The sequence below is a fragment of the Pongo pygmaeus genome, chromosome 1, assembly GCF_028885625.2.
Source record: "Pongo pygmaeus isolate AG05252 chromosome 1, NHGRI_mPonPyg2-v2.0_pri, whole genome shotgun sequence".
In the NCBI taxonomy this organism is placed as follows: domain Eukaryota; kingdom Metazoa; phylum Chordata; class Mammalia; order Primates; family Hominidae; genus Pongo; species Pongo pygmaeus.
Window position 1 is genome coordinate 114694795 of NC_072373.2, and position 260022 is coordinate 114954816.

The 260022-nt window shown below is 37.1% G+C and overlaps 1 protein-coding gene and 1 pseudogene across 11 annotated transcripts; one reads left to right on the forward strand and one right to left on the reverse strand.

Moving 5' to 3' along the window:
* Positions 1–2346: 2346 nt before the first annotated feature.
* Positions 2347–3164, forward strand: LOC129019783 (prohibitin 1-like; annotated as a pseudogene).
* Positions 3165–43003: 39839 nt separating this feature from the next.
* SYCP1 (synaptonemal complex protein 1) lies at positions 43004–191339 on the reverse strand. Of its 11 annotated transcripts, none has more exons than XM_054463077.2 (32): positions 189499–191339; positions 188948–189079; positions 187861–187945; positions 187265–187308; positions 187043–187096; positions 185830–185994; positions 184731–184798; positions 183733–183806; positions 170162–170220; positions 168562–168631; positions 167892–167965; positions 166513–166621; positions 159176–159270; positions 158493–158677; positions 157112–157179; positions 149225–149286; positions 133998–134102; positions 132949–133052; positions 131377–131494; positions 130483–130553; positions 120984–121065; positions 118149–118211; positions 117927–117989; positions 94068–94184; positions 93546–93656; positions 92150–92242; positions 91215–91289; positions 60888–60947; positions 56902–57078; positions 53553–53696; positions 43592–43681; positions 43004–43496 (listed from the first exon to the last, which is right to left on the reverse strand). In XM_054463077.2, the coding sequence occupies exons 2-32, from the start codon at positions 189053–189055 to the stop codon at positions 43359–43361; spliced, it is 2931 nt and encodes a 976-aa protein (XP_054319052.1). In that variant the 5' UTR covers positions 189056–189079; positions 189499–191339; the 3' UTR covers positions 43004–43358. The 11 variants fall into 11 exon arrangements, with proteins under 11 accessions (XP_054319052.1, XP_054319070.1, XP_054319063.1 ...); XM_054463095.2 differs by having other exon boundaries at positions 185830–185952; positions 189236–189661; XM_054463088.2 differs by having other exon boundaries at positions 189236–189661.
* Positions 191340–260022: the final 68683 nt, after the last annotated feature.

The window sequence follows — 260022 nt, forward strand, 5'->3', positions numbered from 1 at the left end:
TGCCTATAAATCATGCTGCTATAAAGACACACGCACATGTATGTTTATAGTGGCACTGTTCACAATAGCAAAGACTTGGAACCAACCTAAATATCCAACAACGATAGACTGGATTAAGAAAATGTGGCACATATACACTATGGAATACTATGCAGCCATAAAAAATGATGAGTTCATGTCCTTTGTAGGGACACAGATGAAACTGGAAACCATCATTCTCAGCAAACTATCACAAGGACAAAAAACCAAACACCACATGTTCTCACTCATAGGTGGGAATTGAACAATGAGAACACATGGACACAGGAAGGGGAACATCACACACCAGGGACTGTTTTGGGGTGGGGGGGATGGGGGAGGGATAGCATTAGGAGATATACCTAATGCTAAATGATGAGTTAATGGGTGCAGCACACCAACATGGCACATGTATACATATGTAACAAACCTGCATGTTGTGCACATGTACCCTAAAACTTAAAGTATAATAATAATAAAATAAAATAAAAAAAGAAAAGCAAAGGACACTTCAGATCTCAGGAAAGACAAGGTAGGCAGGCAGTCTGCATAGCAGCATCTGGCTGAGAAATGTGAGTGAAGCCCCAGTACATGAGAAGGGGAGATGGTGTCTTTCTATGAGTTAGTCCGTTCTCTCATTGCTGTAAAAAAGACCTGGGACTGGGTAATTTATAAAGAAAAGAGGCTTAATTGGTTCATGGTTCTGCAGGCTATACAGGAAGCATAGCAGGTTCTGCTTCAGTGGAGGCCTCAGGAAGCTTCCAATCATGGCAGAAATCAAAAGGGGAGCAAAGTGTCTCACATGGCAGAAGCAGGAGCAAGACAGAGTAAGAGGGGAGATGCTGCACACTTTTAAACAACTAGATCTTATGAGAACTCACTCACTATCACAAGAACAGTGCTGAAAGGATGATGCTAAACCACTCATGAGAAATACACTCCCATGATCCAACCACCTCCCACCAGGCCCCACCTCCAACACTGGGGACCAGAATTCAACAAGAGACTTGGTGGGGGACACAGACCCAAAGCATATCACTCTACAGTCTACCTTTCCATTGGGGAACTGTGCCTCCCAGGCCAGGGGAAATCACCTTGTCCCTCCCAAGCCCTGGAGCTAACTGGGGGAAATGTTTGGATACTGTGAGAAGAAAAGACACTGAGCAGTGTCCTAGGCATTTTCTCAAATCTGGGACCCAATTAGAAAATACTATTCTCAATCCTGGCTCATCCCAAACTCGGTGGGATAGGGCTACTTAGCAGCAGTGCCTGCCATGGGCATTAGAGAGTCTTGGGCTGGAGATTGGAGTCCTGTGTCTGGAGTGAGGGAGGAGCTCCCACAGATAGAACTGAGGAGCAAGTTTGGAGTGTGCTGCAATTATGGGCACTGGAATTCAGCTCTGCCTCTTCATGGGATCAGAGAAGGAGGAAGTTTTCTGGAGACCTGTGGTTTTGCACAGGTGGTGAAGTTTGCAGACATGAACAGCTTTGCAATCTAAAGCCAATCTGCATGCAACTTTACTGAGTGCCCAACCTTGCTCTCCTGGTCAAAATGAGGGAGTGAGCACAGCTGGATCTGAGGAGTGAGAATTAAGTAAGTATCCCACCCACTCACCTAGTCAAGGAGCTTGTGCCACCCCTCCATTCCCATGCAAGGAACTTTGTGCAGTGGCTGTTTTTCACTCCTTACGTGGGAATATCTCCAGGAATTTGGCAACTGCCTCCTGAGCTCATCAGAGCAGATACTTGCACCCACCATTAGGAAGCCTGAGTGCAGGCTAGCCCAGTCCAGCTCCAACAGCTTCACCCCCACAACTCCCACTGAGGCTGAGCATAGAACCCAAACCACTGAGCATTCCACAGCACAGCCCAATGCCTGGAACACTGGAAAACTTCTCCTGGTAAACAAAGATCAAGATAAACCCAATTGCCACCACCATAGCCATCTCTTACCTGCAAGTGCCACCTACTGGCCTGGAGGTCAAGCAGCACAACCAAATACAAAATCTGTTGACACAACTGCACAGCAATTGAGAATGAGAGAAGCTTCTTTGGCCTCCACCCCTCCAGCTTCTCAGAAAACCATAAGCCTGTTCACCCACCTGGTACACAGCTACTACAGCTGGCATTTGAGAAACCTACCACACTAAGGTTATCTGTAACTAGTCTTTGCCACTGAACACACTTGGAAGTAAAGCAAAATGGCCCTACTCAACATACCTTATAGTCACATCCTCAAGGAAAAATTAAAAAGTCACGTCCATGGCTGGGGAATTCTTGTGGAGGTCAGAGCGGAAGCAGGTGTGGGAAGCTCCAGCAGAAGGAAACATGACTGCCAAAGTGTTTGAGCTCATTAGCAAGTTTGGCCCACCCTTAGCTGTTGCAGGAGGTGTGGTGAACTCTGCCTTATATAATGTGGATGCTGGGTGCAGAGCCGCCATCTTTGACCAATTCCATGGAGTACAGAACATTGTGGCAGGGAAAGGAACTTACTTTTTTATCCCATGGATATAGAAACCAATTACCTTTGACTGCCATCTCAACCACGTAATGTGCCAGTCATCACAGGTAGTAAAGATTTACAGAATGTCAACATCACACTCCACATCCTCTTCTGGTGTTTTGCTAGCCAGCTTCCTCATATCTATACCAGCATTGGAAAGGACTATGATGAGCGTGTGCTGCTGTCCATCACTATAGAGATCCTCAGGTCAGTGGTGGCTCACTTTGATGCTGGACAACTAATCACACAGAGAGAGCTGGTATCCAGGCAGGTGAGCAATGACCTTAAGGAGTGAGCAGCCACCTTTGGGCTCATCCTGGACAACATGTCATTGGTGTATCAGACCTTTGGGAAGGAGTTCACAGAAGTGGTGAAAACCAAACAGGTGACTCAGCAGAAAGCAGAAAGGGCCAGATTTGTGGTGGAAAAAGGCTGAGCAGCAAAAAAAGGCAGCCATCATCTCTACTGAGGGCAACTCCAAAGCAGCCAAGCTGATTGCCAACTCACTGACCACCACAGGGGATGGCCTGATTGAGCTGCACAAGCTGGAAGCCATAGAGGACATCGTGTACCAGCCCTCATGCTCTTGGAACCTCACTTACCTGCCAGTGGACAGTCTGTGCTCCTCCAGCTGCCCCAGTGAGGGCTCACCCTGCCTGCACCTCCATGGGCCAACTGAGCCACAGCCCTGATGATTCTTAACACCACCTTCCTTCTGCCCTGACCCCAGAAGTCACAGTGAAATTTCAAGATTGGCTTAAAGTGAAGGAAATAAAAGTAAAATCACTTCAGATCTTAAAAAAAAAAAAAAAGTCCTGTCCAAATAAAAGTAAATGCAAAAATAAGAAATTATTGTTTCTTCAGATAAGAAGAAAAGAGCATAACAATATTAAAAGTATGAAAAAGTAGGGTATTATCACATACACCAAAAAAATCACACTAACTCTCTAGTAATGGATTCTAACCAAAATGAAATATTTGAAATACCAGATTAAGAATCAAAATATTGATTTTAAAGAAGCTCAGTAAGATTCAGAAGAAATCTGAAAACTAATACAAAAAAATCAATTCAGGATATGAATGAGAAATTTACAAGGATATAAATATCTTAAAAATAGAACTTCTGGAAGTGAAAAATATTGAAGGAATAACAAAATACAGTTGAAAGCTCCAACAGTAGACTAGAATACGCAGAAGAGACAACATCAAAACTTGAAGACAGGTTTTTTAATTAACCCAGTCAAGCAAAAATAAAGAAGCAAGAATAAAAAAGAATAAACAAAGCCTTCAAGAAGTATGGGACTACATAAAGTCTCCAAACATACAAATCATTAGTATTCCAATGGAATACCAATATATGGATTCATGGTATACAATGGATTCCATGGTAATACCAATGATTTGTATGGGGGAATAAAAAGCAAAAAGTTTTAACAACTGATTAAGGAAAATAATTGGTAAAACGTTCCCTAGTCTTGCAAGAGAATTAGACATTTAGATACAGGAGGCCCAGTAAACATCAGGAAGATACATTGCAAGATGGACTTCATCATGACACGTTGTCATCAGACAGTTTAAAGTAAACATGAAGAAAAAAAATCCTATAATCAGCAGGAGAAAAGAATCCAGTCACCTATGAAAGAAACCTTGTCAGACTAACAGTGGAAATTTCAGCAGAAACTTTACAAGCCAGAAGAGATTCCATTTTCAAAGTGCTTAAAAAAAAAACCTGCCAATCCTGAATTTTGTGTCCTGCCAGAATAAGTTCCATAAATGAAGAGGAAATAAATTCTTTCCAAGACAAGCAAATGCTGACAGAATTTGTCAGTACTTGGCCAGCCCTATAAGAAATGTACAAAGAAGTTATAAACATGGAAAACAAAAGGTTGTTATTCACCATAACAACCTTATGAGTTTTATTCATCATAAAAATTCATGAAGTATAAAACTCACAGGTCTTATAAAACAATCACATAAAGGAGAAAGAGAAAGAAATCAATGGAAACATGACAGAACTCCACCAAACCACAGAGGGGGTGGGTGGGGGAAAGAAACAAAGAATCTACAAAGCAACTAGATAACAAATAATATTATGACAATAATGAAAAATCACATATCAATGTTAACATTAAATATAAATGGATTAAATGCATCACTTAAAAGATATAGATTAACAGAAGGAATTAAAACACATGAACCAACTATATGCTGCTAACAAGAAACCCACCTTCTGGAAAAGACACTTATAGATTGATGGTAAAGGGGTGGAAAAAGATATTCCATGCAAACGGAAACCATAAGCAAGAAGGAGTAGATATATTTACATCAGATAAAACAGACATTAAGCCAACAACAGTTAAAAAATAAAAGACAGAAGTCATAATATGATAAAGGGATCAATTCAACAAGAGGATATAATGATCACAAATATACATGAATCCAACATTAGAGCCCTCAGATTCATAAAACAAATAATGCTAGACCTAAATAAAGCTATAGACAGCCATGTAATAATACCAGGGGATGTCAATACCCCACTCATAGCACTAGACAGATCACCAAGACACAAAACCAACAAAGAAAAACTGGGCTTAAATTGGACTTTGGACTAAATGAACTTGAAAGACATTTATAGAACATTCTACCCCAAAATGGCAGAATAGACATTCTTCTCATCAGTTCAGGGAACATTCTCCAAGACAGATAATATATTAAGCCACAAAACAAGTCTTAATAAATTTTTAAAAAGTGAAATTATACCAAGTATCTTCTCAGACAACAGTGTAATAAAACTAGAAATCAATACCAAGAATAACTCTCAAAACTATACAAATACATGGAAATTAAAAATACTCCTGAATGATCTTTGGGTCAATGACAAAATTAAGATAGAAATTTAAAATTTTTTGAAACAAATGAAAATGGAAACATAACATACCAAAACCTCTAGGATACAGAAAAAGCAGCGCTAAAAGGGAAGTTTATAGTGTTAAATGTCTACATCAAAAAAAAAAGAAAGATAACAAAGTAACAACCTAACACTGCACCTCAAGGAACTAGGAAAAAAAAGAACAAACCAAACCCGAAGCTAGCAGAAGAAAAGAAATAACAAAAATCAGAGCAGAACTAAATAAAATTAAGAACAAAAGAATTCTGAGGATTAATGAAACAAAAAGTTAGTTATTTGAAAGATAAAGTTGAAAAACCATTAGCTAGACTAACCAAGAAAGAGAGAGAAGATCCAAGTAAACATAATCAGAAATGTAAAAGAGGTACTAAAACTGATACCACATAAATACAAAAGATAATCAGAGACTATTGGGAGCAACTATATGCTCACACACTAGAAAACCTAGAGGAAATGGATAAATTCCTGGAAACATACTACCAACCAAGATTGATTCAGGAAGAAATAGAGATCCTGAACAGACCAATAACAAGTAGTGAGACTGAATCAGTAATTTTTAAATCTCCCAAGAAAATACAAGCCAATGACCATAGGGATTCACAACAAAATTATGTAAAACATACAAAGAAGAACAGTACCAATCCTCCAGATACTCTTCCAAAAAATCGAGGTGAAGGGAATCTTCCCTAACTCATTCTATGAATCCAGTATCATCCTAATACCAAAGCCAGACAAAGATACAACGAAAAAAGAAAACTATAGACCAACACCACCAATGAACATAAATGCAAAAATCCTCAACAAAATACAAGCAAACTGCATCCAAAAGCACATCAAAAAGATACTACACCATGATCAAGTGAGATTTATCCCAGAAATGCAAGAATGGTTCAACATACTCAAATCAATAAATGTGATTCATTACATAGACAGAATTAAAAACAAAAACCATATGATCCTCTCAATAGATGCAGAAAAACCATTTGATAAAATTCAGCATTTCTTCATGATAAAAACCCCCAACAAACTAGGCATTAAAGGAACATACCTCAAAATAATAAAAGCAATATATGACAAACCCACAGCCAATATCATCCTGTGCAGGTTAAAGTTGAAATCATTTCCTAAGAACTGGAACAAGGAAGGGATGCTCACTTTCACCACTCCTATTCAACATAGTACTGGAAGTCTTAGCCAGAGCAATCAGGCAACAGAAAGAAATAAAAGGCATCCAAATTGGAAAGAAGGAAATCAAATTATCTTTGTTGATGATATGATCTTACAGCTAGAAAACCCCAAGGACTCCTCCAACAGACTCCTAAATTTTATAAGTGAGTTCAGAACAAAATCAAGAAATCAATCCCATTAACAATAGCAACAACAAAAAAAAATCTAGGAATATATTTAACCAAGAAAGTCAAAGCTCTCTACAAGGAAAACTATAAAACACTGGTAAAGGAAATTATAGATGACACAAACAAATGGAAAAACATCCCATGCTCATGGGTTAAAAGAATCAATATCATTAAAATGGCCTTACAACCCAAAACAATCTACAGATTTAATGCAATTCCTATCAAAATATGAATGTCATTTTAACAGAAAAAAATACAATCCTAAAATGTATATGGAATCAAAAAAGAGCCCAAATAGCCAAAACAATTCTAAGCAAAAAGAACAAAGCTGGAGGTATCAGATTACCTGACTTTATACCACAAGGCTATAATAACCAAAACAGCATCCTACCAGTATAAAAATAGACACATAGATAAAAGGAACAGAACAGAAAACCCAAAAATACAGCCACATAATTACAGCCAACTGATCTTTAACAAAGTTGACAAAAACGTACATTGAGTAAAGGACACTCTTTTCAATAAATGTTGCTGGGGAAATCAGATTGCCACATGCAGAAGCATAAAACTGGAGCCCCTCCCCTTTCATCTTATACAAAAATCAACCCAAGATGGTTTTATAATTTAAACGTATGACCTGAAACTATTAAAATACTAGAAGAAAACCTGGGGAAAACTCTTCTGGACATTGACCTAGGCAAAGAATTCACAACAATTATGGCCTCAAAAGCAAATGCAAGAAAAACAAAAATAGACAAATGCAGCTTAACTAAAAAGCTTATGCACAATAAAATAATCAACAGAATAAACAGACGACCTGCAGAATGGAAGAAAATATTTGCAAACTATTCATCTGACAAGGGAGTAATATCCAGAATCTACAAGGAATTCAAACAACTTAAAAACAAAAACAAATAGCCCCATTAAAAAGTGGGCAAAGCAGTTAGAATGGTGATCATTAAAAAAGTCAGGAAACAACAGATGCTGGAGAGGATGTGGAGAAATAGGAATGCTTTTACACTGTTGGTGGGAGTGTAAATTAGTTCAACCATTGTGGAAGACAGTGTGATGATTCCTCAAAGATCTAGAACCAGAAATACCATTTGATCCAGCAATCCCATTACTGGGTATATGTCCAAAGGATTATAAATCATTCTACTATAAAGACACACGCACACACATGTTTATTGCAGCATTGTTCAAAATAGCAAAGATTTGAAACCAACCCAAATGCCCATCAATGATAGACTGGATAAAGAAAATGTGGCACATGTACACCATGGAATACTATGCAGCAATAAAAAAGGATGAGTTCATGTTTTTTACAGGGACTTACATGAAGCTGGAAACCATCATTCTCAGCAAACTAACACAAGAACAGAAAACCAAACATGGCATGTTCTCACTCATAAGTGGGAGTTGAGCAATGAGAACACATGGACACAGGGAGGGCAACATCACACACCAGGGCCTATTGGTGGGTGGGGAGCTAGGGGAGGGATAGCATTAGAAGAAGCACCCAATGTAGGTGACAAGCTGATAAATGCAGCAAATCACCATGGCACATGTATACCTATGTAACAAACCTGCACGTTCTGCACACGTAACCCAGAACTTAAAGTATAATAATAAAAAAAAAATAAACAAACAAAAAGTGGGCAAAGGACATGAATAGACATTTTACAAAAGAAGATACACAAATGGCCAACAAGCATATGAAAAAAATGCTCAACATCATGAATCATCAGAGAAATGCAAATTAAAACCACAATGAGATATCATCTTACACTAGTCAGGACAGCTATTATTAAAAAGTCAAAAAATAATAGACATAATGAGTATGCCTAAAAAAGGGAACACTTATATACTGTTGGTGGGAATATAAATTAGTGCAACCTCTATGAAAAACAATAGAGATATTGCTCAAATAACTGAAAAAAAAAACTACTATTTGATCCAGCTATCCCACTACTGGGTAGCTACCCAAAATAAAAGAAATCATTGTATCAAAAAGATACCTGCATCCATATGCTTATCACAGGACTATTCACAATAGTAAAGACATTGATCAACCTAAGTGTCCATCAACAGATGATTAAAGACAATATAGTACTCCATTGTGTGTGTACACACACATGCACACACAATGGAATACTACTCAGCCATGAAAAAGAACCAAATAAAACTGCTGGCCAAGATGGACAACTAGAAACAGCTGTTGTGCACACTCATGGAGAGAAATAGAAAGGGCAAGAAAATACAGCAAGGGCAAGTAAACACAGCATCTTCAATTGAAACATCCATGTACATGCATTGAGACTCATCAAGGAAACAACTCAACTCAGAGAATGGAGAATGGAGAAAAGCAATGCAAGATGACCACCTATCTGGGAGCAAAACGGAGCCAGGGGAGCCTCTCCAGCCCAGGGAAGCAGTGAGTGAGTGAGCGACCCTGGGGATCCACACTTTTCCCATGAATCTCTGCAACCCTTGGGTCAGGAGATCCCCTCATGAACACACTCCACCAGGGCCTTCAGTCTGACATGCAGAGATCGGTGGAGTCTCAGCAAAGTAGCTGCTTAGGCACACACAGAACCTTGAGAGCCTTAGATATCCGGGCTTCCCAGCAAAAGCAGCTGCAACTCTAGCAAAGCAAGAGGTTACACACACCCTTGCCCCACAAATACCCCTAGGAAAGGGGCTGAATACAGGACACCAAGCAGTGATGAGATGCAGGCCCTGCTTCCACAGTATCTTGCAGGATAAGACCCACTGGCTTGGGATCCAGCTAGCCACTGACAGCAGCATTACACCTCCCTGAGATGGAGCTCCCAGAGGGAGAGGCAGTCTGCCATCTTTGCTGTTTCACAGAGTTAAACGTTGTTGTCTTCTGTACAGCTGCCCTACAGAAAAGTGGCCAGACTGCTTTTTAACATGGGTCCTTGATCCTGCTTCTCTTCACTCAGGGGGCCTGCTGAGCAGGTCTCCAGCCATGCTCAGCAGTGTTTTCCATCCAAAGATGGCCGCCATCTTTGCTGTTTCACTGCCTTAGCTGTTGCTGCCTTTGGACTCCAGGGAGTCTGCGATGACTAGGGACTGGAGTTATCCTCCAACATAGCACAACTGCCCTACAGAAAAGCAGCCAGACTGCTTATCCACATAGGTCCTGAATCCGGTTTCTCTTCAGTGAGCAGAATCTCCCAACCAGGGCCTCCAGCTGCCCCTGCCACTGTTTTCCAGCTGGCAGCGGCTTCAAAGCTCCCTGGGACAGAGCTCCCAAAGGGAGGGGCAGGCCACCATTTTTGCTGTTTCACAACCTTAGCCATTGTTGCCTTCAGGCTTTGGAGACTTCAAGGTGACTGGGGGCTGGAGTAGACCCCCAGCACAGCACAGCACAGCTGCTCTATGAAAAGGTGGCCAGACAGCTTTTTTTACAGATCTCCAATCCCATTCCTCCTCACTGGGTGAGAACTCTTGACTGGGTCTCCAGCTACCCATGCTTGTGTTTTCCAGCCAGCAGCAGTTTCAAACCTCCCTGAGACAGAGCTCCCAATGGGAGAGATGGGCCACCATCTTTGCTGTTTAAGCAATCTTAGCCATTGTTGTCTTCAGGCTTTAGAGGGTTCACAGTGACCAGGAGCTAATGTGACCCCAGCAAAGCACAGCTGCCCTACAGAAGAAAGACAGACTGCTTTTGTACATGTCCCCGATCCTATTCTTCTTGACTAGGTGGGCTCTCCCAACCAGGGTCTCCACCCACCTCCTGCCAGTGTGTTCAGGCTAGCAATAGGTCTGTACCTCCCTGGGATCAAGCGCCCAGAGGGAGGGGAGGCCACTATCTTTGCTGTTTCATAGCCTTCAGTGTTGAAACCTTCAGGTGCTGGAAAATCTGAGGTGACCAGGGACAAAAGCAGGCTCCCAGCATACTGCAGCAGCCCTATGGAAAAGTGGCAAGACTGTTTGTTATGTGGGTCCCTTATACTGTATCTCTTCACTGGGTGGGTCCTCCCTGTCTGAGTCTCCAACCACCCCTCACCAGGGCTATCAAGCCAATATCGGCTCTGCAACAACTTGGGGGACAGCTCTCAGTGGGAGGGGCATGTTGCCATCTTTGCTGTCTCACAGCCCTTGCCCTTGTTATCTCTAAGCACTGAAGAGTCCATGGGGTCTAGGGGCTGGTCCAGATCCCCAGCACAGTACACCCATCTTAAGGAAAAGTGGCCAGACTGTTCACACAGGTCCCAGTCCTCACTTCTCACTGGGCAGGACTGCCTGACCTGGGATTCCAACACAACCACCCTGCCCCTGCCCCACCACTTCGATCAGAAGCATTCCAGAATTTCTCCAAGGAGGAAATCTCAGAGCCACAATCCCTCCACCATTGTGGTTGCAGTGTTACCATCCTAGCAGTCTTCAGGCTGGGGAAGGAACAAAGGGCCTAGAAACCACATTGGCACATCCAGCACACCACAGCCACCCTGGAGAGAAGTTCACCCCCTCTTCTCTGGGAACGTTCACCCCCAAATCTTCACTTCACCAAGCAGAGCCCCTGGCTCATGACCAAAGTATAGTCACCCCACCCACCACTGAGCATACCTACTGGTAGTGGCCCAGAATTTCTCTGAGCAGAAGCTCCCAGAGGCATCCAACAGCCCCTCTGCCACTGCTACAACAGCAGATCTATCCCTGCTGCCCCTTGGTATTGGGAAGAAACAAAGAGCCTGAGGACTACACCCAAGCTTATAGCACAGTCACCATATAGAGACCAGTCTCTTCTCTCAGTGGCCCCTTGACCCTCTGCTTCCTGACAGGCAGAGCCCAAGCTCACACCAGCAGGGCAGCTGCCCCAATCCATTGGCTGAACACTCCTTGTAACAGCAGCTCTGTGTTTCTCCGAGGTGGAACCTCCAGGGGCAATCAAAAGCCTCTCTGCCACTGCCTCTGCAGTGGTACTATCCCTGTTGCCCTTGGATTAATGAAGGAGTAACAACCCCAAGTAACTTATCTACATGTCCAACAAGCTGCAATCAACCTAAGGAAAGGAGGCCAGTCTGTCTCCCATGGGTCCTACCCACCCTCCCTGCTTATCACCAGGCAGGAAGCCCACAGCTTGGGCACAGCACAGACCACCCCCCATCCCAGGCTGTTCACACTGAGCAGTTGCTTGCCTGCATCTCTCTAGGAGACAAGTAAAAGACTCTCAGCCACGACCACTACTAAGGTCCCTTCTTCTGCTGCCTCCTAGTTGTGGAGGAAATATAAACCCTGAAATCACCCTAGATCTGCAGTGTGTAGCCTGTGACTGCCAAGCCATGATCTACAGTCAGCCCTCAAGTGGGATAGGAGCCCACACTTTCTAAGCATTAAAGGGAGCATGGCTGCAACTGTGAGGAAATATAGGAGAGTGGCACAACTGAGCAGGAGCCTACCAACTGACCACTATGTTGAAGCACCACCTACTAGATCAAACCCCAAAGCTTCCACATCAAAAATACCTCACTAACATACCCCTGTGTGAAGCCAAAGACAAGAATCAGCTATAAATAAAGACCTTGTACAAAGCCTTGGTCATGTGAAAACGTCCAGAAAAGAAGTCTATTGACTGTACTTAATCTATACCACATTTAAAGGAACACTCACACACAGAGATTTAAAAAAAACAATGCAAGAACTCCAGCAACTCAAATGACCAGTGTGTCTTATGTCCTCCAAACTACCACACTGGTTTCCCAACAAGGGTTCCTAAGCAGGCCAACTTTTCTGAAATGACAGAAAAAGAATTCAGAATGTGGATAGGAATGAAGATCATCAGGATTCAGGAGAACAGCAAAAGTCAATCCAAAGAAACTAAGAATCACAATAAAATAATGCTGGGGCTGACACACGAAATAGCCAGTATAAAAAGGAACCTAACTGATCTGATAAAGCTACTGAGCTGAAACACACTACAAGAGTTTCACAATGCAATGGCAAGTATTAACAGCAGAATAGACCAAGCTGAAGAAAGAATCTCAGAACCTGAAGACTTGTTTTCTGAAATAAGACAGTCAGACAAAAATAAAGAAAAAAGGAATGAAAGTGAATGAGCAAAACCCCTGAGAAACATGGGAGTATGTAAAGAGGCAAAATCTATGAATCATTGGCATCTGTAAAAGGGATGGGAAGAAAGAAAACAACCTGGAAAATATATTTCATGATGTCATCCATGGAAACTTTCCCAACCTCACTAGAGAGGCCAATAGTCAAATTCAGGAAATACAGAGAATTCCTGCAAGGTTCTACACAAGAAGATCATCCCCAACACACATAATCATCAGATTTTTCAAGGTTGAAATGAAAGAATGTTAAAGGCAGCTAGAGATAAAGGGAATCCTATCAGGCTAACAGCATACATCTTAGCAGAAACCCCGCAAGCCAGAAGAGATTGAAAGCCAATATTCAACATTCTTAAAGAGAAATATCCTCAACCAATAGTTTTATATCCAGCCAAACCAAACATCCTAAGCAAAGGAGAAATAAGATCCTTTTCAGATAAGCAAATGCTGAGAGTTCATTACTATCAGACCCACCTTAAAAGAGATCTTGAAATGAGCACTAAATATGGAAAAGAAAGACCATTACCAGCCAATAAATAAACACACTTAAGTACACAGACTAGTGACACTATAAAGCAACCACACAAACAAGCTGGCATAATAACCAGCTAACAACATAATAATAAGATCAAATACAGATGTATCAATATTAACCTTGACTGTAAACAGGCTAAATGCCCCATTTAAAAGGCACAGAGTGGCAAGCTGGATTTAAATAAAAATAAAAATAAATAAAATAAATAAATAAAAATAATAAAGCAGGACCCAATGATATGGTGCCTTCAAGAGACCTGTCTTACACACAGTAACAGCCATAGGCTCAAAATAAAGGGATGGAGGAAAATCAACCAAGCAAATGGAAAACAGAAAAAAAGCAGAGATTGCAATCCTAATTTCAGAAAAAACAGACTTTAAACAAACCAAGATCAAAAATGACAAAGAACCAAATTACATAATGGTAAAAGATTCAATTCCACAAGACCTAACTATCCTAATTAGATATGTACCCAACACAAGATTCCTACAGCAAGTTCTTAGAGACCTACAAAGAGACTTAGGCTTCCACACAATAATACTCCACTTATGGTCTTAAACAGATCATTAAAGCAGAAATTTTAAAAAGATATGCAGGACCTGAACTCAACATTGGACCAAATGGATCTGATAGGCCTCTACAGAACTTTCCACTCAAAAACAACAGAATATACATTCTTCTCATTGCCACATGGCACATACTGTACAATCAACCGCATAGTCAGGCATAAAACAATCCTCAGCAAATGCAAAAGAACAGAAATCATACAAAGCACAATAAAAATAGAAAATAAGACTTTAAAAAAGCTCAAAACCATGCAATTACATAGCTATTAAACAACCTGATCATGAATAATTTGGAGATAAATAATGAAATTAAGGCAAAAAATAATAAATTCTTTCAAACTAATGAGAACAAAGGTACAACATACCGGAATGTCTGGGACACAGCTAATGCAGTGTTAAGAGGGAAATTTATAGCACTAAATGCCCATTTCAAAAACTTAGAAAGATCTCAAATTAACAACCTAACATCACAACTAAAAGAACTAGATATGAAAGAGCAAATGAACCTGAAAGCTAGCAGAAGACAAGAAATAACCAACATCAGAGCTGAACTGAAGGAGATTGAGACACACACAAAAATTCAAAGGATTGTGAATCCAGGAGTTGGATTTTTGAAAAGATTGATAAGATAGGCCACTAGCCAGACTAACAAAGAAAATAGAGAAGACCTAAATAAAGACTATTAAAAATTGCAAAAGGAGGTGTTACCACTGACCCCACAGAAATACAAATAAACATCAGAGACTACTACAAACACAAACTAGAAAACCTAGAAGAGATGAACAAATTCCTGGACACATACACCTTCCCAAGACTGAACCAGTAAGAAACTGATTCCTTGAACAGGCTAATAATTAGCTCCAAAATTGAATCAGTAATAAATAGCCTGCCAACCAGAAAAAGCTCAGGACCAGAAAAATTCTCAGCTGATTTCTACCAGATATACCAAAAAGAGCTGATGCCATTCCTACTGAAACAATTCCAGAAAACTGAGGAGAAGGGACTCCTCCCTAATTTATTCTATGAAGCCAGCATCAACCTGATACCAAAATCTGGCAAAGACACACCAAAAAAAAGAAAAAAAAAACTTCAGGCCAATATCCTTCATGTAAAAATTCTCAACAAAATACTTGCTAACTGAATCCAGCAGCACATTGTGCTAATCCACCACAATCAAGTAAGCTTTAACCCTGGAATACAAGGTTGGTTCAATATATGCAAATCAGCAAACATGATTCATCACATAAACAGAACATAATTATCTCAATAGATGCAGAAAAGGCTTTTGATAAAATTTGATATCGCTTCATGTTAAAAACTGTCAATAAACTACATGTTGAAGGAACATACCTCAAAATAATAAAAGCCATCCATGACAAAACCACAGCCAACATCATACTGAATGGGCAAAAGCTAGAAGCATTCCCCTTAAAAGCCAGCACAAGACAAGGATGCCTTCTCTCACCACTCTTATTCAATATAGCATTGGAAGTCCTAATCAGAGAAATCAGGCAAGAGAAAGAAATAAACAGAATCCAGACAGGAGGAGAGAAAGTCCAACTATCTCTGTTTGCTGACAGCATAATTCTATATCTAGAAAAACCCATACTCTTTGCCCAAAAGCTCCTTGATCTGATATAACTTCAGCAAAGTTTCAGGATACACAAATCAATATACAAAACTCACTAGTACACCTATACACCAACAACGGCCAAGCTGAGAACCATACCAATAATGCAATCTCATTCAAAATTGCCACAAAATGAATAAAATATGTAGGAATACAGCTAATGAAGGAGGTGAAAGTCTCTACAGTGATAATTACAAAGCACTGCTCAAAGAAATCAGAGGTGATACGAACAAATGGAAAAATATTCCATGCTCATGCATAGAAAAAAATCAATATCATTAAAATTGCCCTACTTCCCAAAGCAATTTACAGATTCAATGCTATTCATATCAAACTACCAATGACATCTTCACCAAACTAGAAAAAATTATTTTAAAATTCTTATGGAACCAAAAAATAGCTCAAATAGCCAAGACAATTCTAAGAAAAAATAACAAAGCTGGAGACATCACATTACCCAACTTCAAACTATGCTATAGGCCTACAGTAACCAAAACAGCATAGTATTGTTACCAAAACAGACACATAGACCAATGGAACAGAATAGGGACCCCAGAAATAAGGCTGCACACCTACAACCATCTGATCTTTGACAGAGCTGATGAAAACAAGCAATAGGGAAAGGACACCCTGTTCAATACATGGTGCTGGGATAACAGGCTAGCCATATGCAGAAGACTGAAACTGAATCTTTTCCTTACACCATATACAAAAATCAACTCAAGATGGATTAAAGACTAAAATGTAAAGCTGAAACTATAAAAACCCTGAAAAAAAACCTAGGCAATGCCATTCTGGGCATAGAAACTGGCAAAGATTTCATGATGAAGATACTAAAAGCAATTGCAACAAAAGCAAAAATTGACAAATGGGATCTAATTAAACTTAAGAGCTTCTGCACAGCAAAAGAAACTATCAACAGAGTAAACAGACAACCTACATAATGGGAGAAAATATTTGCCAACTATGCATGTGACAAAGGTCTAATATCCAGCACTATAAATAACTTAAACAAATTTAGAAGGAAAAAAAACCCCATTGAAAAGTGAGCAAAGGACATGAACAGACACTTTTCAAAAGAAGACATACATGCAGCCAACAAGCATATGAAAAAAGCTGAATATCACTGATCATTAGAGAAATGCAAATCAAAACTCCAATACCATCTCACACCAGTCAAAATGGCTATCATTAAAAAGTCAGTGGCTCATGTCTGTAATCCCAGCACTCTGGGAGGCCAAGGCAGGAAGATCACTTGAGCCCAGGAGTTTGAAACAAGCCTGGGCAATATAATAAGACAGTGTCTCTACAAAATGTTAAAAAAAAAATTAGCCAGCTATGGTGGCCTTTGTCTATAGTCCCAGGTACTTGGGAGGCAGAAGTGCAAGAATCACTTGAGCCTGGGAGGTGGAGGGTGTAGTGAGCACCACTGCATTTCAGCCTAGGTGACAGAGTGAGACCCTGTCTCAAAAAAAAAAAAAAAAAAGGTAAAAAATAACAGAGAAAAGGGAATGCTTATACACTGTTGGTGAGAGTGTAAATTAGTTCAAACTTTGGGGAAAGCAGTGTGGCAGTTCTTCATAGAGCTAAGAACAGAATGATGATTCCACCCACTAATCCCATTACTGGATACATACCCAAAAGAATATAAATTGTTCTACCATATAGGCACATGCATGTGTATGTTGATTGCAGCACTATTCACAATAGCAAAGACATGGTAACAACCTAAATGCCCATCAATGGCAGATTGGATAAAGAAAATCTGGTACATATACACAATGGAATACTATGCAGCCATAAAAAGAATGAAATCATGTCTTTTGCAGGAACATGAATGGAAACTGCAGGCCATCATCCTTAGCAAATTAATGCAGGAACAGAAAACCAAATACCACATATTCTCCCTTATAAATGGGAGCTAAATCATGAGAACACATGGAAACAAAGAGGGAACAACAGATACTGGGGCCTACTTGAGGGTGGAGGATGGGAGGAAGGAGGTGATTAGAAAAAATAACTATCAGGTGCTAATTTTACTACCTGGCTGATGAAATAATCTGTAAGACAAACCCCTGTGATACAAGTTTACCTATATATCAAATGTGCACATGTACCCCTGAACTTAAAATAAAAGTTAGGAAAAAAAAAGAATGACATCATGTCTTTTGCAGCAACATAGAGGGAACTGGAGGCAATTATCCTAAGTGAAATAACTCAGAGATAGAAAGGCAAATACCACATGTTCTCACCACTAAGTAATGTGTACACATAGACATAGAGTATGGAATAATAAACATTGGAGGGAGACTTGGAAGGGTAAAAGGGAAGTGAGAAATGATAAATTATTTAGTGGGTACTGCTAAATCAAGTCTAGCTTAAAGCTGCCCCCTTACATATTAAGTTTGGCCTAAAGGTATCTCTGTACATTGTGAACTATAACCTAAATGGAGTTGTATACAGACTATAGTCTACTCTTGTGCCAATCACCAAGTTTTGACTAATCAAAAGGGGCCACTTGTTCAAACTGTGTACAATTAAAACACCAACCTGTAGCCATTCTGGCTACTTCTGAACCTCACTTCCATTTTCTATCCATAAATCTTTTACCACGTGGCTGCACTGGAGTCTCTGAGCCTACTCTGGCTTAGAAGACTGCCCAATTCATGAGTCATTCTTTGCTCAATTAAACTCTTTTAAATTTAATTTGGGTAAGGCTTTTAAGAGTACAATGTATACTCTTTGAGTGATAGTTACATTAAAAGCCCAGACTTCATCAGTATGAAATATACCCTTGAAACAAAACTGTACTTTTACCCCTTACATTTATACAAGTAAAAAATTATTCCAAATTATCATAATCACCTGGCTGAATATTATTGTTAATAAAAATCTTAAAGGCAACTAGAGAAAAAGGACACATTAAGAATAGACAAACAGAGGTGAGAATTTCAACAAACATCTCATTAGAAACTATGCAATCCAGAATTCAATAGAAAATCCCCACTTAGAGTGTTGAAAGAGAAAAATCTGTCAACCTAGAAATGCGATTTCCCACCAAAAAAAGGCTTTTAACAATGAAGGCAAAATTTTAAGATTAAAACAAAGGTGATGGGGAGGGAGGAGCCAAGATGGCCAAATAGGAATAGCTCTGGTCTACAGCTCCCAGTATGAGCGATGCAGAAGATGGGTGATTTCTGCATTTCCAACAGAGCTTTGAAGAGAGTAGTGGTTCTCCCAGCATGCAGCTTGAGATCTGAGAACAGGCAGACTGCCTCCTCAAGTGGGTCCCTGACCCCCAAGTAGCCTAACTGGGAGGCACCCCCCAGTAGTGGCAGACTGACACCTCACACGGCTGGGTACTCCTCTGAGACAAAACTTCCAGAGGAATGATCACGCAGCAGCATTTGCAGTTCACCAATATACGCTGTTCTGCAGCCACCGCTGCTGATACCCAGGCAAACAGGGTCTGGAGTGGACCTCTAGCAAACTCCAACAAACTTGCAGCTGAGGGTCCTGTCTGTTAGAAGGAAAACTAACAAACAGAAAGGACATCCACACCAAAAACCCATCTGTACATCACCATCGTCAAAGACCAAAAGTAGATAAAACCACAAAGATGGGGAAAAAACAGAGCAGAAAAACTGGAAACTCTAAAAAGCAGAGTGCCTCTCCTCCTCCAAAGGAATGCATCTCCTCACCAGCAATGGAACAAAGCTGGACAGAGAATGACTTTGACGATTTGAGAGAAGAAGGCTTCAGACGATCAAACTACTCTGAGCTACAGGAGGAAATTTGAACCAATGGCAAAGAAGTTAAAAGCTTTGAAAAAAAATTAGACGAATGGATAACTAGAATAGCCAATGCAGAGAAGTCCTTAAAGGACCTGATGGAGCTGAAAACCAAGGCACGAGAGCTATGTGACAAATGCAGAAACCTCAGTAGCCGATGCAATCAACTGGAAGAAAGGGTATCAGTGATGGAAGACAAAATGAATTAAATGAAGCAAGAAGAGAAGTTTAGAGAAAAAAGAATAAAAAGAAATGAACAAAGCCTCCAAGAAATATGGGACTATGTGAAAAGACCAAATCTATGTCTGATTGGTGTACCTGAAAGTGACGGGGAGAATGGAACCAGTTGGAAAACACTCTGCAGGATATTATCCAGGAGAACTTCCCCAATCTAGCAAGGCAGGCCAACATTCAAATTCAGGAAATATGGAGAATGCCACAAACATACTCCTCAAGAAAAGCAACTCCAAGACACATAATTGTCAGATTCACCAAAGTTGAAATGAAGGAAAAAATGTTAAGGGCAGCCAGAGAGAAAGGTTGGGTTACCCACAAAGGGAAGCCCATCAGACTAACAGCTGATCTCTCAGCAGAAACTCTACAAGCCAGAAGAGAGTGGGGACCAATATTCAACATTCTTAAAGAAAAGAATTTTCAACCCAGAATTTCATATCCAGCCAAACTAAGCTTCATAAGTGAAGCAGAAATAAAATCCTTTACAGACAAGCAAATGCTGAGAGATTTTGTCACCACCAGGCCTGCCTTACAAGAGCTCCTGAAGGAAGCACTAAACATGGAAAGGAACAACCGGTACCAGCCACTGCAAAAACATGCCAAATTGTAAAGACCTTCAAGGCTAGGAAGAAACTGCATCAACTAATGAGCAAAATAACCAACTAACATCATAATGACAGGATCAAATTCACACATAACAATATTAACTTTAAATGTAAATGGGCTAAATGCTCCAATTAAAAGACACAGACTGGCAAATTGGATAAAGAGTCAAGACCCATCAGTGTGCTGTATTCAGGAGACCCATCTCATGTGCAGAGACACACATAGGCTCAAAATAAAGGGATGGAGGAAGATCTACCAAGCAAATGGAAAACAAAAAAAAGCAGGGGTTGCAATCCCAGTCTCTGATAAAACAGACTTTAAACCAACAAAGATCAAAAGAGACAAAGAAGACCATAACATAATGGTAAAGGGATCAATTCAACAAGAAGAGCTAACTATCTTAAATATATATGCACCCAATAGAGGAGCACCCAGATTCATAAAGCAAGTCCTTAGAGACCTACAAAGGTACTTTGACTCCCACACAATAATAATGGGAGACTTTAACACCCCACTGTCAACATTAGACAGATCAATGAGACAGAAAGTTAACAAGGATATCCAGGAATTGAACTCAGCTCTGCACCAAGCTGACCTAATAGACATCTACAGAACTCTCCACCCCAAATCAACAGAATATACATTATTTTCAGCACCACACCACACCTATTCCAAAATTGACCACATAGTTGGAAGTAAAGCACTCCTCAGCAAATGTAAAAGAACAGAAATTATAACAAACTGTCTCTCAGACCACAGTGCAATCAAACTAGAACTCAGGATTAAGAAACTCACTCAAAACTACACAACTACATGGAAACTGAACAACCTGCTCCTGAATCACTACTGGGTAAATAATGAAATGAAGGAAGAAATAAAGATGTTCTTTGAAATGCACAAGAACAAAGACACAACATACCAGAATCTCTGGGACACATTCAAATCAGTGTGTAGAGGGAAATTTATACCACTAAATGCCCCCAAGAGAAAGCAGGAAAGATCTAAAATTGACACCCTAATGTCACAATGAAAAGAACTAGAAAAGCAAGAGCAAACACATTCAAAAGCTAGCAGAAGGCAAGAAATAACTAAGATCAGAGCAGAACTGAAGGAAATAGAGACACAAAAAACCCTTCCAAAAAATTAATGAACCCAGGAGCTGGTTTTTTGGAAAGATCAACAAAATTGATAGACCGCTAGCAAGACTACTAAAGAAGAAAAGAGAGAAGAATCAAATAGATGCAATAAAAAATGATAATGGGGATATCATCACGAATCCCACAGAAATACAAACTACCATCAGAGGATACTATAAACACCTCTATGCAAATAAACTAGAAAATCTGGAAGACATGGATAAATTCTTTGACACATACATCCTCCCAAGACTAAAACAGGAAGAAGTTGGATCTCTGAATATACCAATAACAGGCTCTGAAATTGAGGCAATAATCAATAGCTGACCAACCAAAAAAAGTCCAGGACCAGATGGATTCATAGCTGAATTCTACCAGAGGTACAAAGAGGAGATGGTACCATTCCTTCTGAAACTATTCCAATCAATAGAAAGAGAGGGAATCCTCCCTAACTCATTTTATGAGGCTAGCATCATCCTGATACCAAAGCTGAGCAGAGACACAACCAAAAAAGAGAACTTTAGACCAATATCCTTGATGAAAATTGATGCAAAAATCCTCAATAAACTGCTGGCAAACCAAATCCAGCAGCACATCAAAAAGCTTATCCACCATGATTAAGTGGGCTTCATCCCTGGGATGCAAGACTGGTTCAACATACACAAATCAATAAATGTAATCCAGCATATAAACAGAATCAAAGACAAAAACCACATGAATATCTCAATAGATGCAGAAAAGGCCTTTGACAAAATTCAACAACCCTTCATGCTAAAAACTCTCAATAAATTAGGTATTGATGGGATGTATCTCAAAATAATAAGAGCTATCTATGACAAACCCACAGCCAATATCATACTGAATGGGCAAAAACTAGAAGCATTCCCTTTGAAAATGGGCACAAGACAGGGATGCCCTCTCTCACCACTCCTATTCAACATAGTGTTGGAAGTTCTGGCCAGGGCAATTAGGCAGGAGAAGGAAATAAATGGTATTCAATTAGGAAAAGAGGAAGTCAAATTGTCCCTGTTTGCAGATGACATGATTGTATATCTAGAAAGCCCCATCATCTCACCCCAAAATCTCCTCAAGCTGATAAGCAACTTCAGCAAAGTCTCAGGATACAAAATCAATGTACAAAAATCATAAGCATTCTTATACACCAATAACAGACAAACAGAGAGCCAAATCATGAGTGAATTCCCATTCACTATTGCTTCAAAGAGAATAAAATACCTAGGAATCCAACTTACAAGGGATGTGAAGGGCCTCTTCAAGGAGAACTACAAACCACTGCTCAATGAAATAAAAAAGGATACAAAAAAATGGAAGAACATTCCATCCTCATCGGTAGGAAGAATCAATATCGTGAAAAGGGCCATACTGCCCAAGGTAATTTATAGATTCAATGCCATCCCCATCAAGCCACCAATGACTTTCTTCACAGAATTGGAAAAAAACACTTTAAAGTTCATATGGAACCAAAAAAGAGCCCGCATCACCAAGTCAATCCTAAGCCAAAAGAACAAAACTGGAGGCATCACGCTACCTGACTTCAAACTACACTACAAGGCTACAGTAACCAAAACAGCATGGTATTGGTACCAAAACAGAGATATAGACCAAAGGAACAGAACAGAGCCCTCAGAAATAATGCCGTGTATCTACAACTATCTGATCTTTGACAAACATGGCAAAAACAAGAAATGGGGAAAGGATTCCCTATTTAATAAATGGTGCTGGGAAAACTGGCTAGCCATATGTAGAAAGCTGAAACTGGATCCCTTCGTTATACCTTATACAAAAATTAATTCAAGATGGATTAAAGACTTAAATGTTAGACCTAAAACCATAAAAACTCTAGAAGAAAACCTAGGCAATACCATTCAGGACATAGGCATGGGCAAGGACTTCATGTCTAAAATACCAAAAGCAATGGCAACAAAAGCCAAAATTGACAAATTGGATCTAATTAAACTCAAGAGCTTCTGCACAGCAAAAGAAACTACCATCAGAGTGAACAGGCAACCTACAGAATGGGAGAAAATTTTTGCAACCTGCTCATCTGACAAAGGGCTAATATCCAGAATCTACGATGAACTCAAATTTACAAGAAAAAAACAAACAACCCCATCAACAAGTGGGCAAAGGATATGAACAGACACTTCTCAAAAGAAGACATTTATGCAGCCAAAAGACACATGAAAAAATGCTCATCATCACTGGCCATCACAGAAATGCAAATCAAAACCACAATGAGATACCATCTCACACCAGTTAGAATGGCGATCATTAAAAAGTCAGGAAACAACAGGTGCTGGAGAGGATGTGGAGAAATAGGAACACTTTTACACTGTTGGTGGGACTGTAAACTAGTTCAACCCTTGTGGAAGTCAGTGTGGCGATTCCTCAGGGATCTAGAACTAGAAATACCATTTGACCCAGCCATCCCATTACTGGGTATATACCCAAAGGATTATAAATCATGCTGCTATAAAGACACATGCACACATATGTTTATTGTGGCACTATTCACAATAGCAAAGACTTGGAACCAACCTAAATGTCCAACAATGATAGACTGGATTAAGAAAATGTGGCACATATACACCATGGAATACTATGCAGCCATAAAAAATGATGAGTTCATGTCCTTTGTAGGGACATGGATGAAATTGGAAACCATCATTCTCAGCAAACTATCACAAGGACAAAAAACCAAATGCCACATGTTCTCATTCATAGGTGGGAATTGAACAATGAGAACACTTGGACACAGGAAGGGGAACATCACACACCAAGGACTGTTGTGGGGTGGGGGGAGGGATAGCATTAGGAGATATACCTAATGCTAAATGACGAGTTAATGGGTGCAGCACACCAACATGGCACATGTATACATATGTAACAAACCTGCACGTTGTGCACATGTACCCTAAAACTTAAAGTATAATAATAATAAAATTTAAAAAATAATAAAATAAATAAAACAAAGGTGACAGATTGCATCATCAGCAGATCTGTATTACAAGAAATGTTAAAGGAGATTCTTTGAGAAAAAAATAAACAGGAGAAAATGTGATACTACTCAATGAAGAGATGAGTAAATATGTGAGAAAATAAAATTGTTATCATTTCTAATATTGGCAAAAGATGACTGAAGTGAAAGAAGCCAGATACAAAATGTCACACATTGTATGAGTGCATTTATATGACATATGTATAATAGGTAAATGCATGGAGACAAAAAGCTGACTGGTGGTTACTAGAGGCTGGAGAGAGTAGGGAATGGAAAATAACAGCTTAATGAGTACAGAGTTTTCTTTTGGGGTGATAAAAATGTTTTGGAACTAGAGAGAGGTGGTGGTTGCATAACATTGTGAATGCATTAAATACCACTGAGCTCTTCATTTTAAAATGGTTACTTTCCTTGTGTAAAATTTACCTAAATTTTCTTAGACAATTGACAGCTTAAAGCAAAATTAATAATTATTGTGGTGTTTGTAGAAGTAAATAGTATGTCAAGAATAAAAGAGAGGATAGGAATAAGAAATAGAAATACATTTCTGTAAGTTTCTTACACTATATATTAGTCCATTCTCACACTGCTAGAAAGAACTACCTGAGACTTGGTAATTTGTGAAGAAAAGAGGTTTAGTTGACTCACAGTTCCACAGACTGTACCAGAAAGCATGACTGGGAGCCCTCATGAAACCTACAATCATGGCAGAAGGTGAAGGGGAAGCAAGCACCTTCTTCATATGGTGGCAGCAGAGAGAGTGAGAAAGAGAAGAGGTAAGTGCCACACACTATTAAACCATCAGGTCTTCTGAGAACTTACGATCACAAGAACAGCAAGGGGGAATTCTGCCCCCAAGATCCAATTACTTCCCACTAGGTTCCTCTTTCGCTTCAATGTGAGATTTGGGTGAGAACATAAATCCAAACCATATCATTCCACCCCTGGCCCCTCCCAAATCTCATGTCCTTCTCACGTTTCAATACCAATTATGCCTTCCCAACAGTCCCCCAAAGTCTTAAGTCATGCCAGCATTAACTTGAAAGTCCAAGTCCAAAGTTTCATCTGAGACAAGGCAAGTCTCTTCCATCTATGAGCCTGCAAAATAAAAAACAAGTTAGTTACTTCAAGATATACTGGGGGTGCAGGCATTGGGTAAATGTTCCCATTCCAAAAAGGAGAAATTGGCCAAACAAATGGGCTACATGCTTCATGCAAGTCTGAAACTCAGCAGGGCAGCCATTAAATCTTAAAGCTTTGAAATAATTTCATTTGACTCCATGTCTTACATCCAGGACACACTGATGCAAGCAAGGGGTGGGCGCCCATGGCCTCAGGCAGCTCCACCCCATAGCTCTGCACAGGATGGCACTGAGTGCCAGTAGCTTTTCCAGGCCCAAAGTGCAAGCTGTCAGTGGATCTACCATTCTGGGGTCTGGAGGATGGTGGCCCTCTTCTCACAGCTCTGCTATGCAGTGCCCCAGTGAAGACTCTGTGTGGGGGTTCCAATCCTACATTTCCTTTCCACATTGCCCTAGTAGAGGTTCTTCATGAGGGCTCCGCCCCTGCAGCACCACATGGAAGTCACCAAGGCTTGGGGCTTGCACTCCCTGAAGCAATGGCCTGAGCTGTACCTTGGCCACATTTAGCCATTGCTGGAGCTGGAATGGCTGGGATGCAAGGCACCATAACCTGAGGCTGCAGAGAGCAGCAGGGTCTTGTGCCTGGCCCAGGAAACCATTTTTCCCTCCTAGGCCTCCTGGGTGATGGGAGGTGCTACCTCGAAGGTCTCTGAAATGCCCCGGAGACATTTCCCCATTGTCTTGACTATTAACATTCAGCTCCTCTTTACTTACTTAAATTTCTACAGCCAGCTTGAGCTTGAATTCCTCTCCAGAAAATGGATTTTTCTATTCCATCAAATGGTCAGGTTGCAAATTTTCCAAACTTTTACGCTCTGCTTCCCTTTTAAATATAAGTTCCAATTTCAGACCATCTCTTTCTTTATGCAAATGAGCATAGGCTTTTAGGAGCATCCAGGTCACATTTTCAAGGCTTTGCTGCTTAGAAATTTCTTCTACCAGATACCCTAAATCATCTCGCTCAGGTTCAAACTTACACAGATCTCTAGGGCTGGGGCAAAATGCTGCCAGTCTCTGCTAAAGCATAGCAAGAGTAACCTTTACTCCAGTTTCTAATAAGTTCCTCATCTCCATTTGAGACACACTCTGTCAAGCCTCTGAGCCCAAGCTAAGCCATCATATCCCCTGTGACCTGCATGTATACATCCAGATGGCCCAAAGCAACTGAAGAACCACAAAAGAATTGAAAATAGCCAGTTCCCACCTTAACTGATGACATTCCACCATTGTGATTTGTTCCTGCCCCACTCTAACTGATCAATTGACCTTGTGACATTCCTTCTCCTGGACAATGAGTCTCAGAAGCTCCCCACTGAGCACCCTATAACCCCCGCCCCTGCCCACAAAAGAAACCCCCATTTGACTGTAATTTTCCACTATCTACCCAAATCCTATAAAATTGCCCCACCCCTATCTCCCTTTGCTGACTCCTTTTTCAGACTCAGTCCACCTGCACCCAGGTGATTAAAAAGCTTTATTGCTCACACAAAGCCTGTTTGGTGGTCTCTTCACATGGACAAGCATGTCACCCTCAGCCTGGACTTCATTGTCCATATCACTATCAGCATTTTGGTCAAAAGCATTCACCAAATCTCTAGGAAGTTCCAAGCTTTCACATATCTTCCTGTCTTCTTCTGAGTCCTCCAAACTGTTCCAACCTCTGCTCATTACCCAGTTCCAAAGTTACTTTCACATTTTCAAATATCTTTATAGCAGTGTCCCACTCTTCTAGTACCAATTTTCTGTATTAGTCCATTCTCACATTGCTAGAAAGAACCACCTGAGAGTGAGTAATTTATGAAGAAAAGAGGCTTAATTTACTCCATTAATTACCTGACCTCCATAAGCCACTACTTTAACTGGAGGACCACAATGATGTTTTGGGTCCCTTGGAATCAATGTCAGCTCAGAGCCAGTGTCCAGTATTCCCTGAAAGGTCTGATCATTTCCCTTTCCTTAATGCACAATCACCCTGGTAAAAGGTTGAAGGTCAGGCCGGGCATGGTGGCTCACGCCTGTAATCCCAGCACTTTTGGAGGCCAAGGCAGGCAGATCATGAGGTCAGGAGTTCAAGACCAGCCTGGCCAACAAGGTGAAACCCTGTCTCTACTAAAAATACAGAAATTAGATGGGCATGGTGGCATGTGCCTGTAATCCTAGCTACTGGGGAGGCTAAGGCAGGAGAATTGCTTGAACCAGGACCCAGGAGGCAGAGGTTGCAGTGAGCCAAGATTGTGCCACTGCACTCCAGCCTGGGCTACAGAGTGAGACTCTGTCTCAAAAAAAAAAAAAAAAAAAAAAAGGTTGAAGCTCTCCTTGGGGAAGGATGGGAGAAAGATTAACAGCATAAATTGTTGGTAGTGTAGTGGGGTCCTTCCTCAAGGGGTTCTGGGTCTGTAAACTGGTTCAAGTCTGAAAATTGACTGTGGGGCTGTGATTCTCTGTTTTTATAATTCAAATTGGTCTTTTGTCCATTTGACCTGGAAGTTTTCTGCTTATATAAATTAAGTAAGGATGCAGTAGGCTTCCTATAAATTTCACTTCTAGCTACATCATGATTAGTTAGCCAATGCCAGAGCTCTACATGCATCAGACTATTCTGATTCCTACTTTGCCTCTGCTGTCCATTATGGTAGCTACGCCCACCTTACCTTTGGCGGTTGACTGCTGCCACTTAGCCTCTGCCACCTTGGGATCCAAGTGTTCTCATTGCATTTAAATTTTGTAGTTGAATGACTGCAGTTCCTACTGTAACATCTGGCACACAGAGAAGAGCAATTACAGAGCTCTTCAAGGATGCAAGTGCTCCCCTCACAAACCTGTTTCACAAAGTATTGGTCAAGGGTATATCTTCTAGACCCTCCCAGCTGGGATGAGGGGATCTAAAGTGACTAATCTACTCCAGCATCCCAATCTCCCTAAGCCTTTGGATCCTCTACATTCAACCAAAAGAGATCAGGCTTTTCCAGCTTGCACACAGTGGGCTTTCTTTTAATCCATATTTTAGCTAACCAAGCAAATAAACTATTAGAACCTTTTTCAACTCCCCAAGTTGCAACATTAAATGCAGAATCCCACTTAGTGGGCCCAAATCAATACATTCAGCCTGATTCAATCCTATGTTCCTTTTATCGTTATCCCAAACCCTTAATATCCATTCCTTTGTCTGTTCTCCAGATTTCTGCTTATATAAATTTAAAAATTGAAGCAGTTAATGGAGTTTTAGCTTAGGTCTGACTTACAGTGGGTGCAGTGCATCCCTGGGCTCATCCTGTGGTCATTTCCTCCATGTCAGTATGCATAATTGGCATAGATATACTTAGCACCTTGCAGAACCCCCACATTGGCTCCCTGACTGGTAGGGTGAAAGCTATTATGGTGGTAAGGGCCAAATGGAAGCCAATAGAGCTGCCTCTACCTAGGAAAATAGTAAATCAAAAACAATATCACATCCCTGGAGGGATTGTGGAGATTAGTGCCACCATCAAGGACTTGAAAGACGCAGGAGTGGTGATTCCCACCACACCCCTGTTCAACTCTCCTAGTTGGCCTGTGCAGAAGACAGATAAATCTTGGAGAATGACAGTGGATTATTGTAAGCTTAACCAAGTGTTGACTCCAAATGCAGCTGCTGTACCAGATGTGGTTTCATTGCTTGAGCAAATTAAGACATCTCCTGGTACTTGATATGCAGCCATTGATTTGGCAAATATCTTTTTCTGCATTCCTGTCCATAAGGCCCACCAGAAGCAACTTGCCTTCAGCTAGCAAGGCCAGCAATATACCTTTACTGTCATAGCTCAGGGTATATCAACTCTTCAGCTTTGTGTCACAATCTTGTTCAGAGAGACCTTGATCACTTTTCCACTCCACAAGATATCACACTGGTCCATTACATTGATGACATTGGGCTGATTGGATCCAGTGAGCAAGAAGTAGCAAACACACTGGACTTATTAGTGAGACATTTGCATGCCAGAGGACGAGAAATAAACCTGACTAAAATTCAGGGACCTTCTACCTCAGTAAAATTCCTAGGGGTCCAGTGGTATGGAGCCTGTGGAGATATTTCTTCTAAGGTGAAGGATAAGTTGCTGCATTTGGCCCCTCCTACAACCAAGAATGAGGCACAATGCCAAGTGGGCCTATTAGGATTTTTGAGGCAACACATTCCTCATCTGGGTGTGTTACTCTGGCCCATTTATAAAGGGACTTAAAAGGCTGCCAGTTTTGAGTGGAGTCTAGAACAGGAGAAGGGTCTGCAACAGGTCCAGGCTGCTGTGCAAGCTGCTCTGCCACTTGGGCCATATGACCCAGCAGATCCAATGGTGCTTGAGGCGTCAGTGGCAGCAGATAGGGATGCTGTTTGGAGCCTTTGGCAGGCTCCCATAGGTGAATCACTGCGGAGGCCTCTAGGATTTTGGAGCAAGGCCCTGCTATCTTCTGTAGATAACTACTCTCCTTTTGAGAGACAGCTCTTGGCCTGTTACTGGGCTTTGGTGGAAACTGAACATTTGACTATGGGTCAAGTCGCCATGCAACCTGAACTGCCTATCATGAATTGTGCTTTTTTACCCATCTAGCCATAAAGTGGGGTGTGCACAGCAGCACTCCATCATCAAATGGAAGTGTTATATACATGATCAGGCTTGAGCAGGTCCTGAAGGCACAAGTTGCATGAGGAAATGGCTCAAATGCTCATGGTCTCCACTCCTGCCACCCTGCCTTCTCTCTCCTAGCCTTCACCAATGGCCTCATGGGGAGTTCCCTATGATCAGCTGACAGAGGAAGAGAAGACTAGGGCCTGGCTCACAGATGGTTCTGCATAATATGCAGGCTTCACCCAAAAGTGGACAGCTGCAGCACTGCAGCCCCTTTCCAGGTCATTCCTGAAGGACAGCGGTGAAGGGAAATCTTCCCAGTGGGCAGAACTTTGAGTAGTGCACCTGGTTGTGCACTTTGCATGGAAGGAGAAATGGTCAGATATGCGATTATATATGGATTCATGGGCTGTAGCTAATGGCTTGGCTGGATGGTCAGAGACTTGGAAGAAGCATTGTTGGAAAATTGGTGACAAAGAAACTTGGGGAAGAGGTATATGGATGGACCTCTCTGAGTGGTCAAATATTGTGAAGATATTTGTATCCCATGTGAGTGCTCACCAACGGGTGACCTCAGTAGAGGAGGATTTTAATAATCAAATGGATAGGAAGATTCTTTCGGTGGACACCACTCAGCCTCTTTCCCCAGCCACCCCTGTCATTGCCCAATGAGCCCATGAACAAAGTGGCCATGGTGGCAGGGATGAAGGTTGCACATGGGCTCAGCAACATGGACTTCCACTCACCAAGGCTGACCTGGCTACACCCACTGGTGAGTGCCCAATTTGCCAGAAGCAGAGACCAACACTGAGCCCTTGATATGACACCATTCTTTGGGGTGATTAGCCAGCTACTTGGTGGCAGGTTGATTATGTTGGACCTCTTCCATCATGGAAAGGGCAGCAGTTTGTCCTCACTGGAATAGATACTTACTCTGGATATGGGTTTGCCTATCCTGCACACAATGCTTCTGCCAAGACTACCATCCATGGACACACAGAATGCCTTATCCACCATCATGGTATTCTACAAAGCATTGCCTCTAACCAAGGCACTCACTTTATGGCTAAAGAAGTACAGCAGTGGGCTCATGCTTATGGAATTTACTGGTCTTACTATGTTCCCCATTATCTTTAAGCAGCTGGATTGATAGAATGGTGGAATGGGCTTTTGAAGTCACAATTACAACACCAACTATGTAACAATACTTTGCACGGCTGCGGCAAAGTTCTCCAGAAGGCTGTGTATACTCTGAATTAGCATCCAATATATGGTACTGTTTCTCCCATAGCCAGGATTCACGGGTCCAGAAATCAATGGGTGGAAGTAGAAGTGGCACCACTCACCATCACCCCTAGTGACCCACTAGCAAAATTTTTGCTTCTTGTTCCTGCAACATTATGTTCTGCTGGCCTAGATGTCTTAGATTCCAGAGGGAGGAATGCTGCCACCAGGAGACACAACAATGATTCCACTAAACTGGAAGTTAAGATTGCCACGTAAACACTTTGGGCTCTTCCTACCTTTAAGTTAACAGCCTAAGAAGGGAGTTAAAGTGTTGGCTGGGGTGATTGACCTGGACTATCAAGATGAAATCAGTCTACTACTCCACAATGGAGGTAAGGAAGAGTATGTCTGTAATACAGGAGACCCCTTAGGGTGTCTCTTAGTATTCCCATGCTCTGTGATTAAGGTCAATGGGAAGCTACAATAGCCCGATCCAGGCAGGACTACGAATGGGACAGACCCTTCAGGAATGAAGGTTTGTGTCACTCCACCAGGAAAAAAACCACAACCAGCTGAGGTGCTTGCTGAAGGCAAAGGGAATACAGCATGGGTAGTAAAAGAAGGTAGTCATCAATATCAGCTATGACCACGTGACCAGTTGCAGAAACAATGACTGTAATTGTCATGAATATTTCCTCCTTCTTTTGTTAAGAACGTTTGTGCATGCATACACTTGTACTAAGAAAAGATCATTTTATTTCCTTTTTCCTTTATCATGTGACATAAGATTTATTGACTTCACATCAGCATTTAAGTGTTAACTTTATGTAATAACATTTGGGTTGGGGATTGTGCATTTCCCATTGTATGAAGGATAGTTGTATTATGTTAGGTGTAATTATGACCTTATTACTGCCTTTATTTGAAGATTATGTGTGATTTCAGGAGATGTGTATGGGTTCAAGTTGACAAAGGGTGGACTTGTGATGGTTAATATTGAGTGTCAGGCTGGGCACGGTGGCTCATGCCTATAATCCCAGCACTTTGGGAGGCCGAGATAGGTGGATCACTGGAGATTAGCAGTTCGAGACCAGCCTGGCCAACATGGTGAAATGCTGTCTCTACTAAAAATACAAAAATTAGCTGGGCATGGTGGTGTGCGCCTGTGGTCCCAGCTATTCAGGAGGCTGAGACAGGAGAATTGTTCAGGGGGTGGATGTTGCAGTGAGGCAAGATTGCACCACTGTACTCCAGCCTGGGTGACAGAGTGAGACTCTGTCTCAAAAAAAAAAAATTGTCAACATGGTTGGATTGAAGGATGCCAAGTATCATTCCTGGGTGTGTCTGTGAGGATGTTGACAAAGGAGATTAACATCTGAGTCAGTGGGTTGGGAAAGGCAGACCCACCCTCAGTCTGGATGGGCACAATCTAATCAGCTGCAAGTGCAGCCAAAATAAAAGCAGGCAGAAGAATGTGAAAAGGGTAGACTGGTTTAGTCTTCTGGCCTATATCTTTCTCCTGTGCTGGATGTTTCCTGCCCTCAAACATCAGACTCCGAGGTCTTCAGCTTTGGGACACAGGCTGGCTTCCTTGCTCCTCAGCTTGCAGATGGCCTATTGTGGGACCCCATCTTATGATCATATGAGTCAATACTCCTTAACAAACTCCCCTTTATATATACATCTACCCTATTAGTTCTGCCCCTCTAGAGAACCCTGACTAATACATTGATTTTATCAAAGTTGGAGGATACAAATTCACTAGACAAAAATCTCATTACTGACTTCTCCCTGCCACAGGGTATCTGAAGGGTGAGACCATGCCACATTCATAACCTTTTTTTGGATCTTGAGACCCAAACATGAATCTCAAGATCCATGACAGGCCAAATGAACCTGACAGGCCAAGAAAGTAGATGGGTCCAAGGATGACCCATCTACTTTCTCGGCCCATCATGCCCATCTGGCATGTCATATACTGTAGCTACCTATCACTGGCCAGAGCCTCCCTGTGGTAGCCCTCATGTGTTAATTCATGGGAACTACACCCTGCAATCTACAGTTGATCTTTGACAACACAGGTTTGAACTGCATGGGTCCATTTATAGGCAGATTTTTTTCCAACCAAACATGGATTGAAAATACATAATTCAGCTGAGTGCAGTGGCTCATGCCTGTAATCCTAATACTTTGGGAGGCCGAGGTGGGTGGATCACTTGAGGTCAGGGGTTCAAGACCAGGCTGGCCAACATGGCAAAACTCTGTCTCTAGTAAAAATACAAAATTTAGCGGGGCGTGGTGGCACATGCTTGTAATCCCAGCTGCTCCAGAGGCTGAGGCAGGAGAATCGCTTGAACCTGGGAGGTGGAGGTTGCAGCGAGCTGAAACCGTGCCACTGCACTCCAGCCTGGGTGACAGAAGTGAGACTCCATCTCAAAAAAAAAGAAAGAAAGAAGAAAGAAAAGAAAAAATATAATTTGTGGGTTTCTGTATCCCATGAATTCTGCAACAACCACATATACTGAGACTTGTATACATGGGTTTTGCAGGTTGAATTGTGAGGCATGGATTTTTGGTATATCAGCAGGGAACAGAGGGTCCTGGAACCAATCCTCCAGGTATGCCAATATTCCTTTTGTGTTTTTTTAGAGATGAAGTTTCCATTATGTTACCCAGGATGGCCTCGAACTCCTGGGCTCAGGTGATCCTCTTACCTCAGCCTCTGGAGTGGCTGGGACAGTGCTGGGCTCTGTACTTCAATTTTTAAAGAACCTGGGAGAAGCAAGTAGGTAATAATAATGGCTGCTTTAAGACACCAACCTAAAACAAAAGAAAAAAAGACACCAATCTGGTAATATGGGTTCTACTTACATTGCAGGTCCTTCCAGGACAGGAGAGAGGTTTCTGAGGATGGGGAGAGCACACAGGATCAATTTGTAGCTAGGGAACTTCTGGAGCACCAGTCCTCCTATTTCACTGCCCCTGTTGAATTTTCAGTTTTATATGGTGAATCAAATTCATTACTACATAACCACAATGGGTTAATGAGGGAACTTTGTTCCATGCAATTTTCACTTCAGGAACTGAGGATGACAGAGACTTTGTCATCTATAATACTACAAATTGCTGCAACAGAAGAAGAGTGTGATAGAGGGTCTCACACCACAGAAGTAATTAACACACATCACTTCTACTTAAAATTCATTTGCTAAAACATAGCATCACCAAGGAGGGAGGGAAGTATAATCTTTTCATGTCCCTGGGAGAAGAGAAGATTAGATATAAGTGATCAAGGTCTCTACCACACCTTTTAATAGAGAAATAGTGAATTATTATACAGCCATGAAATATTATACAGCCACTAAAAAGAATAAACTGCAACCATACCACATGTTTAGAGAGATTTACCACGTTTTAGAAAGATTTCCATGACACTGAGTAAAGCAAGACTCTGAAAAGTATACATATTATCCCATGTTTGTAATTTAACTGTAACCAGAAAATCCTATGTACATGTATATATGTGTAAAAATATGACAAACTACTAAATACATTATAACTGTCTTTCTGTCATGGAGAAAAATAAGAGAGTTTATACAGTAGGTTCTTGTCGAGGGTTACCTAAGAGAGGAGAAGTTAACAGAGGGGGACTCAAGTGTGTGGAGTGGGGAAGAGAGAGGTTGAGGGAGAAAGCCAAAGGAAAAAAAGGAGGACACTAAGATTTTATATGCTCATATTTATGCATTAGTGTAAATTATGTATATGTATACTGAAATTTAGAGTCATTTTTTTAAACTATCCTTTCCTTTTCATTTTTATTGCTTTTATAGGACTCAAATGACTGATCTTCTGAAATTAAATGATCCTTTTGGTTCCCTTCATCTCTAAACTCCGATTTTGTAACTTAAATAATGTTGCCTTATCTGTCTCTTGTTAGTCATTTTGTATTTCTAACCCATGGTTGACCTGTCACTGATTAAAGTTCCTGATGTACTACAGTAGCCTGTGGAGTATTAATTACACTGAATTCAGGTTACCTAAATTATTAATAATTTATTTCTAACCTTTATATCAACCAAAGCAACTTGCTCTTTGACATCATTAATTTAAATTTACATGAAGTAGAAGACATTTTATTACTGTTAGAGTGATAAAGTTATGAATATTTTTCTCAGGACAGGTATTAGATCTAATCCAAAAGTTTGGAACTTAAGCTTTCAACCTAAGAAATTTTCCCATTGTAATCAAGTACCCCCATTTTCCTAAGAGGTGGTTTAATTTTTTTCCTCTCTTCTCATTTCCCCTGTTCCCTACTTCCTACTTAGCCCTTTAGAAACACAAATATAACCTTTCATCTCCCACTCACCAGACATTCCCTACAGGAGAAGTTCATGTATGTGCTCTTAGATGGATCTCTCCTTGAGAGTTGACAGTCAATTTGCAGACCAAAGCCTGCCCCTTGCACCCCACTATGGAATTCTCACCTCCAGGAGGTCACCTCAGGAGGGCATGTCAAAAGCATGCCCACTTGGCCACTTTTACAACTTAGTTCTTCCCAGGATGGCACCAATTCAACTACCGGATAGATAAGGCACTGAGCTAGCAGGGGGACCGTTGCCCTTGCTCATTTCCTCCCTTACCTTATGAAAGTGCCTGATTTCTACTCCCAAAGTGAAGCAGTATGGCAAGACATATGCATCAGACCTCCCATTTGTTATTTGGACTCTGCATGCAGCAAGCAACTAAACTGCATTTTGGTTACATTATCTCTTACCTGGACTATTTCAATAGCTGCAATTGCTTTATCCAGTTCCAATTATCCTTAGTTGTCTTCCAAAAGAAAAGTATTTTCCTCAATTTGGGGCATTGATGATAGAGTTAGGAGACCTTATACTTTATAACCTTTTGTAAAATTTAAATTTAAAAATACTATATCTTTTGTTCCATATGAATTTTAGGATTATTTTTTCTAGTTCTGTGAAGAATGATGGTATTTTGATAGGAATTGCATTAAATATGTAGACTGCAAAAAAGAGCCCGCATAGCCAAAGCAAGACTGAGCAAAAAGAACAAATCTGGAGGCATCACATTACCTGACTTCAAACTATACTACAAGGTTATAGTCATGAAAAGAGCATGCGACTGGTAATAAAAATAGGCACATAGACCCATGGAACAGAATAGAGAACCCAGAAATAAACCCAAATACTTACACCCAACTGATCTTTGACAAATAAAATAAAAACATAGAGTGGGGAAAGACATCCTATTCAACAAATGGTTCTGAGATAATTGGCAAGCCACATGTAGAAGAATGAAACTGGATTCTCATCTCTCACATTATGCAAAAATCAACTCAACATGGATCAAAGACCTGAAACCATAAAAAGTCTAGAAGATAACATCAGGAAAACCCTTCTAGACGTTGACTTAGGCAGAGAGTTCATGAAGAAAAACCCAAAAGCAAATGCAACACAAACAAAGGTAAATAGATGGGACTTAATTAAACTAAAAAGCTTCTGCACAGCAAAAGAAATAATCAGCAGAGTAAACAGACAACCCACAGAGTGGGAGAAAATATTCGCAAACTATGCATCTGACAAAGGGCTAATATCCAGAATCTACAAGAAGCTCGATCAAATCAGCCAGAAAAAAAAAACCAACTTCATCAAAAAGTGGGCTAACGACATGAATAGCCAATTCTCAAAAGAAGATATACAAATGGCCAACCAACATGAAAAAAATGCTCAACATTACTAATTATCAAAGAAATGCAAATCAAAACCACAATGTGATACTACCTCACTCCTACAAGAATGACCATAATCAAAAAATCAAAATACAATAGATATTGGCATGAATATGGTGAAAAGGGGACACTTTTACACTGCTGGTGGGAATGTAAACTAGTACAATCACTATGAAAAACAGTGTGGAGATTCCTTAAAGAACTAAAAGTAGATCTACCATTTGATCCAGCAATCCCACTACCAGGTATCTACCCAGAGGAAAAGAAGTCATTATAGGAAAAAGACACTTGCACATGCATGTTTAAAGCACAATTTACAATTGCAAAAACATGGAACCAGCCCCATGGAACACTATTCAGCCGTAAAAAGGAATGAAATAATGGCATTTGCAGCAACCTGGATAGAATTGGAGACCATTATTCTAAGTGATGTAACTCAGGAATGAAAAACCAAATATTGTATATTCCCACTAATAAGTGGGAGCTAAGCTATGACAACACAAAGGCATAAGAATGATACAATGGATTTTGGGGGCTCACGGAGGAAAGATAGGAGGGGGTGAGGGATAAAAGACTACTCATTGGGTACAGTGTACACTGCTGAGGTGATGGGTGCACCAAAATCTCACAAATCACCACTAAAGAACTTATCCATGTAACCAAATACCACCTGTTCCCCAAAGCTTATTGAAATAAAAACATTTTAATACCATATTTAAATAATAAAGTCTGATTTTCTTTGCTTATACTCTATTCCATTTCCCACACCAGAAAAGTCCAAGCTTTGCAATATAACACATAAGATCCTACATGAAGACACCATGGCTTGCTTCTCCTAACTATTCTTCACTTCATCCTTTATATTGCGATTTCTTATGTCTTGGTTTTCTCTTGTCCTCCTTATACACCTATAGCACATTTATGTCCAAAACCCAGAAGTCCTTCTCTGGTGCCTGCATTTATGTCATGAAATTATCATTCACTTCTCTGTAGCTCTTATGTGTGTGTACAGTCAAATTAATTATAATTGATTGATTTGTTTACATATAAAATTTTGCTCCTTGACTGTGAGTCATTGAGAGCAAAGATTATATCATACAGATAGCCACAGGTCCAATTATTTATTTTCTGCTTTCATGTTCATTAGGATTTTACACAGGGGAATAGTCCCCTCTTCTTGAATCACTTTGTTCTTTAGGCTTCCATCATCCCTTACACTCGCTTTTTCCCTCCTGCAGCAGTCCCTCCTTCTTAGCTTCTTTGTGGCTCTTCCTTTATTGCTTCACTTTCAAATATTCCTTTACCTCGAGGCTTGGTACTAATTCCTTTCTGTTTTATAACTAACATTTATCACTGTAAAAACAGTGCATTCAGTTCTGTACTTTAAATAGAAACTATATGTCAATGATTACTAAATACTTACCCTTCTGGAGAATTCTAGATTCATTTATCCAATGGTCTACTCAATATCTCCACTTGGGTATCTAAAATATCTCAGATATTACGTATGTCCAAAACTGTACTTCAAAACCAAACCTTGTACCTTCTCTTGCGCTCACTTAATCCTTATCTCCAGAAATCTTTTTGGTTCCATCATCAAAATATACACAAAGTATTATCTCTGACTGAGTCTCACCTCTTTGCCCAGTCTAGTATGGCTAATATTTGTTTTTTAATAGCCAATAATTTGGCTGAGGCCCCTTCAGGCCATGCATCTTCCAAAGTTTATGGCCTGCAGACATATTAAATGCTCATTTTTGCTTCAGATAGAGCTTATGCGCTATTCACTTAAGACCCAGAACTTGCAGCCTGTTTCTGTAAAAACAGTAACTCATGTAAAGATAAGGCTACCATAAGCTATAATGACCCAAAAAGTGAAAATTCCTATGTGGCTATTTTCCAGATTAGTGCCACCAAAGCCACATCAGAGTTTCAATATTGGTATGTTAATTCCTCTGAACGCCACTCTATTTCCTTCTCAAAGTGCCCAGCCTATTCATCAAAATACTGGAACTTGCAAATATTCTTCTGAATTTTTATTTTATTGAACTTATCCCCTCACAACAGGACCACTCTTCCACCTGCCCTATAAAACTTGTAGCATAGAGAAGATCATGTGATTCCTGTAGGAAGCTCCACACCCAAGAGAGAGACAGAGAATAGTGTGTATCCCATATGCCTACTCCTAAACACATCTGATTGATCCTAAATGCATCAGATTAAGTCAATCCCACAAAGAGTGGCTAAAAGGCAGGAGGAGTTTCCTACCAACTTAAAAATAGGCTTTTTCAAAAGCTTCTTCCTATAATAACCTCCAAAATACATTCTACGTTTAAAAAGGCATTAGTTAATAATCTTGTAGTTAGCTTACAAAATTTTCATAATTAAATAATCAAATTATGAATTTGCCAATTGTTCATTAAGACTAGTGGTTTTTAAAGGAGTAGTTTAAAAGTAAAAACAATAACATTAGTTATAAATTTTTGTGGGGGACTTTATTGTCAAAACTGAACTCTCCAGATTGCAAAGAAGAGTCAAATATAGGATACTATAATAATATGCTTTTAGAAAATTTCATGATTTTTCTAGTTTCCAATATCTAATCTTATTTTTAAATCAGACACTCAACATTTAGGTTGTAAGGTTTTACTTATTGTAAGAATCACTAATATGGTATATGTATGTTTTTCTTAAATATGTATTAATATTTTACTTATTCAACAAATATTGAGTACCTACTATGGGCTAGGCATGATTCTAGCCACTTGGAAAGGAAAGCCAAAGCAAAGGAAACAAAAATCGCTTGTGAAGTTTACATTCTTGTGAGGAGAGACAATGAATAATAAACATACCAAATAAGGTACACAGTATGTTAGAAGATATAAAGGAAATAAGAAATGCTGGAGGAAGGAGGGGGGTTATAAAGCAGGAACATACCCAGCATGTTCAAGGAACAGCAAGGAGAAGCAATCTTCCGAAACTTAGGAAGCTTAACTAACTCATTTTGTTTTAACTAAAAGCAAGGAAGAACAATATTTGAAAATTTAAAGACTGTGAACTTGTGGCACACTGGCACAATTGTGGCAGACTGGCTAGTTGTTTACCCTTTTCCCTAATCTCCTGAGAGATAACTGGAACATGGGTCACAGTCTCCCCTGAAGTTAGGTGTGGCCATATTGACTTGGTTCTAGAAAGTGAAATGTGGGTAGAAGTGCTATATAATCTCTTTCATGCTAGGTCATTAGAAACTTCCCACATGGATACTCCATGGTGTTTCCCTTTTAGCATAAACCTGGAAGCCAGCTCCTGAACTTGGCAGAATTAGAAGTTGAAAGGAGCCAGGGTTCCTGAATTACTGCCTAGAGGAATGGTTCTCACTAAACAGAAACATTATGTTGGAGTTTAGGTAAGTTAGAAGTAAATCAATAGTTAGCCAGAGCAGCTAGTCTTATCCTAAATACTTGAAAATATATAGCTTAACAGACTAGTCTTATTGTAAATATTTAAATTAAAACTACATTAAATGTATAGATTAATATATTAGTTATTTTAATTTGAAAATATATTTATCTGTATTATTATTTATAATATTTGAAAATATATAGCTTCAAATGTGAAATTTCACATTTTCAAGACCAATAATTCTCCAAAAATGCTTGCTCAGGAGACTTATTATAAAGTTTCAATTAAGAGATCAAAAGCTAGAAATCCCAAGACCATGGCCAGTTAAGAGAGTATAGTTGTAGTCACACAAATTAAAGGAGGAACAAAATAATTTCTGTAATGTTATTGCATTTCCATTTTTTCTTGGTTAACCTTTCCTACAAACATAATCTATACCATAAGAGGATTCTAATTTTACTTCACTATAGTTATTTACAGATAACTCTAAAACCATTTTTATTCATGTATTCATTGTTTTCATAAAGCCCATTTACTTTCCTACTCTGAGTCTTTCATACTTACTTTTCTCTCCACAACCTCCAACACTGTCTTCCCTATCCTCATTCTCAGTGCATGATCTTAATTCCAGCTTCGCTGAGAAAACTGAAATTATGGAACCAAAACTTCTACAAACTCCCACACACTTACCATCATCTTGTGCCATATACTCTTCCTTTTTTCGTATTGCTATGGCAGAAGTGTGTATTCTCCTACCGAAGGCCCAACAGTTTTAATTATCCACTAAATTCCATCCCTCTTCCCTGTTATGACATTCTACAAAAAATTTCCCTTTGTCTCCCACATCATCATTTTCCCCATTCTGAATCTTCCTCTAATTATTTAGATATGCTATTAATTCTTATGTCTTAACAAAAAAACCTTCTGTTGATCCATTTCCCTTTCCAGTAACTTCCCTATTTATCATCTTCATGTGAAGTACAACATCTTGAGTTTATTACACCTGATAGAAATAGCTGTCTCTGCTTACTCTCCCTCTTTTTCCTTTAAGCCCTTCCAATCAAGCTCCACTTTACTAAAACTGACATTAAGATTACCAATGACCTTCATATTAATAACACATTAATCAATTTTACTTTACCTTTGATTAGCATTTAACACAATTTTTCACTCCCTCTTCTTTGAAATATTTTCTTGCTTGGCTTCCAAGTAACCATAGCCTACTTTTTTTACTACTACTCTGGCCAGTCCTTTGATGGCCCCTTCTCATCTCTCTGACCTGTTCTCTTTCCTAGGTACACTCACTCCCATGACTGTAAATGTTCTCATCCAGTCTGATAGCTTTAAATATAATGTTGACTCCCAAATTTATATCACTAGTCTGTACTTGTCTCTAAGCCTGCTTACCATTTCTATTTGGATGTCTAACAGGTATTTCAAACCTAACATGTGCAAAACTACGCTATTCAGGCCAAAAATATTGCCCATTCTCTTTCTTTCATATTCTACCTATATCTTCAAAATATATCCAAAAGTTAACTACTTTACTCCTCTGCTGTTCTTGCTCCTGTTTAAGCCATTACCATCTTTCACAGGCATTACTAAAATAATCTCCTGTTTATTTATGTCCCCTTTTCAATCTGTTCCCAATATAGCAGCCAGAAAGATATTGTTAAAAGATAAGTCAGATCACGGTTCTTCCTTGCTCAAAATCATCTACTAATATCACATCATATTCAGAGAAGCCAAAGCTCTTACAGTGGCCTAAAGTGCTACATAATCTGCCCGCTCAAAATCCTCATCCCATTAACTATTAGGCCTTCTCTTCCTTCTACTCTTCCTTTTGCTCACTATCCTTCCCAATACTGGGCTCTTCCTGCTTCTCAGATATGCTAGGCACACTCCCACCTCTGGCCTTTGTATTTCCTATTCCTTCTGTGAGAAATGTTATTCCCTTAGGTAACCCCAGGCTCAGTTGCTGTTTTAATCATATCCTCACTCAAATGTCACTTCAGTAAGGGATATCATACCTAAAAGTAGCCTTCTTTATATTCCTTAATACTCTTCCCTGTTTTATTTTTCTTCTTAGCAGTTATCATTAACTAATATACTGTGTTTTATTTATTTTGTTAATTGTCTATTTCCCTCACTAGAATGTAAGCTCTAGGGAAACACAAGTTATTTTTCTGTTTTGTTCACTATTACATCCCCAGTATCTAGAACTCTGTTTGACTCTTAGTAAACATTAATAAATATTTGCTTAATAAATTTTGTATAAATGAAATATTTCAGGATGTCATACTGGTATAGCCACTTTTTCCTGCCACTAAAAGCCATTTCTCAATTTCATAAAATAAAAAAGTCAAACCTGCCTCAGAAGTAAAAAACTCCTCTACAATGCTCTCAAGACTTTAAAATGAATAATATTCTCTCAAAATTATAATGATGAGCTGTTTATACAACCTAACAGAATCAATAAGAAGCACTTATTTGCATCCAAAATATTTTAATAGTAAAGAATAAAGAATGACCCGCAATAATGCATTCCTGCATTCAAAGGCTAGCTTTACAAATTTGAAAACTTAGTAAAAACAGTTTTCATGAATACAAGAAAAAGTAACAACAATATGTAATCATCTAATTATCTGAATATAATGACAGGTTTCCAGACAATATGTAGTTAACATTTAGGCTAAAAATATAAAGAAACACAAATCATTCATGCAAGTATTTTTTAAAAGTCTCAACTTCCAGATAAAATTTGGCTCTGGCAAATAAAAACAAAACATTAACTATAAGTTTCATGTTATTAGGCTCCTTAACTACACTGATTCTCTGAAATTAAACAAATAACTTTTCAGCTTCTTTTAGTTTTTTTTTCCTATCCATTTTAGCAATTACAGCCCAACGGTCCTCCCGCATTTTTCTTATAGCTCCAAACTTCAGTGTAGATCCAGGGGTTGTTAGAGATGAAGGGGCCTGAATACAAAATAAAATTTAAAAATCATAACATGTTTAATTTTTTTAAGTGCAGCTTTTAAAATTTGCTTTCTGAAATAAAATTTAAAAGCTACCTTTTTTGGTGTTTTGACACAAAGATGAGAAGCTGGTGGATTATTGTTCCTATATAGTGTTTTCGATGTCTCTTCTTCTGAAACAATGCTCTTGAAGAAAAATAAAAAAATATGATGTTGGGTTTACCATCATTAATATTATATTATTAACATTGTGTCAACATATCACATGTAAGGAGAACAAAGAGTAGAAAGAGGAAGGATGTAGAAGAGAGAAGGGCAAAGAGAGGAGGAAAGAGAAAGAAGATTATAGAGAGAAGAAAGAAGACCAAACAAAGAAAACAATATCAAAATAAATCAATTGGCCAAGAAAGGACCTAGATTTTTATTCTATTAACTATATTACTGAAAGGCTATGTGAAATACAAGACATGTATAGCGACTAGAATTTCTCTACTGATTTCTATTTCAGTTTCAGAGTCTTTATAATACCATCTTGTCCTCCTTCCCTGACCCTGTTTATTCAAACTCACATTTATAACTTATAACAAGTATTTACAATTCTATAAAAAATTATAATATTATCTATGATCCAGCAATTCCACTTCTGGATATGCACTCAATAGAATTGAAAGCAGAGCCTTGAAGAGATAATTGTACACCTATGTTCATAGCAGCATTATTCACAATAGTTAAAACATGGAAGCAACCCAAGTATCCATCCATGGATGAATAAATAAGCAAAATGTGGTGTATACATACAATGGAATATTATTCAGCCTCAAAAAGGAAGAAAATTCTGATATATGCTACAACATAGATAAACCTTGAGGACATAAATGAAAAAAAAACTAGTCACAAAAGAACAAATCCTGTGTGATTCTACTTATATGAGATATTTAGCATAGGGAAAATCATAGAGACAGAAAGTAGAATGGTGGCTGCCAGGGCCTGGGGGAAGGTGGAATAAAGAGTTATTGTTTAGTGGGTAGAAGGTTTTAGTTGTGATGAAGAGTTATGGAGATGGATGGTGGTGATGGTTACACAACATTATAAATGTATTTAATAACATTGAACTATATAATTAAAAATAGTTAAGATGGTAAGTTTTATGTGTATTATACCAAAATAACAAATAAATATAATGTTGTCACTTAATTTACAATTATTGTAATTACAATAATATAGAATTACAATTATTGTAATTCTCCCAAATAATGATAGCTAACACTTATTTAGTACTTTCTAGTGCCAATCACTAGAAATCACTTTGCATATTTTAATTCCTTTTAATCTTCATGACAATTTTATATAGTAGGTATACCATTATCCCCATTTTACAAGTGAGAAAACTCAGGCACACAAATATTAAGTAATGTACCCTAGATTATATAGCTAGGAAGAGGTGGAAGGAAATTCAAATTCAGGTGATCTGGCTCTAGAATCCCTTCTCTTAATGAATATGAAACACAATTTAGTCATGTAAGCAGTCAGTTCACACAATTTTTTCATGCTCATTAAAGCCACATTTAACAAAAACTTCAGAAGCTTTGTGGATGAGAAATTTCAAACAGATTTTTATAAATCTAAGATTTCAACAGAATTCAATAAATAAGTCATAGAGCTACCTTTGCAGATAGAATCAGTGTGTACCAACTGACCAGCTTAAACAAGACAAATTATCTTTAAAATCATGTTGTTTAAACTATCATTACAATTTTACTTAGTGCAAGGTAATTGATTATTCATCATGAATCTCCATGTAAAAATGATTAATAAGTTAATCCAATTTAAAATAACAAAACCTTATCATCTGTCCTCATGACTCTTTGCAGCATTCATCTCTTCATGTGTTTATAGGCCATTTATGTTTCATCTCTGGAGAAATGGCTATTCAAATCTTTTCTCCCCATTTTTCAATTGGGACTTTTTGTGGTTGTTAATTGTAGGAGTTCTTTATATATCCTAGATATCAATCCCTTGTCATATATATGATTTTTAAATATTTCCTCTCACTATTTACCTTGTCTTTTCACTTTCTTGATAGTCTCCTTTAATTCACAACAGTTCTTAATTTTGATGCAGTCCAATATATCTTTTTTTTCTTTCATTACCTGTGCTTTTGGTGTCATCCATAAAAGTTGCTGCCAAATCCAATGTCCTGAAGATTTTGACATTGTTTTCTTCTACAGTTTTATAGTTTTAGCTCTTAAGTTTGGGTCTTTCATCCATTTTTGGTCATTTTTTATATGATATAAAGGGTCCAACTTAATTCTTTTTACATGTGGACAGTTTTCCCAGCACCATATGTTGAAAAAAATGTTCCTTCCCCATTGAATGGTCTTGGCACTCTTGTCAAAAATCAACTGGCTATATATGTAAGGGTTTATCTCTAGGCTCTCTATTCTATTCCATTGGTCTTCATGTCTGACCTTATACAAGTACTATGCTGTTTTAATTACTAGCTTTGTAGTAAGTTTCAAAGTTAGGAACTGTGAGTCCTCCAACTTTATCCTTATTTTTCAAGATTGTTTTAGCCTTTTGGGGCCCTTTGCAATTCCACATTAATTTGAGTATTTTTTCCATTTATGCAAAAAAGTTGTTGGAATTTTTATAGAAATTGCATTGAATCTGGAGATTTGGGTACTACTGACATCTTAACAATATTTAGTCTTTCTATCAATAAAACTAGGATGTCTTTCCATTTATTTAGGTCTTTCAAAATTTCTCTCACCAGTGTTTTGTAATTTTCAGTGTACAAGTCTTTTACTTCCTTGGTTAGATTTGTTCCTAAGTATTTAAATTCTTTTAGATGCTATTGTGAATAGAATTGCTTTCTTAATTTCATTTTTTGATTGTTCATCGCTGGTATATAAAAACATAATCAATTTTTGTATGTTGATATTGTACCCTACAACTTTGCTGAATTTATTTATTAGTTCTAATAGCTTTCTTAAAGAGTCTTCACAATTTTCTGTGCATAGGATCATGTCATCTGTGAAGAGAGGCAGTTTTACCTCTTCCTTTCCATCTGAATGCCTTCTATTGCTTTTTCTTTTATAGTATCTCTAGTTAGAATTTACAGTACAATGTTGAATAGCAGCAGTGAAAGTGGGCACCCTGCCTCATTCTTAATCTTAGGGGGTAAGTCTATCAGTCTGTCACCATTGAGTATGATGTTAGCAAGGGGTTTCCATAAATACCCTTTATCATATTGAGGAGATTTCCCTCTATTCCTAATTTTCTGAGAGGTTTTCTACCATGAGTGTTGGATTTTGTCAGGTACCTTTTTTTGCATCAGGATGATGATATGGCTATTTTCTCCTTTGCTCTATTAATGTGTTTTATTACACTGCTTTATTTTCTTATGATGAACCTCCCTGGCATTCCTGGGATAAATTCCACTTGGCCATGGCAAATAATTTTTAATATGCTATTGAATTTGATTTGCCAATATTTTGTTGAGTAGTTTTACATCTAATTCATAAGAGATATTGGTCTGTAATTTTCCTTTCTTGTGGTGTCTTTATCTGCTTTGGTATCAGGGTAATTAATGCTGGCCTCATACAATGAGTTAGGAGGTGTTCCTTCTTCAACTTTTTGGAAGAATTTAAGAAGAATTGATGTTAATTATTTTTAAAGTCTTAACATATATGTCAAATTTTTATTCTGAAAAGTTTTTACCAATTTATACTGTTCTATCAGTGTATTTGGATTCAAGCTTCCAATAATAATAATCACAATTTTAATATTAATTGATCATTTGCTGTGTGCCAGAAGATCTGTTAAACATTTTATAAGCATCATTCAACTTATTCTCAAAAAGCCTGTGAGGTGATTACTAATATTATCTGCATGCAAGGGATACAGATAAAGAAATGTGTAGGGCAAGATATGGGGGAAGGTGCATGGCACTTTCATGCCTTCCTTGGGTGTGCCACCCTGCAGGAAACTCCCTGTGTTCAGCTATCCAGAAGCTCTAGTGTTAATTCTTTAAATATTTGGTAGAATTTATCAATGAAGCCAACTGGTCCAGAACTTTTCTTTGTTGAGGTTCTTGATTACCAATTTAAACTACTTGTTACAGGTCTATAGAGTTTTTCTATTTCTTTTTGAGTTCATCTAAGGAATTTGTGACTTATAGGGAATATTTCCATTTCTTCTGGGTTATCTAATTTGTTGGCATACAATTATTTATAGTATTGTCTTATGATTCATTTTATCTCTGAAATGTCAGTAGTATCTCCACTTTCATTTTTAATTTTGTTCTCTCTCTCTAGCTAAAGGTGTGCCTATTTTGTTGATCTTTTCAAAGAACCAACTATTTTTGGTTCCATTGACTTTATTGTTTTCTATTCTCTAACTTAGCTCTGTTCTAATCTTTATTATTTCCCTCAATCTACTAGGTTTGAGTTTAGTTTGCTCTTTTTTTCTAGTTCTTTATTAAGGTATAAAGTTAGGTTATTGATTTGAGATCTTTCTTAATAGGCACTTATAACTACAAATTCCCCTCTGAGCACTGTTTTTGCTGTATCCCATAAGTTTAGGTATATTGTGTTGTCCTTTTCATTAATCTCTAAGTATTTTCTAATTTCCCTTGTGAATTCTTCTTTGACCCACTGATTGGCTAAGAGTATGTTGTTTAATTTCCACAAATTTGTAAATATTCCAGTTTTCCTTATCTTATTGATTTCTAACTGCATCCCATTGTGGTCAAATAAAATACCTTGTGTAATGTCTATCCTTTAAAACCTATGAGATTTGTGACCTAACATATGATCTATCCTGGGGAATGTCTCATGTGCTCCTGAAAAGAATATGTATGCTGTTGTTGGGTAGAATGTTCTATACATGTGTGTTAGACCTAATTAGCTTATTGTGTTGTTCAAGTCCTCTATTTCCTTATCTTCTGTCTGGTTGTTCTAGTCATTATTGAAAGTGGGTTACTGAAGTGTCCAACAATTATTGTAGAACTGTCTATTTCTCTCTTCAATTCTATGAAGTTTTGCTTCATATATTTAGAAGGTCTGTTATTAGGCGTGGACATTTTTAAAATTGTCATATCTTCTTGCTCTATTAAACTTTTTATTATTATATAATGTTCTTTGTGTCTCTTGCACTTTTTAATTTAAAGTCTATTGTGTCTGATAGTAGTATAGACACTTCAGCTATTTTTTAGTTACTATATGCACAGAATATCTTTTTCCATTCTTTCACGTTTAATCAATTCGTGGCTTTGGATCTAAAATGAGTGTCTTGAAAACAGCATATAGTTTTCATGTTTTTAAAATATATTCTGCCAATCTATATCTTTTGATAGGAGAGTATAATCTATTTACATTTAAAGTAATGATCTGTAAGGAAGCACATAGCTCTGAATTTTGCTATTTGTTTTCAATATGTCTTATAGGGTTTTGTCTCCATTATTATAGGGTTTTGTCTCCTCCATTACTGTCTTATTTTCTATTTAGGTGATTTTTGTGCTTAAACATTCTGATTCCATTCTCATTTCTTTTTGTGTATATTATATAATTTCATTGTAGTTACCATGGAGATTACATTTAACTTCCTAATGTTATAACAATCTAATTCAAATTAATACCAACTTAACTTCAATAGCCTATACAAACTCTGCTCCTACACAGCTCCATTTTCCCTGTTTTGTTTTTGGGGGTTTTTTTTGGTTTTTTGTTTTGTTTTGTTTTGACAGGATCTCATTCTGTCACCCAGGCTGGAGGGCAGTGGTGTGATTATGACTCACTGCATCCCTGACCTCTCAGGCTCAAATGATCCTTACACCTCTGCCTCCTAAGTACCTGGGTCTACAGATGTGCACCACAATGCCTGACTAATTTCCATATTTTTTGTAGAGACAGGGTCTCATTGTGTTACCCAGGCTGGTCTCAAACTTCCACCTGCCTCAGCCTCCCAAAATGCTGGGTTTACAGGTGTGAGCCACTGTGCCCAGCCCGTTTTCTGTTATTGATGTCACAAACTACATCTTTATACATTGTGTGCCTAGTAACATAAATTAACCATTTATATGCATTTGTCTTTAAAATCATATAGAAAATAAAAACTGAAGTTACAAACCAAAATAACAATACTACTAGCTTTTATAAATTGCCCATGTATTTACGTTTACCAGAGATATTTATTTATTCATACAGTTTCACTGTCTAGCAGCCTTTCCATCTGAAGGTGTCCCTTTAGTACTCTTTGAAGAGCAGGTTTAGTGGAAACAGACTCTTTATGGCTTTTGTTTATCTGGAAATATCTCAATTTCTACTTCATTTTGAATGACAGTTTTGCTGGATATAAAATTATCAGTTGATAATTTTGGTCTTTCAGCACTTTGAATATATAAATTCGCTGTCTTCTGGCCTCTAACATTTCTGATGAGAAATCAGCTGATAATTTTGTTGGGAATAACTTGCACGTAATGAGTTGCATCTCTCTTGCTGCTTTCAAGATTCATTTTTTCTCCCAACAGTTTGATTATAAAATGTCTTGATGTGGGCTTACTGGAGTTTGTTAAGCTTTGTGGATTTGTATATTCATGTCTTTCATCAAAATTTGGGAAGTTTTTAGCATTTATTTCTTCATATAACTCTTTCTACCTCTCTCTCTCTTTTTCTCTCTCTGTCTACCCCCCTACCTCCTCCCTCCACCTCTTCCTCTCTCCCTCTTCTCCTTCTGGAACTCCTACAATGTATATATTGGCCCAGCTGATGGTGTCCTACAAGACTCTGAGGCTCTGTTCACTTTTCTTTTCTTTTCTTTTTCTTTTTTTTTTTTTTTTTTTTTTGCCCTTTATCAGACTCAGTAACTTCAATTGTCTATCTTTACATTCACCAATTCTTTTTTCTGCTTACTCAAATCTGCTTTTGAATCCCTCTAGTGGGTTTCTCATTTCGGTTATTGTACTTTCAGTTCCAGAGTTTTTTTCTGGTTCTTTTTATAATTTCTAACTCTCTATCAATATTCTCATTTTATTCATACACAATTAGGGATTTTTTTTCTTTGTCCATGTCTTCCTTTAGCAATTTGAGCTACTTTAAGACAGCTGTTTTGAAGTCTTTGTCTAGTAATTCCAATGTCTGAGCTTCCTCAAGGATAATTTCTGTTGGTTTGTTTTGCTCCTTTGAATGGATCATATTTTCCTATTTATTTGTATGCCTTATGATTTGTTACTATTGGTCTTTTGGTTTAAAAACATTTTTAGAGACAAAGTCTCACTCTGTCACCTAGGCTGGAGTGCAGTGACATGATCATAGCTGACTATAACCTTGAACTCCTGGGTTCAAGTGATCCTTCTACCTCAGCCTCCTGAGTAGTTAGACTACAGGCCATGTGCCACCACACCTGGCTAATTTTTTAAATTTTTGTATAGAGAGGGTCTCACTGTTGCCCAACTTAATCTCAAACTCTTAGCCTCAAGAACTTCCTACCTTGGCCTCCCAAAGTGGTGAAATTACAGGCATGAGCTATTGTGCCTGGCCCTTGTTGTTGAAAACTGGACATTTGAATATTATACTTTGGTAACTCTGGAAATAAGATTTTCCCTCTTCCCCAGGATTTTCTGTTTTTGTTTGTGTTCTGTTTTCTTTTGTTTTACTGTTGAAAGTCTCTCTGTGCCAGGGATCAGCCTGAGATAAAAGCTTATGGTCTTCTCCAGTCTTTTTAAGCCTCTTTGCTTGAACATGTGCTGTAGCTAAATTCCTTTTTGCTTTGCTTTTGAATATCCTAATCCTTAAATGCCTGGCTTCCCAAAGGGTAAAGATGAAAAAAGAGAAAAGGAAAAAAATAAAAAAGACAGATGTGCTTCATGTAAATTCCTGGAAGTTGCTTCAGCCAGTGGGGGTTGAAACACTGAACTATGATGTTTGAAGGACAAGTCCTATTGCCCCCTCTGGCACCAGCAAGTCACTCAAGGAACATGAGCATGGCTTCCTGACACAGGACTGTAGGCTGGGGAGACTGGTGGCTGCTATCATACTTTAGGCTGAAATCAACCTAAATTAACTGCAATTTACCAGCTAACCTTTCCCTTGGAAGCTATAAACATTCAAATAAGACTGTATATTTATAAAATAGTTAGCTCAGACAGTTTCTGCCAGTATACTTTTTGTCTAGGTAGAGAGATGGATTCCTGGCACTTCCTACTCCACCATCTTCCTGAGGTCATGCTCAACAACCCATTTTTAAATCTTAATTTTTATAATTTGAATGTTCAAAATTTAACTACATGAGCTAACAAAATTACAAAATGACTAATAGGTTCATATAATAATTATAACCAGGAAACCGATTGCGAAATGTGTTTTTAGACTAGTTTGAACAATTGTGTGCAATTCTATAATACTGTAATATGTTTATTGTGTTGCAAGTTTGTGATGCTCCTTTTAGAAATGAAATGAAATCATGTTGAATCATTCCGAATCTCAGATCGGCTAAGAACTTGGCCTAAACTCAAACTGCTAGAATAATAACAGGGATTACAACCCTAGAATGTTTAATTCTAAAGCTCATTTTCTTTCTAATTCTCATTACATTTTTATGTATCTAGACTACAGTTTGAATTGGCAGTTATCATGTGCAATGACTTACATAGTCTATGAAGCCAGACTGTGTTCAAATTTTGGTTCCATGTCTTACTAACTATGTGATCCTGAAAAATATACTTCTGTGACTCAGTTTCCTTATCTGTAAACTGGAAAGAACAGTATATACTGTGATCTCTTAGTATCCATGGGGGATTGGATCCAGGATCCCTCCATGTATGCCAAAATCTGTGGATGTTTATGTAAAATGATATAATATTTGCATGTAACCTATGTACTTCCTCCTGTATACTTTAATCATCTCTAGGTTACTTATAATACCCAATACAATGTAAACACTATATAAATAGTTATGTTGTATTGCTTTCTTATTTATATTATTTTCTATTGAATTGTTATTTTTTATTTTTTTCAAATTTTTTGGCCTGCAGTTGGTTGAATACACAGATGTAGAACCTGTGAATACAGAAGGCCAACTGTATTTCTAAAGGCTGGAATTGTTATAAGAAATAATTAAAGTAATCCTCATTGTATAAAGTGTTTACAATAGTACCTGGTTCACAGTTTTAATTGTTAAGATGTTAATAATTATCTATAAAACAAAGGGGTTCTGAAGTAGGGACTCTGTATGTTAACTTCAATAGTTAGGGTTTTAAGACTTCAACTACTCATTATTCCAGAAAAAAATGAAAATAGAGGGTCCCAAAGCAGTAGAAAAGCTTGAAGGATCTTCTAGTTATAAGTGGGAATAATAAAACAAATGAATTTAACTGGGATTTTGTCATTAAGAATTTTTGGTGCATTGCTCCATTTACTCTGGTATGGTTCACCTCTTTTAAAAAATTAAATGAATCTAAGCTTCATTATTCTCAATAAACCATTATTATGCCTTCAGAAAACAGTGGTATATGTGAATGAGAGTAATTAGTGATACAAAGTGCTAGAGGAAATAGCCTGCTTAAACATGCTGTCCTTAATACATTGACTTCTTTAGAGTGATGGAAATGTTATAGTTGTCAACCAATACCTTGATATATATATCAACCAGTGATGTAAAAGGAGCATGTATAATATGCAAAATAGAGGGGACGCCTAAATAACAGATTTGGCTACAGTAAAATATTCACTCCATCTCTCTTTTTAAAAATATAGTAAGAACTCCTTTATGACATTCTTCTAGAAAACAAGACAATGATTAATCATATCATATGCCCATTGTGCTACATCAAGTATTTTCAAAATGCCAGGTTTTCTGAAATTTACAGGGAAATTATTTGAACCCTAATTTCTCTAAAATGCTGCAAAAGCACAAGGATCTGCATTTTAGCAGAGCTCCACTGTATATCAGTATTGCAATGGTAGGTACTATGTAAATATATTATACATGTATATCAAGGAAAATTGTATACAAATAAGTAATATAAATAAATACTAAATATTATTTGTAAAATTTTTACCAAAAGATCAGTAGTTTCTGAACTATCTGAATTAATATCAAATTCAAAGGCCATTTTTCTCTTTTTATTACTTTCTTCAATGAGTATATTCAAGTTTTCTCTTTGCTGTAGTTTTGGTTTTGTTGGTGTCTTCACTGTATATGCCTATCCAAAAATAAAAAACAATACATTATCAAATCAAATAAAATATGCATTATTAATAAAGGGTTTCACAAATAATTTTAAGGCAATTTGAGTCCTTAGCAATCAGAAACCTCCATTATTATTGGCAAGTATATGAGGCAAAAATTTTGGATAAGAATTTAATTCAGATGTTTTTGATATTATAAGTTGTCTTTCTTCAAAAATTTTACAATGGTAGACTTTCTCTGCCCTTCCTTTAACTTGCTGAAGAAAATAAGAAAGAGAAAGAGTGAAACAGACAGACACACTCCAGATTCAGCAATCAACAGTCTTAAGGGCCTTAATATTTCTAATCATGATCGCAAAAAATAACTGAGTGAGCTTTGCTCTCTCCACAAAACTCCTTATTACTTTGTGAGAAAATATGCTTGCTTATTTTTATATTGGTAAAGTAATTCACATTAGTCAATGTTTCACATTCTATACTATCTTGTAATTTTTATAATTTGTAAAAGTATCTTTAAAAAGTAAGGTCAAAAGCCAAGTACAGTGGCTCATGCCTGTAATCCCAGCACTTTGGAAGACCACGGCAGGAGGATTGCTTGAGGCCAGTTCAAAACTAGTCTGAGCAACATAGCAAGACCCCATCTCTAAAATTTTTTTAAATTAAAAAAACATAGCCAGGTATGGTGGCCCATCCCTATAGCCTCAGCTACTCAGGAGGCTGAAGCAGGAGAATTGCTTGAGCCAGGAGTTCAAGGTAGCAGTGGGCCATGATCATGCCACTGCAGCCCAGCCCAGGCAACAGAGCAAAAACAAAAATTAAATTAAATTTAATTTAAAAAGTTAAGGTCAGAGACATCAGTAAAAATGGCAGAGTAATGAGCTCTAAAAATTCACTCCTCCATAAAAGTCATAAAAATACTGGTAAAAACTTGTCAGAATCAGTTATTTTCAGAACTCTGGAAGTTAACCAAAGGCTTGCAGCCACCTGGAGAGTGCTTATTCTTTAAAAAAATAAAATAAAATGGCTAAACCTCTTTAGGAACCCCAAATTTTGTGGTGTCTTAACTTCCCCGGTCCCATCCCCTGCTCTAGCTCTATGTTATCCTTAAAGAATAACAGCCCACATTCCTGATGCAACCTGGCAACCACCAGACAGAACAGAACAGAACTGAAGCTCTTTCAAAGCTTTATTCCCAAAGAATTGTCATTATTTGATTTGTCTGGTGGGTCTCTGCAAGATCCCACTTACAAGGCTGATGGCTGATTACATTCAACCCGAGCACTCACTAGTGAAAAAATGCCTTCTCCTTGGTGTGTGTGTGAAGTAGGGGGCTGAATTTGTCAAAAACAACAACAAATGTTTTAACTTTGCAGCAACGTGAAGCAGTGATGAATAGTTGGGACAAACAAAAGACTAACCAAAAACCTTAAAAGAAAAGCTAGGAAATGAAATATCCATGGGGAAGCTTTGAAAAGCTCTGACATATTCCTGGAAATATAGAAGGCCAGGCATATGCGTAGGGCTATCTACAGGCTCAGGAAGGGCCTGAAAAGGCCCTAAGTTTTCACCACTGGCTAATCTTGAGGTTCTGTACAAGCAGGAATGGAAAGCTAAGGCAGAGTTGTCAACTACCTGGCTAAGTGTTGAAAGCATGCCCTTACACACATATAATAGAGACCTTTCACAAAGATTGGGAAATTTATTGATTCTAGGCATTTGAAGAAATTTGTGTCCAAACATTAGCTAAAAACTAAGCTAATCAAGGAGAACCTTTAGTGGCACTCACAACAAAAAATACAAACTTTACAGAATTAGTCTAGAAAAGTCACAAAACAAACAATAACTACAACAAGTAGCAACAACAAATCATGGGAATAGGAGAGAATCTGATTTCCAGAATTGTTATATTTTTAAATGGCTAGTTTTAAACAAAAATTATGAGACATGCAAAGAAAGAAGAAAATATGGCCCAAATAGAACAGTAAAAGAACAAACAACAGAAACTCTCCCTGAGGAAGTCTTGACATTGGACTTAACTAGACAAAGATTTAAAGTCAGCTATTTTAAATATGTTCAAAGAGCTAAAGAAAATTATGTCTAAAGAAATGAAGAAAAGCATGAAAACAACATCACACTAAATGGAATATCAATAAAGAGAAATAAATTATCAAAAGAACCAAATAGAAATTCTGGAATTAAAAAATACAATAGCTGAAATGAAAAATTTACTAGAAGGGCTCAATAGCAGATTTGGGCAAGCAGAAGAAGAATCCATGAGCCTGAATATAATTCAACTGATATGGAATAGAAAAAAAAAATGAAGAAAAACAAAGTCTCAGAGACTTGCAGACACCATCAAACACAACTGGGAAACTGAGAAGGAAAAGGCATAACATTTAAGCTTAGTGGGATGGAGACAATTGAGATACTTTTCTTTTCAACTCCCAAGACAAGTGAGGCAGGAACTCCAAGAGCATCTTTATAAAGAATACTAGGAGTGCTCCCAAGAAAGAAAGGCTGGCATCTCATTCCCTAGTTAGATATGAATGCAGGCAGCAAATTTGTTTGTCTTTGTATCTAGCCGAGGAGAGGAAAAGGAAATGAGAGAGAGGAAACAGAGATCGAAAGTAGAGCATCTGCACTGCCATTTAGCATGGCAAAGTTGTATGAATTCCCCATGGATTAAGTGGATATATGAAAGACAGTCAGAATTGAGCCAGTTTGCTAGAGGCATCTGCTCCAAGATGACTGCTAAGGACTACAGATGCAAGATGATGTGGGGTAAACAGCAAAGGGAAGTAGTAACTGTGGTGATGCTATAAAATGTCAAGTCAGAATCAGATTTCCTGTGTCAGGGCCTTAAACACTGATAAATAACTAGTAAGTTATGAAATCTGCCCAAGATGACATTAAGTTGTGGACAGTGATTGAAAAAAATGAAACAATTTCATGTTGAAGGCCAGGCACGTGGCTCACACCTATAATCCCAATACTTTGGGAGGCCAAGACAGGAGGATGAGTTAAGGCCAGGAGTTCAAGACCATCCTAGGCAACACAGCACAACCTTGCCTTTACATTTCATGCTGATACCACAAAAAAAATTGAAACTTTCAAGAAACTAGTTATATATGTGTGCGTGATGCCAGGTATATGGTGATAACAGAACTTTATTTATTTATTTAAAAAATTACTACTAACATGGAAAGTTTAGACACAAACCTTTGGTAATGGTGTAGATAAAGTATTTTTGGCAGATGTCCACAGATAGTCTCTTTTATCTTTGGATATGCCATGATCAACTGATGTGAAATTTCGAGATATAGTTTGTGAAGGCACTGCTTTAGAATCAAATTTCCAATAAATTTCAGGTGTTTCCAATAAAGATGTCTGTGTTTTCTGCGTTGAACAACAAGAATGAATAAAACCATCGCCAAATGTCATATTAATTATTTACTTCTTTAATTAAAGTGCAGCAACTAGTAGAATTAACAACAAAATAAGTAAATTTATTCCTAAATTTATCACTGACTAGATAAGTTTGAATAAATTACAGTTATCTTCTTTGTCACTTTACTTGCCCATTTAAGATGCAAATGTTATCTGCCCCTGCCTGTCTTCACAGAGCCTCTACGAAAACAAATAAGATATCTTGGAGGTCGTTATTCTTAGCAAAGTAATGCAGGAACAGAAAGCCAAATACCACATGGGCTTATTTATAAGTGGGAGCTAAATCATGAGAACACATGGAGACATAGAGGGAGACAACAAAACACACAGGGGCCTATCGGAGCATGCAGGATGGGAGGAGGGACAGGATCAGGAAAAACAACTAATGGGTATAGGTTTAATACCTGGGTGACAAAATAATCTGTACAACAAACCCCCATGACAGAAGTTTACCTATATAATAAATCTGTACATGTACCCCTGAACTTAAAATAAAAGTTAAATTTTTAAAAATGAAAACAAATAAGATATCTCAACTCTCTGACCAAAAGTTGAGGATTCTCTTTAAAAAATAAAAATAAAAAATCTTTACTCCTGGTGGCAAAAAGCCCTAATCTATGGTTCATTACAATAGCCTAAAAGTCAGAAGGAAATCTATTCTAATTTTCATTCATTCCCTTTCATACATTGATACTTCTTCTTTTTCACCTATAAAAATATCAGCCTTTTCCCATCCACCAGCCTAACTTGCCTCCAAAAGCAAGGAGAATAATTATGAAAGTAAAGAATGAGAAAAATTTTAAGGGAAAAAACTGAGAAAATGGCTGTTTGCTTCAATTCTAAATAAATAAATTGCAAGTTTACTCTAAATACTTGACATTTTTTCAACTCAGTTTCCTCAGTTCTCTTTCACTCTACCTTTGTATACAGCTTCTTTTAGCACCTGACCTAACTTTCTAGTAAAAGCTAGTAATAGTTGCTTTAGTGTGATTCTGCATGAAACTCATGCTCATCACTTTCTATTTTACACTTTCTCTGGTCGCCACCATCTCCACGAATACAATCGTGGCAATTATTCATAAGGAAATTGTAAGGAAGTTGAAGCATGTTAATTTACTCAATTCCACAGCTAGTTAGCTGTGAAACTCAAATTCCCCTTTTTCTAGAATTGTGTTCTTTCAGTTCTCCTACTGCCTTTCATTGTAGAGCCCTCCTTTACAGGACCGTGTTCTTCTGAGATCATCTCTCCTTTCTCTGAATTCTCTAGAGCACACACACACAAAAAGGGAATACAAGGACAAAATTTGAAAGCATGGTGGCTGAACTTTCAGTGCGTTTAAATTAGGGTATAGGATAAAGAGGCAACTACATGTACTATAAAAAAATCATTGAACTAGGAGCCAAGTACCTCATATGGTCTTTTCTCCTAGATCTTTCCTATCTTTCCAGATTATTTAAGTAAATCTTCAAGTATCTCCAAGCTTAAATTTATTCAGCTATAAATCAAGGGGCTAAATGCGATGGCTTATATCTTTCCTGCCCAGTTCTAGTGATCTGTCATTTCATAATCCTTTTTCTAGCAAGTATGAATTTTTTCAGAATTGCATTTCTGTATCCTTTTCCCTACATATTTATACATCATAGTTGATGACAAAATTTTGATGAAAGCAATTTTTTTACTGCTATCTGGATTCATCAGGGGTAAACTTTGGAACCGCCAAAATGTAACTGCTTTAATGGACAAATTATTCCTCTCTACAGGTAGGAGAATGACAATTTAAGGTCACTGCACCACCTTGTGGCCATATCTGGAATTTGACATTTCCCTGGTAGCCTAAAGAAAATTCTGCATGTGACAATACTGAACTATCCCTTTCCAGAACACAAGATGGAAACATGTACTTCCTTACAAGTTACATTCTTTTTTGGAAGGATGTTACATTTATAGTTATGCATGTAGACAGAAAATTCACAATTTTCTCTGTTGTATTTTTCAAACAAACATTTATAAGGCATGTGCTATGTGCCAAGCACTACTTTAAATGTTTTACAAATACCATCTCATTTAATCCTCATAACAACTTTAGGAAATAGGTATTATTATTATCCCTTTATAGATGAGAAAATTGAAACAGGAAGAAGTAACTTGTCCAAACTCAGAAATGTTTGGTAAATTTAACAAGGCTTATGTTTCAGTAGTGTTGGAATAAAGCATAGCAAAAAAAAAAAAAAAAAAAAAGGCCTAGTTAAATTTCTTCATTTATCATTTTTTTCATTTTGCAACATATATATGGTTCATTTTCCAACATACATATCTAGACTCTCAGATAAAATATATGGCATTTACTAATCTACTTGATAATGGAAACATACAGAATTATACATGAATCAAAACATCTCTATAAGAATATGTGATACATACTTTCATAATATGAACACATTCTAATTTTAAAAACAATATTGGAGATTAACCAATTTGCTTATATTCATTAGATACTTCCTTAAGTCTATATCTAACCATTCTGGATAATTTCATTATGATTATAATTTCTCCAAATATAATGTTTTCAAGTGTCTAGCACAGTGTCTGGAACATATGAAGCACTCAGTATTCACTCACAGGTTCAGTACATCTTTCCTTTATTCTCTTTTAACCCAAATGTAATAAAATGTAATGAACTGTTCTCAAACTACTCTGAGTGTCATTTCCTTCCAGTTTAACTATAATCAGAGAAACCTCTGGGAACTTAGGAGATTATATCACTACATGCAAAGAAAATTCTTAATCATTTTAACCAAAAATTTGCTAAATCAAAATTCTTCTGCAACGATCCTATATTATCAAATAGGTTAGAAGCTGAGGGGTATTCTTCTTCTCTATGACTGATGTTTCCTTCCATATGCAGGGAGTACCACTAGGGTAACATTCCAAACCTCTTCCTGATTCCTTAGGGGAGAAAAAATTACTTAATGTGATTGGTGAATTTAAAGAAAAGGAGAAGCTGGACACATACAGCTCAGCCTCTTCCTTATTCCTCCCCTTGAGAACTATTAGAATTACACACAAATTCTGCTCTTCTCCTTTATACCCTAAGTTTTACAAGAGCAGATGATCGAGTGGGTAGACCTATGCTAGTCAAGCTCTACTTGTGGCAGAAGATAAATTTGTCTAATTTGGGATTTCAAGATTAAGAGATCCTATTGCCTTCAAACATAAACTGCATTCTCCAGTATTTAAAATATTGATACTTTTTAATAAAGTCTTCAATAATAAAAATATTATTTTTATTCTACCTTGTCTTTCTCAATTGGTTCAGAACATAAGTGAGCAAAACAGGATGTCATTTATTAAGCCCCCTCAAAACCCAAAATTAGATACAATCTAAATAAACTTCAGAATTTTTTATGAAAATATTTTGCCTCTAACATTAAAAAATTCTTAAGGGAGAAACACAGAGGTACCTAATTAAATTAAAACTATAATAAGAATTGTAGAGAAAGACTGAAACCTTCCTTTTTTCTTCTTTTTTGTTTCTGCATTAGACTGAAACCTTCTCCAAATCTCCAAATGACAAAATTTTGAAATTTTTAGCTAAAATGCTTTTGAATTAATAAATAGCAAAAAACAATTTAGAAAATGAAATTGTATGATATATGTAAAATGTTATTTTCCTACTTATAAACAAGAAAAATCATTTCTAAGTAGATGTTAGAAAATGAATTTGTATTTTAAAACTATGAGAATTATATGCTCTTACCTTGTCCTTTTTTTCTTTAAGAGTAGCTGTGTTTTCTTTTGCCTCTCTTTTGAGTTTTTCCTATTAAAAATAAATATCAAGTACAAATAACATAAACATCACTATGATCACAAATGAATATTATCAAAATCTTTCCTAGTAAGTATTAACAAAGTAAGATGACTAACCTCTCAATCTTATAAAGTAATAAAAAGAAAAAAAAGAACAGTTAGTTCCTTTCTACAGAGGTATTATTTGGTTTTGATTATCTTTTCCTTTATTCTAATCAGTCTCTAGTGTATATCTGTGGACTTCTGAATAAGTCTCTTAAAATTCTGAATCTCAGCTTTCTTATTTGTAAAATAAAGCTAATGGAACAAATTACAGAATGAGAGATACACACAAGTAACTAAGCTGTGAAAAGTTGCAAAAAGATCTAAAATACTGTGAGCCTTTTTACAGGCAAAATTAGATTTTTCCATGCATGTTGAGAAAAGGTGCAGTTCAGTTAGACTTTGGGTATGTGTATAGTCAAGATAAAAATGGAAACGAAAGCTGTGGTCAGAGTGGAAGGAGTGATATGCTAATATCACTAGATAGAATTTATTCAGTAAGATAAAAGAAAAGCCTGGCCTACATAAATGAATATGTAGGATGCCTGTAACATGACAACCATCTGAAGAACAAAATTTTTACAACTCCAGGGAGTATTAGAGTTCTTAGAAAGTAAAAATCTCCAAGTGTGCAGAACTTTAGGCACATGTGTGCAGAACTTGCCCATGATGTCTCTGCCAGTATCTATCCTCACTGAATACCTTGCATACACCATGTTATCTCTCCCATAGCATTGCTCCTAATCACAGAACGCACTTCACTATGAAAGAAGCTGGCTGTAAACTGATGTAATAGTATTTACTCTTCTTATTATGTATCCTATCACCTACCAATGGTTGATCTTCAGTTATAGTGACAATTGGAGTCTACTCTAAGGGGCTGGAATGCTGTCTTTTAAGACAAAGCACATTTTCTAAACCAGCAATATCGTAATGACTCTCAGAATATGTATCTTGGCTTCTAGAAGACAGATGGGAGAAACCATCGCCTACAACTGCACTGTCTCTGCAATTCTGACTTTTCCTGGTCTGGAGTTCTTGGTAAAGTCTGTTCTAATATAATATATGTTTCCAAGGTGCGAAACAGCTCATACAAGAATGTGTATCTTTAGTGGTAGCTAAATAATCATCAGTTCCCTTAGACCAAAGAGATGGCCGGACCACTAAGGTTCCTATTTAATCTGAATAAGTAAGATATTCCTATAATATGGCCTGGCAAACGGAGAGTTGACTTGATCACCAGAGTAGAGAATGACAGCCTTGTAACCAAATTTTGGATCTAAATAAATGTATCAGCCTATAGCCTTTTGAATAAAAAGGAAGCCTGGTACTCTAGTGGAAAAGTCCTGAAATAATATCACAAATACATACTGCATCCTTCCTACTATCTTGTGCACCAAGGATTAAAATATTAAGACATGGGTAATTGCACATCAACTAACATTAATTCTTGGGAATCTATAATGCTACTATTTTTTCACTGGTCAGAGTGCAAGCATATCAGCGTCAAGCAATAATTAGAATTTTATCAGAGTCTACTTCATGGTGAGCCCATGGAACCATAAACCTATCTTGTGCTCATTTTTTTAGATTCTAAGAATATAGTTTGAACGAACTCAATAAAAGGAATAATCCCCATACTGGTCCTGACCACAGAGTCACAGAGTAAGAGATTTTAAGGTTGAAAGGACCAACTTTAAATCTCTCTCTCCATATCAAGATAGTAAACAAATTTCACATTGCTAGGCAGAGATTAAGGCCCCATCAAATTCATGAAAGATATAGGAAAGATGATTTATCATAATCCCAAAAAGCCAATCTATTTTAATTAGAAGTTAAGATGGTCATCTAGTAACAGTTTACTATACCAATGGGTTTATAGGTAAAGTGGGGATTGTCATATTGACTGAGAACTTAGAAAAAAGTTGCATAAAAAAGATGAGCTGAATCTATGTAAATATAAAGCTCAAGTTAAAGAGATACAGGAATCATAGTGAAATAATAGAATATACATTTTTATCAATCTTGACGATGTAAAATAATAAATACTAAAATTGTATATGCAGGGGAATATGAAACAGGAGACAGTATTAAATACATTATTTTAAAATATAAAGGGAATCAATAAACTAATTTAAAAGACTACATATACCTTCCAAATCAACCAAAGTAAGACACACACGCACACACACACACACACACACTTTAGAGAATAAGAAAGAAAATAAGGATTACTATGTAGTGAAAAATAAGATGACAAAAACCTTATTAAAATATATAATCAACGAAGAGTTAATATCCAGAATCATAAGCAACTCCTACAACTCAACAACAAAAAAATTGGATTAAAATTATTATTAACCCAATTCAAAAATGGGCAAAACACTTGAATAATCAAACCACCAAAGAAGATATACAATGTCCAACAGGCATATTAAAAATAGTCACCATTGCTAATCATATGAGAAATGCAAATCATAGCCACATGAGAGATTGCCTACACACATTAGGATGGCCACTATCAAATGAATAGGAAATAACAAATGCTGATGTGGATGTGGAGAAATTAGAATCCTTATGCACTGTTGTGTGGGAATGTCAAGTGGTACAGTCACTACAGCCAATATAGAGGTTCTCAAAAAATTAATGATACAGTTGCCATATGATCCAAGAATCCCACTTCCGGAAATACATCCAAAAGTATTCAAAGCAAGATCTTACAGAGATAGTTGCACACTCACATTCATTACAGCATTATTCACAATAGCAAGAGGTAGAAGCAACCCAAATGTCCATCAAGAGAAAAATAATAAGGAAAAGATGGTATATACATATAATAGAATATTATGCAGCCTTTAAAAAGGGCATCCTGTTACATACTACAACATAGATAAACCTCAAGGACATTATGCTAAGTGAAATAAGCCAGTCACGTAAACACAAATACTGTATGATTCCACTCATATAAAGTATTCAAAATCAGAAACAGGATGTGCAAAGGTGGTTGCCAAGGACTGGGAGGAAGTGGAAAAGGGAATTCGTGTTGAATGGGTATAGACTTTTAGTTTTACAAGATGGAAAACTACTAGAGATCTGTTGCACAACAAGGTGAATATACTTAACACTTCTGAACTGTACATTTAAAAAGTGTTAAGACGGTGCACTTAATGTTATATGTTTTTATCACAACAACAAAGTTAAAGTACAAACCATTCAACTTATGCATATCAACATAAAAGTGCTAAATAGAATATTGGCCAGCATAATCTAACATCACATTTTAAAAATACATCATGACCAAATAGAGTTTATTACAGAAACACAAGAATAATTCAAAACTGATACATATCGTATCAACAAATACAATCAGGAAAACTAACCTATTAGTCAAAAAAAGACTCTTGGGTTACAGATTCAATCAAGGTTAATAAAAAATAGACAAAAACACAGAAGACAAATACAACAAGAAAGTGAGGGTCACAATATGAATACTAGATAAAGCTGACTTTGGGGCAAAAATACAAAAATAAAGTATACTATTTCCAAAAAAAACAATGAATTAGTATAAACTTTTATACAACAAATAGTATTCATCAAAATATACAATGCAAAATTAGTAGAGAATTCAAAAGGAAGAGAAAGATAATAGTAATAGAACCCTTAACTCCTTTTAGCTCATGACTGATCAAACAGAAAAAATATATAAGACATTTAAAGTATACATAATTGAAATAATACAGTAAATCAAACTTCTTGGTAAAGACGGTAAAGCCAGATTACAAAATCTTCCTTCTCCTAAACTAACAACAACAACAAAAAAGCAAGAGAGGAAGAGAGGCAAGAAACAAAAGTAGTTAAAAACTGGCAAAAATACATTCAACAACAAAAACATACAATCTCATGCTATAATCTATAATACTAGTGAGGCTCAGTAAGAGAGCCACAATATACAATTGTGCTCATTTCACCCTACTCACTGTGGCTCCTCACCCTATTACTACTTGTATAGTATTGGTGAAAGAAAATGAAAACATATAATAATGAAAGTAAAGGTCACTAATATACCTGAATTTTGTAAGAAGAGATTTGAGGACATAAATAGGCAATCCAGGAAAAAGATGCCTAGAAAATGCATAACGAGTGATCAGCAGGAAAAAACCACTGAAGTTTATATTTTGGTCTCTCTCGATTGGAGAAAGGAAGTACAACCACAACCATAAAGAATTAGTTATCCTTGCCAATAAACAGAACATACTTGACATAAAGTCAAAAGATAAACTTCTTAAACAGAAGATTCCCCTAAAAGAATACAAAGCACAAAAAGAGACTCACTAAGAGCACCAGGTAAATTTTATCTTTTTCTCTGGGCTCCTCTCATCACCCTGTAAGCAGAATATCCCAAATAATGATATTTATATCTTTTCACTCACAAAGCTGTGCAAGTGACATAACAGAGCTTGAAGAGACTGGTAAAATGGCAAAAATAAATAACCACGGCTTATCCTATCAGATAGACACACAGGCCCCAGGGCTCTACACTGAACTGGTAAAAAGATCTGAAGCCTAAGGGAAATACATAACAAGAAAACTACGAAACACTGGACTTAATCTGCACTATAGACCAAATGGATCTAATAGATATTTATAAATATTTCATCCAACAGTTGCAAAATAAACATTCTTCTCCTAAGCACATGAATCAGTCTTAAGGACAGACCATATGCTAGCCACAAAACAAGTCTTAAACATTCAAAAATGGAAATCACATCAAGTATCTTCTCTGACAACAATGAAATAAACCAGAAATCAATAACAAAGGGAATTTTGGAAACTATAAAATCACATGGAATTTAAACAATATGCTCCAGAATGACCAGTGGGTCAACGAGGAGATTAAAACGGCAATCAAAAAATTTCTTGAAACAAATAATTGGAATACAACACAACAAAATCTATGGGATACAGCAAAGGCAGTACTAAGAGGGATGTATATAGCTATAAACACCTACATCAAAAAAGAAGAAAAACTTCAAATAACCTAATGATGCATCTTAAAGAACCAGAAAAGCATGAGCAAACCAAATCCAAAGTTAGTAGAAGAAAAGAAACAATAAAGATCAGAGCAGAAATAAATGAAATTGAAGAAAATGATACAAAAGATCAATGAAACAAAAAGTTTATTTTTTTGAAAAGATAAACAGAATGACAAACTGTTAGCCAGGCAAACTAAGAAAAAAAACAGAGAAGCCTCAAATAAATAAAATGAGAGATGGAAAAGGAGACATTACAATCAATACCACAGAAATTCAAAGGATCGTTAGAGGTTACTATGAAGTAAATATATGCCAATAAATTTTAAAACCTAAAAATAAATAAATTCCTAGACACATACAATCTACAAAGATTGAACCATGAAGAAATCCAAAACTTGAATAAATCAATAACAACTAGCAAGATCGAAGCTATAATAAAAAGTCTCCAAGAAGAAAAACCTAGGACCCAATGGCTTTACTGCAAAATTTTACCAAACATTTAAAGAAAAATTAATACCACCCCTGCTCAAACTATTCTGAAAAATAGAGGAGAGGGGGATACTTCCAAACTCATTCTATGAGGCCAGTAGTACCTAAACCAAAACCAGACACAAAGACACATCAAAAAAAGAAAACTAAAGGCCCATATCACTGATGAACATGGATGCAAAAATCCTCAAAAAAATACGAGCAAACCAAATTCAACAACACATTGAAAGATCATTCATCATGGCTGTGTGATTTATCCCATGGATGCAAGAATGATTCAACATACACAAATAAATCAGTGTGATATATCATATCAAACCATATGATCATTTCAATTGATGCTGAGAAAGCTTTTGATAAAATTTAACATCCCTTCATGGTAAAAACCCTCAAAAAAGCTGGGTATAGAAGGAATGTATCTCAACATAATAAAAGCCATATATGACAGACTCACACCTAGTATCATACTGAATGGGGAAGTACTGAAAGCTGCTAGAGCAAGATCTTAGCCCTATGCACTGGAGGTCTGGATATAAATTTGGCTCTGTTGGCTGTTGTGGGAATACAGAGGGAGTGAAACTGGCTTTGCTGGCTGTGTGGGAGCTAGGTGAGGCCTGTCAATGCCAACTTTCCCCCTACTTCCCTGGCTACCTGTACAAAGCATCAGAGGGAGCAATAATCCCCCTTGGAACATAACTCCATTGGCCTGAGAACCACTACCCCACCCCTCACAGTGGCAGCAGCAAGCCCCGACCAAGGAAAGTCTGAGCTCAGAAACGCCTAACCCTGCCCCCACCTGATGGTCTTTCTCTACCTGATGTAGTAACCGAAGACAAAAGACATAAACTCACGGGAGCTCTATGGTTCTGCCCATTACCTGAGAAACCTGAATACTTATCCAGGTGACATTAGGCCAAGCTTGTATCCCTCCACACTACCATAGATGATGCTCTCTTAAAGACAACACCACGTGGCTGGAAGCCAACCAACTCAAGGCATTACAGCAACTCATAACAGACCAACCCTACTCCAAGGAAGGGGAAAACAACAGCTAATTCCACCAGCTGTAACACCCTGGCTAACCAGAGGTCCTGAACTTGTTCACATCACAACTTCACTGCCAGCATAACCAGCATTTGAGAAAACCAGCATACTAAACAAAACTACAACCAAGGACTCTCACAGAGTCTACTTCACTGCCCTGCTACCTCCACTGGAGAAGGTGCTGGTAGCCATGGCTGAGAGACCTGAAGATGAATCACATCATAGTACTCTTCGCAGACACTCCCCACTACCAGCCTGGAGCCTGATAGCACCACTAGGTAGCTAGATCCAGAAGAGCAATAACAATCACTGCAGTCATGCTCTCAGGAAGCCCCATCCCTAGGGGAAGAGGGAGAGCACCACATCAAGGGATCACCCCATGGGACAAAAGAATCCGAACGGCAGCCCTTGAGTCCCAGATCTTTCCTCTGACATAGTCTATCCAAACTAGAAAAAAAAAAAAAAAAAAAAACAGAAAAACAATTCTGGTAGTATGACAAAACAAGGTTCTATAACACCACCAAAAGATCACACTAGCCCACCAGCGATGGATCAAAACCAAGAATAAATCTCTGAATTGCCAGAAAGAGAATTCAGAAGGTTGATTATTAAGCTACTCAAGGAGGCACCAGAGAAAGGTGAAAACAAACAAAGAAACTTAAAAAATAATACAGGATATGAATGAAAAAATCTCTGAAGAAATAGATATCATAAAAAAAAATCACAGCTTCTAGAAATGAAAGACACACTTACAGAAATGCAAAATACACTGGAAAGTTTCAACAATAGAACCGAACAAGTAAAGGAAAGGACTTTAGAGCTCAAAGACAAGGCTTTCAAATTAATCCTATCCAACAAAGACAAAGAAAATATGGGAGCAGGGGGCTGGCAAGATGGTCAAATAGAACAGATCTGGTCTGCAGCTCCCAGTGGGACCAATGCAGAAGGTGGGTGATTTCTGCATTTCCAACTGAGATACCCAGTTCATCTCATTGGGACTGGTTAGACAGTGGGTGCAGCCCACAGAGGGCGAGCAGAAGCAGGGTGGGGTGTTGCCTCACCCGGGAAGCGCAAGGGACGGGGGAACTCCATCTCCTAGCCAAGGGAAGCCATGAGGAACCGCGCCATGAAGGATGGTGCTATCTGGCCCAGATACTATGCTTTTCTTATGGTTTCTGCAACCCGCAGATCAGGAGATTCCATTGGGTGCCTACACAACCAGGGCCCTGGGTTTCAAGCACAAAACTGGGTGGGTGTTTGGGAAGACACCTAGCTAGCTGAAGGTGTTTGTTTTTGTACCCCAGTTGCACTGAAACTCCAATGAGACAGAACTCTTCACTCCCCTGGAAAACGGGCTGAAGCCAGGGAGCCAAGTAGTCTTGCTCAGTAGATCCCACCCCCATGGAGCCCAACAAGCTAAGATCCACTGGCTTGAAATTCTCACTGCCAGAACAGCAGTCTGACATCAACCTGGGATGCTTGAGCTTGTTTGGGGAGGTGGAGGGGAGTCCACCATTACTGAGGCTTCAGTAGGTGGTTTTCCCTTCACAGTGTAAACAAAGCCACTGGGAAGTTCAATCTGAGCAGAGCCCACCATAGCATGGCAAAGCTACTGTAGCCAGACCACCTCTCTAGATTCCTCCTCTCTGGGCAGGGCATCTCTGAAAGAAATGCCCTGGAACAAAGCACCTGGGGGAAGGGGCACCTGTGGATGCAGCTTCAGCAGACTTAAATGTTCCTGCCTGCCAGCTCTGAAGAGAGCAGAGAATCTCCCAGCACAGTGCTCGAGCTTTGCTAAGGGACAGACTGCCTCCTCAAGTGGGTCCCTGACCCCCGTGCCTCCTGTCTGGGAGACACCTCCCAGCAGGGGCCAACATACACCTCATATAGGAAAACTCCAGCTGGTATCTGGCGAGTGCCCCTCTGGGATGAAGCTTCCAGAGGAAGGAGCAGGCAGCAATATTTGCTGTTCTGCAGCCTTTGCTGGTGATACCCAGGTAAACAGGGTCTGGAGTACAACCCCAGCAAACTCCAGCAGCCCTACAGAAGAGGACCCTGACTATTAGAAGTAATAACACTCCCGTTTGTTAGTTTTAAACAAACAGAAAGCAGTATCATCAACATCAACCAAAAGGATGCCCATGCAAAAACCCCAACTGAAGGTCTCCAACAACAAAGACCAAAAGTAGATAAATCCATGAAGATGAGGAAAAACCAGTGCAAAAAGGCGAAAATTCCAAAAACCAGAATGCCTCTTCTCCTGCAAAGGATGACAACTCGCCAGCAAGGAAACAAAACTGGATGGAGAATGAGTTTGATAAATTGACAGAAGTAGGCTTCAGAAGGTGGGTAATAACAACTTCCTCCAAGCTAAAAAAGCATGTTCTAACCCAATGCAAAGAAGCTAAGAACCTTGATAAAAGGTTACAGGAACTGCTAACTAGAATAACCAGTTTAGAGAACAGAAAAGACCTGATGGAGCTGAAAAACACAGCATGAGAACTTCGTGAAACATACACAAGTATCAATAGCTGAATCAACCAAGAGGAAGAAAGGATATCAGAGACTGAAGATCAACTTAATGAAATAAAGTGTGAAGACAAGATTAGAGGAAACAGAATGAAAAGGAATGAACAAAGCCTCCAAGAAATATGGGACTATGTGAAAAGACCAAACCAACATTTGATTGGTGTACCTGCAAGTGACAGGGAGAACGGAACCAAGTTGGAAAACACACTTCAGGATATTATCCAGGAGAAATTCCCCAATCTAGCAAGACAGGCCAACATTCAAATTCAGGAAATACAGAGAACACCACAAAGATACTCCTACAGAAGAACAACCCCAAGACACATAATTGTCACATTCACCAAGGTTGAAATGAAGGAAAAAATCTTAAGGGCAGCCAGAGAAAAAGGTCGGGTTACCCACAAAGGGAAGCTCATCAGATTAACAGTGGATCTCTCTGCAGAAACCCTACAAGCCAGAAGAGAGTAGGGGCCAATATTCAACATTCTTAAAGAAAAGAATTTTCAACCCAGAATTTCATATCCAGCCAAACTAACCTTTATAAGTGAAGGAAAATAAAATCCTTTACAGACAAGCAATGCTAAGGGATTTTGTCACCACCAGGCCTGCCTTACAAGAGCTCCTGAAGGAAGCACTAAATATGGAAAGGAAAAACTGGTACCAGCCACTGCAAAAAACATACCAAAATGTAAAGACCATCAACCCTATGAAGAAACTGCATCAACTAATGGGCAAAATAACCAGCTAGCATCATAAAGACAGGATCAAATTCACACACAACAATATTAACCTTAAATGTAAACAAGCTAAATGCCCCAATTAAAAGACACAGACTGGCACAGTAGATGAAGAGTCAAGACCCATCGGTGTGCTGTATTCAGGAGACCCATCTCACGTGCAAAGACACATATAGACTCAAAATAAAGGGATGGAGGAATATTTACCAAGCAAGTGGAAAGCAAACAAATAAAAAAAAAGCAGAGATTGCAATCCTAGTCTCTGATAAAACAGACTTTGAACCAACAAAGATCAAAAAAGACAAAGAACGGCATTACATAATGGTGAAGGGATCAATGCAACAAGAAGAGCTAACTACCCTAAATACATGCACCCAATACAAGAGCACCCAGATTCATAAAGCAAGTTTTAAGAGACCTACAAACAGACTTAGACTCCCACACAATAATAGTGGGAAACTTTAACACTCCACTGTCAATATTAGACAGAACAATGAGACAGAAAATTAACAAGGATATTCACGACTTGAACTCAGCTCTGGACCAAACAGACCTAATAGACATCTACAGAACTCTCCACCCCAAAGCAACAGAATATACATTCTTCTCAGCACCACATAGCACTTATTCTAAAATTGAACACATAATTGGAAATAAAACACCCTCAGCAAATGCAAAAGAATGGAAATCATTACAAACAGTCTCTCAGACCACAGTGCAATGAAATTAGAACTCAGGATTAAGAAACTCACTCAAGGCCGAGTGAAGTGGCTCACACCTATAATCCCAGCACTTTGGGAGGCCAAGGAAGGCCAATCACCTGAGGTCAGAAGTTCAACAACAGCCTAGCCAACGTGGTGAAATCCCATCTCTACAAAAAGTACAAAAATTAGCCAGGTATGCTGGCACATGCCTGTAGTCCCAGCTACTTGGGAGGCTGAGACAGGAGAATCACTTGAACCTGGGAGGCAGAGGTTGCAGTGAGTCAAGATGGCACCACTGCACTCCAGCCTCAGTAGCAGAGCAAGACTCCATCAAAAAAAAAAAAGAAAGAAAGAAAGAAAAAAAGAAAACAAGAACTCACTCAAAACCACACAACTACGTGAAAACTAAACAACCTGTTCCTGAATGACTACTGGGTAAGTAACAAAATTAAGGCAGAACTAAATAAGTTCTTTAAAACCAATGAGAACAATGACACAACGTACCAGAATCTCTGGGACACAACTAAAGCAGTGTTTATAGGGAAATTTATAGCACTAAATGCCCACATCAGAAAGTGGGAAAGATCTAAAATCAACACCCTAACATCACAATTAAAAGAACTAGAGAAGCAAAAACAAACAAATTCAAAAGCTGGCAGAAGACAAGAAATAATTAAGATCAGAGCAGAACTGAAGGACACTGAGACATGAAAAACCCTTCAAAAAAAATCAATGAATCCAGGAGCTGGTTTTTTGAAAAGATTAACAAAATAGATAGACTGCTAGCCAGACTAATAAAGAGGAAAAGAGAGAAAAATCAAATAGACACAATAAAAAATGATAAAGGGTATATCACCACTGATCCCACAGAAATAGAAACTACCATCAGAGAATACTATAAACACCTCTACACAAATAAACTAGAAAATCTAGAAGAAATGAATAACTTTCTGGACACATACACCCTCCCAAGACTAAACTAAGATTTGAGAAGTCAAATCCCTGAATAGACCAATAACAAGTTCTGAAACTGAGGCAGTAATTAATAGCCTACCAACCAAAAAAAGCCCAGGACCAGATGGATTCACAGCCAAATTCTACCAGAGGTACAAAGAGGAGCCGGTACCATTCCTTCCGAAACTATTCCAAACAGAAAAAGAGGGACTCCTCCCTAACTCAGTTTATGAGGCCAGCATCATCCTTATACCAAAACCTGGGAGAGACACAAAAAAAAGGAAAATTTCAGGCCAATATCCCTGATGAATATCGATGTGATAATCCTCAATAAAATACTGGCAAACCGAATCCAGCAGCACATCACAAAGCTTATCCACCACGATCAAGTTGGCTTCATCCCTGGGATGCAAGGCTGGTTCAACATATGCACATCAATAAACATAATCCATCACATAAACAGAACCATGTAAAAGCCACAAGATTATCTCAATAGATGCAGAAAAGGCCTTCGATAAAATTCAATACCCCTTCATGCTAAAAACACTCAATAAACTAGGTATTGATGGAACATATCTCAAAAAAATAAGAGCTAATTATGACAAACCCATAGCCAATATCATACTGAATGGGCCAAACCTGGAAGTATTCCCTTTGAAAACCAGCACAAGACAAGGATGCCCTCTCTCACCACTCCTGTCCAACATAGTGTGGGAAGTTCTGGCCAGGGCAATCAGGCAAGAGAAACAAATAAAAGGCATTCAAATAGGAAGAGAGGAAGTCAAATTGTCTCAGTTTGCAGAAGACATGATTGTATATTTAGAAAACCCTATCATCTCAGCCCAAAAACTCCTTAAGCTGATAAGCAACTTCAGCAAACTCAGGATACAAAATCAATGTGCAAAAATCACAAGCATTCCTATACACCAATAACAGACAAACAGCCAAATCATGAGTGAACTCTCATTCACAATTGCTACAAAGAGAATAAAATACCTAGGAATACAACTTACAAGGGATGTGAAGGACCTCTTCAAGGAGAACTACAAACCACTGCTCAAGGAAATAAGAGAGGACACAAACAAATGGAAAAACATTCCATGCTCATGGATAGGAAGAATCAATATCATGAAAATGGCCATACTGCCCAAAGTAATTTACAGATTCAATGCTATCCCCATCAAGCTACCATTGACTTTCTTCACAGAATTAGAAAAAACTACTTTAAATTTCATATGGAACAAAAAAAGAGCCCATATATCCAAGACAATCCTAAGCCAAAAGAACAAAGCTGGAGGCATCATGCTACCTGACTTCAAACTATACTACAAGGCTACAGTAACTAAAACAGCATGGTATTGGTACCAACACAGAATGGAACAGAACAGAGCCCTCAGAAATAACACCACACATCTACAACCATCTGATCTTTGACAAACCTGACAAAAACAAGAAATGCGGAAAGGATTCCCTATTTAATAAATGGTGTTGGGAAAACTGGCTAGCCATATGCAGAAAACTGAAACTGGACTCCTTCCTTACATCTTATACAAAAATTAACTCAAGATAGATTAAAGACTTAAACTTAAGACCTAAACCCATTAAAAACCCCAGAAAAAAAACTTAGGCAATACCATTCAGGACACAGGCATGGGCAAAGACTTCATAACTAAAACACCAAAAACAATTGCAACAAAAGCCAAAATAGACAAATGGGATCTAATTAAATGAAAGAGCTTCTGCACAGCCAAAGAAACTATCATCAGAGTGAACAGGCAACCTACAGAATGGGAGAAAATTTTTGCAATCTATCCATCTGACAAAAGGCTAGTATCCAGAATCTACAAGGAACTTAAACAAATTTACAAGAAAATAACAAACAACTCCATCAAAAAGTGGGCAAAGGATATGAACAGACACTTCTCAAAAGAAGACATTTATGCAGCCAACAAACATGAAAAAAAGCTCATCATCACTGATCATTAGAGAAATGCAAATCAAAACCACAAGAAGATACCATCTCATATGAGTTAGAATGGTGATCATTAAAAAGTCAGGAAACAACAGATGCTGGAGAGAATGTGGAGAAATAGGAATGCTTTTACACAGTTGGTGGGAGTGTAAATTAGTTCAACCATTGTGGAAGACAGTGTGGTGATTCCTCAAGGATCTAGAACCAGAAATACCATTTGACCCAGCAATCCCATTACTGGGTATGTACCCAAAGGATTATAAATCATTCTACTATAAAGACACGTGCACACATATGTTTATTGCAGCATTATTCACAATAGCAAAGACTTGGAACCAACCCAAATGCCCATCAATGATAGATTGGATAAAGAAAATGTGGCATATATACACCATGGAATACTATGCAGCCATAAAAAAGAATTAGTTCATGTCCTTTACAGGGACATGGATGAAGCTGGAAACCATCACTCTCAGCAAACTAACAGAAACAGAAAACCAAACACTGCATGTTCTCAATTGTAAGTGGAAGCTGAACAATGAGAACATACAGGCACAGGGATGGGAACATCACACACTGGGGTCTGTCGGGGGTGGGGGGCAAGGGGAGGGATAGCATTAGGAGAAATACCTAATGTAGATGACGGGTTGGTGGGTTCAGCAAACCACCATGGCACATGTATACCTACATAACAAACCTGCATGTTCTGCACATGTATCCCAGAATTTAAAGTATAATAAAAAAGAAAAAATACTTTTAAAAAATGAACAAAGCCTCCAAGAAGCTTAGGATTATGTTAAACAAACCAACCTAAGAAAATTGGTGTTCCTGAGGAAGAAGAGAAATCTAAGACTTTGGAAAATTTATTTGAGGGAGTAATCAAGGAAAACTTCCTTGACCTTGCTAGAGATCTAGACATCCAAATACAAGAGGCTCAAAGAATACCCAGGAAATTCATCGCAAAAGATCATAATCTAGGCACATAGTCATCAAATTATCTAAAGTCAAGATGAAGGAAAGAATCTTAAGAGCTGTGAGGCAAAAGCATCAAGCTAACCAATAAAGGAAAACCTATTGGATTAACAGCAGACTTCTCAGCAGAAACCTTACAAGCTCGTAGGGACTGGGGTCTTATCTTTAGGCTCCTTAAACAAAATAATTATCAGCCAAGAATTTTGTATCCAGTGTAACTAAGCTTCAAAAATGAAGAAAAGATAAAGTCTTTTTCAGACAAACAAATGCTAAGACAATTCGTCACTACCAAGCTAGCACTACAATAACTGCTAAAAGGAGCTCTACATCTTGAAACAAAACCTAAAAATACACCAAAATAGAATTTCCTTAAAGCATAAATCTTACAAGGCCTATAAAACAATAACACAATGAAAAAAAATCAAGGTATTCAGGCAACAAATAGCACAATGAATGGAAGAGTACCTCACATCTCAATACTAATGTTGAATGTAAATGGCCTAAATACTCCACTTAAAAGATACAGAATGGCAGAATGTATAAGAATTCACCAACCCAATTATGTGCTGTCTTTAAGGGACTCACCTAACATAACACATAAGGACTCACATAAACTTAAGGTAAAGGGGTGGAAAAAGATATTCCATGCAAATGGACACCAAAAGCAGGCAAGAGTAGTTATTCTTACATCAGACAAAACAGACTTTAAAGCAACAACAGTTTAAGAAGACAAAAAGAGACATTACATAATGATAAAAGGACTTGTTTAACAGGAAAATATCACAGACCTAAAAATATATGCACCTAACACTGGTTCTCCCAAATGTATAAAACAATGACTACTAGACCTTAAAAATGAGATAGACATGCTGGGCGCAGTGGCTCACACCTATAATCCCAGCACTTTGGGAGGCTGAGGCGGGCTGGATCACCTGAGATCAGGAGTTCGAGACCAGCCTGGCCAACACAGCGAAACCCTGTCTCTACTAAAAAAATACACAAATTAGCTGGGTGTTGTTCCAGGTGCCTGTAATCTCAGCTACTCTCCTCTGGAGGCTGATGCGGGAGAATCACTTGAACCTGGGAGGTGAAGGTTTCAGTGAGCCAAAATTGTGCCACTGCACTCCAGCCTGGGCAAAAAGGTAAGACTCCAGCTCAGAAAAAAAAAAAAAAAAAAAGAGAGATAGATGGCAACACAAATAATAGTGGGGGACTTCAATACTTCACTGGCAGCACTAGATAGGTCATCAAGACAGAAAATCAACAAAGAAAAAATGGACTTAAACTATACCCTGGAACAGATGCACTTAACAGGTATTTACAGAACATTCTACCTAACAACTGTAGAATATACATTCTATTCATCACCACATGTAACATTCTCCAAGACAGACCATATGAAAGGCCACAAAACAAGTTTCAATGAATTAAGAACATCAAAATTATATCAAGTACTCTCTCAGACCACAGTGGAATAAAATTGGAAATCAACTCCAAAAGGAACTCTCAAAACCAGGCAAATACGTGGAAATTAAATAATCTTCTCCTGAATGATCTTTGGGTCAACAATGAAATCAAGATGGAAATTTTTAAATTCTTTGAACTAAACAATAATGGTGACACAGCCTATCAATGCCTCTGAGATACAGCAAAAGCAGTGCTAAGAGGAAAGTTCATAGCATTAAATGCCCACATCAAAAAGTCTGAAAGAGCACAAATAGACAATCTAAGGTCACATCTCAAGGAGCTAGAGGAACAAGAACAAACCAAACCCAAATTCAGCAGAGGAAAAGAAATTACAAAGATCAGAGCATAACTAAATGAAATTGAAAGAAAAAATACAAAAGATAAATGAAACAAAAAGCTAGTTCTTCGAAAACATAAACAAAATTGATAGACCATTTGTGAGATTAACCAAGAAAAGAGAAGATTCAAATAAGCCCAATTAGAAATGAAACAAGAGATATTACAACTGATACCAGAGAAATAAAAAAGATCAAGGCTACTATGAACACCTTAACATGCACAAACTAGAAAACCTAGAAGAGATGGATAAATTCCTGGAAATATACAACCTTCCTAGATTAAACCAGGAAGCAAGAGAAACTCTGAACAGACCAATAACAAGCAGCAAGATTGAAATGGTAATTTTAAAAAACTGCCAATAAAAGAAGTCCAGGACCAGATGGATTCACAGTTGAATTCTGTCAGACATTCAGAGAATTGGTACCAATCCTACTGAAACTATTCCAAAAGATAGAGTAAGAGAAAATCCCCCCTAAATCATTCTATGAAGCCAGTATCACCCTAATACTAAAACCAGGAGAGGACAAAACGGAAAAAGAAAACTACAGACCAATATCCCTGATGAACATAGATGCACAAATCCTCAACAAAATACTAGCTAACCGAGTCTAACAGCATATCAAAAAGATAATATATTTCTCAAAAGAAGATATACCAATGGCAAACAGGTATATGAAAAGGTGCTCAACATCACTGATCATCAGAGAAATGCAAATCAAAACTACAATGAGATATCATCTTACCCAGTTAAAATGGTTTTTATCCAAAAGTCAGGCAATAACAAATGCTGACGAGGACATGGAGAAAAGGGAACCCTCATACATTGCTGGTGGGAATGTAAATTAGTACAACCACTATGGAGAACAGTTTGGAGGTTCCTCAAAAAACTAAAAATAGGCCGGGCGTGGTGGCTCACACCTGTAATCCCAGCACTTAGGGAGGCCAAGGCGAGTGGATCACCTGAGGTCAGGAGTTCGAGACCAGCCTGGCCAACATGGCAAAACCCCATCTCTACTAAAAATACAAAAATTAGCCAGGGGTGATGGTGCATGCCTGTGATCCCAGCTACTCAGGAGGCTGAGGCAGGAGAATTGCTTGAATCCAGGAGGTGGAGATTGCAGTGAGCCGAGATCACACCACTGCACTCCAGCATGGGCAACAGAGCAAGACTCTATCTCAAAAAAAAAAGAAAAACAAGCAAACTAAAAATAATCAGCTGCTATAGACGATACGATCCAGCCATCCCACTGCTAGGTATATACCCAAAAGAAAAGAAATCCACATACCTAAGAAATATCTGCACTCCCATGTTTACTGTAACACTGTTCACAATAGCCAAGATTTGGAAGCAACACAAATGTCGATCAACTGATAAATGGATAAAGAAAATGTGGCGCATACACACCATGAAGTACTATTCAGCCATAAAAAGAATAAGATCCTGTGATTTGCAACAGCATGGGTGGAACTGGAGGTCATTATGTTAAGTGAAATAAGCCAGGCACAGAAAGACAAACTTTGCATGTTCTCACTTGTCTGTGGTTACTAAAAATTATAGCCATTGAACTCATGGAGATAGAGAATAGAAGAATGATTATCAGAGGCTGGGAAGGGTAGTAGGGAGGAGGGGAGGGGGTGTGTGGGGAAAGGGGAATGGTTAATGCATATAAAAAATAGAAAGAATGAATAAGATATAGCATTTGATAGCACAATAGGGTGATTATGGCCAATAATTTAATTGGACTTTTTAAAATAACTAAAAGAGTATAACTGGATTGTTTGTAATACAAAGGATAAATGCTTGAGGTGATGGATACCTCATTCACTCTGATAAAATTGTTACACAATGTATGCTTCTATCAAAATATCCCATACACCCCATAAATATACACACCTACAATGTACCCACAAAAATTAAAAATTAAAAGAAAGAAAACTATAGCTCAATAGCTCTCATAAATGTAGATGCAAAAAATTCTCAGCTCAAAAAGCTAGCAAACCAAATCCAGCAAAATAAAATGAGGATTATATACCATGACCAAGTAGAATTCCTGCCAAGAATGTAAAGTTGGTTTCACATCTGAAAATCAATTACTGTAATACATAATATTAATGGAATAAAGGGAAAAACCCACATGATCACCTCAACAGACATGGAAAAAGCATTTCACAAATCTAACACCCTTTTATGGTAAAACAAAAGAGAACAAAGCAACCTTTAAACTAATTAGGAATAGAAGAGAACTTTCTCAGTTTGATAAAGGGCATCTAGATAAACTGAATTTCATCAAAATGAAAACTTTTGTGTTGCAAAAGATACCAACAAGAAACTGAAAAAACAACCCACAGAATGAGAGAAAATATCTGCAAATAGTACATCATATAAAGAACATGTATCTGAAATAAAGAACTCTTTTCTTTTTTATTTTATTTTTTATTTTTGAGACGGAGTCTCACTCTGTCACCCAGGCTGGAGTGCAGTGGTGCAATCTCGGCTCACTGCAAGCTCAGCCTCCCGGGTTCACGCCATTCTCCTGCCTCAGCCTCCCGAGTAGCTGGGACTACAGGAACTCACCACCATGCCCGGCTAATTTTTTTTTTTTTTTGTATTTTTAGTAGACACGGGGTTTCACCATGTTAGCCAGGATGGACTCAATCTCCTGACCTTGTGATCCGCCCGCCTCAGCCTCCCAAAGTGCTGGGATTACAGGCATGAGCCACCGCACCCGGCCTGAAATAAAGAACTCTTAAAACTGAATAATAAAAAAATAAATTACTAAATAATTTTTATTGATATATAATAGTTGTACATATTTTGGGAGTACATGTGATATTTTGATATCTGTATATGATACATAATGATCAAAATCAGAGTAATTAGGATATCTATCATCTCAAACATTTATCATTTCTTTGTGTTGGGAATACTCCAATTCTTCTCCTATAGCTATTTTGAAGTATTCAATATTTTGAAACCTACACTAGCCCTATTGTGCTACCAAACACTGGAACTTATATCTTTTATCTAATTGTATATTTGTACCCATTAATCAATCCCTCTTCATCCCTCCCTCCCCCCTACCCTTCCCAGCCTCCAGTAACTACCACTGTACTTACTACCTCCATGAAATAATTTTTTAAGCTCCCACATATGAGTGAGAATATTTAACAGTTGTTTTTCTGTGCCTAGCTTATTTCACATAACCTAATATCCTCCAGCTCCATCCATGTAGTTGCAAATGACAAAATTTCCTTCTTTTTTATGGCTGATTAATATTCCATTGCATATGGAATGTACACCACATTTTCTTTATCCAATCACTTGTTAATGAACACTTAGTTGATTCCATACTTTGGCAATTGTGAATAGTGCTACAGTAAACATGGGAATGTAGATCTTTCTTCAATATGCTGATTTCCTTTCTTTTGGATATATACTCAGTAGTGGGATTGCTGGGTCATAAGGTAGCTCTATTTTTAGTTTTTTGAGGAACCTCTAGACTGTTTTCCATAATGGCTGTACCAATTTACACTCCCAGCAACAGTAAACAAGGGTTCCCTTTGCTCCACATCCTCATCAACACTTACTATCTTTTGACTTTTAACAACAGCCATCCTAATAGGTGTGAGGTTGTATCTCATTGTGGTGGTGTTGATTTGCGTTTCCCTGATGATTAGTGATGTTGAGCATGTTTTCATATATCTGTTTCCATCTGTATGTCTTCTTTTGAGAAATTTTGATTCAAGATTTTGTCCAATTTTTAATCAGATGATTTGGGATTTTTTGCTATTGAATTGTTTGAGTTTCTTATATATTCTGGTTATTAATCTCTTGTTGGATGGATAGTTTCCAAATATGTTCTCCCATTCCAAGGGCTGATTTTTCTCACTTTGCTGTTTCCTTTGCAGTACAGAAACTTTGTAGCTTGATATAATCCTATTTTACCCATTTTTGCTTTCATTGCCTATGCTTTTTGAGGTCTTACTCAAAGAATCTTTGACCGGACCAATGCCCTGTAGCACTTACCCAGTGTTTTCTTTCAGTAATTTCATAGTTTCAGGTCTTACATCTAAGTAAACTTAATGTTTACTTAAGGAGTTCAAGACCAGTTTAGGCAACACAGCAAGAACCCTGCAAAAAATTTAAAAATTAGCTGGGTGGGGTGGTGGTCACTTGTAGTCCCAGCTACTTAGTAGGCTGAGACCAGAGGATCTCTTGAACCCAGGAGTTGGAGATTCCAGTGAGCTATGATTGTACCATTGCACTTCATCCTGGGCAAGAGAGAGAAACCCTGTTTCTACAAAAACAAACAAACAAGAACAACAACAACAAAACCTGGCCATTTCTAATTCTTTGAGAGATCACACATTTCCATCAATTTAGGGTCAGTCTCTGGCACCTTATTTTGTCTGTTTGGTGAGGTTCTATTTCCCTTAATGTTCTTGATGCTTGTGGATGTATGACAATGTCTGCACACTGAGAGATTAAGTATTTAATTGTCTGCACAGTCTGCCTTGGTTTGTGCTTCTCAGTGATTCTAGTGATTCTAAGAAGTCTGGTTGTTGTGTTTTCTGAGCCTGTGACCACTGCAGCCATCTCGGCACTAGAGGATGCTCTAAGTCCACACTTGCCATGAGTCTAGCAAGGACTCCAAGGTTGACATGCTGTTCCAGCCCAGATAAGCCTGGGAAAGATCCAAGGAGGGTACTAGAACTGTATGGGAATGCTGACCAGGGACCTGAGTTCAGAAGATTGGCCCAGTGGCTGAGATGGACATGCCTCCCAGCAGGTCTCTGCATGGGCAAGATAGGATGTCAAGTGCAGCTTGAGGGGCTGGAGTTGACCATAGTTCCCCTCAGGATCTGCTGTGGGTTGGAGGCTGGAGAGCCTAGTCTTGGTGGCTGAGAGAGCACATGTCTCCTAGGAGAACCCTGCACAGACAGAAGAGTTTCCTAAGTGTAGCAGGATGGATTGGAGCTGAGAATTAGCTCCCTCAGGATTACTGTGAGATAGAGGTTGGAATGCCCATCCCATTGGATTAGAGGAGTGTACATCTCTCAGCACGGCCCTGCACAGACAGGATAGTTCCCTGACTGCAGCAGGAAGGGCCAGACCTGTGACTGTCCCCCCACCATCCATCCAAGATCTGCTGGGGGACACAGGCTGGAGAGCCCATCTTGTTAGCCCAAACAGGTACACATCTCCCAGACAAGACAGATCTCAGAGACAGCACAAGGAAAGAGGTTGGTGATCCTATTCAGGATGGCTTAGACTCCTCAGCTGCGAGGTATGGGTGAGTCTCCCTCTGGGTCCTTGTGTTAGCAGCTCTCAGCTGGGACCTCAGATAAAGTGGGCTAGAGAAGTGCCACAAAGCAACTATTACGTTCTCTGCCAAAACCAATATTAGCAAGCAGACAAGCCTCTCTATCAAGGCACTAATAGTGTGATTCCCCCTGGACTCTTTGGCAGATGGTTTTGATTGCAAGCTCAAGGACAAACAGGGCTATAGCCAAGCCACTTAGAGGACTGGGCCATTCCTAGGCTTGAACCTGGGAGCAAGCTCAGTAGGTCAGCCACCTGTAACCTACTGTCAGTCTTCACTCTCAAAATGACCCTCCAAGTGCTGTCAGTCTGCACTCTCACAATGACCCTCCAAGGTCTTTGGTTCCATGAGGGTTTCAGAGACTCCCACTTGAGTCCTGAGGCTCCCAAAGTGAGATTTTGACTGGATAGGTGCAGAATTTTTGTTGTTTTGAGGAGATATGAGTGGGTTAATGGTGACCCTGAAACAGCCTAATTAACCATTACAGAAATTGAATTTATTGTTTAAAAGTCCTTTTCAGAAATCTACAAGCCTGGATAGTTTCACTGGAGAAGGCTATCAGTCTACCAAACAGAAAGAAAAATTAACACCAATTTTATACAATCTCTTCCTGAAAACAGAAGCAAGGAAAACACTTCCAGACTCATGATATCATAACCAGACAAGATAATATAAAGAAGAAAACTACAGACCAATATTTCTCATGAACTTAGATTTTAAAATCCTCAAGAAAATATTAGCAGATTAACTCTAGCAAGTGCCCTCTCTCTCTCTCTCTGTTTCTCACTCTCCATATGTATATGTCATACACCAAATGGGATTTATTCTAGGGAATAGCATTCAAAAATCAACCAAGGTAATCCACCATATCAACAAGATAAAAAGAAAAATCATATGATAATATCAATAAATGCAGAAAAAGCATCTGATAAAATCCAATACCAATTCATGATTTTTAAAAACTCTAATTAAATTACTACAGGGAGATTACATCAACTTGATTTTTTAAATCTAGAAAAAATCTATAGCTAACATCTATTTATTGGTTAAAAAATTGGATGCTTTTCTCCCTACATTTATCAATACTGTAAGCATGTATGCTCTCGCCACTTATTAGTCTACCACATGGCACTGGAAGTTCTAGTCACTCACTGCAATAAGTCAAGAAAAAGAAATAAAGGCCAGGCACAGTGGCTCATGTCTGTAATGCCAGCACTTTGAGAGGCAGAGGCAGGCGGATCATGAGGTCAAGAGATTGAGACCATCCTGGACAACATGGTGAAACCCCGTCTCTACTACAAAGACAAAAATTAGCTGGGCATGGCGGCGTGTGCCTGTAGTCCCAGCTACTCAGGAGGCTGAGGCAGGAGAATCTCTTGAACCCGGATGGTGGAGGTTGCAGTGAGCCGAGATCACGCCACTGCACTCCAGCCTGGTGACAGAGCAAGACTCCATCTCAAAAATAAATTTAAAAAAATAAAAAGCATACTGACTGTTTGGAAAGGATAAAATAAAATATAATAATTATTATTGTATTTATTAATATTAGTGTTTTATCCTTTCCAATCATCCTGCAGATGACAAGTGTCTGCACAGAAAATCACAAAGAATAAAAATAAGCATTATAGAGCTAATAAATAAGTTTAGCATAGGCACGGGATACAAAATAAACACAAAAATCAATCATGTTTCTATACACTAATGATGAGCATATAGGAAACAAAATTAAAAACACAATCTATTGCACTGCATGATGACCACCACTAATAATAAGATATTGCATATTATAAAATTGCTAAAATATTTTTAATGTTCTCATGTCAAAAAAATGATAAGCTGGCAAGGTCATAGACATGTTAATTAGTTTGACTGAATCTTCTATAACGTACACGTACGTATATCAACATGTCACATTGCACCTCATAAATGTACACAATTACTATTTGTCAATTAAAAATTAATAAAAATAAGAACAAATGTCTATTTTTTTGATTGCATGAAAGGAAATGAAATAGATATACATTTAACAAAACAGGTTTAGAGGCTATATAATGAAAATTATGAAATTATTATGAAAGAAATCAAATATCTAATAAATGGAGAAAAATACCATGCTATAGATTTGAAAACTCAACAAAGTAAAGATGTCAATTTTCCTCAAACTGTGATCTATAGGTTTAATAAATTTTCTATCAAAATCCCAGCAAGGTTTTTGTAAAAATAAACAAATTTATTCTAAAATATATGGAAAGTAACAGGTACTAAAACATCTAAAACAATCTTGACAGAGAAAAATAAACTAGGAAAATCATTTTACTTGATATTAAGGCTTACTATAAAGTAATCATGGCAGTTATGTTGGTGAAGAGACACATAGATCAATGGAACAGAATAAAGACCATAGAAATAGATCCATAAGAACATGCCTAACTAGTTTTTGACAAAAGTTTGAAAGTAATTCAATGGAGATAAAGTAGTCTTTTCAACAGCTGGTGATAGAGCAATCTGAGATCCATAGGCAAAAACTGAACTTCATGCTTTATATAACAATTAACTCAAAATGGATCACAGATGTAAGTATAAAAAATAAAATTCTAAAGCTTTTACAAAAAGACACAGGACAAAGTCTTTGGGATCTAGGGCTAGGCAAAGAGTTCTTAGACTTGGGGTCAAAAGCACAATCCATAAAAGGAAAAACTGAGAAATTAAAATTTATCAAGACTAAAAACTTGTTCTGCAAAAAAACTGTTAGAATAAAAAGACAAGCTATAGACTGGGAGCATACACTGGCAAACCACATATCTGATGCTGTGGTTTGAATGTTTGTACCCTCCAAAACTCATGTTGAAATTTGGTTGTCATTGTGGCAGTGTTAGGAGGTAGGACATTTGGAAGGTGATAGGGCCATGAAGACTCTGCCCTTATGGGTGGCAGGAATCCCATCATAAAAAGGCATGTTTGGCCCTCTTTTTATTCTTTGCCTTTTTGCCTTCCACCATATGAAGACAGGGCATTTCTCTCTCTGGAGGATGCCACAAAAGGCCCTCACCAGATGCTGGCACCTTGATCTTGAACTTCCCATTTTCCAGGACTGTGAGAAAAATACATTTCTATTCTTCATAAATTACCCAGTCTCAAGTATTCTGTTATAGCAACACAAATGGACTAAGCCCTCTGAAAGAGGACTAATAATTACATTATATAAAGAATTCTTAAAATTTAACAGGTAAAAACAAGTCTAATTAGAAAATTAGTTAAAAATAAAAACACAGATACAAATCTTATCTTGAATTGTAGTTCCCATTATCCGCACATGTTGTGGGAGGGTACCCAGTGGGAGGTAATTGAATCATGAGGTTGGTTACCCCCATGCTGCTGTTCTCGTGATAGTGAGTTCTCACAAGATCTAATAGTTTTATAAGGGGCTTTTCTCCCTTTGCTTGGCATTCATTAACCTTCCTGCTGCCATGTGAAAGACATGTTTGCTTCCCCTGCCACCATAATTGTAAGTTTCCTGAGGCCTCCCCAGCCCTGTGGAACTGTGAGTAAATTAAACCTCTTTTCTTTATAAATTACCCAGTCTCGGGTATGTCTTTATTAGCAGCATGAGAATAGACTAATACACTGTTCAACAGCAGAAAAATGCAAATTAGAACCACAATGAATTATGACTGCAAACCTACAAGAATACCTAAAATAAAAAACAGCAAGTTGCTGCTGGTAAGGATGCAGAGACACTGGATCATTTATACAGTGCTTATGGTAATGTAAAATGGTACCACCACTTTGGAAAATAGTTTGGCAGTTGCTTATGAAACTAATATGCAACTGCCATACAATTTAGCAATTGTATTCTTAGGTAGCTGTTTCAGAAAAATGAAAACAAGTTCACACCAAAACCTGTACACAGGTGTTCATAACAGCTTTATTTATAATAGCTCAAAACTAGAAACAACTAGGTACCCTTGACTGGGCAAACTCTTAAACTGTGGTACAGCCATACCACAGAATACCACTTGGCAATAAAAACTAAAAAAAACTTATTTACATTTTTCTATCTGCTTTCCAACTTTCTATATACTCAGGTTGGACTAACAACTTGGATAAATCTCCAAGGAACAAAGCTGATAACAAAAGGTTACATAGTGTATGAATCCATCTAGATAACATTCTTGAAATGGCAAAATTAAAGAAATGGAGAACATGTTAGTGATTTCCAGGGGTGGAGGAGGGAGGTGGATGTGGCTATAAAAGGGCAATATGAGGAATCTTTATGGAGATGGAACTGTTCTGTATCTTAATTGTGTCAATGTCAAAATCCTGGTTGTGATATTGTCCTACAATTTGTAAGATGTGACCATGGGGGGAAACTTAATAAAGGATACATGCGATCTGTCTATATTATTTCTTACAACTGCATGTGAATCTATAATTATCTCAAAATAAAAAGCTTAATTAAAAGAAACTACACTGGCACCTACAACTTTCCTCCCTCTTCAAAATGTTTTTCAGTCTGTTTTCTTCACCTTAGAATCTAAGCTCTTTCAAGAACTATTAAATATTTTGTAAAGAAATATCTATCTTAAGTTTAATAATAATTCTGCAATTCCAATTTCATTTTTTCCAATAAATTCAAATATAATATGTATATTTTAGTTTAAAGTAACTAATATGGCATTTTTTTCAAAGGTATTCTTTATCTTTCTTGATATGTGTAAGTGTATCTGACTATGGTTCTTTTTGTTTTTGTTTTTTCATAAAGGAGCCATATGAAGTGATACATGCCCAAAATAGATAAAAGTTATTCTGGGATGTAAGCTCTAGAATTCCATCAACATTTTCCTTTACATTTGTATGTATTACTTACATTCTTAAAATGTGTATAAAAGTCTAATTTAGGCCGGGCGTGGTGGCTCACACCTGTAATCCCAGCACTTTGGGAGGCTGAGGCAGGCGGATCACAAGGTCAGGAGATCGAGACCATCCTGGATAACACAGTGAAACCCCATCTCTACTAAAAATACAAAAAATTAGCCATGCGTGGTGGCAGGCGCCTGTAGTCCCAGCTACTGGGGAGGCTGAGGTAGGAGAATGGCGTGAACCCGGGAGGCGGAGCTTGCAGTGAGCTGAGATTGCACCACTGCACTCCAGCCTGGGAGACAGAGTGAGACTCCGTCTCAAAAAAAAAAAAAAAAGTGTAATTTAACATAATTATGTATATATGTATGTATAATTAGCATTCATCGTTAGCTAGATAATCAGTCTATAGATTATAATTATACCTTCATTTTATGTCCTCATGTACATTCATAAATACTGACTATATTTTATAGCATAAAGAAAATGTCAAAGTAATTTCCAAAAAGTAACAATAGTATAGACAATGCAATAAAAATGGACATTTTTTAAATAGAAGAAGAACACCTAAAGGTATTATCTCTATAACAGTTAGTCCAATCTGAGTATATAGAAAGTTGGAAAGCAGATGGAAAAACAGTAAACTCTGAGACATGGGTTTGTAGGCTATTCTTACCCTTTTTGTACTTTTCTGTATTAATATTTTATAAAATAGAAACATAATGTGTTTTTATTAAACCATATAAATTTATGTATACAATAAATCCTTATATCAACGAGCTTAGACTAAATTATACTGTAGTAACAACCCCAGATCTTAGTGGATTACAAGAGAAGTTTATTTCTCAACCACATTACATGTCAATTATAGACTGGTTTCTACCCTACTCTTTGTTATCTCCAGGAATCTAGGCTGAAGAAGCAACTTCTACGTCGGTCTCAAGGCCAAAGGAAAAGAGAGGCTGGGAAGACAATGTGGTGTCTCTTAAAGCATCCTCTCAGAAAAGCCACTTTTGCTCACATTCCACTGGGCAAAACAAAACATTTGGTCAAATCTGAAGTCAGCGAGGTGGAAATATGTAATTCTTCCTTTGGGAGGGACCCTAATAGAAAAGGGCAGCATACATTTTGAATAAAACAATCTATCACAAGCCCAAATTGTTTATCTATATCTATGTACAGGCATATTTGTGTGTGTGCATGTGTGCACATGTGTGTGTTTACATATTTTTTCATAGATAAATGATCAGAAAGAAACACAATACGATGTAAATGGAGGTCCTAAATTATTTTTGATAGGCAAATAAAAAAGAAGCCCTTAAATTTGTTAATAAGGAGTTCAGTGTGACCCAAGACAAGAAAGCAGTTAGGCCAATAGCTAAATTGTAATAGGTGAGGAGATAAGAACTGAAAAAACAGACTAATACTTAAGAAAAGAACAGAATAGTATGGCAGCTTAAGCAGTTTAATGGTTTAAGTTTTTATAAGATGATAGAATGAGACAGTATAGGGAAGGGATTCAGCCCTGGTAGACCACAGACACGGTAATCAAGACCACTTGGGCCTCATATATCAAGGCATATTCTCTCCCTTACCTTCCTATCTCCCTTAATAAGCTGACCCAAGTCACATAGCAGAAGGAGAACCTCTCCTAACTTAGCTGACTAGGCTGAATTCTTAACTATCAAAAGAAGAAACTAATTATCTCCTTGAAGTGATGTCTCCCAAGGTTACTAAAAGTGGGACTCTAGCATTCCTGATAAGAACCTGACCATCTTTCAAGGTTAGTGAGGCTCTGGCATTCCCGATAAGAACTGGACCAGATCCAGTCTGCTGAAGACAAGACAGACTCCAACACTGACCTTTCACTGATTTTTTCCTCATTATAATATCATTTTAATACTAAAACCACCCAAGGCAGGGCTTATCCACCATTTTCTGATCATGCAATGTATGTCAGAGCATGATGTCCCATTGCACAAACGCAAAGAAAATCTCGCCTAAACATGCTTGTACATCATTTCATTTTCTGCCTTAGCTTCTAAAATGACAGAAGCTGAGCCTCAGGGAGCTAGCACCGAGATCCCTTTGCCGTAAACTCTCCCTTGCTTTGACTGAGCCACAAGCCTATTAAACCCTCACTGAGAAAAATGTCTCTTTGGCCTGGTGTTAATTTCTACTTATGTGAGAGCCAAAGAACTTGAGATACAAGCTACAGTAACAGAATTCTTATTTATGTTTACTGACTAGAGTAAAAAAGTAAAGATTGCTGAGGGTTTAATAGCATCGAGAGTTAAGCCATAGAAGAATTCCTCTTCTACTGAAACAGTAGGATAAAGGTAAGCATGAATCTTATTATTGCAGATGAAGGGAAAGCCATTTTGTTAGTCCTTTAACAGCAAATACAAAAATTTCAAAGCCCTGTACTCAGATAAACGGAAAACAAAGATAAATAAGGCATAATTAGCCCTTGCAGAGCTTGCAATATAACAGGGGGCACAGAGTGAAATAACCATTTTAACATTAAAAACAAAGTGCTATGAGAATACACACATATATAGTAAGCTCACAACTATAAGATGAAAGATGTGTGAGATTTTCCAAGATAGAAAAAGATGAAAGGAATTAAATGCAGGAAACAAAGTAAACAAATTCTCAGAGGCTTGAAATTGAAAGTGTATGTTACCTAAGCTGTTGCAGAGTGATTAAGAGAATAGGTTTGAAGCCGTGCAAAAATAGACCTAGGTTTGAATTCTAGTCATTCTGCTCTCTTACTATGTAATCGTGAATAAATAATGTAACCTCTGTCAAAATAAAGATAATAATAAAGTATGGCATATAACATTGCTGTAAAGATTAAATTAAATGTAAGTAGGGTACTAAACACAGTTCCTATCTCATAGAAACCAAAAAAAATAGTATTTGTCATTTACAGTGTGAATCAATTCACTTTGCAAACTGTAAAGCACTACAGAGATAGCCCTTTTTTCTGAAACATGATGAATAGCTTCAAAAAAAGCATATCTAAATATATAAGCATTTTAATACAAGATAATATTACTCATATACAGTATATTTAAAAATGTTCCAGGGGGGAGGGATAGCATTAGGAGATATACCTAATGTTAAACGACGAGTTAATGGGTGCAGCACACCAACATGGCACATGTATACCTATGTAACAAACCTGCACGTTGTGCACATGTACCCTAAAAGTATAATAAAAAAAAAAGGAAACATCCTAGAAGGATATACATTAAAAATGTTAACAGTATTTGCAGGAAAAAAAAAGGGTTCCTTTTCTTTTTTTTTTTTTTTTTTTTGAGACGGAGTCTCACTCTGTCTCCCAGGCTAGAGTGCAGTGGCGCCATCTCAGCTACTGCAAGCTCCGCCTCCCGGGTTTGCGCCATTCTCCTGCCTCAGCCTCCCGAGTAGCTGGGACTACAGGCGCCCGCCACCGTGCCTGGCTAATTTTTTGTATTTTTGGTAGAGACGGGGTTTCACCATGTTAGCCAGGATGGTCTCAATCTCCTGACCTCATGATCCGCCCGCCTAGGCCTCCCAAAGTGCTGGGATTACAGGCATGAGCCACAAAAGTGTTCTTTTCTTAAAAGTACAATTATATTTACGTGTGTTTTGCATTTACATTAGGAAATATTCTAAATGTTTCTAGAAAAAAGCTTCTGGGGGAAAACTATTTTCTCATCCTGTTACTGAAATTTATCAAATTATTTTATAATATGACATAATTCTAAAAATGCAAAGTTGCCCCTAAACCTTACAATCACTTTATCTATAATGCCATAAAACCTACCTTCTCTTCTCTTTCTATTTCAAGTTGCTTCTTAACAGACAAAAGTTCAGTTTTGAGATTGGATAGTTCAATCTCCTAAAGAAAAAGAAACATGAAGTTTAGAAGAGCTTCCATGTATTTCTTAAGACAATGAAAATATAAACTAGTGCTCCGAGTAAATTTAATATTGTAGAGAAATAAATTCACTCATAAAATATAGATACTTTTAAAGTCAACTGATATAAAGGCTGCTAGCTTAACATAGCTAAAAACCTCATTTAAACAACTTTTTGGGCTGGGTACAGTGGCTCACGCCTGTAATCCCAGCACTTCCCTGGGAGGCAGAGGCAGGCATATCACTCGAGGTCAGGAGTTTGAGGCAAGCCTGGCCAACATGGTGAAACCCCGTCTCTACTAAAAATATTAATACAAAAATTAGCCGGGTGTGGTGATGCACACCTGTAGTCCCAGCTACTCGGGAGGCTGAGGCCAGAGAATTGCTTGAACCTGGGAGGTGGAGGTTGCAGTGAGCCAAGATCGTGCCAGTGCACTCCAGCCTGGGGGACAGAGAAAGACTCCATCTCAAAAAACAAAAACAAAACAAAACAAAAATCAAGTTTTTTATAGTTTTCTTTAAATAAAAATTTAACACAAAGTATATCTCTCCTCGTTCTCTCCCAATTTATCCCACCCTCCTCTCCCAATTTCAATCAGAGCTCCAAACTTATTTGTTTACTGGAGTTTATAAAATTTCACTTGAAAAAATAGTTTGTTCCACTATTTCAAAAACTAAATTAGAAAAAAACATGTAACTAGAAGATCTATAAGATCCCTTTCAGATTTAAGACTCTGATTCTATAGCTCAAAAATTCGTTTTACTTAATATTATTCTTTACCACCAGTCACTGCTGACATTATGAAAACTGGCCGTTACTGCTATTTTTTCTGTATCTCACCAAAGATGCTCTCAGTGATGACTGTTCTTGTTCTTTGCTCTTATAAAGTCCTAATTCTGAGTCTCTTTCTTCAATGATCTTATCATATTGGTGCTATATTAAACAAAGAAGACATTTTAGATATATTAAAACTGAATAGATTATAAGATTGGTATCTTAACATATTTTAATATTTAATTTAGTATTTAATTAATTATTTAGTATTTAATTTTGCAGAAGCTTATGTTTATAAATTCAGTAATATATATGGGTATATTTTTTAATGTTTCAATTATATTTTTTCATTCAAACAACCTCAACAGTGAAACACACAACAGTCTTGGAAATAACCTAAGAGCAAAAGATAATTCTTTTATTGGAAACATTGAATTTTAACATTTAAAAATATGCCAGAAACACCAGGACTTCTACAAAACCGACTGATTTCAAATCTGGGACAGGAAATATAAGCCTTAAACTAGTATTAGGAGATATATCTAATGTAAATGACGAGTTAATGGGTGCAGCACACCAACATGGCACATGTATACATATGTGACAAACCTGCACGTTCTGCACATGTACCCTAGAACTTAAAGTATAATAATAAAAAAATTGTTACATCAAAAAAAGAAGCCTTAAACATTTTGTCATAACTCAAAGAAAGTTATCAGAGAAAATTACAGTTAAGTCAAAAGGACTTGCCAGTCAGCTTAAAGAGGCTCCTGCTAGCCAAGGGTGGGAAAATGAGCTATCAATAAGGACAGATGCTGCACTGGATTGAAACATACAAAATGTGTTTAAATCTATGAGTTCACAATGTTATTTAAACTATTTTTTAAATCCTCACCGGTTCCCTCATAATAATCTCGTATTCCAGCAGCTTTTTTTGTTAAATGAATAGGTAGGTATACCCTACATCTTCTCCAAATCTTAAGGGGAATGAGGCTTAATTCCTTAACAGATGGATACTCTAAAACAACAATTAAAAATATAAGACACAAACACATCAAACACTAAGTATTTCATCTATTTATGCCTTTGATAAAAATTGATTTAGCCTATTATATGTTAGATATCAATGAGATACTTATCCTGGTTATGTACTTAAAAATATATAAGGTAGAAAGTGCTGTAAGAGACTATTCGCAGAATCCAGAAAAAGAGTGATTACTTCCATTCATCACAGATAACAAAGAGAGATTTCCTCAAGGATGTGACACACAGGCTCAACTTTGTATGGCTAAGATCTGAACTTGAAGAAATGGGCATCAAGGGTATTCTAGCTATAGTCAGTCACTGTTGCATAGACAATAATCTTCTCTGACAAATAAGAATACTATCTTGATTTCACCATTATTTAACAGAAATATGGCTCCAATTAATAATTTTCATTATATAAGAAGAAAAAAATTACCTTATGTTTTTCCATAAGTGCTACCATTTCAGCTATTTTATGTTGACATCGTTTATCAATTTCTTTCTGTAATTTTACTGCTTCATCAGCTATTACTTTTGCTTTCTCAACCTATCAAATAAGCAAAAAAAAAGTTTCTTAAAATAAATGCACAAAAAACAAACAAGTGTAAAAAGTATATGTTCTACTTAAATAAAAGCAAACCTCAAACACCAGGAAACTGGAAAAACAAGTATAAAATGCACTATTTGGGGTTTTTTCAGGGTGTTCTATGAAGTAAGATGACAGTATACCACTGTGGCAATCATTTAATCCTTTCAAAATAATTATATACTCAAATACTTAGAATAGCAAGGATACTTTTAGCTTCTATAAAAACTGATAAACTGACCTTTATATAAATTTACTAACCCTTTTTTAAAATCATAATTTAAAAATTAAGTTTTTTTACTTTTCTCTTAAAATCCTAATAAAAATTTAGATTTTTAGTATAATAAGTTCTTAATACATTGTTTTCCCCACCTCTTCCAAAAGATTTTCTTCTGATATCTTTTTGTCCTCAATTTCTTTCTGATAAGTGTCCGTGATTTCTCCACATTTCTGTTTGGCACTTTCTAGTTCTAACTCTAATTTATTGACCTTTAAGTAAAGAAAAATAGCGTGAATATTAGTAAATGCTATGGATTACTTGAAAACATTCCATATTCATTTTGTGGTTTTGTGAATCTTAAAAGATTACTTATTCATGGAAATTAGGTTGGATCACTTTCCTTACATTTTCATATGGTGAGAAGTGTTTTGTTTTCACAAACTCTATCTTCTCCCCTAAAATACGTATTTTGTCTTGACAAGTAATATAAAATAAACACCCATGCATTTATTTTTAATGAATTTCTCAACAATATTTACATTGGTTACTCTCATTCAGTTTAATATGCTTTATTAGAATAAGTATTTCCATTATACAGAAAACTCATGTGATTCAAAGAAAAGGCATATTCTTAACGAGATTAATTTTCTATAAAGAAGCAACAACTTCCATTTATATTATTTTTACATACTTTGTATAAATATTTACTGAGTTGTGTAGATATAATTCAAATATAGAAATTATCAAGAGGGAAGGAAAGCCCTGAATTAGCAACCTTTATATTCACTTTTATCTTAGGGCTAAATTAATACTGGAAAGGTGTTATACAGCAGGGACAGGAATTGGGAGGAGGCTTATGGGTAATATAATGATGAATCAGACTGTATTTTGTATCCATGAGTCAATCATCGACTTTAAAATATAGACCATTACCAATATTGATAAAAGCTGTTAAATGCCCCTCCCTCTTCATTAGTTTTCCCCTACTGCCCTTTCAAGCATAAAAAACATTCTTAATTTATATTCCCTTATTCTTCTTTATAGATTCATTGCATAATTATGTGTCCCTAAACAATATTTCAAGATTTTTTTTGAACTTCATATAAATGTTTTCATAGTACATTATTTTTCTGGCTTGCTTTTCTCATTGAACAGTTATGTTTGAGGTATTTATGTGTAAAAATACAGTTCTTTCATTTTCACTGCTGAGTAGTGTTCTATTGTATGAATATAACACTGTTTATTTATGTAATCAATTATTCAGGGCACTGCGTTGTCTCCATTTTGGGACTGGTACACACACAATAGTGCTATGAATGTTCTTGTAAACATCTCCTGGTGCAAATATAGAATTTCTCTACAATATGTACCTAGGATTGGAATTGCCGGGTCATAGGGCAGGTTACGTATTCAACTTTAAAGATGACATTATTTTCCATATGCATTTATACCAATTTAAATTCTCAGCAACAAGGTTATGACTTTTCCGGCTTCACAACCTCACCAAGAATTGATAGTCAGACAAAAGTATTTGACTGAAGTTTTGCTGTATTATTTGCATTTTCCAGAAAATTATGTAACATGTTTAACTCTTCATGTTTTCTGTTCTGTGACCATCTCTGTTCATATATTTTACTCATTTATCTACTTGGTGCTTCATTTTCTTCTTAATTACATTTAATGGGTTCTAATCTTTTGTTCTTTATATATGTAAAGTTGGGCTATTTCTCCAACTTTGAGGTTTGTTGTTTACTTTCCAAGTAACCAGAAATTATTACAGTATATATGAATGTATCAATATTTTCAAATATGGTTGTGTTTTTAAATCTTATTTAGGAAATCTTCCTTTACTACCAGGTCACAAAGACATTGTCCCACATCTTCTTCAAATGTTTTGAAGCCCTGCCCTTCACATTTATTTATATCCTTAAGGAATTTGTGTTTGTATGTAGTGTAGAGGTAGACTTTCATATTTTTCCATATAGATAGTCAAATGTTCTAGCACTACATATCTGCAATATCACTTCTGTATTGTGTCCAGTTACCATGTACCCCTGGATCTTTTTCTAGGCTTCTCTTTTGTTTAATTGACTTGACACCTTCTGTGCCAATGTCATACTGTCTTAATTACCTTAGCTATACAATTAATCTTTATATCTGGTAGGGCACATTTTCCTACTTTGTTCTTAAAGATTGCTTTAGTTATTCTTGGCCTATATGATCATTTTTGTTAAATAGTCCGAGTGTTCTTGAAAAGCATGTTTTCCTCACTTTTTAATATAAAATTATCCTTATTTCTCCAACATTCTTAAGAGATAGGTATGTTGTGGACAAAATTTAATGTTGACAGTAATCTTCTTTGCCCATGAAAATACTTTCTCATTGTTTTCTGACTTCTATTGTTGTTGGTTGAGATGTTCATGGCCAATCTGACATTCCTTCACTTTCATCTTTCATTTCTCTCCAGCTACTTTTAATACTTCTATATGTCCAATATTCTTTAGTTATACCAAGTCTAGATGTGGATTTCTTTTCATTTTTCTTGCTTGGTATAAATTTATCTTTCTATATCTGTGAATTCACGTCGTTCATCAATTCTAAATATACTCAGTAGAGGTTGAGTATTCCTTTTCCAAAATGCCTGGGACCAAAAATGTTTCAGATTTATTTAATGAGATATCCTAAGGATAGGACCTATGTCTAAACACAAAACTCATTTATATTTTGTATATACCTTACACATAGCCTGAAGGTAATTTAATACAATATTTTAATAATTTTGTACATGAAAAAGTATGTGTTAAGTACTTATGCATGGACTTCTCCACTTGTGGCGTTATGTCTGTGCTATAAAGTTTTGGATTTGGGAGCATTTTAGATTTTGGATTTTCAGATTAGAAATATTCAGCCTGTAATTACTGCTTATCCCCAATTCACTCTATTTTTTCTTTCTTCTTGGACAATACAAAACCCTTAGAAAAAAAATCATCAAAGTACATGACAACAATAATAGTATACTAACATATAAGTAAGACATAAGAGATAAAGGAGATAATGTAGTCTAATGCCAAATATACCAGTAAAAGAGACAAAGATTGTCAGAGTGCATAAAATTATAAACTCTGGCTACATGCTATTTATAAAAGTCATTTAAAACATAAAGATAGAGGATAAAAGTAAACAGATTTAAAAGATATAACAAGCAAACACGAAACAGAATAAAAATGGTATAGTTATAATAATAACATAAAAACTTGCTCTGAGGCAAGCTTATCTCTACTAGAGATAAAGGAGGTATCTTGTTTTAACAACAATTTCCATTATATATAAATATGTAAGATACACATTAAGTATATAGTTGAACTTTGAACAACATGGGTTTGAACTGCATCCACTTATATGTGGATTTTTTTTCAACCAAATTTAAATGGACAATACAGTATCCACAGGATACGAAACTCACATATATGGAGGGCCAACTTCTAGTTTGCATGGGTTCCACAGGGCTGACTAGGGGATATGAGTATGTGCAGATTTTGGTATTCTTGGGGGCTTCTGGAACCAACCTCCCATGTATAAACCAAAGGAACAACTATACATATAAAGTTCTATCGTATTGTAATAAAAAGTTGCACATATTCCAAATAATGTACACTCAATAATATGGCCTTGAAATAAAGACAAGTTAACAGAACTGAAATTGGAGAACAGAAATCCACACTGTGTAAAATTTTTAAACACATCTATCTCAGTCAACTACTTAATAAAACACAAATTAAAAAAAAGCAGAGGTACAGAATAAAAAAAAGATACACAAATATAAAGAATATAACTGGTCATCTTTACGTAAAGGAACACTTCACCCAACAACTATACAATATACATTATTTTCATGTATGTAAGGGATGTTTATAAAAAGTGACCCCATATATTGGGCCATCAGGCAAATATCAATAAATTTCAAAGTACTAAAGTCATACCAGAGTGTGCTCTCTAGTAACAATTCAGTTATGCTAGAAATCAGTAACAAAAACACAACATGTCCCCTTAAATTTAGAAATTAAGAGATACAGGAGGGCATTGGGCTAAACAATACTAATTTACTATATATCAAAACCTATAGGACACAGATACAGCAATACTTAGTGGGAAATTTATAGCCTTGAAATGTGTACATTAGAAAGACTGAAAATTAATGATCTAAGAATTCATCTTAAGATAGGTCCGGGTGCAGTGGCTCACACCTGTAACCTCAGCACTTTGGGAGACTGACATGGGCGGATCACTTGAGGCCAGGAGTTTGAGACCAGTCTGGCCAACATAATGAAACCCCGTCTCTACTAAAAATACAAAAATTAGCCGGCGTGGATGCACACGCCTGTAATCCCAACTACTCAGGAAGCTGAGGCAGGAGAGTTGCTTGAACCCAGGAGGTAGAGGTTGCAGTGAGCCGAGATCACAGCCACTGCACTATAGCGTGGGTGACAGAGGCAGACTCCATCTCAAAAAAAAAAGGAAAAAACTTCCCAAATTGACAAACTCCTGGTGACACTGATAAAGAAAAAAACAAAAGAAGGAACAAATAACCAACATCAGATTAAAAACAGGCTATTACTGTTTTTAACAGTAAATGCTACAGACAATTCTGAAACTGTAGAAAATGTAGATGAACTGGATGAAACCCAGAAAAATATTATTTATCAAACTTGAAGAAATAGGACAACTAAGTTATACTGTAACTATGATTAAATTGCTTCAGAAATTAAAAGCCTTTGCATAAAGAGAACTCTAGGCCCAGTAGCTTTCATCGATGAGTTCAACTTCAATGAGACATAATTTACATATAATAAAATGCATGGTTTTAAGTGTAAAATTTAATAAGCTTTGACAAATTGTTTTTAAAACCATGTAATGGCAATACCAATCAAGACATAATTTCCATAATCCCAGAAAGTTCCCTCATATCCCTTAACAAACTAATAGTACCCCACTGAGGCAACCATTGTTCTTTCTGTCTCCATAAATTGGTTTTGTCGATTCAAAAACTTCACTTAAATGAAATCATGACAAACATACTCTCTTGTATATAGGTTATTCATTCAGCATATTACAAGATTCATCCATGTTCCTGTGAGTATCAGTAGGTCTTTTTTACTTCTGAGTAGTATTCCATTGTATGAATATACCAAATTTGTTTATCCAGTCTCTTCTTAATGAACATTTTATGTGTTTCCATTTTTTATCATTGTGGATAAAGCTACCATGAATATTCTTCTACAAGATTTTTAGTGGACATGTTTCCATTTATTTTAAGTAAATATCTAGGAAAATAATTGTTGGATCACACAGTAGATGCATGTTTAGTTTTAGAAGAAACCACCAAAACATTTTCCATACTGTATGGAATACTGTATGTAGAGGCTACATTTAGTCTACCATTCATCTGTCAATGGACACATGGGTTGCTTCCAACTCTTGGCTATTGTGAATAATGTTGCTATGAACATAGGTGAACATATATCTCTTTGAGACTATGCTTTCAATTCTTTTAGGTGTATATCTAGAAGTGAAATCAGTGGATCATATAGTTATTCTAGTTTTATTTTTTTGGGGAACCACAAAATTGTTCTCCACAGTGACTGTACCATCTGACATTCCCACCAACAGTGCTTGAGAATTCCAATTTCTCCACAACCTCATTAACATGTTATTTTCTGTTCTTTCATTAGTACCCATTCTAATGGGTATGAGGAAATATCTCATGAGATTTTGATTTGCAATGATTAGTGATATTAAGCATATTTTCATTTTTATGTGCTTATTGGCCATTTGTGTATCTTTGGAGAAATATCTATTCAAGTCCTTTGCCCATATTTTATTTTATTTTCCAGGCCAAGATGAATTTATTGATGAATCCTACAAAGCTATTGAGGAAAAAATAATACCAATTCTAAACAAATGGTTCCAGAATATTGAAGAGGAGGGTATAGTTTCCACTCATTCTTTTTTTTTCCTTTATCAAATTTATTTATGTATTTACTTATTTATTTTTGATTTTTTTTTTAACTATACCTTAAGTTCTAGGGTACATGTGCACAATGTGCAGGTTTCTTACATACATATACATGTGCCATGTTGGTGTGCTGTACCCATTAACTCATCATTTACATTAGGTATATCTCCTAATGCTATCCCTCCCCACTCCCCCCACCCCACAACAGGCCCTGGTGTGTGATGTTCCCCATCCTGTGTCCAAGTGTTCTCATTCTTCAATTCACACCTGTGAGTGAGAACATGAGGTGTTTGGTTTTCTGTCCTTGCAATAGTTTGCTCAGAATAACGGTTTCCAGCTTCATCCATGTCCCTACAAAGGACATGAACTCATCCTTTTTTATGGCTGCATAGTATTCCATGGTGTATATGTGCCACATTTTCTTAATCCAGTCTATCACTGATGGACATTTGGGTTGGTTCCAAGTCTTTGCTATTGTGAATAGTGCCACAATAAACATACGTGTGCATGTGTCTTTATAGTAGCATGATTTATAATCCTTTGGGTATATACCCAGTAATGAGATCTCTGGGTCAAATGGTGTTTCCAGTTCTAGGTCCCTGAGGAATCACCACACTGTCTTCCACAATGGTTGAACTAGTTTATAGTCCCACCAACAGTGTAAAAGTGTTCCTATTTCTCCACATCCTCTCCAGCATCTGTTGTTTCCTGACTTTTTAATGACTGCCATTCTAACTGGCGTGAGGTGGTATCTCATTGTGGTTTTGATTTGCATTTCTCTGATGGCCAGTGATGATGAGCATTTTTCATGTGTCTGTTGGCTGCATAAATGTCTTCTTTTGAGAAGTGTCTGTTCATATCCTTCACCCACTTTTTGATGGGGTGGTTTGATTTTTTTCTTGTAAATTTGTTTAAGTTCTTTGTAGATTCTGGATATTAGCTATTTGTCAGATGGGTAGATTGTAAAAATTTTCTCCCATTCTGTAGGTTGCCTGTTCACTCTGATGGTAGTTTCTTTTGCTGTGCAGAAGCTCTTGAGTTTAATTAGATCCCATTTGTCAATTTTGGCTTTTGTTGCCATTGCTTTTGGTGTTTTAGTCATGAAGTCCTTGCCCATGCCTACGTCCTGAATGGTATCACCTAGGTTTTCTTCTAGGGTTTTTATGATTTTAGGTCTAACATTTAAGTCTTTAATCCATCTTGAATTAATTTTTGTATAAGGTGTAAGGAAGGGATCCAGTTTCAGCTTTCTATATATGGCTAGCCAGTTTTCCCAGCACCATTTATTAAATAGGGAATCCTTTCCCCATTTCTTGTTTTTGTCAGGTTTGTTGAAGATCAGATGGTTGTAGATGTGTGGTATTATTTCTGAGGGCTCTGTTCTGTTCCATCGGTCTATATCTCTGTTTTGGTACAAGTACCATGCTGTTTTGGTTACTGTAGCCTTGTAGTATAGTTTGAAGTCAGGTAGCATGATGCCTCCAGCTTTGTTCTTTTGGCTTAGAATTGTCTTGGCAATGTGGGCTCTTTTTTGGTTCCATATGAACTTTAAAGTAGTTTTTTCCAATTCTGTGAATAAAGTGATTGGTAGCTTGATGGGGATGGCCTTGAATCTATAAATTACCTTGGGCAGTATGGCCATTTTCATGATATTGATTCTTCCTATCCATGAGCATAGAATGTTCTTCCATTTGCTGTGTCCTCTTTTATTTCGTTGAGCAGTGGTCTGTAGTTCTCCTTGAAGAGGTCCTTCACATCCCTTATAAGTTGGATTCCTAGGTATTTTATTGTCTTTGAAGCAATTGTGAATGGGAGTTCACTCATGATTTGGCCCTCTGTCTGTTATTGGTGTATAGGAATGCTTGTGATTTTTGCACATTGATTTTGTATTCTGAGACTTTGGGGAAGTTGCTTATCAGCTTAAGGAGATTTTGGGCTGAGATGATGGGGTTCTCTAGATATACAATCATGTCATCTGCAAACAGGGACAATTTGACTTCTTCTTTTCCTAACTGAATACCCTTTATTTCTTTCTCCTGCCTGATTGCCCTGGCCAGAACTTCCAACACTATGTTGAACACGAGTGGTGAGAGAGGGCATCCCTGTCTTGTGCCAGTTTTCAAAGGGAATGCTTCCAGTTTTTGCCCACTCAGTATGCTATTGGCTGTGGGTTTGTCATAAATAGCTCTTATTATTTTGAGATATGTTCCATCAATACCTAGTTTATTGAGAGTTTTTAGCATGAAGGACTGCTGAATTTTGTCAAAGGCCTTTTCTACATCTATTGAGATAATCATGTGGTTTTTGTCTTTGGTTCTGTTTATGTGATGGATTACGCTTATTGATTTACGTATGTTGAACCAGCCTTGCATCCCAGGGATGAAGCCAACTTGATCATGGTGGATAAGCTTTGTGATGTGCTGCTGGATTCTGTTTGCCAATATTTTATTGAGGATTTTTGCATCGATGTTCATCAAGGATATTGGTCTAAAATTGTCTTTTTTTGTTGTGTCTCTGCCAGGCTTTGGTATCAGGATGATGCTGGCCTCATAAAATGAGTTAGGGAGGATTCCCTCTTTTTCTACTGATTGGAATAGTTTCAGAAGGAATGGTTTCAGCTCCTCTTTGTACCTCTGGTAGAATTCGGCTGTGAATCCGTCTGGTCCTGGACTTTTTTTGGTTGGTAGGCCATTAATTATTGCCTCAATTTCAGAGCCTTATTGGTCTACTCAGGGATTCAACTTCTTCCTGGTTTAGTCTTAGGAGGGTGTATGTGTCCAGGAATTTATCCATTTCTTCTAGATTTTCTAGTTTATTTGCATAGAGATGTTTATAGTATTCTCTGATGGTAGTTTGTATTTCTGTGGGATCAATGGTGACATCCCCTTTATCATTTTTTATTGCATCTATTTGATTCTTCTCTCTTTTCTTCTGTATTAGTCTTGCTAGCAGTCTGTCAATTTTGTTGATCTTTTCAAAAAACCAGCTCCTGGATTCATTGATTTTTTGGAAGGGTTTTTTGTGTCTCCATCTCCTTCAGTTCTGCTCTGATCTTAATTATTTCTTGCCTTCTGCGAGCTTTTGAATGTGTTTGCTCTTGCTTCTCTAGTTCTTTTAATTGTGATCTTAGGGTGTCAATTTTAGATCTTTCCTGCTTTCTTTTGTGGGCATTTAGTGCTATAAATTTCCCTCCACACACTACTTTAAATGTGTCCCAGAGATTCTGGTATGTTGTGTCTTTCTTCTCATTGGTTTCAAAGAACGTATTTATTTCTGCCTTCATTTCGTTATGTACCAGTAGTCATTCAGGAGCAGGTTGTTCAGTTTCCATGTAGTTGAGCAGTTTTGAGTGAGTTTCTTAATCTTGAGTTCTAGTTTGATTGCACTGTGGTCTGAGAGACAGTTTGTTATAATTTCTGTTCTTTTACATTTGCTGAGGAGTGCTTTACTTCCAAGTATGTGGTCAATTTTGGAATAGGTGTGGTGTGGTGCTAAAAATAATGTATATTCTGTTGATTTGGGGTGGAGAGTTCTGTAGATGTCTATTAGGTCAGCTTGGTGCAGAGCTGAGTTCAATTCCTGGATATCCTTGTTAACTTTCTGTCTCATTGATCTGTCTAATGTTGACAGTGGGGTGTTAAAGTCTCCCATTATTATTGTGTGGGAGTCAAAGTACCTTTGTAGGTCTCTAAGGACTTGCTTTATGAATCTGGGTGCTCCTCTATTGGGTGCATATATATTTAGAAGAGTTAGCTCTTCTTGTTGAATTGATCCCTTTACCATTATGTTATGGTCTTCTTTGTCTCTTTTGATCTTTGTTGGTTTAAAGTCTGTTTTATCAGAGACTGGGATTGCAACCCCTGCTTTTTTTTGTTTTCCATTTGCTTGGTAGATCTTCCTCCATCCCTTTATTTTGAGCCTATGTGTGTCTCTGCACATGAGATGGGTCTCCTGAATACAGCACGCTGATGAGTCTTGACTCTTTATCCAATTTGCCAGTCTGTGTCTTTTAATTGGAGCATTTAGCCCATTTACATTTAAGGTTAATATTGTTATGTGTGAATTTGATCTTGTCATTATGATGTTAGCTGGTTATTTTGCTCATTAGTTGATGCAGTTTCTTCCTAGCATCGATGGTCTTTATAATTTGGCATGTTTTTGCAGTGGCTGGTACCGATTGTTCTTTTCCATGTTTAGTGCTTCCTTCAGGAGCTCTTGTAAGGCAGGCCTGGTGGTGACAAAATCTCTCAGCATTTGCTTGTCTGTAAAGGATTTTATTTCTGCTTCACTTATGAAGCTTAGTTTGGCTGGATATGAAATTCTGGGTTGAAAATTCTTTTCTTTAAGAATGTTGAATATTGGCCCCCACTTTCTTCTGGCCTGTAGAGTTTCTGCTGAGAGATCAGCTGTTAGTCTGATGGGCTTCCCTTTGTAGGTAACCCGACCTTTCTCTCTAGCTGCCCTTAACATTTTTTCCTTCATTTCAAGTTTGGTGAATCTGACAATTATGTGTCTTGGAGTTGCTCTTCTCGAGGAGTATCTTTGTGGTGTTTTCTGTATTTCCTGAATTAGAATGTTGGCCTGCCTTGCTAGGTTGGGGAAGTTCTCCTGGCTAATATCCTGCAGAGTGTTTTCCAACTTGGTTCCATTCTCCCCGTCACTTTCAGGTACACCAATCAGATGTAGATTTTGTCTTTTCACATAGTCCCATATTTCTTGGAGGCTTTATTCATTTCTTTTTACTCTTTTTTCTCTAAACTTCTCTTCTCGCTTCATTTCATTCATTTGATCTTCAATCACTGATACCCTTTCTTCCACTTGATCGAATCAGCTACTGAAGCTTGTGCATGCATCACGTAGTTCTCATGCCATGGTTTTCAGCTCCATCTGGTCATTTAAGGTCTTCTCTATGCCGTTTATTCTAGTTAGCCATCTGTCTAATCTTTTCTCAAGGTTTTTAGCTTCTTTGCAATGGGTTCAAACATCCTCCTTTAGCTCAGAAAAGTTTGTTATTACTGATCATCTGAAGCCTTCTTCTCTCAGCTCATCAAAGTCATTCTCCATCCAGCTTTGTTCCATTGCTGGCAAGGAGCTGCATTCCTTTGGAGGAGAAGAGGTGCTCTGATTTTTAGAATTTTCAGCTTTTCTGCTCTGGTTTCTCCCCATCTTTGTGATTTTATCTACCTTTGGTCTTTGAGGAAGGTGACGTCCAGATGGGGTTTTGGTGTGGATGTCCTTTCTGTTTGTTAGCTTTCCTTCTAACAGTCAGGACTCTCAGCTGCAGGTCTGTTGGAGTTTGAAGGAGGCCCATTCCAGACCCTGTTTGCCTGGGTATCACCAGCAGAGGCTGCAGAACAGCGAATATTGCTGAACAGCAAATGTTGCTGCCTGATCGTTCCCCTGGAAGCTTCGTCTCAGAGGGGTACCCGGCCATGTGAGGTGTCAGTCTGCCCCTACTGGGAGGTGCCTCCCAGTTAGGCTAGTTGGGGGTCAGTGACCCACTTGAGGAGGCAGTCTGTCCGTTCTCAGATCTCAAACTCCATGCTGAGAGGACCACTACTCTCTTCAAAGCTGTCAGACAGGGAGAATTAAATCTGCTGAAGTTTCTGCTGCCTTTTGTTCAGCTGTGCCCTGCCCCCAGAGGTGGAGTCTACAGAGGCAGGCAGGCCTCCTTGAGCTGCAGTGGGTTCCACCCAGATCAAGCTTTTCTTTGTTTACCTACTCAAGCCTCAACAATGGCAGACGCCCCTGCCCCAGTTTCGCTGCCTCCTTGCAGTTTGATCTCAGACTGCTGCACTAGCAGTGAGGGAGGCTCCTTGGGCGTGAGACCCTCCCAGCCAGGCGTGGGATATAATCTCCTGGTGTGCCGTTTGCTAAGACCGTTGGAAAAGTGCAGTATTAGGGTGGGAGTGTCCCGATTTTCCAGGTACCATCAGTCACAGCTTCTCTTGGTTAGGAAAGGGAATTCCCCAACCCCTTGTGCTTCCTGGGTGAGGCGATGCCCCACCCTGCTTCAGCTCACACTCTGTGGGCTGCACCCACTGTCCAAGAAGCCCCAGTGAGATGAACCCTGTACTTCAGTTGGAAATGCAGTAATCACCCGTCTTCTGCGTCGCTCATGCTGGGAGCTGTAGACTGGAGCTGTTCCTATTCAGCCATCTTGGAACCCAGTTTCCCCACTTTGCCAATATTTTAACCAGTTTATTTTACAGTCTTTTGCCTATTTTTAGTTGAGATATTTATTTTTTTATTATTGAGTTTCAAGAGTTATTTATATATTCTGGATATATGTCATCTGTCAAATAAATGTTTAGTCAGTGTTTTCTTTTTCTTTGTACCTTGCCTATTCATTTGCTTAATAATGCCTTTTGATAAACAGATCTTTCAAGTTTTGATGTAGTCTAACTTATTAGACATGTTAAGAATATTGCTTTCTTTGCCCTAAGAAATCTTTGCTGACCTTCAGGCCATGAAAGTACCCTCCTACGTTTTCTTCTAAAGGCTTCAGATTTCAAGATTGTATGCCTATAACCCATTTAAAATTAATGTTTGTATATGATCTGATGTAAGGGTCAAGGTTTGTTTTTTTTCTTTCCCATATGAATATCTGGTTATTCCAAATCATTTGTTGAAAGACTTTCATTTCTCTCCATTGAATTTTTTGGCATCTTTGTTGAAAATTAACAGTCTGTACATTTAGTCTATTTCTAAACTATCTATTAGATTCCACTGATCTCTTTGTCTATCTTAAAAATAATACCTCATTGTCTTAATTACTATAGCTTTACAGCAAATCTTGAAATCAGGCATTCTAAATCTTCCAATTTTGTTCTACTTTCTCAAAATTGTTGGGTATTTTGATGTTCACATGCATTTTACAAGCAGTATGTAAAAGTCTACTAAAAAATACTGCTGGAATTATGATGGTGACTGAATCTCTAGATGAATTTGGTGAAATCTGACATTTTAAAAGCATTAAAACATCCAATCAGTGAATATGGTACATATGTATTTACTTAGGTCTTCTTTCACTGGTCTCAGTAATGTTCAGTACTGTTCTCTGTATGGGTCTTGCACACATTTTGTAAAATTTATCCCTATTTAATGGATTTTTATGCTACTGTAAATGGTATCATGTTTTAAAATTAATTTTTCAATTACTAGCTGTTAGCACATATAAATAAAATTGATTTTTGGCCATTGACCTTGTATCCAGTGACTTTGTGAAATTCATTTACTAATCTTGTAGTGACTTTGTAGAAACCTCAGAAATTTCCATGTAGATAGTTATGTCATTTATGAAGAGACAGTTTTATGTATTCCTTTCTCATTTGTATATATTTATTTTTGTTGCCAGAACCTCCAGTACAATGTTGAATAGGTGTGGTAAGAGCAGACATTGCTTGCGACACTGCCTTTCATCAGTAAATAGGATGCTAACTGTAGGTATTTTGTAGATGTTTTTTATCAGATTGGAGAAGTCCTCAACTATTCCTAGTTTGCTGAAAGTTTTTTTTTTAATCATGAATGAGTGTTCCATTCTGTCAAATGCCTTTCTGCAACTATTGAGATAATTATATTATTTTTCTCCTTTATTAGTTGATACAGTAAATTACACTGATAGCCTCAAATTTTAAACCAACCTTACATTTCTGATAAATCCCATTCCTGATAAATTGTTTGATGTAGTATGGTTTTTATCATGTATTAAAATCTAGATTAGATTTACTAATACTTTATTAAGAATTTTATATTTATACTCATATTCATAGGGATATTGGTCTGTAATTTTCTTTTATTATAATGTCTTTGGTAGGATTTGGTATCAAAAACCTACTTGAAAATTGTTTTCACTCTTCTATTTTTTGTGGAAGACTGGTATTATGTCTTCCTAAAGTGTTTGACAGAATTTACCAGTGAAATCATCCAGATCTGGATTTTTCTCTAGGAGATATTTTAATGACAAATTCAACTTCCCTAAAAGATATATAAGAAATTTGCCCATTTTATCTACATTTCAAATTTACTGGCATGAAGTAATCCATCACAGTCCCTCCTTCCTTATCTTTTTAATGCTTGTATTATCTACACTAATGATGTACTCTTTCACTCTTGCCTGCAGTGAATTTTACTTTCTCTCCCTTTTTTTGTGGTCAGTTCTGCTAGGGCTTATCAGTTTTATTGATATTTTCAAATAATCAACTTTTGACTTCATTTAATTGTTTCTCCTATTTATTTGATATGTCTTATTCTAATTATTTCCTTTTGTCTACTTTCTGTGAATTTAATTTGCTCACTTTTTCAGTTTCTAGATAAAAACCTAGGTCACTTCTTCTTTTCTAAAATAAACATTTAAAACTCTAAATTTCCCTCTAAGAGCTGCTTTATTTGTACCCTACAAATTTTTATGTTTTATGTCTATCATCATTCCATTTAAAATAATTTATCATTTTCCTTGTGATTTCTTCTTTGGCCCATGAATTATTTACTAGTCTGATGTTTAATTCCCAGATAGCCAGGCTTTTCCAGATATCTTATACTTACCTGCTCCTGATTCAATTCTACTGGAGTGAGAGAACATATTCTGTAAGACTTCAGTCTTCTGAAATGTATGGAGACTTGTTTATGGCTCAGCATGTAGTCTATTTTGGTAAACATTCTATGTGAATTTCAACAGAATTTATAGTTGCAGATATAGTGTTCTATAAATATCAATTAAATCAAGGTAGTTAATAGTGATGTTCAGATTTTCCACATCCTTACAGATGTTTTAATAGTTGTTCTATCAGTTGTTGAAAGGGGGATATTATAAGTATAGCATTTTCTATTGCTCATTTTATCAAGTTTTCGCTTCATTTATTTTGAAGCTCTATTATTAGCATAGCTAATTGTTATATCTTTTTAATGAATTGACACCTTTATTATAAAATGCCCCTACTGATCTTTAATACTACTTGTCTTATATTTGTTATCAAAATTGTCATTTCTTATTAAAATTGTCACTCCACTTCTTATGCTTACTATTGGTGTGATAGTATTTCTTTCTTTCATCTTTTTCCTTTAAACCTCTTTGTGTCTTTATACTAAATACAATGTGTCTCTTGTAGTAGCATATGGTTTGCCCTTGATTTTTTTAATATAGCATGACCATTTCTGCCTTTTTATTAAAACATTTGTCCATTGACATTTAATGTAATTATTGATATGCTTGAGTTCAGATCATTATGTTATTTGTCTTCTATTCATATCTGTTTTTTTGTTTCTCTGCCCTTCCTTTGGAGTTTATCACAGTTTTTTCATATTCCACTTCATTTCAATTCCTCTACTGACTTTTTTGCTATTGTTATGGACTAGATATTTGTATTCCCCCAAAATTCATATGTTGAAATCCTACCTCCAGTGTGATAGTATTAGAAGGTACGGCGTTGTGGGAAGTGATTAGGTCATAAAGGTGGAGCCTTCATTAATGGGATTAGTGTCACATTGTAAAAAGCATCCCAGAGAGCTCTCTTGTCCCTTCTGCCATTTGAGGACACAATGAGAAGTTGGCTGTTTATGAACCAGGAATCAGGGTCCCACCAGACACTGAATCTGCCTGTGCCTTGATTTTTTAATTCCCGGTCTCCAGTACTATAACAAATAAATGGGGGGGGAGGAGCCAAGATGGCCGAATAGGAATAGCTCCGGTCTACAGCTCCCAGCGCGAGCGACGCAGAAGACGGGTGATTTCTGCATTTCCATCTGAGGTACCGTGTTCATCTCACTAGGGAGTGCCAGAGAGTGGGCGCAGGTCAGTGGGTGAGTGCACCGTGCGCCAGCCGAAGCAGGGGCGAGGCATTGCCTCTCTCGGGAAGCGCAAGGGGTCAGGGAGTTCCCTTTCCAGGGGTGACAAACGGCACCTGGAAAATCGGGCCACTCCCACCCGAATACTGTGCTTTTCCGACGGGCTTAGGAAACGGTGCCCCAGGAGAATATAGCCCACCCCTGGCTCAGAGGGTCCTACGCCCACGGAGTCTCGCTGATTGCTAGCACAGCAGTCTGAGATCAAACAGCAAGTCGGCAGCGAGGCTGGGGGAGGGGCGCCCGCCATTGCCCAGGCTCGCTTAGGTAAACAAAGCAGCCTGGAAGCTTGAACTGGGTGGAGCCCACCACAGCTCAAGGAGGCCTGCCTGCCTCTGTAGGCTCCACCTCTGGGGGCAGGGCACAGACAAACAAAAAGACAGCAGTAACCTCTGCAGACTTAAATGTCCCTGTCTGACAGCTTTGAGGAGAGCAGTGGTTCTCCCAGCACGCAGCTGGAGATCTGAGAACGGGCTGACTGCCTCCTCAAGTGGGTCCCTGACCCCTGACCCCCGAGCAGCCTAACTGGGAGGCACCCCCCAGCAGGGGCAGACTGACACCTCACACGGCCGGCCAGGTACTCCAACAGACCTGCAGCTGAGGGTCCTGTCTGTTAGAAGGAAAACTAACAGAAAGGACACCCACATCAAAAACCCATCTGTACATCACCATCATCAAAGACCAAAAGTAGATAAAACCACAAAGATGGGGAAAAAACAGAGCAGAAAAACTGGAAACTCTAAAAAGCAGAGTACCTCTCCTCCTCCAAAGGAACGCAGTTCCTCACCAGCAACGGAACAAAGCTGGATGGAGAATGACTTCGACGAGCTGAGAGAAGAAGGCTTCAGACGATCAAATTACTCCGAGCTACGGGAGGATATTCAAACCAAAGGCAAAGAAGTTGAAAACTTTGAAAAAAATTTAGAAGAATGTATAACTAGAATAACCAATACAGAGAAGTGCTTAAAGGACCTGATGGAGCTGAAAACCAAGGCTCAAGAACTACGTGAAGAATGCAGAAGCCTCAGGAGCCAATGCGATCAAATGGAAGAAAGGGTATCAGCCCTGGAAGACGAAATGAATGAAATGAAGCGAGAAGGGAAGTTTAGAGAAAAAAGAATAAAAAGAAACGAGCAAAGCCTCCAAGAAATGTGGGACCATGTGAAAAGACCAAATCTACGTCTGATTGGTGTACCTGAAAGTGACGGGGAGAATGGAAACAAGTTGGAAAACACTCTGCAGGATATTATCCAGGAGAACTTCCCCAATCTAGCAAGGCAGGCCAACATTCAGATTCAGGAAATACAGAGAACGTCACAAAGATACTCCTCGAGAAGAGCAACTCCAAGACACATAATTGTCAGATTCACCAAACTTGAAATGAAGGAAAAAATGTTAAGGGCAGCTAGAGAGAAAGGTCGGGTTACCATCAAAGGGAAGCCCATCAGACTAACAGCTGATCTCTCGGCAGAAACCCTACAAGCCAGAAGAGAGTGGGGGCCAATATTCAACATTCTTAAAGAAAAGAATTTTCAACCCAGAATTTCATATCCAGCCAAACTAAGCTTCATAAGTGAAGGAGAAATAAAATACTTTACAGACAAGCAAATGCTGAGAGATTTTGTCACCACCAGGCCTGCCCTAAAAGAGCTCCTGAAGGAAGCACTAAACATGGAAAGGCACAACCGGTACCAGCCACTGCAAAATCATACCGAAATGTAAAGACCATCAAGACTAGGAAGAGACTGCATCAACTAACGAGCAAAATAACCAGCTAACATCATAATGACAGGATCAGATTCACACATAACAATATTAACTTTAAATGTAAATGGACTAAATGCTCCAATTAAAAGACACAGACTGGCAAATTGGATAAAGACTCAAGACCCATCAGTGTGCTGTATTCAGGAAACCCATCTCACGTGCAGAGACACACATAGGCTCAAAATAAAAGGATGGAGGAAGATCTACCAAGCAAATGGAAAACAAAAAAAGGCAGGGGTTGCAATCCTAGTCTCTGATAAAACAGACTTTAAACCAACAAAGATCAAAAGAGACAAAGAAGGCCATTACGTAATGGTAAAGGGATTAATTCAACAAGAAGAGCTAACTATCCTAAATATATATGCACCCAATAGAGGAGCACCCAGATTCATAAAGCAAGTCCTGAGTGACCTACAAAGAGACTTAGACTCCCACACATTAATAATGGGAGACTTTAACACCCCACTGTCAACATTAGACAGATCAACAAGACAGAAAGTCAACAAGGATACCCAGGAATTGAACTCAGCTCTGCACCAAGCAGACCTAATAGACATCTACAGAACTCTCCACCCCAAATCAACAGAATATACATTTTTTTCAGCACCACACCACACCTATTCCAAAATTGACCACATACTTGGAAGTAAAGCTCTCCTCAATAAATGTAAAAGAACAGAAATTATAACAAACTATCTCTCAGATCACAGTGCAATCAAGCTAGAACTCAGGATTAAGAATCTCACTCAAAACCGCTCATCTACATGGAAACTGAACAACCTGCTCCTGAATGACTACTGGGTACATAACGAAATGAAGGCAGAAATAAAGATGTTCTTTGAAACCAACGAGAACAAAGACACAACATACCAGAATCTCTGGGATGCATTCAAAGCAGTGTGTAGAGGGAAATTTATAGCACTAAATGCCCACAAGAGAAAGCAGGAAAGATCCAAAATTGACACCCTAACATCACAATTAAAAGAACTAGAAAAGCAAGAGCAAACACATTCAAAAGCTAGCAGAAGGCAAGAAATAACTAAAATCAGAGCAGAACTGAAGGAAATAGAGACACAAAAAACCCTTCAAAAAATAAATGAATCCAGGAGCTGGTTTTTTGAAAGGATCAACAAAATTGATAGACCGCTAGCAAGATTAATAAAGAAAAAAAGAGAGAAGAATCAAATAGATGCAATAAAAAATGATAAAGGGGATATCACCACCGATCCCACAGAAATACAAACTACCATCAGAGAATACTACAAACACCTCTACGCAAATAAACTAGAAAATCTAGAAGAAATGGATAAATTCCTCAACACATACACCCTCCCAAGACTAAACCAAGAAGAAGTTGAATCTCTGAATAGACCAATAACAGGAGCTGAAATTGTGGCAATAATCAATAGCTTACCAACCAAAAAAAGTCCAGGACCAGATGGGTTCACAGCCGAATTCTACCAGAGGTACAAGGAGGAGCTGGTACCATTCCTTCTGAAACTATTCCAATCAATAGAAAAAGAGGGAATCCTCCCTAACTCATTTTATGAGGCCAGCATCATCCTGATACCAAAGCCTGGCAGAGACACAACAAAAAAAGACAATTTTAGACCAATATCCTTGATGAACATTGATGCAAAAATCCTCAATAAAATACTGGCAAACAGAATCCAGCAGCACATCAAAAAGCTTATCCACCATGATCAAGTTGGCTTCATCCCTGGGATGCAAGGCTGGTTCAATATACGCAAATCAATAAATGTAATCCAGCATATAAACAGAACCAAAGACAAAAACCACATGATTATCTCAATAGATGCAGAAAAGGCCTTTGACAAAATTCAACAACCCTTCATGCTAAAAACTCTCAATAAATTAGGTATTGATGGGACGTATCTCAAAATAATAAGAGCTATCTATGACAAACCCACAGCCAATATCATACTGAATGGGCAAAAACTGGAAGCATTCCCTTTGAAAACTGGCACAAGACAGGGATGCCCTCTCTCACCACTTCTATTCAACATAGTGTTGGAAGTTCTGGCCAGGGCAATTAGGCAGGAGAAGGAAATCAAGGGTATTCAAGTAGGAAAAGAGGAAGTCAAATTGTCCCTGTTTGCAGATGACATGATAGTATATCTAGAAAACCCCATTGTCTCAGCCCAAAATCTCCTTGAGCTGATAAGCAACTTCAGCAAAGTCTCAGGATACAAAATCAATGTACAAAAATCACAAGCATTCTTATACATCAATAACAGACAAACAGAGAGCCAAATCATGAGTGAACGCCCATTCACAATTGCTTCAAAGACAATAAAATACCTAGGAATCCAACTTACAAGGGATGTGAAGGACCTCTTCAAGGAGAACTACAAATCACTGCTCAAGGAAATAAAAGAGGATACAAACAAATGGAAGAACATTCCATGCTCATGGGTAGGAAGAATCAATATCATGAAAATGGCCATCCTCCCAAGGTAATTTACAGATTCAATGCCATCCCCATCAAGTTACCAATGACTTCACAGAATTGGAAAAAACTACTTTAAAGTTCATATGGAACCAAAAAAGAGCCCGCATCGCCAAGTCAATCCTAAGCCAAAAGAACAAAGCTGGAGGCATCACACTACCTGACTTCAAACTATACTACAAGGCTACAGTAACCAAAACAGCATGGTACTGGTACCAAAACAGAGATATAGATCAATGGAACAGAACAGAGCCGTCAGAAATAATGCCACATATCTACAACTATCTGATCTTTGACAAACCTGACAAAAACAAGAAATGGGGAAAGGATTCCCTATTTAATAAATGGTGCTGGGAAAACTGGCTAGCCATATGTAGAAAGCTGAAACTGGATCCCTTCCTTACACCTTATACAAAAATCAATTCAAGATGGATTAAAGACTTAAATGTTAGACCTAAAACCATAAAAACCCTAGAAGAAAACCTAGGCATTACCATTCAGGACATAGGCATGGGCAAGGACTTCATGTCTAAAACACCAAAAGCAATGGCAACAAAAGCCAAAATTGACAAATGGGATCTAATTAAACTAAAGAGCTTCTGCACAGCAAAGGAAACTACCATCAGAGTGAACAGGCAACCTACAAAATGGGAGAAAATTTTTGCAACCTACTCATCTGACAAAGGGCTAATATCCAGAATCTACAATGAACTCCAACAAATTTACAAGAAAAAAACAAACAACCCCATCAAAAAGTGGGCGAAGGACATGAACAGACACTTCTCAAAAGAAGACATTTATGAGCCAAAAAACACATGAAAAAATGCTCACCATCACTGGCCATCAGAGAAATGCAAATCAAAACCACAATGAGATACCATCTCACACCAGTTAGAATGGCAATCATTAAAAAGTCAGGAAACAACAGGTGCTGGAGTGGATGTGGAGAAATAGGAACACTTTTACACTGTTGGTGGGACTGTAAACTAGTTCAACCCTTGTGGAAGTCAGTGTGGCGATTCCTCAGGGATCTAGAACTAGAAATTCCATTTGACCCAGCCATCCCATTACTGGGTATATACCCAAAGGACTATAAATCATGCTGCTATAAAGACACATGCACACGTATGTTTATTGCAGCATTATTCACAATAGCAAAGACTTGGAACCAACCCAAATGTCCAACAATGATAGACTGGATTAAGAAAATGTGGCACATATACACCATGGAATACTATGCAGCCATAAAAAATGATGAGTTCATGTCCTTTGTAGGGACATGGATGAAATTGGAAATCATCATTCTCAGTAAACTATCGCAAGAACAAAAAACCAAACACCGCATATTCTCACTCATAGGTGGGAATTGAACAATGAGAACACATGGTCACAGGAAGGGGAACATCACACTTCAGGGACTGTTGTGGGGTTGGGGGAGGGGGGAGGGATAGCATTGGGAGATATACCTAATGCTAGATGACGAGTTGGTGGGTGCAGCGCACCAGCATGGCACATGTATACATATGTAACTTACCTGCACATTGCGCACATGTACCATAGAGCCTAAAGTATAATAATAATAATAATAATAATAAAAAGAAAAAAAAAAAGAAATAAATGTTCATTGTTTATATGCCACCCAGTCTGTGGTACTTTGTTTTAGAAACCTAAACTAAGACAGCTATACTTTGTTGCATTATTTTGTAGGGGTTGCTCTAAGGAGGATAGTATGTATCACTAACTTACCAAACTCTATTTAAGTGTTAATATTGTACTATTTCATATGTAATGTAAAAATGTTACAACAAAATAGTTATATTTACTCCCCTGTATTATAGAGATTATAAACTCTATAATAGCAATTTGTTTTCCTTTAAGCAGCCATATATACCCTTTTAAAATTAAAAGAAAAATATATCGCCTTTTTAATTCATCTCAATATTTACCATTTCCAGTGCTTTTCATTGATCAAAGTTTCCATCTAATGCCATTTTCCTTCAGCTTGAAGAAATTCCTTAAGTATTGCTCAGGGTACAGCTTTTGAAGTCATGTTGTCTTCATTTAATAAAGATTTTTGCTGCATACAGAATTCTGGGTTGATGGTTTATTTTTGTTAGCATTTTATAAATGTCATTCCTTTGTCATCTGACCTTCACTGTCCTGATACAAGGTCAGCCATCATCTGTGTCACTGTTGTGCAATGTGACATTTTTTTCTGTCTGCTTTTAAAAGTTTTTTTTTATCTTTGGTTTTAGCACTTTGACTAAGATATGACTGCCTACATATGGTTTTGTGCCTATCTTGCTTTGGATTTGCTGAGGGCCATGGATCTGTGAGTTTGTTTTAAGTGTGATAAATTTTTGAGAAATTTCTCAATTAATTTTATTTGCCCAGGTCAGGCACGGTCACTCACACCTGTAATCCTAGCAATTTGGGAGGCTGAGGCAGGTGGATCACTTGAGCCTATGAGTTCAAGATCAGCCTGGGAAACGTGGCAAAACCCTATCTCTACCAAAAATACAAAAATTAGCCAGATGTGATGGCATACTCCTGTAGTCTCAGCTACTCAGGAGGCTGAGGTAGGAGGATCACCTGAGTCCAGGAGGTTGAGGCTGCGGTGAGCTATGATCGCTGCACTGCACACTCCAGCCTGGGTGCCAGAGTGAGACTCTGTCTCAAAAACAAAAATTTTATTTGCCCTATTCTCTCTCTCTTCTTACTTGGGGACTCCAATTACACACTTAAAAACACTTGTTATTGTTCTACAGGCTACTGAGGCACTATTCCTTTCTTTTAAAAACTCTTCTGTGTACTTCTGACTAGATAATTTCTACTTACCCAGCTTCCAGTTTACTGACACTTGATTCATTTGTCTTCAATCTACTATTAGGACCATTTGGTTTTGGTTTTGGTTTTGGTTTTTAAAGACATTTTACTTTTCAGTTCTAGAACTTCCATTTGATTATTTTCAGTTTCCATTTCTTCACTGACATTCCCCATCCGATCTTTCATTATGACCATATTTTCCTTTCTGTCTTTGAAGATGTTTGTAATAGCTGCATAAAAGACTTTATCTGCTAATTCTAACATCTGCGTTATTTTGGTGTTATTTTTTATTGACTGATTTTTATACTATTGATTGACATTTTTGTTGTCTTCTGTTTGGGGCTAATACAAAGAATGTTGCTATGAATATTTTCGTACCTTTCTCCTTACTCTACCTAGGAGTAGAAGAGCTGAATTATAAGATATATGAATCTGCTACTTTTATATAGAATATCAACCGTTTATGAAAATCCTTACTTGACTTAATTTTTAATCACATTTACATATTTTTAATTTCAAATACTATTAAAGGAAGGTATAAGATTTTTATGTTTCCTCCCAAAAAGCACATAATTAATACAACGAGAACTGCTGTTTTCCATTCATAATTCAAAAACTATTTATTGAATACTTACTGTCAGTCATTGTTCAAAGACATAGGAATAAGATTACAAAATATGGCTCTAATATCAGAAGCTTACACTGTAAGGCTTTAATTTGTTTTATACAAGTAAATGGTTCTCAATCCCCTTCTGCAGCAGGATAATCACACATAGAGCTTTTTAAAATGTAGATTCCAAGAATCCATTCCACTTATTCAATTTCACTTTTTAATATGGAAATAGGGAATATGACTACACACAAAGAGCTCATGCATGCACATATATTCTTAAGCTGCTTGAATCCAAGCTTAAGAATATATATGCATGCTAAATCACAGATGTGTACTCTATTACAACAAAAGAATTGATCTCCTCTATTTAAAAAGATAACAACCTTTCAACTTTTCAATTTATACTGTATAAACAAGTGGAATAAAATGTCTAAATTCTCATCTATTAGTATTTAAAAAACAAAAATAAAGATGCCAAATACCTTTATCTCATAAACATTCAGTTGCTTGCTTTCTGCTGTACCTTTTTTTTTCAAGGCCTTATTCTGTTAAAAGTAAAAATAATTATATTTAGTACTAAAGTTATTCAAACTTACCTTGCCACTGACTTAGACTTAAATTACTAAAGGAAGGGAAAGCATTATCCTCTAAAACTGTGGTGAAAATATCAGTTTGATTTTGAGAATATTTATAAAAATACATACCTCCTGCTGAAGTTCTTCAATATACTTGTTTTTATTTTCAACTTGTTTCCTTAAATTGTTACACTAAAAAATTGTGAGAAATTATAGCTATTTTATTCAGTATACCAGTCAAAACAGGCAATTTCAGACTAATAAAAATATTGCATAAAGTACTGATAAAGGTCACTTCAAAATCATGGTAATTCCATTAATATAAAAATTATACTAAAATCACAAATTTCAATAAAGATCATCTAAATACAAATGCAATCATAGCTCACTGCAACTTCCAACTCCTGGGTTCAAGTGATCCTCTCACCCCGGCCTCCCAAAGTGCTGGGATTACAGGTGTGAGCCACTATGCTCAGCCTCAGTATCTCTTTTTTTAAAAAAAATTATCTTTGTATGTGAAGTGATTAATATGTTAACTAGCATGATTTAATCATTTCACAATGTATACATATATCAAAACATCACTTTGTATACCATAAATATATATAATTTCTCTCAGTTAAAAAAATCATTTTCATGTTATTGCTTATATGTCAACATTCATCATTCTTATCTTTGCAATGTTTTATCAGCTTTCCCAGTTTATCTCAAATTTTTTAAATTGTCTTGTATATAAACATTTATAATCCCTTAAATATAGCTTTCACAAACATTTATTAACTCTGAACTTTGCAACGATCCAATGAGATAGAAAGGATAGGTATTATCTCCATTTGAGAGATGAGGAAACTAAGGCTCAGATAGATAAAATATATATAAAATAAAAAATGTCTGAACTAAGGTAGCAGATTGGGGGAAGAAAAGTGTAATGAAATTCAAGGTCACACAAAATATCTGGGAAATATTTACAAGCTGGATTCTTTCTGGGAAACTGTTTTAACAGGTAAGTTGAAATCCAAATATGGAAAACTGAAATATGCTAAAAATTTGTCATGCATTTCATTTTTTTCCTTAAATCATCACTAATATTTTCTATATTGGCAAAATAAATTATGTTTTAAATTCTTAATGGAGGATTTTATTTTACATTAAAAATTAAGTTCATGTTTTTCTCCATTAACAAACAACAGGCTTAATGATCTGCAGTGGCCTCTGATACAAATTTTAAAGTAGTGAATTACATACCAAGTATTTAGCATATTAAGTTCATTTTTTTCAGGTTGAATTTAACTAATAAATATGAACTAAAAGAAAAATAGCTTTTCAGGGAGAAAAATGTGGTATAACTTAAAGAATGTAGAAGATCACCTCTACTACTTCTTAGTCATGTAACCTTTTGAAGGTTTTTATCCTTTGGAGGTCTGATTTCCCAATTTATAAAATAAGAGCAAATGACTTCTAGTTAAGTAAGATAATACATAGAAAGAACCTAGAATGCACTTGGTCTATTGTAAGCCCTTTAAAATGGTACCTTATCTCATCTCCTTGAACTATTCCAATAGTTTTACAGCTCTCAAAAGTGTAAATATAATTTTAACAATCCTCATGTCAAAATTCTTCAATGACCTCAAACTCCTAAATGTAGCTTAGGTGGCCTTAAATGATCCACTCTCATTTTTCCCCACCTTCATCTCTCCATGCTTACCTCTCCCTACCCTCATCTTTCCTCACTCTGCCCTCTACCACCACTACCTTAAACTCCATCTTTTAGTCACAATGAATTTTTTGTAGTTACTTAAATACGCCATGCTCTGATACTTTCAGGCTTACCCATATAATGTTTATGTTTTTTTAACTTAGAATATTATCCTCCCTGCTATACTTGTGTCCACCACCTGTCCTCCACTAATTCCTATTAATCTAAGGCTTCACATTGAATGTGACTTCTTTCAGGAAGCACGCCCTAGCTCAAGTTTGGATTAGATGTCCTTTCTATAGACTCTAATAATAGAGAACCTATGTTTTGGTCTGGCCAGCACCCTTTCCTGCAAGAATTCCTCTACTATAAAATCCACAGTAGCCCTGCTCTGTTCATGTAATTTGACGGGGGCTAACTCTATCTCTATGAGTCGACATGCAGCTCAGGCTTAGCCAGGTTACTCTATCACCTAGCCACAGTGATTGACTCAGGAATAAGTATGAACTGAACTAGGCCAGAGTCCTCTCCAAGATTTTTTTAGAACTTTCAAGATGACTTTTAATAGCTTTCCAACTGATTCCAATGCCTTTTATCTCTCCCCATTCCATTCTCAAATATTAAAAGGTGTCACCTCCTCAATAAAAAACTTTAATTAGATCACTACTCTCTACCAAATAAATGAAATCCAAACGTAACACCCAGAACACTGCCTGGCACATAGCAGATGGTCAATAATATTTGTTGAATGAACGAAAAAACACAATCAAAGACCTCAAAATCTAGATCAATCTTCCACTTTGGCATAATTTTCTTCCACTCTGTATAATATATACCATAATCATGTCACATATCTTGTACTATTCCATTTTCATGACACTCTTCCCTAAAAACCTTATTATCTTAATTTGATATCATATTCACCAAAGCATGACACAAACTTATTAAACAATTTGTCATCCATATATTTTATATTACTGAAGTATGAGCCTTTTATTTAGCCTAAAAAATGTTAAGTCTACATTAAATATTGAACACATGTTAAAAGAAAATCAGAATTATGCCACTATTTCTTCTAGATATAGGTAATAGATTAATAGTAAAATAATCCAACTTTTCCTAGATATTTAAGGTTGATGGCTGATGACAGTCTCTAGATCACTATTATTTATACAACAGTATACTTCCCTTTATTTTAGTTTAGACATATGGTGTTGCTTTTATGATTTGAAATTTTGTGATACAATCCATTATTAAATATAACATACATTTTCTTCACTCTTGTCCAATTTACATTTAACTTCATCTCTTTTCTGTTTTAGCTCTTCTCTCACATATTCCAGTTCATTTCTAAAAGAAAATGGAAGAGTGACATTATACTAAAAATTATTAGGCCTAAAGATCTCAAATAACTCGAAATAAGGAAGTCTTAAAGACCACATTCTCTAACCAAATGTAAAAAACCAAAACTGAATACTTCAGAATATAAGTACAAACAAGAGCCCCCAAATATGTGGAATTCATCTAAGCTACTAATGGATTAAACAGAAACTTAAAATATAAAAACAAGTTGTTTAGAAAATAATGAACATGGAAACACTACATATCAAACACTGTATCATAAATTCATCATTGTGTTCAGAAGTAAATTGATGGCTTAAAATGTTTTTATAGTTTTAAAAAAGAGAAACTAAATATCAAAATACAAAGCAAAAGGGGCAGAGCTGCCCAAGGCCTTAGGAGTCCACCCTTTACAGCAGTGTTCCCTGGATGTGGCATATAGAGTCAAAGGAGATTATTTTGGAGCTTTAAGATTTAATGACTGCCCTGCTGGGTTTTAGATTTGCATGGAACATAAACTAAATTCTTCTGGCTGATTTCTCCATTTTGGAATGGGAGAATTTATCCATTGTATCTTGGAAGTAATTAACTTGTTTTGATTTTACAGGTGGAGGGGACTTGCCTTGTCTCAGATGAGATTTTGGCTTTTGGACTTTTGAGTTAATGGTGGAATGAGTTAGACTCTGGGGGACTATTTGGAAGGCATGATTGTATTTAGGAATGTGAAAAGTACATGAGATTTGGGTGCGGGGAAGTGCAATGATACAGTTTGGATATTTGCTCTCACCCAAATTTCATATTGAAATGTAATCGCCAATATTGGAGGTGGGGCCTGGTGGGAGGTGTTTGGGTCATGGGGGAGGATCCCTCATGGCTTGGTGATGTCTGCAATAGCGAACTCTTGCAACATTTGGATGTTTAAAAGTGTGTCCTCCCCACCACTCTTGCTCCTGCTTTTGCCATGTGAAGTGCCTCCTTTGCTTTCTACCATAAGTAAAAGTTCCCTAAGGCCTTCCAAGAAGCTGAGCAGATGCCATCACCATGCTTTCTGTATGGCCTAAGGAACTATGAGCCAATTAACCTCTTTTCTTTAAAAATTACCCAGTCTCAGCTATTTCTTTATAGCAATACAAGAATGCCTGGTAGACATGCCTATAAGATCTAGAAAACAACCTCAAAAGGGCAAATCTAAGGGTCATTGGCCTTAAAGAGGAAGTAGAGACAGAGATAAGGGTAGAAAGTTGATTCAAGGGGATAATAACAGAGAACTTCCCAACCTAGAGAAAGATCTAAATATTCAAGGACAAGAAGGTTATTAGAACACCAAGTATATTTAAACCAAAGAAGGCTGCCTTAAGGCACTTAAAATCAAACTCACAAAGGTCAAGGATAAAGAAAGAATCCTAAAAGCAGCAAGAGAAAAGAAATAAATAACATATAGTATGTCTGGCAGCAGACTTTTCAATGGAAACCTTACAGGCCCAGAGAGGGTCATGACATATTTAAAGTGCTGAAGGAAAAAACTTTTACCCTAGAATAGTATATCCAGTGAAAATATCCTTCAAACATGAAGGAGAAATAAAGACTTTCTCAGACAAACATAAGCTAAGAAATTTCATTAACACCAGACCTGTCCTACAAAAAATGGTAAAGAGAGTTCTTCCATCTGAAAGAAAAGAATGTTAATGGGCAATAAGAAATCATCTGAAGATACACAACTCACTGGTAACAGTAAATACATAGAACATTATAAAACTGTAATTGTGGAATGTAACTACTCATATCTTTTTTTTTTTTTTTTTTGAGACAGAGTCTCACTCTTGTCACTCACTGCAACCTTCACCTCCCAGATTCAAGCAATTCTCCTGCCTCAGCCTCCCCAGTAGCTGGGATTACAGGCACCCGCCACCACGCCTGGCTAATTTTTGTATTTTTAGTAGAGACAGCGTTTCAGCATGTTGGCCTGGCTGGTCTCAAACTCCTGACCTCGGTGATCTGCCCGCCTTGGCCTCCCAAAGTGCTGGGATTACAGGAGTGAGCCACCATACCTGGCCTCGTATCTTAAGTAGGAAGACAAAAAGATGAACTGATGAAAAATAATAACAATTTTTCCAGACATAAACACAATAATAAAATACAAATAAAAACAACAAAAAGTTTAAAATCAGGGAAACAAAGTTAAAGTATAGAGTTTTTATTAGTTTTCTCTTTGTTTATTTGCTTATGCAATCAGTTAACTTGTCATCAGTTTAAAATAATGGGTTATAAGACATTATTTGCAAGCCTAATGGTAACTTCAAATAAAAAAAATACAACAAATAAACAAAAATGAAAAAGTAAGAAATTAAAATATACCACCAAAGAAAATTGTCTTCACTAAAAGGAAAACATGAAGGAAAGAAAGAAGAAAGAAGAGACCACAAAACAACCAGAAAACAAATAACGATATGGCTAGAGTAAGTCCTTACTTATCAATAATAACATTGAATGTAAATGGACTAAACTCTTCAATCAAAAGACATAGAGCAACTGAATGGATAGAAAAACAAGACCCAACGGGCAGTTGCCTAACAAGAAACACCTCTTCACCTGTAAAGATACACATAGACTGAAAATATAGGAATGGTAAAAGAAACTCCATGCAAATGGAAACTAAAAAAGAGCAGAAATAGCTATACTTATGCCAGACATTATGGATTTCAATACAAAAACTATAAAAAGAGACAAAAAAGGTCATTCTATAATGATAAAGGGATGAATTCAGCTAGAGAATATAACAATTATAAAGATATATGTACCCAACACTGGAGCACACAGATATATAAAACAAATATTATTAGAGCTAAAGAGAGATAGGTTCCAGTAAAATAATAGCTGGTAACTTAAACACCCCACTTTCAGCACTGGACAGATCACCCAGACTTTGATCATCCAAAGAAACATCAAGCAATCTGCACTTTAGACCAAATGAACCTAATATATATTTACAGAACATTTCATCCAACAATTGCAGAATAAACATCCTTCTCCTAAGCACATGGAACATTCTCAAGGACAGACCATATGTTAAGCCACAAAACAAGTCTTAAAACATTTAAAAAACTGAAATCATATCAAGTACCTACTCTGACTACAATGAAATTGAACTGAAAGTTAATAACAAGAAGAATGTTGAAAACTGTAAAAGTACATGAAAATTTAAAAATATGCTCCTGAATGGTTAGTGGGTCAATAAAGAGATTAAGAAGAAAACTGAAAAATGTCTTGAAACAAAGGATAATAGAAAGACAACATACCAAAACCTATGGGACACAGCAAAAGGAGTATTAAGAGGTGTGTTTATAAGTGCCTACATCAAAAAAGTTTTAAAAAGTCAAATAATCTAACGATGCATCTTAAAAAACTAGAAAAAGCAGAGCAAACCAAACCCAAATTAGTAGAATAGAAGAAATAATAAAGATCAAAGCAAAAATAAATGAAATTAAAGAAAACAATACAAAACATCAACAAAACAAAAAGTTGGTTTTTTGAAAAGATAAAATTGACAAAACTTTAGGAAGACGAACTACGAAAAAAAGAGAGAAGACCAAAATAAATTTAAAAAAAGGAGATGAAAAAGGAGACATTATAACCAATATCACAGAAATTCAAAGGATCATAAGAGGCTACTCTAAGCAACTACACATCAATAAATTGGAAAACCTAGAAGAAATGGATAAATACCTAGACACATACAACCTACCAAAATTGAACCATGAAGAAATCTAAAACCTGAACAGACCAAAAACAAGTAATGAGATCAAAGCTATAATAAAAAGTCTTCCAGCAAAGAAAAACCCAGGACCTGATGGCTTCACTGCTGAATTTTTCAAAACATTTAAAGAAGAATTAATATCAATCCTACACAAACTACTCCAAAAAATAAAGGAGGAGGGAATACAGCTAAACTCATTCTGTGAGGCAAGTATTACCCTGATACCAAAGCCAAATAAAGACACATAAAAAAAGGAAACTAAAGGCCAATATCCCTGATGAACATTGATGCAAAAATCTTCAACATACTAGCAAACCAAATTCAACAATACATTAAAAAGATCATTAATCATAACCAAGTGAGATTTATCCCACAAATGTAAGGATAATTCAACATATACAAATAAATCAATGTGATACATTATATCAACATGCTATAGGACAAAAACCATATGATCATTTCAATTGATGCTGAAAAGCATTTGATAAAATTCAACATCTGTTCATGATAAAAACCCTCAAAAAACTGGGTACGGAAGGAACATAGCTCAACATAATAAAAGCATATATGACTGACCCACAGTAAGTATCATACTGAATGGGGAAACACTGAAGGCTTTTCCTCTTAGACCTGGAACACAGCAAGGATGCCCACTTTCACCACTGTTATTCAACATAGTACTGAAGGTCCTAGCTACAGGAATTAGACAAAAGGAAGAAATACAGGGCATTCAAATTGGAAAACAAGTCAAATTATCCTTGCTTGCAGATGTATATTTCTTATACTTGGAAAAGCCTAATAATCTCACCAAAAAACTATTAGAACTAATAAGCAAATTCAGGAAAGTTTCAGGATAAAAGAATCAGTAGCATTTCTATATGCCAACAGCAAATAATCTGAAAAATAAATCAAGAAAGTACTCCCATTTACAATAGCTATAAATAAAATTAAACATCCAGAAATTAACCCAACCAAAAAAGTGAAAAATCTTTAAATGCAAACTATAAAACACTGATTAATGAAATTTAAGAGGACACACAAAAAAAGGAAAGACATTCCATGTTCATGGACTGGAACAATCACTATTGTTAAAATATCTGTACTACCCAAAGCAATCTACAGATTCAATGCAATCTCTATCAAAATACCAATGACATTCTTCACAGAAATAGAAGAAACAATCCTAAAATTTATATAGAACCACAAAAGACCCAGAATAGCCCAAGATATTCTGGGCAAAAAGAACAAAACTAGAGGAATCACATTACCTGATTTCAAAATCTGCTACCTAGCTATAGTACCCAAAACAGCATGGCACTAGCATAAAAACAAAAATATAGACCAATGAAACAGAACAGAGAACTCAGAAATAAATCCACACATCTGCAACGAACTCATTTTTGACAAAGGTGCCAAGATCACACATTAGGGAAAGGATAGTCTCAATACACAGTGCTGGGAAAACTGGATATCCATATATCCATATGCAGAAGAATGAAACTAGACCCCTATCTCTTGCCACATATAAAAATCAAATCAAAATGGATCAACGACTTAAATCCAAGATCTCAAGCTATGAAATTACTAAAAGAAACCATCAAGGAAACTCTCCAGGACATTGGACTGGGCAAAGATTTCTTGAGTAATATCCCACAAGTACAGACAACTGAAGCAAAAATAGGTAAGTCAGATCACATCAAGTTAAAAAGCTTCTGCACAGCAAAAAAAAAAAAAAAAAAAAAAATCAACAAAGGGAGGACACAACCCACAGCATGGGAGAAAATATTTGTAAACTATCCATCTGACAAGGGATTAATACACACAATATATAAAGGGCTCAAAAAACTCTATGGGAACAAATCTAATAATCCTATGGGAAAAAATGGGCAAAAGATCTAAATAGGCATTTTTCAAAAGAAGACATACCAATGGCAAACGGGTATATGAAAAGGTGCTCAACATCATTGATCGTCAGAGAAATGCAAATCAAAACTACAATGAGATATCATCTTACCCCAGTTAAAATGGCTTTTATCCAAAAGTCAGGCAATAACAAATACTGGCAAGGATGCGGAGAAAAGGAAACCCTCATACACTGCTGGTGGGAATGTAAATTCGTACAACCACTATGGAGAATGGCTTGGAGGTTCCTCAAAAATGGAGCTACCGTATCACCCAGCAATCCCACTCCTGTGTATACACCCAAAACAAAGGAAATCAGTATATCTAAGAGACATTTGCACTCTGTTAATTGAAGCACTGTTCACAATGGCCAATATTTGGAAGCTACGTAAGTGTCCATCAGCAGGTGAATGGATAACAAAAATGTGATGCATATACACCACGGAGTACTATTCAGCCATAATAAAGAATGAGATCTTGTCATTTGCAACAGCATAGATGGAACTGGAGGTCATTAGGTTAACTGAAATAAGACAGGTACAGACAGACAAACTTCGCATGTTCACTTATTTGAAGGAGCTAAAATTATAACAATTGAACTCATTAAGATAGAGAGTAGAAAGAGGGTTTCCAGGGGCTAGGAAGAGTAGTGGTGATAGAGGGAAATGGAGATGGTTAATGAGTACAAAAATAGAAAGTGAATCACATCTAGTATTTAATAGCACAAGGTGATTATAATCAATAATAATTTACATGTACTTTTTTTAAAAAGTAAAAGTATAATTGGGTTATTCGTAACACAAAGGATAAATGCTTAAAGTGATGCATACCCCATTTACTCTGATATGATTATTATACATTGTATGCCTGTATCAAAATGTCTTATATACCCCATACGTATATATACCTACTACGCACCCACAAAAATTAAAAATTGGAAATTAAAAAGAAACCTTAAAAGAAGCAATGGTAAAATCACAAAAGACAATCAAGTTTAATAAAAAATTGAAACCTTTCATATAATAAAAAGTTCTCTGAAGTTAAAGGAAAACAACAGGTTAGGGAAAATATCTGCTATAAATAAACCAGGTAAAAGATTAATATATTTTTAGAAGCTTAAGCAAATCAATAAAAAAAAAAAAACCTCAAAAGATTAGAGGGCAACAGGTATAAGCAGACAATTTTAAAAAGAAGAAATTCCAAAATCAAACTTGAAAGCTTCCAAAGCTTATCCAAAAAATAAAAATCACAAATCATATCAAAAATGACTTATCCTTATCTTTTAAATTATCAATAAATTAATAATACCCAATATCAATTAAAACATTTTAGGACCAGCATTTTCATATAATATTTGTTGTATTGCATGGTTTACAATGATACAACCTATTGGAAACTAACCATCAAGACACAGAAATCATTATTACTATGATCTAATTCAAAATAAGGAAAAAGTATTTATGTGCCAACATGTTTACTAGTATTATTTATGAAAATGAAAAACTAAAAAACATAAATATCCAAAAGTAAAAATGACTAAAATAATGTCATTACATCCACTTAAATGACTGGTAGATGGGCATTAAAATAGATGACTGTGAAAACACATAAAAACATTAATAATGCTAAAAATAACATTAAAAGGAAAAACCACATATAAAATTATATATGTATGATTATAAGCAATGACCAAATACATTCTTTAAAATATAGAGTGGGTACACCTATGGGAAGCTGACTTCCCTCAGTCCGGCACTTCTCATGGGGGCTGAACATGGTTCCCGCCATTCTATTACCCACTCTCCCAGGTGAGCCATGGATTGGCTCCCAGAAGGCCTTTGTAAAATCAGTAGCCTTCCTGCAGGCAGGTGGGAGCAACAGGGGCTTCAGCAGCTTCATTTTCCTGTCTTGCAGAGACCCTTGGTTACCACTGTGCTGCTAATAGGATAAGTACTCTGTTGCCAGATTACCATGCCTTTTATACAAAACCAAATTAACTTACCTAATACCTGACACTTCTTTGGGCTCTGAACTGCTTTCTCTCATCAAGCATGCTAGCACTCTAGACAGAATTCTAGAAATTTGGCAGATAGTGGAAGTCTTTAATTGAACTTACTCCTTATTTGACTGAAAGGAGTTTTAAATTCTGAGCTCCTGAGCTACTGACTAGCAACCATGGAATGAATGTGTGACCAGAAAGTGGCTTTCACACCAAGTGCTGCTGTCCCTTTGTAATTGGCTTCTAATGGATTCAACCAGAAATAATTGATAATGTGAATTTGTGTTAATTGTTCACTTGTAGGAAAATAGAACATGTATTACCCTTTGTTAGGTAGACATGAACTTTTCCTGCACAAAGCCTTGCTTTTAGAGAATGCCCAATAAGGCAAGAAAAAGCATAGTAACTTGTGCTTTGAGAGCTCAATATTTGTATCTTACCAGTACAGAAGAAATATTTCTGTGTAACTTGATCTTCTGTCTAGTATTTGTCTTATAGGTAACCAACACTGAAAACTTTGTAGTGATGACTACCAAAGAAATACATAGTAAAACAACCTTTTATTTCCAAATTGTTAAAGAGCCAGCCATTGATGCTGCTCCATAAGTTCCATGCTCGAGAGCCACTGTAAGAGATTAAGGGGTTTCTAGATTTTTGGTGATTTTTTGTTTGTTTTTTTCTTTGTTTTTTAGGGTTTTTTTTTTTAGTTTTTTTTCTTCTTTCTTTAATTTTTTGATTAAAACATACGCACAGCTGTTAGCATAAAGTCGTGGGGGGCATTTTCTGGAATGCTCAGCAGTTCTGATTAACTGCCAAGCCCAGGTTGCCTCTTGTGAGGCAACTGAAAAAATCCTGTGTCTTGATAGCATGGGTGCTGTGTGTGTGCATGTCTGTGTCTGCATTCATGCCTTAACTCGGGTTACTGCTCAACTTTAGTTCTTGACTTAGTCTGTACCGTCATCTAGACTGTATTGTACATCTCGGTCTGAACTTCATCCTGGGAAAAACAAAGTTGCAGGCACAATAGTTTAAGAATGCATTCCTCCAGAAGAGTATCTGGTCAGGTTGACCCTGAGCCTTCTTTGGACTTGATTTGGAACTTAGCCTGGAAAGCAAAAGTGGACTGTCCAACAGAAAGATGTCAACAAGGAAAAGAGGAGAGCCAGGTGCTAGCATGCCTTTTGCCTCTGCATATCTGTGCACACTGTATGTTGTTCATGATAGCTTGTCTACAACTTGACTAGGTTGGAGTTCTGGTAATAGTGGCAATCTTGACATTCTTGGCCAGAGTTTAGAGAGATGTAAGACTTTCAATTAATGTCTTATTTACTCCTTTATGTTGATTAGTCTTTGACACATGTGCTGAATCAGAAACCTAAATAAAGATAATTTTTTTAAATGTAAAAAAATATATGGAGAGAGTGGGTATAAATACTCCAGTATTATAACAGTTCATATGATTAGAAGTTATTTTTAAGATTTCTATATTTTATGAAATGTGATTAATATATTTTCTTAAATATTAAAGAATTAGAAGGTTTATGATGCTTTAAAATTTATGTCTAATCTCACTAACTTTTAACACTAAGTATAAAGTAGACATTATTATAATTTTATTTTTAAGCAGGATTCCACAACAGTGATTTATGTCTAATTTTTACTTTATAAAATATTCAACAGCAGTCCAATTTAAATTAATGATAACAAGTTAATAGAAAAGAAATATCAAAATCTTTTGCCAGACAAAAAAAGGCCAATTTGTTAGTCTTGCCTTAATTGGGTTTCTGTTTCTTCCAGATTTTCTATTTGTTTCAACATCCTTTCTTCTTGCTTTTTGTTATTCTAAAGAAATAATGTTGTTTATATCAATTATTTTGTTTAAACAAAAATAAAATTTAAACTACTATTTAAGACCTTTATCTATCAGCATAAAATTTATTTAGTTATATGTAAAGCAAAAAAATGGGCTTTTCAACTTGTATAGGTCCATACTACTTTTTAAGCCTTACTTTAATTATTCTCCCAACAATCTCTATATAACAGTTAACAAAACAAGTATCATTTGGTTTTCCAGTGTTACTTTGAGACTGTATCCTTTGTTCATATTGTCACTTCAAGTAATGTTTTCCATTCATTGTTACCTACTGAACTCATAATTCACCTTTTAAGACCAAAATCAATGCTATATTCTCTCGGAAGCCTTCTCTTTATCCAAAGCAGAAGTGATCCTGCAAACTCTGATAGCACCTTGTCCCACTAACAACATATACGACATACTATTTTGCTTAAGTTATGTGAGAAATTACTCTTTTTTATTAAGTCATAAGTTCTTAAAGAGAAAGGGTGACATTTTATTCATCATTGTATCCTCCACAATCTTATATGACTTAATAAATACCTATTGACTAAATACTTTTTTAAAATCTTGATGCCTAAAATTAAATTAACTTTTTCTAGGAGTGGCCTCCATTTTAATTTTAATCAGAGGGTAGCCTCTGTTGCCTATTACCACCCTATAAGACCAACATGCATATTTTTCTTCTAAAACAAAGTTTTAGCTCTAAAGCAATCAGACTTTAAAGGTCAAAGGGTCTTTAGAGGTCATCTATTCTAACCTACTAATTGGAAGAAAACTAAGTCACCAGCACTTTCTTTTTCAACTCACATTAATATCTTCTTGCTGATTCTTGAGTTCTAGGGTCATATCACTTGTTTCCTGTGTGAGCTCTTTGTTTTCTAGTGAAAGCTTGTTGCAGTGTGAAGTTAATTCAGTATTCTTAAGCCTATTTTTTTAAAAAAGTCATACCAAAATATTTACAAATGTAATGACATAATATGGAATTTAATTCAACATAATGATAGGGGAAAGGGATGAAGGGCTGGGGGAAAAACATGAAACGAAATTGACTATTGGTTTATAATTCCTGAAGCTGGGTGATAGGTTGATCATTACATTATTGCCTCTAATTTTTATATTTTTGAAATTTTTCTTTACTAAATTTTCAAATGTCATACAATATATTTCCTTGCATATTCCCTGTTTGCTCATCCTTTCATACTTTCCACAAATTTTGAAGAGTACATTATTTTCTTCAATAATTTTTTCCTCTCCATTAGACTGTCTCTTAGAAGTTATTTCAAACTTCCTATAACTTGATTAAAGTAGTACATGAGGCATGAGCTGTGTTTAATTAAGATATTTTTACCTGCACGTTGTGCACATGTACCCTAAAAGTTAAAGTATTAAAAAAAAAAAACTAAGTTTAACTTTTGTGCACAACACCTAACTTGCTCTTAAAAGATCTCAAATGTTCTACATTGGAAGAGAGATTATTGCTGTATTGCTTACATCCAATATCAATTTTAAATGAAGGCAGAGGAGTATGTGGCTCTACAGAGTGATTTTAGGAGCATCTATTATCTATTGTCTGTTTCTACTTAATGATACTGGAAATTCATCAAAAAGGAGATAAAGTGTTTCACTAAGCCATGAAAAGTTGAAAAGCAAATATACTAAGGATAACAAATTTACATTAAAGTGCAAATAACTAACCAGTCCATTCATTAAAAGGGATATTAGTTAATAGATGAGTTTAACCTAGGGCCCTTAAAAAAGTACTATTGAAAAGGTACCAGAAATAGAGAATTAGATAAAAAGGAAAGGAGAGGATGCTGCATAAACTGTTTACTTCTCATATTTAATCTAGCACTGAGAAGCCACCAAAAGGGGAAAATCATGCTAACCACCACTATACTGGCTACTTGAATTTACTTTTCTCTGAGTAATAATACAATAATAATTTCCCCCGATTTCTCTCCAAATTAAACTTACTGAGTAGGTAAAATCATCCAATTCAATATTTTATTTGGATAATGTAAGAAATAAATTTTTATTTTGACACTTTATCAGCAAAAACCTATAAAATAATTTAGCAAAACAACCAAAACAACTAGTTAGAATGAAAATGATTATTTTTATGGGGAACTAAATACCTCTAAGAAAAGTAACACATTGATCTAAAGTAGTTCTCAACTTTGGGATGTACTCTTTTTTTATGTCAGTGATATGTACTTTCCTTAGCAATGAAATTAGCACATTATTTAGATCCTTAAGAATAAAATACAATTTCAAATCCATTCAAATAAATATTAAATATAATTTACTAAATTATTATTTATTACCAGAAAGCTTAGGAATTGAGTACATAAGCTATTTTTAGATAAATGGAAAACATACTTCTCATTTTCAAGCTGAGTTTTCAGATCTTTAACCTCTTTTGAATAATACTGTTCACTTGTGGTAACGGCAGTTAACTGTATTTCCAAATCATGTACTTCTTTCTGCAAAATAAACATACATAACTATGGCAAGTGTTTTTCGAATTTTCTCATTTCAAAGGTATAGTCACTGTGTAATTAAGTCATATATTTGGCAAAAATTTGGCAGGTTATGTCAAATATTTTAAACAAGTAAATTTAAAGTGAATAATCACTATAATTTTAAAACAATGAACAATGACATATTCAATATAAGTAAATTCTATCTTCATATTGTAAAATTCAACCAGAAAAACATTTATATGCTATAAAATATTCTTATCACTCTGCCAAGTAATTAATTTCTATTAAAATGTTATATTATCAAGGAGAAATATATTAATTGATGAAATCAGGTAGTGTCTTAAAAACTAAAATGTTCTTATTATTATAAAAAGACAAGATGTAATACTGTCATGGACTGGAAACATACTTTAAAATACAAATTCTAAAACTATAACATGAGCACTATAAAAAGTACTATAAACTAAGAACCTAACTTAATGAAGGCTAAATTTCAAAAGTACCAATTAAGAAATACTTGGCTAGGCATGGTGGTGTGCCCCTATAATCCTAGCTACTTGAGGGGATGAGCCAGGAAGCACAGAAGTTCAAAGCTGCAGTGTGCAATGATTGTGCATTTGAATTAGCTACTTCACTCCAGCCTGGGCAACATAGCGAGACTCTGTCTCAAAAGAAAAAATACTCAAGACATCAAGAAATATAACTATTATAAACCATAGCATAATGCATCATATTGATCTTTTAAATGCTGATCTTTCTCACATTATAATATGGAGGTTGTCTAGATGTGTTTTAAACCAATCATAAACATATTAATGTAATAATAAATGCTTGGAAAGGAATTTTGTGAAGAAATCTTTAACAAAACAAATACTTACACCATAATCCATAAATCTATATTCTATTAACAAAATATTTAAAATAAAAATGTTTCCTTAAACAAACCTCTCTGGCTTGGAGAAGACCAATTAGTTCTTGTTCTGTTCCTTTTAATTCTTCAGCAATCTTCTCAAATTGTTTATTTTCATATAAAAGCTTTTCCTTTTCTCCCTATTTATAAACATTAACAAATCAGGAATGCCAAACCATACACATATTGAAAGTAATCAAACTGCCCAAATGGAGCTGTGGAAAGAACTATGAGCTTCCCCCTGGCTAAAATTCTTTAAAAGGAGAAAATTAGTCAATATTAAGTAAATTCAAAGACTAAACATGATGACAGACAATTCAGTAGACACAGCCCTGGAACACAATAATTAATTCTTTAGTTACAGATGATTAATTTCTCATCATTCCTTCTACTATCCAACACAGCATATATTTATGAACTCACTTTTTACTTTGTCTTCCCAAGCACAACATCACAACAGTTTTATAAAAGGCCTCGCAATAAAAAGTCCTATATTATTAACCATAAAAACGACTAATTATAGTTAAGGAGTCTGAATTTTATCTATAGGCAATGTGGAATCATCATAAATTTTACTGTAACAGGGAAGGGGGAGGGATAGCATTGGGAGATATACCTAATGCTAGATGACGAGTTAGCGGGTGCAGTGCACCAGCATGGCACATGTATACATATGTAACTAACCTGCACATTGCACACATGTACCATAAAACCTAAAGTATAATAATAATAAATAAATAAATAAGAAGTTTTAGAAAAAAAATAAATAAAAATAAAAAAAATTAAAAAATTTTAAAAAAGAAAAAAAAAATTTTACTGTAACAATATATCATCATATTTGTGATTTTAAAAGGTAACACTAGCAATAGTGCAGAAGAAAGCTTAAGTAGGGTGAACCTAAAAACAAGAAAGCCAGTAATGAGACTACTGTGCCAAAACAAATGCAAGATGAAAAGTGTTTAAATTATATCAAGGACTGTGGAGACAGATTGATAACAATAACCATGGTTTCATGCTTTCAAATGACTTCTGTATGACCAGCCCTCACTAGATGCTTAAAATATATTTTCATTCTTTACACTACTCTATGGAAATGTAAAGACAGATTTTTATGTCTCCATTTGACAGATCAAAAAATAGAAGCAGTCTTTTAGCTTTTAGTATGTCACTATCATCTCATGCCAGAGACCAGCTCTCCCACTGAAAACTTCTATAAACTCTGGACAAAATACATAAATACATATAAATATGTGTGTGTGTGTGTGTGTGTGTGTGTGTGTACAGCAAGGGAGAGAGAGAGGGAGAGAAAGAAGGAGGGAGGGAGGGAGGGGGAGAGAGAGAGAGAGAGAGAGAGAGACAATATATAACCTAAGGATTTTAACAAGTAAAAAAAAAATTAACACAAGTGGCTGGAAGAGGAGTGAGTTTGTCAGTTTTGGTAGCTTTGTCCCAATGGTGAAAAGGCACTGCTAAGCAGTGTGGTATAGGCAGCTAAAACTACAATAGAAACCCCACCATCTCTCTTGCTAGAGGAACCTGGTAGAACCAGGGAAAGGAGCCCTGGGAACCACAACCAGCTGCCAGAATATAAAGGAGAAATCATACAGAACAAAGAACCACCGAAAGTAATCTCTTGATTCAATGTATGAATACTACACAAATTTAAAAACAACCCATGAAGCATACATTCCTATACAGAGTCAAAAGTAGTACACCAAAGGCTCAGAGAATTAAACTAAGATTTGAAGCACTATTTATAGAAGGTGAGATAAAGTTTATTTTTGAATCTAGCAAGCTAATTGATAAAACAAAAACATTTACATTATTCAGAAGAATATAATAGAATCTACATAATATAACCTTCACGATGTCCTGAATATAATCCAAAATTATTCAACATACAAAGAACTGGTAAAATGTCAACATTCTCAAGGGAAAAGGCAACAAATATATGCTAATACCAGTATAACCAAGATGAGAGAACTTTATCAGACGAGAACTTTAATGCAGCTAATTCAATTATGCTCAGTCAGGTATAGGAAATACTCTTAAAATGAATAAAAAGAAAATCTAAGGAAAGAAATAGAAAATAAGAACAAATGGAAATTTTAGAGCTGGTAAAAAAAATTCATTGAATGCTCATAGGAGCACAATGGAGATTACAAGGAAAGAGACAGTGAATTTGACTATCAGAACAACAGAAACGATAGTCTGAAGAATACAGAGAAAAAACGTTGAAATAAAATGAATAGCACCTCAGGAACCTGTGGAACAATATAAAAAGATCAAATCAATGTATAATTGTAATCTTAGAAGGAGAAGACAGCAAAAATAGGGCAGAAAAGTATTTAAATGGCCAAAACTTCCCATATTTGAAGAAAGTTAAAAATGTACAGATTTATGAAGTGCAGTGAATCTCAAATATAATAATTCAACTTCACTTCTGTACTGCTGAAAATCAAAGTTAAGGAGAAAATCTTGAAAGCATGTGGGTCTCCAATTAGAAAACATGGAGGACCAAAGACAATAAGACATCATCTTTAAGGTGCTGAAAGAAACAAAACTGTCAACCCACAATCCTATAGCAAAAAAAAAAAAAAAAAAAAAAAAATCCTTCCAGAATGAAGAGTAAATAAATAATATATTCAAAAAGAAAAACTAAGAAAATTTGTCAGCAGCAAAACTGCACTACAAGAAATACTAAAGGAAGTTCTTTAGGCTGAAGGAGAACAATATTAGAGGTAAACGTGGATCTTCAGGAAAAAATAAAGAATATCACAACTGGTAAATATTGCAGTAAATATAAAAGATCATTCTTCCTCAAGTTATTTAAAAAACATATGACTACTAAAGCAAAAATTATAGCACTGTCTTGGAAGATGTAAATGCATGTAGGTGTAATATATATGACAACTCTAGCATAAAGGACAAAGTGGGAAAAGGACATAAATAGGGAGGCCGAGGCGGGTGGATCACGAGGTCAGGACATCAAGACTATCCTGGCTAACACAGTGAAACCCCATCTCTACTAAAAATACAAAAAATTAGCCAGGAGTCGTGGCGGGCGCCTGTAGTCCCAGCTACTTGGGAGGCTGAGGCAGGAGAATGGCGTGAACCCAGGAGGCGGAGCTTGCAGTGAGCCGAGATCACGCCACTGCACTCCAGCCTGGGCAACAGAGCAAGACTCCATCTAAAAAAAAAAAAAAAGTTTCAACATGTAACATGAAGTGGTACAATATTAACTCAATATAGACAAGGTAATGGATACATGTCGTAATCCTTAGAACAGCCACAAAAATAAATGCAGAGAAGTATAGACAAAATACCAGTAGATACATTAAAATGGAATGCCAAAAAATATTCAAATAACCCAAAAGAAGGCAGAGAGTTTAAAAGAGGAACAAAACAAAAGGAGCAAACGGAAAACAACTTTTAAATGGTGAATCTAATCTAAGCCACATCAACACTTAAACAACAATTTTTAAAGGTATCAATGGTCTAAATTCTCCAATTAGCAGTGATTGTCAGAGTGCATAAAGAAAGAAGACCCAATTATATGCAAGCTACATATAAGCACATATGTACAAATATAAAGTCAAATGTAGGTTGAAAGATATATCATGCAAACAACAAGCATAAGAAACATGGAGTGGCTATAATATGTTAAAATAGACTTTAAAACAAAGAAGTATTATCATAAATTGAGGGCATTTAATTATAACCAAAGGGTCAATTCATCAAGGAGATATGGTAGTTATATATAAATGTGAAGTTTATAGCAGAAGTTCAAAACACATGAAGCAATCACTGATAGAATTAAAGAGATAAATAAACAATTCCAAAATCGTACTAGTTTTAACACTCTTCTCTCAATAAATAATAGAATTAGACCCAAAAATTCAATTAAAAACATATATTTGTACAACACCATCAGCCAACTGAGCCTAACTGACAATTATAGAACACTCTACCTAACAATAGCAGAATACATATTATTTTCAGTGCACATGGAACATTCACTAAGATATATCATATCTGATATATAAAACAAACCTTAACAAATTTTTTAAAAAGTACATTCTCTGACCATAACAAAGTTAAACTAGAAAAGAATAACAAAAAATAACAGGAAATTCTCCAAATACATGGAAATTAAACAATAGACTTCTAAATGGGATCAAAGGAAAATCCTCAAGAGAGATTTAAAACTATTTTAACCTAAATGAGAATACAACATATAAAAATTTGTGAAATGCAGCTGAAAAGGTGACTAGAGGAAATTTATAGCATGCAAATGCTTATAGAAAAGAAAGGTCTCAAAACAATCTAAACTTCCACCTTAGGAATCTAGAAAGAGAGCAAAATAAACTCAAAGTAGCAGAAGGAAGGAAATAATAAAGATATGAGCAGAAAACAATGAGATTGAAAACAGAAAAACAATAGAAAGAATCAATGAACTATAAACTAATTATTTGAAAAGATCTATGAAATTAAGAAACCTCTACCAAGACTAATAAAAAAGGGGCCAGGCACGGTGGCTCACAGTTGTAATCCCAGCACTTTGGGAGGTCAAGGCGGGTGCATCACTTGAGGTCAGGAGTTCGAGACCAGCCTGGCCAATACAATGAAACCCCATCTCTACTAAAAATACAAAAAATTAGTAGGGTGTGGTAGTGCATGTCTGTAATCCCAGCTACTCAGGAGGCTGAAGCAGGAGAATCACTTGAACCCAGGAGGTGTAGGTTGCAGTGAGCCTAGATCATGCCACGACACTCCAGCCTGGGTGATAAAACAAGACTCCATCTCCAAAAAAAAAAGAGAGAGACAAAAAAGAGAAATGACACAACAACCAATATCAGTAACAGAAAGAAGGTAATCCTACAGACCGTACAGATATTAAAAAGGATAACAGGAAATGCTACAAAAAATTCTATGCACAGAAATTTGACAACTTGGGGGAAATGGACTAATTTCTTTAAAACCAAAAACTACCAAAATCATTCAAGATTAAACAGGTAAACTGCATAGTTCTGTAGCAATAAAAAAAATTAAATCCATAGTGAAGACCTTGCCAAAAAGAAATCTCTAGGCCCAAGTGGTTTCACTAGAGAATTCTACCAAACACTTAAAGAAGAAATTATACCAATTCTACACAATCTCTTCCAGAAAACAGAAAAGAAACAAAAGCTTCTATGGAGCCTAAAACAACTCTATCTTGGAAGCAAATCTACCACGTTGGCTTCTGCTTAACCCCTGTTCCAGAAAGGCCTCTAAGATTTCCAGTTTATCTATTGTTCCTTGTGTACAAGAAGGTACTTTCAGTAAATCCTGCCCTTAAGACATATTCCTAGTATTGCCTCTGAAGCACATGTGCCCCTCCTCTAAGGTATATAATCCTTGGGTCTGGGGGTTAACGATGCAGGGATTCATCATCTTGTCTTACCACTACTTGAGACACACATGGCTTCTGTTTGTAAGTCCCTATTAAATGTTTCCAAGAAACCGGATTTATAAGCCTCTTTCTTCAGCCTCTAAGCTTCTTTGAACTTTGGGATAGTTCACTGAGAACTGTGAAACAGCTTCTCAGTTCATTTTACAAAGCCAGCATTACTTTATCTCCAAAACCAGACACAGATAGCAAAAGAAAAGAAATCTACAGACCAACATCTCTTATGAACTCAAATGTAAAAATCCTCAGCAAAATATTAACAAATAAAATTCAGTAATATAGAAAAAGAAAGTACAATACTCAACACCAAATGGGGTTTATCCTGGAAATGCAAGGCTCATTCAATATTTGTAAATCAATGAATACACCACATTAATGGTCTAAAGAAGAAAAACCACATGATCATATAAATTGACACAGAAAAAGCATTTGACACAGTTCAACATCAATTCATAATATGAACTTTCAGTGAACTAGAAATACAAGAGAACTTTATACAAAAAACCTGCAAGTAACATCATAACTTAATGGTAAAACACTGAATGTTTTTCTCTTAAGCTTAGGATATCAAAGATTTACAAGCTCACCACTGTTATTCAGCATACTGGAAGTCTGAGGCCACGCAATAAGGCAAGAAAAAGAAATCAAATGCCTATTTGGTAGTTATTTAAAATACCTGCAAAAAGAGAAATACTTAGGGATAAACCTAATATAACATTTACAGTACTGTATGCTGAATACTGCAAAATGCTAATGAAATAAATCATTATAAAGAAGATCTATAAAAATAGAAACAGACACTATGTTCATGTACTAGAAGATTCAACATACTAATGATGTCAGTTCAACCCGAATTAATCTATATATTTCACATAATTCCAATAACAATTTCAGCAAGGGTTTTTTAAGGTATAGAAAAGCTAATTCTAGGCCGGGCATAGTGGTTCACGCCTGTAATCCCAGCACTTTGGGAGGCTGAGGCAGGCAGATCACAAGGTCAGGAGATCGAGACCATCCTGGCTAACACGGTGAAACCCCATCTCTACTAAAAATACAAAAAAGTAGCCAGGCGTGGTGGTGGGTGCCTGTAGTCCCAGCTACTCAGGAGGCTGAGGCAGGAGAATGGCATGAATCCGGGAGGCAGAGCTTGCAGTGAGCCGAGATCGCACCACTGCACTCCAGCCTGGGCAACAGAGCGAGACTCCATCTCAAAAAAAAAAAAGAAAGAAAGAAAAGCTAATTATAAAATTCATATGGAAATGTAAAGGAACTAGAATAGCTACAACAATTTTGAAAATGAATAATAAAGTTGGAGGAATCACATTACCCAATTCTAAGACTTAGTATTAAATCTACAGTAATCAAGACACTGCAATATTGGCAAATGAATAGACAAATACACCAAGAAAACATAAGAGAGTCCAGAATAGACCCATACAAACACGGCTAATTGATTTTTTTAATAAATGTGCAAAAGCAATTCAATGGAGAAAGGAGAGTATTTTTAACAAATGGTAATGTCATCCTACATCACTTTTTCTCACTACTGCTATGACCTCCCAGACTAAGCCACCATCATCTGTCCTCTGGCTACTGTGATTGTCTGTCTACTCTTAACAGTTCTACCTTAATAAATATTCTCCTTCAGGCCAAATGTGCTTTTTGAAATGCAAATCTGATCAAGTCATTCCCTGCTAAAATTATCTGGAGTGTCCCATTCCTCTCAGGATAAATACAAAATTCCTTTGATATGATTTACAAGGCCATGAATTGTAAGGCTCCTATCTAACTCTCCAGCAGCATCTTTCACTTCATCGTGTACTCACCATACTGCCTCCTATGAAAAAAATCTTAGCATGTTTTCTCTATCTGATATGCTGTATTTTTTCTCCAGATTTCAGTTCAATCCTTACTTCTTCAAAAAAGCCTATCCTAACCTATTTCAAATCCTTTTATCATAGGCCTCATCATACTATGAACTAATCCTTTAATGCCCTTGTCACCATTGTAATGTTACATTTCAATGAGTGATTGAATTTAAGTGTGACTACTTGATGGCTGTCGTTCCATGAAGGCAGTATATGCGTCCATTTGCTCCCCACTGTATCCCCAGAGTTTTAGCATAATTAAAACTCAACAAATGTTTGTTTCTGTTTTTCAGACAGGGTCCACTCTGTTGCCCAGGCTGGAGTGCAGTGGTTCGACCTCGGCTCACTGCAACCTCCGCCTCCCGGGCTCAAGCGATTCTGTCTCAGCCTCCTGAGTAGCTGGGATTACAGACACACTGCCACCACGCCCAGCTAATTTTTGTATTTTTAGTAGAGACAGGGTTTTGCCATACTGTCTAGGCCGATCTCAAACTCCTGGCCTCAAGTGATCTGCTCACCTCAGCCTCCCAAAGTGCTGAGATTACACGTGTGAGCCACCATGCCCAGCTGAAAAACTCAACAAACGTTTGTTAAATGAGTAAGTGAATTATCTTATTTATTCCTCACAATCACCCTATGAAATATGTACAATTATTTTTTCCATTTCATAGATGGAAAAACTGAGGCATCAAGAGTTTAGGTAAACTGCTCTTGATCATATAGCTAACTAGCAAGTAAAGAGCTGCACACCAATCAAGACATTCTGATCCTGAGAATCCAGATATTGATTGTTGTTCATATATAATGAGACGGCCAAGTAAAAAGAGCACCCTGGAGAACCTCGGATAAGCCTGCCCACTGGGAGGACAGGGCGGGGCCTCAGGAAGCTCCTGCCGTTTGCGGGGTGGGGGATGAACTTGATCCCTCCTGCTCTTATGTGGTAACCAGAGATTCAATCTGTCATGCAGAAAGCCTGCTAGCAGGACTCTTTCTTTGCTGAGAGTCCCTGTGGCCCTTTTTGTCCTTTTCACCCAATAAACCCTGCCCTACTCACCCTTTAAAGTGTCTGCAAGCCTAATCTTTCCTGATCCTGCAACAAGAACCCGGTTTTTTCCTACATATTGTTTGCGAAACATAAGGCTTGAGAAAGGGTGAGTGAGATGCAAACCAAAAAAAAAATCTTTTTCTCTTTCGCTTCTAAGCCTTTTTTCCTTCGGATTTCTTCTGAGGATAGAGGAAACTGTGCCCCCACTCCCATTGCTCCCGGAGATCTGGAATGTCGGCCTCAGTCCAACCCAGCCTTTCCATGGCCTTTTCTTTCTTTTTTTGGTACAGATGGGCGAGCAGCAGTTCCCCGTCGTCCTCCCCTCCCTGCTGGGACGCATGACCCAAGGGCCCCACGAGGCTGGCTGGCATTCCCTGCCAAGAGCCCGTGGAGTCTCCCCCCCCCCCAACCAGGTAGTCCAGCTCCATCCCACAGCAATTATGCTTCTCTCCCTAGTGGAGGAACAACTTGCACAAGAATAATAAGTTCTTCCCCCAGGCATCCTTTTGTCTTCACCCTGTCAGCAGTTAACACAGCCCAGCATCTGAGCTGTCTCATCCTTTTCTCTACCTTGTCAGCAGGTAACTTTTAAACCAGGTTTTTTTCTTTTTGGAAGACATTTTGCTGGGCCAGGAATGATGGGGATCACTATTTATATTTTCTGTAGTTTTAGTTGTGAGAAAGGATTTGTGAGGTTCGTCTTAAGCTGCAACCAATCGAGCATGCTTTGCATGACTTTCTGTATAGTCCTCAGCAAACTTTGCTGCAGGCCTCCATCTTGCTGTCCTTGGGAGCAAGACCTGTAACCACGTAGCAATGTTTTATTCTAGCCTTTGCCATTTTACAATGGTGGCCCCAGGTTCAATCCTAGCTTAGCGAATGAGTCCTTTATGGTTTCATATCTGCATAACCTTTTGCTGCTTATTGACTCTCTTCCCCTCCACGCACTGCCTTGGATTTTCCTTTCTCTGAGCCTTTAGTAAAGTTTGAAAGTCAGAAGTATTGGTAGCTTGGCCCAACTAAAGTTGGCTAATAATGGAGTTAAAAGGATTTTCTTGAGGAGCCTTCAGCTTAATTAAAATGGATATCCAAGTTATAGTTCTATTTATAAGGCCTTTATGTTTTCCTTTTATTGGACCTTATTTTTCTGGGAAAAGGTTTTTTTCAGTTGACTGAATTATTTTTCTCGATTTTGCCTTGCCACTTTTAATGCACATCTGAGTGGGGAGAGACCTCTGTTATCCTCATGGAACCCCAGGAATTAAAAGCAGATAGATCCCTCTCCCCATTTGAAAAGATCTTATGACAACTGGGGTTTCTTCTGCCTGTCTATGTAGTTACATATGTGTGATGTCTCTAAAAAGAGCTCTAATTAATTGGCTTAAAGGAAGATAAGTGCTTGGATCAAATATTTTTTAAAGGGAAGATAAAAACTGTGGTACCTTTCAGTTCATGTAACTTTAATCTTTGTAAAATAAAGACTGACTTAAAGATTATTGGTAAAAAGCAGATATCATCAAAATATAAATAGATGGACTAAATTATGCAGGTCAGATGCAAGGTTTGTTAAGTGTTTTAAGGTTATAAACTGCTTTTTGGTTTTTGAGAACTGTTCAACTTGGTAAGGCATGGGGACATATGGAACTAATCACACCCTTAATTATGCAGGAAGGAGTCAAACCTTAGCTGCTCGTAGCACATACTCAAAACAACTTACCAGATTTTACATTGAAGTTAAAAATTGCTAAAAGTTACCAACATGACATGTAATTGAGACTACTGGAAATAGATTTACATGTGAGGTGTATAAGAACAGTAAAATGTGTTTTTAATAAAAGGTTATAAGAGGCTAGGTGCAGTGGCTCATGCCTGTAATCCCAACACTTCGGGAGGCCGAGGGAGGTGGATCACTTGTGGTCAGGAGTTTGAGACCAGCCTGGCCAACATGGCAAAACCCTATCTCTATAAAAAATACAAAAATTAGCCAGGCATGGTGGTGGGCACCTATAATCCCAGCTACTCGGGAGGCTCAGGCAGGAAAATCACTTGAACCTGGGAGGCAGAGGTTGCACACGCCACCACACTCCAGCCTGGGTGATAGAGCAAAATTCCATCTCAAAAAAAAAAGGTTATAAGAAGGCATTAAAAATGTAAATTCTTGCCTAAGGTTAAAGAATTGTTTCAAATTGGATAAAATAAAGTTAAAAGTTCAAACAAGTGGTGGAAGGATTGTAAAAATTAATCTTGCAAAAACTCTGTGTGTGCATATATTGACTAAATTCAAAAAGGCATTATAGGGTTTTTCTGTAAATTGAGCATTAAAATAAAAGCACAACAAGGTATTCATAAGGCACTAATCTGCTCTTAAGCAAAATCTGTAACAGGTTATAAAAGTTTCTGAATCACGATTTTGGCAAAATAAATGATTTATGTCATCTGGAATTCTATTTCATAACATTAAGTGTTTTCAACCTCTAACATATTTAACAGGCTTCCCAAAATCAAACTTCAGTTTCGAAATTGCCTTTCCTGACGCCAGGATTTTCCGATGCTTCAGAAGGGCCTCTGGAGTATCCAGAAAAGAGGTAAACAGGATTATGTGACATAAATGTTTAGTTACATGTTTAGTTCAATATTCTTTAGGTTTTATTTTGGTGAATAATACTAATATATGTTCCCAAATTGTATGGGATTTCTACAATTCTGATGTCTGAGTATGCTATCAATCACAATTAAGGTTAAGTTATTGTAAACCACGGAGGTACCAAACTTCTTTGTCAATTGCGTTTCTAATTGTAACTACCCTGGACATTTCATTATTCACAGACAATTGTTGTCTTGTTTTAATTCTTTTCAAAAGATGGTTTATAATAAGCTATAGAACTTTGACAGGTGCTCTCAAATACAGGTGTGATAACTTTGAAGATTATGACACCGGAATAAAGGGAAATGTACAGAATTCATGAAGAGCTAAAATGTTCACGAATATCAAGGAAAAGAAGAGCTAACTGAGTGAATTCAGAAAACTGAAGCAATCTTTTTGACTTTTGCTTGGAATATTGCTGATCCTTGTTTTGTTTTTCAGAGTAAAGGAAACATTTTGGACTATTTACAGCCTTTAATAATTGAGTAAGGTATACTCTTGTGAACAAAATTTAGAGCATGTTTGTTTCTCTCTGCCTGGTTCCTCTAGAATTTGGAAACTATCTGTGAGTATTGTTAACTTACGGCAATATAGTTGTTTGCATCAGTGCAATAAGAATCCATTTTCTTTTGCAACAGGACGCAATTAAAGAAACTGGTTGTTTTACCAAGGCTTTGACTGGAAGGGTATGCTTCCCTTTAAGGAGTCAAACTTGACTTGCACAGCCAATAAAAGCCCCTTGGGAAAAAACTGGCCTCACACCCTTGACTGCACAGCCCTGTACAGGGTTCCTGACCTGTGGTCAGTGAAGAATGTCACTTTCTAACAGGCCAGGAGTTCCAAGTATATCTTGGGACCTTAGGAGGAGAGGATTACCCAACTCAGAGGTATCTGAGGATACAAATCCATGGCTGGGCTTAGCTTTAAAAGGTCTTATCTGAGATTCCTTGTGGAACAGAGTACCATCAAAGCCAATCTAGAAGTCCTATGTAGAAATAGTTATTCTTGCTGTACTGTATGCAAAAAATCAGGCCAAGTATAAGACTAAAGTCTATTTTGCAAACAACTCAGTCCTATCATGATTTGTTTTTTTAACAAAAATTAGGACTGGAGAGAGAGAAATTATGTTTCAAAACTTATCATACATTTGTCATTACATTCTAAACTCATTAGTTGTTTTTAAGTTTTTGCCTACATTTTAGACTAACCCTGCTTGTTCCTATGAACCAACCAGCATTCTCCAGATGTGGCTCAGAAGGAAGACAAGGGGATGGGTAATGTAAAAATCTGGATCAATATTCTAGTTCTGAGCAATTATCTTGCAAATCCGGACAGATGATGGGAATAAATAAATAAATAAAGGTGCCCATCACCTTGAGGTTTCTTTTTTGGGAAAGTGAGACCAAGGGAGCTAGCCAAAGCCAAGCACAATGCACCCAAATCTTAGCAAGCATAATGATAGCCATCAGTTATCTGGGCATGTCACAAGACATCCTTTTCTCTCCCTTGTTGGAGGAAAACTCAGTTCCACAGTGTTACCTTAGCATTCAGCTTACGATAAGGAGTCCATGCAACACCCCTGAGACACATTTTGTTCCCAAACTCAATTCCAAGCTTTGGGTCAAAGCACTAGGAAAGAAAACTGGATCCAGAGGCTGACAATAATGGAAGTTAAAAGGCACAGTGCAGGTGAGTGTGGCTGATTCCTGCCAATTAAGCCAAGCTTCCCATTTCATGGATAAAGTCTATGCTCATATCCATGACATAAATGAGGTCTAAGGAATTCAAAGGCTACTGACAGCAGGGGAGATATCGCATATGTGGGTAAGAGCAGATACTTCCACCCTCTAGGCTCCCCTGTTAACATGAGTGAAAGCCACTAAAACACCAATGGGTGGTACCCTGTCATGGTTGTCAGGACTCAGGGATGCAAGAACAGAGGAAGCAAAGAGGAATGCCTCACTTTCCCTCCCTCACATATCCCTGGTATTCGCTAGTAATGCCTGCTCTCCTTTTTCTAGATGAGTAGCCATTCATCTTCAGTCTGTACCCCTTTCAAATGCATCCTGAACTCCTGGGACTCCTTTGGAAAAAAACCTTCTTTTTTCCTTTTTCCTCCTATCTCCTCTCTTCACTGATAGGTAATTGTGTCTCTGTACTATGGGAGACTCCCCTCAGATGCATCCTCCAAACTGGAAAGAGTTAATTTCTCAAACCTTAAACTGGTCAGTTTAGGATTGGGCTCAGGGGAAGGGAACCCAGAAGCCTGACATACCAGCAAAAGGGTAAAAGTTTTTCTTACCAGTCAGGCTTTTGGCCCTCCCTTCCCCGTGCAAACTGGTAAAAGGCCTTGGGATTTTTGAGCTGTCCTTACCGCCCACCCCACATTTTATTTTGATACATAGTTTCTAATAACCCTGTTTGTGTCTTCTCACCTGTAGGCCATCAAACAAACTCCAAAACGGTCATGCAACCAGAGCCTCAGACATTGGCCCCTTTTGCCAGGAATCCTTAGATAGGTCTCTGAGGGAGATCTGACTGCTGTTTTCCCAAAACAGCACCTCCTGTCAGCAGGAAGCAATTAAGATTGATCTTTGTCCTTATCCTTATCCTTATTCTAATGGCAGTTAGATGTACTTCTTTAGAATGGAGAATGTAAAAAGGTCTCCAAGTAAAAAGGTCTCCCCGGAGAACCTCCGACCAGCCTGTGCACTGGGAGGACAGGGTGGGGCCTTGGGAAGTTCATGCCATTTGCAAGAAAGAGGAGCCTGACCCCTCCTATTCCTGTGTGGTAACTGGGGTTTCAATCTGTGAGGCAGAAAGCTTGATAGCAGCACTCTCACTTTGCTGACAGTCCCTGTTCCCCTTTTTTCACTTTTCACCAAATAAAGCCTGCCTTACACACCCTTCAAAATGTCTGCGAGCCTAATCTTTCCTTGTCATGTGACAAGAACCCAGTTTTTTCCTACAACAATAACAAAACCTCCAAACCAGTCCTTGTCCATGCAGAAGTGAATCGTTATATAAAAGCCAATGCTTTAGTATTCATTCAACAAATATTTATAAAGTGTTACAAAGTGTCACTTTCTGTGCTAAGTACTAAAGTTACAAGGTAAACAAGACAAAGGCTCCTAACCCTTATTGAAGCATACATTCATTCCACTATTTATTTATTGAGCACCTACTATGTGCCAGCCACTATGCTAGGTAAGGAATCTAAAGGGTGAATAAAGCCTTAAATAATAATACCAAAAATAAATGAATTTCATTTGTGATAAGTGTTATAAAGGAAAAATTCAGGGTGCTATGGAAATAAGCCATACAAAGACCTAAACCTAGCCTAGAGTACCAAGAGAGGTTTCACAAAGCAGTGACATTTAAGCTAAGACCTGTATAAGTATGCATTAATAAATCTGAAAGCACCGAAAACATTATTATTAGTTACAAAGAGTTTGTCCCAGAGCAATTAAATGGAGAAAAGAAAAATATTTTAAAATAATGCTTCCCAAGGGACAGAACTAGGAGCTGCAAAATCAGGTAGAGATGTGATAAGTAAACACAAAATCAATTATCAGTCATCATAAACAATATTATATTCTACATCAGGGGCCAGAAAACTGCAGTATGCAAGACAAATTCAGCCTGCAGTCTCTTTTCCTAGACCCTTAAGCTAGGAATGGTTTTTATATTTTTACAAGGTTCTTAAAAATAAAAGAGAGAAGGCAGAGGAGGCAAAGGCAGAGAAGGAGAGAAGAGAGACCATGTATGGCCCACAGACTGTAAAATAATTTACTATCTAGTCCTCTACAGAAAGTTTGCTGACCCATGTTCTATACACTGTAATCAATTAAAATATAATGAAATTTTACCCTACATCTTCACTAAACATGATTTTACCTGAACATTAAATATAGGTACTGAATATATATCATACACCTTTTTCAAAATTGCATCTTTATTGTTCAAAGGGTACAACATCCAAAATTACCAAATTTACAATCAGCTACATAACATGCAAATTTGATCTTAGTGTGCTATCAACACATATTCAAATGATATAAACAGCTTGATGAAGACAGTTAACAAGGTATATAAAAATTGGTATAAAAAATGCATCTTAAAACCAAATATAATTTTTACATTTTAGCTGAAAAAATTAGTATAAAACTTCTATAGTGTGAGAGTCTATAAGTCAAGGGATTCAATATTCTTCTGAAAAGTAATTGCTATATATTAATAGGAAAGACTATACTTACCAAGACTTTTTTCAATTCTTCAAGTTCTACTTCTTTGTTATTTGTAAGCTTAGTCATCTCTTCTAAAATGAGCAAAAAAAAAATGTCTTAAAAAGCTGGATTAAAAGAATAGGAAAAGAGACAGAAGAAACAAGCATAATACTACACAAAAGGGAAAAATCAGGGGAGATAAATGCAACTAGAGCAATGTAAAGCATAGAGGGAGTCCAAATCTAAGTATGCAAAGCTAATAAAAGATAAATATTAATAGTAATGTTTCTCTAAAGTTAATGCCATTGCCAAATAACCCAAAGTTCATAAAGCAAAATAAGCAATAAATCCATATAAAATATATTTGAAATGAGGTCAGAATGTACATTTACCTTCAACTCATCACTATCTAAACATCTGACCTTTTAATCTTCACTCCAAACTTAAAAGAAGTGATCCTCTTTTCTCAAGCTAACTCTGAGCATTGTACTTTAGATTTCAACATTCCCACCTCCTCTGAGACTTTGCTCTTACACTACCAATATACACAGATTCTATGTATAGGAATCTTTAATTTCCCCTATCTCGTCTAAACATTCTATTTGAATATAAAACAATATCTGACCTTTCTGCTCTTTCAAGCAGCTATCAAATTTCTTAGTTTGTTTTTCCAACAAATTCTTATTTGTTACCTACACATTTCATTTTGAACTCCAAGTAAAACTAATGCTTATCACCATAATAATAAAATTATCATCTTAAGGATCACCAATAACCATTTTGTGATACAATTCTTAAGTCTTCATCACTGTGGAGGTTTGTACTATTTGATACTATTAACTTCTCCCAATTTTTTCCTCTTTGATTTTGCACTATTCATATGTCCTGTTTCCTCTCTACCTCCTGTTCTTGTTTTCTTTGCTGACAGCCTTCTTTCTTGCCATCCTAAAAAATAAAGCCCAATGTTTTTCTTTCTACACTTCCATGAGTTCATTATGCTAATAAATTGAAAAATCTTTCCAGCCCAAGCCTCCTGCATTTTTCAACTTTCTTATATTTTTAACCTGCTCACAAAAAATTAAACCAAAAAAGAAACTGCCTACAGAGTTCCCTAATATGTCCAGCTGTCAGCTAAAAATTTATTGTGTCTGAAATATTGTCCTTCCTCACTGTTAAGGGTCGTTATTGATTACTGGAGATGTAATAGACTTACTGAAAATTTCTCAAACTCTGTACATTTTTTAAAACACTTGTAATAATTGTCCACAGTCTTTAAAGAAAATTAACAAAATATAAAATGTCAATATAGAATCCAAAAGAAAAACCGGATGTATACATAGCTTATTTAACTAGAAAGTGTTATTTCAGGTAAAAATACTTAATTTTTAAAAACTCAAAAATTGATTAAAGACAGTGGACTGAGCATGTCTCTATATATGTTCTCTCACCCCAATCCCACAAAATTAGAAAAAAAAGTACAAGAAAAAATATATATAAAAGAACAACATTAACAAAATAAGAGACTATCATTTACAAACCAGAAAATTAAAGAATCCTTGGAGAAAAAAAAAAAACCTCACACTAATTCAATGAAGGCTATGTGGAACAAGACCAAGTGACCATACCTCTCACCACAAAGCCTACCTCAGGATAAAGTAAGGATCCTAGGAATTTGGGTGGCAGATGAGGTAGTGTTACAAATAGCTTATTATTCTTAAGCAGGATAAACATCCTCTATAGTAAAAGACAAGCCGCTATGCCCACCTTTCCCCACAGCAGCTCCCACTCACTCCCATAACCAGAGAATTAGATTGTAATACACAAGTGGGAAAAGAAGAATACTTATACTTAGAGAGTCAACAATCAGGTACCAACAATTCGTGAAGAAAAGCAAAACAATGAAAAAGAAAGCTCCAAATTAAACTGAGAAAAAAACTAAAACTCAAAGAAAAAGAGTTAATAGAGTGAACAGAAACAGATATTTGACTAAGTATAGTGTTCCAACAGGATACTAGATCCCTGAAATAGATTACCTAGAGCTCTTAGAAATTTAAAATTTGACAACTGAGATTTTGAAAATAGCAAAACAGACATATTTAAAGATTGAATTAGCAAGGGAGAAACAAATTTAGATAGAGAGATAGAGATAGAGATGAAATAGATAGAGATACAGATACAGATACAGATGGAGATACAGATAAAGATAGAGATACAGAGATAGGATAGAGATACCTCCCAATTCAGGAAAAAGAACAAAGAGGTAGAAAATGTAAGACGAAAGTTTAAAAACAAGAAAGGCTTCAAGACGGCTGACTAGAGGCATCTGCCCACTCACCTCCTCCACAAAGAATAACTAAATTAGTGAGTAGATAATTACACTTCAAATAGATCCTCTAAGAAAGAACACTGGAATTCAAAAGAGATGTGTCAGGAAACATCTAAGGCAAGGAAGGAGAAGAAAGCTAGGCAGCCTGCTCAGGATGGGCTGGGAGCCTGCAAAGGCTCCCTAATGCAGGGAAAGGGTAAGTGAGAAAGCCCCAACCATCCACAGTCCCACTGCAGACTCCTGCAATCCCAGCCACTGTAGACTCCTTTGGACCCTGAGATTAACATAGGTAGCTGCCTAGAGATCTCACGAAGGCATTGTTCCACAGAGGGAATTTATGCTGGGTCCCACCCACCCTCTGAGTTCTAAGCAGCTATAGCCCAGTGCCATTTTGAGAGCCCAGCCCCCAGGAGACTACATCCTGCTCTGGGGCCCAACAACCCCTGCATCTCCATATCCCTGGAGCCCCACTGACATCCCCCCCTGCCAATACTCACTGCTGACTACTGCCACCAAGACCGAAGTGCACCCCACTGGCAGCAACCCTGACCCCTACCAACAGCAGGACTGCAGCACATCTTCCCGTGCCCCAGGAAAAGGCTCCCCGTCCCGCAGCTGCTACTACTGGCTGCTGCTGCTGGAGCCAAAGCATAAGCCAAGGCATCAATACCATGTCACCCCAGCAGCAGGGCCATCACACATTTGCAAACACCCCAAGGACAAGCTACCTTGCTCACAGCCACAACCACTGCCACTGCCAGCTACCAGGTGAAGCCAGAGCCACTAGCAGCAACCTCATTGCCCCCAGCAGCAGGGTCACATGCCCTGAGTACAGGCTCACAGACAGCTGATGCCTGGGGCTGAAGCGCACACTCCTCAGAGGCCTGCCTATAGCTGCTGCCACCTACAACAATCCCACCCTCCCTGGCAGCAGGGCCGCAGCACACTTGCACATGCTCTAAGGGCAGGCTCCCCCAGCTCACCACAACTGCTGCAGCACTCACCTGAGTGCTCCACCAGGGGCGTAGGAATCACCCCACCCCTGCCCACCAGAGCCAGCACCTATAAACACAACTGGCAAGCCTGAAGATAGGCCCACCAGGACTATCTCTGCTCCCTCAAGTGCCTGAGTACACTGTCCAAGAGCCTAAGGATCACACTGCCCCATCCACCACCATTAGCACCTAATCACTCCTCCTGGGTGCCTGATGAAGGGTCAGCCAGGCCTGCCACTACCACCACAGCTGGCACTCACCCATATGCGCTTGCCTGTAGGCCTGCGGACTGGCCCACAAAGTCCATTGCAGCCACCGCATTGCATCATTTTTATTTTCTTCATAGCACTTATCCCAATTTATAATTAAATATTTATTTGTGATTATTCGTTTTGTATGTCTCTCCAAGAAGAGTGCAAACCTCATGAGAACAAAGACCATGTCTGTTACATTCCTCATTACATATCCAAGGCCAAATAAGGAATAAACATCTAAGCCTTAGTTCAATAGTTATTAGATTATATATCTAATCAAAGCAGAAGCAATAGAACATACTAGGAGGGGAATCTGTTACATACCAAATTGAAAGCAAAGATAGATCCAGATATGGAAAAATGAGTACAAGAATAAGACACATTTACAGCAATATTAGACTGAATTGAAGATGGGCAACACATGAAGCAGCAAAGAAAACTGTAACAAGTTAAGAAACTGGGAAAAAATTACTTGCCAAAGATTTCCTATTGCAGTTGACTTCAACTCACTTGGTATGCGGTACTCCCGCTCTTTAAATGAACAATGAAAAGATAACTGATATCTAAGTAGTTTGAACTTAGGCAATGAGATGCCTCTTAAATTTGCTACATAAAACAATCAGATTTGTATATTTAAAGAAACACTCTAGCAGCAATGTAGAAAATGAGCAAAAGGTGGCTATCCTAGAAAGAAAAGGACTGATTCTCAAGCTATTATAACTGTAATAGCACTGGTCAAAGATGTCTGACCTAAAAGATACAAGGAATAGAGCAGGCTGTATCTGAGCAGTACATAGGTTAAAAGTGTTTTCAGGATTGAGACTGCTGAGGAAATGATGGAAGACCACTTTAACCAAGATGTAAGCCTAAGAAAATACCATCAAGGAAGAATGTAAAGTGTAGCCAGGAAACAAAGAGGAATGAGAGCTGTTGGGTTAAGAAAAAAGATTATTAAAGAAAGGCAAAGCAAACAGAAGCTTAGTTAAATATAGCAAGGGATGAATAAAGATTAGGACAAATGGGGGTAATCTGAAGCACAGTTTGATGATTAATCTTACAAATACAATTTTTGTACCATTATGTTCTTTACATGCATCCTGAAACTCTAAAACCAAGAAAGAGAAAATGAGGAATTGAACTGTTCTAGGTCTGTGGAAATCAAGAAAAGGAAAAGATTCAAATGATAGTTAAGAGGAACTTTTAAGTTAGTTATATTTTATGAGTTAGGTGTTAAGGAGCACCAGATAACCAATTAGCAGTAAAGCATAAGGGAAAGAGAATAAATAGTACAGAATATCCTTCAAGATTTCTGGTTTTGAGACTATATTGTCACCCAAAGAAGTTGAGTACCTATGTCATTGTTAATACTACCTTCCTACACATGATGTTTCCTACACTCCTTCATCCTCTACAACTATCCAAAGCCTTAAAGTCTACTTTTAAATTTAAATCTACCTTTTCCATAAAGCCTTTTCCAACTATGCAGTACACATTGCTATCTTAGGCTTCCTCTTGGTGTCAGTATTAACATACCTCCGTCAATAAGAAATCTGTGAGCATTCACCCAAAATATATAAGTATGTATAAAATACAAATGCATATTTATATTTACATAAATGTATAATCAATGTTATAAATTAATGTTTATAAATATAAATTTATAAAATATAAATATGTATTATAGTATTCATTATAAAACATAGTCAAAACATAAAAATAAATAAAAATAGAAATTCTAATATTTTCTTCCCTTTCCCTAAAGGAAATTTTGCTCACCCCTTCATTTTGGACACCATTACTCTAAAGGTTTTATGTATTTCAGCTTTCTCCAACAATAATCAGAGATTTCTCAAAAGGATGGTATTTTACTTCTATACATTCCTACAACATCTAAGGCAATGCTAAAAAACACACATGGTTCTATTTCACAATTCTAGAATACTTTTTTCAAATTTGTCAAAATATATTGCTCTACTATGAGAAAATCGTATAATACAATTGCATTTTTAATATGACAACTAGCAGCCACTTAATTTCAATATTAGACTGAATTATTACAAATAAATATCCATTAAAGACATTTTAAGAAACAAAATTATTCCTTAGCCTAAGACATTAAATTAAACAATTCTAAAGAAAATAAGTATAGGTATACAAAAATTAACTCAGATGGATTAAAGACTTAAAGGTAAGACCTAATACCATAAAAACCCTAGAAGAAAACCTAGGTAATACCATTCAGGACATAGGCATGGGCAAAGACTTCATGACTAAAACACCAAAGCAATGGCAACAAAAGCCAAAATTGACAAATGGGATCTAATTAAATGAAAGAGCTTCTGCACAGCAAAAGAAACTACCATCAGAGTGAACAGGCAACCTACAGAATGGGAGAAAATTTTTTCAATCTACTCATCTGACAAAGGGCTAATATCCAGAATCTATAAAGAGCTTAAACAAGTTTACAAGAAAAAAACAAAAACCCCACCAAAAAGTGAGCAGAGGATACGAACAGACACTTCTTAAAAGAAGACATTTATGCAGCCAAAAGACACATGAAAAAATGCTCATCATCACTGGTCATCAGAGAAATGCAAATCAAAACTACAATGAGATACCATCTCACACCAGTTAGAATGGCGATCATTAAAAAGTCAGGAAACAACAGATGCTGGAAAGGATGTGGAGAAATAGGAACGCTTTTACACCGTTGGTGGGAGTGTAAATTAGTTCAACCATTGTGGAAGACAGTGAGGAGATTCCTCAAGGATCTAGAACTAGAAATACCATTTGACCCAGCAATCCCACTACTGGGTATATACCCAAAGGATTATAAATCATGCTATTATAAAGACACATGCACACGTATGTTTATTGCAGCACTATTCACAATAGCAAAGACTTGGAACCAACCCAAATGTCCATCAATGATAGACTGGATAAAGAAAATGTGGCACATATACACCATGGAATACTATGCAGCCACAAAAAAGGATGAATTCATGTGCTTTGCAAGGACATGGATGAAGGTGGTAACCATCATTCTCAGCAAAAATATCACAAGGACAGAAAACCAAACACCATATGTTCTCACTCATAAGTGGGAGTTGAACAATGAGAACACATGGACACAGGGAGGGGAACCTCACACACCAGGACCTGTTGGGGGATGGGGGGCTAGGGGAGGGATAGCATTAGGGAAAATACCTAATGTTAATGACGAGTTGAGGGGTGCAGCAAACCAACGTGGCACATGTATACCTATACAACAAAACTACACATTGTGCACATGTACCCTAGAATTTAAAGTATAATAATAATTTTTTAAAAAGTAAGTATAGGTATATATAATGATTTAAAACAGTACTTTATGCTCAAAGGAAGAATAAAAAATGGAATGGTCTATATTATAACCATTCTAATTTAAAGTTATCCTAAGAAGATAAAATTATTTGCATTTGATAGTACAATTTTAGATGATAAAGGGTTAATCTATAGTGGAAAATTAAGCCTCACAAAAAAACAAAGTATAAATATGGTCCAAAAGTTCAACCAAACAACCTAACTACTTGTGAAATGTAAAGCACACATTTCAGATACTAGATAATATTTTAGTTGACAATTATTTTAATTATACAAGTATTTAAATCTAATAATAAAGCTTACATAAAGTTATGAAAATATTTTATAAAATATTTGCCAATTCATGAATATTTTTCATTTATAAAAAATATTTTTTCACTAAAATTGGAAAATATTTTATTCTTTGTAATTTTCCACATTTATAGATATGAAGATTTATGAATATGAAGCATAGGTTATTAGAATTATCTAATTACATGGCCATAAATTATAAAATAACTACTGTAGAGAATGTCTCTCTCACGGCCATGAAAGTTGTTTAATTTTAATAACACCTTACGATAAAATAGGATCACATTTTCCTGTGAATAGTACATAATGTAACACAACAAAGCAATGAAATTTCAAAATTCAATTAAACAATAACAGACATTTCTCACTAAGAATTATTAAGGTCTCTGAATCCTAAAATAGAGAAAACAGAATATCAACTTCTCTTAGTTGTATTCTGTTAGGAGCCTCAGACCTCTCTTAGGCTCCCCACACTTCTAAATAGCTATTAACTGCATAATAAAACTGAATAAAATAGTCTTTCTTAAGGTTTAAATTTTCTACCTTCAAATATGGAAATAAAAATATTATCAAGCAATCTCTACTGGCAAATGACAGAGGGGAAATTATATTTTATTTCAAAAGAGTGTTTATGATTCTATAATAAGTTAATATTATTAAAGTACACACATTATTCTGTAGGTCTTACCCAGTTCACTTGATTTCTTTTGAAGCTCCATGGTAAGTATTTTCAACCGATCTTCATTTTTTTCCAATCTTGTAAAATATATAATTTTCAATACAAAATATTATTTTAGTCAGAATTCATCTCATAACTAAAATTGGTACAATTTAGCAACGATATATCTTAGAATAGATTCACCCACTGGATTGTTAAACAGTTATTAAGTACCTACTCTGCACCATATAGTGTAACATTTTAAAATAAGATATTACTATTAGAAATACATAATTGTATATTACATTTATGTAATATACATAGATATACCTTAAAGCTTATGGTATAAGTTTTCTCTTAGCTGTTGATGATAATCAGATTAACGCATCCTAGAACTCTGAAAGAAATTGAGTATGTAACTACTGTTATACTGAATTCTGCCTTAGGAACAATATAATTATGAGAACATGTATAATTTGGTTAACTTCTCTGGCTTTCTGTTTCCTCAAAGTATAAAACTGAGGTAATAGGGATAGAGGAATCTTAGGTAACCTACCATTTTAAAAATGAAAAATCACTGGATAGGTCAATCAAAATTATATAAATTAGGGGAGCTAGAAAGGCTAGCTTTTCCCTCACCATGCACAAGCAACGGACAAAAAATATTGCTAGGCCCTGGCTATGGCTTCAGAGAGAAACCTGTTCTCCTTTATCCTACCAAAGTTAATTAACCCTAATGCTAATGAAACAAAAAATAATTATCTAGGCCTCTTAACACAGCTTTATATAAATATTTCCTTAATATAGAGTAGTAAAAAATAGAGTCTTTAACACTCAAGTGTTAGAAAAACTGCTATTCAGATGAAATGAAAATACTAGTTTATTTTTTATGTAATCACATTTGTTAAACCATTTATTTAATAAGTTAATCATAATTAATTATATTAATTAAATTGATACTGATTAATTAGTTAATTTAATAAACATAGAGTAGTACTTACCTATGCCAGGCTAGCTGCTAAATTTATAAATCAGAAAGGTCTACAGACCTCAGTAAGATAAACCCTACAGCCTGGAAGTACTTCTAGGAAGCTAATAATAATCTACAGAGTCATTAAATATATCATATCACTGCATCAACCATCCATGAGTTTCTGTATATAAACTAAATTCTATGGCAAAGCATACATGAGAACTATCCTAGAGAACATCTTCTTTTACATCTTTTCCTAAGATATCTGTCTATCCAAAGAAACTTTTAAAATGTATTCCCACTTTATACATAAGAGACCTGACTACAGTTGTTATATGAATTACACATCAGTTGGCTATGCAAAGAAAATGGCATTGAATATTAAAAGTAAACTTTTTTATTCACTTATTTTAGTATTAAAAATAATAAATATTTTACCTTTGCTGTTCTGTTCTCAATAATTCTTTCAAGCTGCAGACAGTAGTTTCAAATTCAGTAACCACAAACGAATGAGCAGCTCTAGCTTTATTAGATTCTTCCATTTGAGCTTCTTTTTCTTCAGTTAGCTGACAAATTGTTTTTGTTGCTATCTGTAAATCTTCCTCTAAAGCCTTTTGAGTACCCTAAATGAAATAAAGTATAAAATAAGAGCAATGATCCAAAGGCCTTAACCAAAAAAGCTGAACTCATCTGCTTCTATACATTTACTGCCCCTTTCCCACCCTCATATTTTCCTAACTATTATTCCTCCTCCCTATCCTGGAATGCCCACCCACTACTCTTATTTCAATTCTCTGTTCTCCAAATCCCACCTATAGTTCCAGCTCCTCCATGGAGCCTTCCTAGCCAACCCAGCCATACTGTTCTTTCAATTCTTAGAACTATTAATTTATTACCTAAACCACCCTGTTGTCACCTGTCCAGGGTCTTGTATTTTAATTATACTTTTGATGTGTTTTTATGCAATGTCTCTAAACTATAGCATTTTGCAGACTAGGATTGTGTCTTCTCTAACTATTTGAAACTCCAGGTCCTTGTACATTGTATTAGTATTTAATAATATTTGTTGACTGATTGATAGTGTGAGACTTATTACACACTAATGAGTTTTTAAATCATACCACACTTCTTTGTAATGACACTTTAATATCTTCTAGTTCTTTAGTCAAATGATGCTGCTTCTCAATTGATTGTTTTAAGTTTTCACTCTGTAATTCTAAAAGAGAAAGTTATAAATAGCTAGTACTTAGCAGAAGATATATACCAAGAAAACTATTATTTGTGACAATTAGTCTTTTTCCTCCATTAGATAATAGTCCAAAATGAGGGGGAAATATGCAAATATAGACACACAAATATTGGTCACCATCAAGTTTTATTGACTTTTCAAGACTGTTATCTCCCAATAACTCAAAAATAAATATTTAAGGATTTACATTTTTTATAATAGCAAAACACTAGAAACAACCTAAATATCCAAAAGTAGACATATATGGGATGGTATACCATGTAGCCACTGAAAGTGTAATACAAATTTTATTGATTGATTATTAATTTGGATATCATAAAATATAGAATAAAAAGAGTGAGTTTAAAACAATATTTAAACACTGCATGCAAAAGGAAAAGATACACACTAAAATATGAAAAGTAATTTATCTCCCGATGGTAAAATTATTCACGATTTTATTTTCATTATTGATTATCTTGATTTTTTTATTTTTCAAAATACTCCATTTATTAAATGATAAATAAAAGCTTTCGACTCCACTTAAGAGCCCATTTTTAATAAATACTAAGTCTCAGGTACTAGTCTATATGTTTTATATTTGTGCACTCATTTTTAAACATCATAAAAACAATAGGAGAAAAAAGAAGTTCATTATATTCTCTGAATTCAAATTATATGATTTCCTTTTACTAAGCTACCTGGCCTCGGGCATGATACTTAACCAGTCTGACTACTTTTCCCACCTGGCATATTAGAATAATGATAATTATTCATATTATGAAGAGTCACCTGCTGTTAGAATTAAACAAGATAATGCAACTTAAAATGCTTAAACACAGTGTCTAATCTATAATCAATAAATGATAACTGCTATTAAGATGACGATAATGGTGATATATGGTAGAAACTGGACCCTAATATTCATGATAATTTACAATATATTGGTCAGGCAGGCAAATAAACAATGATTGTGCTGATGGGTACTCACTAGAAGTTCTGGGAGTTTACATAGAGGGGATACCTAAGCCAAATAAGATCAGTCAGGGTTAGAGGTACAGGGAGACAGAAAAAGTTTAAAGACTTCAAGAAAGTAGCTGCTGAGTTGAAACATTTGAAAGACAGTAAGAATTAAATTAGCAAAGGTAATGGGAGTTAGGAGAGAAAAGGTCACGGGCAAGTGTAAGAGCACGTACAAAGGAAAACACAGAAGAGATAGAATGACATGTTCTGGCGTCTAAAGAAAATGTATTTTAGGAGCATAAGGCTTGAACTATAATGAATAAGTCACAGGAGATATGATTGGAAACATAACAAGGACATGATCATAACAGGACTTATATAACTTGTTCAGAGTCTTCTGGTTCATAATTCATGAAGACCACGCAAAACAATAAAGGATGTTAAGCAACAGAAGTACGTGCCAAGTTTATATTTTTTAAATTCCACTCTGAAAAAACTACATAGGATGAAAGGGTCATTGGTCCAACTCTGGGGAAAAAATAGAAAAAGTAAATCTGGGCCGGGCCCAGAGGCCATGCCTGTGATCCCAGCACTTTGGGAGGCCGAGGCAGGCGGATTATGAGGTCAGGAGTTTGAGACCATCCTGGCCAACATGGTGAAACCCCGTCTCTACTAAAAATACAAAAATTAGGTGGGCATGGTGGTGCGCACCTGTAGTCCCAGCTACTGGGGAGGCTGAGGCAGGAGAATCACCTGAACCAGGAAGGCGGAGGTTGCAGTGAGCCAAGATTGTACCACTGCACTCCAGCCTGGTGAGGGAAATGTTGACTAATGATTGTGGTGTCCATTATGATACTATTTCTTATGGTCTGGTGATAAATATCTCCTCTGAAAAATCATAAGCACAAACTAGCCCTTAGGCATGTATGGGAACGGAATATACTGCCAGAATTTTCCAAAGATCTCCAAGCCAAAATTTAATTTGAAGTGCTCCTAAGTTTCCCCAGGATCCTAGAAAATGGAATATGCAAATTTTCTCCAGGCCTAATATACTGCTAATCCAGGCCTTAAAGAATTTCCACAAATAAAGTTACATGACCTCACAATCAACAAACACAACGGGAAACAAAGCACCATGAACAGTCAGCAAAATGAACAAAAGGCCAACTTAGATCTGCAAAGATTTCATATTTTAGAATTATTGGCTATGAAATTTAAAAGTAGGTATTATCACATACTTTGTAAACTAAAGGAAGATATCAGTAAATCAATAAAACTACTAGAAGTAATACATAAAATCGAAACTGAAAACTCCAAAGGGATAATGATGAGCTTTGTCATTTAAACACTCCTGTAAAAGGGAATAAAAATTCAAGATCAAATATTAAGAATATTAAAGCATTAACCTCCTGACAAAATAGGAATTTGCCAGGCCAAAAATGAAGAGAAAATAGAAACCTACAGAAGTAAGGTAACCACAAAACTTGTTTGTGCCCAGAGGGCATTTGCAGACCCTGGCAAAGTTGGACTTTTGGTTTGAAATATGATGGGATAGAGAATTTAAGATATATGAAAACCCAAAGATTACAGAAGGTAGAGGGTGTCTAAGAAGTAAACTTCTGTACAATAAGTTGGGACAGTTTTGATGTCAGGAGCAAGCAAAAGTAAACCAACTCACAGGCAGATTTGCAGCTCAGATTCAAATCACCTGAGTAGTTCAGGACACCCCAAGCCTTCAAGCTGCCTTAAGTTTGTCCCAAATGGATAGAAATATCATGTACATGGGGGGAAAAAAAGCAAATCCTCCCAGGGGGATGTTAAGCAGGCCTTAACTTATTCCTACAAGTAATCTTTTTTTTCAAATAAAAAAAATGAGCACAAAGTCAAAAAAAAAAAGGCACACAAGCAAACAAGGCACTTTGACTAAAAACTATCTTAAACAAGACAGAATGAGAATTACAAACATTTAAAATAAAAAAATCAGAAAAGGACTATAAAACAGCTATGGTTTGTATATTTAAAGAAAAGACAATCTTGAAAATAAGAAGAAATAGACAACTAGACAAAGTAGAATGGCAGATTAGAAAAAGAAGAATAACATCTTAAAATAAACATCTTAGTAACTAAAAATAAAATGGAGGAATTTCATAATGTGTGAGAAATAAAAGAGAAGAAAATTAGTGAATTACAATATAGGTAAAAAGAAATTAGGATAAGGTATAGAAAGGCAAAACTTTTGAAACAGAAAAAAGATTGAGTCAAAGAAGTGTTCAAAAATTAATGTAGGTTTTTATTTTGGTTTTGGGTTTGGTTTTGTTTGGTTTGTTTGTTTGTTTGTTTGTTTTGAGATAGGGTCTCACTCTGCCACCCAGGCTGGAGTGCAATGGAGCAATCATAGCTCACTGTAACCTCGAACTCCTGGGCTCAAGTGATCCTTCCACCTCAGCCTCCCAAGATGCAACACGGGTTTTTTCCTCAACATTTTTTTCTTACTCAGAAAATGAGGAAACAGAAGTAGAGCAAATACAATATCTGAAGAGATTATTGTTGAGAATTTCCAAGAAACAATAGTAACAGACAGTAATTTACAGATTGAAGAAGCTATTAAACAAAACTAAGCGTATGAGTTAACATATTATACTGTAAATGCTAAAAATCGAACATGAAGAAAACCTGAAAATCCATAAGAGAGGGAAAAGATATTACTGACTTCTTAAAATCAACAAAGTAAGCCAGGCGTGGTGGTTCACATCTGTAATCCCAGGACTTTGGGAAGCCAAGGCAGAAAGATCGCTAGAGCCCAGGAGTTTGAGACCATCCTGGGCAACACAGTGAAACCCTGTCTCTACAAAAAATGTTAAAATTAGCCAGGTGTGGTGGCATCTGCCTGTATCCCAGCTACTCAGGAGGTTGGGTTGGGAGGATCACTTGAAGGCATGATTGTGCCACTGCACTCCAGCCTGGGCAACAAAGCAAGACTCCATCTAGAAAGGAAGGAAGGAAGGAAGGAAGAATACCTTCCATGGGCTAAAAGAAATATCTAGAAATAATGTAGTGTGCCAACCTAGAAAGACATATCACGCAAACATATCCTTTATGGATGAGAATGAATAAACAAATTTTCAGACAAATGGAATTTATGACAGCTAATCACAAACATATTCTCACTAAAGGAGATTCTAAATATTCCTCTTTAAAACAGAAAGAAAATGGTCTGAATGAAAAGTTTAAGATACGAAAAAAAGAGCAAAGAAATTGAAAAAAATACATGGGTAAAATGAAATAAATATTGCCTGTATAAAACAGTAATAATAATGTCCTGTCTATAGAACTAAAACACACATATTGTAGCACTATTCACAATAGCAATATGGAATCAACCAGTGTTCATCAACAGATGACTGGATAAAGAAATATATACAAATTGGAGTACTGTTCAGCCATAAGAAATAATGAAATCATGTAAAATATGATTGTTATCTACTTAAATTTTTGATAATTAATACTCTTTAGGAACCATTATTAGCAAGTGACAAAATAAATTAGGTAATAAGCAAACATTAAAAAGGAAAACAAAAATTAGTTGATCGTAATTAATTTAAATGAATATTTCTAGGCAGGGTGGAGTAGTTAGTAGCATACCAACTCTCACGCTGGAAACAACCAGAAAAGACAGAATGACATAAAAGGACTAAATGGGCTAAGATTCTTAAAACTGCTGAAAGTGAACTGACAAAGTACAACTGACATCTGCCGATCTGGGCATAAGCAAAAGACTAAGATGCTGTCTTAAACCAGGCAGAGGCCTGTTGCTAAGGTACAGAAAAGCCAGCTTACTTTTGAGAGGTCTCAAAGAGCTGAAGAAACAAAATTGAAGACTTGAAAAACCTTATATACTTGGCCAGTTTCCTTTCATTTAGCTCAGTCTCTAACTGGAATCAGATAATCAGCCCAACACACCCCTAATTTCTCTCCAGCAGAGAAAAGACAATATCATCGGGAAGCTCCAAGATTTTTCTTATTACAATGTACAGAATTTAATTTTAAAAATTACTGGGCACACCAAAGGATAAGAACAAATGCCCAAATAGCAAAATAAAAAAGAAAAAGTAAAAAGAAAGAAAATCAAATGGTGGTTGCCAGAAGCTGCAGGAAGAAGGGAATGGAATGTTATTTTTCAATGGGTACAGAGTTTCCATTTTGCAAGATGAAAAGAGTTCTTGGATGGTGAGTTCTTGGAGAAGACAGATGGTGGTTATGGTTGCATAACAATGTGAACATACTTAATGCTATAGAACTGGACACTTAAATATGATTAAGATGGTAAATTTTATGTTACACGTATTTTACCATAGTTTTAAAAAAGAAACAATAGAAATAAACCAACAGATGAGACATATATTGAAATAAACAGAGAATAGCTATAAAATATCAATGATGAATATATATTTAAGAGGTAAAAAATGAGATTTTTAAAAGAGGAGAAAACTTAACCACAAAATTGGACTCTTAAGTAATCAAATGGAAACTTCAAAATGAAAAATACATGATTCATTTAAAGTTAAGAATTCAAAAAAAAAAAATTCAGTAGATAGGTTTAAAGCAAATTAGACACATCACAGCCAGGATTAGATAACAGATCAGTAAAAAATATCCACACTGAACACAGAGAAAAACAAGTGGAAGATACATACCTATGGAAAACAATGAAAAGTCACTTAAATGAACACACTTCAGTGGGTATGAGTCTACAGAAATCATATAGAATTACAGTTATTTATTACTTTTTTCAGTTTATATGATAAGATTAAATATTATTTCATTCATCCAACTATTGAACTCGTATTATGTGCAAAACCATATACTGGGCACTACAGGTACAAAGATATTTAAGACCCAATCCCTCCTCAAGACACTCCTAGTCACAGGGGACAAACAGGTAATGTTTATGCCCTTACTAAGAATTTAGCCAACAGACTTGGGATGGAGAGAAGAGATTCATTTTGAGTACAGGAAGTAGCCAAAAGCATGGGGTGGGATCAAAAGAGCATAAAATATAGGTGAAGTTAAATTATTTCAATGTATCTGGAGTATATCATATAGTAATGACAGTAAGACGAAATTAGCAGGTATAGATTGGCAGAAACCAGATAATTATTTGCCATGTGAAGACAAGAGAATGTTTTGAACAATAGAAAAACAACAAATGCCATAATATCCCTATAATGCTCTGGAAGGTGCATGGTGTTTCACAAACGCTATGCCTTCTAAGTGTCCTGTCGTTAAAAAAGTTTGAAAAATATTCCCTAATAAGACAGTCTAAACATGACATAACACTCAGGATCCTTCATAAAGGGATCCAAATCTTTTACAATTTCATCTGTCTGAGTTCAATAAGATATTGCCACACCAGTCAGTTTACTAAAAATATACCCTAACATTCCTACTTCCATGACTTGCACAAGCCATTTATTCCACCTGTATTGTCTCCTCCAGTTCACTGTCTAGTAAACTTTTAAACAGTTCAACAGTTTTTCCCTAATGCCTTTCTAAAGGTCTCTCTCTGGGAAAAATTAGTAACTCTCTCCATCGTGCTCTCATATGATTTGTTCATTCAAAAAATAATTTTTGCTAGGCGCAGTGGCTCACGCCTGTAATCCCAGAACTTTGGGAGGCTGAGGCGAGTGGACCAACTGAGGTCAGGAGTTCGAGATCAGCCTGGCCAACAAGGCGAAACCTTGTCTCCAGGAAAATACAAAAATTAGCCGGGCGTGGTGGTATACACCTATAGTCCCAGCTACTAGGGAGGCTCAAGCAGGAGAATCGCTTGAACTCGGGAGGCAGAGGTTGCAGTGAGCCAAGATTGTGCCACTGCACTCCAGCCTGGGTGATAGAGTGAGACTCCATCTCAAAAAAATAATAATATTATTAATTTTGAGTGCCTTATATGTGCCAGGCACTGTTCTCGGCACTTGGAATGCAACAGTTCCAAGTCAGTGAACAAAAAAGACAAGGTCTCTGTCTCTGTGGAGCATATAGTTGAAACATTTGAAAAAGATAAGAGCATGGAAAAGGGAAAAGAAGAGTACATGTATTTTACAAAAGCTCCCCAGGTTAATCTATTATGCCCTCCTCCAACCAAACCAACTCAGATTGAGAAGTACAGTACTAGAAAGCATTACAACAAACTTGTAATGAAAGTCAACATTTAGAACATAACAAGAGGAATACATAAGGCACATTGTATTATCTTATATAAACTCTTACTTGTCTTTTCCTCTAATTGATTAACTTTATCTCTGGATTCCTCTAGCAGAAATGTTAAATCTTTCATTTTATTTTCTTTCTCAGTGATTTGGATCAATAGTAGTGATACCTAAAATATTTAAATAATACATTATCAATATAAAAAGTTAAATATGACACCTTAACATTTATAATACCTACAATTATTTTATGTACTTGTCAGCTGGTCCACTTAACCCTCCCACCCTGGTCTCTACTCCCTGGCAGCCAATGTAGTCAGAGAACTGGCCCTATTACCTTTGTAAGAGACAGTGGCATATCAAATTGAAAAAGGCAATCTCTAAACATGGGTATTCCAGGCACAGGGATGGGTGGGGGTATATATAATGGAAAAGTCAACATATATAATGGTAAGATTCAGTCTGTCTTTGCTATCCTGCCCAATTCAGCTCCAGAATGCCATCAGCCAAGTTTATATCCACAAGCAAGAATTTAGAAACCCCCAGCAAAAAAAGTGTTACAAATAACGACATTTAGAAGTCCTCAGCAAAAACACTAGCTGGCCATGCCATCATTTTACAAGGAAGCCCAACAATCTGTAAGCTCTGCCCATGCACCTAGGACTCCAAAAAGCACTTCAGTACTTCACTCTATTTTTGTGGTTTTTATTATCCTCTCTGTACTGTGAATTAATTTTTTAAATTATTAAGTAGATATCCCTGTTAACCATATTAGAAGACATCTTGTGGCAAATTAGACAAGAAAAACTGCAAATATAGTGAGAAATAGAAGAGGATTCTATTATATATATTGCTTTCCATTTGGGAAGCAGAAGACTTGAAACTGATAGAGATGGCATAATAATAATCTGAAACACTCTTGTGAATGCCTAAGGATATAGAGTTAACATTTTCAAGTCTTCCACTACATGACATTAATATAAAAAACATCTGTGTCTTGTTTTCTTAGGCTAAAAAAGAAAAAAGAAAGACGCAACAGAATGTTTTAGTTCCTCTTCATTGGTATTATGAATAGCACATTTCAAAACAAACTGCAAAATGTAAGTTGAGTAGTCAATGATCACCTATACATTTCATGAAGTTTTTGTCTGAACAAAAGTCCTCACAAAATAATATATTTTGAGGCAATATCCTATTACCCACTGATATAAATATTATAGAAGAATAATTGATTAAAACACAAAAAAGCTAGAGTGAGTACATATTTGAGTCAATGAAAATTAAGTGAGTCTAAAGGCTAAATATTTATATATGTATAATATTAAAATTCTCTCATAGGAATTTATCATACATTCAGCAAATATAAACTTCCTTTGAAATTTTAAGTTTTTAATGAATTAGCAAATATAAAGAATACAAAGAGTTGGTTTTTTAAAACACCTGCTTTTCCTTGTCATTTATTTCCTTCTTGTATTCTTGTTCAAGGTGTTGGATTTTTTCATAATCTTCCTTTACTTTAAAAATAAAACAAATATACTGTAATGTCATAACATAATTGTATAACATTTCTATTACAAACAAAATTTAAAGTTTATTTCACCTCCTTATTTATCTCTAAATTATATTAAACTAAAAGTTTGTAATGAGCTAATATTGCTGTTTTCTTCCTTTCTGTTTAGTAAAATAGTAAATATAAATAATACCAGTTATAACAACCTAAAATTCTACAATTCTTATATATAAAAGTTTATTCTCTAAAACACACTAATCTGAAACAACAGGTTTTAAATATATATAATATGATACATATACAATTATTTTAACATGCATACTATGCCAAGATATGTAAAAAGAGACCAAATCACATTTCTAAAAAAAAAATAAAATTAGTTTGATTTCATGAAAGATGTAGTTTTAAAGCCCAAAACTATTTTTAACAAATATTAATTCCCTGCCACATTCCACAAGATTTAGAGGGGCTTACAGAAATAAAGAAAATAGAAAATAATTGAGAGCATCAGGCTAAAGAGATGAAAACATTAATGGAATCTGATAAAAATATAAATAGCAAAACAGTAATATAAAAATTAAGTAAGATGCCTATACCTACACTTAAAATGCATTTCCAGTCTGGAATTCTCAGCTTGCACACGAAGTTCCTCGAAAGCTGTTATCATTTTCTGAAATATAAAGTTTAACTTTTAAGAATCATACTTAAATTTTTTTAAATAGCTTTCTTCAAACTATGAAAACATTATATCATGTGAATTTGTATAATGTGATCATTAAATTTAAAACCACACAATTTGGAATAACTAAAACACTGTAATTTGAATTACTTACTAAAAATGTATTAAGAGGGCCTTATGTTAGTTTCCCAGATGCTTAAATGCACTGGCAACATGTTATACAATACAAAATAGCAGCAAATGGATTGTTGGTACACCAGCCATTTACTTAATAGCATGTATCAAAATCTGTAATTTTATATTTATTTGTGCTTATTTATTTATGTCTTCTCCACTAATGTGAGGCCTCTCCCCGTGAATCCAAAGTTACACTTCCATCATCTGGCAGCATGTGTTCATTCAGCATTCAACAAATCTTGCTTTGTAAAATCAGGTTAATTAATTAATTAATTACTGAGTGCCTATTATGTGCCAGGAACTGTTTTAGGCAATAGGGATAGAAGACAAAGTCTCGGCCGGGCGCGGTGGCTCACGCCTGTAATCCCAGCACTTTGGGAGGCCGAGGCGGGCGGATCACGAGGTCAGGAGATCGACACCATCCTGGCTAACACGGTGAAACCCCGTCTCCACTAAAAATACAAAAAATTATCCGGGCGTAGTGGCGGGCCCCTGTAGTCCCAGCTACTCCGGAGGCTGAGGCAGGAGAATGGCGTGAACCCGGGAGGCGGAGCTTGCAGTGAGCCGAGATTGCGCCACTGCACTCCAGCCTGGGCGACAGAGCGAGAGTCTGTCTCAAAAAAAAAAAAAAAAAAAAACAAAAAGAAGACAAAGTCTCTACCCTACTGGAACTTACAATAAAGTGTAAAAAAGAATACAAATACACAAACACACACACACACATACATATATCAAATAAATGCCATGTAGCTTTACGTGCTCTTCAGAAAAGTTAAATGAGGTGGATATATATAGAATAATCAAATAGAAATTTTAGATAAAGTATTAAGGCGAGAATAACAAAAAAGCAGAATGAAGTTTAGAAATGTGCATAAGATCTTAGACATAAAAGTTCTGAAAAGGGTACAAATTCAAAGAACCACAATCAGAAAGACCTTGGCAAATTTGAGAAACATAAAAGAGTGACTATAGCAGAAAAGCAAAGTGGACAATGACAGGAGATGAGAAAACAAAGGTAAACAGAAGCCAGACACAGATGAATAATACTTTATATGTTTTCAAATTAATGGTTATGTGTCACAATGTGCTGATTTCTGACAAGAGTCAGTAAATATTTGATAAATTAAGCGATGTCACTAACATGTAAATCAAAAAGCTCCTACATAACAAAACATTAATGCTTATAGTATAGAACCTTAGGAATTTTATTAGTGATACAATAATATATCAACAAATAAATAATAATCTTTTTAGTAAGAATAGTTGTCCATATCTTTGTAGCAATCCCTCTAATTTGCTCAGAAATTCCTATGTTTAAAATACTCAGATTTCATTAACACTCACCTCAATGTTATTATTTAGATCCATATAAACTTGCCTGGTTTCTTCCCGTTCATATTCATCTATTGTTAATATAAAAATTTCAAGATTAAATTTTAAAATAAGATGTCAACAAGACGATACTCAAAATGCCTCCAGAAAACATTAAAATATTTAAAATTCTGTGTTAATGATGAACATTGGGTTATCTAAATCATTACTAGGTCTTTTTAAGTTGCATCAAAAGCTGTTTGGGTCCAGCCTGTTGTGAAGAAGCTTAGAAGTCACTGCTCCATCCTAATGACAGGTAAAAAGCTGAACAAACTAAAAAATTAACAACTCTTCTCAGATCCTTAAGAGAAGTAAAGTCGCAGGGCAAACTACTACCCCAAAATTGGAGAGACAGGCAAACACAGAGAGAATTACAACTTACCAGGGCAGAAACCCATAAGCAGAAAACTCTGTGGGAACCAGAGTCAGGGAAAGAAAACCTGAACTATAATTGACACATTGCTGGAAATTCAGTGTAAACAAATCTGAGAGATACACTCTGTGGAGGCTAGGTGTGGTGGCTCACGCCTGTAATCCTAGCACTTTGGGAGGCAGAGGTTGGCAGGTTGCTTGATGCCAGGAGTTCAAGACCACCCTGGCCAACGTGGTAAAACCCCATCTCTACTAAAAATACAAAAATTCTCCAAGCATGGTATCACACGCCTATAGTCCCAGCTACTCAGAAGGCTGAGACATGAGAATCACTTGAACCCAGAAGGCAGAGGTTGCAGTGAGCTGGGCGACAGAGCGAGACTCTATCTCAAAAAATAAAAATAAAAAAACCTCTGTGGAGACCCAGTCATCAGAGAGGCCCCAGATTCTTGTGAGTTTAACCTTCTGGAGCACTACCAGGTTTCTCACAATGAACATAGGAAAAACATCCCCTTGTGCTTCTGACAGGAAAAGCCGTTTTGAACTACACCAATGTGTCCCGTTCTTAACAAGGCCTCCCTTGGGAGAGCAAAATCTGCTGGGAATTTGTCAAAGCCTAACTAACCTGGGGGAAGGGAAATACCCAATTCCAGACAGCTCTAGCCTTCCATGTGAAGTAAGGAAAATATCCAACTCCATCCCCCTCTAGCCATCCAGATGGAAAATGGGAAATTCCCAACTGCAGCCCACTCTACCACCTTGTCCCATCTAAGGAGGAGAAGGATGCAAGGGCTGAGAAGTATGTATGAAGTTCATAATCTGGAGGCAAAAATTTGCTAAAAAACTGAGACCTAACCACAGGTCTACAGAACACTCGTCCCCCTATACTTTACCAGCACATTACAACAATTCCTTTACCCAGTACATCATGTGTAGCTATCCAAAACAATAAAAATACAAGCATACTAAAAGGCAAAAAATACACTTTGACAAGACAAGACAAGCGTCAGAACCAGACTCCGATACAGTTAAGGATGTCAGAATTATCCCAGACCAGTAATTTAGAAAAACTATGATTGATATACTAAGGGCTCTATTAGATAAAGTAGATATCACACAAGAATAGATAAGCAATTTAAAGAGATAGGTGAAAATTCTAAGAATGACTCAAAACAAAAATGCTACAGATCAAAACCACTGCAACAGAAATGAAGGGCTTGTGGGTGGTGGGGGCTCATTCCCATAATCCCAGCCACTCAGAAGGCTCAGGCAAGATGATTACTTGAGGCCAGGAGTTGGAGACCAGCCTAGATAACATAGAAAGATGCTGTCTCTAAAAAAAATAAAACGAAGAAATGAAGGGCTTATTAGTAGACTAGACACAGCTGAGGAAAGAAATCTTTGAAGTTGAAGATATTTCAACAGAAACCTCAAAAACTCAAAGGCAAAGAGAAAAAAGACTAGAAAGAACAGAACAGAATATCCAAGAACTGTGAGACAACTACAAAAAGTATAATGGGAATACCAGAAGGAGAAGAAAGAGAAAAAGGAACATTAAAAAAATTTGTAACAATAATGACTGAGAATTTTCCCTAAATTAATTTCAGACACCAAGTCACAGATCCAGGAAGCTCAGAGAACAGAAAGCAGGATAAATGCCAAAAACACTACACCTATGCATATTACATTCAAACTACAGAAAATCAAAGATAAAGCTAGAGGAAAAAAACATTTTACCTACAGAGGAGCAAAAAGAAAGATTACATCTGACTCCTCCTCAGAAACCACGCAGGCAAGAATAGAATGGAGTAAAATATTTAAAATGTTGAGAGAAAAAACCAGCAACACAGAATTCTGTAATTTGAGAAACTATCCTTCAAAAGTGAAGAAATACTTTCTCTGACAAAAGTTGACAGAATGTGTTGCCAGCAGACCTGCCTTCCAAGAAATGTTAAAAGAAATTATTTAAAGAGAAAGAAAATGATTTATGTAAGAAATTCAGATCTCTACAAAGAAAAAAAAGAGCAACAGCTAGTCTCAGTGGCTCACATCTGTAATCCCAGTGCTTTGGGAGGCCAAAGTGGGAGGATCACTTGAGGCCAGAAGTTCAAAACCAGCCTGGATAACATAGCAAGACCCCATCTCTACCAAAAAAAAAGAAAAAGAAAGAAAAAAAGAGCATCAATGCAGAAAGAAGTGAAGGCTAAATAACTTATTTTTCTCATTCTTAATTGATCTAACATACAAGTTTGTCAAAAATAGTAATACCAATAATGGGCCAGGCGCAGTGGCTCACACCTGTAATCCCAGCACTTTGGGAGGCCAAGGCAGTTGGATCACTTGAGGTCAGGAGTTCAAGACCAGTCTGGCCAACATGGCGAAACTCAATCTCTACTAAACATACAAAAATTAGCAGGGTGTCATTGCACATGCCTGTAATACCAGCTACTCAGGAGGCTGAGGCAGGAGAATCACTTGAACCCAGGAGGCGGAGGTTGCAGTGAGCCAGGATCATGCCACTGCACTCCAGCCTGGGCAACAGAATGAGACTCTGCCTCAAAAAACAAAAAAACAAACCAAAAAAATAACATCAATGTATTAGATTATAAATGCTTATTTATGCTTTACATAAAAGAAATTAATGACAGCAATGATACAAAAGATGGGAGGAGGCCAGCCGGGCCTGGTGGCTCAAGCCTATAATCCCAGCACTTTGGGAGGCAGAGGAGGGTGAATCACTTGAGGTCAAGAGTTCAAGACCAGCCTGGCCAACATGACAAAACCCCGTCACTACTGAAAATACAAAAATTAGCCGGGCTTGGTGGTGGGCACCTGTAATTTCAGCTACTCAGGAGGTTGAAGCACGAGAATCACTTGACCCTAGAAGGTGGAGGTTGCGGTGAACTGAGATGGCACCACTGCACTCCAATCTGGGCAATAGAACAAGACTCTGTATCCAAAAAAAAAGAAAAAAAAAAAGATGGGAGAAAAGAATTATAAGGTACTCATTGTAACCTTGAAGCAGCAGAGGGTTATTTGAAAGTCGACTTGGATTACTGTAAATATATATTGCAAACTCTAGTGAAATCACTTTAAAAAGTAAAAATAGAAGTATAACTAATATTTCTAAGAAAGGAGAGAAAATGGAATCACATAAAATGCTCAATTAAAACCACAAATAGCATAAAAAGAGTAAAAGACAAAAATAGGAACAAAGAACAGGACAACAAATAGAAAAACAGTAATAAATGTGGTAGATAATAATCCAACTATATCAATAATCACTTTGAGTGACAATAGTCTAAATGACCAACTAAGAGATTGTCAGAGTGGATCAAAAAAAAATACCCAACTACATGCTGTCTATAAGAAACTCACTTTAAATGTAAAATCACATCTAGAATAAAAGTAAATGGATAAAGATATACCATATTAACACTAAGCACAAGAAAGCATATTAACACTAATCAAAAGAAAATTAAAAACTTCTACTCTACAAAACAGAATGTCAAGAGAATGAGAATACAAGCCACAGACTGGGAGAAAATGTCTGCAAAAGAAACATCTGATAAAGGACTGTTATCTATAATATACAAAGACTCAAATATTGTTAAGTCTTTTCTCTTATTGTTGATTAAAATTCAACATTAAGAAAACAAGCAACTTGATTAAAAAATGGGCCAAAGACCTGAACAGACACCTTACAAAAGGAGACATATGGATGGCAAATAATCATATAAAAAGAGTAGCTATATTAATTTCAGACACAGCCAACTTCAAAGCAAGGAAAGTTGTCAGATATAAAGAGGGCCATTTCAAAATGCTTTTAGAGCTGGGCACAGTGGCTCATGCCTGTAATCCCAGTACTTTGAGAGGCTGAGGATGGAGGATCACTTGAGCCCAAGAGTTCGAGACCACCCTAGGCAACGTAGCAAACCCCATCTCTACAAAAAATAGAAAAATTAGCCAGGAGTGGTGGTACACACCTATAGTCCCCACTACTCAAGAGGCTGAGGTAAGAAGATCACTTGAGCCCAGGATTTCAAGGCTGCAGTGAACTATGATCACATCATTGCACTGCAGTCTAGGTAACAGACCAAGACCCTGTCTCAAAAAATAAATAAATAAATAAAAATAAAATGCTTTTGGGTCAATTCTCCAAGAAGATATAACAATTTTTAACATGTATAGTCCTAACAATATGGTGTCAAAATACGTGAAGCAGAAACTGGTAGAACTGCAAAGAGAAATAAATTAATCCACTATTATAGTTGAAGATTTCAACATCTCTATCAGAAATGGACAGATCCAGCAGGAAGAAAATCAGTAAGACATGTAGGTTGAGTGTCCCTTATCCAAAATATTTGGGACCAGAACAATTAATATATCAGATTTCAGATTTTTTTTTTTAGATTTTGGAATATTTGCATTGTCTTTACCAGTTGAGCATCCCCAATCTGAAAATCCAAAATTTGAAACGCTCCAATGAGCATTTCCTTTGAGCATCATTTTGGCACTCAATTGGATTTTGGAGTATTTTAGATTTGGGATTTTTGGATTAGGGCTGCTTAACCTGTAGTTGGATTCAATAAAACCATCAATCACCTTGACATTTACAGACTGCTTAATCCAACAATAACAGAATGCATAGTCCATTGAAGCTCACATGGAACATTCATCAAGATAGACCATATTCTGGGCCATAAAACACACCTTAACAAATTTAAAAGATTATAAATTGTACAGTATCTGCTCTCAGATCACAATGGAATTAAATCAGAAATAAATAACAGAAAGATAGCTGGAAAATCACAAAATGCCTGGAGATCAACCAAGACACTTCTAAATACCACCTGAGTCAAAGAAGAAATCTCAAGAGAAATTCAAAAATATTTTGAACTAAATGAAAATTAAAACACATATTATCAAAATCCGTGGGATACAGGAAAAACTGAGAGGGAAATTTATAGCATTGAATGCATAAATTGGAAAAGATGATCTGAAATCCATCATCTAAGTTTCCACTGTAGGCAACTAGAAAGAGAAGAGCAAATTAAATCCAAAGTAAGAAGGAGAAAAGAAGTAATAAAAATTAGAGTAAAAACCATGAAAGTGGAAACAGAAAATCAATATTTTAAAAAATCAATGAAACCAAAAGCTCGTTGTTTGAAAAGATCAATAAAATCAATAAATTCTAGCCAGGCTAAGAAAAAGAGAGAGAGGATTCAAATTACTAATCCATAAATGAAAAAGGAGACATCACTACAAACCTCATGGATGTTAAAATGAAGAAATATTATGAACAATTCTATGCCCACAGATTTGCTAACCTAAATGGAATGGGCCAACTGTCAAAAGACACAACTGCCAAAACTCATGGAATTAAAAACAGGCAATCTGAATAAGCCTATATCTATTAAAGAAATTAAGTCAATAATTAATAACCCTCCAGAACAGAAAGCACCAGGCCTGCCAGCTTCACTGGTGAATTCTACAAACATTTAAGGAAGAAACTATACCAATTCTCTACTATCTCTTTCAGAAGATAGAAGCAGAGGGACTATTTTCTAACTAATTCTATGATGCCAGCAGTACCCTAATACCAAAATCAGACAAAGACATTATAAGAAAATTACAGACAAATATCTCTCGTGAACTTAGATGCAAAAATACTCAACAAAACATTAGCAAATCAAATCCAACAATGTATAACACAGTGGCCCACACCTATAATCCCAATTCCAGCTACTCAGGAGACTGAAGTGAAAGGATTGCTTGAGGCCAAAAGTTTGAGACTAGCCTGGGCAACATAGCAAGATCCCATCTCTAAAAAGAAATTTTAAAAATTATCTGGGTGCAGTGGCACACACCTATAGTCTCAGTCACTGAGGAGGCTGAGGCAGGAGGATCACTTGAGCCCAGGAGTTCAAGGCTATAGTGAGCTATGATCACGCCTGTGAATAGCCACTGTACTCCAGCCTGGGTGACAGAGCAAGATTCTGTCTCAAAAAAAAAAAAGTACAAAAAGAATTATACAACACAACCAAATGGGATGCAGTCAAGGTATGCAAGGCTGGCTCAGCATTTTAAATCACTTATTGTAATCCATCACATAACAGGCTAAAAAATCACATGATCATATCAATAGATATGGAAAAATTATTTGACAAAATCCAACACCCATTCATGATAAAAACTCTTAGTAAACTAGGAATAGAAGGGAACTTGCTCAACCTAGTAAAGAATATCTACAGAAACCTATAGCTAATATCATACTTAATGGTGAGAAACTAGAAGCTTTCCCACTAAGATCAGGAACAAGGCAAGGATGTCCCCTCTCACCATTCTTTTTGAACATTGTACTTAAAGTTTTAATTAATACAATAAAACAAAAAAAGGAAACAAATGGAATCAAATTGAGAAAAAAGAAATAAAAACTATTTTATTCACAGATAACATAACTGTCTATACAGAGAATTTGAAAGAATTAACAAAAAAAATCCTGGAACTAATAAGCAATTACAGCAAGGTTGCACGATACAAGATTAATATACTATACAAAAGTCAATCATTTTCCTATACACCAGCAATGAATAAGTGGAATTTGAAATTGAAAACACAATACCATTTACATTAGTATACAAAAAAAATGAAATACTTAGGTACAAATCTAACAAAACATGTGCAAGATCTATATGAGGAAAACTATAAAATTTTGATGAAAACAATCAAATAACAATTAAATCAATAGAGAACGATTCCATGATCATGGATAGGAAGATTTAATATTGTCAGGATGTCAATCTTTCCCCACTTGATCTACGGATTCAATGCAATCCCAATAAAAATCTCAGCAAGTTATATTGTGGATATCTACAAACTGATTCTAAAGTTTATATGGTGAGGCAAAAGACTCAGAAGAGCCAATACAATATTAAAGGAGAAGAACAAAGTTGGAGAACTGATACTACTCAAATTCAAGACTTACTATAAAGCTACAGTAATCAACATAGTGAGGGATTGGTGGGGAAAAAGGACAAAGAAATCAAGGGAACAAAATAGAGAGTCCAGAAATAGACCCAATATATATAGTCAACTGATCTTTGACAAAGGAGTAACAAATAGACCCAAACAAATATAGTCAACTGATATTTGACAAAGGAGTAACAGCTATAAAATAGAGAAAAGATGGTCTTTTCAACAAATGATGCTGAAACAAGTGGACATCTACGTGCAAAAAAAAAAAAAAAAAGAATCTGGACACAGATCTTACACCCTTAACAAAAATTAACTCAAAATGTATCATAGACCTAAATGTAAAATACAAACCATAAAACTCCAAGATAAATAGGAGAAAACCTGGATGATCTTGGGTATCACGATGACTTTTTTTTTTAGATACAATCCATGAAAGAAATAATTAATGAGCTGGACTTCATTAAAATTAAAAACTTCTGCTCTCCAAAAGATAATGTCAAGAGAATGAGAATACAAGCCGCAGACTGGGAGAAAATGTCTGCAAAAGAAACATCTGATAAAGGACTGTTTTCTATAATATACAAAGACTCAAAATTGTTAAGTCTTTTTTCTTATTGTTGATTAAAACTCAACAATAAGAAAACACACAAACTGATTAAAAAATGGGACAAAGACCTTAACAGACACCTTACCAAAGGAGACATACAGATGGCAAATAATCACTTGGAAAGATTCCCATCATATGTCATCAGAGAAATGCAATTTAGAACAACAAAGAGATACCAATACACACCCCTATTCGAATGGCCAAAATCCAGAACTTTGACAACACCAAATGCTGGTGAGAGTATAGAACAACAGAAACTCTCATTCACTGCTGGTGGAAATAAAAAATTGTACACCCACTTTGGAAGACAGTTTGGCAATTTCTTACAAAACTAAACATACTTTTACCATGTGATCCAGGAATTGTGCTCCTTGGTATTTACCCAAAGGAGTTTAAAATGTCCACACAAAAGCCTGCACATGGATATTTATAGCAGCTTTATTCATAACTGCCAAAACTTGGAAGCAACCAAGATGTCCTTTAGTAGGTGAATGGATAAATAAGCTGTGGTATGTGCAAACAATGAATGGAATACTATTCAGTGCTTAAAAAATGAGCTATCAAGTGATGAAAAGACATGGAGGAAACTTGAATGCATATTATTAAGTGAAAGAAGCCAATCTGAAAAGCCTACATACTATAGGATTCGAACTACATAACATTCTGGAAAAGGCAAAATTATGGAGACAGTTAAAAGATCAGTGGTTACCGGGGTAGGGTGTAGAGAATCAACAGGCAGAACACAGAATTTTAGGGCAATGAAACTATTCTGTATTACACTATAATGGCGGACATATTTGTCCAAATCCATAGAGTGTACAATGCCAAGAGTGAACACTAATGTAAACTATGAACTTTGGACAATTATGATGTGCCAATGTAGGTTCATCAATTGTAACAAACATGCCACTCTGGTGAGGTATGTTGATAATCGGAGAGGCTATACATGCATGGGGCAAAAGCTTTGCAAACTGGACTCTGCATAAAACACTACCCAAGTCCCAGAACTATCCTTGAGTACAGCATACATGAAATAGACCCAGGGCAGCACAGCAAAGGAATTGAAATTTGAACTGATATTGGAACACCCACACTGAAAAGGCAAGACAGAACCTAAGTGAGCTGACTCCCTGTTAGAAAATAAACAAATAAACATTCTCTAGGAAATCTGAAGCAGACTCAGATTCTCACAACATAATCCAGGATATAATCCAGAATTGCTGAACATTCAATGAACTAGGAAAATTAAGCCATTCTAAGTCTCAAATTATTAATTATTATCTAAGATAGCTGATGAGATAACCAATAAAACTAGGATCTATGGCAAAAAAATCACAGAAATGGACCCCAAGGTATTGCAGACATTGGCATTATTGGATACAACTATGTTTATTATGTTCATAGAGATAAAAAGTAGAGCTTTAAAAAGTCAGCAAAGAACTTAAAATTCTGGAAAGTGACACTACAAATTTTTAAAGAACCAGCTAATACTCAACCAGTAAATACAATAACAGAAATTAAGACACCAACTGATAAATTTTAAAACAGACAAGAATTAACTAAATAGAAAATCAGTAAACTGGAAGAGAGGTTAGAAGAAATTATGTGGGCCAGGGCAGTGGCTAACACCTATAATCCCAACATTTTGGGAGGCCAAGGTGGGAAGATCACTTGAGCCCAGGAGTTTGAGACTATCCTGGGCAACATGGTGAAACCCTGTCTCTAAAAAAATACAAAAATTAGACAGGCCTGGTGGTGTGCAGCTGTAGTCCCAGCTACTTGGGAAGCTGAGGTAGGAAGATTGCTTGAGCTTGGGATGCGGGGGTTATGGTGAGCCAAGATGGAACCACTGTATTCCAGCCTGGGCAACAGTGTGAGACCACCCCACCCTCTGCCAAAAAAAAAAAGAAAAGAAAGAAAAAGAAAAAGAAAAAAGTATCCTGAGTGGAGTACAGTGAGAAAAAAGATGAAAAATACAGAGTCAGAAATACAGAACAGTGGCCTCATTATTGTGACCTGAAAAGATTGAACAGGCTCTCATCTCAGGGACTTTGCACTTAACTGCTTCCTCTGCCTGAAATATTCTTTCCTAAAATAGATGGCCCACTCCCTTATTCAGGTCTCTACCCAATGTCACTTAACGAGAAAAAACTTCCCAATCACCCTGTCCCAAAATATTCTCTCCTTAAGCAGTTATCACCTAACATATATTTTATTTATTCATTAATGATCTGTATCCTCCCCCCTCACTAGACTGTGTACTCTTTTTTCTTAAGTTCTGGGATACATGTGCAGAATGTGTAGGTTTGTTAAATAGGTATACATGTGCCATGGTGGTTTGCTGCACCTATCAACCCATCATCTAGGTTTTAAGCCCCACACGCATTAGGTATTTGTCCTAATGCTCTCCCTCCCCTTGCCACCCACCCCCCAACAGGCCCCGGTGTGTGACGTTCCTCTCCCTGTGTCCATGTGTTTGCATTGTTCAACTCCCACTTATGAGTGAGAACATTTGGTGTTTGGTTTTCTGTTCCTGTATTAGTTTGCTGAGAATGATGGTTTCCAGCTTCATCCATGTCCCTGCAAAGGACATGAACTCATTCTTTTACAGACAAAAAAGAACCCCATTCAAAAAGTAGGCAAAGGCTATAAACAGACACTTCTCAAAAGAAGACATTTATGCCACCAACAAATGTGAAAAAAAGCTCATCATCATTGGTCATTAGAGAAATGCAAATCCAGACCACAGTGAGATACCATCTCACGCCAGTTGGAATGGCAATTATTAAAATGTCAGGAAACAACAGATGCTAGCGAGGCTGTGGAGAAATAGGAACTTTTTTTTTTTTGAGACGGGCTCTTGCTCTGTTGCCAGGCTGGAGTGCAGTGGCATGATCTCAGCTCACTGCAACCTCCGCCTCCCGGGTTCAAGCGATTCTCCTGCCTCAACCTCTTGAGTAGCTGGGACTACAGGCGCGTGCCACCACACCCAGCTAATTTTTTTGTATTTTAGTAGAGATGGGATTTCACCGTGTTGGCCAGGCTGGTCTTGATCTCTGGACCTCGTGATTTGCCTGCTTCGGCCTCCCAAAGTGCTGGGATTACAGGCGTGAGCCCCTGCGCCTGGCCTAGGAACACTTTTACACTATTGGTGGGAGTGTAAATTAGTTCAACCATTGTGGAAGACAGTGTGTTGGTTCCTCAAGGAAATAGAACCAGAAATACCATTTGACCCAGCAATCCCATTACTGGGTGTATACCCAAAGGATTATAAATCATTCTACTATAAAGACACATGCACATGTATGTTTATTGCAGCACTATTTACAACAGCAAAGACTTGGAACCAACCCAAATGCCCATCAATGACAGACTGGATAAAGAAAATGTGGCACATATACACCATGGAATATATACTCTTGTAAGAGTACAGACTTTGTTCACTGCTGTTTTTCATCAGCATCTAGAAGATTTCATGACATAGCAGGCACTAAAAAAAATATTGAATGAATGAATAAAAGAAAGAAAAAAGCACAATAACAAAAAGACTGGTCAACAACTTAAGGCAAGAATCTGCATAGAGTTTACACTAACAATAAGGCAAGTATCAAGACTTTAAAAAAAAAAACGATCTACATGTCACATCAAGACATACCTCAACTTTAGTTTATTAAAGAGACCACCTTGAAAAATGTTGGGTTCTCTAAACATTCCTCACCATCTGATTTCTAACTTAGCTAAAAATTAAATGTAAGAAAGAACTATCACCCAGCGCAGTGGCTCACGCCTGTAATCCCAGCACTTTGGGAGGCCGAGGCAGGTGGTCAAGAGATCAAGACCATCCTGGCCAACATGGTAAAATCCCATCTCTACTAAAAATACAAAAAATTAGCCGACATGGTGGCGGGCACCTGTAGTCACAGCTACTCAGGAGGCTGAGGCAGGAGAATCACTTGAACCCTGGAGGCGGGAGGTTGCAGTGAGCCAAGATTGCGCCACTGCACTCCTGCCTGGCCACAGAGTGAGACTCCGTCTAAAAAAAAAAAAAGAACAAAAAAGAACTATCAGACTTGTCTCTCTAACCCAAGTTATTTTCTGCAAGACAGCCAATGTACTGTCCTTCTACCCTATCACTGTACTTTTTACCACTTTTTATGTCTAGGCAGAAAAATTAATCTTGAATGTTGAATACACAGGATATAGTAGAGGAGCTGGTAGTGGTATGGTACATTCTGGAAGATATATATAGTTTTGAAAAGCAAGGTACTACAGGCAGGGACTAAGAATAAAAAACCTGGCCGGGCACAGTGGCTCACGCCTGTAATCCCGGCATTTTGAGAGGCCAAAGTGGGAGGATCACCTGAGGTCAGGAGGTCGAGACCAGCCTGACTAACATGGTGAAACCCCTTTTCTACTAAAAATACAAAAAATTAGCTGGGTGTGGTGGCGCACGCCTGTAATCGCAGCTACTCGGGAGGCTGAGGAAGGAGAATTGCCTGAACCCAGGAGGCGGCAGTTGCAGAGAGCCGAGATCACACCATTACACTCCAGCTTGGGCAACAAGAGTGAAACCACATCTCAAAAAAAAAAAAAAAGAATAAAAAATCCTAACAGTCAATGTTAGAAATAATGACAATAATAATAATAAAATACCCAACATTTATTGAGCACTTTGCATTGTTCTAAGCATATTTATTAACATTTAATTCTCAGGACAATACTAAGAGGCATTTAATTAATAAACAGAGTGACAAAGAGACTACATAATTTACTCAAATTATTCAAGCTCCCTAGGTGGACAGAAACTGAAAGTCTAAATTTGAGCATAGGCTATCTAATCCTTAAGCCCAAGTTGTTAAGTAGTAAGCTGCATGATACAAATTAAAATTTTTAGCTAAGAAAAATAGAGAATATCCTGAAAAAGCAGGTAGACAGTATTTCCCAGTGGATTCTTGGCAGAAACAAAGTAAAGTCAGTGTCAAATTACAGCAAAAATAAAGAGTTATATTTTATAATCACACATTTTTATTTTTCATCAAAATGGGAAAAAATCCTACTTTACAATTTAAAAAAACGAAAACATGCTTAAAATTTTTTAAACTGTTCTTTCACATATACAACACAACCATATTAGAATATTTTAAAAGAATGTTTCTTTAGGAAAAATTTGAGAATTCTATTTAGATTGAAAATAAACATTGCACCACTATTCATAAATACAATGGCTTTAGCAAAGCCTCTCCTGGTATTTTCTATTACGAGCATGGCTATGTATCTTATTCTTGATTGAATTTCCTAGTTGTTCCAGATAGAGGTTAGTCTCAAAATCATACCTTACTTGAAAGCAGGATTAACTATAAATATCAAGAATATACCTTTTGACATATATTACCTTTCAAAAAATTTTGAGCTTTCAAAAGTCAAAGAACTGTGACTCCCCTTATTACTTATATAAAAATAGTCTGAGGCACATGTAATTTGTTCAAATCAAATTGGTTAGAAAAATTAAAAAGACAATTTCTTCCCCTCTCCACCTCTACCAGTAAAATAAATTGATAAAATCACATAAAACAAAAAAGATATTTACATTTCTTTGTCTTTTCTGCAGATCTAGCACAGGTTTCTTTGAGTAGATTACATAAATGCCTTGTGGCATTATTCCTGAAACAAAGGAAAGAGTTTGCCTGTGTGTAATCTGATCTCAAAGCAAAATCACAATATATAAGTTATGAAATATATTGTTACAATTTTTAAGAAATTTTAAAAATATAATATTTGGCATATATCACATTATTCATAAATGACTATACGAAGAAACAGTGGGTTAACTGTACTACTAACAAAGATGATTTAGTAATTGCCTCCCTTTAAAAGTTAAAAGTTCTAGTAACTGGCCACTAAAATAAATAAACAAATAAAAGTGACAGCTCCTTAACAAGTTTCTACCCAAGTTGCTACCAATAAACTTTCAGTAAACAGGTCTAGATTTGCCTAAGGAAAAATAATGAGAATAGGTTGGGCCATTTATTAACAAATTAATATATGTCTAACTTTCAAAACACAAAATAAGGTAACTTTCTGATTAGGCATTCATTATATGAATGATGAGACCTGTGGCTATCTTGAAGTTACTAACACATATGGCAGTCAGACTTAATTTTCCAACTTATCATTTTTCTGTAGAAATAAACTGTTACATTTTCAAAAACAGGAATTTGAGTAAGAATTAACTTGGAACTAAGTTAAGCCCTATTTTATAAGTACTGTACTCAAGGCAGCAGTGAAACAGACAACATACATAGGTAGTTGTAGATACAGAATTATCAGGCATCTTTTTTGATACCAAGGAATGTTTATTCCTGATGCCTGACATTTTAAAAAGTGAAGCTATTAGTCAGTGACCACAGTTTGCCAAACACAAGAATGTATGTCTTCCTTTTTCCATAGCACTCAGATATAATTCTACTTATAAATTCATATGATATAACATACAGAAAGTGCTCAATACGTTTTTGAAAATTATTTTAGTAGTAAATTTGGAATAAAAAATGTGAAAAAGAACAAATTCATTAAATTACTACTTACTCTTTTATTAAATCTTTATTTTCTTGAATTCCTTCTTCTAATTTCAAACTTACTTTTTCATTTCCAAACTAATTTATAAAACAGAACAGTTCATCACATTTTGCTTATTAGCAAAAATAAACATGAATATAATCATTAAGCAGTATTTCTTTACTAATGCACAATAATCTAAAAGAATTATTTTCTTTCCATATAAAAAGGAAACATTTTTGTAATAGCTTATGATTTCCCTTAAGAATATGGCCTTCAACAATCTAAAATAAAGATGGCTAAATCATCTCCAAAAAACATTCAACAATATTTTAATGCAATATTATCTTCTCTAAATATTTTTGAAGTAGTGTTTTTCTCTTTGTCCTAACACAATGTCACATTTTCTCAACATTTTTTTCACTTTATGCTACACATAAAGTTACACAGTTTCGGCTGGGCGCGGTGGCTCACGCCTGTAATCCCAGCACTCTGGGAGGCCGAGGCGGGCGGGTCACGAGGTCTAGGAGTTCGAGACCAGCCTGGTAAATATAGTGGCATCCCATCTCTACTAAAAATATAAAAATTAGCTGGGCAAGGTGGCTCACGCCTGCAGTCCCGGCTACTTGGGAGGCTGAGGCAGAAGAATCGCTTGAACCAGGGAGGCAAAGGTTGCAGTGAGCCGAGATGGTGCCACTGCACTCCAGCCTGGGTGACAGAGCAAGACTATGTCTCAAAAAAATAAATAAAAAAAATAAAGTTACACAGTTTCAAATTTAAAGTGTTACCTACAATTATTGTATTCTAAGGGAATATATTTATATAAAACATCGATAGGAATAAAAATTGAAACTCTTTATAATAAATTAGAATCTTTAAATCAATTTTTATATAAAGTGATTTATTATTTCCCTAATCATTTGCATTAAGCGTTATACAACTTGTCCTCTATGCTCATTCTTAAAGTTAAAATGTATCCAGTATTGATGTAACTTTTAAAAAGCATTATCCTTAAAATATTCATCACAAAAACAAGATCAATCCAATTTATCCCAAATAATACTCTACTTTCAACAGTATTATGATAAGATTTACTATACTATGTTTACAATTCAAAATTGTGTCATACCTGCAGTTCCTGAATGGCTTTTCGCTGTGCTTCAATTATCTTTCTGTTTTCTTGTAACTTACTTTCTTTCTGTCTCAGTTCAGCTTCTGTACTTACTTTCCATTTTTTTATCTTTTCAGCCTCCTTAAACAGTTTTGAATACACTCTGCTCAATCCCTCTGAATTCTATTAAAATAGGTTTTCAAAAATTAATTGTTCAAAATTCTAATATAACCAAACTACGGCTGCCTACTGAAAATATCCATATACTAATAGTTGAGACCAAATGTCTCCTCAATTTAAGCACTAATAGCATACTGAAAGCCACATTAACTCTTTTAAACTACGAAGGCAATATTAACTACTTCATTAAAGTTATTGGTCACTTGACTAAATTATACCTTGCTGAATAAAATGAAATGGCTCCATAAAAATATTTTAGTTAGTGAGAGAATCTGGCTGGTTAAAAGCTAAAATAAATCACCCTATAAGAAATCTATAAATCTTAACAATGGTTTTGAAACACTTTGATTATACAAACAGTTTGAAGATTCACTAAGGGACATGAAGTTTAAAATATAATGACAAGAAAAATAAAAGTGAACACAAGACATAATTTTCATCGTCTGATTTTTATATAGATTTCCTGCCTTTTTAAAATCCACATTATATTGTAAATATCAGAGATTTTTAATCACATCAATTTTTGTGGGTTGACAACTTTTTCTTATAAAAATACACAAATAAGTTATATATATTTTAAATTCTGTGATACCATAATCACAGCAACAAACATACAGTACCTTACCAGGCTATGGAATTTCTCTTCATTTTAAAGACATCTATATGCCATAAATAAGAAATATTTTTATAACTAAAATCAAAAGTATATAGCATGTCCTACAAATTCCTTATACAATAAACCAGTCAACCAGTCAATTTCATCTATTAATTAAAGGATGATTTTGTAAAATACTCTCTTGATACTATACTTTTCACATATAGTACCCATTTCCCCTCTTCTTGATTTCATGGTTTAAAATTAAATTGCCTCTACATAAATGGAACTTTCATAACCCAAAAAATACAGAAGGAGAAAAGAAGGTTTTAAAGGATATATCTTAAAACATTAATCAAATAATAATCCTTTTGAAGCTTCAAAAGAAATATACATATAGGTAATAAGTTATATTCCAATTACAAGAAATTTAATATGAATGGGAAATCTTCTGACCTCCAAATCAGAGTCTCTTAGTCCTTCCTGATAGTGACAGTCAGAATTACCAACCTAAAAAGATAGATGTTTCTATAAGAAAATACTTCTGATAAGAGCTTCTAAATAATAACAATTAAATACAGAAGACTAGTAATGCAGTAACTAAAGACTTTTTTCTTCTTCAGATACGCAGTTCATTACCTAAACAGATTATATCTACACATACTATGCTTAACTGACCTGCTCAAGCATGGGCAAGAAATTAACTTTTTGTAAAGCAGGATCTGCAAGATAAAAGACAACAGGTATTAAATATGCCAACATCTTTTTCTCTTTCTTTTTTTTTTCTTTTTTTTTTTTTTTTTTTTTGAGAGAGAGAGGGCATCTGGCTCTTTTGCCTAGACTAGAGGACTAGTGAGCCCATCATGACTCACTGCAGCCTCAAAGCCTCCATCTCTAGGGCTCAAATGATCCTCCCACCTTAGCCTCCCAAGTAGCGGGACTGCAGGCACATGCCACCATGTCCAGCTAGTTTTGGGGGTGGTGGGGTTTGTTTGTTGGTTTTTTTTTTTGTACAGACAGGGTCTCCTTATGTTGCCCAGGCTGGTCTCAAACTCCTGGCCTCAAGTGATCCCCCTCCATCAGCCTCCTTCCCAAAGTGCTGGAATTATAGGTGTTAGCCATCGTGTCCAGCCTTATTTTTTATATTAAGTATTATATCTAGCTTTTGTGTCAAGAATACTAATATAATACTTATGTTACATTTTCAATAACTATCGATGTATATAACACAATGTTTCTATATAAGCTGATACACTGCTTTTCCAGGCTCCTACCTGAATCAATGTTTTCCCCATTTTTGGAGAGATTAGTCTTTGCAAATGGAAACTCAAAATCATCTTCAGTACATTTGTTGAAACTCTAGAGACACAAAGAAGTTCTTAAATATGCTGTTTCATACCACTCTGATATACTAATAGTGTAATATATACATATGTAATATACATCTGCTTAAAGAGGTTACTATAATTGCAAATCCTTTTATGTACATACAATGTTTAAAATATCAAATGCCTTTTCTATATAAACAAAGAAAAAATTCTAATTAGATACATCCACTTGTAAGATGAAGCTAAACTATAAATTACGCAATATATGGGTTTGTAGGTATTCAAGAATAATAGTAAATCTAACTAGTAGTATAGAATAATATTAGTAGATTTCTTCAGTTTATGATTTCCCTTGATAGAATTAAAGATTGTCTTTATTGAATAGCATTTAATAATATATTATTGCCTATAGCAGCCACAAGAATTGTTTTACAGCATATACAAGTAAAATAGTCATTGCTTCATCGCATCTCCAATATAAGGATCCACATGATAAGTTTTTTTAAATAATTTTTTTAAAGCTCTGTTTCACCTGAGAAACTTGGTATAATTCCTGCTATCCAATGATAACACCATTACATAAATGAATTTCCCTCTTTGCCCTATCCACTAGGAAGCTCAGAGCCAAATCTGAAGCTCAGCCACAACACGAATTATTACTCATATATAGGCATTTGTCCAAATAGTCCTCATTTTTCTTGATAATTTTCCTAATTTTCTCCTAACATATTCTACTATCTCGTAGTATCTGTCCTGTAAGTTGCCACGAATCAAATACGGAAAGAAGGAGGATTAAAATAAGCAGGTTCTACTATGTATGCAGAGTTCTACGGCAGCAGTCATTATTTAAATGAATGATGCCTACACAATAATGCTCACTGTTCATTTAAAGCAATGGGATTCAAAATTCTTGGGTAAATGAGACCATTTATTGAGAAGAAATAATTATAAAACACCACCAGGAAGAAAGTACACTTTTCTTCATTTCCCTAAAGTTAAGAAGAGTCCAATTAAGAGTCACATGGAAATTTACCTTGAAGAAAGTGGAATCTCCTCCCAGGGTCTGAGGTTTCACCGCAGACACCTGACTGCTGCTTAATCTCGGTGGTACGAACAATGCAAAGGGCTTTTGCTTTTCCATTTTCTCTGTTACGGTTGTAAATATCTACCGCCCCGGGGGACGGGAGGGGAAGGAAAGTTTTTTTCACCGTGTGTCATGAATACACTATGTATTCTTTAAAGCGATGTTTACAAACTAAATGGCTAAAAAAAAGGAATCCACGGGGCTCTCGCTACAGTGGAGCCCTACAACGTCGCTTACCGCGGAGTGGGCAACGGGATAAACCCTCGTTTCCTTCTCCCTTTCGCCCCACCGCCCGCTGCCACGCTGGCCTGAAAAGAAAGCCCGTTCCCTTCTCCTGTCCCATTAAATTCCATCACATCGCCAGGAGGAACTGTCTTAAGTTCCTGGACCACTCCCCAAAAGAAAACGGCGGAGGGCAGCGGCGGGGTGGTGCAGTAGCACAATATCGCCCCGCTCTGGGATCAGTCCCCAGGAAAAGAACTCGGGGCACCTGCCCTCACCTTTGAAGAACTAGCGGGAAACCATGGGCTCTGTGCCCACGCGAACTGCTACATACGGTCTATGAGGGCAACAGAAAGAACCAATAGCTCCCGCCTCAGAACCTCAGAAAAGGCGGGAAATCGCTCAGCCTGAGCGCCCCGGAGCGCGTGGGCCCCGGGTGGCTGGCAGTTCAACGGCTAAATAACCGTCGCTGCGTAGGCTTGCCAGGCTCCCAGGACCTGAATCTCGCGAGATTTCCCTAATCGCTAGGAACAATTCTTTCCCGGATTCTGTATTTCCTTGGAGTGGAAGTTCTTTAGGCTTCTGCTATTGTCAAAGAATGCTAGGGAAACTGTCAGGCGCTATGACAGACTGAAGCTGACAGTGAAAAATCCATTTCTGCCTTCCAAGAGGTCACAATCTTAGGAAGGAAACAGATGGGCAAACAATCACAATGTCGTATAATCATTTAGGGTAATTCCTATGATAAGGACGTAGGCAAAGTGGCTCTTAGGGTGGCTTCGGGAGTCAGGAGAAGCTCCACAGATGTGGTATGGTTCTGTTACTGCTTCACATAAGAATGAGTGAATGGAGAGTTGGCTAGGTGGGCCGGTGGCTCACACCTGTAATCCCAACACTTTGGGAGGCCAAGGCGGGAGGACTGCTTGAGCCCAGGAAGGAGTTCAAGACCAGTCTGGGCAACGTAGTAAGACCCCGCCTCTCCTAAAATAGCCGGGTGTGGTGGCGCGCACCTGTGTCCCCAGCTACTTAAAAGGCTGAGGCGGGAAGATCGCTTGAGTCTTGGAGATAGAGGCTGCAGTGAGCTAATAATCCTGCCACTGGCTCCAGTCTGGGCAACAGAGCCAGATTCTGTCTCAAAGAGAGAGAGAGGAGAGAAAGGAGGCAGAGGGAGGAAACGGGGGAGAGTAGGGAAAGAGGGGAGAGAGGGGAGAGACGGGAGAGAGGGGAGAGCGGGGAGAAGGGGGAGAGGGAGAGGGAATGGGGAAAGAGTTTTGCTGGCTGACGGAAGGCGAGCAAAGGCATTGGAGTTGTTTGAGAGATTAGTACAACTAAGTCCAAGAAGCGTTCTGTGTGAGGATTAAGTGGGGAAAATGGCAAGAGATGACACTAGAGATTTCAAGAGCAAGTATTAGCCGGGCGCGGTGGCTCACTCTGGTAATCCCAGCACTTTGGGAGGCCAGGGAGGGCGGATCACTTGGGATCAAGAGTTTGAGACTAGCCTGGCCAACATGACGAAACCCTGTCTCCAGTAAACATACAAAATTAGCCAGGCACGTGGCACACGCCTGTAGTCCCAGCGACTCGGGAGGCTGAGCCAGGAGAATCGCCTGAACCCCCGGGGAGGCAGACGTCGCAGTGAGCCGAGATCGCCCCATTTTGCATTCCAGCCTGGGCCACAGAGTGAGACTCCGTCTCAAAAAAAAAAGAGAGAGAAAGAGCAAGTATTATAGAAAGGCCTCGGAAAAGTGTCTGGATTTTTGACTTTGTGGACAGAGATCCTGAAGAATTTTGAGCAGGAAGGATTACACGATCGAGTTCAGAAGAAAACTTGTAGTATGAAGAATGGTTTAGGCTTAAGAGACCAGAGTAGCGAGGCAGTTTTAATAGCCTGGGTGAGACATGAGGACCTGAGCTATGACACGGACAGTGGAGTGAAGAGGAGGCGTCAAATGTAAAAGATATTTAAGAAGTAAAATTAGTAGAATTTGATAACTTTTTAATAGTAAGCAGTGAAAGAAAGGGAGCAGTCTAAGATGACTACCTGGTTTCAGGCTTGAGTAACTAGCTATTATCATTATCCTAGTGCTAAGTTACTTAATTTTGAGCAATAAAATAATGAGCTCCATTTTGAATATATCATTGACTTTGTTTTCCAACTTTCTCTGGGCATCATAATATAATTGATGCTTTTTCTAAGGACTTTAGCAATATTTTTAATAGCTCATTTTGTATAAAGTAATCAGAAACAATCATTCCCGATAAAATAAAATTTTTGAGCAGTACAGGATGATCCAGTTTAACTCCTTCATTTTACTATTTAAGGAAAGTGAGTCTAGATACTCTGAAAAAGATAAGATACTCCCTCAGAGAGATGATACTAAGAATATACACAAAGTACCACCAGAGGCAATAATTGATCTAATTAAAAATTTTCATTCAATTGAGGCTATAAATCTAATATCCCAGTATTTTTAAAAGTTGTACAACAGTGAAAATTTCAATTATGGTCACTTTTTTCTTTATTGAAAACCAAAATGCTACTTCTAGTGTTATATTAAATTTACCATATTTTATTTACTTAAAATCAGTCTTTCAAAGCAATAGTACCACCATAGAATTTCTCACTTCCATGTATTTCACATGAAATTTAATTTAACATATGAACATCCTGTCCATATAAGGACTTAAAAATTTGTAGAAAGATTTCTGGTTTTAAGAACTTCGGTTTTTTCCACAAAAGATGTTGACAAAAATGTTAAAATATTCTGTGCCAGAATGAGAAGGAAATTATGTTTAATTTCCTAATATATGTTAAAATATTTTAATAATTTGTATTTTAATTTTTCATTATTCTTGCCATCACAAAATTCCTACTTTGTTTTTATAAAGCATCTCTTTTTTTAAGGCATTAAGAAACGATAAGATTTGAACCGTTTTGCTTGTCTTTAATAATTCATAAAATGCTGTAACAGGAATAGGTTTAAAATGTTACTTCCTTATTCCACCAGTCTGGCTTTAGTTAATGAAGGTCACAAACTCTCTTTATTCTGTTGTTGTTGTCGCTGTTGTGGTTGAGATGGAGTTTCGATCTTGTCGCCCAGGCTGGAGTGCAATGGCGTGATCTCGGCTCATTGCAATCTCCACCTCCCGGGTTCAAGCCATTCTCTTGCCTCAGCCTCTGGAGTAGCTGGGATTACAGGCACGCATCACCATGCCTGGTTAATTTTTGTATTTTGTTTTGTATTTTTAGTAGAGACGGGGTTTCCCCATGTTGGTCAAGCTGGTCTTGAACTTCTGACCTGAGGTGATCCACTTGCCTCAGCCTCCCAAAGTGTTTGGATTACAGGTGTGAGCCACCATGCCCGACCAAACTCTCTTTATTTCGATTACAACTGTTTGCACTAGCTAGCCTTTCTTATATCCATAAATTTATGTATTTTCATTCAATGTTTTACTGAATGAAAAAAGTGAAGCTTCTTCAAGTAATAACTCTCTGGCTCCTTTTGAAGGAACCATGAGGAAACAACTTTTGCTTCTTTTGAGTCCAATCATAAAAAGAATCCTAGATATCCCTCAGTGATAGTTCTATATTCCACAAAATTTTCATAAAATTTCGATGAGCATTGATGATGTCCATTTTACGGTGATATATTGGTAACACAGCAATACCGTTCATGTTGTCCAAATCAGTCATCCTATATGATAAAGTAAACAATTCAGATTTAGGAAGTTTAAAACAAACTACAACATTCTAAAATTTCAGCAAGAATACAAATTTCACTTCTCAGAGAGTAAAGTAGCCAATTTGGGGTCCTTTGTTTTCCAAGTGCTAAGTATTTCTGAATGGTTATAATTCAGAGTTCTCAGTTCAGTATGCTTCCATATGAGATGAGCAAAATGCTGTGGATCTTCTGGATGATACATTTTTGAATATTTATACAATATTTGTAAAACTGGTTCTTGTAAATTTTCCATATATTGCTTATTTTTAAGGCATGGACGATCTGAAAAATATCATCATATTTATCTTAATGTATATTGGAAAGTAGCAAAAGATAAATAATCTTTTAAAACAATGCAGCTTTTAAATAACAAAAAACAAATATTTACTGAGCCCTTAAAATATGCTAAACATTATGCTAAGTGACTTGCCTCTATTATTTTATGGAGTAGTCACAATACTGTATGAGGTAAGTTCTATTATTACCACCATTTTCCAGATGAGCTTCTTGAAACTTAGAAAATTAAGTAATTTCCACTAAGTTACATAGGAAGGAAGGGTCAGTGAGTAGTTATAAGAATATAAAAGCAGCCGGGCCAGGCACTGTAACTCACACCTGTAATCCTAGCACTTTGGGAGGCCGAGGCTGGTGGATCACCTGAGGTCAGGAGTTTGAGACCGGCCTGGCCAACATGGTGAAACCCCATCTCTACTAAAAATACGAAAAATTAGCCACGTGTGGTGGTGGACGCCGCCACGTGTGGTGGTGGATGCCTGTAATCCCAGCTACTCAGGAGCCTGAGGCGGGAGAATCACTTGAACCCAGGAGGCAGAGGTTGCAGTGAGCCGAGATTGCACCGCTGCACTCCAGCCTGGGTAACAAGATCGAAACTCTGACTCAAAAAAAAAAAAAATATAAAAGCAGCCAAGAGCTTACTTGAAACTTAAAAGAATTCAGTAATTTTCCCAAGGTCAACAGTAAATAAAAGGCAAAGCTGTTCAAGTATCCAGCTGTAAAATATAAGAGCCAATCAATAATTTATTAATGTTTAGGCAGCATTCATTCATCCATCCAGTCATTGTGCTAGCGATACAGCAGTGAACATAACAGACAAAATTTTCTCCCCTCACTGAGTTTATATTCTGGGTCTGAGAGGAGTCGGGGAGGAAAGAGACATATACACATTTTTTAAAGTAATAACGTAATATAGCAGAGTGGTGTGTTATAGAGGAAAAAAAACAGGGAGGAGGATAAGAATTTAGGGTAAGGGGTGGTAACTAATTTTTCAAAGGCGAATCAGGGATAAAATGGCATTTAGCAGAAATCTAAGATGGTGAATGAGGGAGTCATGTGACTATCTGGGGAAAGAGGTTTCTAGGCAGAAGACTTATCAAATACACTAACCAGGAGCCTGCTTGAAATTTTCTAGGAATATCTGCATCAAAAACAGCATGGCTGGAATGGAATAAGCAAAAGGAATAGTAATAGGCAATGATGAAAAGAACTTTGGCTTTAATCTGTGTAAAATAGGAAGCCATTTAAGGGTTATGAGCTGAGGTGTATCACATGATCTGACTTACATTTTCGAAGAATTACTCTGGCTCCTGTATAGAGAATAGACTGTAGAGAGGCAAGGGCAGAAACAGAAAAAGCCAGTTAGGAGAGTAGTTTAAATTAGGATGGTAAGGATAGAAATAGTAAGTTCTGGTTAAGTTCCGGAAATATTTTGAGAGCAGAGCCAGTGGGATTTGTTGTATATTTGATATGGGTATAAGAGAAAGAAAGAAGTTAAGGATGAAAAAAATTTTAGCTTATACAACTTCAAGGATGGAAAATACCATTTAGCAGAGATGGAGAACAAATATAGAAGGATGGAGGGGGAGGCCAACTAGGAATTCACTTTCAAGCATGTTAAATTTGATATGCCTACTAGATATACAAGTTAAAATCTTGAATAGGCCATTTAATGGGGTTTGAGAGAGCACTCCAGGTTGGTATATATAATAAATTTAGGGGTGGTCAGCATATACATGGCCTTCAAAGCCATGAGATAGGATGAAATTGCAAAGAAAGTGAGTACAGAAAAAACAGAACTGAGCCCTGGAATATTCTTGTCATTTGTCACTGTGGGAGATGAAGAGGAATTAACAAAATAAACTGAAAGTGCAACCACTAAGGAGAAAAATCAAGAGTGTGTGGGGTCTTGGAAATCAAGAAAAAAAATGCATGTCAAGAAGGAAGAAGTGATCAACTGAAGCCAAGTGATGAAAGTCTTCTAAGAGAGGGGACGTGATCTGTTCTGTCAAATGTAGCTCATGGGTCAAGTAAGCTGAAGACTAGGAATTGACCACCGGAATCAGCAATGCCAAAATCCTAAAGATATTGACTAGTTATGGTGATGTGGAGAGGAGAGGACATAATCTTACTGTAGAGGGTTTAGGAGTTAACAAAAGGAATGGAGAAGGGAGTATACACAACCCTTTAAAGAATTTTTTTTCTGTAAACTGGAACAGAGAAATAAGAGTAGATGAAAGTGGATATGAGGTCAAGAAGCATTTTTTTAAGTTGCAAAAAGTTATAGATGTATATAAGCTTAAAGGAATGCTCCTGTAGAGAAGGAAATTGTGATAAGACAAAATTGGCACATTTGGCTGTAATTAATAATTTAGTAACCTCAAACCTCATCATTTCATGCCAAATTTAATACAGATTTTTACCACTGAATGGTTTTTACCTGAAAAAAAGTTTTTACCTGAAAAAACAATTGTTGCTGCAAGCAGAGCATATTCAGTATTAGTTATATCAAGTTTGCTCATTCTTTTGTAGAAGTAAAACAGTGTGTAATAAATTCTTCAGTAACACCCAAAAAACTGATACGAAAATGTATTTTCATCCAAACATAAGGTAGAATCAAACATATGGAAATTATCATTGTATCTCAAAGCAGTATAAGAAAGTGAAACATTATATACTAATTTTTCCATCCAATATAATATTTCATATTGAGTCATATTACCTATTAGAGTAATAGAAGGACATTCTTCATTGTAAAATTTTTCCATAGAACAAATAAGACTTCTATCACCACTCCTATTGTGACAATTTGTTGTATAATCTGAATGATTTAATATTCTCACAAACCTAGTAAAAAGGAAAAATATAAAGTCTGATTTTTTTTCTAATCTTTAAACTCAATCTTTCAGAATCCAGCATAGTTGTTAGATCAGAAATACTCCCAGCAAATGATAGATTTATAATTTTTATTACTGAAACGTGAAGTTAAATTAATAGTTTTTAGTTTATAGAAAGATTGTATAAGAGACCCTCCAAAAATGTGTTTTCCATGACACTATATAATAAAAAATAGCTTTTTATAAAACTACTTACGAAGAGCTATTATGAAGTATTTTTGCCTATAGTAACTGGCAAAATTAATATAAAAAATAGCTCAATGTTATACAATTTGTTGCTAAATTTAACAGTAACTATTAACATTAAAGTTAGAAAGAAATCCATTTTTACTTTCAGAGGCTGATTCTTTCTGACTGTAAAGTTGGGCCCCATCGAGAAATATCACTTCAGTTTTTGATCCCTTCTCTAGTGCAGTTTGATCCTCATTGGTCAAATTTTCAAATCCTTTAAAGAGAAGATCACATAATTGTTTGAAATCTATAATCAAAAGATAATTTTCAGATGTAGTATTTTAACATTTTAAATTATTCATATAATAGTATGAATCCTAAATGCTCCCTTAGAATAATCATAATATGTTATTTCAAATTTGAAATAAATTCTTGATTCCACATGGTAATATTTTGGGGCACTTTTATCAGAACTGAATAATATTCTTCCTATGGCAAGAGCAAATTAAACGTAGTTGATTTAGCCTTGAAGAATTTATGTTTACAATGAGATATCTGTACATGTAAATAGATAGCTAAGTTTTGGCCAACAGTGGTTTGATTTTTCAGTATTGTACAGGGAATTTTCTTTGTTACATGCTTTATAGAAACAAACAAAAGTCATTTTCCAAAAATAAACAATTAACCTTTTGTTTGTCTTAACTCTCAAGTCTTTGAAGTCATTTGAATAATTTCACTTTTTTATTTTTAATTCTTATGGGTATATCGTAGGTATATATATTTATGGGGTACATAAGATATTTCGATACAGGTATACAACGTGTAATAATCACATCAGGGAAAATGGGTATCCACCACCTCAAGCATTTATCATTTCTTTGTGTTACAAATATTCTAGTTATAGTTTTGTGGGGTTTTTTGTTGTTGTTGTTTAGAGACAAAGCTCTCACTCTCTCGCCCTAGAATGCAGTGGTGTGATCACAGCTCACTGTAACCTCGAACTCCTGGGCTCAAGCAATCCTCTAGCCTCAGCCTTCTGAGTAGCTGGGACCACAGGCACACACCACCAGGCCTGAGATTTTTTTAATTTTTTGATGAAATGGGGTCTTGCTGTGTTGACCAGACTTGTCTCAAACTCCTGGGCTCAAGTAATTCTCCTGCCTGGGCCTCCCAAAGTGCTGGAATTACAGGTGTGAGCCACTGCACTAGCCTCTTTTAGTTATTTTTAAATGTACAATAAATTATTGTTGACTGTAATCAACATGTTGTGATATCAAATACTAGATCTTATTAATTCTAACTATATTTTTGTACCCATTAACCATCCTTACTCCCCTCACCACACTACTCTTCCTAGCCTCTTTTATCTGAATTCTACTCTCTGAGCAGTATTTTTTAATATTTAGATTTTCACCCATCTGATTAAAGCAGACAAAATAAACACGTTTTTGCATTGAGAGGCAGCTTTGTGAGCCCAGGAGTTTAAGATCAGCTTGGGCAAAACGGTGAAACCCTCTGTCTACAAAAAATGCAAAAATTAGCCGAGCATGGTGTGCATGCCTATAGTCCCAGCTACTCAGCAGGCTGAGGTGGGAGGATCACATGAGCCTGAGAAGTCAAGGCTGCAGTGAGCCGTCATCATGCCACTGCACTCCAGCCTGGGCAATAGAGTAAGACCCCATCTCAAAAAAAAAAAAAAAAGAAAAAGAAAAAAGAAACAAAACATTGGTGAAAAAATAGAGGGTTTTTTCCTTTTCCTTAAATATCCACTTCCCTTAAAACAGGGAACTTTTTATAAAATTAACAAATATTAAATTAATTTTTCCCAAAGGTAATTAATTACCTGGGAGCCCCTTGGTAAAATTCATTAGCCCACGTATGTGTAGGACTGCTGTCTCTGAGAGTCGCAAAAAGCTCAGTTCAGGATTTGCATGTTCCTGCAGCTAACCCATAAAAAAGCAATAAGATGAATTTTATTCATCTTATTCAATAATGAATTTTATTTTTTCAAGTATCTTTTGAAATTTTAAACTGTTATGCTTGTGCCTTTGTTTCCTAACATAATTATACATTATTTCTTTCAGTAATGAACACATACAAATTTGTTTCTTCTAAAGGAATGGTATATTTTTGATGAGCAGCCACAATGTTATTAATGAGCTGATGTTCCTCTTGAGATAGTTCCATGCTTTCCTGAATCTATAAGAAAATATAGGAGGAAAATTATAAATATGGAATTCATAGTTATTAAAAAAAACACCATAATTAAAGAAACAAATTTTATAAGAAAAGCCTTGCCACTTTTCCAGATCTAGTGGTGGATGATAGAAATGTGTTGTCTACTCCTTCCTCTTCCACTTTGATGTTAGAGTAAAAATGATTCTTCTGCTTAAAGTTCTTTTGAAGTCTCTTTGATTTACATTGGATTTCTGTGAGCAAACCTGTGTTATTACAAAATTCATATAAAATGTTTTTGGTATGACAGATAACATGATAGGATTAAAATTCTCTTATATTGTACACGTATATATACATATATCATCATAGACTTGTCTTTTTACAAAGAATCCTTCTTTTGGGCAAGTATGTACATAACAATTACATTTACTACATTACTTTCTCCTTTTCATTCCACAACTATCTTGTCTACTTAAAAGTACACAGTGATCCTAGACATAAATTATACATTAATTTTGCATCTCCAAATTATAAATTTAGAATCTTTAATATTAGAACAATTTTCACATGTATTATATTTTGGAAACAACATAAAATATCAACTCATAAAGCCGTTGAACTACCTTAGCTACAGGCTTTTATCTTTGATTTTTACATCATACGGTCAAGAGAGTATCTTGTGATGTTCAAAATCAGCTCAGTCAATTTTTTTCTTATAATCAAGTCAAGGCAGTGGACTCTCTTTATAAAGTGAACAATTTTTATTTTTGGCTTGCCACCTTTACATATCTTTGAATCTTCAGCTAGAACTTCTACCTGAAGAGCAACAGTTGTTGTAAATAACTACTAAAACTAACCAAATATTAATCTTTATCATTTATTATGTTCGTCTTTTTTTCATAAGTGTTTAAAACATACCAATCACATAAAAAGTATATCAGGAGCTGAGGTAGAAAAAAAAAACAAAAGCCTTAGCCTCTTTCTAAATTATTTCATTATTTTGTTGGGAAACAAGAATATATCAAAATATGAAGCCATTTAAAGAATATCAAATATTAAAACAATTAGAACTGAATATACAAATACAAAAATTATATAAAGAAAAGGAGTCATTAGAATTAGAGGGAATTAATTGTGGGGAGGCTTACTAAAGGGGTATATTTGAAAGAGGTTTTAGTTATGAGAAAGAAGAGTACCCTAAAGGAAAAGGGAATGGCCGAGAAGTGAAGATAAGTCATGAAAGGGTGTAAAATAAATTCATAAAATCTTACACAGGCAGAAGAAGAAATGGTGGTAAAGAATTTCAACTACAGAAAGATTTCAAATTAACAAGAATTAACTGTTTGGAAAGAGAAATTATAGACTCCTTTAAAGACAGGAACCATGCAGGAGTTTGAGAACAGCCTGGGCAACATGGAGAAACCCCATCTCTGCAAAAAATATAAAAATTAGCCAGACGTGGTGTGTGTGTCTGTAGTCCCAGCTACTCGGGAGGCTGAGGTGGGAGGATCACCTGAGCCCAGGAGGTCGGGTCTTCAGTGAGCTGTAATAACACCACTGCACTCCACAGACTGAGCAACAGCGTGAGATCCTGTTTCAAAAAAAAGGAAAAAGAAAAAGAAAAAAAATAAGGAGCCATGTCAAAATGGAGTCCGTGATATATGGGAAAAGGGCATGTTTTTAGTTACATTCAAAGCAAGAAGTGAGACTCACAGCTTGGTGTCTGTATGTAATACTGATGACAACTTAAAGGAAACAAGTCAACCTTTTTGGACAGCACAAAATAAAATGGTCATCTAAATTGGTGAAAACATTCTTTAAAAGCAGGTGTTCTTAATGCATTTATATCTCTTCAACTGAAAAACATTAGTTTCTTTTTTTTAATTATTATTATACTTTAAGTTTTAGGGTACATGTGCACAACAGATGGGAATTGAACAATGAAAAACATTAGTTTCTATAGAATTGAACTATAGTCTGATATTGGAGGAATAGCAGATAATAAGGGAAATGTCATTAGAAGTCAGAAGGCTTCATAATGATTTTCAAAAAGAGGCAGAAAGATAAATTTCATACAAACTACACCTGAACAATTTGTTTATGGAAACTCAAAAGGAAAAGCAATAATCAGTGAAACCCAATATAAATTAACAGAACAACTAATCATGTCAGCTTAATTTCAATTCTGTCTTGGACAGGATTCTTAGAATGGAAGATCAAGGAAATACTTCAGACAAAGTATATATGGAATTTAACACATCATTTCACAAGTCCTCTTAATATATGCTTAGAGCCAGAATTGAGATGTAGGTTGGATTCAAGATTGTTAGTGTAAAGTAATAACTACTTGAGGAACCATATTCAAAGAAAGTTAATAAATAGATGAATGCCAGTCTATAAGAATATTTTTAATGGTAAGTCATAAGGTTTCATATTTCATCTAGTTCTAGACAATATTTTAAACCACAATGTGGATCAAATTGTCAATGTTATCTTAAAGAAATAACCCAAACATCATATGACAAAAAATAATTTTAAAAGCTTTTCAGACTGAATATTATGCTGAAATGTAACAAAGGAAAAGTTTACTGAGGATAGGTATTAAGACCTGCACGTGATGTCAGTCCCTGACTTTTCCAATGCTCTTTAGCAGGAAGTGCTAGTATCTTTAACCTGCAAGGTCGGCTTTGCAATGTTTTTGAACCAATCTTGAGTAACATGAAGGGGGACACAGTCACACACATTGTATTTCTGACTGTAGCACCACATAATGTTTAACATAACCAATACTGGAGTTGGTCAGCATGCCTGGGTTTGAATGTTGGCTCTACCACCTAGTTAGCTATGTGACTCTATGACTTGCTTTCCTCATCCATAAAATGGAATGATAAAATGCGTATTTCATTGTGGTTATAGTGAGAATTAAGTAAGACATGTGGAAAATGGTAGGTTCTATTTTTTATTTTTATTAGCTTTCTGTTCAGCTCCCCAGTGAGAGTGAACCCTTCTCTTGAGCCCTAACCTATTTTTCTAGTGGTCTATAAACATTCTTAGATCTCACCAGCTCCCCTGAAAGTAGAGGACTTGGTCTCCTATGTCTGCAACCTTTGGCTGAGATCTTAATTCACTAATAATCTGGAACCATGACATTACAACTCGTCTGACTTCAAATGACTTCCACTACCTGGGATATCCTATGGTAATCATACCTCAGAGTGTGGTTAGGGCACACTCTTGCTAATAAATCACATTTGTCCTTGGCATACAACTTTTGAACTTTGTAGAGTGAACTGGTTAATAACAGTAAATTAATAGCAATACATGTACAAGCAAAAGGAGGTGTCAGCTCTTAGCTCAATATGAGATGATAGTTTCAGGGTCCAGACTTACTAGCAGCCAATAAGATTGAGCTGAGATTAAAACAGAGAAAAAGAGATCTATAGTGCAGCCACCTTTAAAAGCCAATGTGTTCTTAAACTATATTAATATACCTAACCCATAGTACCTAGAAAGACTGATTTCCACTCTGCTTTGCATATGTTTGATTACCATGTTTGGTAGTGGACATGATACTTTAAAATGAGAGAAAGGAATTCATGAGGAACAAGATAGCTATATTCAGATAGTTAAAGTATCATCATATGGCAAGGGAATTAGGACTCCAAAGGAAAGAAAGTAATGTTGTACAGGCTCTGTTTGTACAGGCTTCTATAACTACTTATGAAACTGACAAAAAAAAAGTATATTAGTTCAATTTAATGGTGAGTGTAGTACGAATATCTATGGTAATGGTGGCAGGATCATAAAAACAAAGTCACGCATTACTTTAGGGCAAACTTGGGGCAACCCTCAAATCACTAGGTCTTGACAATTTCAAATTTTACCTGAGTCCCATGCTCCTATAAAATAGCGAAAGCTAAAGGAATCTTCCCATCCTTTTATGTTCTGGAAAATGGCTTCCTGCAAAGAACTACCTTTCCCAATCTGACTTAGGTAAGACTCATGGATGCCCCTTTGTTTACCTATGACAAAGCCAGACACAGACCATGCAAATTCACATTCTCTGCTACCTGAATGATTATCTTAACTGTTTTATCCCCACTGATCAATCAGAACAAAATATGTATTAATCAAACTTCGGCTAACCTTCATTTCTTGCTCCAGGCCCTGAAACTTTGATCCACCCTAAGCCTGAGCCAGCAAACATAGCTTTCTGAGACTAGGCTAGACTCAGAGTAAAACATTCTCTGATACATTATCTGATCATATCACCTTTTTATCCTACTCTGTAATCAGTTCTTTCTAGCTTTATTTATTCCTTTCTATAAAACTTTTTTGCCTAACTCTTGAATTGCTTGTATATCTTTTAACTACAGCATTCTTCCTATTGCAGTAGTCCCGCTTGCCCTATTGCAAAAGTCCCTTCCCCCCTTGCAGTGCACCTGTCAAATAAAATATCTCCATTGTTCTGTGTTTTATTTGACACATATAGATTTAAGCAGACCTAAGTCTAGAGAGATATGCACATTGTTCGGTGAACACATCTCTCAGATAAATAGGCACCAAATGCTTGAGAAGCAAGTGTACTAGCTTGGTATACTCCATAAGAATCACAAAGTTTTAATGATATGCCGATTACTTTACTGGGACTCCTGTATTCTATGAAGATAGGAATGTACTGTGTATTTAATACTTTTGGTTCATCTTTTTCCAGTTCCATCATTTCAGTTGTATGCTTATGGAATGAAACCAAGCCACATAAAAATCCAGGGCTTTCCTGATGAAAACTCCTTTTACCTAGAATATGGGGTCAGACAGCCAGGAATTCAAATGTAGAAGGATAAATGAGAGAGAGAGAGAGAGGCATAGAAAGATGCAGTGGGAGACTGGAAAGCATATAAATAACATTTGAATAATGTTTATATTCCTATTCCATGACAGCCACACTCATATAGATTCTCTTTTTCCAATTTTGGAATAATTCCTTCAAGTTTAGAGGAAAGGAGGACTAATTTCATTTATGGATTGTCCTGGAAGAAAATGAGTTCCGTTTCACATAGGTTTTCAGGTATAGGTTAAAAGACAACTTACCAGGGATTGCTAGGAACTGAATTGTATCCTTCAAATTTCATATATTGAAGCCCTAACCCCCAATGTGATGGAACTTGGAGATGGAGCCTTTGGGAAGTAATTATGTTTAGATAAGGTCATGAGGGGTGGAGCTCTGGTGATGGGATTTGTGCCCTTCTAAGAAAAGACACTGGTGAGCTTGCTCTTTCTTCTCTCCACTGTGTAAGGACACACAGAGAAGACAGACATCTGCAAGCTAGGAAGGGAGTCCTCATCAGAACCAAACTGTGCTGGCATCCTGATCTCAGACTTCTGCCTCCAGAATCGCAAGACAATAAATTTCTTTTTAAACCACCCAGTTTATGGTATTTCTTATGGCAGCTCAAGCTAACTAAAACAGGGCTAAAGTAAAGGATTCAGGCTAGTTGGACAGGAAAACCTTAAGATCTATAACATATCTGAAATTTTAAGTAATAGGAATCCTTTTGATGAAGAACTTTGACAAAAGAGATTGGGTTTTGCAATAATAATCAGTATGAAATAAGAGGAATATTGCATGGGCATTTATTGAACAAGAGTATAGCTTAATAAAAAAATGAAGATTATTATGACAGCTAAAGATAGATTGACCAAAAAGAGAGAATGAAGAAATGGCCAGGAAACTAATATAATAGCATAAATGCAAAATAATAAGAGTTAGAACAAGGCTAGATTAGACATGAAAAGAAAACGTTAATAGTACTCTTTAAAGAAAAATTAGCTGGGCATGATGGGATGCCTGTAATCCCAGCACTTTGGAAGGCTGAGGTGGGAGGATCACTGAGCCCAGGAGTTTGAAACCAGTTTGGGCAATAAAGCAAGATCTCATCTCTACACAAGAATTTTATTTTAATTAGCCAGATATGGTGGCATGTGCCTGTGGTCCCAGCTACTCGAGAAGCTAAGGCCTGAGGTGGAAGCTGCAGTGAGCTGTGATTGCACCATTGCACTCACAGCCTAGGTAACAGAGCAAGCCTTGTCTCAAAAAAAAAAAAAAAAAAAAGAGGGAAGGAGGGAAAGAAGAAAAAAATTAATTTAAAAATTAAGCCACAAGGAATAGGAGAAATTGAGGAAATTATGTCAAAATTGTAGTACTACTGTAAGGATTAAATAACATCATATAATCTAAGCAAAAAACACAGTGAACATAGAAGGGATTCAAAAAGATTACATACTCTTCTGCTTATAGAGTTGAGTTTTAACACTTGTGTGTTAATTACCAGCAGATGCTACATAACTAGGTATCTTGTAAGCTTTTGGAAACTACTGACTTAAAATTGTGCTCTTTCTAGGTGTAATACATGACTTTAGGTTAAGTAACATGAAAATACAAGGATTTTCAATTGAGAAGAAAATGTGATTATTTCCAAAATTAGAGCAAGATAGTATGGAGCAGGGTCTATGGAAATAATTACTTACATTCGTAACTGGCCATCCAAATTGAGTAGTCTGCTAGAGAAATAGCTTAAATCCAAACAAATAAGTAGACATTCAAAATGACAACCTGAAGAATCCATTAAGTTCTCAGTAAGGTAAAAAAAAATCAAAATCCGCCTCAGAAAAAAGCAAAACACATGGCACTTACATTCTGCCAACATTCCTACTGCCTTACACTTTTTCAGTCTGCACGCTTGACATTTTCTACGCATGTACATGTCCATTTCACAGTGACTACCATTCCTGCAACTATATACTGCATTTTTGTTGATGCTACGTTGAAAAAAACCTAATTAAAAAGTTTTAAAATTTTTTACCATAGGTATTTCTAGTTAATTATTTTTATTAATATATGTCTTCATATTAATCAAGTTAACTAAATTATTTCAATAAAATGTTTTTTCTCTCAATAAGATCGTTTGATATACATTTATCTGGATAGTTGTCTTAATCATCTCCTGATTCATGTATTCTATTCCAAGGTTATTCCTTTCAGTAATCACAGCTGAAAATTAAAATCAATAGCTCTATTACATAAAGTCAACTCTCTATTTTACTGTGGTTATATCAGCTAAAAGCATTTTTAAAACCATGTTTTACAGAATATCAAGATTTCATGAAGCAACTCTCAAGACTTCCTTTAAAGAATAGGTGGTCATGTAAAATAAAACTGTAAAGAAAATCTTTTTCTTCTCTCACATTTCCACTCAATCCACAAAAGAAGTATTCTTCCAAACTTACTTCCCTACGTATGTCTCTTTTTTAGCACTTTCCCAGATGAGAAAGTGTTGTTAGTTTATTTGGACTGAGACATTGAGGGTGCTATGTTTGGCAGGGGGAGGGGGAGGTCTACATTCTCTCTTTCACTTTCTAAATCCATGCATAGTTGTTCCTCTTCATATTTTCTCCTTCAATTCCTGTTCTTATGCAATAATCCCTGCTATCTTTTTCTTCCATTCCAAGCAGTGAAGTCAATAAACTTAGTCAATATCCCTCTTAAAGTCCAGCCATATCATCTTTTTCCATAGACACTTGAGAGTGGGAGTTTCATGATTTAGATTCAACAAAAAGAGTAAAAAGTTCAACTTTGCTTTCCAGAACTATGTCTCATTTGTCAATCTAGTTTTAATAGCAAGGCCCTGCATTTCAAGAGTAAGCAAACATGTGCCCAGCTATTCTATTCACAAAGCTGTTACTTCATTTCCTATAGTCTTCATTTAGCTATTCTTTGTAAGGGGTGAATTGTAAGATTCTAACAGTGAAACTTCACTCTGAACCTCTACAAGACATGTTTTCCTACTATATTGACCTAATCATTCGCAAGTTCTGTCCCCAAACTGCATTTTTTAATAAAAGCCATGCAGGAGTATTTCAAAACCTCAAATTTTATCAAGGACTGTTTCATTCTTGGAAAATGCAATGGTCTTCACTTTCAGACCTTTAATTTGTTTTTGCAAAGTATTAAAAAATATAGAATCTTATAAGTCATTCAATCCAAATTTCCTCCAAATGCATGAATTATAGCAACCACATAAAAAGATGTGACAGTAAACATTCAGATCTTTTAAAACATCATTTTCTCTTCCAACATGAGACTGATCTAGGAATATGGAAACCTTCTACTCTATAAATATCAAATTATACAATTAAATGTAAAAGTCCTCATGAAAAATGAAAAAAACACTACATATAAACTTTACATTCATTCCATTTTCATGTCTTTGATCCCACAGATTGATCCATTTAAACACAGCATGGCTCTCCCTGGTTTTAACTCTCATACTTTAAAAAGTAAGAGTATTCCTACATGCCTAAAATTTTGTACTAAGATTTCAATTTTATTTTAATCTTATCCTTACCTTTGCAACCTTCACAAGTAAGTGCATTATAATGATATCCTGATGCTTTATCACCACAAACTACACAGAATTCTTCCTGTCCCTTATTTCTCGAGGAAGAATAGGTTGGTCTGGACCTTTTTATTCCAGGGTATCCATCTTCAGCACCACGAGCAACCACATAAGTGGTTTATTTAATTCACAGGAACTAAATCCACACTGTCCACCATCACTGTCCTGTGGATCCAATCTATAAGTGTTGAAATGACTTTGTAAAGATTCAGACTGTAAAACTGGAGGAAACTGAGCAGTAGAATACTGGCAATAAGGTGATTTTTGAAAATGAGTGTCATGCAGCTGATAACTAATTTGTTCTGGTAAAATATCTAGTTTTTAAAACATGAAAAAGAACAAATGGTAAAAAGTCAAAATTTCCTAATTGTTTTCAAATTTCAAAGTGTTTAATGCTCAAAAAGCAAAGTTAGTTCAACATATCCACTACATCCCAGAAGCTTTCTGTCCAGCATGATGGACAGACAGTAAACAACTGATACATGATAAATGCTACCATCCCAGGGGTACACAGAGGTTGCTCAGGAGCTATGAGAAGGGGTAATCATTGCTCATAGCTTACATACCAATCCATTCTCCCTCAAGTGAAAAATAATATGTCCTAGAGTTTGGAACAGAAGGTTTTCCCCACCTTCTGCATTTCCCTTGTGGATACAATTAGTTTCAGTGTATTCTGGTCAAGAACAATATGAATTAATAAATTATTTCACTACCTCGCAAAAAAAATCAAACTAAAATACACTTTTACCAGTTATCTGCTTATTTCAAACAAAAGAAAAATTTTGTTTGAACTCTTCATTTGCTATATCTCAATGCCCTTCGTTGCCATTTGTAGCCAGATTTAAATTACTAGTTTCTTTTTAATTTTGTTGTTTATCTGAGTAAATTTACCTAATTCACAGGGTCACTGTAAGAATGAAATGAAATATAGTCATGCACTGCATAAAGACATTTGGGTAAATAATGGACCACACATACAACAGTGGTCCAATAATATTATAAAGGGGCTGAAAAATTCCTGTCACCTAGTGATGTCATAACATAACCATCCTCACATGTTTGTGGTGCTGCTGGTGTAAACAAACCTACTATGCTGCCAGTCATGTAAAAGTATAGCACATACAATTATGTACAGTACATAATACCTGATAATGATAATAAACAACCATGTTACTGGTTTATGTATTTACTATACTATAGTTTTTATCATTATTTTAGTGTGTGCTCCTATTTATTTAAAAAAAAAAAAAAAGGTTAACTGTAAAACAACCTCAGGCAGGTCCTTCAAGAGGTATTCCAGGGAAGGCATGGTTATCATAGGATATGACAGCTCCATGTGCATTATTGCCCTTGAAGACCTGCCAGAGGGACAACGATATGGAGATGGAAGATGACTGATGATTCTGACCCAGTGTAAATCTAGGTTAATGTATGTGTTTGTGTCTTGTCCTTAACAAAAAAGTTTTAAAGGTTTTAAAAAATTTTAATAGAAAAAAGTTAAGAATAGGAAAAGGATATAAGGAAAATATTTTCATACAGCTGTACAATGTATTGGTGTTTTAAGAAAAGTATTATTGCCAAAGAGTCAAAAAGCTAAAAAAATTAAGTTAATAAAGTAAAAAAGTTACAGTAAGCTAGAATTAGTTTATTATTGAAGAAAGAAGATAATTTTTTATAACTTTAGGGTAGCCTAAGTATACAGTATTTATAAGTTCTATAGTAATGTACAGTGATGTCCTAGGCCTTCACATTCACTCACCATTTATTCACTGATTCACCCAGAACAACTTCCAGTCCTGCAAGCTCTATTCATAAGTACCCTATACAAGTGTATCATTTGTTATCCTTTGTACCGTATTTTTACTGAACCTTTTCTGTGTTTAGAATAATCTACCAAATACTTACCATTGTGTTACCATTGCCTACAGTATTAAGTACAGTAATATGCTATACAGGTTTTAGCCCAGGAGCAATAGGCTAGGCCATAGAGCCCAGGTATGTAGTAAGCTATACTCTCTAGGTTTGTGTAAGTACATTCCATGATATTCACACAATGATGAAATTGCCTAACAATGCGTTTCTCAGAACGTATGTAAGCAGCACCTATTATTAAGTGACACATGACTATATGTAATTAAAAGCATTTATATACTATAAAATGATACATAATGTATATTATTATTATCAGAAGCTCCCAAACACCAACTTACTTCCTGCTTTCAGGAGAATTACTAAATTTAAAATTTAAAAATTGGCTGTAGAAGGATCCAGGAATACTTAATTGTTCAATGTCTTTAATATGTGTGCTTCCCCTGGTGCTGAATCATTAGATGATTAGACTTATTCTTATCCTCAAAATTCTGCCACCAAGATTGGTAAACATCATAATTTTAATTAATTTACTTAAATCATTTACAATCTTACAGTACCCAAAGCAATGCTAAATGTTGAATGAATACCAAATGACAGCCTTATATAAGAAAAAAGGTTAACAGTAAAACAATGTAGCTTTCTTTAAAAAAAAAAAAAAAAAAAAAAGAAGAGGACCTTTCTTGGATGACTGTCAAAAAAGACTGTCTCTTTTTCACTACAGTAGAAAACTGGCTGATGTTCTGTTGGCATGGAAATCAGAGTTCAAACTATAAAAGAAAGCTGCATTTAAGATTAAATTTATATTAGAATCTTAGTCTTTTTGCAAAAAAAATTGCTGTTTCTCTTGTATTCTGCTTTCTTTCTCTTTACCTTTCATAAGAATCTTATGTTAAGATTAAAATGTCAAGCATGTGAAAAGCTATTGCGAACTGCATTTACTAAATTGCATGAAAACTAGTTTGAGCCAACCCATAAAAAAACTTCAAATTTGCATGTTAATTCTCTTTTTTAAAACTGAATACAATTTTAGACTATTGTGCTTTTCCTTCCTTACCTTTCATTCTGGCTTACAATATTTTAGTATTATTGATTTTTGAAGTTAATTATTTTCTTTCATAGAGAATAATTTATAGTCTTTTGTTCATTTGTTAATTTATTTTTTAAATCTCTGTAATTAACCATAATTCTCACAAAAAAGTCTTATTAACAATTTTTTACTGTAGTTTTTTGTCACATATCATAGCAATGCACTGACTGGTTCAGCAAGACAATACCTATCAGATGCAGTGACATAAGTATTTACCATTCTGTGGTCCAGTTCTCACTGCTTCATTCATTTCAGTCAATGCTGGGCTTTTCAGAGTAAAACATGAAGGAAATAAAATTTTTGCAGACTATTTGAAAGTATGGTTATTAAATCAGTATGGTTTGATGAAAGTACAATGCTATTTTTTAAACTAAGGATTTAGCAGAATTTATACAAGACATTCATATTTACACTTTAATTGGGAAAATGTTGAATTTTTCATCTCTAAACACCAATTTATTTAATTCTGTTACAGTAGATAGTCAGGCGGATATGAGCAGGGCAGGAGAATCTACTGATCAGCAGCTTTCCAATAAGGTCTCAGGAGTTAGGTGAGTGGGCTCAAGCATATGCAATTAAGAGGCAAAATGGCAGAGTTTAACTGGTATATGACCTTCTAGGGACATTCAACTGGTAAGGAAAGAACACCTCAATTGAGCATTCATACAACTCTGGTAAACACACTGCATATGCTCCCCTCCCAACTGCTAGCAGGCCACTACACATGCAAACAGCCAACCCCAAGGGAAGAATCGAGGAGAAGGGATGCAAGAACCCAGAAGGATGCCAATGTATAAGACCCCATGTCAAAGGTCAAACAGCATCTCTCAAGTTGCCTGCTTGGCCCTCTTCTAAGTGTACTTTACTTCTTTTCATTCCTGCTCTAAAGCTCTTTAATGAACTTTCACTCCTGCTCTAAAACTTGCCTCAGACTCTCCTCCACCCTATGCCCTTCAGCTGAATTCCTTCTTCTGAGGAGGCAAGAACTGAGGTTGCTGCAGACCCATGCAAATTCACCGCCACTGGTATGCTTTGGTGCTGTGTGACTCGGATATGATCTGTTGCTAACACATTTGGTGCCACGTGACTTGGGTACATTCCCCAGTGGTAAGACACCTCTATGCCTTGCCTTCTTCACCTGGAGGCATTTAACCCCCATACATTGTTTTCTTCTCTCCTTTCCCTCTCCTGCTTACTAATTAACACCCAGAATTGTACCTCTCAGCCACAGTGGTCTGCTCCCCGTGCTGATCTCTCAGTTCACCCTGGCTCATGGGGTGGCTCATGGGTATGGGAAGGAACTTGGGGTCCACACCAAGTAGAACTGAGGCACTAACGGCCCTTCTGGACAGGAAACTCTCAAGAGTGAGAGGGCTAAAGCCTAAAACAGGGCAATGTCTGGGGTTTCTTCTGCCTTTTCAACTAAAATCAGCTCTTTCCAAGAACCCATACTGCCTATTTTCGTATTTTCTCTGTGTGTTTTCAGAAATGACCTTACACACCCACCAGACCATCCACCACAGGGGCAAGTTTGCCTCTTTTGCTTTCACTTTGCATGCCACATGGCTTCTTAAACACACACTCCCTGTTATTTGTGTCCCGCAGCTCTTACTGTGTTTATGTGGCAGCAAAGACACAGGCTCCCTTGCAGGTATCCCCTGAGATTTATACTTGTTTTTACCCTACCAGTTTGCATGACCTCCAAACCTTCCCCTGTCTGCTGGCAACATTGCTGGGACATACACTAGTTGGAACCCCTGCTCTGACAGCTCCTTATGACTTACTGAAACAGCCAAGTGTAAGGGGGTCTCCAGAAATCCAACTGGACCGTGCACTGGGAGGAGTGCGCACTGGGGTGGAGCCACAGAATTTCACACCATTTGCAGTGGGGAGGAGCCTGGCCCCACCTCTACCTGGGTGAAACCCAGGGTTCAATCTGTGAGGTGGGAAGCACACTAGCAGGGACTCTGGCTTTGCGGAGAGTCCCTGTTTCCCTTTTTTCCTTTTTGTCCAAAAAACTCCATTAGTCTCAACCTTCAAATTGTCTGCAAGCCTAATTTTTCATGGCCGTGTTGACAAGGACCCAGTTCTTAGCTAAACTAAGGAGAGAGTCCTACAACATCTTTGGCACCCAACTTGGGGCTCGAGAAGTGGTGAAGGAGATGCAAACCAAAAAAAAAATCTTTTTCCCTCTTGTTTCTAAGCCTTTTCATCCTCGGACTTCTGAGGGTAGGGGAAACTGTGACCCCACCCCCATCACTCCTGGGGGTTGAGAAGGTCATCTTCAGTCTCCAGGGTCTTTTCCTTCGTTTTTTGGGATGGACAGGCCAGCAGCTACTTCCTCCTCCCCTCACCTTCCCCTCCCTGCCAGGGCTGAAACCCATGGCCCAAGGGCCCTGAACGACCAGCTACCTGGCATTCCCTGCCACTCACTGCCAGAGACTTTCTCCTTCCCTGGCCAAGGGGTTCAACTCCATTGGACAGTAATTAAGCTTCTCTCCCCAGTGGGGAAACCACTTGCATAAGAATAAGAGGTTGTTCCCCCCAGGAATCCTTTTCCCTACGCCATCAGCAGTTAAAGTTTTTTTCCTTTTAGAAGGTGTTTTACTCAGCTGGAATGATAAGGATCACTGTTTATATTCTCTGCAAAGTTTTAATTGTGAAAAAGGCTTTGTGAGGCTGGTCTTAAGCTGTAGACAATCTGGTGTGCTTTGCATGTCTGTATGGGTCATAGCAAACTTCACTGCAGGCCTTCATCTTGTTTTACATCCTGCGGTTGTGGCCTGTAACCCGTGGCAAGGCTTTCTTTAGCAATCTTGCTTTAGGAAATAAATCCTTTCTGGTTTGATATCTGCATATTCTCCTAGCCCTGTCTCTTAAAGGGCTCTACCTGGGGACTGGGTTTTCTTCTGCCTGTTTGTGTAGCAATATGTGTGCTGTGTGTGATGTCTGTAAAAAGAGCTCTAATTCATTGGCCTAAAAGAAGACAAGCAATTGGATCAAGTACTTTTTAAAGGGAATATAAAAGCTGTGGTACCCTTCGGTTCACATGACTTTAATCTTTGAGAAATAAAAGCAGCCTTTAAGATTATTGGTAAAAAGCAGATGTCATAGGTGTAATAGGTGTACTAAATTGTAATGTAAATGTAAATAGGTGTACTAAATTATGCAGGTCAAATATATGTAAATAGGTGGACTAAATTATGCAGGTCATATGCAAGGTTTGCTAAGTGTTACAAACTACTTTCTGGGTTTTAAGAACTATTTGACTTGCTGGCTTCATAATTGGTGAGGCCTGGGGACATGTAGAACTAAACAGGCCCTTAATTATGCTGGAAGGAGTCAAACCCTGGCTGCACATAGCACACAATTAAACAAGTTACCAGGTTTTACATTAAGGTTAAAAATTGCCAGGAATTACCATTATAACATGTAATTGAAACTACTGAAAATAGATTTACATGTGAGATGTGTAAGAACAGTAAAATGTGTTTTTCTATAAAAGGTTATAAGAAGGCATGGAAATATAAATTCTTGCCTAGGGTTAAAAGATTGTTTTACATCAGATATGATAAAGCTGAAGGTTCAAACAAAAGTAGTGTAAGGATTGTGGAAATTAATCTTGCAGAAGTGGTCCTCTGTGTGAACATATTGAGTAAATTCAAAAAAGTTATTATATGGTTTTTCCGTAAATTGAGCATTAAAATGAAAGCACAAAAAGGTACTCTTTAGGCATGAATCTGCTCTTTAGCAAAACTTGTAAAGGGTTATAAAAGGTTTTTGTCTCTTTACAATTTCTGAGTCATCATTTTGGCAAAATAAATAACTTATTATAATCTAAATTCTATTTCATAACATTAAGTATTTTAAAAATCAAACATCTTTAACAGCCTTCCCAAAATGAAACTTCAGTTTCAGAATTGTCTTTCCTGATTGTCTGGCTTTTTGGGTGGATTAGAGGGCCCCTGAAACATCCAGAAAAGAAGTAAAAAGGATTTTTTGACATATTTAGTTACATGAGATTGCCAAAATGATGTTCAATTTTATTTAGGTCATATTTTGGTGAAAAATACTAATATATGTCCCAAAATTATATGGGATTTCTAAAATTTTAATGTCTGAGTATATGCTATCAATCATAATTAAGGTTGTTACATTAAGTTGTTGTAAACCACAGAGATAACCAAACTTCTTTGTCAATTGGGTTTCTAACTGTAACTACCCTGGACATTTTGTAATTCACAGACAATTGTTGTCTTGTTGTAATCCTTTTCCAAAGATGGTTTATAATAGGCTATAGAACTGTAACAGGTACTCTCAAATACAGGTTTGGTTTTTGATAATTTTTGGAGATTATAACATTGGAATAAAGGGAAATGTACAAGACTCATGAAGAGCTAAAATGTTCACAAATATCAAGAAAACAAGAGTTAACTAAATGGACTGAACTCAAGAAACTGAAGCAAATCTTTTTCACCTTTGCTTGGAATATTGCTGATCCATGTTTTTTTCAGAGTCAAGGAAACTTATTTTGAACTATGTACAGCCTTTAATAATTGAGTAAGGTATACTTCTGTGAACAAAATTTGGAACATGTTTGTTTCTCTCTGCCTGTTTCCTCTAATTCAGAAACTATCTGTGAGTGTTCTTAACTTGTGGCAACATAGTTGTTTGCATCAGTGCAGTAAGAATCTATTTTTCTTTTGCAACAAAACCCAATTAGAGAAACTGGTTGTTCTATCAAGGCTTTGACTGGAAGAGTATTCTTCCCTTTAAGGAGTCAAGCTCAACTTGCATAGTCAATAAAAGCGCAGTGGGGAGAGTGGCCTCATACCCTTGTCCCTGTACAGGGTTCCTGACCGGTGGTCAGCAAAGAATGTCACTCTCCAGCTAGAGGAGACAAGTCCTTCTCTCTTTAGAAGGCATGGAGAGGTAGCACTCTTCATACACTCCAGACACACTGCAGAGCCATGCATTAGCTCTCAGAGACAAACTTCCCACACAATCATCTCTTGGGTCAAAACAAGGACAATTACAAGCTGACGTAAATCAGATAACCAGATCATCAGGAATAGAGGCCTTTGGAGTCTCCAGGTTACACTCTCCCAGAGTTCCTTGTTGCTTACTTAATAAATATTTTGTTTTCTTTTTATTTATTTATTTATTTATTATTATTATACTTTAGGTTTTAGGGTACATGTGCGCAATGTGCAGGTTAGTTACATATGTATACATGTGCCATGCTGGTGCGCTGCACCCACTAACTCGTCATCTAGCATTAGGTATATCTCCCAATGCTATCCCTCCCCCCTCCCCCCACCCCACAACAGTCCCCAGAGTGTGATGTTCCCCTTCCTGTGTCCATGTATTCTCATTGTTCAATTCCCACCTACAAGTGAGAATATGTGATGTTTGGTTTTTTGTTCTTGTGATAGTTTACTGAGAATGATGATTTCCAATTTCATCCATGTCCTTACAAAGGACATGAACTCATCGTTTTTTATGGCTGCATAGTATTCCACGGTGTATATGTGCCACATTTTCTTAATCCAGTCTATCATTGTTGGACATTTGGGTTGGTTCGAAGTCTTTGCTATTGTGAATAATGCTGCAATAAACATACATGTGCATGTGTCTTTAGAGCAGCATGATTTATAGTCCTTTGGGTATATACCCAGTAATGGGATGGCTGGGTCAAATGGTATTTCTAGTTCTAGATCTCTGAGGAATCGCCACACTGAATTCCACAATGGTTGAACTAGTTTACAGTCCCACCAACAATGTAAAAGTGTTCCTATTTCTCCACATCCTCTCCAGCACCTGTTGTTTCCTGAATTTTTAATGATCGCCATTCTAACTGGTGTGAGATGGTATCTCATTGTGGTTTTGATTTGCACCAACAACAGACAAACAGAGAGCCAAATCATGAGTGAACTCCCATTCACAATTGCTTCAAAGAGAATAAAATAACTAGGAATCCAACTTACAAGGGACGTGAAGGACCTCTTCAAGGAGAACTACAAACTACTGCTCAATGAAATAAAAGAGGATACAAACAAATGGAAGAACATTCCATTCTCATGGGTAGGAAGAATCAATATCGTGAAAATGGCCATACTGCCCAAGGTAATTTATAGATTCAATGCCATCCCCATCAAGCTACCAATGACTTTCTTCACAGAATTGGAAAAAACTACTTTAAATTTCATATGGAACCAAAAAAGAGCCTGCATTGCCAAGTCAATCCTAAGCCAAAAGAACAAAGCTGGAAGCATCACACTACCTGACTTCAAACTATACTACAAGGCTACAGTAACCAAAACAGCATGGTACTGGTACCAAAACAGAGATATAGATCAATGGAACAGAACAGAGCCCTCAGAAATAACGCCACATATCTACAACTATCTGATCTTTGACAAACCTGAGAAAAACAAGCAATGGGGAAAGGATTCCCTATTTAATAAATGGTGCTGGGAAAACTGGCTAGCCATATGTAGAAAGCTGAAACTGGATCCCTTCCTTACACCTTATACAAAAATCAATTCAAGATGGATTAAAGACTTAAACCTTAGACCTAAAACCATAAAAACCCTAGAAGAAAACCTAGGCATTACCATTCAGGACATAGGCATGGGCAAGGACTTCATGTCTAAAACACCAAAAGCAGTGGCAACAAAAGCCAAAATTGACAAATGGGATCTCATTAAACTAAAGAGCTTCTGCACAGCAAAAGAAACTACCATCAGAGTGAACAGGCAACCTACAAAATGGGAGAAAATTTTCGCAACCTACTCATCTGACAAAGGGCTAATATCCAGAATCTACAATGAACTCAAACAAATTTACAAGAAAAAAACAAACAACCCCATCAAAAAGTGGGCAAAGGACATGAACAGACACTTCTCAAAAGAAGACATTTATGCAGCCAAAAAACACATGAAAAAATGCTCACCATCACTGGCCATCAGAGAAATGCAAATACTTTGTTTTCTTTATTGAATTTGACATTCTTCCACTTTGGTTACAAAACAGTAGATCTCTACAAACTGATGAGTAAAATACAAAGGAAGGGGAAACAAACCCTGATTAATTCAAACTTCATTAGTACAGATGCTAAAATGATTCATCTTGATGTTTATCTTTGCATTACCTACAAATAAAGTTTTCAACCAATTAGAAATATATGGTGCACACCTGTAATCCCAGCATTTGGTGAGACTGAGACTGGTGGATCACTTGAGCCCAGTAATTCGAGACCAGCCTAGCCAACATGGCGAAATGCCATCTCTACAAAAAAAACACAAAAATTAGCGCGGCTGTGGTGGTAAGGCCTGTAATCCCAGCTATTCATGGAGCTGAAGTGGGAGGATCGCTTGAACCTCGGAGCCGGGGGTTGAAGTGAGGCAAGATCACACCACTGCACTCCAGCCTGGGTGACAGAGAGAGACCCTGTCTTAAAAAAAAAAAAAAAAATTAATCTCTTGGCTAGCGCCATGGCTGTAATCCTAGCACTTTGGGAGGCCAAGGTGGGAGGATTGCTTGAGCCCAGGAGGTTGAGACCAGCCTGGACAATATGGCAAGACCCTGTCTCTACAAAAAATAAAAAAACAATTAGTCGGGCATGGTGGCATGTGCCTGGTCACAGCTACTCAGGAGACTGAGCTGGGAGGAGGATCGTTTGAGCCCAGGAGATCAAGGCTGCAGTGAGCCACCATTGGGCCACTGTGCTCCAGCCTGGGCAACAGAGTGAGACCCTGTCTCAAAAAAATTTTAAAAAAGAAGATGAAGAAGAAAAAAGAGAAATATGAATAATCCATAGATTGATACAATGTTAGATATGTACATTCTAATCCAACTTGCTCTTTTTTTGGCTAAGAAAAATTGCAACACAAATAGATGTTACTACTTGTTCAAGTTCTCATAGCTAATTAGTAGCAGAAATGAGAATCAATGAAAATCCAAGCAGTTGTACAGAATATATAAATAACTTGATCATGATTTCTTTTTAATATCACTTACAATACAAAGTGTGTTAGATACTAAGCTCATAGTCTCATCCCTTTAAGAGGCAAAGTTTCAAACAGGTTCAGCCAGTAAACTCTGACTCTCCTGGTTACATCTTCTCTGATCTGATGACTCACCATTTTTTTTTTTTTGAGACTGGTCTCTAACTCCTGACCTCGTGATCCATCCGCCTCAGCCTCCCAAAGTGCTGGGATTACAGGCATGAGCCACCATGCCCGGCCAACTCACCTTTTTTATCTGACTCTAGAGTTTGGTCTCAGTCCTGCCCAATTCTACGTTTATAGGAACAACACACTGCTTCAGTATATGCCTCGACTTTCCCTGGCATATGATCTTAGCCCTCATCCTGTTTCTGGTTTCCCAACGACTATATTCATGTTGAATTTTTCAAGGGTCCTCATCTACACAGGGTAGAATTTATGATAAAACCTGTAAGTCATGTTACATGGAGTTTTGTTTACTTTTTAAAATAATAGGGCCTGTGCCTGTGAATTTTAGTCAGTGAGCCAAAAAAAAATAATCATAGCATTACAATTCATTTGTGTTGATTAAAAAATATTCCAAAAATAGGCTCCAAATTATGCCTTAAAAGAAGTGACACTCTACTGGCAACCTCACATTGAAGAATAGCAAAAGAATTCATTCTTTTGCTATTGATATTTTTTATCAAAATACTTGATTTTTTTAAAGCAATGCTTAATTTCTAAAGTACTTATCAGAAACATTTGTTTCTTTTTTAAAAAAATTTGTTTCTTTTTTAAAAAAATATTTTGTATTGTTCAGTTTTTGCAGAGATGGAGCCTCACCATGTTTTGTTTTGTTTTGTTTTGTTTTGTTTTGTTTTTTGAGACAGAGTCTCGGTCTGTTGCCAGGCTGGAATGCAGTGGCACAATCCCAGCTCACTGCAACCTCCGCCTCCCAGGTTCAAGCAATTCTTCTGCCTCAGCCTCCTGAGTGGCTGAGGTTACAGGCATGTGACACCATGCCCGGCTAATTTTTGTATTTTTAGTAGAGACTGGGTTTCACTATGTTGGCCAGGATGGTCTCCATCTCTTGACCTTGTGATCCACCCACCTTGGCCTCCCAAAGTGCTAGGATTACAGGCATGAGCCACGGCGTCTGGCCAATAGAACATATTTTTAAGTTTTGCACAGGCTACTATCACCTGAGCATTTTATTTGTAATCACACATTTCACTGGTGTTCCTTAACAAGCATGAATGGGGAAATCTCTTACAGTTTATCATTTTTATAATGTAATTCAATACACAGGTAGCCTACATAGATAGATATATGCCATTTAAAATTTTAAAAATACTAACATTATTGCCTTATCAGTAATGATATAAAGAGTTACAGATCTAATCCACTTGTTTTATTTATTTATGTTTAATATTTATTATTTTTTCTTGACTGACTGACTGTCATTAGGGAAGGGACTTTGAGGAGGTAAACATCCAAGCCAAGATCTAAAAGATGAGAAAAAACAGGCATAATAAAAACTGAGGGATGAATGTTTTAGTGGGAACAACACACACAAAGTTCGTAAGTATGGAAAGAGTTTGGCCTGTGTGAACACCAAAAGAAGTCCAGTGTGGTGAATAATGAGAAAAGACAGGATAACAAAATGAGACTGGAGAGAAAATAGGAACCAGACTGTATAGGGCCTTACAGACGAGTCTGAATTTTATTCTGAATGTAATAGAAAATCATTGAAGGGTTTTAAGTAAAGAAGGCACACAATCTGAAGCGTATTTTTTGTTTTGTTTTCTCTTGTTGTTTTGTTTAATTGAAATTTTCATTGAGATCATTGTAGATTCACTTGCAGTTATAAGAAGTAATACAGAGAGATCTCTCTTACACTTTATCCAGTTTCCTTCAATGGTAATATTTTGCAAAACTATAGTACAATACCACAAGCAAGACTTTGACATTGGTACAAACCACCTATCTTATTCAAATTTCCCCAGTTTTACTTGCAGTTATGTATGTGTGTAAGTTCTATAAGATTTTTGTCACTTGCAAGTTTATGTGTCCATCGCCACAGTTCAGGTACTGAACAGTTGCAACACCACAAGGATCCCTCATGTTGTACCGTTTTAAACCACACCTTTCTTCCTCCAACATCTTCCCATTTCCAGCCTCTGGAAACCACTAACAGTCCTCCATTTCTAAAATTTTGTTATTTCCAAGTTAGTACATTACGTAATCTTTTATGAATGGCTTTTTTTTTATTAACTAGGAGCCCTTTCAGTGCAAATAGGATTGGGTTTTTTAACTCCGCATAATTCCCTGGAGAGTCATCCAAGTTGTATATATCAAGAGCTCACTCCTTTTCATTACTGATTAATATTCCATTGTATGGGTTTGCCACAGTTTGTTTAAACATTCACCCATTGAAGGACTTGTTATTTCATTCTAGTTTCTGGCTATCGCAAATAAAGTTGCTATGAACATTCATGTACAGGTTTTTGTGTTAATACATGTTTTCATTTCTCTAGGATGAATGCCCAAGAGTGCAATTGCTGGGTTTTATTGGTAATTGGAAATTTTATTTTATAAAAAGCTTCTAAACTTTTCCTGAATAGCTGTGCCATTTTACCTTTCTACCAACAATGTATGAGTGATCCAGTTTCTTTGCATCTTTACCAGAACTCAGTATTATCACTATTTTTTATTTTGGCCATTCTGATAGGTTGTGGTTTTAATTTGCATTTTTCTCATGGCTAATAATGCTAAACATTTTTTAATGTGTTTATTTGCCATTTATATATCCTCTGTGGGGAAATGTCTATCCATGTCTTTTTCTCATTTTCTAATTGGTTATCTTTTTACTGTTGCCTTTTTATATATTCTAGTTCCTAGTCTTTTGTTGCATATATGATTTGCAAGTATTTTTCCCAGTCTGTAGCTTATCTATTCATCTTCTTCAAAGGGTCTTTTGCAAAATGAAAGTTTTTCATTTTTATGGAGTCTAATGTATCAATTTATTCTTTTATGGATTCTACTTTTGATGTTTAATCTAAGAACTCTTTCCCTAGTCCAAATCCTGAAGATTTTCTCTGATTTTTTTTCCAAAAGCTTTATATATTAAATTTTACATTTAAGTCTATGATTCATTTTTAGTTAATATTTTTATAAAGAGTGAGAGTGAGTCTTAAGTTTCTTTTTCCTTTCTTATTTTTTTTCACCTATTGGTATCCAACCAATTGCTCCAGCATCATTGATCGAAAAGGTGATCATTCCTCCATTGAATTGCTTTTGCACCCTTGTCAAAATTCAGTTGGAAATATTCATGTGGGCCAATTTTTGGATTCTCTATTCTCTTCCATTGTTCTATGTGTCTGTCTCTCCACCAGCACTATACTGTTTTGCTGTTTTGATTACTATAGCTATATGGTAAGCCATAGCATTAAGTAGAGGGATTTCTCTCACTTTATTCTTCTTTGTCATGATTATTTTAATTTTTCTGGGACTTGTGTTTTTTCATGTAACTTTCAATATAAGGTTATCTATTGCTAAAAAAATTCACTGGGATTTTTATAGGAATTGTATTAAATCTGTGAACCCCAAATACCTGAGACAGGTCTCAGTTAATTTAGAAAGTTTATTTTGCCAAGGCTGAGGACATGCACCCATGACACAGCCTCAGGAGGTCCTGATGACATGCGCCCAAAGTGGTCAGCACACAGTTTGGTTTTGTACATTTTAGGGAGACGTAAGACATCAATCAACATATATCGGGGGAAATTCAGCCAGATATCGGGCGAAATTCACCCCTGATATTTCATGTAGGCTCTTTTCTATTTTCCCTAAGTGTTGGCTGGTCTGAGAAATAAAGGGAAAGAGTACAAAAGAGAGAAATTTTAAAGCTGGGTGTCCGGGGCAGACATCACATGTCGGTAGGTTCCGTAATGCCCCACAGATGCAAAACCAGCAAGTTTTTATTAGCGATTTTCAAAGGGGGAGGGAGTGTACGAATAGGAAGTGGGTCACAGAGATCACATGCTTCACAAGGTAATAAAATATCACAAGGTAAATGGAGGCAGGGTGAGATCACAGGACCACAGAACTGGGGCAAAATTAAAATTGCTAATGAAGTTTCGGGCACACATTGTCATTGATAACATCTTATCAGGAGACGGGGTTTGAGAGCAGACAACTGGTCTGACCAAAATTTATTAGGTGGGAATTTCCTCATCCTAATAAATCTGGGAGTGCTACAGGAGACTGGGGCTTAGTTCATCCCTACAGCTGCGACCATAAGAGATGGCCTCCCCTGAAGCAGCCATTTCAGAGGCCTACCCTCAGGGACGCATTCTGTTTCTCAGGGATATTCCTTGCTGAGAAAAAGAATTCACTGATATTTCTCCCATTTGCTTTTGAAAGAAGAGAAATATAGCTCTGTTCCACCTGGCTCACTGGCAGTCAGAGTTTAAGGTTATCTCTCTTGTTCCCTAAACATTGCTGTTATCCTGTTCTTTTTTCAAGGTGCCCAGATTTCATATTGTTCAAACACACATGCTCTACAAACAATTTGTGCAGTTAACGCAATCATCACAATCGTCACAGGGTCCTGAGGCGACATACATCCTCCTCAGCTTACAAAGATGACGGGATTGAGAGATTAAAGTAAAGACAGGCATAGGAAATCACAAGGGTATTGATTGGGGAAGTGATAAGTGTCCATGAAATCTTCACAATTTATATTCAGAGATTGCAATAAAGACAGGTGTAAGAAATTATAAAAGTATTAATTTGGGGAACTAATAAATGTCCATGAAATCTTCACAATTTATGTTCTTCTGCCATGACTTCAGCGAATCCCTCCATTTGGGGTGTCTGACTTCCCACGACAAACATATGTAAGATGAACATTGGTTTGGTCCAGAAAAAGTGGGGCAATTCAAAGCAAAGGTGAGACAACTTGAAGTGGGGAGGGAGCTTCCAGGTCATAGATGGATAAGAGACAAATGGTTGCAGTCTTTCGAGTTTCTTATTAGCCTGTCCAAATGAGGCAATAAGATATGCATTTATCTCAGTGAGCAAAGAGGTGACTTTGAATTGAATAAGAGGCAAGTTTGTCCTAAGCAGTTTCCAGCTTGACTTTTCTCTTTAGCTTAGTGATTTTGGGGCCCTAAGATTTATCTTCCTTTCACAAATCTATTGATTAGTTTGAGGAACATTAACATCTTTACTCTGTTGAGTCCTCCAGCCCATGAACGTGATATATCTCTCCATTTATTTAGGTCGTCTTTGAGTTATTTTTTCATAGTTGTTAGAATACAAATCCTGTATATGTTTTGTTAAGTACATACTATGTATTTCATTTTCTTTGGAGTGATTGTAAATGGTACTGCTTTTAATTTCAGTTTCTTCATGTTCATTGTTAGTATATAGAAATGTGATTTTCTATATCTATATCTGTATTGTCTTATATCCTGCAACATTACTGAACCTACTTGTTATTTCCAGAGATAATTTTTAATTCCTTGGAATTTTTTATACAGACCATCATCTCATTGGCAAATGGGAACAGTTTTCTTTCCTTCCAATCTATATGCCTTCTATTTCTTTTTCTTGACTTATTGCAATGGCTAGAATTTCCAGAACTATATTGAATAAGAATGGTGTGACAAGACATCCTTGCTTTGTTCCTAGTCTTAGAGAGAAAGCATTCAGTTTTTCATTCAGTGATGTTAGCTGTAGGATTTTTATACATGCTCTTTATCAAATTGAGATAATTCTCCTCTACTCCTAACTTGCTGAGTGAATTTAATTTCCAAATAACTCAGGATGTTATATGGGGACTAGAATGGAGGAGAGAAAGAGAGAAAGTGAGGTGACTAGTTAGGTGACTATCACGGTGTATAAAACTAGGATGATGGCTGTGACTTGAAGTAGGGCATGGAGATAAGTTGACAGATTCAAGATACATTTTGCTGTAGAATCTGTAGGTTTTTCTAATGATTGGATGATTAGAATGAGAAATGGCATTTGGCAGCAAATAATAGAAAATTCTACTACAATGTAGAAATAAATAGGGAATAAATAGAGAAATGTTAAGAATAAATAGAGAAGTGTTTCTCCCATTTAACAAAGAGTCTGAATCTGAGTAGTCCAGGGCTGGTATAGTAGTTCTATGATGTCATCAATGTCATAAGATCTTTCTATCTTTTGCTCTCTCATCATTAGGTATGGCTTTCAAACATATGGTCACAAGATAAATGCCATACTTTCAGGCACCACTGCTGAGTTCCAGTGAGGAAGATAGAGGGAGAGTTACAAAGATTTTCTTTTGGTGAGATTTTATCCAGAAACATAAGCACTTCTAGAAACATCCATCAATAGCTCCTTGATCAAAAGTATGTTATTAACCACTCAGATTCAAGGGAGGCTAGAAAATTAGTATTTCATTTTCCAGCCCCTAGAAAGTTTATTACAATAACATCAGGTGAGCCAGTTCATAGTATCTATCACAGTAGGAATGATGCAGAGTAATGAATCATGGATGACTTCCAGATTTCGCATTGATGGATTATTGGATCAATTTACAGTTTAGTAAGGATAAATAAGATTTGAATAACAATGGATTTTTAATGGAAATCAATAATTCAATTTTGGACATGTTGAGATTAAAATGAAGTAGTAGGACATGGCCTTGAGGAACTTCAATATTTAAATGTTAGTCTGAGAGTAAACTCACAAAATACATTGCATAGCTAAAAAAGTAAAAGAAAAAAACAATAGAGTGGTATCAGAGAAATCAAAAGGGACATATGTTTCATGGAGAAGGTACTCAACAGTATGGAATGCTACTGAGAAGCTAAATAAAATGAAGAAAAAAATTTTCTATTGGATTTGGCAAAATGAAAGTTACTGATGATTGTATTCATTAGAACTTATTTCAGAAGCAAGAAACAAAAATCCAGTTAAACCCAAATAGGGCTCTGCTGTTTTATCCCCACACAACAAAACGTCTGTATGTAAGCAGCTAAAGACGTTGGTTGGCAGCTGAATGTCAGGGCCTGCTTCTCTGGGATTTCCTTGGACTTTCTCTACTAGTTGCAAGGTGGGTGTCATTGCTCTGGACTCACATCTATGTGCAAGGCAGGAAAAAAAGGCAAAGGTGTGGTATCAGCAACATATGTCCTTTATCAAGAATAGAAAAACTTGACATGAATCCACATGGAACTAATCCTGAGTAGTAGGAGAAGGAAAGTCCAGAGCTCTTCTTTTCTGAGGCTTTAGCCCCGTGTGTGAGGGTCTGCCCTCTCAGATCAGTACAGTGACCCCAAGGGTGATCATGTCCTGAATGAGGGGATGCCGAGATTGTTTTGGCAGCTGAAGTAGCACCAGCCTGTTTGGTAATACATGGGAATGATAACCTTTAATACTCAGGCCTAGCTTGTCCCATAAAGTGTTAGGTAAATTGAACAACATCATACACAAGTGAAGTTACATTACATCCTTCACTAGGTTCTTCATCCATGGACACATTAAAGATGAACCGAATCTTGGTCTAAGAATAAGTTTTCTAAACCTATTCTTGAATGGAAGAAATTTTTTAAAACTTAGAACCTTGATATGGTAATTATTTGTAAAGTTAGTTATCTATAAACATCTAAAGTAAAATAAACTAAAATAAATAAACTAATAAAAGAAAACAGAACAACTTTCCAAGAAGCCCTTACCCCCAGAATGCTTTTACATCTCATTAGTCAGAACTATGTCACATGACCACCCTGAACTGCAAGGGAAGCTCTGGGAAAGAGACCATTTAATTTTTCCAGTCTCTACAATGAAAATGGACAAGGGAAAAATGCACTGGAATTGGATGATTTGAACAACCAAAAGTGCCTTCTTTGATGACCTTGATCACAGCAGCTTTACTGGTGTGGTGAGAATGAAATCAGATTCTAAGGATTAATAAGAGTAATTGCGAGGTGAAGTAGTGAAACACAATGGGTAGAAATGTTTTCTATCTATCTGACCAGAAGTTTGTGAAAAAAATAAGCAAAAAATCTCCCCAGACCCCACAACTCAATCTAGATAGCATTCCACTTCTCTGCCTCTCTTCACATGAAGCAGTAGGCTGTGTTTGTAAGATGATGGAAATTGTTTTGTAGCGAAGAGGGGGAAAGACTAATGATGCAGGGAGGCAACAGAATGAAAAAGAAGACTCCAAACGGTTCATGCCTGTGGGTTTCAGTTGTGATCCCTTCCTGACCCCCAGCCTATGGACTTTCAACTTGCTTAAACAGCCTCCACAATTGCATAAGCCAATGCCTTGTAATAAATCTCTTAAAATCCCTGGTTTGGCTTCTCCAATTGATCCCTAACTGATAACAGAATTTGGTCCCTGAAAAGTCCTTGAAAAGGCAATAAAGTTATGTCCTGTTTTCTATGAAAGCAGAAAAGAGGGACACTTGCCTATAGAGGTGAATGAAGGCTTCTGAAATGTAGTTTTATTTAAACTAAGTCTTAAAGAATTATTAAAAATGAGTAAGACAAGGAAGGAAGAGAAGCAGTGGTGTGCTGGCAAAACAGCTCACTGGAAAAAATCAAACTTTATCTGTAGCATTTGATAATTTCCTGCTATATATACTCCCACCATGCCCAATTTCAAGCTACCAGTGTAATGTCACAGAATATAGAGTTGGAAAAAAGTGTACACAATCAGCTTTCACAACTGGTATGAGTTTGCGTCACTGATTAGAAGGGCGTAGGGGGAACATTATGTACAATAGAAAAGTAAACACCAAACTTCTTTCTTCCACAATATGCTTTATCATGGAGAAAATAATCTAGTGGACATCCATCTTCACCCAGTTGTCATTGCAGTAAAAAGCAAAACTCAGAAGCATGCCTGAGGTTTTTGACAACACGTAATAATGAGCACCATGATGATTAATTCAAACAAGAAACTCCTAGACATTTTCTTATAAAGGCAGATATTATTGTTTGGCTGGGGTCAATGACTAGCAAACTCACAGATGTGATTCTAGGCACCCTAGAGAGAATGCTATTTCAACTATAGAATGCTTCTTCCCTACTGTATCCTATCATAAGAACAAAGTCAAGAGACCAAAATATGTATCTGGAAAATTCTTACATACCCTATTAATCTGGAGTGTGGGGAAAAGCAAGAGAGATCAGATTGTTACTATGTCTGTGTAGAAAGAAGTAGACATAAGAGACTCCATTTTGTTCTGTACTAAGAAAAATTCTTCTGCCTCGAGATGCTGTTAATCTGTGAACTTACCCCCAACCCCGTGCTCTCTGAAACATGTGCTGTGTCAAACTCAGGGTTAAATGGATTAAGGGTTGTGCAAGATGTGCTTTGTTAAACAAATGCTTGAAGGCAGCATGCTCCTTAAGAGTCATCACCACTCCCTAATCTCAAGTACCCAGGGACACAAAAACTGTGGAAGGTCGGAGGGACCTCTGCCTAGGAAAGCCAGGTATTGTCCAAGGTTTCTCCCCATGTGATAGTCTGAAATATGGCCTCGTGGGAAGGGAAAGACCTGACCGTCCCCCAGCCCGACACCCATAAAGGGTCTGTACTGAGGAGGATTAGTATAAGAGGAAGGCATGCCTCTTGCAGTTGAGACAAGAGGAAGGCATCTGTCTCCTGCCCGTCCCTGGGCAATGGAATGTCTCGGTATAAAACCCAATTGTACGTTCCATCTACTGAGATAGGGAAAAACCGCCTTAGGGCTGGAGGTGAGACATGCGGGCAGCAATACTGCTTAGCAAAGCATTGAGATGTTTATGTGTATGCATATCTAAAGCACAGCACTTGATTCTTTACATTGTCTATGATGCAAAGACCTTTGTTCACGTGTTTGTCTGCTGACCCTCTCCCCACTATAGTCTTGTGACCATGACACATCCCCCTCTCTGAGAAACACCGACAAATAATCAGTAAATACTAAGGGAACTCAGAAGCCAGGGGGATCCTCCATATGCTGAATGCTGGTCCCCTAGGTCCCCTTATTTCTTTCTCTATACTTTGTCTCTGTGTCTTTTTCTTTTCCAAGTCTCTCGTTCCACCTAACGAGAAACACCCACAGGTTTGGAGGGACGACCCACCCCTTCACTGGAGTCAAATTTTTGAGCATCTCTGTAGTAAGATGAAAATGTCCACTTGGTGTCAGGGCACATTGAATGCCCTGGATTACAGTGGATCTGTAATCCCAGGACTTTGGAAGGTCAAGATGGGAGGATCTCTTGAGGCCAGGAGGCCCAGAGCAGCCTGGGCAACATAGCAAGACCCTGTCTCTAAAAACAAAACAAAACAAAAAAAGTCAAGTTAGTTTTGCAATAATTTAAAAGTCAGATTCTAACTCATACATCTATGGCTAATTGATTTTAGGCAAGGGTACCAAGATCATTCAATTGGGAAAGAATATTCTCAACAAATGGTGCTAGGACAAATAGATCTCTACCTGCAAAAGAATGAAGTTGGACGCCTACCTCACACCATATGAAAAAAGTAAACTCAAAATGTGTCAATGAGAACTAAAATCATAAAACTATTAGAAGAAAATATAGGGGTAAACCTTCACAAGTTTGGATATGGGAATGGTTTCTTAGATATGACATTAAAAGAGCACAAGTAATACAAAAATAGATAAATTAGACTTCATCAATATTAAAAACTTTTGTGCATCAAAGAACATTACCAAGAAAGTAGAAAGATAATCTACAATCTATAAAATGGGAAAAATATATTTGCAAATAATATATTTATAAGGGTCTAGTGTCCAGAATACACAAAGAACTCTTATAACTCAACAACAAAAAGACTAAATTTAAAAATGGGTAAAGGACTTGTACAGACATTTCTCCAAAGATATACAGATAACCAAAAGCACATGAAAAGATGCTCAACATCACTAGCCATCAGGGAAATGCAAATCAAAACAATAATGAAGTACCACTTCACACCCACTAGCATGACTATAAAAAAAACAGAAAATAAGTACTGGTGAGCATGTAGAAAAGATATAAACCTCACGCACTCCTGGTGGGAATGTAAAATGGTTCAATGCAGTAGAAACAAGTTTCATGACTACTCAAAAAGTTAAACATAGAATTTACCATATGATCAAGCAATTCCACTCCCAGGTCCACAATAAAAAGAATTTAAAACAGGTATTCAAAGAAACACATGTTCATAGCAGCACTATTTACTGTAGTCAAGACAGAAACAATAAAATGCCCATCAAGAAATGAATGGAGGCCGTCATGGCAGCTCACACCTGTAATCCCAGCACTTTGGGAGGCCGAGGCAGGCGGATCACTTGAGGTCAGGAGTTCGAGACCAGCCTCGCCAACATGACAAAACCCTGTCTCTACTAAAAATACAAAAATTAGGTGGGCCTGGTGGTGCATTCCTGTAATTCCAGTTACTCAAGAGGCCAAGGCACAAGAATCGCTTGAACCTGGGAGGCTGAGGTTGCAAAGAGTCAAGATCGAGCTACTGTACTCCAACCTGGGTTATAGAGTGAGACTCTATCTCAAAAAAAAAAAAAAAAAAAAAAAGAAGAAGAAGAAGAAGAAAAGAAATTAATGGATAAATAAACTGTGGTATATACATCAAATGGAATATTACTCAGCCATAAAAAGAAATGAAGTACTGATACATGTGGATGAACCTCACAAACATTACATTGAGTGAAAAAAGCCAGAAACAAAAGGATACATATTATATTATTCTATTTGTATGAAATATCTAGAATAGGTAAATCTATAGAGACATAACACACATTGGTAGTTGCCAGGACTTGAGGATGGAGAGTACACAGCTTATTGGGTATGGGCTTTCCTGTTGGGGTGATGAAATGTTTAGAACTACATGGAGATGGTAATTGCACGGTATGGTGAATGTACTAAATGCTACTGAATTGTTCACTTTGAAATGGTTAATTCTATGTCATATGACTCTCACTTGATTTTTTTTATGCTAGGCCCTACAGATGGAACTCATATTATGCAACCAGAAATAATGTCTCCTAAAGTACTGATTTTCACTTTATGTTTAGATCAAGTGAATTCTATTTCATATTTTGGAGTTATTTCACTGAATTTAAAAACTAAACTAGATATAGCTTTCAGTCCCCCAAAAAAGCAGTATAAATTATAGTTACAAGATAGATGGTTGAGTGGTTTTTTTCTCAAGTAGTTTAAAACATATTTAAGGTTCATAACAGGAAAGGTAAATAATATTTAATACAGCTGGATTTCTACATAATTGGCTTTTCATTTGTGTTCTGGTTTGGGACTGTTTATTCCAGTTTAGTAATTAACCATTATCATCCTCATTAATGACACAGAAACCACCTCTTCTAATCATTTATGAAACACTTGTCACACAAAGTCTAAACAAAAAACAGGATCTGGGCAAAGTGACCACCCTTTAAAAGCTACTACCACTAATTATAAGATTATTCAAGTTATTTTGCTGTTGTTTTCCATTTATTATGATAAAATCCTAGAGACCTACAGCATTTCTCTTGGCATAGCTCTTCTAGAATCTATCTGAATTCTTTTATACAAGGGTAATTATTTTAATAGTACTTTTATCCACTAATGTGAAAAGCTGAGTTTTCAGCTGCTTATTTATGTCTATTAAGTTATTTTTTAAAGTTTCCTATTAATCAAGACACCCTTAGAGACTTTTTTTTTCTATTCTACTTAATTTTTAATTGACTGAGTGAAAAGGCATGGGACAGAGTTTAAGATACATTTCTCAGTTTAAGATATATCTCTTGCAGCCGTGCACAGTGGCTCACACCTGTAATCCTAGCACTTTGGGAGGCCGAGATGGGCAGATCACTTGAGGCCAAAAGTTCAAGACTAGCCTGGCCAACATGGTAAAACCCCATCTCTACTAAAAATACAAAAATTAGCTGGGCACGGTGGCGGGTGCCTGCAATCCCAGCTACTAGGGAGGCTGAGGTGGGAGAATCACTTGAACCGGGGAGGCGGAGGTTGCAGCAAGCCAAGATGGCACCACAGCGCTCAAGCCTGAGCAACAGAGAGAGATTCTGTCTCAAAAATAAATAAATAAATAAATAAATAAATAAGATATATTTCTTTCCACACTACTGTGCCAGACACGTGAAGTCCCAGCTACTCAAGCAACTAAGGCAGGAGGATTGTTTGAGCCCAGGAGTTCTAGTCGAGCCTGAGCAACATAGAAAAACTCCTGTCTTAAAAAAAAATACATGGTGTAAGATGATACAAGCAAAATTATCAATTTGTGTACCCCAAAACAAAATTAGATTTAAATTTCCAATTTTAAAAGATTATTTACCGAGATTTAATGAGAATGCCAGAAAGTTTTAAATGGTTTATAGAAAAATATATTGCACTGTTGTAATTCTTTCTTTCCAAAGTTTCACATTTTATGGAGTTGAGAGTATTATCAATTTAGGAAGATGAGGGAAAAAACTAGAATGTTAATCAGAATATAAAGAATAATCATGGGATGCCAACTTTATATACATATGATACCAATGACTGGTCATGAATTGAATATGTTCTTTGAGCTGCTTTTCTAGCACTTTTTGCAATTCACAGCTGCACTTTGCTAGCTAAAGGGATCAATCTGTAGCTGTGAAACAGGAAAAGGCTCTAATCTGTGATTGATGACCCAATTCATGATCTTTTTTTCATTATCATTCCATTAGACTCTTGGTCTGTGACTATCTTCTTTACTGTTGTGTCTCCAGGGCCATCACAGGGCCTGGCTCACAATAGGTACTCAATAAGTATTTATTGTATAAGTGAATAAATGATCAAGAATGAATGGCTATGTTAATCAACTGAGATGCCTCTAGGATTCAAGAAAGTCAGAACACTCAAGGCGTTCTTTATCTTACACCTTCTATTTTGAATTCAAGACTTATTCTCATTTTGTAGAAGAAAAACTGAGCACTAGTAGTTTACAATTTGTTTATGCATCTACTAGTACTTTATCTTGCTGGGCTGTAATTGCTTTCATTCATATGTATATAACCAATTGATTGTGTATAGCTTACAAGCAGTGGTCATTTTTACTTTTATTTCTCTGGTACTTAATATGGTCACTTGCATGTAAGAGACACTTAATAGATGTTTATTGAGTCCAAGGTTGATACTTTTTCTAAAATATTCTCTTCATTTTATGTTGTTTCTAGTACTCTAGTGTAGTACAGACTTCAGAATTCAGAAATCTATAGAAAATGACAGAGGCATTTCTATCCATGTATAACTTTAATATATTTTCTAAATCTTACTGATTAGCACTACATTTTAAAAATCATATTAATAAAATCACCAATGAATAAATAAAATCTCATGACAATCTCAATTTCAAGGGCAGGAAAATTTTCTAAAGTGTTCTATTTACAGTTTTCCTATCTAGATAATTTGGAAAACAATACTGCCCAATATATTTCCATAATGCCAGTCAGAATCTTCTGGGGAAATAGTACTTTTTCTCCAAAGTGTCAAGGTATATGAGCACCTGTTAAGGATCTTATTCTGGAGAATGGGGAGTAGGGAGAAGAAACACCTGGTCAAATGGCCAGGTGAATCACCCTTGTATGAATTAAAGAACTGAACAATATAAAGGAGAACTTGTGGTTTCACCATTTATGACCCTGACAACTTTCACCTGGAAATTTCACCATTGATTTTGGACTGTCAGTTATTTTGTATAAATGCACTTTAAAATGTAGAATTAAATACTCTAAGACTTTTTTTCATTATATCCCCCTTTCTTCAAACAATCATATGTTTGATATAATATTATAGAAATACACATCATATGTGGAGACTGTTTCATTGTCGTTGTCAGTCTGTTTTGTGTAATGGGGCACTGACAGACCAGCTCGGGCTCTAATTGTAAGGGTAAAAAGTTATTCACATTTTTAATGCAGTGTTTATGATTATTTGGCACTTCTCCTTATATTAGTTCTAGAATTAGAATGGGTATTTTAAAGACTATCTATGGAGAAGGATGGTTGCTCTTTCTTGTTTTTTAATTAAATCAAGTAATTCTTTGTTAGGAACTCTTCTGGATCCTGCCAGAATAAACTTTTATCATTTTGACAAGATGCAGAAGTGGCACTGATAGTTATTAAAAGCACCAAAGCATTAACCTTTAACAACTTCATTTTTCATGGAATACACATTTCAGTATTTTATCAAGCTGAAACCAAACACTAAAAACTAGAGTGAAAAATTGACCCATTCTCTTTAGCCTGAAAAGAATAAATGTGATCAAGAGTAAGGGCATTAGTATAAAGAGGGTGTTCATAGTTGTTTTAGTGTCAATTAATGTAATCCTATTCACTTATGGTTGGTGTAACTTAAGTGTCAGGGAATTATTTTAGAAATATTCACTACAATTATCATTTAGTCATCAGTATTTCAAGATTATAGAACACAAAAAATTAGCCAGGCATGGTGGCATGCACCTGTGGTCTCAGCTACTCAGGAAGCTGAAGTAGGAGGGTCACTTGAGCTTGGGAGGCAGAGGCTGCAATGAGCTGAGATCATGCCACTGCACTTCAACCTAGGTAACAGAGTGGCACCCCCATCTCAAAAAAAAGAAAAAAGAAAGAAAGAAAATAAGAACAAAGTTTAAAGAATTTGTAGTACCAATAACTGATTTATTATGCATTACATAAGAACTCTAGATTCATGAATTTTCAGATCAGAGTATTGAGATAGCAGACCCCCAATGACAAATTTAATTTAGTTCAATTTACAGCTATTCACAACACACCTCAATAGTAGATTCTCAACAACTACTAATGGCTACCCCAAACCTCTTGCCACATGACTACACCCCAGGCACTTCACTGGCCACTAAAGGAACACAGAGATGAATGCAATGTAAGTCCTTTCCAGGTGGGAAGACATGTATACAAGGAATACTACACGGGATAGAACATGATAAGTACTATGCAAACAAAGAACTATGAGGACATAGCGAAAGGAGAAATAATTAGTATGGCCACAATAAACATTTGTAATTGACATCAATCATACTTTCTAGATACCTAGTATCTGAAACTTCATTGTTTGTAAAATTCCCTCACCTTGTGATTCTTGGTAAGGCAGAGCCCGGCCTCCACTATGAAAACTAAAAATGTGATTTTTCCCATCCTCTCTTTTTTTTTTTTTGAGACAGAGTTTTCACTCTGTCGCCCAGGCTAGAGTACAGTGGTGCGATCTCGGCTCACTGCCTCCCAGGTTCACGCCATTCTCCTGCCTCAGCCTCCCAAGTAGCTGGGACTACAGGCACTTGCCACTGCGCCCGGCTAATATTTTGTATTTTTAGTAGAGACGGGGTTTCACCGTGTTAGCCAGGATGGTCTCGATCTCCTGACTTTGTGATCCACCCGCCTTGGCCTCCCAAAGTGCTGGGATTACAGGCGTGAGCCACTGCGCCCAGCCTCCATCCTCTCTTGAAGCTACAGCATAGTCCCATCCCATGATTTAAGCTCAACTGACCAAACTGCACCCCCAACTCTGCCCAGTAGTAAAAACTTCCACAAAACTCTCTCTGTGGTAGTAACTACAATTACAAATAAAGTTCCTGAAGCAACTACAGCAGTTGTTTTCAAACAATGCTTGCAGAGCAAGCTGAAGCATCTAGTGATGAGAATAGTGGTTGCAATGTCCTCACTAGACCAGCTCTGCAACATAATTTTTTTTTTTTTTTAGGCAGAGTCTCACTCTTTTGGCCAGGCTGGGGTGCAGTGGCATGATCTCAGCTCACTGCAACCCCCGTCTCCTGGGCTCAAGCGATTCTCCTGCCTCAGCCTCCCAAGTAGCTGGGATAACAGGTGTGTGGCACCATGCCTGGCTAATTTTTGTATTTTTAGTGTTGGCCAGGCTGGTCTTGAACTCCTGACCTCAGGTAATCCACCTGCCTCAGCCTCCCAAAGTGCTGAGATTACAGGCTTGAGCCACTACACTGGCCTGCAACATGATTTTGAATGTTGCTCCTAGTTGCACAAGTGTAACCTGATTCTCCAGTCTTCCTAATAATTCTGTAGGAAATCCAATATCCTTAAAATAAATAATCCGTCACTCAAACCCACCAGAATTTATTTCTACAGCTAGCAACAAACAATGTTGGAAGACACAGCAACTAATAACTAATAAGTACTTGGCTTTTCTTCTGTTATATTTCCACATGTTGACCCAGCCCAGAGTATTAAGCAGAATCCTCTATCACATATGACAGCAATGATCCCCAAACCTGGTTGGACATCAGAATCAAATTTGAAGCTTTCAAATTCAAAATAAGAGTATTTGATCAAGGGGCCCAAAGAGCACCATTCATTGCTTCTATTTATTTATTGAGTTCCTGCTTATTTTTAGGCACTCTGCAGGTGCTAGGGAGCAATGGTTAAAAAAAAAAAAAAATTGTTGTCTCTACTGGAAATGACTGCCTTGTGGGAAAAGAGAAAGTAATCTCCCAAGCACCCTGATGAATATGTAATTATAAATGAAATAAATATTTTTAAAAAACACAACTTTGTGACAGCATGTAATAAAGGAATCTAACCAAAACTGAAGGGTTGCAGAAGGCTTCCCTCGTGAAGGATGCTTGAGTTGAGATCTGAAGAATGAGAGACATTTGAGTTGGCCTTTAAGGGATCTCAGACTGAAATGCAAGAATGAAAATGCCAGATCAGTGACTAAATTAGATTGTCTCATCTCCTGGAACTATGAGACAGTACGAGACCAAAAGACAGCAACGTCCTCTTGAGAGTGTTCAAAAGGACTATCATCAAAGGAAAGTCAAGCTTCAGAAAAGGGAAGGTGGAAAATATGTTTGAAGAATCCAGACAGCCAGTGAATTTGTTCACAAAAGAAAGCATGTTCTTGGGGACAAAATGTAAGGCAGCAGTCTCCAAACTCGGATACTGGTACCCCTGGACACACATGAAAACTTTCTTATATCATCCAATGATGTTTTTGAGAAATCAACCTCTAGATCCACAGGAAACATTTTTCTACAATTGATCTTCCTGATAACATGCTTATATTCATAAAAGTCTTTCTCCTACTTTCCAAAATAAATGCATACCTCTCATCCAACCCAAATCTTAACATGCTGCTTTCTCCTAGGTTATGCCTCCAGAGTATCAGACAAGAGCATACCTGAAAATACTGGTTTGGAAGAAATCTCTCTTAACAATGAACCAAAGCACCTAATACCTAGGGCTTTCTATCTTTTTTATAAGGCTTGGCATTAGAGATTGGGCATTTTGGTCCACATTGCACATGAATTCAGAACAGATAAAGCAAGTATATTTGTCAGGATTATTCTTTTCAATATAAATGGAATATTTTGTGGGACTCCCGAATTTTTTCAGATGCACTGACTAAAATCTGTAAATACATGGTGTGCTTTATTCAATTAGGCATTAAAACCAAATTTATCAAATCATATAATTAAATGTTTATTCCAGTTAGTCAATTCTCATCTTATAAAATGTTTATTTTCTACTTAATATTAACGAAAATTAAAATTATTTAAATGTCTGCTGAAAAATCATTGAGGACAACTTAAAAATTATCAGTAGATGTCAGGTACAGTGGCTAATGCCTGTAATCCCAGCACTTTGGGAGGCTGGGGTAGAAGGTTCACTTGAGGTCAGCAGTTCAAGAACAGGCTGGTCAACATAGTGAGATCTCATCTCTACAAGAAAATTTTAAAAATTAGCCAGACATGGTGGCATGTGTCTATACTCTCAACTACTCAGAAAGTTGAGGAGGGAGGATCACTTGAGCCCAGGACGTTGAGGCTGCAATGAGCTATAATCACACCACTGCACTCCAGCCTGGGCAACACAGCGAGGCCCTGTCTAAAAAAACTATGTATATACATATATATACACACACACACACACACACACATATATGTATATATACACACACACGTATATATACATATATATGCACACATATATACACATATATACATATATACACATACATATACATATATACATATATACACATATATATACACATATATATGTAGATACATACTTTTTCAAGATTCTTGTAGAGGGTACACAAATACAAATGTGTAAGGAAGCGGTCACGCTCATCACTGAGTGTGAACAGTGACAATAGTTTTATTTGACAAGCACTATTATTTAAAGTTTGTTTAATCTAAATGTCTTCAGGAAATGGGGATAGGGAGGAGCATGCTTTCTTGAATTTATCTTCACCACAGAGCCTGCCACTCCCTATTATTAGCACTTAGCTCAATAAACTTATTTATAATACCTGTATGCACCCCACCCCTCACCTTGGTCCTTTGAGTTTACAATTCCCATAAGGGAATAGTGTGCCTTTGTAATAATAGAGGAAGGTAATTGTTGAGAGACAATTCTCCAAGTATCTTACACATTTCTGCACTTACTTCCCTTTATTCATACTATCTTTTCAAAGATGTTTGAATAGCAAACAGCCCTCAAAGATGACATAGTGTCTCCCTCCATACCAAAAGGGAGACATGCTCACTAGCCTTAGGAAAAAGATTCAGGTTTCCTAAGCTCTGGATTTCTCTCCTGTCACAAACCCACTACATGTTCTTGTGTCACCTAGCCCCACTTTACATCATCCTCTGGTAATTATGGATTGGGGAACCAGTGCAAAAGTGCTGATACTCTGGCTATTGCTACTGTAGAGAGTGTAAACCAAAAGTATCTAAGATGGGTCTCAATCAATTTAGGAAGTTTATTTTGCCAAGGTTAAGGACACACCCATGACAGCCTCAGGAGATCCTAATGACAAGTGCCCAAGATGGTCAGGGTACAGCTTGCTTTTATATTTTTTAGAAATGCATGAGACAGCAATCAATACATGTAAGATGTACATTGGTTTGGTCCAGAAAGGTGGAACAACTTGAAGCAGGGGCTTCCAGGTCACAGGTAGATTTAAAGATTTTCTGATTGGCAATTGGTTGAAAGAGTTATTATCAATAGAAAGGAATGTCCGGGTTATGCTAAGGGGTTCTGAAAACCAAGGCTTATCATGCAGATGAGGCGTCCAGACAGCAAGCTTCAAAGAGAATAAACTGTAAATATTTCTTATCAAACTTAAAGAGTGTGTTCTATCAGTAATTTCAAAAGGAAAAGGAGTATAATGAGGCATGTCTGGCTCCCCATTACAATCATGGCCTGAACTAGTTTTTCAGGTTAACTTTGGAATACCCTTGCTAAGAGGAGGGTCCATTCAGATGGTGGGGGGCTTCGAATTTTATTTTTGGTTTACAAGAGTAATACATTTCCCTTAGTCTCTGCTTCAAGAGTTTCAAATATGGTTCCCTCTAATCTTTTTAAGTGGTCTTTGTCCAGCCTCATGCAGTTTTCTCACCTGCTTGTGCTCAAGCAAGTACTCAAATATAAGTGTCTCCTTACAGTTTGTTGTCTAAGTATCTCCCTTGCCTCACCCTAAACTCAGCTCTGTCAATATCTCCAGAGCTCACTCTCTCTCTCTCACTCATTCTTGCTTTCTGTCTTGGTCTCACTGAAGCTTTTTCCTCTCTGGTACTCTGACTTGTGAACTCTGGGATACCTGGGACTCCCTCAGACCCCCAGTTTCTTCTCAACTCAGGGAGACCACTAGGCTCTGCCTGTGTAGCTCCTCTCCGTGCCGTGCCTGGAATCTCTCTCTAGGTTGTCAGTTGGGCAATCACAGGCCTCACCTTGTTTGTTTACCCTCTCAGGATCACTTTGCAGTGCTACCTGATGCACACTGTCTTGAAAATCATTGTTGCACATATATTTTGTGCAATTTTTTAGTTGGTTCAAAACAATCAAGCAGGCAGGAGGATAAATCAAGTCCCGGTTACCCCATTTTGGCTGAAGGTTGGAAGCAGAAGTCTTATGTTTTGATGGCATGTTTTGCTGTCCTTTTCTCTCTCTCTCTCTCTCTCTCTCTCTCTCTCTCTTTCTGAGACAGGGTCTCACTCTGTCATCTAGGCTGGAGTGCAGTGGCAAGATCACAGCTCTGCAGTAGCAAACTCCTAGGCTCAAGTGATCCTCCCTTCTCAGTCTCCTGAGTAGCTGGGACTACAGGTACCCACCACTGCACCTGGCCTACTATCCATTTTAAGGCACAAAAGATGTTTAGTGGATGCTGGTACTTGGGCTGTCCAAAGCATAAGGCTCTAACAATCTCAGACAGATGAACTGCCTTTAAGAGGTGCAGTTGCTACATGGCACTTTGGGCAGAGACTTCCCAGGAATCTGAACGGATAACTGTACCAAGTAAGGTGATATCTGTGGCAATGCCTGAAGAGTATCATAGCAGGACTCATGCTTCCAGTACTATGGTCAGTTTTTCTACTTCTGCCTCACCATAGGATTGTTTTCATTGAGGTTTTTTTTTTTTTTTTTTTGAGACAGAGTCTCATTCTGTTGCCCAGGCTGGAATGCAGTGGCATGATCTCAGCTCACTGCAAACTCTGCCTCCTGGGTTCAAGTGATTCTCATGACTCAGCCTCCTGAATAGCCGGGACTACAGGCACGCATCACCACGCCCAGCTAATTTTTGTATTTTTAGTAGAGACACGGTTTTGCCATGTTGGCCAGGCTGGTCTTGAACTCCTGACCTCAAGTGATCTGCCTGCCTTGGCCTCCTAAAGTGCCAGGATTACAGGCATGAGCCACTGTGCCCGACTGAGTCATTTCCCTTTTTTTTTGAGATGGAGGCTCGCTCTGTCACCCAGACTGGAGTACAGTGGTGTGATCTCAGCTCACTGCAACCTCCACCTCCAGGGTTCCATCGATTCTCCTGCCTCAGCCTCCCGAGTCACTGACACTACAGGCATGCACCACCATGCCTGGCTAATTTTTGTAGTTTTCATAGAGACAGGGTTTCACCATGTTGGTCAGGCTGGTCTTGAACTCCTGACCACAGATGATCCACCCCGCCTCGGCCTCCCAAAGTGCTGAGATTACAGGCATGAGCCACTGCACCCAGCCGTCATTTCTTAATAAACTGACATGTTCCACAGCTTAATTTTCTGTGCTGTTTAATTTTGCAATCATCCCAAACAGACTGGTACAATCTATTTATGGTCCAGGCACTATAATTGTTTTTTTCTACATATTGCCTCTTTAGTTTTCACAAGCACCACATTACACAGGTACTGTGTTATTCTCATTTTACAGATGAGGAAACTGAGGCTCAGAAAGGTTAAATGACTTTTTCATCATCACATAGCTGGTAGGTGTGTATACAATTAAAATGTATACACTTCTAACCTCATGTAATGGTTCAAGAAGAAATAAATTTACACGGGAGATGAACTGGACTATTCTTCTCAAAACACTGATCACAATATGTATGGCCAGATGACCACAGGAAAGAAAGGGGCCTAACATAGAAATCATAATCCTCATGTTCTAGGAGTAACCTGTTGGGACTTCTTGACTTGTCCTTGAACATGGCCCATCTCATACAAGACCATCGAAAGAACTGGCAGAGTGAGTGCTACCAGGGCAGAACTATGGCATAAATGTAAGACTAGCATTTAGGTCTCATCTACTGGGACATGCAACCATCCATCAGGGAGAAGACCATGAAAATGGGCAAAAAGGAGTAGCTAGAGACAGAATTCCATGTGTATCTTGCAAATCCCAAAAGGCCAAGGAACTGCCCCATTAATTTTTAGCTCGATAAACCAAGTCAAGTTTCATAAAGGTATTCAAAACTACTAACTGAGTTAGAGGGGTTTAAACCTAGAATGAATCTCTGTTCCATGAGAGTGATAGAGTTTCAGAGGATACTTGCTTATCCAAGATATGCTAGAAAAAGCATTTCTTCAATAACTAAACATAGGAAGATAAAAGGTCTTTAGATTCTCTGAAGAAATTCTCTGAGATTGCACTGAAGTCCCAAGGAAACACTAACATAAATAATCTAAGTAAATGGCTCAGTTGTGTTGTCTACAGCTTAAGCATACATTGTATTTCTTTCTCCTAGATAATTCAGAATTTTTTTTTTCTTTTTTGAGACAGAGTCTTGCTCTATCACCCAGCCTGGAGTGATCACGGCTAACTGCAGCCCTGACCTCTAGGGCTCAAGCAATCCTCATCTCAGCCTCTCGAGTAGCTGGGGACCACAGGTGTGTGCCACCATGCCCGGCTTTTTTTTTTTCCCCCTTAGAGATGGTGGTCTTCCTACCTTGGCCAGACTGGTCTCAAACTCCTAGTCTCAAGTGATCCCCCCACTTGGCCTCCCAAAGTGTTAGGATTACTGGCATGTGCCACTACACCTGGCCCAAAATAATTGTTTAACAATTGAATAGAATTTCCACTATGTTTCCATCAATTATATTATATATTATTCCTTGAGTGAATTTTAAATGGCTAAGAAAATCTGATTAAGTATTCTGTATGTCAATGGTCATTTAAATTTCAATGAATATACTAAACAACAATAATGTTGAATGAAATTAGTAATACTTTAAACTTTTAATAAAACTGTGTAAATTAATTACTTAAATGGTTAATGTTCTGAAAGTAAAGCTTAATTGGACATTTTTAAAAAGTAAATACCAGGGGAATCTTCTGACAGGAAATCAAGAATAAAATCAATTCAAAGAAGTTCTGTTATTTTAATATGAGTAATATTACTGATAAGATGGCATAACAACAGATTTTTATCATATAGTTTTTAAGGAATATCTAAACTGAAAAATTTGAATCCCTTTTGGTCAAGGATGGCTTCTCTGTTTTAAATTCATACTAATTTAATAGTTGATTAGTATGAGTGAACTTACCATTATTACATTTGAAGAACATTTTAGAAAGTTTTAAAACACACCAATACCCTTTACTAGTAGTCATTTCATAAAATGTTGTGAAGAATAAATGAGCAAATACCTGTAAATGCTTATCAGATGCCTAAAACATATAAAGTGTTCAATAAATGTTCATTATTGTTGTGATTGTTATTATTTAAGACATTTTTGTGCTTTTTGGGTGGAGATAGTAGGTTTAAGTTTTGTTACTACTTACTACTTTCATCTTATTTAACAAAGATGTGTCATCAAATCAAATTCACCAAAGAATCCCTATAGCACATTTTATGTTTTATTTTATTTACTTATTTTAGAGAGTCTTGCTGTGTCACCCAGGTAAGTGTGCAGTGGTGCAATCATAGCTCACTGCAACCTGGAACTCCTAGGCTCAAGCAATCCTCCTGCGTCAGCCTTCCCAGTAGCTACCACACCACCATGCCCAGTTATTCTTACGTATATTTTTTTTGCAGAGGCAGGGCCTTTGCTATATTGCCCAAGCTGGTCTCAAATTCCTGGCCTCAAGCAATTCTTCTGCCTTGGCTTCCAGAGGCAGATTGGGATTACAGGCATGAGCCACTGCACCTCACCTTACAGCATGTTTTACAGGGAAAAAAATGTCTAGTGATATCTGAAAAATGTTCACATTGTTTAGAAATTACAATTATAAACCTTTATTAAAAACATATACAACCTTGCAAATGGAAAAGCAGAAGCCTTGGCATCAGTCCAGTAGAGAAATTTGACTATACCATCACTATGAACCCATTCAGGAGTAACAAAGCTAAAGTATAACCCTGCCAGTACTTCTCACACATACACAAATCACTCACAAATTTTTAAAAAGAAAGGAAAAAAAATAAAGTAAGCATGCTTATCTAACCCAACTTTCCAATTTATTAAAAATTGAAGCCACTCTCTTCCTGGGAATTGTGGTTTATATTGTGTACAGAATTTTAAGATTTAGTGTATCTCTGGCTTTTGCCTTCACTCTCTCTTCAAGTCACCTGTCTTCCACACTCATATTTACGGATGTTCTAAGGAATGCATAACATGTGACAACAAAAATGACTGGTCAAAAATTATCTGGAATTCTTGTTGTTTAGCCTCGTCTATCTCACTAAAATAGTGATCTCTATTCGCTACCTTCTACTGCATGGGACTGCCTTTGTTAAGCACCAGTGCCACATCAGGTGGGTATCACCCTATCCACGAAATACCATATCCCTAGGTCCACTGCCACCTTCTTTGAATGGTCACCATGACTAATTCCCAAAGGTCTCACTCTCTTCCACCTCTAGTACCACAATCTGCCTTTAAGAAGCTGAGCCATGCTATAGAAAATGTAAAATCATAGGGACTGTGCTATGGCAAAAGTATAATTTCTAATTTTAGTTAGACCTTTAACACCCCTCATTAATCTTTAACCATTGTTACCTCTCCTTCTAAAGCAGATTGCAAAAATGGCCATGCATTCTTTCCCTGCCCTAAAGAAGTGGGATTTATTTCTCCACACCATGCTTCTTAAAGTAGGGGATTTGAAATAATAATAATAATAAATATTTCACTACTTTTTGAATGCAGGTTGACCACAAGATTTGCTTTGGCCAATGAGACATGTTGGCATACATGAGCAAGCAGAGATTTAAAAACACTTGCATGTTGGAACTTAGAATGATCTTGTAATCCTGTAGCCATGTGAACAAGCCAGGGCTAGCCTGATACAGGATGAGAGACACATGATTCAGTCACCCTCATCACCACAGTTGACAGCCAGCCTACCACCAGACAGACATGTGAGTGAATCCTTCCAGGACCAACTAGACTCAGCCAACCAACCAATCACAAACCAGAATCAGATGAACCTGACCCAGACCAAAACTATCCAGCAGGTTCATGAACAAAATAAATGGTTTTTGTTTTAAGCCACTACGTTTTGGAGTAGTTTATTATGCAACAATAGATTAATGATACACCCTCTGACTCACTTCAGTAATTATTCTAAACATTTGCATCGTTCAGTGACTGCTCCTACTCTCATCCTTAGCACCTAACTTTATCTCCTTTTTTGATGGGTAAAACAGACACACTTAACTTCCCACACTTTCCTAACAGCACGCTATAGCATAGTGGTAAACAGAACTGGTTTTGAAGCCAGATTCCCTGCTCTTCTCTTGGCTCTGAGCACATATAAGCTGTAAGACCTAGAGAAAATTACACAACTTCACTGCATCTCATGTTTCTTCTCTGTAAAAGTAGGGACAATGATAATATCTACCTCATAGAGCTGTTGCGAGAATTATAAATGAAGAGTTTAGATCATTATATTGTGTACAGTGAATGCTATGTAAACTACTATTATTTTTATTGTACACTGGCCAGTGATCCAGAGCTTAATGTTTTTAACAGTTTTACTTACATACCATACTTATATATTCACATATTATGAAATTCACACATTTAAACTATATATTTCAGACCAGACGCAGTGGCTCATGCCTGTAATCCCAGCAATTTGGGAGGCCGAGGCACATGGATCATCTGAGATCAGGAGTTCGAGACCAGCCTGGCCAACATGGTGAAATTTCATCTCTACTAAAAATACAAAAAATTAGCCAGGCATGGCAGCACACGCCTGTAGTCCCAGCTACTTGGGAGGCTGAGCCAGGAGAATTGCTTGAACCCAGGAGGTGGAGGTTGCAGTGAGCCAAGTTCACACCACTGCACTCCAGCCTGGGCAATAGAGTGAGATGGTCTCAAAAAATATATGTAAATAAATAAAATAAAGTATATGATAAAATATATGTTTCAGTGTTTTTTAGTATATTCAGAGTTGTACAACCATCACCACTATCTAATTTTAGAGAATTTTTATCAACCCAAACACAACTTGATTTTGAGACCTGAAGTCCTAAGGTGGATCTGAGACAACTCCTTGGGAAAAGACCAAGAATACATCAGGGAAGATCAAATATGAATGCTGGTCCAATGAACAGCAGCAGAACTGTAAACAAGAGATGAAGCCAAGAATCAGAGTCAAATGGGAATATGGTTAGATATATTTTAACTAATAGTGAAAAGTGGGAGAGGATAGGACACAAGCAGCATTAGACTGTCTACAGCTAACATTATCATGTATGCCAGACTAGCTTAAAGATGTGGAATCAGGGGAAGCTCCTCACTCCCCACATTCAGGTCTACCCTGCCAAGGCTGGCAAATCAAGGGTTTTCCCCAGATCTTTGCCCTCTAAAAGGTCCTAACATATCTTGGTATACCTTAGTCAAATTTCTTTGGGTTACAAGTATAACCTTCAAGCATCCCACAAGTTCAGAATCAAGGGGATTGCTTTTCTCTTTAATGTTCTATTAACATAGTCTTTTTGTTGTTGTTGTTTTGTTTTTTGAGTCAGGGTCTCACTCTGCCACCCAGGCTAGAGTGCAGTGGCATGATCACAGTTCACTGCAGCCTCAATTTCCTGGGCTCAAGCGATCCTCCCACCTCAGCCTCCCTAGTAGCTGGGACCACAAGCACACACCACCACACCCAGCTAATTGTTAAATATTTTGTAGAGACAGAGTCTCTCTATGTTGCCCAGGTTCTGTTAACACAGTCTAAGCCCTCATCTTATGTAACTTCGGGGAGTCTTGTCTACTCCCCAAGCATTTCTAAGATTCCCTGGGAAATGTTTACATCTTCCACAGACATACTCTTACTGTTTCCTGCAATCTCTTACTCCAGACTACCTCTTTGTTTCTCACAATATCTCTTCCTACTCTCTCAAAGTCATTTCTCCATCCTGACAGAAGTATCCCCTTAATACCTTATCCCAAGTATAGACATAGACATCTCCCTAAAATCCCAAAGTGCAGGAAATGTTAGGCTATAGTGTTATAAATTTAACTGCTGACTTCAAGATAAAAGAACTACAATAACACAGGAAAGATGATTATTTAAAACAAAACACAGCTATCATTACTCTAGAATCTACTGGCCATACTTGACCCCAGAGGGTTTCTCAGCAGTCATCTTTCCCTTTACCCTTCAGTTGGTCACAGAATTATAGAATACAGCTTCCCTCTCAAGGTCAGGACTACAGCAGCAGAAGTCCCTTCAAGGCTGCCTTTTCCTCCCCAAACCATAGTTTATCTTTCTCACAGACCCAGCCAGAGAAAAGTCTGTCCTTCTCTACCTATGGGCCACATTTCTTCCTTGAGGATGATTGACAGTGGGGATGTGCATTGTATTCAGGAAAGCACTCCTATTTCCTGCAATGCAAAGTATGATATGGACCCTGGCTCCAGGAAGCCAGTACATTATAGTTGACAGTACAGTTCCCAAAGTCTGATTTATTCAGCCTTAACTAGGACCATGTTGTTCACTGACTGTCCTGCTTAGGCACTGTTATGACAGACACAGTATAGTTCCTTTTCGCACACTGTCCTCCAGGTTACAGTGAAAAGGACTTCAGATCTGCATGCTTCTCTTCTGGTCTGTTCTTCCAATCTCTTTTGAGTGATTTTTTGTTTGTTTGTTTCTTTTTAGACAAAGTCCCATTCTGTCACCCAGGCTAGAGTACAGTGGTGCAATCTTGGCTCACTCCGCCTCCCAGATTCAAGCAATTCTCCTGCCTCAGCCTCCCAAGTAGCTGGGACTACAGGTGTGCGCCACCACGTCCAGATAATTTTTGTATTTTTGGTAGAAATGGGGTTTTGCCATGTTGGCCAGGCTGGTCTTGAACTCCTGGCCTCAAGTGATCTACCTGCCTCACTCAGCCTCCCAAAGTGCTGAGATTACAGGCATGAGCCACTGCGCCCGTCCTGAGCAAATATTTAAACCAAAGATACACACAATTCCCAAAGAAAATAATGATTATAGTCTATCATAGAGCAGCCTAAGTCTGGAATTTGAAGAAAACAATCAACTTTGTAGGCAGCCAGTTCTGTAAAAGATGAAATTGCAGGCAAAAGATGCACATAATTCATACTACTAACCCAAACATGTATCTAAAATGGAGGCATATTAATTTGTTTTCTATCACTGTGTCAGGGCCCTCCCCAAAACATTAAATAGTATTATTCATCACTCAATGATATGGTTGGGATTTGCATCCCCGCCCAAATCTTAGGTCAAATTGTAATCCTCAGTATTGGAGGAGGGGCCTGGTGGGAGGTGACTGTATCATGGGGGCAGATTTTCTTCTTGCTGTTCTCATGCTAGTGAGTGAGTTCTCACAAAATCTCATTTTTCTTTTTTTCTTTTTTTTTTTTTTTTTAAGCCGCCTTTGCTTTTATCATCTTGCAAAAATCAAAAGGGGGAACATGTTGGGAACAGGCCCCCAAGTCGGGCCATAAACTGGCCCCAAAACTGGCCATAAACAAAATCTCTGCAGCACTGTGACATGCTCGTGATGGCTATGATGCCCACGCTGAAGGTTGTGGGTTTACTGAAATGAGGACAAGGAACACCTGGCCTACCCAGGGCAGAAAACCACTTAAGGCATTCCTAAACCACTAACAATAGCATGAGCGATCTGTGCCTTAAGGACATGTTCCTGCTGCAGATAACTAGCCAGAGATCATCCCTTTGTTTTGGCCCATCCCTTACAAAATCTCATTTTTCAAAAGTGTGTAACAACTTCCCTTCTCTCCCTTCCTCCTGCTCCAGCCATGAAAGACATGCCTCCTTCCTCTTTGCCTTCTGCCATGACTGTAAGTTTCCTGAGGCCTCCCCAGCCATGCTTCCTGTACAGCCAGCAGAACCGTGAGCCAATTAAACCTCTTTTCTTTATAAATTACCCAGTCTCAGGTAGTTCTTTATAGCAATGTGAGAACAGACTAATACACTCAACATCTCCAAGACTAAAACAGATGACTAAAATACGTATATACAATTCCAAGCATCATTATTCAATATAGATATAACCTACAGTCCTTAAAATGACAATCTTTCTAGCTCAGGTGATTTGTCCATGTCTGCTTTCACCAGCTGTGACCAGAGGACAGGATAATACAAGCTCACAGTCCCTTAAATATACTTCCAAAATCCAAAAAATATATTAAAATTCAAGCTTTTTTATAACTCATTTGGCAGCAAACTGACTACCTCATATTATATACAAAAATTAACTCAAAATGGATAAGAAGCCTAAATGTACAAACTAAAACTATAAGACTCTCAGAAAGTAACATTTAGCCTAGGGGTTTTCAAATGGGGGCTTGTTTGCCCACTACAAAATATTTGGTAATTTTGTGAGACATGTTTATTGTGATGGCTGGAAGAAAATGCCACTAGCATCTAGTGAGTAGAGGTTAGAGATGGTGTTAAACATCTTTAAATGCACAGAACAGACTCCACAACAAGGAATTGTTATGTCTAAAGTGTCAATAGTGCTGGGGTTGAGAAATTCTACTTTAATCTCTAACATTTCTTCATTCACTCCACTGGTTCTCATCTATTTTGCTCCAAATCTTTCACAAGCATACTGAAAAATTTTGATCAATATGTAAAAATGTGTGCAGTGGAGTCACAAATTTACTTTCAGCACATGGATGTGCAAAGAAACTTTAGCTGATTTTCTATAACAAATTTGCTTTTTCTTGTGAGCCCCCATACCCACTCCATTAGGTGATATGGGGAAAAAACCCCTAGCTTTTAATTGAGTCTGATAAATTTGGACTGATTAAGTAATTGAACAGTCTCTTAAGGTGAATAGGATTCTTATGTATGATTTAGTCTTTCAGATTTCCCTCTCTTTTCCCTGCTTTAATCTGTGATGGAGTGTGGATGTTTGGTGTTGGGGGTGAAGAGTGCCCCTCTGTCTCAACCCAACCCTAGCCTTGTGGAGGTGTTGCTGGTCCGAATCCATTCTTGGGCTAGTTTGCTCCATCCTCTCTAGGCTCACTGAGGATCTGGCAAACCTCCCTCATCATACTGGTGATGGTGGTGATAAAGATCTCATACCTCCCCAGAGCTGTACCACCCATGTTGTCCCATGTTTAGACAATGCTCCTTGGAGTCCTCAGCTCCAGGACCACTTTGGCACTTCCTGAAGTTGCAGTGAACTCCTCTGGTAAGATCCCTAGCCAAATTCTCATTCTCATCTCTGTAAAGCCTGTGAGACCCTCTGGGTGTCTACCATGTTGCTATCACCATTTTTCCTTTTATGTGGTGGCAGCAGCAGTGATGGTCATGGGGGTAGCTGGCAAGGAGTCTTTCTCTTTTCATTAGAATTAGACACAGATAGCAGACTTTTTGTTTAAAAAGAAATCTAGCTGAGTCGTTGGTTTTAGTTTTCCCCCAAGGTATGTGAAAGAAGCAGGAAGAGCCAACAGTCTTCTTTTGGTTTGAAAAAGAAATGCTATAATACCTTTTTTGAGTAATAATTATATCATTTTTACTTAGGCGAATATAATGTTATTATCATTAAGCAATCAATGAAAGATGTAGATGACTTTTAACCATTAAAAAACTTTATTTTTTAAGAAAAGTTTTAAGTTCACAGCAAAATTGAGTAGAAAGAATAGAAAGTTCCCATATACTCCCTGTCATTTCATTTAGAGAAATCAACCTTATATGTATATATTAGTTTCCTAGGATTGCTGTAACAAATTACCACTGTGTGGCTTAAAACAACAAAAATTTATTCTCTCACAGTTATAGAGACCAAAAGTCTGAAATCAGGGTGTCAGCAGGGTTGGTTACTTTGGAGTTTCTGACAGAATTCATTCCATGCCTCTCTTCTAGCTTCTGATGGCTAGAGGAAATCCTTCACATTCTTTGGCTTATAGACACCACTCCAGTCTCTGCCTCCATCTTTACATGACATTCTCTCCTGTGTGTCCCTGTATGTCTTCTTCTTTTGTTTCATAAGAACATCTGTCATTGGATTTACAGCCCACTCTAATCCAGGATGAGTTCATTTCAAGATCTCTTCCTTAATTATATTTTCAAAGACCTTTTTTCCAAATAAGGCCACATTCACAGGTACTGGGAGTTATAGTTTGGACACATCTTTTAGGGAAACACAATTCAATCTACTATAATGTGTATTTAAACCTTCTAGAAAATAGGGAACTCAATTAAAATATTATTACCAGGACAAGAAATTATTAAGACAACCAACCAGAATTACAGAATTTTAGATATTAAAGGTTACTTTCAGAGGCCACAGCAACAATCTCTGAAGTCACAGTGTCTTACAAAACTCTTAATTAAAATTAATATTTACAAGGAGAATTTTATGATACAAACTAGTATCTATTTACTGACCTTCTTGGAGAAGACTAAACATTTCTCCTTATCTTGTTAGTATTTTTTTCACCATAATTATGAAGGCCTGTGGTTTTTCAAGCCTAAGTCCTAGAAAACCAGCCATTCATTGGCAGCAATAGGGGAAAAAAACCAGCTCTGAGAGCTCAAAACTGACCATACGGGAAAAGAGAAAGGAGTAAAATAGGATACTTAATAAATTCAGTACAGGACATGAAATGCTTTCCATCTATGTTTCCCACCATAGATTATAAGTTTCTATAAAGATTTGCATTTTGAATTATTGAAAATTTTTTCCAGAGGTGGCATTAACAGGTATGGTATGGATGTGTGGACATGACTCAAAGGAGCTATGTGAGTGGTACTGGCCAGATAAAGTACAGTAGCTCTGCCCTTGCCTCTATTATTGGACCAATGGGGTCACCTTCTTGCAGAGCCCTGTACTCCCATACTTCTGCAGCATTTCTCATGTTCAGTGACAAAAGTAAGGCTGTTATCCTGTCTGTGTGGTATGGCTATAGCAATGGGCATGGTATTGGAAGAGGAATTTGCAATAAAATGTACAAGTCCCTCCCTCACTAGAGTTCAGGTGTGGCAGGAACATGGCCTTGTGGGTCAGATTTGGCATTTCGATCCTCAAAGGATCACTGGGGCAAGGTATACACCCAAAAAGAAGCAGAAGTGGAATTGTAAATAGGGTAGTCTGAGAGTTGAGCATAAAGTTAGGGAGACCCACAATTGCTTTCTGGCCCAAAGAGCAAGAGTGAAATAATAAGGAGCAAATGTAGCCAAGAAACAAGAGACAGACGGAAACTAGACCAGAACAAAAATAATTCAGAACAAGTAAAAGAGGTCTTGGGTAATTTGTATAATTTCCACAAAACAACACTAAAGATTGGTTTATTGATGGGTGAGGTGGAAGTGTTGGATTATCCTGAAATTTAGAACTCCCTTCAACTTCATGCCTCCCCAGTTATACTTCTGTGCATCTACCCAGAAGAACTGAAGGCAGGGAATAAAAGAATATTTGTACACTCATGGTCATAGTGTGACTGGCTTAAGTCCCACTGCTCAGCACTCAGTGACCAAATACAGGAGAAGCAAGGTGTGGTGAAAGAAGAGCAACTTTAGCATTAGCAACTAATGCTAGAAGTTGGGGAATGGCCAAAGGGCATTCTGGTTACAAATCTGGTGCCCCAGGTGAGGAACTGTATATTTTGATTGACTCAACCTGTACACCAGGTTTCCAATGAGTGGAGCAACTGGCTGTGGCGTGCACCAGGGCTTACCCACCCACGCTACCAGGCAGGATAGAGTCCACTTACAAACTCCAGCTTCTCATGGCTAGCTGACCTCACAGCTGGGACCTTAGGGAATTCCCAGCAGTTGCCAAGACTACTTTTGTCTTGGGGATTTTCCCTTCTCTCGCCTTCGTGTGTCCCTTATACTGGACCTGGTATAGGTCATCTGTGGTGCTGTGTAGGCCTCTGTGACATCTGGACTGAATGCAGGTCACTCTGTGGTGCCACCTGGGTTTCAGACAAGATCTCAGGACTTTTCTCCAGTCTTCCCTCTTTAGGATCAATTTGGAATGCTGGGTCTACATCAGATCTGTTTGTGTTTGTGTCTCTGTTTACTGTTACCCCTCCCTCCAAGAGTACTTTAGCAGTCTCTGTCCCACCCAATAAGACCAGTCTCATCTGCTTGTCAGAAGGCAGCAAGATAGGCTGCTTCTGTCCTCACTTGGGGAGAAATAGTTTTCAATTTCCTGGCCCCTGACATTGTCATCCTTTTTGGGAATCCAGAGTATTTCCTGTAACTGTGTCAAGCTTTGGGGGATGTAGTGGGGAAGCATGTGAACTTTTTCCTAGACTATCTGGGACTCCAGCTGGTTATATATTATTGCCAGTTTTTGTGCACATTTTTAACTAATCGGCAAATTATACTAAGGAAAATTCAGAGTTCAAATGGTTAGCCTGCAACTATAAAGTTAAGAAGTCTTCTAAAGCTATCAATTTATTTTCTTTTCGGCCTACTTTGAACCTGTTATTAAGCTACTGGTGTTGAAATAAAACTTACTGTTTCAAGGTTACTTGGAGATTTCATTTTTCTTATACACATCAGCCAGTTCTGGCTAAAATGGAAACATTAGAAACTCATTTGAAACTGACAGAGAAAAAAGAGGTAAAAGATGTTTTTAAAATCAAAACTGCCATGAAAACTACTTTACCCAAATTCTGGTCCACAGCTTTCCTTAGATTACCTATCAGGTTTTAGCCATGTGAACAGGTTCCAATCTCATCAGAAAAATAATTTGGATTCAGCTATCTTTTATAAAGTGGTGAGTTTGTATTGCTGTCTTATGGCTAGAGTTCTGAGGTAAAAGCTATTGGATCTTTGTGCATGTATGTATATATGTTTTGATAAGCTTATGGGTATGTACATGTATTATGTTATATGTTGTGTCTAGCATGCTACAAAATAGGCTTAAAAGTAAATGGGTACTCATAAATTAACTCCAAATGCTTTTCAAATTTACATGAATCTTTGGTAAATAAAACTGGCTTTAAAATTATTGACAAAAATAGGCTAGGCATGGTGGCTCACATCCATAATCCCAACACTTCGGGAGGTCAAGGCAGGAAGACAGCTTGAGCCCAGGAGTTTAGACAAGCCTGAGCAATACAGCAAGACCCAGTCTCTGCAAAAAATAGAAAAATTAGCCAGGTGTGGTGGCACATGCCTATAGTCCCAGCTATTCGGGAGGCTGAACTGGAAGGATTACCTGAGCCCAGGGAGGTCAAGGCTGCAGCGAGCTGTGATTGCACCGCTGCGCTCCATACTGAGCAACAGTGAGACTCTGTCTCAAAAAAAATTATTGGTAAAAATAGAAATGTCATCAGAATTGTCAGCATACATTTTTGTCTGAGTTTATTGAACAAATGATTTTATATTTGTCTCTGTCTCTATATTAAGATGTCAGGGTTTGTCACAAAGGTTGTGAGACTATAAACCCAGCCAAAAACAGAATAATCTTTGTGTGATTTTTTTTGTCAAAGAAGACTAATTTAATATTGTTGGTTCAATGAAAATAGCTGAATCTTCTGAGTTAACAGCAAAAGGCATTTAACTTTAAGGTTCTTACTTAAGTGTTCACCTGCTATTCCGACTTTAAAAATGATTAACTGGGAAATAACTTTAAATAATAATTAGTTTTGTATAATATCTCGGTTTTCACAAGTAATCTAGAGAAACTGTTAAAATGAAAAAATTGAGTACATGTAAGTAAGATAAATGCTTATAAGTGGACTTTATGTATAATTTTAAATTTTTAAATTATTTTGAATTAAGTAATAAATTCTCATTAAATGTCTGGGTAATTTCAATTAAGAAAAGGTTATGATATAGAAAAACATATTTCTAAAACTGTGGAATGGTCTCATCTATAAAATGCTAACATCCATCAGACAGTTCAGGGTTTTCTGCACTAAAATTTAAGGTTTCAAAGGATAAGTATTCTAGCTGATATACACTTCTGTAAGTTGTGTTCTTATTGAAAAAAATTGTGTCATTTGGAGGTTATTTGAAAGTTATTTATGGAAGAAGTTTAAAAAATCAGTAAGTAGGGGAGCGAGATGTGAAAAAAGTTATGGCATATTTTTGGTAAGGAATGCTATAAAGAAAAGAGAATAGTTTTAATGAAAAAGGATCTTGTATGGTAAATTTTTGTCCTAAAGCAAAATGACTGATTATTTAGGAAAGAGGACAAATTAGGAACCCCAAGCATGTCGTAGTTACGTGTAAGTTATGACAGGTTAGTGAAGGAGAATTTATCAAAGGAATTTTGTGTGTGATTAAGTTAGCTATAATTTTTTTTTTTTTTTTTTTTTTTTTTGAGACAGAGTCTGGCTCTGTCGCCCAGGCTGGAGTGCAGTGGCACAATCTCGGCTCACTGCAAGCTCCACCTCCCAGGTACACGCCATTCTCCTGCCTCAACCTCCCGAGTAGCTGGGACTACAGGTGCCCACCACCACGCCCAGCTAATTTTTTGTATTTTTAGTAGAGACAGGTTTCACCGTGTTAGCCAGGATGGTCTCAATCTCCTGACCTCGTGATCCACCCATCCCAGCCTCCCAAATTGCTGGGATTACAGGCGTGAGCCACTGCGCCCGGCCAAGTTAGCTATAATTTAAAAGGAAGTGTTTACAATAGTCTTTCTAAAGAATGATCCCCAGAGATTGGCAAGAGGGCCAAATAGGAAGAGTTACAGTCTGTAGCTCCCAGCAAGACCAACACAGAAGGCGGGCGATTTCCGCATTTCCAACTGAGGTATCCTGTTCATCTCATTGGGACTGGTTAGGCAGTGGGGACGGCCCACAGAGGGCGAGCAAAAGTAGGGTGGGGCATCACCCCATCCAGGAAGCGCAAGCAGCCAGGGGCCTCCCTCCCTGAGCCATGAGAAGCCGTGAGGGACTGTGCTATCTGGCTCAGATACTATGCTTTTCCTACGGTTTTTGCAATCCAATCCCCAGACCAGGAGATTCCCTCGTGTGCCTACACCACCAGGGCCCTGGGTTTCAACCACAAAACTGGGTGGCTGTTTGGGCACACACCAAGCTAGCTGCAGGAGTTTTTTTTTTTTTTCTTACCTCAGTGGTGCCTGGAACCCCAGCGAGACAGAACGTTTCACTCACCTGGAAAGAGGGTGGAAGCCAGGGAGGCAAGTGTTCTTGCTCAGCAGGTCCCACTCCCACAGAGCCCAGCAAGCTAAGAACCACTGGCTTGGAATTCTCACTGCCAGTCCAGCAGTCTGATGTCAACCTGGGATGATCAAGCTTGGTGTGGGGAGGGGCATCCACCATTACTGAGGCTTGAGTAGGCGGTTTTCCCCCAACAGTGCTAAGGAGGCCAGGAAGTTCAGATTAGGCAGAACGCACCACAGTGTGGCAAAGCAGCTGTAGCCAGACTGCCTCTCTAGATTCTTCCTCACTAGGCAGGGAATCTCTGAAAGAAAGGCAGCAGCCCCATCGGGGCTTATAGATAAAACTCCCATCTCCCTGGGACAGAGCACCTGGGGGAAGGGGAGGCTGTGGGCACAGCTTCAGCAGACTTAAATATTCCTGCCTGCCAGCTCTGAAGAGTGCAGCAGATCCTGACAAGGAGCATTCTCCCAGCACAGCGCTTAAGCTCTGCTAAGGGACAGACTGCCTCCTCAAGTGGGTCCCTGACCCCCGTGCCTCGTGACTGGGAGAGACCTCCCAACAGGGGTTGACAGACACCTCATACAGGAGAGCTCCAGCTGGCATCAGGCCAGTGCCCCTCTGGGATGAAGCTGCCAGACGAAGGACAGGCAGCAACCTTTGCTGTTCTGCAGCCTCCGCTGGTGATACACAGGCAAACAGGGTCTGGAGAGGACCTCCAGCAAACTGCAGCAGACCTGCAGAAGAGGGGCCTATTAGAAGAAAAACTAACAAACAGAAAGCAACAACATCAACATCAACAAAAGGACCTCCACACAAATACCCCATCCAAAGGTCATCAGCCTCAAAGATCAAAAGTAGATAAATCCACGGAGATGAGGAGAAAACAGCGCAAAAATGCTTAAAATTCCAAAAAACAGAATGCCTCTTCTCCTCCAAATGATTGCAACTCCTCTCCAGCAAGGGTGCAAAACTGGATGGAGAATGAGTTTGATGAATTGACAGAAGTAGGCTTCAGAAGGTGAGTAATAACTCCTCTGAGATAAAGGAGCAAGCTCTAACCCAAAGCAAGGAAACTCAGAACCTTGATAAAAGGTTATAGAAACTGCTAACTAGAATGACCAGTTTAGAGAAGAACATAAATGACCTGATGGAGCTGAAAAACACAGCACAAGAACTTCGCGAAGCATACACAAGTATCAATCAAGCAGAAGAAAGGATATCAGAGATTAAAGATCAACTACTGAAATAAGGCTTGAAGACAAGATTAGAAAAAAAAAAAAAAAAGAAAGAAAAGGAACAAACAGCTGGGCGTGGTGGCTCACGCCTGTAATCCTAGCACTTTGGGAGGCCAAGGCAGGCAGATCACCTGAGGTCGGGAGTTTGAAACCAGCCTGACCAATATGGAGAAACCCCATCTCTACTGAAAATACAAAAATTATCTGGGTGTGGTGGCACATGCCTATAATCCCAGCTACTCAGGAGGCTGAGGCAGGAGAATCGCTTAAACCCAGAAGGCAGAGGTTGTGGTGAGCCAAGATCATGCCATTGCACTCCAGCTTGGGCAACAAGAGCAAAACTCCATCTCAAAAAAAAAAAAAAGAAAAGAAAGAAAAGGAACAAAGCCTCCAAGAAATATGGGACTAGGTGAAAAGACCAAACCTATGATTGATTGGGGTACCTGAAAGTGACGGGGAGAATAAAGCCAAGTTGCAAAACACACTTCAGGATATTATCCAGGAGAACTTCCCCAACCTAGCAAGACAGACCAACATGCCAATTCAGGAAATACAGAGAACATCACTAACATACTCCTTGAGAAGAGCAACTCCAAGACACACAATCGTCAGATTCTCCAAGGTTGAAATGAAGGAAAAAATGCTAAGAGCAGCCAGAAAGAAAGGTCAGGTTACCTACAAGGGGAAGCCAATCAGACTAATAGCAGATCTCTCTACAGAAATCCTACAAGCCAGAAGAGAGTGGAGGCCAGTATTCAACATTCTTAAAGAAAAGAATTTTCAACCCAGAATTTCATATGCAGCCAAACTAAGCTTCATAAGCGAACGACAAATAAAATCCTTTACAGACAAGCAAATGCTGAGAGATTTTTGTCACCATCAGACCTGCTTACAAGAGCTCCTGAAGGAAGCACTAAATATGGAAAGGAAAAACCAGTACCAGCCACTGCAAAAACACACCAAAATATAAAGACCAGCAACATCATCAAGAAACTACATCAACTAATGTGCAAAATAACCAGCTAGCATCATGATTATAGGATCAAATTCACACATAAAAATATTAACCTTTAATGTAAATGGGCTAAATGCCCCAATTAAAAGACACAGACTGGAAAATTGGATAAAGAGTCAAGACCTCTCTGTGCTGTATTCAGAAGACCCATCCCACGTGCAAAGACACACATAGGCTCAAAATAAAGGGATGGAGGAATATTTACCAAGCAAATGGAAAGCAAAAAAAAAGCAGGGGTTGCAATCCTAGTCTCTGATAAAGCAGACTTTAAACCAACAAAGATCAAAAAGACAAAGAAGGGCATTACATAATGGCAAAGGGATCAACACAACAAGAGCTAACTATCCTAAATATATATGCACCCAATACAAGAACACCCAGATTCATAAAAACTAGTTCCTAAAGACCTACAAAGAGACTTAGACTCCCACACAATAATAGTGGGAGACTTTAACACCCCACTGTCAATATTAGATAGATCAATGACACAGAAAATTAACAAAGATATTCAGGACTTGAACTCAGCTCTAGACCAAGCGGACCTAATAAACATCTACAGAACTCTCCACCCACCCCAAAGCAACAGAATATACATTCTTCACAGCACCACATAGCGCTTATTCTAAAATCGACCACATAATTGGGAGTAAAACACTCCTCAGCAAATGCAAAAGAATGGAAATCATGACAACAGACTCTCAGACCACAGTGCAATCAAACTAGAACTCAGGATTAAGAAACTCACTCAAGGGAAGTGAGGAGCTCCTCTACCTGGCCGCCCCGTCTGGGAATTTAGGAGCACCTCTACCCGGCCGCCCCGTCTGGGAAGTGTGGAGCGCCTCTGCCCGGCCGCCCCTGCCCGGCCGCCCCGTCTGGGAAGTGAGGAGCGCCTCTGCCCGGCCGCCCCGTCTGGGAATTGAGGAGCGCCTCTGCCCGGCCGCCCATCGTCTGGGATGTGAGGAGCGCCTCTGCCCGGCTGCCCTTCATCTGGGATGTGAGGAGCACCTTTGCCCGGCCGCCCTTCGTCTGGGAGGTGATGAGCGCCTCTGCCCGGCCGCCCTTCGTCTGGGAGGTGAGGAGCACCTCTGCCCGGCCGCCCCGTCTAGGAAGTGAGCGCCTCTGCCCGGCCACCCCCGTCTGGGAGGTGAGGAGCGTCTCTGCCCGGCCGCCCCATCTGGGAAGTGAGGAGCGCCTCTGCCCGGCTGCCCGGTCTGGGAGGAGAAATTCTTCTGCCTTGGGATGCTTTTGATCAATGGCCTTGCCCCCAGCCCCCTGCTCTCTGAAACATGTGCTGTGTCAACTCAGGCTTAAATGGATTAAGGGCGGTGCAAGATGTGCTTTGTTAAACAGATACTTGAAGGCAGCATGCTGGTTAAGGGTCATCACCACTCCCTAATCTCAAGTACCCAGGGACACAAACACTGCAGAAGGCCACAGGGACCTCTGCCTAGGAAAACCAGAGACCTTTGTTCATGTGTTTATCTGCTGACCTTCTCTCCACTGTTATCCTATGACCCTGCCACATCCCCCTCTCCGAGAAACACCCAGAAATGTTCAATAAATACTTAAAAAAAAAAAAAAAAAAAAAAAGAAACTCACTCAAAACTGCACAACTACATGGAAACTGAGCAACCTGTTCCTGAATGACTAATGGGTAAATAACGAAATTAAGGCAGAAATAAGTTCTTTGAAACCAAGGAGAATAAAGAGACAACATGCCAGAATCTCTGGGACAGAGCTAAAGCAGTGTTTAGAGGGAAATTTATATCACTAAATGCCCATATCAGAAAGCGGAAAAGATCTAAAATCGACACCCTAATATCACAATTAAAAGAACTAGAGAAGCAAAAGCAAAGAAACTCAAAAACTAGCAGAAGACAAGAAATAACTCAGACCAGAGCAAAAAAGAAGGAGATCAAGACAAAAAAAAAAAAAAAAAAAAAACCCATCAAAAAAATCAACGAATCCAGGAGCTGGTTTTTTGAAAAGATTAACAAAATAGATAGACGGCTAGCAAGACTAATAAAGGAGAAAAGAGAGAAGAATCAAACAGATGTAATAAAAAATGATACAGGGGATATCACCACTGATCCCACAAAAATACAAACTACCATCAGAGAATACTATAAACACCTCTTTGCACATAAACTAGAAAGAAATGGATAAATTCTTGGACACATACAACCTCCCAAGACTAAACCAGGAAGAAGTTGAATCCCTGAATAGACCAATAACAAGTTCTGAAATTGAGGCAGTAATTAATAGCCTACCAACCAAAAAAAGTCCAGGACCAGGTGGATTCACAGCCGAATTCTACCAGAGGTACAAAGAGGAGCTGATACCATTCCTTCTGAAACTATTCCAAACAATAGAAAAAGAGGGACTCATCCCTAACTCATTTTATGAGACCAGCATCATCCTGATACCAAAACTTGGCAGACACACAACACAAAAAAAGAAAATTTCAGGCCAATCTCCCTGATGAACATCGATGTGATAATTCTCAATAAAATACTGGCAAACCAAATCCAGCAGCACATCAAAAAGCTTATCCACCATGACCAAGTCAGCTTCATCCCAGGAATGCAAGCCTGGTTCAACATACACAAATCAATAAACATAATCCATCACATAAACAGAACCATGTAAAAACCACATGATTATCTCAATAGATGCAGAAAAGGCCTTCAATGAAATTCAACATCCCTTCATGCTAAAAACTCTCAATAAGCTAGGTATTGATGGAATGTATCTCAAAATAATAAGAGCTATTTATGACAAACCCATACTCAATATCGTACTGAATGGGCAAAAGCTGGAAGCATTCCCCTTGAAAACCGGCACAAGACAAGGATGCCCTCTCTCACTACTCCTGTTCAACATAGTATTGGAAGTTCAGGCAAGGGCAATCAGGCAAAAGAAAGAATACAGGGTATTCAAATAGGAAGAGAGGAAGTCAAATTTTCTGTGTCTGCAAAAGACATGATTGTATATCTACAAAACCCTATTGTCTCAGCTCAAAAACTCTTTAAGCTTA

What these genes read in the sequence shown, in the direction of transcription:
- SYCP1 (XM_054463077.2), bottom strand. Translation starts at nt 189,055, where the DNA reads ATGGAAAAGCAAAAGCCCTTTGCATTGTTCGTACCACCGAGATTAAGC. An exon ending in TTGAAGAACTTCAGCAGGAG is followed by an intron (nt 117,990 to 118,148) that starts GTATGTATTTTT and finishes TACTTTTAACAG; the next exon opens with AATAAGGCCTTGAAAAAAAA. An exon ending in CACTTATGGAAAAACATAAG is followed by an intron (nt 92,243 to 93,545) that starts GTAATTTTTTTC and finishes TGTTTAATATAG; the next exon opens with CACCAATATGATAAGATCAT.